Below are 288,358 nucleotides of genomic sequence, written 5' to 3'. Positions count from 1 at the left end.
TAGTAGCGGAAAAGCATCCGGACCAGACGAGATACCCTTAAGGTTCTACAGTGATTATGCTAAAGAACTTGCCCCCTTTCTATCAGCAATTTATCGTAGATCGCTGGAAGAACGTAAAGTACCTAGCGACTGGAAGAAAGCGCAGGTCGTTCCCATTTTCAAGAAGGGTCATAAATCAGATGCGAATAATTACAGGCCTATTTCGCTTACGTCAATCTGTTGTAGAATAATGGAACATGTTTTGTGTTCTCGTATTATGACGTTCTTAGATAATACAAATCTCCTTCATCATAACCAACATGGATTCCGCAAACAGAGATCATGTGAAACTCAGCTCGCCCTATTTGCCCAAGAAATTCACAGTGCCGTAGACACTGGCGAGCAGATTGATGCCGTATTCCTGGACTTCAGGAAGGCATTTGATACGGTTCCGCACTTACGTTTAGTGAAAAAAATACGAGCTTACGGAATATCGGTCCAGGTTTGTGATTGGATTCAGGATTTCCTAGAAGAAAGAACACAACATGTCATTCTTAACGGTTCAAAATCTGCAGATGTAGAGGTAATTTCGGGAGTACCGCAGGGAAGCGTGATAGGACCTTTATTGTTTACAATATACATAAATGACTTAGTTGACAACATCGGTAGCTCCGTGAGGCTATTTGCAGATGACACGGTTGTCTACAAGAAAGTAGCAACATCAGAAGACTCGTACGTACTCCAGGAGGACCTGCAGAGGATTAATGCATGGTGCGACAGCTGGCAGCTTTCCCTAAACGTAGATAAATGTAATATAATGCGCATACATAGGGGCAGAAATCCATTCCAGTACGATTACGCCATAGGTGGTAAATCATTGGAAGCGGTAACGACCGTAAAATACTTAGGAGTTACTATCCGGAGCGATCTGAAGTGGAATGATCACATAAAACAAATAGTGGGAAAAGCAGGCGCCAGGTTGAGATTCATAGGAAGAATTCTAAGAAAATGTGACTCATCGACGAAAGAAGTAGCTTACAAAACGCTTGTTCGTCCGATTCTTGAGTATTGCTCATCAGTATGGGACCCTTACCAGGTTGGATTAATAGAAGAGATAGACATGATCCAGCGAAAAGCAGCGCGATTCGTCATGGGGACATTTAGTCAGCGCGAGAGCGTTACGGAGATGCTGAACAAGCTCCAGTGGCGGACACTTCAAGAAAGGCGTTACGCAATACGGAGAGGTTTATTATCGAAATTACGAGAGAGCACATTCCGGGAAGAGATGGGCAACATATTACTACCGCCCACATATATCTCGCGTAATGATCACAACGAAAAGATCCGAGAAATTAGAGCAAATACGGAGACTTACAAGCAGTCGTTCTTCCCACGCACAATTCGTGAATGGAACAGGGAAGGGGGGATCAGATAGTGGTACAATAAGTACCCTCCGCCACACACCGTAAGGTGGCTCGCGGAGTATAGATGTAGATGTAGATGTAGATGTATGATGAATGTCAGCTAGCTTTAAATGCAGAAAAAATGTAAGTTTCTGCGGATGAGTACGAAAAACAAAAACGGACCTGTATTTTCTGATACGAGACTAGTAGTGTCCTGGTTGACACAGTCACGTGTTTAAATGTCTGGGCGTAACGTTGCTAAGTGGAACGAGTGTGTGGGGCTAGTGGTAGGGGTGCCGAATAGTCGACTTCTGTTTATTGCGGAATTCTAGGGAAGTGTGGTTCATCCGGGAAGGAGACAGCATATAGGACGCTGATGCCACCTATTCTTGAGTACTGCTCGAGTGTTTGGGACCTGTACCAGGTCGGATTAAAGGAAGGCTTCGAAGCAGTTCAGAGGCGCGCTGCTAGATTTGCTACAGTTAGATCCGAACAACACCCAACTGTAGAGACATGCTTGAGAAACTCAACTGCGAATCCCAGGCGGAAATGGTTCAAATGGCTCTGAGCACTATGGGACTTAACATCTGAAGTCATCAGCCCCCTAGAACTTACAACTACTTAAAACCTAACTAACCTAAGGACATCACACACATCCATGCCCGAGGCAGGATTCGAACCTGCGACCGTGGGAGTAGCGTGGTTCCGGACTGAAGCACCTAGAATCGCTCGGCCACAACGGCCGGCCCTGGAGGAAAGGCGACAGTCTTTCCGAGAAACACTATCGAGAAAATTTAGAGAACCGGCATCTGAAGCTGACTGCAGAACGATTCTGCTACCTCCAACATACATTCTGCGTAAGGACCACGAAGATGAGATACGTGAAATTACGGCGTATACAGGGACATGTTCGAGTCCTCCCTCGGTCCTGGGTGTGTGTATTTCCTTAGCGTTAGTGTAAGTTAGATTAAGTAGTGTGCAATCCTTGGGACCAATGATCTCAGCAGTTTGGTCCCACAGGAACGTACCACAAATTTGCAAGGAATCGGATCGTAATGTCACATTTTTTTCCCAGAGATGCCACGACAACTGCCATGCAGTTGCTCAAGGTTCCCGTCCTCAGTGACGTCACGAAATTTCTGAAGTGCGGGTGACCGACGGATAAAAAACTCATACAAATAAAAAAAAACAGGCGTTTTGGCACTATCGTTACGAACTGTTAATGCTCAATAGTGTCCACCTCTTCCATCTCCCAGTCTGGGTACGTAAAACACAGTTATGATAGCTCACACTGTTGACAATGTAAAGACTGGCACAATGATGCAGGTGGTTCCGGAGGTGAATGACAGCGGAGTTTACGAAGTGAACGGATAACCAAAACAAGTTCGGAAGGTACAAAAGTCGTCTTAAGCGTATACATCAATTCAGGGAGCAATTCAAATTACAGGCGTAAATCCGGCAAGGTCACGACTCTGCCAATCGATGGGGTGTACCCTGTTTCAGAGATCAGCGAGAGAGAGGCTAGCCAGAGCTGGGCCGCGGTATTTAGTTGCAAACATTCGTCAGAGGGCAGCGACACCTCACGTGCTTTCCGCGGCTGCTCTGCATCATGTTGATTGTCTGCATCCCCATATCTCTGACGTGTTCTAACTATCGATAAGCGCGCAGGGCGGGGAATCCAAACCACCATCGGATACTAAATTCGCCTTCACAGCGACGACGATAAAACCAGAATCGTTATACCAAAAATGGTTCAAATGGCTCTGAGCACTATGGGACTTAACATCTGAGGTCATCAGCTCCCTAGAACTTAGAACTACTTAAACCTAACTAACCTACGGACATCACACACACCCATGCCTGAGGCAAGATTCGAACTTGCGACCGTAGCGGTCGCGTGCTTCCAGACTGAAGCGCCTAGAACCGCTCGGCCACGCCGGCCGGCTAATGATGACGTCAGCTGACTCCTCTGTTCCTATCCTTTTGTGCCACGAGGCAGGGCGAGCATAACGGAGTAGCTGCATGACCAACCACAGCAATCCCAGTCATCCATTTTAAAACGTTTAATTCCTAATCCTCCGCCCACCGGCTTCACCGCCGTGCCTATAAGATCCACGATGATGTGTGCGAGTGGTGTTCCCTGGGGTTGGCAGCTTAGGGTTTCAGCACCCATCGCCCGCCTGGTTAGCGGAGCCACAGTCGTGTCCAGCTACCAGATTAGTCCCAGAGACATAAGTGAATGCTAAGGCGCCTCACCAGGAGACTTCTCCACTACTGCTGTTCCAGACATTATCCATCTGGGGAAAGACAGCTACCTCCTCCAGCAGCCGCTGCAATAACCTCAGGACCAGGCCCCCTTGGATACCCCAACACCAGTTCACGACCAGCATACCTTCTGCAGGCAACGCCCCGTTCCTATGGATGTCAACAGCGACAGCCCTGGACCATCACTCCCTCTGGACAGCGTTGACGGCAACACTAAACTCCGTACAGTCTAGACGGTTCACCATCTCTCCTCTTGGAGGGGGGGAGATGTTGTGTTTGGGCGTATGACCCCTGCAACATAGCGGGACAGTGCCACACGTAGCCAATACACAAGCTCCTAGGGGCCAAGGCAACGAGAGCAACAGCTACAACAACGACGGCGTCTTTGCAAGCTCACAGGCGTCAGACCTACCGCCTCTAGGAGACACAGCTTGCGCAGACCTATTTGCCTATTGGCTGCAAATAGTCCCCTGAAACGTGTTAGTCCATTGCCGGAGAGGCACATCTCACATGAAGTTCTGTTCAGAGGACATTGGAGGTGGAGACTCGCGAGAGGACGTTCGAGCGTAGTTTTGGACCAGAAATCACTGGTGTTTAAGAGACAGTCGAGTACATTCAGGCTTAGCAGACAGTCTAGGAGAGCCTGCGTGGTGCGGCGTAAAGTGAAGCGCCGGCACGCCCCAGTCGGGAACGAGAGAGCAGAGGGGGCGCTGGAGAAGACGTCAGCCAGTTGCACGCTGACCGTTTCTTGCAATTAAGGAACTGCTACCTAGCTGCTACCACATCCACTTGTTAATCATAATAGTTAGTTAGCGAATCTACAACCTGATCATACGAAAGTTCACTCGGAATGGCATTAGGGAATAATTTCTGAATGAGGCGAAACACAGCACTTCCGACAGTTGACAAAAAGTAACGTAGTTTCACAATACCTGGTACGTTGTGAGCAATTACGTAAGCTTGAGACTGTTGCGCACACTCGAGCCATTCCTCGTGTTTGTCGTTAAACTGGCGAAAAGACGGTACACCACTCGGAGCTACCGTCGTTGCCTGTGGCGCTGCGTTGGTACATCGGTTCGCCAGGAGCTGCTGTACCGTGGCAATTATGCTGGCTCTGAAACTGAAACATCTGTGTCAGCTGCGCTGCATCTACCACTTGCAGCTGAGGCGCCCGAGCAGGGAGTGGAAGAGGTGGATTGCTCATAGTGGGAGACACAAATGCGATAAATAGACAAGGCAAGCAATAAAAATAAGCACATAAGCAAAGAAGATCCCTGCAACGCCCACCTGAAAAAAACTGATTAGCAAAAATACTATAAGATACACTGTTAAAACACGTAAACACACCCCTGCAAGGAAAAGACAAAGCAGACTTAGGGCGCCAGCAAAACAGAAAAGAGAATCCGTGGCAGCCAGGCACTGGGTTCTTCTTATTATTCTTAGTGAGAAGTGGAATCCCGCCTTGACGTCAAATATGTGGGGTCTAGGAAACCTGCCTTCCGGATCGCTAGACAACATTCCAACAAATCGTATTAATGAGTTTTATTAAGAAATGGACAATGACAATACTTAACTTCGACAATAACACAGAAGTGTCGCAAGCAAAGGCCGACATGCAAATAAGAAATCTCTTCAGTATATGTTGTTGTTGTTGTGGTCTTCAGTCCTGAGACTGCTTTGAAGCAGCTCTCCATGCTACTCTATCCTGTGCAATCCTCTTCATCTCCCAGTACCTACTGCAACCTACATCCTTCTGAGTCTGCTTAGTGTATTCATCTCTTGGTCTCCCTCTACGATTTTTACCCTCCACGCTGCCCTCCAGTACTAAATTGGTGATCCCTTGATGCCTCAGAACATGCCCTACCAACCGATCCCTTCTTCTAGTCAAGTTGTGCCACAAACTCCTCTTCTCCCCAATTCTATTCAATACCTCCTCATTAGTTATGTCATCTACCCATCCACTCTTCAGCATTCTTCTGTAGCACCACATTTCGAAAGCTTCTATTCTCTTCTTGTCTAAACTATTTGTCGTCCACGTTCCACTTCCATACACTCCATACAAATACTTTCAGAAACGACTTCCTGACACTTAAATCTATACTCGATGTTAACAAATTTCTCTTCTTCAGAAACGCTTTCCTTGCCATTGCCAGTCTACGTGTTATATCCTCTCTATTTCGACCATCATCAGTTATTTTGCTCCCCAAATAGCAAAACTCCTGTACTGCTTTAAGTATCTCATTTCCTAATCTAATTCCCTCAGCATCATCCGACTTAATTCGACTACATTCCATTATACTCGTTTTGCTTTTGTTGATGTTCATCTTATACCCTCCTTTCAAGACACTGTCCATTCCGTTCAACTGCTTACACATTACTTAACCGAAATCATCCTAAGTAGAAACACAGACACCCATGCCCGAGGCAGGACTCGAACCTCTGGCGGGACCAGCCACACAGTCCATGACTGGAGCGCTTTAGACCGCTCGGCTACTCGCGCTCGGCCGCTTATAGATAAAAACACCATTAATTCTCGTGTGGAATTCTTATTACGTTCAGCAAAAAGTTGCTGTAGAGAAAAAATGCGGCGCATTTCTTTCTGGGCAACCCCCGTAGTTATTTTAACCAACAGGATACGTTACGACTTTCATGTGTGCAGGGTGATTCGAAACTCATATTACAGGCTTTGTGAGCTGTAGAGGGGACTTGGTAGATGAAATTTGGATAAGCGACCCATGTCCAGAAATGTACTCAAAGGATTGCTTATGCCATGTGCTCCTACAGCACATAGGTGAGAGCTCATTGCCTCCGCTGTGTGTGTGTGTGTGTGTGTGTGTGTGTGTGTGTGTGTGTGTATCGGGAAGCTGGAGATCTGAAAATAATCCGATTTAAAATGGAGAAGGTACACTTCTGGACATGAGCCACTTATGAAAACTTCATCTACCAAATCCGCCTGAAATAAGAATTTTGAATCACCCTTCATAGTCCCAGCTCCTACACAACGGACAAGTGTGATTTTATGTTGTTATTAATGCATGTTTTGTTCTTTGTCTGGCTAGAAGTGAGTTCTTATAAACAAAACTTTGAAAGGGCTGCTTCAGTCCCAGCTCATGCCTGCTTTGCCACCAGCATCTCGGATGGCTTCTTCACCGAAAACGACTCGCTTAGTGGGTGGAAACTTTGAAAAGTCGAGTGGTGTAAGTATTAACTTTCTCTATTCTTCCACGGACGTTGGCGTTTGGTAGCTTTAAAAGCTCATAAATCTATCGTGTATGGTTGCTATAGTTACAGGGGACCACAGGGTTTCACGGGATATGGTCTCTTAACATGTCAACATCTGATGATAATATTACATGTAATTAATCCTGAACACGGCCTCATTTCTCGAGAAAAGAGCATAGCCAGGCATCATCATTGTCCCGCGAAGGAATCAAAAGGTTTCTTCGTCTCGAGTGGGATTAAAATTCAGGTTGATGGGATATCAATGATAAGATTGGATGACGACATGCCTGTCCTCTGTAGAAAAAAGGAAGGAGAAGTTATTTAATAAAATGAGCAACTTGCTGAGGTCAGTATAAGGGCTGAGAGTTAACCAAACAAAAAGGAGAGTAATGAGGAATAGCATAAATGAAATTAGTGAGAAGCTTAACGTCAAACGTGAGGATCACGTAGCAGGGCAACTAAAGTAATTCAGCTACCCTTGGATCAAACTAAAACATGACGGCCAAAACAAGGAGAATACGAAAAGCAGTCTAGCATTCGTGAAGATAGCATTCCTCCCATCAAATAACAAAAGCCGCGCGGCGTAGCAGTGCGGTCTAGGCGCCTTGCCATGGTTCGCGCGGCTCCCCCGTAGATCTAGAGACCAATGACCTTAGGAGTTTAGTCCCATAGGAACTTATCACAAATTTCCAAAATTTCCATAATAACAAAAATACGGATGTCTAACGACCGAATTTATTTCCACATTTGGTAGAGCTTTATCCAACTCCGTTTCTTCCTACATCTAATATGTAAACGTGCCTCAAACGCGTGGTTTACTTGATCTGTGGAGCATATGTAGCGTTCATCCGTGAAAAAGCCACTTTTCCAACCAAAAGTGCTGCCCGCTCTTCAGCTTCGCAACAGACCGTATCCCCTACTGATTTTAATAGACATCTTCTCTGTCGTTGCTACGTTACTGCAGTGCACTCCTTTAAACATCCTGTCCTAGATTCTACATTTCACGCCACGGACATGATGTGTTTTTCCCGACACGCGTCGTCTGATGATAATTAAAATAATTTAGCAATCAATAGAAGTGTCTTACAGTTTTGATCCAATATGGTCGCAAGTCTCCTTAGAGACTTTTTCTATAAAATGGTAACTTAGCACGGTATATATCTATGACGAAAATGTAAAACGTCAGGCAGCGTCGTTTTCAAGCTCTGTAGTACATCTTAAAATTGAGTGTCAGCTCTAATCACTAGACAATGAACTCAGGCAGAAAATTGTATTTTTGTTGGTCCTGGAAGGCAGTATCATACGTGCATTTCCAACAGAGTGAGCGGGTACGCGTTTAAGCCACCTGAACACGGTGTACGAAAACCGGTGACATTCAAAACAGCTTCCAGCCATCTCGGAATGGATAAATATTAGCACTGTTTGGTTTTTAAGAGATTCTTTTACCAAAGACCTGCTTCCTGCAAAATAATGACAAATTCCGGTAACGATAATGGAGGTGAATAGCGATTACGCACCAATTTCTCCGAAGTAGACCACAAAGTCTCAATAATATTGAAATGTGGTGACTTTTGTGGCTAGGTGGGAAGGCGACACTTCATCCTCGAGTTCACAAAACCAATTCTAGACGGTGGCAGCCGTGTGAGTAGAGGCCCTGTCGTCTTGCCACACAACAACACCATCGGGAAACAAACGTTGTAATATGGGATGGAAATGAACAACCAAATTGGTCACATAGTGCTTGGCAGTATTGCGACCTCGCAGAGCAACCATGGGGCCCATGGAATAACACAACGTTGTTGTTGTGGTCTTCAGTCCAGAGACTGGTTTGATGCAGTCCTCCATGCTACTCTGGCCTGCGCAAGCTTCTTCGTCTCCAAGTAACTACGACAACCTACATCCTTTTCAGTCTGCTTAATGTATTCTTCTCTTCCTCTCTCTCTACGATTTTTACCCTCCACGCTGCCCTCCAATACTAAACTGGCGATCCCTTCGCGGCGGCGCGGTTCCTTCCTGTTTCTGTCCGTGATCTCCTCGCAGCAGATCATCGGTAGGGAAGCCGAGCGGAAACCTCCCTTACTGCGACTCGCATCGGCCTGCATACAACGTAACTATTCTAAAAATCGGGAAAAGGTCTTAATTTTGAATGAAAGGTGGAAATACTGGCAATACTTCGGTATATTCTGAAGTTTAGAATTACAATTTCACTGCCAAGTCCGTGATAATCCTATCACAGTCATGCACAAACTCTTTCATTCACGTTAGCAAGTTCATGGTAACGTATTTCCCGAAATCTGAACAGCTACTAAATACGGATTTTTCCTAAATGACAATGCTTGCCACACTATTAAGTTTATCGGTGTCTAATGCACTCAAGTTTCTGATCACCGATCTGCTCAGTACGCCACGCTGAATTACTGTCTTTTCTCATACAGAAAATTACTTAAAAATCCGCACTAAAAAAAAAAAACAAAAAAAAAACACCGGAATAAATATGCCTTCACTTTAAACCACTTTTGAGGCATTAACACAACTAAAACCGGCAAACTATAACTTCCTTCGGAGCTCGTACTACACACAACCGTACCTTTGAATGGCTGGGCTCCTACTCCTTTAGACTGCTGTAAGCATTCTCTATCTCAAAGAGAAAAGACGCGCGAAAAATACTTCGTTCGGACTGACCAGTTTTCTTTAAGGCCAATAGAGAAATATTATTCTCCTGCATTAGTTAGTCCGCGCTTTTCATGACTAACCAATCAACAAATAACACACTTTCGAATTGTACTTTTTCCCGAAATAAATATTTAAGATTCTGATATTTTATTTATACTTTACGTTATTAACTATTTTCTTCACTTGCACACGAATTAGCTTTCCTTTTACTAGAAATTTACTTAACATATTATGATACAAAATTCCCCGTAGCCCGCATTCACACTCTCTTAAAAATTTCTCACGCTAGTCCGTACAACGTTTGTCAGTATAACAATGATCTACATATTTACTTTAGACCACATTCACGCATCATTCACACTACTAAAGACATATACAAAACTGTACAAACATAAATAAACAAAAAAAACTTCAAGAAATAAACAGAACATTTCACAAAAACATTCTCTTGACCTGTTTCTTGAATGTCTCTCTTCGCTACTGTACTCTGGTGCATGAAAATGAGAACTACGTATTCCACTGAACCCACTTCAGACCATCTGTCACTGCGCACGCACGAGTCATTCTCCCGATACACAGGCGCCAGATAGGAGCGATATAAAGGCGCCACGCCTAACCTTGATGCTTTAGAACATCTCCTACCAACCAATCCCTTCTTCTAGTCAAGAAGAAATTCCTCTTCTCCCCAATTCTATTCAGTATCCGTGATCTACCATCTAATCGTCACCATTGTTCTGTAGCAGCACATTTCGAAAGCTTCTATTCTCTTCTTGTCCGAACAAGTTATCACCCATGTTTCACTTCCATACATGGCTAAACTCCATACAAATATTTTCAGGAAAGACTTTCTGACAAATTTATACTGGATGTTAACAACTTTCTCTTCTTCAGAAACGCTTTCCTTGCCATTGCCAGTCTACATTTTACATCCTCTCTACTTCGACCATCATCAGTTATTTTGCTCCCCAAATAGCAAAACTCATCTACTACTTTAAGTGACCCATTTCGTAATCTGATTCCCTCAGCATCACCCGATTTAATTCGACTACATTCCATTATCCTCGTTTTGCTTTTGTTGATGTTCATCTTATACCCTCCTTTCAAGACACTATCCATTCCGTTCAACTGCTCTTCCAAGTCCTTTGCTGTCTCTGACAGAATTACAATGTCACCGGTAAAACTCAAACTATTTGTTCCTTCTCCATGGATTTTAATTCCTACTCCACGATATGGCCGCCTATATCATCATCGCACTCCCGTTATGCTTCACTCTCGGTCAGAAGTTGGGAACAGTGTTAAGTAAGACTGACCCGACCAAGCGACATTCTTCCCTACGTCTTATAGGTTCGGAACCACGTTCTCTTGTTACGGGTATTTGTATCATTGATGAGCGGTGTTGGAATTTCAACTCGCCCTGCAATGTCCTCCTTGTGGAGCTCCGTTCGTGTTGCTCTGGTGCTGACAGGGTTCGCGAGTACGACATTCAGTTCTGCAGTGACATTTGCTGCTGTCGTCCTCTTATTTTTCGTCCCAGTCCACTTCAGTGACTGTCACGATCACTCAACATACACTTCGTTCTAGGTATGACTTAGCGGATGATGTTTTTCCACTTTCCCTGCTTCCGGTATAAATCTTCGATACTGTGTTTCTTCAAACACCGAGCACTTCGGCTACCTTGCTTACGGAAACGCCCACGACAGGAGCACCAACAATTTGCCCACCTCCGAATTCACTTAGCTCCGACGTAATGCACTCACAAGTACACAAAACACGGTTCTGACCACGATTGATCCTTGCAGCGAATTGAGGACACTGCACAGGTGCTATTAGCGGTCAAATGGAACAGCACAACTTGCAGCCTTGGCCGGCAGCTGAATTTATGTTGAAGCATGCATTTCTCGCGTTGTTTAGATGTTTTTGACCAACCGCTGTAGATGCCGTGATCGTTTTTGTTTCTTGTCTTGATGTTTGTATTTGAACGTTGCGTGCAAAGGAAGCGTGAGCAGTGGTTTTGTCGTGGTTTGCTGTATAATACTGGCGTGACGATGTGCGATTATTTTGTTAGGTCATGGTAGTGAGAGACAGCCTGCTTTCACCTCAGCAACAAGCAGCCACACTATGCACCCAGAATCGCTTTCAGAAACCAAATGTTGGGATAGAACCCTCAACCAAAATAGCTGAGAGTAACGCTTGACCGCACTCTCACCTTCGGAGCCCACTTGAAGAAGACAGCCTTCAGAATAAAAACTAGAAATATCATAAACCAAAAACTGACAGGAAATGGCTGGGGAACGAATGCGATAGCCCTCAGGATATCGGCCCCTGCTCTTGTCTGTTCAGCAGCAGAATACTGCAGCTCTACGTGGTTAAATAACACCCATACAAGAGCAGCAGATGGTCAACTCAATAATACTATAAGGCTGATATCGGGAACCATCAAGTCAACACCAACCCAGTAGCTCCCTGTTCTGTCCAGCATCCATCCTCCACACAACGAAGACAGCTAACACTGAAAAAAGAGTGGCAAAAATGCCTAGACAACCGTCAACTTCCTATCTATCAAGTCCTCATCTTCCAATCTCGTCTAAGGTCTCGTAAACCATCACGGAAGGTGGGAAAGGGTTTAGTAAGAGACAATTTTAGCATTGATGATGCATGGCGCCGAGAATGGTCTTCCTCCAATCGAGACTCAAATAATCTAATCAAAGATCCGAGCCAGCGCCCTGTCGGATTTGAGTTACCAAGGGGATTCTGGACATCACTCAACCGGTTCGGAACAGGGCATAGAAATTTTCACTACTGGAGGCATAAATGGGGCGTGGTTGATAGATCTGACTGCGACTGTGGACACAACAAACAAACACTACAGCACTACACCACTGAATGTCCTTTAAGGAAACTCCAAGGCACCTTCCAGGACCTTCATTTGCTTAAGGGAGAAGCTACCGCCGGTTGAAAGGACCATCCATCCTTGAGCAGTACACTAATACCTGCTACATGGTCACCTTATGGAATTGTACATCACTTATTATTTTATTCTATGTGACTTGATTTTATATATAAATTCCCCGCCAGGTTAGCCGATCGGTCTAGCGCACGGCTTTCCGGAGTGGGAAGGAGCGCCTGGTTGCCGGCACGAATCTGATTGGCGGTCTTATGTCGAGGTCCGGTGAGCTGGCCAGTCTGTGGATGGCTTTTAGGCGGTTTTCCATCTGCCTCGGTGAATGCGGGCTGGTTCCCCTTATTCCGTCTCAGCTACACTGTGTCGGCGATTGCGGGGCAAACAAGTTCTCCACGTACGCGTACACCACAATTACTCTACCACGCAAACATAGAGGTTACACTCGTCTGGTGTGAGACATTCGCTGGGGCGGGGTCCACCGGGGGCCGAACCGCAGAATAACCCTGGGTTCGGTGTGGGGCGGCGGAGGGGTGAAATGGACTGCGGTAGTCATCATGGAGTTGTGGACCACTGCGGCTGTGGCGCGGACGGAGCCTCTCCGTCGTTTCTAGGTCCCCGTTTTAGATACATACAATACAGTACAATATATAAATTTGTCGTTATTAGTATTTATCTTATAATCAATATGTACTGAACATGTATATTTTATCTCAAATTGTATCAGACGTAATCTGATGCTGTATTACTGATGTAATCTGATGTTGTATTTAAAGCAATACGAAATTTTAAAAAATGAGCGTATGAGACGTACATGGATTGGATAAAAACTGTTACAATTCGTACCAGACTTCATAGACAGACGTTTACCGTATTAAGTGCCCTCAATATAATAGCCCCACATCTCGATCCCCCACACACTTGGAAGGCTTCGTACACCGTCAGCGCATCCAGGTCTGTCGATATCTAGAAAGGACTGCCCTGTGGCATGGATGATGTCCTCTCTTGTGTGTAGTCATTTTGGCAAGCAGGTCGTAATGATACAGACTCGTATCGGGTGAGTATGTTGTATATGTTCCATTATCTCTCACCCGCACGTACGCCGGAGCTCCCGTACGGAGTTCGCCGTGTAGCACCGTGCGTTGTCATGGAGAGTGATGGAATGCAGTGCCAGAAGGTACTGTCGCCTCTATCCCCGTGCGATACAAAAGTGATGACGCAAGAAACTGCAGTATTAAACCACGGGTATCGAAAACAACAATATCCGTCACTTTGGTACCAGCTGGTTCGCAGCGCACGTTCTGTGGGCGGGGAGCACCGGGGCGTCTCCATTCACTAGGCTCATCTTGAATAAAAATCCCTCGTATCCCAAAACACTGTCACCCATCGCGCCACCACACGATACAGCAATGCTGCATCGCCACGCGCCTCACGCAGTCCCTGAAAGCGTTGTTGCGCTCTCCAACCAAGCGCACTTCAGTCTCAATCCAAGCAACGTTTCCTGTGTCTGAACATACTGTTAGGGCGCTTGAGTGGACTCCCGCATACTACAACTGACTCAAACACAGCCATCGGCACACACGGCGCTACTTCAACTGACCTTTGCTATCAAAAAAATGGGTCAAATGGCTCTGATCACTATGGGACTCAACTGCTGAGGTCATTAGTCCCCTAGAACTTAGAACTACTTAAACCTAACTAACCTAAGGACATCACAAACATCCATGCCCGAGGCAGGATTCGAACCTGCGACCGTAGCGGTCTTGCGGTTCCAGACTGCAGCGCCTTTAATCGCACGGCCACTTCGGCCGGCCTTTGCTATCAGATGCAGATAGTTTGTTGTTACTGGATTCACATCCTTCATGTTGTAACAGTGTTGCGGCCACTTTTTATTCGGTCCCATTAAATTGTTGTGCCACGTCATTCGTTTGCTACGTATATGTACAATAGTATCGCCAATACCTGCCTGGTCATTAAGCACATGGTTTTGTTTAGGTATGCCTTCGTGAATGTGTACGTTTCTTCGAGAGTGATAAGTTCCTGTTTGCTGTCCATTCTGAGGACATACACTTTGTTGGCAAAATGATCCGGACACCGGGCTGAAAACGACTTACAAATTCGTGGCGCCCTCCATCGGTAGAGCTGAAATTCAGTATGGTGTTGGTCCACCCTTAGCCTTGATGACAGCTTCCACTCTCGCAGGCATACGTTGAGTTAGGTGCTGGAAGATTTCTTGGGGAATGGCTGCACTGAGGAGAGGCATCGATGTCGGCCGGCGAGGCCTGGCACGAAGTCGGCGTTCCAAAGCATTCCAATGGTGTTCTGTAGGATTCAGGTCAGGACTCTGTACAGGCCAGTCCATTACAGGGATGTTACTGTCATGCAATCACTGTGCACAGCCTGTACATTATGAACAAGTGCTCGATCGTGTTGAAAGATGCTATTTCCGAATTGCTCTTCAACAGTGGGAAGCAAGAAGGTGCTTAAAACACCAATGTAAGCCTGTGCTCTGATAGTGCCACGCAAAACAATACGGGGTGCAAGTCCCCTCCATGGAAAACACAACCACACCATAACACCACCGCCTCCGAATTTTACTGTTAGCACTACTCATGCTGGCAGATTACGTTAACCGGGCTTTCGCCATATCCAAACCCTGCCATCGGATCGCCACATTGTGTACCGCGATTCGTCACTCCACACAACGTTTTTCCACTGTTCAGTCGTCCCATGTTTACGATCGTTACATCAAGCGAGATGTCGTTTGGCTTTTACCGGCGTGTTGTGTGGCTTATGAGCAGCCGCTCGACCATGAAATCCAAGTTTTCTCACCTACCACCTAACTGCCATAGTACATTGAGTGGACCCTGACGCAGTTTGGAATTCCTGTGTGATGGTCTGGGTAGATGTCTGCCTATTACACATTGAGACCCTCTTCAACTGTCGACGGTCTCTGTCAGTCAACAGTCGAGATCGGCCTGTACGCTTTTGTGCTGTACGTGTCCCTTCACTTTTCCACTTCACTATCACATCGTTAACAGTGGACCTAGGGATGTTTAGGAAATCTCGCGTACAGACGTATGACACAAGTCACCTCACCACGATCGAAATTCGTGAGTTCTGAGGAGCGACTCGTTCTGCTCTCTCACGATGTCTAATGACTACTGAGGTCGCTGATATGGAGTACCTGGCAGTAGGCGGCAGCACAATGCGCCTAATATGAAAAACGTATGTTTTTGGGGGTGTCCGGGTATTATTTATCACATGTTGTATGTTGGTGCATGCCACTTTTTTCACGTGCTTCTCTTCCTTTCCTGGTGCTTTGTCTCAACATTTATTCAAATTGGATTTTTGCAACTGCTTTTCTACAAAAATGTTAGGTAGGTAAAGGCAAGTTGTGTTTTGCATGTAACTACTTAGTTTAGTATAAGAATGCACACTTATCACAAAATGAAGGAATTGGATGTAATCAAACAGTCACAGTTAAAATGAGTATTAGACAAACTTGACGGATTTTCTAGAGACAATAATATGAAAATTAGAAACTCGAGTTCTGTTTCAGGCAATCTGATACCACCATATTCGTAAAAGAAAAAACCAAAGATGTGACCTTGCCATTTGTACTCAATAACTCCGATAAAATTGCTAATTTATTTCACAGAAAAAATGTTCTGGAGCTCAGAAAACGGCTTCTGATGGAACACTGCACACTACATCGTCATAGGTAACAGGCAACATAACAATGTGGTAGGTACAAACTTATGTTCAGTAATTCTCCTTCATTCTGTAGTATTTTGAAATAAGGTAGAGAGAGGATCCAGTTATTTTAAGGTTGAACAACCAAAGTAAATCTTCATTTGAAATGTTGCACTGTATATAAAAAGGGTAGGAAATCATTATTTTTATTGCTTGTAGTAGAAGTAATAGTTGTAGTAAGCTCAAGAAAAATGTTGCGTTAAAATTCCTAAGAAAGTAAGCTACTAATAAATATAGCTTCAAAGAGAACCAAGTAAACTTACAGATTTATCTGAAACCAATCATTATAATAGCTGCAGTTCTAGAACTGTTTCTCAGTGACCTGTGAGGGCGAATACTGGGGGGGGGGGGGGGGGGGGCTTTCACATTCTTCGTCTTGTCAGTGATGGTACTCGTATTTTTAGTTTCGACGTCAGTGCAACTGCAGGAAGGACAAAGTACCGTTACTTAACACGCTCAACACTTGCTGCGTGCAATATATATGTTAATGTGAGTTATGAAACGTGTGATGACGTTCATATATCCAGCCTGGTAACATAATACGCAAATATGGAGCAATTTCCGGAGACAGACTACAGCAAGAAGCAAGGCACCGCTGCGGAAGCAGGCACAACATGGAGCCGGTTACGGAAGTTGCCGACAGTATGGGTGGCGCACCCAGCCTGGCACCAGTTGCTACACACACCATCTGAAGACAGACGAGAAGGCGCAGCACCACGTGACCTGGCCAGCTCTGCTCGTCCAAGGCTGTACAAAAGGACGCCCAGAACCCGTCGGCCTCAAGTTTGACGTCGCCGTGATCTGGACTCTGCTTATGGATTAATCTTCGTGCAAACAAGTGATTGATGTGCATCAGACTCTGCCCCAGACTGTCTCACGGACTCTTGTTTTCGGACGAACAATCTACTGTACGGGGGAGTGCTGCTCTTGAACCCTGCTTCGGATTACCACTGAACTCTGTGTGCAATTATTCTGTACTCTTTTTTTTTCTTTTTCCTTTTTGAATCGTCAGTCTTCTGACTGGTTTGATGGTGCCCGCCAAGAATTCCTCTCCTGTGCCAATCTCAATTATTTGCTGGATGTATTCTAATCTCTGTCTTCCTCTACAGTTTTTGCCCTCTACAGCTCCCTCTAGTGCCGTGAAACCCATTCCCTAATGTCTTAACAGATGGCTCTGAGCACTATGCGACTTAACTTGTGAGGTCATCAGTCGCCTAGAACTTAGAACTAATGAAACCTAACTAACCTAAGGACATCATACACATCCATACCCGAGGCAGGATTCGAACCTGCGACCGTAGTGGTCGCTCGGTTCCAGACTAACAGATGTCCTACCGTAGTGTCCCTTCTCCTTTTCAGTGTTTTCCACGTATGCCTTTCCTCTCTGCAGAACCTCCTCGTTCCTGACCTTATCAGCCCACCTAATTCTCAACATTCGTCTGTAGCACCACTTCTCAAATTCTTCGTTTCTGTTCTGTTCCGGTTTTCCCACAGTCCACGTTTCGCTACCATACAGTGCTGTACTTCAAACGTACAATCTCAGAAATTTCTTCCTCAGATTGAGACCTATGTTTGATGTAGACTTCTCTTGGCCAGGAATGCCCTTTTTGCCAGTGCTAGTCTGCTTTTGATGTCCTCCTTGCTCCATCCGTCACTGGTTATTTTGCTACCTAGGAAGTATAATTCCTTAACTTCATCTACTTCGTGACCATCAATCCTGACGTTAAGTTACTCGCCGTTTTCATTTCTGCTACTTCTCATTACTTTCGTCTTTCTTCGATTTACTCTCAGTCCATATTTTGTACTCATTAGATTGTTCATTCCATTCAGCAGATCCTGTAACTGTTCCTCACTATCACTCAGGATAGCAATGTCATCAGCGAACCATATCACTGATTTCCTTTCACCTTGAATTTTAATTCCACTCCTGAACCTTTCTTTTATTTCCATCATTGCTTCTTCGATGTACAGATTGAACAGTGGGAGCGAAAGACTACATCCCTGTCTTGCACCCTTTTTAATCCAAGCACTTCGTTGTTGATCGGCCACTCTTATTGTTCCCTCTTGGCTCTACATATTGTATATTACCCGTCTCATCCTATAGCTTACCATTTTTCTGAGAATTTCGAACATCTTGCACCATTTTACATTTTCGTAGGCTTCTTCCAGATCGACAAATCCTCTGAACGTCTCTTGATTTTTCTTCAGTCTTGCTTCCATTATCAACCGCAACGTCAGAGTTGCCTCTCTCGTGCCTTTACCTTTCCTAAAGCCAAACTGATCATCATCCAGCGCATTCTCAATTTTCTTTCCCATTCTTCTGTACATTATTCTTGTAAGCAACTTGGATGCATGAGCTGTTAAGCTGATTGTGGGATAATTGTCGCACTTGTCAGCTCTTGCAGTCTTCTGAATTGTGTCGATGATGCTTTTCCGAAAGTCAGATAATTTGTCGTCAGACTCATACATTCTAAACATCAACGTTAATAGTCGTTTTGTTGGCACTTCCCCTAATGAATTTAGAAATTCTGATGGAATGTTATTTATCCCTTCTTCCTTATTTGATCTTAGGTCCTCCACAGCTCTCTTAAATTCTGATTCTAACACTGAATCTCCTATCTCTTCTAAGTCGATTCCTGTTTCTTCTACTACCACATCAGCCAAATCTTCACCTTTATAGAGATCTTCAATGTACTCTTTCCACCTATCCGCTCTCTCCTCTGCATTTAACAGTGGAATTCCCGTTGCACTCTTAATGTTAGCGTCCTTGCTTTTAATTTCACTGAATATTGTTCTGACTTTCCTACATGCTGAGTCATTCCTTCTGACAATCATTTCTTCACATTTTTCACGCATTTCTTTCCATTTCATGTTTATTTCATTCCTTAGCGACTTGTGCTTCTGTACTCCTGAATTTCCCTTAAGATTTTTGTACTTTATTTTTTAATCTATCAGCTGAAGTATTTTTTCTATTACCCACGGTTTTTTCGCCGTTACCTTCTTTGTACCTAAGTTTTATTTCCAACTTCTGTGACTGCCCTTTTCAGAGATGCCCATTCCTCTTCGACTGTACTCCATACTGAGCTGTTCTATATTGCTGCATCTATAGCCTTAGAGACCTTCACGCCTATCTCGCCATTCCTTAGTACTTGTGTATCCCACTTCTTTTTGTACTGATTCTAATCTCTTGAACTTCAGCCTACTCTTCATCACTACCATATTGTGATCTGAGTCTATATCTGCTCTTGGGTACGCCTTAAAATCCAGTATCTGATTTCGGAATCTCTGTCTGAAATCTACTGTATCACCTGGCCTTTTCAAGTAGACCTCCTCTTGTGGTTCTTGAACAAAGTATGTGCTATTACTAGCTGAAATTTATCAGAAAACTCAATTAGTCTTTCTCCTCTCTCATTCCTTGTCCCAAGCAAATATTCTCCTATAACCTTTTCTTCTGCTCCTTCCCCTACAACTGCATTCCAGTCCCCCATGACTATTAGATTTTCATCTCTCCTTACATACTGTATTACCCTTTCAATATCCTCATATACTCTCTCTATCTCTTCATCTTCAGCATGCGATGTCAGCATGTATACCTGAACTGTGGTTGTCGGTGTTGGTTTGCTGTCGATTCTGACAAAAACCATCCTGTCACTGAACTGTTCACAGTAACACACTCTCTGTCCTATCTTTCTATTCATAACGAATCCTGCTCCCGTTGTACCATTTTCTGCTGCTGTTCATATTACCCCGTACCCATATGACCAGAAATCCTTGTCTTCCTTCCATTTAGCTTCACTGATCCCTATGTAACTAGTTTGAGCCTTTGCATTTCTCTTTTCAGATTCTCTAATCTTCCTTCCACGTTCAAGCTTCTGACATTCCACTCCCCGACTCTTAGAACGCTATCCTTTCGTTCGTTAATAATCTTTTTCTCATGGTCACCTCCGTCTTGGCAGTGCCCTGCCAGAGGTCCGAATGGGGGACTATTCCGGAGTCTTTTGTCAACGGAGATATCATAACACTTTTTCAGTAACAGGCCACATGTTCTGCTGATACACGTTATGTGTCTTTAATGCAGTGGTTTCCATTCCCTTCTGAATCCCCTTACCATTGATCATTGCTGATTCTTCCGCCTGTGTAATGTAGTGCTAATTGCTGAAATACAAAATTAGAGACGAGCGTAGAAGGACTTGGCGGTGGGCCCAGCTTTGGATAAACTGTTAGAGCGATAGCAGCTTGAAATGAGCCTGCCTCACCCCTCTTCACCTTGGCAGAGGGCAGCTGGTGGTCCCGTCACCGCCACCGCCACTTCCGCCGTCTCCACCCTACGAGGAATCGAAAGAGAACTGGGACGCTTATCTTCGCCTATAAGGCAGCACTCCAGAGCATTTAAGGTAATAGGCAGCGAGCTCCAACGAGCTTTTTTCGTACTCCTTTTCACGGATTCGTTGGCGCTATATCTTGAACAGCTTGCTGGTAACTTACTGTAGTCGACAAAGGCATTCAGTGTCGGCACACTTGCGGTTTAATAAACACAAAAGAAGGGTCAGAATAATCATATGCGGTTTGGGTGGCCGATCTTAAGGCCTCTGCCGGAGATGTCAATTTGTCAGTAAGAAGTTGTATGTCGAGTCAGTCATTCGAGGCACTGTAACTCGGTTCTCACCAGATGAAAAGGTTCACAGTGAGGTTTTAAAACTCCTGGACCCGTGGATTGGAAGCAGTCCTATTTCGATGGTTGCACATGTTGACTCTCTCTGTTGTAGAGCATCTCAAGCCACGGCAACAGTGTCGTTGCCTGCACTCGTAGACTTCCTCACCATCAAATGGCACGACGATATTGGACATTGGCGGCCTTTGCTCCCATAATGTGAAGACTGTCTTAAGACGCACCGACGATTCAGCTGCTCCCATCACCAGGCAAAGTGCGGACGTGAGGAGCATCTTGCTGTGCTGCGCCGTATCAGCCCATTTACATACATGCGCGTGGATATAAACAGCATAAACAACAAATGTCAGACGCGATTAGAATTCCAATACTAGTGTTCCTCACTATACGCAGCAGCAGAGAACGTTTTCAGATTGACAGAAGCGAGTCTGCAGTGCTAATCGATTTGGAAACCTTCCAGCTTCTAGGGGCCCCAGTGCTGGCACAACCTAAACGGAAAGTAGTCGGTTACGTTAACCACCAAATCTCGTTCAAGTCAGTGTTTGCAGCGGATGCCAGTTATAAGAACGTTACTTGAAATCTGTACACCCTGGTACATGATAGCCTAGCGTTCGACAATATTTTCGGGATAGGCACTTCTTCACCTTTCGGATTTACCTAGTTTTGGATATGATTCCATTTCAGTCGCTACAAGCAGTATGTAAAGAATTTTCTGCCATATTTCTCATATTTCTACCCAGTTTGAGCTGTGCAATTAACCACCCGACGCGTCCAATTAATTTAAAGTCATCACCTCTGCCCCCTTCTTTCGGGCTCGACCCAAACCGTTCATATTGAAAGAGACATTTCAGCCTGAATTTGACCGATTAAATTAGCAACGCGTCCTCAAAGAAATGCCTTGCAGTCAGTGGATAACGGCACTTGTGATCACCCAAAAACCAAATAAAGAACAGCACCTTTGCGATGACTTCAAAGTAAGAGTCAATTTGCAAGCAACTGTTGATCTTTAAGCAATTTCAAGCCCTGAAGAACTCTTAGCCAAGCTCTCTAGCGGTTAGTACTTCACGCAAGCATACCTCCAGATCTCCCTCAGATGAAGAGTCTACGTGGATGACACAGTTATCATGGGAGCTAGTCAAATGGGAACACTTAGCAAATACACGCATCTTCTTAAACAAAACTGTACGCAGCTGCACTAGGCTGCAACTTGAGCAAAAACAGATATTTCCAGGTAGAAGTGGAATATTTGGACCACATATAAAACGAAAACGGCACCTGCCCTAGGAGGTGTCCTTTAAAGCCATTGAAAAGTAACAGATAGCCGACAATATACACTCCTGGAAATTGAAATAAGAACACCGTGAATTCATTGTCCCAGGAAGGGGAAACTTTATTGACACATTCCTGGGGTCAGATACATCACATGATCACACTGACAGTACCACAGGCACATAGACACAGGCAACAGAGCATGCACAATGTCGGCACTAGTACAGTGTATATCCACCTTTCGCAGCAATGCAGGCTGCTATTCTCCCATGGAGACGATCGTAGAGATGCTGGATGTAGTCCTGTGGAACGGCTTGCCATGCCATTTCCACCTGGCACCTCAGGTGGACCAGCGTTCGTGCTGGACGTGCAGACCGCGTGAGACGACGCTTCATCCAGTCCCAAACATGCTCAGTGGGGGACAGATCCGGAGATCTTGCTGGCCAGGGTAGTTGACTTACACCTTCTAGAGCACGTTGGGTGGCACGGGATACATGCGGACGTGCATTGTCCTGTTGGAACAGCAAGTTCCCTTGCCGGTCTAGGAATGGTAGAACGATGGGTTCGATGACGGTTTGGATGTACCGTGCACTATTCAGTGTCCCCTCGACGATCACCAGTGGTGTACGGCCAGTGTAGGAGATCGCTCCCCACACCATGATGCCGGGTGTTGGCCCTGTGTGCCTCGGTCGTATGCAGTCCTGATTGTGGCGCTCACCTGCACGGCGCCAAACACGCATACGACCATCATTGGCACCAAGGCAGAAGCGACTCTCATCGCTGAAGACGACACGTCTCCATTCGTCCCTCCATTCACGCCTGTCGCGACACCACTGGAGGCGGGCTGCACGATGTTGGGGCGTGAGCGGAAGACGGCCTAACGGTGTGCGGGACCGTAGCCCAGCTTCATGGAGACGGTTGCGAATGGTCCTCGCCGATACCCCAGGAGCAACAGTGTCCCTAATTTGCTGGGAAGTGGCGGTGCGGTCCCCTACGGCACTGCGTAGGATCCTACGGTCTTGGCGTGCATCCGTGCTTCGCTGCGGTCCGGTCCCAGGTCGATGGGCACGTGCACCTTCCGCCGACCACTGGCGACAACATCGATGTACTGTGGAGACCTCACGCCCCGCGTGTTGAGCAATTCGGCGGTACGTCCACCCGGCCTCCCGCATGCCCACTATACGCCCTCGCTCAAAGTCCGTCAACTGCACATACGGTTCACGTCCACGCTGTCGCGGCATGGTACCAGTGTTAAAGACTGCGATGGAGCTCCGTATGGCACGGCAAACTGGCTGACACTGACGGCGGCGGTGCACAAATGCTGCGCAGCTAGCGCCATTCGACGGCCAACACCGCGGTTCCTGGTGTGTCCGCTGTGCCGTGCGTGTGATCATTGCTTGTACAGCCCTCTCGCAGTGTCCGGAGCAAGTATGGTGGGTCTGACACACCGGTGTCAATGTGTTCTTTTTTCCATTTCCAGGAGTGTAAAATAGATGCAATATTTCATGGGCAAAATAAAGTATTACATGAAGTTTATTCGTCGCGAAGCTACCGTTGCACCTATGGAAGAAGCGGATATAGCTCAAGCGGACAGTACGTACAAAAAGTATTTCATGAACAAAATAAACTATTACGTTTAATTTATTCCACTCGCACTACCATTTCCCATGCCACAATGACCTATGGAAGAATGGGATACAGTTCAAATGGGCACGTCGAACAAAAAATGATGGAACATCGATTAGCTCCGTGCGTGACGTAATTTAAAGATGGCCAGCTGTTGAGTTTGGCAGCTGACAAAATGTTTCAAATGGCACTGAGCACTATGGCACTTAACTTCTGAGGTCATCAGTCCCCTAGAACTTGGAACTACTTAAACCTAACTAACCTAAGGACATCACACACATCCATGCCCTAGGCAGGATTCGAACTTGCGACCGCAGCGGTCGCGCGGCTCCAGACTGTAGCGCCTAGAACCGCTCGGCCACTCCGTCCGGCCGGCAGCTGACATATCAGCCTATTGCGTAGGGATATTATTGCCTCAAAAGAATGCTCAAGAAGTTGCTGATCACATATGCTTCAGAAACGCTAACACCTGTCCAGATAGATTCTCAGATAGAACCAGAGGGCTAGCCGCTGTATATGACACCGCGTAATTTCACACCTATCTCTGTGGAGTGTGCTTCCACCAAAGCATTGATCATGAGGCCTGTCTGGAAATGTTCAGGGTGTACAGTAGGCTAGCAGAACAGACAGCACAGCGACTGCAACCCGCAGTGGTGAGCCCTGCTGCTCAGTGGCCACAACTACGACATTCGCTACAAGCCCACAACTGAATACGCTAATGCCATAAAACTGTGCCGCATGCCGACGGGTACCCCCCAGCATCTGATAGCACGGCAGCTTCCAGATCAGCTATTCTCTCACAATAGTGCCCAAAAATTTCCCATAACAGACGCCAAAATTGCCTATGCTACAAAACAGTTCTCAATGCTTCAGCACGCCCAGCACTGGTTTCATCAACGCTGGCCTGCCAAGTTACCAGTCTCCGTAACTTCTCTTTCATCTGATAGACAACTTTTCGGTTGCTAATGGAGTTATAATACTTATCAAAGATCTCAACGACTTTGATGTGGAAACTCTTCAATCGTGGAGGTCCCAAGTATTACGTCTTCTACATGGGCGCCACTGGGGAGTCATCTACACTCCTGGAAATGGAAAAAAGAACACATTGACACCGGTGTGTCAGACCCACCATACTTGCTCCGGACACTGCGAGAGGGCTGTACAAGCAATGATCACACGCACGGCACAGCGGACACACCAGGAACCGCGGTGTTGGCCGTCGAATGGCGCTAGCTGCGCAGCATTTGTGCACCGCCGCCGTCAGTGTCAGCCAGTTTGCCGTGCCATACGGAGCTCCATCGCAGTCTTTAACACTGGTACCATGCCGCGACAGCGTGGACGTGAACCGTATGTGCAGTTGACGGACTTTGAGCGAGGGCGTATAGTGGGCATGCGGGAGGCCGGGTGGACGTACCGCCGAATTGCTCAACACGTGGGGCGTGAGGTCTCCACAGTACATCGATGTTGTCGCCAGTGGTCGACGGAAGGTGCACGTGCCCGTCGACCTGGGACCGGACCGCAGCGACGCACGGATGCACGCCAAGACCGTAGGATCCTACGCAGTGCCGTAGGGGACCGCACCGCCACTTCCCAGCAAATTAGGGACACTGTTGCTCCTGGGGTATCGGCGAGGACCATTCGCAACCGTCTCCATGAAGCTGGGCTACGGTCCCGCACACCGTTAGGCCGTCTTCCGCTCACGCCCCAACATCGTGCAGCCCGCCTCCAGTGGTGTCGCGACAGGCGTGAATGGAGGGACGAATGGAGACGTGTCGTCTTCAGCGATGAGAGTCGCTTCTGCCTTGGTGCCAATGATAGTCGTATGCGTGTTTGGCGCCGTGCAGGTGAGCGCCACAATCAGGACTGCATACGACCGAGGCACACAGGGCCAACACCCGGCATCATGGTGTGGGGAGCGATGTCCTACACTGGCCGTACACCACTGGTGATCGTCGAGGGGACACTGAATAGTGCACGGTACATCCAAACCGTCATCGAACCCATCGTTCTACCATTCCTAGACCGGCAAGGGAACTGCTGTTCCAACAGGACAATGCACGTCCGCATGTATCCCGTGCCACCCAACGTGCTCTAGAAGGTGTAAGTCAACTACCCTGGCCAGCAAGATCTCCGGATCTGTCCCCCATTGAGCATGTTTGGGACTGGATGAAGCGTCGTCTCACGCGGTCTGCACGTCCAGCACGAACGCTGGTCCAACTGAGGCGCCAGGTGGAAATGGCATGGCAAGCCGTTCCACAGGACTACATCCAGCATCTCTACGATCGTCTCCATGGGAGAATAGCAGCCTGCATTGCTGCGAAAGGTGGATATACACTGTACTAGTGCCGACATTGTGCATGCTCTGTTGCCTGTGTCTATGTGCCTGTGGTTCTGTCAGTGTGATCATGTGATGTATTTGACCCCAGGAATGTGTCATTAAAGTTTCCCCTTCCTGGGACAATGAATTCACGGTGTTCTTATTTCAATTTCCAGGAGTGTACATGATATACGTTGGTCACAGATTCACAGAGGCATTAAACATGTGGTTCGTGTGTCCTGAACATCGAACAGTAGCTTCACAAAACTTCCCACCATGCCCAGCAGTACAACAACGATGGGGCAGGATACACTTGGATTGTGGGGAGACTTGCTAAAATTCATTGTAGTTCATAGTGGTGGACGATGTGCCAAATTACCCTAACGTAGTCAGTAAGAGGATCATCACCACAGGAGCCACTCTCTGGACACCGAAAAAAATTTTAGCAATAAAAGGAGTGCCCCAGGCCATAGTAATGGACAAAGACCCGCTGTTTACATCTAAAACAGTGACAGAATTCTGCTCCCAGAATAGCCTATCAGAAATCACAAAGGCGTCTTTTCACTTGGCTGCTAATGGCAAGGCATGGAGAATGTCAAAGACCACAGTAAAGTCGTCAATGGAGGCAGGGTTAACCTAGTTTATCAGCATTTAGTGGACGATGCTAGGCGGCATTGACATCCCTGCTCAAACACTGCATGGCCGACAATTTAGGTGCCTCCTGCTCCTGCCCTCACCATCTGCAGCGGCAGCATCAGGAATGCGCTCCATGTCTTTGGATAACCATGTGGGGGCTGAAGCGTGGGTATCACATTCGGGCATTGTCACAGGTGGACAATCGCCGACAGGGACTCCACACGCCGGTAGCATGCACTGAGGGTGGCGGGATGGTGCGCCCCACAAAGCGACACTTGGCGCCGCCTCCACAGGACTAGCGTGCCACAACTGGCGGCTCCTTGTCTTGCACGTCGATGTCGACATCATCAGCCACACAACTACCACCACAGTCAATGCGCAGACCACTATTAGAGTACTTGTGGAACCCACGCAGATAAAGTTCCTTACCCAAACACAGCCAACCCTAACTACACCACCTCAAGAGGGGTCCCTGCAACTGTTCGACATCGACGCAGATCCCAACTGGGACAACATCAACTTGTGCCGCTTCCCCAAGGCGTAAGCACCGGCAGGACATCACCGAGCACACGTACCTGTTGTGACTGGAAGCTAAAGACACAAACATCGAGCTACTTCTGGAGCCAGACAGCAGGGTGACTTTGCCGACCGAGCCGCTCCTTAAGGTCAAGTCCTAATTACTCTGACCTATTTCCACTTTTAAGCAATTGTCTGCCACTGTCAAAACAAGTGTTACGCGATCTAATAGTGTATATGGCCAAGGGCATACGATGTCATAGGCTATTTCGCAACAATGGCTAAGTTCTTTAGACCAAATGGACTGGCTTTCACCACCAGTATGTTCAAATATTTTAATTTGCATCTAATACGTTCGTCTAATACGTTTCATGCAAGCAATTGCGCGGAGCTTCACAGCCCCTAATCTTCACTTCTAACGCCTTAAGTTCAGAAATCCCCTACCACCATGCCCTCTGCCCTCCAGGCCCTACGTTCAACAAATAGATACGTCAACATCATAACAAGAGAGCGTAAATGTCTCAATTTCATGTAGTTGTACCACGAACTCTAAGCATGAGAGTCTTTTGAGGTCTCAGCTATAACAGACAAAGATTTTCAGACGCGGAACGGAGTTCGCTGGGTATAGCTAGTACGATATATGCAAAGCCTGAGACATCAAAAGACTCTCATGCTTTGCATATATCGTACTAGCTATACCCAGCGAACTCCGTTCCGCGTCTGAAAATCTTTGTCTGTTATAGCTGACCCGGGAAACGTCGTTTTGTCCTGTAAATTATCTCTAGCCTATAAGAATAATGAATACGTGTAACACAATAGCCATTGTTTGAGGGAGCTTGTGACACAAACAATAATAATGGCCGAAAACTGTGGAGGGAGTGAGAAAAGGCGTAGGGAGAAGTCCGGCAGTATCGGCCACTATTAGTTCTAGCGTTTCTACGGTAGATCGCGCGGATTTTACAATTGCAGCCGATACACGGCTCGTCCACGAGCATACAAACATAGTGGCAATTTCGTGTCGAAACGTGTTCGCCAGCATTACTAATAAGGCCGAGCGCACACGCATCGATTTGTATCGTACTAAAAATTTTGTACGATTAAATTCTTTTAAGGGAACAAAGGAGAGCATAGAAACTTATTTGTTCCACTAAAAGAATTTGATCCTACGATATATTTAAATCGATGCGTGTGCGCTAGGCCTAAATGTCGGTTTGGCGAATGACGCGTGCTACCTTAGTAAACTTCTCGGTCTAGTTACGTCGATTCAAAGAGGAATATTCCAGTCGTTGCTTTTGGTACGTTTTCTTCAATCTGTCGACTAGTGAAAGACTATCACCGGTAGACACCTGGCGGGGATAACTGATCAAGTGATAATTGATCAGTTATCGACCGAGGTTGAAAATTATTAAATTACTAAAATCGCCATTAAAAAATAGGGGTTGGTGGTAGAAGGGTGAAAATTAGGGGTTGTGTGTATTTTTAATGCCACATCATAAAAAAATAAAAATAAAAAGTTATGTCCAAAAAATAAGAAATTTTTTTTGGGGTGGACCACCCTTATCACTCACAGATACGAAAAATAGATTCACAGACGTACCGAATATACATGTAAAATTTCATCAGAATCGATCGAGCCGTTTCGGAGGAGTATGGCAACTAACACTGTGACACGAGAATTTTATGTATAAGGAGTATAAGGAAGGATTAAGCTGTAGGACTGCGATTTATATGAAACCTATAGTGATATCATATTACCAGTTCATTTCAAAATACTACTCTTTAATAGTATGTATATGCTAACGACGTGCGGTTCCAAAGTGTAAAGGTAGGTTTAGCATTAGATAATAACTGTGTGGCAACAGTGGAAATGGAAAATGTTCGTGGTAATATAAAAGTGCAATTAATCAAGATGGATTGCAGTGTACTACACAGGCAAATGTCATACACCAATGACTGATGACAACAGAGTACGACCCATCTCGTCTTCCGCCAGGCATGAAAATGTTTAGCAAGAAGGCATCCACCATATACATGTATGGGACTCCTAAAATGAAGTTATTATCACTACAAACCCTTCAAGTTTGTCTATCTACACCGTTCAAGTGTAGATAAACTGTACTGGTTATAGGTCAAGGTGACAAAGGTGACTGGATACCTACAAATATCGTTTCGGACGGCCTTTTGCCTGGCATAGTGTAGCAGTTTGATGTGGCATGCACTCAACAAGTCGTTGGAAGTCCCCTGCAGAAGTATTGAGCCTGTATAGTCATTCATAATTGCGAAAGTGTTGCCGGTGGAGGATTTTGTGCACGAACTAACCTCTCGATTACATCCCATAAACCTTCCATGAGATTCATCATTCGCTCGAGTTGTCCAAGTCGCGAACAATTGTGGCACAGTAACATGACGCATTGTCATCCACAAAAAACGAAGTCCACGAATGGCCGCAGATAGTCTCCAAGTAGCCGAAAATAGCCATTTCCAGTCAGCGATTGGTTACATTGGACCAGAGTACTATGTCCATTCCATGTAAAGACAGACCACATCGATATAGAGCCACCGTCAGCTGGCGCAGTGGCTTCTTGACAATCCGGGTTCACGGCATCGTGGGAACTGTGCCACACACGAACCCCACCAACTGAAATCGGGGCTCGCCTGAGCAGGCCACGGTTTACCAGTCGTCTAGGGTCCAACTGATACGGCCACGAGCCCAGCAGAGGCGCTGCAGGCGATGTCGTGCTGTTAGCAAAGGCACTCGCCGCGGTCGTCTGCTGCACATAGCCCATCAACGCCAAATTTCGCCGCACTGTCACTGTCTTAACGGATACGTCCGTCGTACGTCCCACACTGATGGTTCAAATGGCTCTGAGCACTATGGGACTTAACTTCTGAGGTCATCAGTCGCCTAGAACGTAGAACTACTTAAATCTAACTAACCTAAGGACATCACACACATCCATGCCCGAGGCAGGATTCCAACCTGCGACCGCAGCGGTCGCGCGGTTCCAGACTGTAGCGCCTAGAACCGCTCGGACACACCGGCCGGCTAGTATAAGAGTGGAGCAAAATAACTGATGATGGTCGAAGTAGAGAGAATATAAAATGTAGACTGGCAATGGCAACGAAAGTGTTTCTGAAGAAGAGAAACTTGTTATCATCGAGTATAGATTGAAGTGCCAGGAAATCTTTTCTCAAAATATTTGTATGGAAGTGAAACATGGACGATAAATAGTTTGGACAACAAGAGAATAGAAGCTTTCGGAATGTGGTGCTACAGAAGAATGCTGAAGATTAGATGGCTAGATCATATAACTAATGACGAGGTACTGAACAGAATTAGAGAGAAGAGAAATTTGTGCCACAACTTGACTAGAAGAAGGGATCGGTTGGTAGGACATGTTCTGAGGCATCAAGGTATCACCAATTTCGTATTGGAGGGCAGTGTGGAGGATAAAAATCGTAGAGGGAGACCAAGAGATGAATACACTAAGTAGATTCAGAAGGATGTAGATTGCAGTAGGCGCTGGGAGATGATGAAGCTTGCACATGATAGAGTAGCATGGAGAGCTGCATGAATCTGGTCTCTGGACTGAAGACCACAACAACAACAACAACAGAATGATTTAGAACAATGTATAGATGTGTGCATGTGTGCAGCGTCGACGTCTGCTGCCGTAACACCCATAAGTATTAAATCAGTAGTAACTGGAATTACAGTTGGAATACCGATATATATCATTGCTCCTTTTGGTTTGAATGCAGTCATCTGTTTAGAAAATATTGTAGGGTTGCCCGAGAGAATGAATTACAAGAAATGTGATAGTATATATTTTATTTCTGTATGGAGAAATATGCTAACAAAACGAAGGTAATTAACATTATGTGCTTATATTGAACCAGTTCCAATGATAATATCACAATATTTTTAAAAAATATGACCAGCAACAGCATGAAATATATACAACTACGAAGAACAGGTCAACACACACACGATAAATACGTTCATTCATTCAGTGAACAATGTGGGTATGGCAGCGTAACAATGTCATTCTCATAAACGGTCTATTTATCGTCGTAACGTGATAGTCCAATAACCTGTTGCGATCCAGTACGTATCACATGTTTTCAAAATCCTCTTGGTGTACCATGTGTGGGATCACCAGCACCGCCATACAGACATTTCAGGTAATCGTCAACCACAAGATTGTTTGTGTCTGCACGACTCACACCCTCAGCCCACCTAAGGGTAGCACTTCTACATGTACGGTATGCATACTTTATTGAACGAAGACCTACAAACGCTTCGATCTGCGAGCCATTTGCCTCGTTTTTCGTAAAACCTATAACCTTATTGTTTTCAGATGTTATGCCATAAGGAATATCTGACTCATACCCAGACGTGTCGAATTTGTCAGTATTGCACCATATGACATCATATGGATCACAACCCTCCACTCTATAAATGAAGCTGTCTGGGGTCCATATAAAGTACCTTATGGTGTTTAAAATGAGGTTTGGCTAACTTATAATGAAACTTTTGACTGTACACAAACCTACATAAATCGGTTATTTGAACTGAACCGGAACCTTCCCCAGCTACAGAGCAGCAAAATCTTCATTGAAGATAGTAGCCCATTTAAAATTTGGCCTGGCAAACAGTTGTCTTTCGCCATGACACCCATCCCATTTACTGACCAAAGAAATATCATCTTGCTTTCCTTCGTTTTCCCGAAAATGGAACTAGTCGTAAGTAATCTTTTTCAAATGATCTCTTTGCAGAATATCTCTTTTTACTCAAGCAAAATGACCGAAATTAGTAACACGATGGATTTCCTCCATTTCATCGCCACCTTTACGCCCTACCGAAGGTTTGTATAATGTATGACAAATCTTGTTTTCCCACCCAACGTTGCCATCAGCTTGGCTTGAGAAGCTCTCCGTTCCGAGTCTCTGGACAGAGCGGTAAATCGCTGTCTACATCATGCAAACTGCTAGGATATGACTTGTCTACCTCCAAGACGTATCCTACCTTAGAATCAGCTGTCACAAATGAGAAATCCTTTAATCCCTCGATTTCTTTATCGGATAACCAACGGAACCCTTCAGTAGGGAGCAACTGTTACATGACATTTCTGTATAAATTCTTAACATGTAACGTGTACTGAGTGATGTACTATTCATTCGCAGATTATTTGAGATTATTTGCCTGTGCGTGTTTACGTATGCACTGCTACAGTTGGGAAGCAGTTAGTGCTGCAATTCTAACAGTTCTTTTTCTTGGTACAAACGTGTGGCTTTCTAGTGTCCAGGAGATCTTCAGACTGGCTGATATAAAGCTTATTCCAAAAATTTCGTCCGCAGCTCGTGGTCGTGCGGTAGCGTTCTCGCTTCCCACGCCCGGGTTCCCGGGTTCGATTCCCGGCGGGGTCAGGGATTTTCTCTGCCTCCTGATGACTGGGTGTTGTGTGATGTCCTTAAGTTAGTTAGGTTTAAGTAGTTCTAAGTTCTAGGGGACTGATGACCATCGATGTTAAGTCCCATAGTGCTCAGAGCCATTTGAACCAAAAATTTCAACTACTTCCTCTCTATGAATACAGACATCCTGTTTGACCATTTCATATCCGTATTTTGTTCTATTTTAAACATTAGTTCCATTTTTACGTTGTCTATGTACTTTTCGTTGTTTTTCCATATTTTCAACATTTTTAGGTGTTTTCATATTTTCACGTTCTATATGCAAATGTGCAAGTATATACAAGTGCACTTATTGCTTGCATTACCCGGTGTGCGTTGCTAGTTTTACCATGCAACTGTGATACAGAGTCCTAACCTATCCATGTTATCTACAAACTGTACTTCTTCCTAACTTCCACATAACACTGTCAAAGTCAATGGCAAAACACACGCAAAAAAATGGTTCAAATGGCTATGAGCACTATGGGACTCAACTGCTGAGGTTATTAGTCCCCTAGAACTTAGAACTAGTTAAACCTAACTAACCTAAGGACATCACAAACATCCATGCCCGAGGCAGGATTCGAACCTGCGACCGTAGCGGTCTTGCGGTTCCAGACTGCAGCGCCTTTAACCGCACGGCCACTTCGGCCGTAAATAAATGTGTTACTATGGAGGTGGAGTGTTGATTTGAACCCGTTGTAAGTAGGCTGTTTATGTTTTCTCTATGTAAGTAGGCTGTTTATGTTTTCTCTATGTAAGTAGGCTGTTTAGGTTTTTTATTGGTAACGCCACCTCTGTATGAAAATCACTGGCTGTGCTGTGTGCAGTCTGTGGCTGCTTTGCATTGTTGTAATACTCGCCATTGTAGTGTTAGGCAGCTGGCTGTGAACAGCGCGTAGCGTTGCGCAGTTGGAGGTGAGCCGCCAGCAGTGGTGGATGTGGGGAGAGAGATGGCGGAGTTTTGAAATTTGTCATGAACTGCTATATTTATATATGATGATATCAAGGTAAATACATTGTTTGTTCTCTATTAATATCTTTCATTTGCTAACTATCCCTATCAGTAGTTAGTGCCTTCAGTAGTTTGAATCTTTTATTTAGCTGGCAGTAGTGGCGCTCGCTGTATTGCAGTAGCTTGAGTAGCGAAGATTTTTGTGAGGTAAGTGATTTGTGAAAGGTATAGTTTAATGTTAGTCAGGGCCATTCTTTTGTAGGCAATTTTGAAAGTCAGATTGCGTTGCGCTAACAAAATATTGTGTGTCAGTTTAAGCACAGTCATATATAAATTGTTCAAAGGGGACGTTTCATATGTCGACCCTTAGCCGAGGATACCTCACTGGAATCTTCTGATTTTTTTCTTGTAGTTTGTGTGATTAGTGTAGCTTTTGTTTATTGCTAGCGCGTAATTATAGAGAGAGTTTCCATTGTAGTTGTAGTTTTTCCTTGTTGTACAGTAAAACAGTTGTGGAATGCATGTAGATTTGCACCAAGTATTTCGCAGCTGCAATTGACTAGATATTATTTTCAGTGCTATGTTAATGTGTTCCCCTATTTTTGCTCTTCAAATTGTGTTCTTCTGTGTTGTCGTGTGAAATACTGTGACAATAATGGCGTGTGAAAAACGTAACACTAGGCTCCAAAGTAAACTGAGAAATAATAGTGACGACGAGCGTAGCTTATCAGCACCACTGTGTAGTGAAGTAAAAGACTTTCAAAGTAGTAATTTAGTAACTGTGCATAGGGAAATGGAGCGGGCTGCAAACAATGGTGTAGACAGTGAAACAGGTAGTGAACAGGGAAGCATTATCGATCGATCGGTCGGCAACAGCTCGCCTCAGGAATCCGAAATGACAGGACACAATTTTACAAATACTGTAGATTCAGGTTTTGCGTCCTCACCGTTTTCTCAAATAAGTCAAGACACATTTTCAGCTTGTCAAAATGTGAATGTTGCCGGTGCAAATGCACTGCCGAAAAGCGTAGAGAAACAGATTCCAGACACTAATACATTATTATTGCAATTAATGCAACAAATGGTACAAAATCAGAGACAAATGGGACAAAATCTTAAAAAGTTAGACACAGTGGAACAAAATCTCAAAAAGTTAGACACAGTGGAACAAAATCTCAAAAAGTTAGACACAGTGGAACAAAATCTCAAAAAGTTAGACACAATGGAACAAAATCTTCAAAAGTTAGACACTACACTTGAACAAACACGTGAAGATTTAACCACTGAGTTACATAACATCGAATCGAAATGTCAAAAGGTCTGTAATGACGCAAAAACACAAATTTGTGAGCATTTCCAACCTATTTTTTCGCGTCATGAAAATGTATTACAGAAGCACGAAGCAGCCATAAAAGAACTGCAAACTATTGTTCATGAAAATCATGAGACCTTGCAAGCTAAAATTGACTCAGTTGCATCTACCGATTCGGTTACGCAACTTGCAAGAACTCAGGAAAACTTAAAGAACACAGTAGATACCCTGAAAATTGGTTCAGAAAGACACATGGAGGAAATAAGTACACTATCGGAGAAAGTAGCCGAACTTTCGGATCAGGTCACTAACTTATCTACAAAGGTAGATGATGATCTGAATGACACAAGACCCGTAGCCTTCACTGACACAGAAGAGTATGAACAAATAAGAAAATTCAAACAGAATCAAAATCAAATCAATACACAGTACAAAAGAGAAATCCGGGAAGTACAAGATCAGCTGACACAGGTAATACAAGAATTACGTATTTCAGAGGACACTCGCGCTCCAATACGGGAAGAGGGACATAGAAATACGGAACAACCACAAAATAATAACACAGGACACTTCGGAAATTATGAAAGAAATTGGCAAGGCGCATTGGATTTTGAGATGGAACCGCCGAAACGAAGTAACAATGACCGACATGCGACTCGCCGACATGACGATTTTGACTATAAGCTGTTCATTACTACACGTAAATTCAAAACATTTAAGAATTCTGGCAACGACATTCATCCACAAGCATGGCTCCATCAATTCTCTCATTGTTTTCCTCCCAACTGGTCGTTAGAACACAGATTAGAATTTATGTGTGGCTACTTAGAGAATGAACCAGCTGTAAGAATGCGATCGGTCATTCATGATTGCCACAGTGAAGGAGAATTTTACCATGCCTTCCTCTCAGCATATTGGTCTCAAGCCACACAAGACCGTGTAAAACATGGCATCATAATGATGAAACATTTCGAACAATCTGAATTTTCCAGTCTTGTGAAATATTTTGAAGACATGTTGCATAAGAATCAGTATCTTTCAAACCCATACAGCCCCTCAGAACTCATCCGCATTTGCTTACTCAAATTACCTGAACATTTACGACATATTATTTTAGCAGGACGTTGTAAAGAAGACATTGAGGCTTTTCAGGGACTGTTACAAGAACTGGAAATTGACACAGACAGTCGCGGGATGCGAAAACAGGAAAACAATCACTACAGGTCACTTCCGTCACAATTCCGTGACGACAGAAACAATAACTGGACACGAAAAGGCTATTCTTACAACGCAAATCGTGACCAAAACAGACACCACCCATATGACAACCGTTGGCAGAGTAGTAATAACTACAGGGAAAGATCACCTCTCCGTGGTAATGACTATCACAGAGACAATAAGAGAAACAGACAATATGGGAACCAAAATAAATACTATCAAGGGAGGCAGAATAACTTCAGACGCAACAGTTCGGCGCAGAGTTACGATTCAGGGAGAAATTCTCCACCACATGACCGACACGAAAGAAACTGTGTAAACTACCGACAAAACGACAGACCTGAATTCCATCAGAACTGGCGAGCTTTAAACAGAGCTGGGCCCTCTCGGCAAGGCGAATTTGTGGAAGTTAGGCCTCCTAATCCCAGTAACGACGCGCGGCAACAAAGAGACAGACAATGACTCGCACCGCAGGCACCCACGTGCGCCAGGTGGCTCAGAGAAAAATAACATAGACGCTAACCTTGAGAAAAATTCCAGTATTCTTTACCAACGTATACCACATGACAATTGCATTCAAGTTCAAACTCTGAGTACTATGAAGAGTAAAGGATTGCACCACACTTCACATGTAAAACCGCTTATTGAGAGATAATCTGCTTGTCTTTGCCATAAAACTCTTAACTTCACATTTCTAGTATGCATTGTCAGACTTAGAAACTGTTACCATGCAACAATGTTCGAAGTGAAATATCCAATCTAGAACCTAGGGAACATTTTTAAACAGAAATTACGATTGCATTGTTATAGTGAACAGACGACACAGTGTTGTATTTGTGCATTCTTGCTTGTTAGTTGCACGATTATGGAACGACTATAAGGCTTACATACTTAGAACATTTACCAGTACTGCTAATGAGATTTTAATGCAACATTTTGGTTTACTTGAAAATATATTCTGGATTTTAAGTACTTTCAGTGAGATACCAGATGGCACAGTGGTTAGTTTATGTGACAGCTACACGATTTTATCACGACGCTACTAATGAGTGACAATTTACAATGTTGCTTTTGCAGTGTATCTGTTTTATATCTGCACAGTTTTCTGAATTCTTCTAGGAAGAAAAACATGTTTTAGTAGTAACTTTTGTGGTATAGCTACAATGAGACAGGGTTTTCCGTAGCACAACAATACGTTACAGTACAGTACTTTCTTCATCACAACAATAAGCGTAATAACTACGATATCTATACACAAAGCATTTCACTTTTGTTTATCATGAGGTAAGTACATTGGCTTCTGCAGAACTTAGCTTTCGGAGGACGATAAGTACGACACTTCCACAGAATTATCTTACAGCAAGACGCACATTTAGCGCTACAGGACACGCATTTGAGTGATTAATTTTGTACTTAAAACATTTATTTTTAAAGATTTTTGAATTACAAAGAAAGTTTTCCGTGATATATTTCATTCCATTGGTGTAATCTGTAACACCTGAGGGTATAATTACATTAATCCTCCAAGGAACCCTAGCTAATATGGTATTTGCTTATACAACTTTACACATCGGTACCATATTTCTCTAACACACAAATTACACAGCTATCTGATCATTTAACTGAGACAGACAAACGTTTTTACTACATCAGTGACAGATGTTTACGTAATTACACAGTTGGATAACTTCACACTTACGAAATTGTATTTTGTCTGCACTTTGAGAAATGCTCACATTTTTCGGAACCATTGTGATACTATGAGAGCTTTGAATGATATATTTGGTAAGGGAGCATGATTTTAAAGTACGTTTGAGGTAGATGACACTATTGGAAATGAGCAGAGAATTTTTTTTACGTTTTGAAATTATTGGAGGAAGTTACGACGATTTTGAGATTTGACTGAAGTGTTATGATGTTATTATTACGACGACAATGTGTACTATGCTGTTGAGGTATGTTTATGATAAATAAGCTGATGCTATATGAGGAATCTGATTATGCTATGTAGCTATTATGATGAAATATTGAAGACGTGTTGATGAATATGAATATGTATATGTGTAATAAGGTAAGGAATAAGGAGTAGGGGTTAGGGACTCTGATTTATGAAAAGGTTGTTGGAAACCAAGAATCGTACTTTAAGAGTTATGAAATGTGTGTGTATATGCATGAATGTATTACAATGCAGACGAAAATTTTTTGGACACTGTTATATCAATAGCATTTTGTTTCTACAGATTTGCAACGCTCATTCTTGACCTGTGAAATATTTCTATGTGAGACTGTCACTGTAGCGGAAACTGCTGTCGTAAATATTTCCGTACGAAAGTTAAGTGACCACCTGCACATAATGCGTCGCGGGCACCCAGCTGTGTCAGACGCCTGGAGAAAAAGTCATTAGCGCGTGCCTTTCAGAGCACAGGAAGAAAGAAAAAAAAAAGAAAGGGAAGGCCATTATCCTGGCCATTGTCATTCCTTTAGAGAAAGCATCGCAAATCCGACACGCTAATTACTTGGAAACATATCGTACTTTCTGATGTTTACTGAAATGCCTAATGAAATGACGAGAAATATTTTTACATCTGCACACCTGATTATGACAAGCGTCTTTCTACGAGAATTGAGAGCTACTGACTTACGAAATGCCACATAGCTATTGAACGATATTTTTATGCTTTGTACATAATTGCTTATTTCATTTGATACCTGTTTTCCAGCTGTGTTGCAGCATTGCTTTTATAAAATGAAATGCATTTGCTAATGTGAACACTTTCTGTCAACAGATCTATTAAATAATTATTTTATGATCCACATTCTTTAAAAAAGGAGCACTTGGAAAGGAAAGAACAATAAGAAGGAACTAGTAACAGTAACACATAATTTTCTTTTCAAGTACATGGTAATATTTCTTTTTACAATCAGTTGTTGTGGTGCACCACTTTAATTACATAGATATTAAGATGTGAATATACATTTCCCTTATCTGTGTTGTTGTCTTTAGTGTACTATTTTTTCTACTTGTGCGTTTGTCATGTTTAGATATAAGTTATTACATTTACTGCTGCTGGCTTTGCCATTTTGCATTCTTTTCATTGCTGTTTGTATTAATTGTTTTGTGCTGCTGCATTGCCTCGTCCCTTAGTTTAGCATCTGAGCTCAGTAGATTTAAGTTAGCTTAAGAGGGGGTAGTCTATAGAAGAGAATGAGTTGCGATGAATTGGAAGAAATGCATTGAGAATCTATACGAAAAACGTACAGAAAGCAGGTATAGGTAGGATTTTCTTGGAAATAAATAATGAGGTAAGAAATATGTGAAATAAATACAGAAAGCATGCTTGGATAGGATTTTTTTGGTGGAAACAAAGGATGAAATAAGAGGAAAGATATATGAAGTTTTGGGTTGGACTGCAGTACCACATGTTACACTGAAAACGAACCCTGTCCTTTCCTATTGGTGTTATCCCACTATATGTTTGTGTACCCTTGTGTATTTGTTTTCTTCCTGTCTCTGTGTACTGTTTCATAGAATTTTTTTCTCTTCTAATACTAAGTTACATTCACTATGATGAGGAATACTGTTATCCTCAAATACAATTGGCATTAATAATGTGTTATTTACTTTGTAAAGATGTTTAGACATTATTTACTCTGTTTTGTGTTAATGCTCATGTGTGAAGTTGATGTTTCGAAAGTTATTCTGATCTTTTATCTATGTACTTATGTCATAATTCCTGTAACACTGATGTATATGTCTATTTCTATTCTTTTGTAAAGCCTGTACTACAAATGTTATCTGTATTATTATGTTCTTTAATGATGTATTTTGTACCTTTGTAATTGTATTTTCATGTTGTAAATTTATAAAATTGTAATTGACACCAGTTCATCTTATTATTAACTTGTAAGTTACATTTCACTGCACACGTTTCTGTTGGTCATAGTATATGGACAATATGTGAGAAGTAGGGACTGTTAGTGTTTGCACGTGTGTTAATAATTCAGCAAGGGACTGGATAACAGCATTGCTGGTTCTAAGGACAATTCCAGAAACTTTGTGAGTGCACAAGTGGTGGTTTATGGACTTGCTATATTATCCGCAAGACTCTTCAATGGTGATTGTGCACCTGCACAGTCACAACAGATGGCTGCTGGCTATCTCTACAAGGACTACAGTGGGTCTACATCTTTGATGATCCATCAATACCATTATTTCTACAAGGACTGCAGTGGGTCTGCACCTCTGGTGGCCCACCAATATCGTAATCTCTACCAGGACTACGGTGGGTCTGCTCTGTGATGACCTACCTACCAATCTTCTTCAAAACTTCGAATGACTCTGCTGTGGGTTTGCTCTGTTGTGGCCCATTATCTGTCAGCATGTCAAGAGTCAGCATTGTCTTTCAGTTGGAAGGACAACAGTACTTCTTCAAGACAGCATGGAAATCCACTACTTCTGTGTGCATTTTCTTTTACTGCTCAGACTTTGAGAAAAAAACTGCTACTTTACTGTGATGAATCAGGACTATCTTTATGGACTGTGAGAAAATTTTAGCTTTTGACCAACATTGTATCAATAAGTGTGTGCATTTGATTTCTTTGTTATTGTAATTATGAAAAATTTTTTTCAAATCTGTATTGGCCACTGCCCAATCCAATATGTAAAAATTTTTGTGGGGAGCATGGGGGCTATGTAAGTAGGCTGTTTATGTTTTCTCTATGTAAGTAGGCTGTTTATGTTTTCTCTATGTAAGTAGGCTGTTTATGTTTTCTCTATGTAAGTAGGCTGTTTAGGTTTTTTATTGGTAACGCCACCTCTGTATGAAAATCACTGGCTGTGCTGTGTGCAGTCTGTGGCTGCTTTGCATTGTTGTAATACTCGCCATTGTAGTGTTAGGCAGCTGGCTGTGAACAGCGCGTAGCGTTGCGCAGTTGGAGGTGAGCCGCCAGCAGTGGTGGATGTGGGGAGAGAGATGGCGGAGTTTTGAAATTTGTCATGAACTGCTATATTTATATATGATGATATCAAGGTAAATACATTGTTTGTTCTCTATTAATATCTTTCATTTGCTAACTATCCCTATCAGTAGTTAGTGCCTTCAGTAGTTTGAATCTTTTATTTAGCTGGCAGTAGTGGCGCTCGCTGTATTGCAGTAGCTTGAGTAGCGAAGATTTTTGTGAGGTAAGTGATTTGTGAAAGGTATAGTTTAATGTTAGTCAGGGCCATTCTTTTGTAGGCAATTTTGAAAGTCAGATTGCGTTGCGCTAACAAAATATTGTGTGTCAGTTTAAACACAGTCATGTATAATTGTTCAAAGGGGACGTTTCACCGTTATAAACACATAAACACACACACACACACGCGCACACAAATGCAAATGGCTCTGAGCACTATGGGACTTAACATCTATGGTGATCAGTCCCCTAGAACTTAGAACTACTTAAACCTAGCTAACCTAAGGATATCACACAACACCCAGCCATCACGAGGCAGAGAAAATCCCTGACCCCGCCATTCCCGGGAACCCGGGCGTGGGAACCGAGAACGCTACCGCACGACCACGAGCTGCGGACACACACACACACACACACACACACACACACACACACACACACACACACACACACACAAAATATATATATCGTATCTGAATTTGGTGTATTTTACACATTTCCCAGTTTTTATCATACATGAAATTTTGATACAGGATATCTGTATTTATATAGAGGACAGAGGAGAACTCTTTGTAGCATAAACGCTTATTAAAAGTGTTTGGAGATCTCTTGGATACTTTCCTAGAAAGCTACAAGTTTGTCCCAGGGAAGAGAACTATCAGAATCACAGCATCATCTGACTGAGGTAGCTGCAATAAAGGTTGAGAGAGCTTGTAAATCACTTTGAAAATAGTACAGAGTTTCTTATTGCTACATATGGAGTAGTCGAAATCTGTGGCATAAGCACTATAGGAGGGACATGAGGTCACACATGCACTTAGTAATGAAAAAAGCATTATGTGGGTGGATTAATTGGGATATGCTGTAGACAGGGGCTGTAGGTCCTTAATGAGGCAGCCAGGTACGTAAAAGAGAGGGAGTGGCAATGCATATGCCTAAATGGAAAGATGGTACATTCTAGACAGACATGGTGACAAGCCGGAATTGCCATACACCCACTAGTTCTGCGAGCATATGGAAATGGTAATGTTACTTATTTGGTTTCTGAATGCTGTGGTATTCTCTCGCAACACATGCAAGAGCAAGCCATATGTATAGCAATGGTAAAATGTTTGGAGACAATGTAACTAGGCATGATTCCACAAACGAAAAGCAGTACACATGAGTAGCAGAGCAAAGACTATAAAGAGCATGTTGCTTACATTATGGGTAAGTGTACTTTCAGGGGCAATCCTATTCTTGTCTCTTGATTGACAGGTCCTTAACCTATTGTTCTGTTAAGTGCATTGTGATCCTCTGAAGACGATCCATCCGTCAAAGAACCCCCCCCCCCCCCCGCAACCCCCTCCTCATTCCCACACCCATCCAGTAACCCCCCTCACTAATACAAGCACACCTTTTATACCAAGCTAATTGACTAATTACTTAAGTTAATCAAATAATTGACCACTCCCCCTCACCTCATCTGGTAACTGGCCGCAAATGGACTCAGTTGGCTGGTCATTTGGCGGGAAATCGATTGCAGTGTATGGAACATTGCTTAAACAGTTTCTGGTAGACAAAGTAACATGTGGAATACTGTTTATTTAAAGAATTTATTTGATATGAGATGGTGTTTGGAATATAGTTTATTTACTTATTTAAAGAATTTGGCAGGAAATCGACTGCAGTGTATGGAATATTGTTTAAACGGAAAAATGAAATGATCGTATGGCATTGTTGGCAGGGAGGCCCCATTCAGGGAAGCTTGGCCGCCGAGTGCAAGTTTTCTTTCAGTCAACGCCACATTGGGCGACTTGCATGCCGGTGATGATGAAATGATGATGAGGACAACACAACACTCAGTCCACGAGCGGAGAAAATCTGCGACCCAGCCAGCAATCGAACCTAGGCCCACTGCATGGGAGGCAAGACGTTACCACTCAGCTAAGCAGGTGTACTATTGTTTAAACAGTTTCTGGTCGATAATGCAGTGTGCATAATATTATTTATTTAAACACTTTATTGGATACAACGCAGTGTATGGAATATAGTTTATTTATTTACTTCAAGAATTTGGCAGGAAATCGATTGCAGTGTGTGGAGTATTGTTTCATCAACTTCTGGTAAACAAGGTAATGTGTGCTGTTGCATATTTAAGCCATTTATGGGATACAAGACAGTGTTTGGAGTATAGTTTACTTATTTACTTATACATTTTGAGGGCGGCAAGGCGCTATAAACAGTTGCACTGCTTTTTAAAATCCAGATTGCATAAGGAATACCATCAAAATAACTCACCACACGTAATTACACTGTTAAAAATCTTTCGCGGCGACTGCAGGGCGTTGCACACCACGACGACCGATTCGCTATGCCTGCACGCACAGGCCACGCTACGCCCACTGAGGCCCAGTTGCTCACATACCACACGTCGTGCTAAGCCCCTAAAGGAAGCCCCAGATGGCGGCTACCCTCTGATATTGATACCTGAGAAATTCCTGCCGACAGACATGCTCTCTCAAGCAGCCACGTCCTGTTGCCTGCACACACCGCCGACCACACTCGAACCGAACTGCAAACAAACCGGCGTTTACCTGGTAAACCACCAGCTCTAGATGACTTGGAAATATTCCCTCACTCTGTCAGATTGATTGACTAATGAACTAAATTGATCCCCTTTGTGTGGGGCAGTTTCTCCTTGCTTCGAATTGGTAGATACTTGGATTGGAATATTTGGCAGGATTCCACGACTGCACGGTCTCCAAACCTTACTCGGTTTGTTTTCACTGCCCTCCTATCGGTGGATACTGACACAGTTAGGTCATTTTGTAGGAACTCCATTACGTTGGGGGTAGCTGAAAATTTCAAATTTCAAATGGTTCAAATGGCTCTGAGCACTATGGGACTTAACATCTGTGGTCATCAGTCCCCTACAACTTAGAACTACTTAAACCTAACTAACCTAAGGACATCACACACATCCATGCCCGAGGCAGGATTCGAACCTGCGACTGTAGCAGTCGCGCGGTTCCCGAATGAGCGCCTAGAACCGCGAGACCACTGCGGCCGGCTTCAAATTTCAGCTCATCTGCATGCTATGTTCTTAAACAACCTGCCGAGGGGTTGGGCTGGAGTGTGTGATTACAATGCCACCACTGGAAACAATAAATTGATCAGTCGGGAATCTGACGTTCCTATTGGGTTCTTAACGCACTGCATCGCCTATAAGTTGCTTCTCTCTGCTACCTGTGGAAGGAGGAGGAACGGCCTGCTGTGTGATAGGATGAAGACAACATCAAATACCTCTGCAGGACAGGGTCCACTGCAGTGTATTGAGAAGCACTAAACATGACACATTTACACCGCGATCGAGTCCGTAGCAGTAGTTGTCACAGCTAGATGTCGGAGATCCCTGAATCACTTGCACATCACGCGCGCTGATATTCCAATGTTCACATGCAGAGCGCCAATCCTCTGAAGCTGCAACCACAACTGCAGTTGTGGATGCGCGTGTATGTCAGAATGCACCATCCCCAGCTATGAATGATATCCGGGGACGATAGGAATGGTTGAAAGAAGAATGTTATCAATATGTCTGGTGCCAACAGTCGGCAGTGACCGGTACTTAATTTGCCACAGAGAATACACGCAACACACACGAATGTGAACAACCCAATGCATACTGAGTATTTGTTCGCTATTCAGCTATCCAGAGAGCGCCGCCAATGGGACCTGCCCCTGCAGCTGCAGGCAGTAACCAACTGACTGACCGGCCAGAAATTTTCTTTGTACTTGCCACTCATAAGATTCTTAAGCCGGATATATTCTTTTGTTCTAGCCACAGCCTATCATCGCCACATAGTCCCACACGCCAAACGGTTTCATCCTAAGAAACCAGCCACATATTTATCAATGTAGTTACAACTGAATTTTACTTTTGCACCCTTAACCTGATGACAGTCGACAATGAGAGAAGTATCAGAAATACCACCTCCTGACAGCTGTGGCTCTGGTAATATCAATATGTATGCCCGTCTTATGATTGGAAACAGTTTTCCACAAAACCCCTTCACCCTCCCTTACGGCTATCGATACACTAAAATCGAAATCTCCCACATCAAGTCCATATCTGCCTTGCGACCACACACAGTCATTTTCATTCTACATGACGGAACACTGACACAGTAACTTTACACCCCAACACAAACATTACAAGCCCGCCAATCACAGCGAATCTATCACACATCCCCGACTAAGCATAATACTTCGCCAATGACTGATTGCTGGTGGCTCCAAACAATACTGAGCAGAAATCCGCGACGGACTGACGTGCCTCCTTTGTTTTTCTTACGAGTAGCACCAGCGTCTCTTAGGAAGGCAGGTGGAATCGCCCTGTATGCGACTAGGTGTTAAAAGCAACGCAACCACCATGTTGCTGCCACGTGCATAAAAAGCGGTCTAGGTTCTACCGCCACACACAAGAATAGCTAACAACAGCCCCATTAAAAACTATACTTGCTTTATAAATCGAGCTATCATCTTTCTTTCAAATGAAGTGGTCTAAAAAACTATAAATGCTTTTAAAATCAAGGTATAATATTGCTTCCGAATGAAGTGGTCTTCCACAAAAATACCGCGACACAGATATCGCAGGGTTGTGTTAAAAAATGCCAGCAGTGTAAGCTCATAACAGAATTTAGAAAGTTATTCGGCTAAGCATTGTGGTATCAGGACAATACTTGCAATTTCTCCATGCCACTGCTAGATACCTCCCACACTAACAAATAGTTTTTTTCACTGCGTTCTATATCGATACAATGTAGACAGTGTAACATGATCAAAAGTATCCGGACACCTGGCTGAAAATGACTTACAAGTATGTGGCGCTCTCCATCAGTAATGCTAGAATTCAATATGGATTTGGCCCACCCTTAGTTTCGAAGACAGTTTCCTCTCTCGCAGGCATATGTTCAATCAGGTGCTGCGAGGTTCTTGGGGAATGGCAGCCCATTCTTCACGGAGTGCTCCACTGAGGAGAGGTATCGATGTCGGTCGATGACGCGTGGCACGAAGTCAGCGATCCAAAACATCCCAAAGGTGTTCTATAGGATTCAGGTCAAGACTCTGTGTAGGCCAGTCCATTAAAGGGATGTTATTGCCGTGCAACCACTCTGCCACTGGCTGTGCCTTTTTATCAGATGCGCCATCATGTTGAAAGATGGAATAGCCATCCCAGACTTGTTCTTCAACAGTGTGAAGCAAGACGGTGCTTAAAACATCAATGTAGGCCTGTTCTGGATATTTCTACGCGAAAAAAGGGGTTCAAGAACCCTCTTTGAAAAACACGACCACAGTACAACACCACTGCCTCCGAATTTTACTGTTGGCACTACACACAGTGGCAGATGACGTTCACCAGGCACTTTCCATACCCCCACCCTGTAATTGGATCGTCACATTGTACCCCGTTCTAGGCGCTACAGTCTGGAACCGCGCGTTCGCTATGGTCGCAGGTTCGAATCCTGCCTCGGGCATGGATGTGTGTGATGTCCTTAAGTTAGTTAGGTTTAAGTAGTTCTAAGTTCTAGGGGACTGATGACCTCAGATGTTAAGTCCCATAGTGCTCAGAGCCATTTGAACCATTTTTGTATACCGTTATTCGTCACTCCGCACAACGTTTTTCCATTGTTCAATCGTCCAATGTTTACGCTCCTTACAACAAGCGAGGCGTTGTTTGGCATTTAGCAGCGTGATCTGTGGCTTATGAGCAGCCGCTCGACCATGAAATGCAAGTGTCCTCATCAACCACCTAACTGACATAGTACTTGCAGTGGGTCCTGATGCAGTTTGGAATTCCTGTGTGATGGTCTGGATGGATGTCTGCCTATTACATATTACGACCCTCTTCAACTATTGGCAGTCTCTTGTCTGTCAACAGACGAGGTCGGCCTGTACACTTTTGTACTGTACGTGTCCCATCATGTTTCCACTTCACTATTACATGGTAAACAGTGGACCTAGGGATGATTAGGAGTGTGGAAATCTCGCGTACAGACATATGACACTAGTGACACCGAATCAGCTGACCATGTTCGAAGCCCGTGAGTTCTGCGGAGCGCCCCATTCTGCTCTCTCACGATGTCTAATGACTACTGAGGTCGCTGATATAACGCACCTGGCAGTAGGTGCAGCGCAATGCACTTAATATGAGAAACGTATGTTTCTGGGGGTCTCTGGATGCTTTTGATCACACAGTGTATATCCACAGGGTAACAGGCGAGGGAGATTGATGGCGGACTGAGAATGATCACATACAATGGATGGTGTCCTATGGGAGGCATCACTAAAAAATGCGTCTCAAGATTGAAGTTGTAAGAAATGTACAAAATGCTATGACCAGTACGCTGACGTTTCAGATGTATAGTGTTACGTTTGCTGGTGGAAACGCAGTCTGCGATTTGAAATCACGTCTATCGATTCAACCACTTACTTCCGTTGGATCCAAAGGAAATGTCTTTTAATGATTACAACCACTGGTGAATCACATTGGTGGCACTTTCATATCTCGAAACGAGTCACGTTTTTCGAACCTATGAGGTGGTTTTGTAGACAGTCGCTCTACATCTTGTAACTGCCCCTCAGAGTCTGCCTCGGCCTCCCTGCAGCTTTTCCCGATGTGATCGTTCCAGTCTAAGTCGGAACTGTACAGAAGTTAGAGACCGCTGTATCCAAGACCTTCTGCATCCTGTGGACAACGAGGCTGAGCTGAGTTAATGCGACAGGACTGTGTATTGACCACTCAGTGGATACTGGAACATGTTGTCGTAGGTCCACCAATTGCATACAATGTGCAAGGCCAGTGTCAAACTAAGCTTTCTTGTTCAACATGAGATAGCAGAAAAGATAGTACAGTGGTGTTTCTTGCCGAGAAAATTTAAAAGACCTTACATCACATGGGAGCTGGAAGCAGGACGAGAATTTTGCTATTGCATTGAGGGGCATCTCCAAACTACATACAGGCAGTGCAGGCTGAAGGAGAACGGTGTCTCTCAGGGTGCATTCATACGCAAACAGTCTCTCAACATCCTCATTATTTTGTACCATCCAACAGAGAACAATTGCGAACTATAAAAACTCTGCTAAATCACCTGCTACAGAGCTTGCTAAGATATTACCACGTTCTTCTCTTCTGATATATCAAAAACGAATACTGTCTGCATGCTGTCATCTAGTATATGTGGCGATCCTATTAAATATGCAGGTGTTGATCCAATGGAGCAGATAGCCAGTGACTGAAGTCGCTTGCACACACCAGTGTCAAGTATCATTGCCTGTACTGTAGGAGGACCATATCCCACAGACTATCGATCACAAGGCAGGGTCCCTGTGTTGGTGTTCGATACACTGTTTTTTCTGCTGTGACACATCCAAGCAGTGTATGACTAGACTGCATACAGTGTCATACTTATTATTTTTCTCCACCTAAACGTCGAGTTCTGTGTTCGGTGGTAAACTGACATTAACATGGCTCGACCTATTTGCTGTCACTGAAGGCTGTACATCACATGGTGTAAACTGTGCTGCTCCCACAACACACAGCACAGTTGACGTAAAAGACAGAGGCAGTGTCTGTTATTGACAAAATGTGGTAGACATCGCAACATATGGAAACTGGAAAAGTTTGTGACATTGTGGAGCGTTACCAAACAGCTGTACAAAGGTGAACTTTCAGCTGAGGGCTTTCAACATGTATGTGATGAATCATCTTCATCGATGGAAAACCTATTTCAATACCCTCCTCTAGACGAACGATAATGTATGCGAAGTACTCAATTTCTGTCGTATCTTGGACATAAATCGAGTCTTCACTTTTATATAGGTACAAAGCAACTGTTATTATACTTTCCATGTTCGAGCTATCCAAAGTGCAGGTATGTTGATCATAGGGGAAAGGATGACTCTTAGGATTTTTTAGTAGGTTGGTATATAAGATGCACAATTATTCTTGTAGAAAATCAAACAGCACAGGGGTATGTCAGAAGTGTGTCCGTAAACAATGGAAAACTGTGGAAAAAATATGAAAAATGACATGAGTAAGTGATGCGGAGCAGTCCCTGGTGAACAGCAGCCACGGACTCAGCTCACTCTGTTTTTTCACGAGTCCTAATAATTAATGAATACTGTATGACTCCCATCCACATAGACAAAGATGAACAATCGATATCATTAATTACATATTATTATAGAAGAGCTAGAAATTGGTATATAATGAACTATGTCAATATATGATGTTGACTGGCATACTTTGGTGTATATGTTCGAGAATTAACCATGAATGGACATACTGTATAGCCATCTATCTACATTTGTAATCTAGTATATGGTACATAGAAAGTAGTGGAGCGGTGGTTTAACATGATACATAACTGGGAAGCATGCTGTCGTGTCACTGGTTGGCATTACAGAAAAACTGGGAAAATTGTTAAAATTTGTCACACTATCAGTTGTAGTGCTTATTACACTACATTGATGGTGTCTTTCATATCCCATCCAACCACTGGCATGCTGTTCATTACCACATAACGATTGGCTGACACCACTTCTTTGACATGGAGAGAGTCTCTGTGGGAGCAACACCTTCTAGAGATAGGCAGCATTGAAAAAGAGATTCTTACATGACTGCTATATAAGGAATCAGTCTAAACAGAACACCAACACATCTGTTACTCTGTTACTGTGGAAGATGAGATTAAATGTAGATGTCATCACCTTCTAACAGCTGTTTATAAACTCTCACAATGTCACAAACTTTTCCAGTTTCCATATGTTGCAATGTCTACCACATTTTTGACAATAACAAACACCGCCTCTGTATTTTATGTCTCTGTGAGTTGTGGGAGCAGCACAGTTTACACCATGTGATGTACAGCTTTCACTGACAGCCAGTAGATCAAGCCATGTTAAAGTCAGTTTACCGCCCGACACAGAACTTGACATTGTGGTGGAGAAAACAATATGTATGGCATTATAGTAATACACTGCTTGGATGTGTTACAGCAGATAAAACAATGTTTCTAACAACAACACAGGGACCCTGCCTTGTGATTGATAATCTGTGGGATATGGTCCTCCTACAGTACAGGCAATGATACTTGACACTGGTGTGTGCAAGCGACTTCAGTCACTGGCTATCTGCTCCATTGGATCAACACCTGCATATTTAATAGGATCGCCACATATACTAGATGACAGCATGCAGACAGTATTCGTTTTTGATATATCAGAAGAGAAGAACGTGGTAATATCTTAGCAAGCTCTGTAGCAGGTGATTTAGCAGAGTTTTTATAGTTCGCAATTGTTCTCTGTTGGATGGTACAAAATAATGAGGACGTTGAGACTGTTTGCGTATGAATGCACCCTGAGAGACACCGTTCTCCTTCAGCCTGCACTACCTGTATGTAGTTTGCAGATGCCCCTCAGTGCAATAGCAAAATTCTCGTCCTGCTTCCAGTTCCCATGTGATGTAAGGTCTTTTAAATTTTCTCGGTAAGAAACACCACTGTACTATCTTTTCTGCTACCTCATGTTGAACAAGAAAGCTTGGTTTGACACTGGCCTTTCACATTGTATGCAATTGGTGGAGCTACGACAACATGTTCCAGTATCCACTGAGTAATCAATACACAGTCCTGTCGCATTAACTCAGCTGACCCTCGTTGTCCACAGGATGCAGAAGGTCTTGGATACAGCGGTCTCTAACTTCTGTACAGTTCCGACTTAGACTGGAACGATCACATCGGGAAAAGCTGCAGGGAGGCCGAGGCAGACTCTGAGGGACAGTTACAAGATGTGGAGCGACTGTCTACAACACCACACTGGAGTTTTGTTGTACGAGGTACTTAGCAATAGATTAAAAAAAAAAAAGTGACGCATTTCGAGATACGAGTGTGTCACAATATGACTCACCAGTGGTTGTAACCATTAAAAGACGTTTGCTTAGGATCCAAAGCAAGTATATATTTGAATGAATAGACTTGATTTCAAATCGCAGACTGCATTTCTATACATCTGAAAAGTCAGTGTACTGATCATAGGATTTTGTACATTTCTTACAACTTCAATGTAGAGATGCATTTCTTTAGCTATTCCTCACATAGGACACCATCTACTGTATGTGATCATTCTCAGTCAACAGTCATTTTTATTCGCCTGTAACCTTGTGGATATATTGCAGAACCTCTGTTACACTGACGATATGGTATCGATACGGAATACACTACAAGTACTGTTTCATAGCGTAGGAAGTATCTAACAGTAACAAGAGGGAAGTGGAGATATTGGTTTGATTCCACGTTTCTTACTCGAACTACTTTCTAAATTTGGTGATTCTATTACAAGCTTACATCGCTGGCGACATTCCCCTGCACTTTTGATCCATTAATACACACTCTGTGACTGCCAATGTCACGGTATTTGTGTGGCAGACCACTTCGTTCAGAAGCAATACCATACTTTGATTTATAAAGTATTTACTGTTTTTGTCATGGGTTATGTTACCGATACTTGTGCGTGTCTGTGGAACCAAGACCACTTTTTATGCAGGACGACAGTAATATGATCGCTGCGATCGTGTTTCTATAATGAAGTCGCTGATAAGACGATTATGTCTCTGTTCCTAAGAGACGCTGGTACCACTCGCATAAAAAAACAAATGGGGCATGTCCATCCATCGTGAAATTTGGATCAGTATTCTTTGGTGGCACTTGCAATCAATTACTGGCGAAGTATTGTACTTAGTAGGGGATGTGTGATAGATTCACTGTGATCGGCAGGCTTATAAAGTTTGATTTAGGATGTACAGTTACTGTGGTCATTCTTTCAACAAATACAATGAAAATGACTGTGCGGTCGTAAGGCAGGTATGGATTTGACGTGGGAGGTAGGCATTTCAACATACCAATAGCCGTAAGGGGGTATGAAGGATATTTGTGGTAAATTATAAACAGTCTTATAAATGGGATATAAATATTGATATTTCCAGAGCCCCAGCAGTCAGCAGGAGGTACTTCTGTTACATCGCTCACTGGCGAACGTCATCAGATTTGGGGGTGCAATCGTAATATTTAATTATAGTTACCATGATAAATATGTGGGTGGTTTCCCAGGGAGACACCATTTGGCGTGTTGGCGCGCGTGTCAGAGGTAGTCTGTGCCTGGAATGAATGTATATTTCCATGTTAAGGTTCTCGTAGGTGGCAGGTGGGCCATTGGCTAGTCGGTTGTTGCACGTAGCTGCAGGCACTGGTCCCAGCGGCGGCTCTCTCCTTATTAGCATACTCTAATACCCATTATGCACTGGGGTGACTTCGTGTTTGCGAGTGTTGCATGTATTCTCTGTAGAAAATGTAGCGATTCACTATCGATCACTGCCAAGTGATGGCACTGGAATTCCTGCTACACCAATCATCCCAAGATGCCCTCCATGGATAGAGATGGTGCATGCTGACATACATGCGCGACCATGACTACAGGTGTGGTCTTGGCGGCAGAGGATTGGCACGGTGTGTGTGGACATCAGGATATGAGTGCATGGGATGTGCGAGTGTTTCAGCGATCTCCGACATCTAGCCATGACAACTACTACAACCGAGTGGATTGTGATTTAAGTGTGCCATATTTAGTGCTTCTCAATACACTGCAGTGGACTCTGTCCTGCAGAGGTATTTGGTGTTGTTATCTCTATCCTATCACACATTAGGCCCTTCCTCTTTGTCCTCCTCCTCCTCCTCCTCCTTCCAAATTCAGCAGAGAGGAATTCTGTAGCACTTTAAATAAGCAATCGCGATCTCACGTTAGTGATTGATAGCGATCTCCAACATCTACTACTGCTACGGATTGCATCGTGGTGTAAGTGCGTCGTGTTTAGTGCTTCCCAATACATCACACAGGACTCTATCTTGCAGATATATTTGTTCTTGCTGTCTCTATCCTATCATGGTGTAGTCCCTTCCTCCTCTTTCCAAATGTAGCAGAGAGAACTAACTTAGGGGTTATAGAGAACTTTAAAAACCCAAATGCAATATCAAATTGCAGATTGATCAATTTATTGTCTCCAATATTGGTATTGCGAGCACACACACCAATCCATCAGATTGTTTTAGTATGTAGCATGCTGAAATTTGACATTGTCAGCTACCTGCAACATAATGAACTTTCTACAAAATTATCTAACTCTGTTGGTATCCATAGATATGAGGCAAAGGAAAACAAATCGAGTAGGTTTTGGAATCTGGGAAGTTGCAGTATTCCAATTCTAATATCCACTAAAGAAAGCAAAGAGAAACTGTCCCACTCAAAGGGTATTGATTTAATTAAGGAGTCAATCAACCCGATAGAGTTAGGGAATATTTACAAGAAGATATCCACAGCTAGGGATTTAATAGATAAACACTAATTTGTTTGCAGTTCTGTCCAAGCATAAACGACGGCGCGTGCTGGCCCAGCAGTGGCATGTGACAGGACGTGGCTGCGACAATTTCACAGGTATCAGTATCAAAGGGTTGCTGCCAGCTGATGCTTTTGTTCAGGGATTAGTGCGGCATCTGATATGTCAGTCAAGGGCCTGAGCACATGTGAGAACAGCAAATTGGTTGGACTGATGCACAATGCCCTGTGGTTGGTGCAAAAGATTTTTTAATGGGGTACATACATGTGGTTAGTTACGTTGACTGTATTCCTTGTGTGGTCGGGATAAAAAAGTGCGACAACTGTTTAAATATTCCATACTCCCTTTTTGCTTTCAAAATGTTTAAGTAAACAGTATGCTATTCAGTGTAGTCAACTGACCAACAAATTCCTTAAATAAATAAATAAACTGTATTCCATACACAGCCTTGCATCCAATAAATTGTTGAAATAAACATTACACACAATGTTTTGTATACCATGAACTGTTTAAAAAATATTCCTTATACTGCAATCAATTTCCCTCCAAATTGCCAGTCAACTGAGTCTTATTCCCATCAATTTCCAGACTGGGGTGGGGTGGGGGGAGCGGGGAAAGGAGTTAATTACTTGATTCATTTAATTTATTAGACAATTAATTTGATATCAAGGGTGTGGTTGTATTGGTGAGGGTAGTTCCTAGGAGGATGGGGGGGGGGGGGGAAGAGGAGGGGTAGGGGAGGGGCTGTTTCTCAGAAGTATGGATTATCCCCTGGGGGTCATAATCCACTCAGCAGAACTACAGGTTAAGGACCTGTCAATCAGAAGCGAACAAAAGGTTCGCCTCTGAATGTATTCTTGGCACTTATGTGGGCATCACTCACTAACAAATTGTACTCTTGCTGATGCCACTACAGATGACATCACGAGAAGTTCTCTGATAGAGGATAAAAGGGCTTTGTGTACAACACAGGTGGCATACAGTTTTCTGTATGACTTACATTAACACCTAGTACTACTGCTCGGAATTTGTCTAATTTTTTCAACAAATTATCTTACTTTTACCATTTTTCCTCTCGTCTCTCTGACAGTAGCAGTTGTGGGGAATGTACTGCTTTCGATACACATACAGTTGATTGATTTGAAGATTTAACACACAATGTGGAAAAGTCAGGAAATGGAGTCAGCTCGACTGCAGCCCATGTGCCCATGTTTCTGAACATATTTGCTTGCCAAAAAACTATTTTTCTGTTAACGTTTTCTTATTATTCACCTCGATCAGTTTCGTAATATCGATCCTATAACATGAAAATTAGCACCCACAACTGTCAACTTTGATCTAAAACAAATTTGCAGTAAATATAATATTGTTATGCTTAGATTTGCATGAAAACAAAATTTCTGTCTTCAGTTATAATTTTTTTTTGATTTTATTATCGATAATGAAATCGCTTTTACGAAATAACAGGAAACCTCTATTCTTAATATTGTCAAAATTTGTAACCTTTGTTATTAACCATTATAAAACTTCATATAAAAAATTATATGAAGTATTATGTAAATTTAATCTGAAAAACAGTTTGAATTAAGACTGTAATGTTACTTCTTATTTGGACTGTATACCGTTTAGAAGGTAGAGGAAGCTATGTTCGTAATATAACTATTAATTTTTGAAGCCAACCGCATCAAATTGGGTTTAGCATCGATTGAGATTGGTACAGGTTGTCCTTTTGTATGGCTAAAACTAGTTATACAATGTTTATTTGAAAAGTGTCAAATACGTGATGGTAAATTAGGTTTTAAGAATATGCAAATAAAAGAAGAAAATGCTTAAAAACAATATAATGTTCCAGCGACTTGTCAGTTAAAAGACCCTGGGCAAAATCTTTGCTGCTGGTCCCGGCGGAGGTTCGAGTCCTCCCTCGGGCATGGGTGCGTGTGTTTGTCCTTAGGATAATTTAGGTTAAGTAGTGTGTAAGCTTAGGGACTGATGACGTTAGCAGTTAAGTCCCATAAGATTTCACACACATTTGAACTTTTTTTTTGTTTTGACAAAATCTTTTCGAAAGGTTATACAGGAACAAAGGAATCAGCCATGACACTGAAACCAACTTTGCTAGATAAGTATTACTTATCTCCAAATATAATTCATATGATCTTACTATGTATTTTAACATCGTTTAAATTATGAGACAGTTATTAGAACTTAATTCAACCTCACAAGCGTTCTTGTTTGGTATAAGATACAACACAAAACTGTCTATGAGATTAAATGGACATAATGTTACGTATATACAGATAATGTAAATATTGGAGCAAAGTACATGTGGTAACTGTTATTCCAATTACGCAAATGGACAGCTAATAGGGTTTTCAGGCCAGATGATCGTCTGATCCTAGAACGAATACGGTCGTGTCTAAAAGAATATACAGTTACAACTGTGTATTGCATAGTGCAGTTCTTAACACACTTCTCCATAAAACAGTCAAATGACACATTATACTGATATGATATAAACAGTAATTTATTATGTACAATGAAACATTATAAATGCAGGTATGTCATAAAACATTTGTGGTACTGTTGTAATATGTACACACAAATTGTCTGAAAATATTGTATTTAATGTTTTGATAGTAACATTCTACCTTCTAATATAGGTAACAATTTTAGGATGATAAAGATGTTCGAAATTTGTCACTAATAAAAACATTATTTGCAACTCTGATGGCGACCTTAATTAACAGATTAAAATCTTATATTTTCCCTGAACTGTAGGGTGAATTTTACAAAAATTTATGTACGAATCTAGGTATTGCATGTAGAAAACCGTATTTTTATTGTGTTTATAATGCCATATTCACACCTTTTCTTAGTAATACGTCATATTTAGGCCAACGTTTGCATTAACTTTGCCAACTTTGGCCAGAAATGCTTACATTTGTCATATCTTCAAGCAGGCAAGAATAAACCATGAAAAGTTGTCTAAAATATTCTCGGACTTCTTGCCCTGTCAGTTCAGGGTAAAACCTCAAGCTTTCGACAATTACCTCCATCGTCTTACTCACGAGCAACTGACAGAAAATTGCAGCTGCGGTGGTCTTGTATAGCCAAACGACGGCTTCTGATTGGTCATTAACTACTCACGCTGTCGAAAATGGTGTCAACGTCTGCGCTGGTGGTGCCACCACTCGCGCCACTGCGTAAGCACTGTGACTGTATCTCTGGCGCACCTCTGCACGGAGAGCTCGCCTCAAGGCACCGTTCAGATTATATCCGCCGTCACGGTTAAAGATTATCTCACGTACTCTTATTTATAGAGCCTCTTTAATTACAAAGTGCCGTTATGTGGAAGCCATGGACAAAACTTTTGTTTCGTCACACAGGATTTTATTTTTGTTTGCGAGGCTGTGCTCAACAATTGCAGATTTGTCCAGTTCTCGATTTTTAATATGCCGCTGATGTTCTGCACAGCGGTCGGAAACGGTGCGGATGGAGAATATTTTATACAACAGTGCCTTCGCAAAAGACGTCTTTCTCACATGAAAATGTTCCTCAGTGGACAATGTTTCAGGCGATATAATCATAAATAAACAAACCAGTTACTATAAAGCTTTATTTATGAGAACTGTAGTAGACAAGCAGACACACTAGCCAGTTCGCTGACGTAAGATGTCGTTGCAGAAGGTCGGCAAAATGCTGCCGAAGCCAACAAAGGCGGCTTTCGAAGTAATAAACATAGCACACGTGGTCACACTATTCAGTTTGTATACAAACTCAGTCTGGTTCAACATGCAACAAGTTAAGTGCTCCGACAGCATGAAGTTGCGACGTTTTGTTCGTGATTTTGGAGAGAAGTTCTTCGGCTCTGGCGGGGAAATGTTGTTTTGTAAACTATGTGAAAAAATTAGTGCACAAAAGCGTTTTAATGTGCAATGGCGCTGTAATACCGCCATACACAGCAGCTGTGTGAAGAGAATGCTGAAAAAAAAAAAAAAACAGCACAAAAACACTGTTATTTGAGCAGACAGGCCAATCTTCAACCGTGCAATCATTCTTCAAAGACTTGAGTGAGATGACGTTGTCTCACAAATCCCATTGAAAAAGCTGCAGAATTCACAGTTCAGACAATTCGTAAGGAAGTACACAACACATCCATTTCCAAATGAATCTACGTTGAGCAGATTTATACGTGTGCTACAAGGAGGTGCTCAACAAAATACGAATTAGTGTTGCCGAACCCACAAGGTGTGGATGCCCTTAGATGAAACCACTGATGTGCATGGGAGTTATATTGCAAATGTTGTTGGTGGTGTTCTAAAAGTTGACAGGCCTCGAGAAATGTTCCTTCTGACGTATGAAGCTCTCGACAGAGGGAGCAATTGGACGATTACCATTATCTACATCTACATGGATCCTCTGAAAATCATATTTAAGTGCCTAGCAGAGGGTTCATCGAACCACCTTCACAATTCTCTATTATTCCAATCTCGTATAGCGCGCGGAAAGAACGAACACCAGTATCTTTCCGTACGAGCTCTGATTTCCCTTATTTTAACGTGGCGATAGTTTCTCCCTCCGTAGGGAGAGATATGAAGCCGTTGTGTTCGGATGGCGTAAACGGAGACAATGTTCTGCTGCTGGTAGCAGATGGTGCTTAACACATGGCTAAAGCGGCCAGGGGGCTCCAGAGTCTTTATCCTATTACGGCGCACGTCACCTGCCACGCACCTGCGTTACACAGAGGTGCGATCAAATTACACTGACGTGGGAAAATTAATTTGCTGTTGAAGGAAATCTATGTCAAAGCTCCGCCATGCGTGCAAAGATTAAGGAACGAGCATCTCCACAAAATGGTTCAAATGGCTCTGAGCACTATGGGACTTAACATCTATGGTCATCAGTCCCCTAGAACTTAGAACTACTTAAACCTAACTAACCTAAGGACAGCACACAACACCCAGCCATCACGAGGCAGAGAAAATCCCTGACCCCGCCGGGAATCGAACCCGGGAACCCGGGCGTGGGAAGCGAGAACGCTACCACACGACCACGAGATGCGGGCGCATCTCCACAGATCCTCCCCCCCCCCCCTCCCCCCACCCCCCAGCTCTGTTCTTACTTACACGACGGGGTTCGTGCTGCTGATTATTACTGCGCCAACTCCACCAAAATAAAGACAATCCTATGTGAGCTTGATAGCGACATTCAAATTCTGTAAAAATGCCACAGAGGTCTTTACAAATACCACGTCTGGAAATCTGGCATACATCAAAGCCAACTTTTCAGCGGTATCCAAACCATTACACGACTCAAAGCTGTTGGTACTCTGTGTGACTTGTCCGCCCCCCGGTAGTTGAGTGGTCAGTGCGACAGAATGTCAATCCTAAGGTTCAATTCCCGGTTGGGTCGGAGATTTTCTCCACTCAGGGACTGGGTGTTGTGTTATCTTAATCATTATCATTGCTGGCCGCGGTGGCCGATCGGTTCTAGGCGCTTCAGTCCGGAACCGCGCGACTGCTACGGTCGCAGGTTCGAATCCTGCCTCGGGCATGGATGTATGTGATGTCCTTAGGTTAGTTAGGTTTAAGTAGTTCTAAGTTCTAGGTGACTGATGACCTCACATGTTAAGTACCATAGTGCTTAGAGCCATTTGAACCATTTCGACGGAACGGTAGTGCAGAAAATAAAATGCTAGCAAATGTGAACTGATCCTACACTGAAGCTCCAAGGAAACTGGTATGGGCATACGTATTCAAATGCAGAGGTTTTTAAACAGACAGAGTAAGGCGCTGCGGTCGACAACGCCTATATAAGACAACAAGTGTCTGGTGCAGTTGTTAGAACTGTTACTGCTGCTACAATGGTAAGTTATCAAGATTTAAGTGAGTTCGAACGCGGTGCTATAGTCGGGTCACGAGCGATGGGAGACAGAATCTCCGGGGTAGCGATGAAGTGGGGATTTTCCCGTGCGACCTTTTTACGAGTGCACCGTGAATCCGGTAAAACGTCAAATATCCGACATCGCTGCGACCGGAAAAAGATCCTGCAAGAACGGGACCAACAACGACTGAAGAGAATCGTTCAGTGTGACAAAAGTGCAACCCTTCCGCAAATTGCTGCAGATTTCAATGCTGGGCCATCAACAAGTGTCAGCGTGCGAACCACTCAACGAAACATCATCGATATGGGCTTTCGGAGCGGAAGGCCCGCTCGTGTGCCCTTGACGACTGCACGACACAGAGACTTACGCCTCGCCTGTGCCCGTCAACACTGACATTGGACTGTTGATGACTGGAAACATGTTGTCTGGTCGGTCGAGTCTCTTTTCAAATTGCATCGAGCGGATGGACGTGTACGGGTATGGAGACAACATCCTGAATCCATGGACTCTGCATGTCAGAAAGGGACTGTTCAAACTGGTCGAGGCTCTGTAATGGTTGGGGTGTGTGCAGTTGGAGTGATATGGGATTCCTGATACGTCCAGATACGACTCTGACAGGAGACACATACATAAGCATCTTGTCTGATAACCTGCATCCATCCGTGTCCCTTGTCCATTCCGACGGACTTAGGCAATTCCAGCGGGACAATGCGAGACCCACACGTCCAAAATTGCTACAAAGTGGCTCCAGGGAGAGTCTTCTGAGTTTAAACACTTCCGCTGACCACCAAACTCCCCAAACATGAACATTATTGAGCATATCTGGGAGGCCTTGCAACTTGCTGTTCAGAAGAGATCTCCACCGCCCCCCCCCCCCACCCCCCCGTACTCTTACGGATTTATGGACAGCCCTGCAGGACTTATGGTGTGAATTCCCTCCACCATCACTTCAGACATTAATGGAGTCCACGCCACGTCGTGTTGCGGTTCTTCTGCGTGCTCGCTGGGTCCCTACACGATATTACGCAGGTGTACTAGTTTCTTTGGCTCTTCAGTGTTCAAAGAATTTAGGGATGTGTTCTCGGAGAACTACTGATCGGAGAAAATTCAGGAAAGAATATAACGTGAGCTGATTCTCATCAAGGATTACGAGGAGTCAGGGTAAAATAGTATGGTGAAGTTCCTTGACGTAAGGATCAAGAAAAATCAGTTTTTGGTGAACCGACAAGGCAAAAAAAAAAGGTTAAAATGGCACTGAGCACTATGGGACTTAACATCTGAGGTCATCAGTCCTCTAGAATTAGAACTCTGTAAACATAACTAACCTAAGGACACCACACACATCCATGCCCGAGGCAGGATTCGAACCTGCGACCGTAGACCGACATGACAGGCGACTTCATCAGACACTGCAGCTATTAACGGGAAGATACAACACGGTTCTAAACACATTAGAGGATATGCCTCACGAGTCAAGAGTTCACGCTTAACATGCAGCACAGACGAGAAGTAAGGCACAATAATGAGCACCACTATTGTGGTCTGTCACATCGCCAAAACCAGAAGAACTAAAATAATAGGGATGGACAATCCGGGAATACGTGCTGTTCGCCGGGTCCGTCAGGAGAACGTGATTTTCAACAGAATCATGGACTACAAAAGGGAGCCTGGGATGAGAAAAGGAACAATTACGGGTCACAAAATGGAACATGGAACAACCAGCGACATAATAATAATGGAGTGCAGAACGGCCGATGGAGAACGACTTGGGCAGAAAAACGCAGGAGGACATTCAAAAAGATATCGTGTAGAGAATGTTAAAATTCATGGACACAACCCATGCACTGAACAGCACGGCAATGTGTCAGCGAAGCACTGACCGCGGGAATACGTGGGAGAGGCTAATAATTTCAAACCAACAACACCCGCCAGAACCAGCCTCATAAAAGTTACCGAATATAACGATATTTCTGAAGCTTTATTGGATGAGAAAGAAATGACAACAATCAAGGACGTCCATCCAGTGGTAAAAGCCATTATGGTAGAAGTTGAGTTACGTGGGATTTTGGATAGTGGCAGCTAAATTTCGGCGATAGCTGAGGCAATTTCAAAAATGTAGAGTGAACTGTAACACTGTGTAACAATACAAAACTTTTTGCTTCTTTAAGTGAGTTTTCCTCTCGCTTTGGATAAATCAAGTCACAAGTAAAGTACATAGAATAATCAAAATTTTATAAAATCGTTTCTGTGCTTTTTATGTCCAGTTATATGACAATAATTGTTTAAAATTATATTAGCTAAGAACGCTTTATCTATGAGATGAAGAAACGGCTCAACGGTATGTCATCTATATGAGATGCACATTATTGATGAATAACGGCACCTTCCAATTGCTGTAACCATCATCCAGATTGTTTTTGTTATGTCTGTGGAATCTTCCTGGGATCTAAAGGAGGAAAGCATAGAATTAGGGATGCTAACAACTTCTGCTCGGCATGCAGGTCTTATTTTGGTATCGCTGTCAGGCGCCTGAGGCCAAGGCAAGAACTGGCCATCACGTGTTGCCTGTGGATGTTGCAGATCCCCTCGCTAGGCGTGGTGTGCAGGAGAAAACTGAAAAATGAAATGTAGTGTACCTAGAATTTGATGAGAACCAACATATCACCTCTCCAATTGTTATTTCTGTGTTGTCAACTTGTCCCATCAAATGAGAGGCAACAAGAACAATGTTTTTGCATATCCAGACTTGCAATGATCTCTTAGGCCCATTCCACACGGTGAGGAGTTTCCTACGTCTCCTCTTCCAGTATTGAAGGAGTGTGAAGATAGCAGTAGTGAATCTAATACCGAAATCCACCACGAAGAAGACTTCTAAGAGGGTTAAGATAGCAGATCTCACTACCCCATACAAAATTATTTAAATGACTTGATCAGGGATCTAAGACTTACAGAATCCAATGTAGAAATTGTAACACCGAATCTAAAGCAGTGGAACCTATTGGGACAGAGTTGCAAGATATCAAACCAGAGGGAAGACCATGACACTTTCTCACAAGGCATCAATCGACAGACAAATCGTGCTACGGCCACGTGCTACGCCTTTTCAAAGAAATAGTGTTTAACTATGAGCCAAGAGATTGGCGACTCTTCATTGATAGCTCCTACAACAGCCTGAAAGCTGTTCTCTTCCACAATGGAAAGAAGTATCCCTCAATTCCAATGGCTCACTCGACTCACCTGAAGAAAGATTACTCAAGTGTTCAACATCTCCTTCAGGTGGTGAAATATGCTGAATATCAGTAGGCGTAATTGGTGTTTTCAGAATTATTGCATATTTGATGGGATTACAGGGAGGAAATACAAAGAATCCCTGCTTTCTCTGTCTTTGTGATAGCAGGGATAAAGGCAGATATTTTGAGACTGTTGAGTGGCCATTGAGGACAGAGTTTGTAGTTGGCCAGAAAAACATGAAGTGGGAACCCTTTGTGAAGCAGGAAGAGACTCTAATGTCGCTCCTCCACCTTAAGCTTGAATTCATCAAACGATTTGTAAACGCATTAGATAGAACATCAGATGCAATTAAGAACCCCCAGAATGTCTTCCCCAAACTATCAGAGGCTAACATAGAGGGCGGAATTGTTGCGGGCCCCCAAGTGAAAAAATTACTTCGTGGTGACACATTCATCAGAAAGTTTCTACCAGTTCAAAGAAAGGTCTGGAAGAGGTACCGGGATGTAGGGAATGGTTTCCTAGGGAATAACAGGGTGGACAATTGCAGGGGTATTGCAGAGAGTCTTTTGAAGAACCAGAAAGTAATGGACTGCATAATTTCTCTAAAGTTGCGTGTGCTCCACTCGCATCGCGATCTTTTCGAGTCCCATATGAGTGCATATTCAGAGGAACAGGGCGAGAGGTTCCGTCAGGTATTACAACTGTCTGAAAGAAAGCACCATGGACAGCATAATGAGCGTATGCTTGATGACTGTATCTAGAGAGTGATCAGAGAGCGTGACGTAACTTATAAGAGGACATGGACACGTATTTCAACCCTTCGGTCTGTACATTTACTGCATTTACACTTTCCAAACGCTGTATTTAAGAACTTCTTTTGTTTCGTTTCATTGGTATATGATAACGAGCATTCATTGTTGCAAACAAATGCAGTTTCCTACCATTAAAAAAAAAATCGATGCCATTTCCCTAAAAACAGTTTTCAACATGCAAAATTGTGTTGAAAAAGTATTTTCAAACATACTGCATCAAAAACAACAACAAAAAATAACTTAAACAAAATCTTGTTACATGATGAATTGTCCAGAGCTTTCATTGAAGAAAATCAGAATTAAACGTGCCATCTTAGGCGGGAATCGATAGTGTGGTGCATGTGTTGTTAAGAAGAACGATGCGATGTTCTCGTTCTCGGCACTTCTATATCGTATTAATCCGCCGATACCAGCCCGCGACTTCAGATTACTGGTGAAATGTCCTCCTCTGTACAGGAACTACAGATATGTGAGGTCAGGTATGAAGCAGGAAAGACGACATATGAAAGTTTGGGTCTTGCACAAATAGACAAAGCGGTTAAAACGACAACCCACGTAAAGGGGAAATTCGGACTTGAATCCCGGGCCTACATAAAATTTCACTGTCGTAATTCCCTTATACAGCTGATGGTTGCTTGTATTCGCAACTGCGAATATATTTCATGTATTAGTGAAAGTTACAAAGGTAAGTAGACAGATGCGACTGAAGCTAATGTGCCAAGGGCAGGTGCTTATAGCAAATTTTGCTGTGGTCGCTAAACTGGGGACGGACGTGATCAGCGAATACAATGCAGCATTGGACTCGGGCGCGGTGCAGTCATTTTGAACAATGGCAAAAAGATTCAGCTTCGTTTCTGGGACAAGCCAGTCGTACCGTACAAATATCTGCAAGCTGTCTGAACTATGCAGGGGCGCAGAAGATTGCATTCGAACATCAGGAGGATTCCAAAGTTGATTAAGAAGTGATAAGAAGCGAATTCGTCATACAATTAGAAGACGAATGGAACAGATCTCGAACACCAGTGCAGACGATACAGAGGGGTTGAGGGAAATATTAATAGACAGTTGTGGCATATTTCTATCAAAGACAGGAGCGATCAGCAGTTTTCAGTACATATTCGGCGTGAAGGAGCACAACAAGTTCTTTGAACCGCTTTATCCAGTACTACTTGTATACAGAGAAAATCAGGACTGATGTTACGAGTGGGTGTCACTGAACATGCGGTTTCAATTTACAACAGCCCGCTGAGAGTCACTGAGAAGGACGGGTCCAACGCCCCGTACTGGATTCCAGAGAGATCAACACAGTCATCATGCCGGAGCAGGAATGGCCAGAGAAACTAGAAAAACTATTACAGGGAATTCAGGGGCGAAAGTCTTCTCTTCGATCTATCTCTTATCGAGCCTCTGGCAGATAGAATTGTATCTGTCTTGTTGCAAATACAGTTTTCCTAGCTTTTGGTCGATGTTATCATTTCCGACTACTTCCCTTTGGCGTAAACATACCTTTGGCTGCCTTTATTCGTGGGCTTAACGAAATCCTTGATGAATCAGTGATGGACATAACCTATTATATGGACCACCTGTTAATTGCGAAAGGAACTTGAAAAGATCACAACGGAATACTACAGGCGTTTTTTGGTGTTCTGAGGAACCACAGAGTAACTGTGAATTTAGGGAAATCTTGTATTAGCACAAGGAATGTGGAATTTTTAGATCACACTGTTTAAGCGGAAGGAATTTACATCGAACCTAAAAAAGCTATATACGATCGCCCAGTTCCTGGTATCTTGCACCAGGAATGATTTAAGACGGTTTCTAACAGTCATCAGTTTTTATAACAAAAAAAAATAATGAAATGAAATGATCGTATGGCATTGTTGGCCGGGAGGCCCCATGCGGGGGAGTTGGGCCGCCGTATTGCAAGTCCTTTTCAGTTGACGCCACTTCGGCGACTTGCGAGTCAACAAAACTTATTGGAATGGACACGTTAGCAGTTCCGAGATTCTGCATATTAATCGGTAAAAAGACACCATGGGTGTCGGATGCGAATGCAGATAAAGAATTTCAGTAATTGAAAGGGCTCTTTTGTAACAGCACCGATACTGTTACATCCAGATTTATCAACAGACTTTTGCACGGCTACTGATTCGGCGATGACGGGAGTCAGAGTCATGAACAACAGCATCTGGTAGTCGTGCGCTACCGAAGTATCAAAAGAATTACTCGGTGACCTAGCTCGAGGCTTCAGCCGTGGTTTAGGGATTTAAGACGTTCCACTGTTTCCTCTTTGGACGCAAGACCAGGCTGTATACAGACCACGGAGCACTAGAATTTCTGGTGATACCAAGTTAAAACATGACAGAGTGACGCAGTGTTTTTTTTTTCTTTTTGCAAGAATTTGACTTCACAATCTCTGGAAAAACAAACATTACAACTGATGCACTGACACGTTAGCTGTGGACCGAACAGAACAGTTAGCAGAGAGTACTGAAGATGTCCAATTCAGTTTAGCCTGTCTGAGAAATGTGGTCTTTGAGAACTTCATTACGGTGTCACTGCAGGATACAGTCAAAGAACAGCACAAGGATCTGGCTAAAGGAGAAATGCGAAATAGAGGAGAGTGCAATATCAGTCCACTTTGTTTGGTTAGAAAAGGAATCCTGTTCCACCGAGAGAGAGTGACTGACTCATTGTGGGCCATTCGTATTTCAAAACAAAATTATAAATAAAATAATCTTATATATACACCTCAGCTATGTGTTTGCCACTTTAATGACATGGAACGAAGGGTTAGGAAGATCTCTGCTTACAAGGCATGGCAAAGGTGAAACCAGATAAACAAACGATGGGAGCACCGTTCCATTGTACCCAACATCTTGCGTCACATCACAACAGCAGTTTAAGAGGGACCATAGCTCGTGACGCAGTGCGACTTTCAGTATGTACTACTTGTTGAGCTGACGTCTAAATTTTGTAAATTTGTGGTAAGATCTTATGGGACCAAACTGCTTCGGTCATCGGTCCCTAAGCTTACACACTACTTGATCAAACTAACTTATGCTACGGACAACACAGGCATCCAAGCCCGAGGGTGGACTCCAACCTCCGACGGGGGAAGCCGCGCGGACCGTCACAATACGCCCGAGACCCTGCGACTACCCCGCGCGGCCGTCTAAGTTTGCGACGCTCATACCATTACGTAGGGCTCCCACACTCACTGCATTCGAGGCACTGTGCAGTAAGATGTGTAGACGGGATAGTCTCAGAAAATGCACCCCAGCTTAAAGCAGATCAGTGTAAGGCGACTGTTAGGAAGCACAGCAAGCAGCCTACATATATCTCAGCGTATCATCTAAGTTGGAATCCTGCAGCACGTACAATGAAAGAACTTAGAAATTTTTGCAGAATCTACTGCCACAAACAGCACAGGACACTGAAAGCATTTTTGAAAGATTTCCAGAATGTATTCAACGAAAAGCCACACAGTTCCACTCTATTACTACCACTGATCCTTCTTAAGAATCAGACCGCCCGAGAATTCGCGAGAAATAGTTGATTACTCACCAAGGTGAGGGTACAATGTCGCGAGGTAACTGCTCAGGCACTGCGCAGGATCCGCAAGGCGGGAAGAAACAGGAAGGAGTCAGCAAGCAAGAAGGCAAGAATAAGGTTCTTGTGAAATCATTCCGTCTGTCCAACAAACAAAACAGATTGTGCCCCAAATTCTTATCTATATTCAATGAGCCAGTGAGTAATTGACGTATTGCATGTGCAAAAGTGTACGAGTCAGAAACCTTGAAGTTTAAGAAGTCTGTGAGTCTACAGCACATCTCCCACATCAGGCCATTCATAGAATCGACGGAAACGAGAGATTAGTGCAACAGCAAAGGGGAGGAGAGATGGCAGGAAAGGCTTACCAGCAAAGCTTACGTGGCACACAGTTAACAGAACCAGTTCATGAAGTGCGGATGTGAGACGAGCTTGTACAGAAGAACAAGGTTCAGCAAGGATGAGATTTTTGACGGAATGTGTCTACTATACCTGAGGGAGACCAGTATCAATAGGCAATCTGTATCACAATGCAGCACTGTGCTACAATATCTGTTCTCACACTGAGGACCTCCAACGCTGTCTACAGACACGATTGCTGTTGATCAGCGCAACCTTTTATGTTGAACCTTCGGCTACTGCAAAATGACTGAAATTGTATAAAATGTCTTTAGTTTGCTCAATTGACAAGCTTTATTATGACTGACAGTATCTAGCCATCAACTCTGCTAACCACAATATATAAACTACCAATTAAATGACACGTATACAATATCACTCACACCCAAGGATCCAACATAACTTTACTTTATTGCTGGACCGTACGCTGGAAAGAAAAAAGTTTCTCACAAGTCTGAGTCAACATTACATCAAACGTTTTGAATCCCTTACTACGCCTGATATTTAATGTGGTTCCTGGTTAATTCATCCTACTGCGAGATTAATAGAATTGTGACTAAAGGTTCACTCTTGCCCTATACCTTGTTCACTACATGTGAATAATTGACTATGTCTTGAAAATTGCATAATTAATAAATGCGACTGATGTAAGATAACAAAGATATCTGTACTGTGTCTGTATGGTTTGATCAAAAAAGCTAGCAGGCACAATGACAAAACATAAAATATTACAAAAATCCCACTGAGCTTATATTTACCCATGTTCTCAGACTTACTGTATCTACATCTAAGTGATTATTCTGCTATTCATAATAAAGTGGTGGCAGAGGGTTCAATAAACCACCTTCAAGCTGTCTCTCTATCGTTCCACTCTCAAACGGCGCGCAGGAAAAACGAGCATTTAAATTTTTCTGTGCGTGATGATCATTTCTCCCTATGTAGGAGAATGCCAACTGAATGTTTTCACAAACGGGGGAGAAAATTGGTAATCGAAATTTCATGAGAAGATCCCGTCGCAACGAAAAACGCCTTTGTTTTATTGACTCCCACTCCAATTCACGTATCGTGTATGTGGCACTATCTCCCCTATTTTGCGATATACAAAACGAGCTGCCCTTCTTTGTACTTTTTCGATGTCATCCGTCAGTCCCACCTGATGCGGATCCCACACCGCACAGCAGTACTCCAGAATAGGGCGGACAAGCGTGGTGTAAGCAGTCTCTTTAGTAGACCTGTTGCACCTTCTAAGTGTTCTGCCAATGAATCGCTGTTTGCTCTACCCACAACATTATGTATGTGATCGTCCCAATTTATGTTACTTGTAATTGTAATCCTTAAGTACTCAGTTGAATTTACAGCCTTCGGATTTACGTGTCTTATCGTGCAATCGTAATTTTGCGGATTTCTTTTAGTACTCACACTTTTCTTTATTCGGGGTCAATTGCCACTTTTGGCGCCATACTGATATCTTATTTAAATCATTTTGCAATTCGTTTTGGTCATATGATGACTTTACAAGACGGTAAATGACAGCATCACCTGCAAACAATCTAAGAAGGCTACTCAGATTGTCTCCTGTGTCGTATATATACATGAGTAACAGTAGAGGGCCTGTAACACTTCTTTGGGGAACGCCAGATATTACTTCTGTTTTACTCGATGACATTAAGTAGCTCAGTGAGGGTTGAATGAAACGTTACACGAAAAGTCAGCAGGTGTTAGGATTAACTAAATTACTTTGACTTTAAAAACATGGTAATAATAAGTTAATGATAATAAACAAAATACAAGTTAATGACAAAGTGGCATAAGCTCTTCAATTTTAGATAGCTTTTTTGGCCCAAAATGCGGGTAGCTAAGGTGTGTATACCACATTACTTTATACATGATTTTTTCGGAATACAAAGGGCCCACAGTGACTCAGTCACCCTCCTCCGGCGGGACAGGATTCCTTTCCTAACCAAATAAAACAGTCCGATATTGACTTCTCGACTATTTCACCATTCCTTCTTTAGCCATTTGAGTGCCAGATCCTTGTCCTGTTCCGTGACTGTATCCTGCAGTGAGACGGCGGTGAACTTCTCAGAGACCACATTTCACAGACATACTGGGGTTCAGAGAGGCAGCTGCAGCGCCCGCCCACGTTCTCCATAGCAGAAAGATCCGCACCTCGGCCGCCTTCAGCACAGCTGTCCGAGAATAATCACGAGGAGCATTTAAGTCGTAGCACCGGCCTCTCACGTTATTATCGGTCAGCGCTGGTGGATTACTGCACGATAACGTGTCTCAGATTCACAGCAGCCGCACTAAGTGCATCGGACTTTTGATTGACCAGCAGGAGTCCAGTCAATGTATGTGTTTAATGAATTTTGAGACCGACTCACTGTGTGATATGTTGCATTAGAAGGGCTAAGTCATCTCGTTGCGAAAATAAACTCTGCTAACTATCCAAAATCCTGTAGTTAAAGTTGTATGCATTGAGTTTATAAATCATTCAGCACTCTGGAATAATCTGTACATTTTTTACTATGTTTTATTGAATAAATTATCGTATTTACCGAAAGAGTGTTTCTGTTAGACAGCTTTCATTCATATTAAAATAATGTCTTGTGCAAATCTACATTTTAGGATCTATAGTTAGGGCCGTAGAAATCGTGTTATCCATCAAAGCTATGAACATTACAATTGTTAATTTAGATCTTAAAGGCATACGCAGCTTATAATTAATTCTCTGGACCCAGATAGCTTTTCACATGCGGGCGTTTTGCAAATGACAACCACAGATTTTTGAGAAATGTAAAGCCTGAAAACGCACCGTTAGATCCAGTGCAGTCCTGCCACGACATATGAACTACGAGGGTCGTTCAATAAGTAACACCACATATATTTTTTTCTCAGAACATATTTATTATTGAGAGTCAGAATTTGGCGAAAATATGCATCAACATGTCTTGACCATGACCTGTTTTGTTACACAGTCGCCATCACGTCCTATGGCCGTATGCCAACGCTGTGGAAGAGCACGTATTCCCTGCTGGTAAAAGCTCTTGTCCTGTACGCGTAGCCATCTTTTCACTGCATGACTGACACTCTCGTCATTCTCAAAGTGTGTTCCCCGTAGAGAATCTTTAAGCGGCCAAAGAGATGGAAGTGCGAGAGTGCCAGGTCTGGACTGTAGGGTGGATGGGATAATGAAGTCCAACCGAATTTGGTGATGCGTTCCCGCGTTCTCAGACTTGTGTGTCGGCGTGCATTATCGTGTTGGGGCAAGATATCTGATGGGTTCTTGCCCGATCGAACATGTCGGAAACGGTTCTTATTCGGGGTCTTCACGTATGCCTCTAAATTGATAGTTGACCCTCTTGGCACCACATCCTCGAGAATGACGCCATCACAATCCCACAAGACTGTCACCTTGACTTTTCCAGCAGAGGGGGTTCTCCTGAATTTCTTCTTTTGTGGTGAATGAGGATGATGCCGCTCTATGGACTGCTTTTAGTTTCCGGCGCAAAGTGGTGCACCCAGCTTTCGTCCCCCGTAACGGCCCGTGACAGAAAGGCCTCTCTGTCCGTCTCAAAACGCTCCAACAATTCAGATGAAATCGCCTTTCTTTGAATCTTGTGGTCCGCTGTGAGCATTCGTGGAACCCATCGTGAGCACCTCTCTGAATATCCGAGACTCTCGATCATTGCAGACGCAGTTCCAATGCTGACCGAGAACTGTAAAGCCAAGTGTCGAGTTGTGATGCGCCGGTCGGCACGAGTAATGGCACCAGCACGATTCAGCACGTCTGGAGCAGCGGCTGTGGGAGGACGTAGCGAGCGCGGCTGATCATGGAGCCCTGTTTCTGCATTTCCCGAGGCTGTAACTTTCATTACACACCGCCCAGCTGTACTCCTACTAACTGCTGCATCGCCATACATCGCACACAAACGTTTATGGACGTTCACCACCGTTTCTTTTTCTGCACACAAGATTTCAATAACAGCACGCTGCTTGTAACGTGACTCGTATGTAGACGCCATTTTGACTCTCTACTATGGCTCTGCCATCTGCCAGAACGGTTCGAAACTTCACCGGCGCAAAGAACAAACATCAAATGTGAAGCACCAACAAGGACGTTTGTCTATGTATATTAACGGCTTTTTTTTTTTTTTTTTTTTTTAAAGTGTGGGGCATTACTTACTGAACGACCGTCATAATTGAGAATACTTTACACAAGTGATGTGCAGTAATAAAAACATGTTTTTTGTCTGGATAGGTGTTTTTGTTTTCACTGTAGTTCACGTTTTTATTCAGACATTTCAAAAATAAGAGCTACCGGTATCTATTTTCAAACACTGCATTACGTAAGTATTATACCCTCCATTTGTTCAGAAGCTATTTAAAAAAAAATCCACAAGAGTGTTTTTAAATCACTATTATATAGTCATATTTTATTTTTAAGTAATATTTATACTGGTTGAAGAAAAATTGTCGCACTCGGACTTCGCTGCGCGATTCCTCACATACTGGCAATACAATAACATATGTCACAAAATTTCGTCCTGCGTATATTTCTGGCAGTAAATGGACAGTCAAGACCGGCAATCTGGCAACACTGTAGTCAAGTGTACGGTAACTATTTATTTCAGAGAATAACACTCGTGCTATGCAGTTGGTGCAGGGGAAAGCGTTTTGGGTTAGCATGCAGGAGGTCGAGGATTCGATTCTAGGTCATGGATTATTTGTTTTTATTTGCTAAAAGTAGTCTGCGTGGTACGGTATCTGGTGTCTTCATCGTCATACAGCGATTACAGTGAGTCTTCTACAAAACATCTGCAGTAACTTATTACGTACACAAAAATGGAAGCCCAGTCTTTTTCATGGGTCAGATTTTAAAGAAGCCTTTTGCACGTCGTGGACGCGAATTGTTTCGCATCACTGCATATACTACATTCCAAACCTATTTCCAGTATGCCCTCCCCCAACGGTTCCTTCAAAATTATTTGCAAAGCACGTTGCTAGCACTAGTGGTGATATAAGGTCCTAATGAAATGGAATGGACCTAAACTTAGCTGAATAGTTGGTATTAATCGATGACACATCTAATAGATGCAGCGATGCGAAACAATTTGCATCCACGACTTGCAAAAGGTTTCTTTAAATGATGACCAATGAAAACGATTGTATTTCTATATATCTGTTCATTGTAATACGCAACTGCAAATGTTTTGTAGAAGAGCCACTGTAATTACAGTATGACGATTAAGACGGCAGATACCATACCACGCAGACCACTTTTAGCAAGTGAAAACGAATAAGCCACGACCCAGAATCGAACCGTTCACCTCCTGCATGATAACCCAAAAATGCTATCCATTGTATTAACTGCACAGCACGAATATTATCTTCTGAAAGAAGTAGCTACCGTAAACGTGACTACAGCGTTGCCAGATTGCAAATGTTTATGTCCATTCACTGCCAGAAATATGCGTAGGACGAAATTTTGAGACACATTTTTGTATTGCCAGTATGTGAGAAATCGCGCTGTGAAACCCGAATGCGCGAATTTTTCTTTTTCACCCTGTATAAGTTTTAGGTCATAAGTAGTTGCATATTTCGCAGGTTTTTAGGTCATTAAAATATGGGTCCAAAATATGACAACCTGCCATGTTGGGGTAGCATTATCGTGTTTTTCCTTTACAGCTGTTGGGGTTGCGAGTGGCATCTCCAAGTTTTTAATGGACATCGAAGGAGATGCTTCAAAATACGCCCCTAAATTCCTTCCCTTAGTGTGCATTTTTTATATGCAGGGTAATGCTATACAAAAAGAAATAAGAAACATGCAAGTTCCTCGCCAGTGCTTGACCCACTCCCAACACATGCTTCTGGGGCATTTACGTCGCAGCACACGCGAAATAATGTAATTGGATTGCAAGTCCCATCAAATTTCGAAGGTATGACCAGAACATCATGTGGACGGAACTGTGTCATCATGGCCTTTGCCTGGAGGTTTACAACTGGAACAAATAATCGTCATCATCATTAGAAGCATTTACTTTGGTGCATTTTCTGGTCATATTGCTATGTTAAAACGCATGCCAGGATTTGACCTACACAAAAACTAAGACATATTGACGTACAATCTAAACTATCATCTTCTGGAGAATTACAGTAAGTACAAACAAGATGACGATTGACATCTATGATAGCACACACATTCCAAGTAATTAGGACCGATAATGAGTTACAAAACTGTGCTCTGTGTACCTATACCAACGCTGACAGTTCTATTACAGACTGTCTCTTGGTGGTATCCTATGTTGCGCATTTGTATGGCTGTCTTTTCATCATCAGCAAATCACATTTTAAAATTGGTATGGTATTTGTGTGCATTACAATAATTAAGGTGTAATGGGATATTTGTTGATGGTCGGAGGCTGTGGTTGTCTGCTATTTTCTACATAGAAGCCGGTTTGTCATCCAGGTTACTGGGATCGTATACCTGATATGGAACCAATACTGGGTAAGATGAGGATACTGGGAAACATATTAATTATTTACAGTTATGCACTCGCAACCATGGCTAACAAAAGCTCCATCTTTCTAGAGTTTTTTCCAGTGTTAAGAGTATGGAGAAGTTTAGTGATAGTCACTGTCTCCATGCTAGCAAATTTAACACTGCAATGAACAAGCTATATATCTCTGTAACAACGAAGTGGGCTGACTGGCTTGCTGGAAAAGATATAGAATAAATGTGGAGTTTCTGACAACTAAAGGAGCAGCCGTGTCGAGCAAACAGCAGGACTACACTGGTCTTGCGGTATACCAACACGCGATTAATCTTACATAAAAATGGCCAGAGTTTATTAAGCATAAAATAGGACAAACAAGACAAGAGACAGACAAATAAGTTATGAACTGTTGGCAACATGAATAAGAGCAACAAATAATTAGCACTCCACAGAGTGGCAAAGACTAAGGTTTATCTGAGTAATCTGTTTACCCTGGCTCAAAACTTGCAAACACAATTTCAAATTATCTAGCACTGAATAGACTTCGATAGATTTATTCTACACGGGCTACACTACATTGGTGCAGTTGGGAACAAGAGGCGAGACTGTAATTCTGTTTGCCCTAACAAGCTGGAGCAGCAGTCCTACGTCCCTTTCTCAATGCGTAGCACTGACTCAGTGGCGCAAACGTCGGCAGAGTAGTGCAGTACGGTGCCTGTAGTTCGTTAACCCGAGCACGAAATGTGCAGTCGTGGGCAGGCGATCTGTCAGACAGATTGCAAATACTCTCTAATGGAAATATTGACAGGCTCCATAATGTTACACTCTCATTCGCCAGTCATATCATGGACCAATCCGACTCACTTCTGTGGCAGTGTGCACAAGGAGATCAAACGTCAAGACAGCAGACCTGATATGAATAAGATTGTCCTCGGTACAGCGAGTTGTCCAACGTGTGGTGTTCATTCTTTCCGCGCGCTATACGAGATTGGAATAATAGAGAATTGCGAAGGTGTTTCGATGAACCCTCTGCCAGGCACTTAAATGTGATTTGCAGAGTATCCATGTAGATGTAGGTGTAGATGTAGATGACTGAGGCCCAAACTGTCGGTACAGCTAAGACTCCACCGGACAAGACCAGTGCCAATGCTGAGGTCGAGTGTCCCCAGTGCAACCCACTCAAAACAAGAGTCAAGACCAGAATTTCCTCTCCAGACTGGAGTTTGAATCAGAAGAGCATTTTTCCCTTCGCCGCCTTTCAATCAAAACTCGGTAAACTCGAAAAGTGCACGAACACAACCACCCCCACATGGTTCAAATGGCTCTGAGCACTATGGGACTCAACTTCTGAGGTCATCAGTCCCCTAGAACTTAGAACTACTTAAACCTAACTAACCTAAGGACATCACACACATCCGTGCCCGAGGCAGGATTCCAACCTGCGACCGTAGCGGTCTCGCGGCTCCAGACTGTAGCGCCTAGAACCGCACGGCCACTCCGGCCGGCACTTTAGGAAACATGTTTTGAGAGTTTGACACTCGTAAAAATACATCGATGAATAAAAATCGTTGTCTATATGCTTCTGTACGAGCGCTGATTTCTCTTATCTTACTATCTTATCTCCTGGGTTCATGTGGCATCCTCATAATATCCATGTGTTGATCGGACATACCAGCAACACATCTAGTATTAAATGCCTGAGTTAGAGAAAGCCTTCTGCAATGTTGACCATTGGTGTCTAAAGAGTATGTTACAATATATACACATTTCCAAAGGCAACAAAAGATTTTCATTGCATCCAGTAACCTTACAAACCATAAAGGAACATAAATTTTGAATGCAACGAATTAAACACGGAGAAAAGAAGCGTTTCCAGTCCCCTTTGCATGATTCTCCGAAAATTAGAGTGATATTTAGTAAAGCATATTATAGTGCGTTTACTACATCACTGCTGCAGTAACTACTTGTGTAACTATTGTATTAAAGAGATTGATAATGAAATTACATATTAATGCGAAACACTACGGCGCCAATCAAAATGTGTACGGTACACAGATTTTTTTTGCCGTCTTTTGCGCCCCTGCTATGCCTACACCCCTTATGGAGCCTACCTTGTAACACACTAGATGTGTCGCTAGCGTGGAGAATCAAAAGTTGAGGCAGTCAAAACACTGTGGCTATAGTTACTGGAGTCTAGTAAGTAGAGTGTGGATTTTGATCAGTAGGATAATTGAAAGCCAGAAACAAGCCAAATTCGTCGCCAATTAGACCAGTACGATAACTGAAAATCAGAAACAAGGCAAATTCGTCGCCAACCAAACCCTGAGTTCCAAGAGGGAATTCTCCAATCCAGACTGTGAACACCACGTGGCTTTACCAGAACACTGACACTTGATCGAAGGCTTTAAGTACAGACAAGTGACAGCTTGATCAGCTTAAAGCCGCTCGCCAGTGGCCATGTACGGCTTACACCGGCTGTGGAGGGGGTTTGCCAAGTTTTCCCGCTTCCAGCACTTGTAACGCGATCCGAAGCTTCTGTTTCTGCTGAGGTCTCTCAATCTCTGTCTTGGTATAGGTGTAGCAAGATATTAAATCTCTCCCGCCCTTTAGTCACTACAGACGACCGAAAATGGCTGGGATCGTTGGTGTGGAGAGGAAGAAGTAACTCCAGTATCCTTGTGCAACGGCTTCTGTATCTAGGATCTCAGCACAGAAGCCAGTGATAGTGTAGGTTTGTGGTACCGTACCAGTTGGCCGAATGCTAGCGAGATGCAGTTTGGGCTGCCGTCCGGAGGGGTGGGTGTTGGGATGGTGGACGAGGTTTCGTCTTCATTGGCACCCATGGACGCTCCATAATTTCTTTCATGAGACATTGTGGTCTGCAGTGCTGTTGAAAGTTTTATCAACGCTGCGCCATCAGCAGCATTGAGGTTGGGATGAGCCTTTGTGTCCGTCACTGGCCGATTGATATGGAGACGCTGTCAGTGGTGAAAGTCGTGGCGGCAGCTGGTCCCCATAATCAGCCGCTCTTGTCTTGCCATGGCCTCTAAAAGCTTGCGTCCACTGTGACAGCTCGAATTAGAGGCCGCGAGTTGAGAGTCTGATACCTACAATATAGTGTGGTGTGCACGGATTGGTGTTCCAGACTAAATATACAGAATCACCACTCGTGAAGAATTTCGGATAGGCTACGCTTGTTGACGGGGAAGGATTTATAAGTGGTGAGGAAGCAAGTAAGGGATTCCTCGGACGACTTTGTTTGAATAGTCGTCTGCATTTGGAACTAAAAACTCCTAACTATGAACTCCTTGTTGGAATCAGATACTTGGTGAGAGGGAGTGGTGGTGAAGAGCTCTATGTCATTTCGCTGGCAGGACTGTTTGAATGCAGAGTTAATAAACTGGGAGTCATTACATAACTCAATTGAAAGAGATAAGCAATCTGCTTCAAAAATTGTGTTGATGCCCAGATCATGGTTGTCACACAGATGTCAGAAATGTCTGCTTCGTAGAGAAAATGGAGAATAGTCAAGCATAGCAACCATATCATTCTTTGAAAAAGGTCAGCAAAATTACATTAATTCTATCCCACGGATGCTCAGGTTTAGGCGAGGGTCAGAGAACTGTGCTGGGCCTGGCGACAAGAATGTGGTGCATACGTGGCAGGATCAGACAGCATACACTACTGCCATGTCCAATCCAGGCTAGTATACACAATGAGACACAAGTGACTTCATTGTGGACATACTCAGTAGATGGGTGATGATGATGATGATGATGATGATGATGATGATGATGGTGATGATGATGATGATGAGGTCCCATACTCCGAGGAGCGTAGGGGACGATGCGGGAGAACCGCACCGCCGTACTAGGCAAGGCCCTAGCACAGGTGGTTTTCCATTGCCTTCCTCCGACCAACCTGGGACCCCGTGCACGGGAAGCGAGAATGCTAGAGCAAGACCATGAGCTGCGATATGGGCGAAGCAGCCAAAGAATGTACACTCATGCTCATAAATTAAGGATAATGCTGATACATAGTGAAACAACGCTCTGGTGGGCGGTTTGCAGGTTTAAATCACCTCGGGGTACGACCAAGCGGTGCATCTGACCTACGGTCGTCGCACGGTGGCGCTGGCAGCAGTCCACATACGCAGAAGTGTGTTGGTGCATGTCAGAGTACGGTGCAGCGAGTAAGTGTGCAGACGTTTTCAGACGTGCTAATGGTGACTGTGTGTTGAAAATAGCTCAAAGAACACATATTGATGACGTTATGACGGGTAGAAAACTAGGGCAACTGGAGGCTGGTCAAACACAGCAGGTCGTAGCACGGGCCCTCCGTGTGCCAAAAAGTGCAAGATTATGGTAACGATTCCAGCAGACAGGAAACGTGTCCAGGCGCTACAGTACGGGACGCCCACAGTCTGCAACACCACAAAAAGACCGATATCTCTCCATCGGTGCCCACAGACGGTCATGGAGTACTGCAGGTAGCCTTGCTCGGGACCTTACCGCAGCCACTGGAACAGTTGTCTCCAGACACACAGTCTACAGACGACTGAACAGACATGGTTTATTCGCCTGGCGACCTTGAAGGTGCATTCCACTGACCCCTGGTCACAGGAGAGCCCGTAAAGCCTGGTGTCAAGAACACAGCACATGGTCATTTGAACAGTGGTCCCTGGTTATGTTCACGGACGAGTCCAGGTATAGTCAGGTTTTCATCTGGCGTGAACCAGGAACCCGATACCAACCCCTTAATGTCCTTGAAAGGTACCTGTATGGAGGTAGTGGTTTGATGGTGTGGGGTGGGGTTATGATTGGCGCATGTACACCCCTGCATGTCTTTGACAGAGGAACTGTAACAGGTCAGGTGTATCGGGACGTCTTTTTGCACCACTACGCCCGCTTCGCCAATAGGTGGCGTCTCAGGTGCTGCTGTTACGACCCTGCCTGCGTACGCGATGTTAAGTGGCCGCTAATACTCTGGGTCTTATCATTTCGCCACTACTTATCACGCGGCAAGGCCACAGCCAGGCCAGGTGAGGCTGTCGCACCAACCTGGTCACCACTGCCTCCGCAGCCAGCAGTCCACGATAGTCATAGCGGCCTCAACCGACTCCAGTGCCAGAAGCTGCTACCCAGTGGTCTTTAAATTTCTTTGTAATATTGAACTCTGGACAGCCGTCGGAACAGTGGTCCGACTGGAAACAAAACTTACTGTTAGGTTCGCGGTAATAGTATTTCACAAAGCACCTCTAATTTCAAACTTGTCAGTACCATTATTTCTAACTTTATTCATAATTTACATTCTATTCGTTCCCCTTTAGAGAATTCTGGTGTCTATAAAATTGTCTGCGATACTTGCTCCTCTTACCATATAGGACAAACTGGACATGCCTTCACAACCAGATATAAAGAACACTTGCTAAGAAAAAATGGCACTAGCCCCGAAAATTCGTCCTTTGCCGACCATCTTCTAATTACAGGTCATTCACCTAAAGCCATCTGCGACAGCAACATGTTGCACACCGAAAAGAAAGGGCGTAGACTAGATATTCTAGAAGAATTAGAGATTTTCAAACATTTTGCTCGAAAGGATAGCCTCATCCTTAACGAACAGCTACAGCTACGTAACAGAAATTTTTTTAACGGTATAAAGCTGTTACTCGATATCTGAATTCGGATCTCCTTGTGCAGGTTGCCGAAATGTTTTTTCCTTCTAAGGTAGTCCTATGTTTTCTAATTATCAAATGTTTGTTGGCTGTATTTCACGTCAATATTGCTTTCTACAAGTTGTTATTCAATCCTATCTACATTTTCATAAGAAGTTTTCATGTTTTATTTTACTGTTATAAGCTTTGATGTAGACAAAATGTTATGTTGTGTGCTACTATCAGACAAATATTGCTTTTCATTATGTACCAAATACTGTTCATTTATATTCATTTATGCCTATATTTCAATGTGAAGTAGCCTAATTGTACCTGCGGCTACTAGATGGCGCGCTCGTTGCAGTGCCATGTTCACCTGGCCGCATTTGTCAACGCGGCCACCTCAGTCCGTTTGCAACCTGTAACCACGCAAACAACGCGCAGCCCTTAGTGGCTCGCCATCACAATTTTTTATCTTAAATTTCTCTGTGACTAATGCCCTTTTGGCATATTTATTATTTTATAAATGACATATAAGTACTGCCAATCTTTCACGATGATTATGTACTTATATTCTGTATCATACGTTTTTAGTTATAATTCTGGACCATGTTATAGACCATTCTTTGATTTAAATTCTGAGGCAGACACTGCTAGCAGTGTCGAAAGCCGGTTCATTCGTTAAAAATAGTGACCGAGGGCTGTGTTCTCTCAATTATAACTATTCTCTGTCTCTGAACGTGCAGCCATGTACAAAATTTTGTTAGTAATTATATATTATTAAGCTGTTTGAGAGTTTAGGAATCGATCCAAGAAGTCTTGCTGTATTTCTGTGACTAAATTAACAGCAGCCCTTGTAGTTTAACGAGATGTGTATTGTTATTTGTTTACCTGAAACATAATTCTAGCATAGTGAGTCCTTGTCAGGTCACTTCAGGAAGTGTTACAGAACAGGGGAAACCATAATCACATTAAGTTTGGCACAGAAAACTGCTGGTAAGGGAGGACCACATTTTAAAAAAGTAAAAATACTGAAACTCCCTTACACAATAATAATTTCAAATATGGTTAGGCTTAACTGCTACGCTTGACTAGCAGTAGCTCTATGAAGCTGTTCAAGAACTATATTGACGGTCCATCTCACGTATGAGAATGACCTTCCCAGAAATCTGTACGTGAATTTTGTGGTATTATGTCGTGAGGTGACATATGTCACTGACGTGCAGACACGCGGTCAGCCCACGCAGTTGCTGTCTTCATTAGTGAGAAATTGTTGAGCTAAAGTAGCCCTACGTGGACGAAATGCGTCAGTCGTGAAGGAGATGCCTGGGCTTGCGAAAGTCACGCTTGAGGTTGGATTACCTCATCAACGTACACTGGAGCATCCGCATCGCTATAATCCAGGAGAAGAAACTGAGCATATTGGGGTTGTATGTTGAGCTGTGTGTGGGCAGCGCATTCAATAAGAGCGTTGGTAGTGAAATGCAAGGGTCCGGTTTCAAACCTCATTCTGCCACAAATTTTTTGTGGTGTCACCGCCAGACACCACACTTGCTAGGTGGTAGCCTTTAAAGCGGCCGCGGTCCGTTAGTATACGTCGGACCCGCGTGTCGCCACTATCAGTGATTGCAGACCGAGCGCCGCCACACGGCAGGTCTAGAGAGACTTCCTAGCACTCGCCCCAGTTGTACAGCCGACTTTGCTAGCGATGGTTCACTGACAAATTACGCTCTCAATTGCCGAGACGATAGTTAGCATAGCCTTCAGCTACGTCATTTGCTACGACCTAGCAAGGCGCCATTATCAATTGCTATTTATCTTGTGATGCATGTACCGTCAGACCGATGTTCACCAATTATGGATTAAAGTTAAGTATTCCAACAGCTACGTACTTTACTTGCTAGTCTCTATTCCTTTACCTGTTCCAGACCTCACGCCAGCCCGCGTGAGCTTAAACGCGTGCCTTTCGGCTTCACCTCCTAGTGACTTGGCTGTCTTGCCAAGTCACAACATTTTTAATCTCTCAGGAAATTTAGATTACGTGAGGCCTGATATGGCTATCCACCACAATGAATCCTTACACGTGGTTCCTGACACTACCAGACTAATCTCTCTCCAAGATGTTACTTTCATTGTATCGGCTGCCACTTGTAACATAACAGGTAAAACTGTGTACCTAAAACGGAGTTATCCAGAAATACACAAAGCTATTAGCCTCTGAGTGGGTAATTTGTAATGACATTTAATTTCCTATGTTTATTTAATAATAAATATATGTATTAATAGTTGTAGAGGAGCTGTCCGTAGTGGCCGAGCAGTTCTAAGCGCTTCAGTCTGGAACTGCACGACCGCTACGGTCGCAGATTCGAATCCTGCCTCGGGCATGGATGTGTGTGATGTCCTTAGGTTAGTTAGGTTTAAGTAGTTCTAAGTTCTAGGGGACTGATGACCTCAGATGTTAAGTCCCATAGTGCTCAGAGCCATTTTTTGAATTGTGGAGGAATTTAAATAACATAATGCGAAACGGGCAAGAAAGAATAAAGCAGTTGTTTTGATGAGCGACTGCTGTTCCACTTCGTGCACTGCATTAAAAGAAGAATGATTGTAACTAGAAAATACGAGGGTTGGAACTTTAATAGTGGGAGCTATTTATTTACAGATTGTACAAAACAGAAACGTGTTTCAAAGTTTTACTGACCAAAGTAGTCACCAGAGTTGTGTATAACCCATTGCCAGCGACGTGGAAGTCATAGGATACTCTTAGCAGTGCCAGTTGTGTTGACAGTTCGAGCGGCGCGCTCTGTTGCCCGACGAATTTGTAGCAGTTCCGAAGTGAATGCCGTGAAGTGTTTCCTTCAGTTTAGAAATAGAGTTGAACTCACCAGGGCTTAAGTCAGGGGAGTGCAGGAGGTGGTATAGCACTTAGCAGCCCCATCAGTCAAACAAATCAGTAACAGCTTGCACTGTACATGCTTGAGCATTGTCCTGCAAAATGATGGTCCGTCCTGCAGAGGGTGTCATCACTTCTGTCTCTATGCTGTTCATTTTTGGAACACAACGTACGACCAGCTGCGACCTAGAAGTGATGACACTTTCTGCAGGCCCTTATCATGATTTTGCAGGACAATGCTCAAGCATGTACAGTGCAAGCTGTTACTGATTTGTTTGACTGATGGGGCTGCTAAGTGCTATACCACCTGCTGCACTCCCCTGACTTAAGCCCTGGCGAGTTCAATTCGATTTCTAAACTGAAGGAAACACTTCACGGCATTCGCTTCAGAACTGCTACAAATTCGTCGGGCCATAGACCGCACCGCTCGATCTGTCAACACAACTGGCACTGCTAAGAGTATCCTAAGACTTCCACGTCGCTGGCAAAAGGTTAACACAATGCTGGTGACTACTTTGAAGGTCAGCAAAACTTTGAACATATATCTATTTTGTACGAGCTGTAAACAAATAGTTGACACTATTGAAGTTGCAACCCTTGTATAATAAAATGTGATAGGAATAACTGTGTACAAAATTGTGCAATGTATTTGGTTGAAGTATTTGAATAATGTGCAAAGTGTTTGTAAACGAATTATGGTCAGGTATATGGATATTAGTTTGTCTACGGAAGTGTGTGATGTGACAAAACTCAGGACAGAGATGCAACGCAGAGATGATAGAGGTCTTTTGTGTGGTGGAAGTCGTGCGAGTAAGGTAGGCAAGAAGGGCCAGGGCCCAGGGCTCCTCATGTGTTTCGAGTTCGCAGGTAGGAACATGGCTGTAGTATTATTCAGAAGCTAGTCCTGAGTTTATCAGTTTGTGAACTGAGAATCTGAATTGTGAACGTAGTGCAACATACAGTGACTGTGCTGTGGTAAACTGTTTATTAGCCTGCAAAAAAATGGCTCTGAGCACTATGGGACTTGATACCTGAGGTCATCAGTCCCATGGAACTTAGGACTACTTAAACCTAACTAACCTAAGGACAGGACACACATCCATGCCCGAGGCAGGATTCGAACCTGCGACCGTAGCAGCAACGCGGTTCCAGACTGAAGCGCCTAGAACCGCTCAGCCACATCGGCCGGCTATTAGCCTGCAACTGCTCTGCTAGAACTATTTCAAATTCCGTTTGGATGACTATATATTCCCCGAGGGACTATAGCCTTAATTCCTGATTTCATTACTTAATTTACTCTTGTACTATATAAAAGTATTTCGGTTACTGATCTCGTAGGCCACCTTAATAACCATTATTCGCTTATGTAAGGGCATAACGCAATAGTATGCAGTGAAGCCCCTGTGCAGACGGGCCGTTTAACAGGAACTCGTCCACTGCTGGAATGCTAGTAGCAGTAGTTACCGCCAACCATAGATATCGTTGAACACTTTTTGTCTAGCCATATGAACACGTGGCGTATAGCTGTGACGGGCGTTCTCCTCCATGTGCTCTATTGCTGACTAAGCTGCTACCCCGTCGGTCGCCGGAACAGTCCTCCCCCTCCTCCCCCCCCCCCACCCCCCCTCACCGCATACATTGTCGGCAAGCTGCAGCCTGCTCAGCTGCTCTGAGGTCTGCTGTCATTTCTGTTCGAGACGTCGTTGGATTTCGCCGAGCAGGTAAAAACAAACGTTTATCCTGTTGCGGAACGATTATTCTTGCCAGACTTTGTACGGCAAACACTTACGTTCCGAACATTTGCCTACGTATTGAAATGCAACTTGGTAGCACAACATGCCGACTCTTAGAAATCGGCCGAAATATAAAACGCTTTGTGCAAGCTACAGCCGTCACCTAGCGCCTCTCGAGTCGGCATATTCGAACTTGTGCTGGTGAAGCTGCAGCTCGTAACCGGCGCTGCTATTGATCGTCAGCTTAAACGACAGTTGTGGGTGACTCACACAGTCCCCTTTGCAATTAACAGCGATTTGCCAGTGGCTTTTTTCTAATATGCGGGCTCCCCCGCACCCTTCCCCTCCTTATTTGTTCCCTGCCTGTCCTCCACTTTGCTCTTCTCGCTGTCTTTGGGTACCAAATTTACTTCCCTCAGTTTGTTGTTGAGACGCGCTCCGAGATTACTTATGGCAGGTAACACCTGACGATCTTCCAGTCTTGAAATACGTAATGTAGTAACACGCCTAGCAACGGATTGCCACAGGCGCTGAGTCGTGCACTGAACGTAAACTGAGCGGATAAAAGTCACGGGAAGGGTTGTCCCGTTCAAAGATGCCCAGCGTATGACCCTAGAAGGTTGCCGCTACAGGCGTGAGTGCGCACACGGTACCCGAGCAGTCTTACGCGAGCGATTTTTCGGTCAAAATCGACTACCCTAAGTGCGTGCCTCTTTCGTGCCTGCGTGTAAACCACCAGCCAACCGCGTCGTGACTGTGTCTAAGACGTTAGCGGTTTTATACAGTAGATTGTGCTGACTGTGAAGCTCTAAATCTCTGAGTATGCTGCACACTGCGCGTGGGCAAAGACAAGGCCTGTGTGTAGCGGCGTGTGCTGACATCGCAAGTTAACCTATTCTGGCCGAGCTCACTCGAATTACATAAATGCATTTTGTGCTTTCGTCTCTTCTTAACGTTTACTGTGCTGTTTGTTTTGTATTCGTGACACGTTGAAATGATTGCACAAGGTCCTGCTTGGTATTTTTGCTACTAGAGCACCCCTACAAGAGAAGCGAAATATCAGACAGCAAAAGTATTTAGGTTTTACAGGAAAGAAACTTACACTATCCGACTTCATTATGCGGCAGCGCTGTTTTTTTATTTTTTTCATTTTTTTTATGGGACAGAGATTTTGTTTGCTTGATGGCAAAAATGATTACTGCATTTCATCTACCTCTTGCATACGGAAACGGAACAGTAAATTAAAAACAAATGTATCGCCCGAGAATAGACCCCTGGACGCTTATCAAATTTCTTTTTTCTTTTTTTTTTTTTAAAAAAAAAAGAAAAAGCGGAGTCAGCGGTAGTCTGGAGGAGTTAAAGGCGGGAAGGCGGGCAGGGATCGAATTCCGAGGTCTGGCCACCATGTCTCCCTCTTCCCATCACCGGAGCGCACCATCAAGTTTTTTTTTTTTTTTTTTTTTGTACGAGGGTCACTCCAAAAGAAATGCACACTATTTTGTAAAAATGCAGTTTTCATTCTGCATGTGTGAAAGTTTTACAGTGTGTAGGTACATCCTTCCCGCTTGTTTTCAAACTTAGTTCAATCTGTTCCCGTGAGTGGCGCCGTCACACCATGTCTTCAAGATGGCTGCTACAGTTGACGTTCGTCAGAAGCAACGTGCTGACATAGAATTCCTGTGCTGTGAAAACGAGACAGTGGAAAACATGCACAAGAGGTTGAAAAAGGTGTATGGAGATGCTGCTGTCGATGGCAGTACAGTTAGTCATTGGGCAAGCAGGTTACGTGATGAAAGCGGGCACGGGAATATTGAGGAGTGTTCTCGCAGCGGCAGGCCTCGTACTGCAGACACTCCTGACAATGTGCAGAGAGTTAACGAATTGGTGACTGCTGACAGACGCATCACAGTGAACGAATTGTCACGCTACGTTGGGATAGAGGAAGGAAGAGTTTGTAGAATACTGAAAGTGTTGGCGTTAAAAAGGGTTTGTGCCAGGTGGGTTCCCAGGATGTTGACAGTGGCTCACAAAGAAACAAGAAAAACGGTATGCAACGAACTTTCGGAACAGTATGAGAATGGTGGAGGTGAATTTCTTGGAAGAATTGTGACAGGTGATGAAACATGGCTCCACCATTTTTCACCTAAGACGAAGAGGCAATGAATGGAGTGGCATCATGCAAAGTCACCCAAGGGAAAAAAAAAATTCAAAACCACACCTTCTGCTGTAAAAGTTACGGCTACGGTTTTTTTGATTCTGAAGGACTCTTGCTTGTGGACATCATGCCAAGTGGAATCAGCATAAATTCTGATGCATATGTGACAACACTGAAGAAACTTCAAACTCGACTGATTTGTGTTCGACAACATCGGCAAAAGCAGGATGTTTTGCTGTTGCACGAGAATGCACAGCCACATGTCAGTCAAAAAACCATGGAAGCGACCACAAAACTCGGATGGACAACACTGAAACACCCGCCTTACGTTCCTGACCTGGCTCCATGTGACTATCATCTGTTTGGGAAACTGAAAGACTCTCTTTGTGGAACAGGGTTTCAAGATGATGACTCCCTTGTGCACGCTGCCAAACAGTGGCTTCAAGAGGTTGGTCCACAATTTTACCGTGCGGGTATACAGGCGCTGGTTCCGAGATGGCGTAAGGCAGTTGAGCGGGATGGAAATTATGTGGAGAAATGAAAATATTGTTCGTAAAAGATGTATCTACACACTGTAAAACTTTCAAACATGTAGAATAAAAGACGGATTAAAAAAAATAGTGTTCATTTCTTTTGGAGTGACCTTCGTATATGTAATAAGCAACAAAAACAAGGGAGCTGTACGCCAAAAATTATGACAATAATGTAAACCGAAATGGGCCATCTTGGCCACTGCGATCACCTTATCGAAGCGGGCGGCCAGTAAGAAGCGGTCGCCATTGCAATGGGCATCGCCAGCCATCAACCATCTGAGTGTCCGGGGCCGCTGCACACAGTCACAGACTGTTTCTGTTACTGTAGGGGAATCGTGGAAATATCACGTCTGCAAGTCAGCTTCTTCTGACACGCGGCACACCCCAGCTGGGCGATGGGTCCACGAATGACGACCCCAAATAGCTGGCAAAAAGGTTCCGGTATTGCGTTTTGTTCGTTGGGACCAGGAGCTCGTCGATCATGGATTGCCACAAATCGAAGACTTCCTTTTCGCCGTCGTGGTACACGTAGTGTATCGCTATTCTTTGTACCCAGTTGACCGCATTCATCCGGGTCATTGGGAAGTGGACAGCGTCGGGATGAAAGAGGCCCAGGGGCCCAATCGAAACGTAGGGGCGGCGTGGGAGGAAGGCCAGTATCTGGCGGATCAGTTTCCAGCAGAGGCGTGCGGGGCCACTGTTCAGTCTGTGTTCGTCCGTGTCTCCCGTCGCGCAACGGGGGCACATGGGGTCGTCGGTTAGGTGAATGGCACGTAGCCTTCGTCGAGTAGGAAATTTCACGTTAGTGACCACATACCTCGTCGGACTCACCAAAGTGGACAGGGAGGGCGCGTGGATGGCTCGTCAAACCCGCGCCCAGTCGACAGTGTGGTGGCGTCGTACGATGTCATTAGCCGGATTCCAGCGTTGGAGAACGCTATAATAACCAACTGAGCTACCCAAGTACAATTCACCTCCCGTCCCCACAGCTTCAGTTCTGCCACTATCTCGTCTCCTAGCTTCCAAACTTCGCAGAAGTTCTAGTGCGAAGTTTGGAAGGTAGTGGCAGAACTGAAGCTGTGGGGAACGGCTATGGGTCGTGCTTGTGTAGCTCAGTTGCCGGCACGGTAGCTCAGAGTGTTGGATCTGAGTGTTAGCTGCCCTCTGTAATAAAAAAAATAAAAATAATAAAAACTGAGTGAACGGATCAGCGAGCGACGAACAGGTGTCATCGGACATCAGCCCCGCACAAATGTAACGAACAAAATGAGATGATAAAAAAAAGAAAAACGTTGGTAGAGCACTTGCCCGCAAAATTTCCAATTCTTTCAGTTCTCAGGATTGTACACAATTTATCACATGACCTTTGACAGGAACAACCACTATGAATTTTTCTGTGTTCATTAGTGAACCCTTATCATTGGGTATTCCTGTACTTCGTTACTATATTTCGATTTTTTCATAACTTCACCTTCACCATTCGAGAGCCACATTGCACAGCAGACAGTTCGTACAAGACACGCAACCCTGGCGCTGACGTGTACGCAGCAGGGACGGGCGCCACGGCGCATGCGCCGAGCAGCACGGGGCGATCGGCGGCCGGCTGCCCGCCAGACTGCCCGTGCACGGCCGCGGCTGCCCTCACATTGATTCTCACTTCCGGCCGCTCAGTGCATTTACAACGAAAATTATTAGAAACAGACGAGAGCGTACCCATTAAGTGTTAAGAGACGAGGGAGAGTAGCTTCACCCCTGCCCCCTCTCCCCTCCGCCACTACGCCCTGCTGCAGAAAAAAATATGTGACCTTTGTACTTCGCACTCGTATCCTATATTCTGGCCGGTCGCACAGGCAGACGAGCCAATCTGAACAAAGTCAGGACAGAAGCAAATTATCGTCAAATCTCGCAGTTATCCCCCAACTTGCAGCTGTCACTCGCGGATTTAAGTCGGCCCAGGTCACGTGTGCACCGAAAACCTGTGCACCCTCAAAAAAAAAAAAAAAAAACAAAACAAAAAAAACGCAGTTGCTAACCGTATTACTAACTAAATATGATGCTGTATTTATAGGCCGGCCAGTGTGGCCTTGCGATTCTAGGCGCTTCAGTCTGGAACCGCGTGGCCGCTACGGTCGCAGGTTCCAATCCTGCCTCGGGCATGGATGTGTGTGATGTCCTTAGGTTAGTTAGGTTTATAAAGTTCTAAGTTCTAAGGGACTGATGACCACAGACGTTAAGTCCCATAGTGCACACAGGTATTTTTGAATTTATAGTTTGTGACCATTAAAATCAGAATTTGATATATTTATTATTTAATTTTTTTCTGAGAGTCTCTCCCACTTTAGAGTAGGGTGCACTTGTTTCAGCGTCAGCTTCCATCGCGCGCAATCTTGGCGTCTTGACCTCCGTCTCCTACCGTGGACAAGCCAGTGCTTTTTGATTAATATAATTATTCACGGAATAACAATAATCCAAAAGTTTTGAAGAAAAATAATTGAACAGAAGTGCATAGCGTTCTAAAATCGGTCAAAGCCATGTGTTACGGAAGTTGTGAGCTTAACTACACCCATAGTTTATGTGGTATGGCATGCATTGTTGAAAAAACTGTTCCAAAACCCCATATCATTCCTGCGAAAATATAGGAAAAAGTCTCATTAAGTTTCCACAGTCCACCAAATCGTGAAGTATTGCTTCCAAAATCCGACTTATTCGAGCTTGTGTTACTGCAAATGGAACGTCTGTCACACTTTTTTTCTTAAGACAATGTTTATACATCGTTCCTGAATTAGGAGCTTTTCATATATTCTTTGGAGACATTGGCAATGCAATAGTAATGCAACAGTAGAGGAGTGAGTAGCCGCTGTATGTTAGTACAGCAGGAGCTGTACCTGGTTTGCATACAGCTTTTAGTTTAGTCGTTTTCTTACGAGCTTACTCTTGGTAGTGATCGTCAGATGTTTATTTACTGCCTGTGATGAAAAGTGCTTTCCATCCATCTAAATGTTTGCATTTTTTGCGAGAGAGTACGACTATCTGAACTTGAAGCGTTGTTTCACACTTCAACGCGCCACGATCGCCTAAGAGTGGAAGAGTACCGACTGAAGTTGCAAAACAGACGATACGCCAGTGGACATACACTTCAACATGTACATTATGTAGAAGAGCCCGTCTCTCTTCTAGCAGCAGTTTTATCGAAAGTTGCTAGAGAAACGAAACTTTCCAAGTCACTGGAAAAAAGTGCAAGTCGTTCCCAGTTTCAAAAAGGGGCGTCGAACAAATGCCTTCAACCATATGTCCCTTCGCTTACGTCGTTGCATTGTAGAATTACGTAGCACGTTTTGTGCTGGCGTGTTATAACTACTGAAACCAGTAATTTCACGTCTACCAATCACTCCGCTAAAACTATCTAGTGAGACACAGCTCGCTCTTTACCCCCATGTCACCCCGAAGGCGCCGGAGGCGTTCAAATAATACCGCGCTGTTGCCTAGTGAAGAAATACGGCCATAGAGGATGTCAAACGAGTTTCGTGACTCGGCTGAAGAGTTCCTAGCAAACAGAACACAGAATTTCGTTCTCATTGGAGAGAAATCTCTACTAGTAAAAGTAACTTCGAGCGGTTCTAGGCGCCTCAGTCTGGAACCGCCCGACCGCTACGGTCGCAAGTTCGAATCCTGCCTCGGGCATGGATGTGTGTGATGTCCTTAGGTTAGTTAGGTTTAAGTAGTTCTACGTCTAGGGGACTGATGACCTCAGATGTTAAGTCCCATAGTGCTTAGAGCCATTTGAACCATTTGAATTTGAACCTCAACACAAACAAATGTAACATAAATACGCGGAAAGACCCGTTATTATGACTACACGATTGGCGAACAGTCAGCCGAGGCTGAAGCTTTTGGTTTGCATTTCGCTATTTTGGTTGTTATGGCTTTATTTATTAGTTCACTTTTCCTATTTGAGTTTACATAACCGCGCGTGATTAGCCGAGCGGTTTAAGGCGCTGCAGTCATGGACCGTGCGGCTAGTCGCGGCGGAGGTTCGAGTCCTCCCTCGGGCATGGGTGTGTGTGTGTTTGTCCTTAGGATAATTTAGGTTAAGTCCCATAAGATTTCACACACATTTGAACATTTTTTTGAGTTTACATATCGCCATTTTGTCATTTGAAGATAGTGAGCGGCGCTGTCGGCACTACAAAATCGAGTGCCAAGTGGAGACATCGGAACATTGCCGACGTATTCTTCTGTTTGAGTTCTACAGAGGGGAGACCGCGGCGGGGGCAGACACAAACATTTGCGTCGTGTAATAGGATAGTGCCGCTGGACTGTGCACGGCCAGATAATTGGTTTTCTCGATTTAAGAAGGATCGTTTTGATATTGCTGACTCTCCACGTTCAGGAAGACCTTCGGGGTTTTATGAAGATCGCTTAAACGCATTAAACCGCAATGTTTTGTGCCAGTGTACTCGAGAACTCGCAAATGTGCAAATGTGAAGAGCTGCAATCATTCCACCACATATGTGCTACATTGTCGGGTAGTGGGAAGATTTAAAAATCGGGTGTATGAGTATCGCAAGCTCCAAGCAAAAAAAAAAAAAAAAAAAAAAAAAAAAAAAAAAAAAAAAAAAAAAAAAAAAAGAGAGAGAGAGAGAGAGAGAGAGAGAGAGCAGCCATATTGTAAGACGTCGTGGTCTCCTGACCTTCATTGCTTACATATTCCGCCCTCACAATCATATTCCGCACATCAAGACGCTTCATTAGAACCCAAACTCGATAAGATAAAGTCAATATTGTATGAATTCTTGTAAACGATATGCAAATAACTAATAAAACGCAAGTGCGCACCGTGGTTGAAATACTCGAGGCTGGCGTACACACATACATTACAGACACGACGGTCACAGGAGTTTTTAGTTCGAGAGAGGCAACCGCACGCCAGGAGGCCGGTGCCAACCCATCCACGTCGGCCGGTGGCCGCCCATTGAGCGGACAGCTTTCGCCCGAGGGAAAGGAGGAACGACGCCGTGTTCGGCTTAAAAGCAAATTCCGCTACATTGTGTGGGAGCCGCCAGCCTACGCATTCTTTACACATAGCACGCAGTTTCAGAGATTTTCACAGGGAGACAGCAAACGCCAAACGCCGATACTACAGATTTGCGGATTGGTCGCCTTAAACGAAACGTCATTCTCCCGTTTTAGAAATAAAATGGCTCTGAGCACTATGGGACTCAACTGCTGAGGTCATTAGTCCCCTAGAACTTAGAACTAGTTAAACCTAACTAACCTAAGGACATCACAAACATCCATGCCCGAGGCAGGATTCGAACCTGCGACCGTAGCGGCCTTGCGGTTCCAGACTACAGCGCCTTTAACCGCGCGGCCACTTCGGCCGGCCCCGTTTTAGAAGAGCAATGCTGATTGGCAGGCGATATTTCTGACGCCTTGAGCTGAAGGAGTAACGGAAGAGACCGAAAGATATAGCCCTTCACGTCTGGCGTGGAGAGGTGCCGTTTCGCTGTCGCTCTTGGAGCGAGGAACAAGTCTTTCCTCAGTACTTCACTGTGAGAGCACCTCTGTCGAGAGCGAATCGAAGTGCGACTCTCTATATTGAGTCCTTGCGATTAAGTGTTGTTCACTGTGTTGGCCGACACACTTATTGTGCAGTGTGAATGGACAGAGTTATAGTTAAACGCCTGCGAGCGAATTTTTGAGTGGCATCGCGGTGGACTGGTTATCTGACCGGTGTACCACGCCAATACTTAGACTAGGGGCGAATAGGAGTCCTTGATTTCATCAAGGCGTAGGGAGAGTTTGATTGGCGACGGTCAATCCAGATAGAACGAGAGTTATCTTATTTGTCAGCAGCGAGCGGCGCAGGCAGCACTCATCGCAGCTTATGGTATTGTGCACTACAGCTATTGGGAGCCCCATATTTCCTCCACAACATTAAACTTCACTGCATTTCACACGCGGCAGCCTCGACCGTACTTAGCAACATTCTAACGGATAATTATTCAAGTTGAGTAGGCGCGCCTCTCAGCCATTCTGTCAAGTCAATAACAATCTTAAAGACATCTTGGGTTGTCGGGTGTTCTGCCGGATATCAGCGTCGTACTGGCACAATATTTCGGTCACGTAGCTCGTAACCTTCATCAGGTGCGACCTGATGAAGGTTACGAGCTACGTGACCGAAATATCGTGCCAGTACGACGCTGATATCCGGCAGAACACCCGACAACCCAAGATGTCATTAGATCGCCGGGAAAGCCTGAAGAGTTATAACAATCTTAAACTTTGTATAGAAATTTGATTAACGAATCGTTAGTTAGGTTTAAGTAGTTCTAAGTTCTATGGGACTGATGACCTCAGCAGTTAAGTCCCATAGTGCCTAGAACCATTTGATAAACACAATTTTTCAGTAGTATCGATATGTGCTTAACAAGCAACTGTGCTTCTTTTCCTGCTCCCCTGAACCTACCGTGGACGCGATATGCCTTACCTCCTCCCCTGTTGAGATCGCTTATAAACATTTGGTAATAAATGCAGAAATCCGGCTCATACTGATTGTTGATGTTTTACTGCCCGCTGAAATAGTTTGGTTGATTGTTTGCATGATTTGGGGCAGGGACCAAACAGTGAGGTCATCGATCCCATCGGATTAAGGAAGGAAGTTGTCCGTGCGATTTAGGGAAACCTCGGAAAACCTAAATAAGGATAACCGGACGTAGGTTTGAACCGTCGTCCTCTTGAATGGGAGGCCAGAGTGGTAACCATTGCGCCACGTCGCTCGGTCTGCTGAAATGGTACGATAACTAACCCACATTATCGATGTCAAAATAACAGTGGCGTGGAAAGCTGTGAGATTTGACTACTGGAAACTGGCTGTTTCCAAGTTTCAGCCTGCTCGTCTACTTTAACGCAAAGCTTGTAAACTTAAGAGACAGGGTGGTGCAGTAGATCCGGCGGTCACATCTCTTGTGCAGCGGCGGCCAGTCCTTCTGTGGCCTGAGACCCGCTCGCTCGTTTCGGTCAATGCCGGGCTCCTAACCTCCACCTCGGAAAACAAAGAGGTGAAATACGCCAGCATACAGAATACAGCTTAGACATGAAGTGAGGTCTCTTTGGCCTTTAGGGATCACAGGTGAATCTGATATCCAAACGAAATCGTTGAATTCACAATCTTGGTGACATTTTATTTTTCTTGCACAGATAACCAATATCGCCTTCACACTATCATCAAATCTCGTAAGGCAACAACACACAGGACGCCAGTGGATAACTGACACAGTTCACAAAAAGACGGCGCACGCGACGTGCTGCCATCAGAGAGCGTCTGTCGGAATGTACAGGCTCCCTGCGCTCCATTACGGTAACTGACGGGCAGTCAGGAAATAAAACGCGAAGCCAGGACAACGACAGCAGGGACATTCAATCTTACCATATTCAAAAATTCAGTACATTTAATTTATTCCAGGAAGATACTTCGTCCACGCACAGAACACTAATGAGCGAATGAATGAGATTTCTCATACGTGCTTAGTGCTACGTCTTATTTTCAGTACCCGTCCGTACGAATTAGCAAAGAGATCTAAACTCCAGATTGTTATTATTGGCGTTACAAATCTTGCTAAACTAATGAGTTTTAACTACTTAACCTAGAATAAAGTTTTATGGAAAAATGGCTCTTCAAGCGGGTGCATGTGTTTTTCCAAGAAAATGGACATAAAAATCTGTCGTCGACGAAAGGAAAGTACTACGTCCTGGAAATGCGAGAACCGGGAGCCGCAATATCTTCATTCCAACGAGTTCTCGGTGTCTTCGAGAAACGACGTATATCTCTAGCAGGCCTGGAACAATACCAACCAGGTTTGCGCTGATGAATCGAAACGTTGTGACCACTATACACCACTAGATGAAATCGCGCCTGGTGGCAACGCGGTGAGGAAAGCATGTTGTTGTTGTTGTTGTTGTGGTCTTCAGTCCAGAGACTGGTTTGATGCAGCTCTCCATGCTACTCTATCCTGTGCAAGCTTCTTCATCTCCCAGTACCTACTGCAGCCTACATCCTTCTGAATCTGCTTAGTGTATTCATCTCTTGGTCTCCCTCTACTATTTTTACCCTCCACGCTGCCCTCCAATACTAAATTGGTGATCCCTCGATGCCTCAGAACATGTCCTACCACCCGATCCCTTCTTCTAGTCAAGTTGTGCCACAAATTTATCTTCTCTCCAATTCTATTCAATACCTCCCCATAGTTATGTGATGTACCCATCTAATCTTCAGCATTATTCTGTATCATCACATTTCGAAAGCTTCTATTCTCTTCTTGTCTAAGCTATTTATTGTCCATGTTTCACATCAACACATGACTACACTCCATACAAATACTTTTGGAAAAAACTTTCTAACACTTAAATCTATACTCAGTGTCAAAAAATTTCTCTTCTTCAAAAACGCTTTCCTTGCCATTGCCAGTCTATATTTTATTTCCTCTCTACTTCGACCATCATCAGTTATTTTGCTCCCTAAATAGCAAAACTCATTTACTACTTTAAGCGTCTCATTTCATAACCTAATTCCCGCAGCATCACCCGATTTAATTCGACAGCATTCCATTATCGTCGTTTTCCTTTTGTTGATGTTCATCTGATATCCTCCTTTCAAGACATTGTCCATTCCGTTCAGCTGCTCCTCCAGGTCCTTTACCGTCTCTCAACCCTGGCTCACTCTCTTCCCAACCACTGCTTCCCTTTAATACCCCTCGAAACTGCCATCTGGTTTCTGTACAAATTGTAAATAACCTTTCGCTCTCTGTATTTTATCCCTGCCACCTTTAGAATTTGAAAGGGAGTATTCCAGTCAACATTGTCAAAAGCTTTCTCTAAGTCTACAAATGCTAGAAATGTAGGTTTGCCTTTCCTTAATCTTTCTTCTAAGATAAATCGTAAGGTTAGTATTGCCTCACGTGTTCCAACATTTCGGCGGAATCCAAACTGATCTTCCCCGAGGTCCGCTTCTACCAGTATTTCCATTCGTCTGTAAAGAATTCGTGTTAGTATTTTGCAGCTGTGACTTATTAAACTGATAGTTCGGTAATTTTCACATCTGTCAACAGCTGCTTTCTTTGGGATTGGAATTATTATATTCTTCTTGAAATCTGAGGGCATTTCGCCTGTCTCATACATCTTGCTGACCAGATGGTAGAGTTTTGTCAGGACTGGCTCTCCCAAGGTTGTCAGTAGTTCTAATGGAATGTTGTCTACTCCCGGGGCCTTGTCTCGACTCAGGTCTTTCAGTGCTCTGTCAAACTCTTCGCAGTATCATATCTCCCATTTCTTCTTCATCTATATCCTCTTCCATTTCCATAATATTGTCTTCAAGAACATCGCCCATGTATAGACCCTCTATATACTCCTTCCACCTTTCTGCTTTCCCTTCTTTGCTTAGAACTGACTTTCCATCTGATCTCTTGATATTCATCCAAGTGGTTCTCTTTTCTCCAAAGGTCTCTTCAATTTTCCTGTAGGCAGTATCTATCTTACCCCTAGTGAGACAAGCCTCTACATCCTTAAATTGGTCCTCTAGCCATCCCTGTTTAGCCATTTTTCACTTCCTGTCGATCTCATTTTTGAGACGTTTAATTCCTTTTTGCTTGCTCCATTTACTGCATTTTTATATTTTCTCCTTTCATCAATTAAATTCAATATTTCTTCTGTTACCCAAGGGTTTCTACTAGCCCTCGTCTTTTTACCTACTCGATTCTCTGCTGCCGTCACTATTTCATCTCTCAAAGCTACCCATTATTCTTCTACTGTATTTCTTTCCCTCATTCATGTCAATCGTCCCCTAATGCTCTCCCTGAAACTCTCTACAACCTCTGATTCTTTCAGTTTATCCAGATCCCATCTCCTCAAAGTCCCACCTTTTTACAGTTGCTTCCGTTTTAATCTACAGTTCATAACCAATAGATTGTGGTCAGAGTCCGCATCTGCCGCTGGAAATGTCTTACAATTTAAAACCTGGTTCCTAAATCTCTGTCTTACCATTATATAATCTATCTGATACCTTCCAGTACCTCCAGGCTTCTTTCATGTATACAGCCTTCTTTTATGATTCTCGAACCAAGTGTTGGCTATGATTAAGTTATGCTCTGCGCAAAATCTACCAGGCAACTTCATCCTTCATTCCTTACCCCCATTCCATATTTCCCTACTACGTTTCCTTCTCTCCCTTCTCCTACTGTCAAGTTCCAGTCACCCATGACTATTAAATTTTCGTCTCCCTTCACTATCTGAATAATTTCTTTTATCTCATCATGCATTTCTTCAATCTCTTCCTCATCTGCGGAGCTAGTTGGCATATAAACTTGTACTACTGTGGTAGGTATGAGCTTCGTATCTATCGTGGCCATAATAATGCGTTCACTATCTTGTTTGTAGTAGCTTACCCGCATTGCTGCTTCTTTTATTCATTATTAAACCAACTCCTGAATTACCCCTATTTGATTTTGTATTTATAACCCTGTATTCACCTGACCAGAAGTCTTGTTCATCCTGCCACCGAACTTCACTAATTCTCACTATATCTAACTTTAATCTATCCATTTGCCTTTTTAAATTTTCTGACCTGCCTGCCCGATTAAGGGATCTGACTTGTCACGCTCCGATCCGTAGAACGCCAGTTTTATTTCTCCTGATAACGACGTCCTCCTGAGTAGTCCCCGCCCGGAGATCCGAATGGTGGAGTATTTTACCTCCGGAATATTTTACCCAAGATGACGCCATCATCATTTAACCATACAGAAAAGCTGTAGTTTCCCCTTGCTTTCAGCCGTTCGTAGTACCAGCACAGTAAGGCCGTTTTGGTTAGTGTTACAAGGCCAGATCAGTCAATCATCCAGTCTGTTGCCCCTGCAACTACTGAAAAGGCTGCTGCCCCTCTTCAGGAACCACACGTTTGTCTGGCCTCTCAACAGATACCCCTCCGTTGTGGTTGCACCTACGGTACGGCTATCTGTATCGCTGACCCACGCAAGCCTCCCCACCAACGGCAAGGTGCATTGTTCGTAGGGGGAGGGGTGGGGGAGGGGATAGTATATAAACGGCAAATGGGGTACCATTCTAGCGACGGATACAGAACCGCGCCCTGCAGGTTGCTATGCATCTTCCGAGGCGCTTCTCGACGCGCCAACTCCACAAGGACACCGGGATCCTGCCTCTCCGAGACAGGTTTCGCGCCATCGGCAGGAAGTTCTACGAGAAGACGGGACGCTCCAGCAACCGGCTCATCCGTGGACTGGGCCGACAACCTCATCACAGGCCAACCACGCGTTGGCCTGACCTGCCGAGGGCTTACGTTTATTAATCCCTCAACAGAGTGTGACTTTCTCTTTTTCAGGTTATACCAGCTAGGACCAATCAACAAGAGTGATAAGTATCTTCCTCTCTTTTACAGGAACCGCAGGAATGACAAATTTTGTCTAAACTGCACCACCTCGAGCCAAGGGCAGGCTCGTCTTTACAGCGTCAGCGTCAGCGTCAAGCATTCTAGCGACAACACGGGCCGCAGAGGCCCGACACCTGGGAATAAACCTCTCGGAAAGCGGCTGTTGGCGTGCTACTGGCGTGAGCATCTATCCAAAGTGGCAGGAGGACTCACCTAGATGTCGGACGTCCACGTCTCGTCACAGATGTGCAGGTCGGAGGCTTGTCCGCTTTGCAAGGCAGGGTAGGCGGCAACCTGTGGCAGATTTCACGACAGTGTACAATGGTAGCGGAGGCACGGGTGTTTCCCAGTACAGCGTTCAGCAGACCTCACGCACGGATGCACGTTGGTGGGGGCTGTGTTATACTCTGGCGGAATTCGTTGGGCTTCCAAGGAGCCTGAGGTAGTAGGACAGGTCACCGTGGCAGCTGTGCTCTATTGCGGACCACCTGCATGCCTCATGTCTTCCCGGCGGCGATATCACTTTCCTCCTGGGTGACTGCCAGAAGCGTGCTATCGGGGTTTGAATTGCATCACGTAAACATGAAAGAATTTACGTCGATGTCCGACCGCGATCGAACACATCAGGAACGCTGTCGGGAGTCAGCTGGACACCCACAAAGCAACCACTCATAATTTACTGGAATTGCGTGTTGACGTCTGGTGCCAAATACCTCCGGAAATGCAACGCACGATCGCTGCTGTACTGTGTTCAACAGGTGGGCCAACACGCCATTTGCCACCTGATCGTATCGTTATGGCTCATCAGTATACTGCCAGGTTAAAATCACTCTGAGGGTAGACCGACTAATAATACAACCGATGAAATTTATCTCGAAGTTTAGTCGAATGTATGTTTGTAGAACAGACCGAAAAATTTCTGAATACAACAGCATATTCTAGAAGGAATTGAAATGCCATCGATATTAGTTTCGAAACTTCCTGGCAGATTAAAACTGTGTGCCCGACCGAGACTCGAACTCGGGACCTTTGCCTTTCGCGGGCAAGTGCAGGAAGTTTCATATCAGCGTACACTCCGCTGCAGAGTGAAAATCTCATTCTAAGTTTCGATTATAAAACACATCGAAGACACAAAAAATTACAGTTTCTTATTCGCTGAACACTCGTTCCTGATCTAACAGGAGTTAAACCTAGTTTTTAGCGCTACAGTTGCAAGGTGGCTAATCAGCATGTGGAAGGTTCACGTTCTTCTTTTAACTGCGTAAATACGACTTAAGTGAGCAACTGCGTCCCCCTGAAAAAAAAAAAAAAAATAGAGGAGAGTTTCTTGTACTCGTTGACGTTTTCGATTCTCGTACGTGTTTTTAATTCCTTTTGTTTCTCGAGAAAAGAGTTCTGATATGGTTGAAATTCTCGTATTTTTCCCATCTATACGGTGAAAGCTGATACTTTAATACACAGTGCGTGTTACTTTTTAATCAGCTCATCTGTATAATTGAATCGAACAATGAAAATGGGCTGTGTTTATGCGCCGATCGAAGGGAGTTAGAGGGTGGGGGAGGACCATTAGCTGATACCGCCACCCTCACCCCCACCCCCACCCTTCCAACCTAGCGGAGTGGCCGCGTGGTTTGAGGCGCTATGTCACGGATTGCGCGGCCCCTCCCGAGTCCTCCCTCGGGCATGAGTGTGTGTGTGTTGTTCTTAGCATAAGTTAGTTTAAGTAGTGTGTAAGTGTAGGGAACGATGACCTCAGTGGTTTGCCCCCTTAGGAATTAACGCACATTACATTGTCCCCCCACCCGAGAACTGCATCCTGGACCGGCTCCTACCGGTGTTAACCAGAACTGCATATGAAACTGTAGCTTTTATGTTTACATGGTATTTGTTCGCTAGACGAGTCACGATTCTGGTGCTTTTAATCCCTTTATTATAGTTTTCGTTATGATTTGTGATGTCATCCCTAAGGAGAGGGCAACTAAAAGAAATTTGCTCGCGCAGTGGATTAAAGCAGCTACAGCGTTAACGACAAACTCGCTATACCTTGCCAAGCCAGCAACAATCTTTAATTTTTAAACTGGTAATTTAGTAATACTTTTGGCACTTGATAGTGATATACTCTCATTTTCAAGTTTACACAATAAACGCTTTGGGAGGAACTGTAGAAATTTTATAAGAAGCTATTCCGGATTACGCAACACATATAGACTTCGTTGCTATTTAAACGAAAGTTAAAAAATTGTGATAGCCGGAAGTTAACTCTAGGAAATGTCATTCGTAGTTGAATGATTGCAGAAAACATGATATTCTGCAGGAATCTGGGAAGCACCCGTGTCATCAAATATTGTCTACATAAATCTACGTCTACGTACGCACATACTCCGCAAACCACTGCGAAGTGCATGACTGAGAGTACTTAATACGGTACCAAACGTTAGGATTTCTTCCCATTCTGTTCCCGTAAATGCGCGGGAAGAATTACTGCTTAACTGTCTTTGTGCGTGCCGCAACTGGTCTAATTCGTGTTCGCAGTCGCTATTATTCCGATATCTAAGAGGATGAAGAACATAGTAGGCTTTCGCGGGATAACTGGTGCATATCTTCAAGTAACCACCAATTCAGGTTTTCCAGCATCTGCTTTCACCCGTGAGTAAAACAAACGTTTGAATTTTCGTACTGTTGTTCTTTGTATACATTCAATGTCTTCTGGTAGTCCTATTTTGCATGGGCTGAACACATTTCGACAATATTCGAACATGGGGCACATTACTGACTTATAAGCGACCTCCTCTATAGGCTAACTGCATTTCACCAGTATCCCCTAACTGATTTGTCTAGTCCACATCGCTACAAATTATTACGAGCTGTTATTTCAGGGAGTCGACTGATTGCAGTTCTGATTCATTGATGTTGTACTCATAGCATATATCGTTTCTATGTTTTGTGAGGCACGCATTTTTGCATTTTAGAACATTTAAGACAAACTGTCAACCTTGTCACCACTTTGAAACTTTATAAACATGTGACTCGTTGTTTGTGCAGCTTTTATAGATGATACTTCATTATAGATACCTCCATCATCTGAAAAAGTCAGAGGTAACTATTAACAGTGCACAACATTAACATCAAGGATGCCTACACAGTTCCCCTGGACATGCCTGAAATTACTTCAACGTGTTTCTACGACACTAGGTCTAAGATAACATATCGCGTCCTGGCTACGAAAAAGTCCCCAACCAAGTAATATATTTTGTTTGATATCCAATATAATCGCCCTTTGGTTAACCTTTTGTTAGTAACCGTTGGTGTTGTATTGCGTCAAATGTATTAAGGAAGTTCAGTAATACTGCACATACCTGCTTCCTGGATGTCATGCGAGAAAAGCGCAAGTTGGGTTTTGCATCATCAATGTTTACTGTATCTTTACCGGTTGTCAGAGACGACAACTGGTCTGAAATACTTCATTACATCTGAGATCAGAATAAGTTCTGCAGTTCTGGATGTCAGCGAGATAGGACGGTACTTATATGGATCAATTCTGATAAGGTACTCCTTTTATAGACAAACGTGACCTGTACTTTCTGACAATCAAATAGCTCCGTTCTGTTTCACAAGAGATCTACGGTATATTATGGTTAAAATCATAACTATCTCAGAAATTTTTTCATAGAATCTGGCAGGAATTACGTTGGGCGCAGAAATATTGTTCAATTTTTGCAATTGTAGATATTTCTATACACCACTCATGCTTCAAGATGGATGTGAACTATACCCACAAAGACTACTAACAAATTTTCAAGAACCTGTTTCAAATGATTACTCTAGGAATATGATAGATCCTCCTACATATCGTTCCTGGAACGATCTTGAGGACACGATTAGATTAATTACAGCATGCACAGAGGATCTGAAACAGTCATGTTTCGCACACCCTACTTGTGAATGGAATGGGATAAAGCCGTAAAAAGACAATAGAGGAGGGAATAGAGAGAGAGCTGGGACAGTCTGCATTGTTGCCAAATTAATTCAAGATGGCGGTTGTCCTTGTGTGGACCCCCACCTCCTCTCCTTGCAGGGTACATGTGGCAACGTCGCATCCCAACTCCAGCCACCACTCCCACTTCCCCCTCTCCCCCACAACGCCTCACGCCCTCCTCTGCTTCATCTCCCCTCACTGACTGCCCCCATCCCCTCCCCCACTTTCCTTCTCCTCCTGCTCTTGTGAATTGGTGGGGAAAAGACTCAGTCTGTGCTGAGCTGTTGGAGAGAAGGTACTGTCTTGGAAATTATGTTCATTCTTTTATATGTGTATTATCCTGCTGGAAGAATTTCCTAAATTTTGGTAGGGAAACAGAACTGACAATTACCCTACATTCTTGCTGCCTGAAATTCTAATAAACACGACTGCTTAAAAATGGCAGGATGAGAGGAAAACGCTGTCATGAAAAATTGATTTCATGAGATGAAGTGGGTGGTAAATTAGAGAAATATATTGTTTACTTATTTAAACTGCAATTAAATTAATTAATTAAATTGCTGGGAAATGTGTTCCACTGAAGGGACGCTCGTGTTGGACAGAGGGGAGTTCAATAAGTGAGTCACCCGTAGGCATACAGCTGAGGACTGCATCCACAGCTGGAGGAGCTCACCTTGATGTGTGTGGCTCGACTGAGGACGCTTGAAATGGGTTTTGTTCCCCTTCCAGTCGCACACCTGTACTTATGTGCACCTTGCGATGTGCCCTAGTCCACAATACCACTCGAAATGTCCTACATTCGCTGCCAGAAGAATTGTCTCTTATCAGTCTATAGGTGAATAATTGCTCAGGAACTTGTACACAGATACATGGTAAGAAGGGATAGGACAGCAAACTATCACTGAACTGTAAGAAGAATATTCTTTTACCTATCTACAAGCGAAATAGCTGCTGCTCAGGAACTTGTGTATAGATACATGCTAAGAAGGGATAAGACAGGAAACTATCAGTAAAGTGTAGGAAGCCCAATAACACGCTACCACAACTGACAGAAAATGCTTCACTGTTCTAATTCCACATCGACATAGTCGTGAAAAAACCACCAGTCGTAAACAGTGAAACATAATGCAACACATGCACTGGCAGTTGAGGAAAATCACTGTAATAACACAACTACCGCAAAAACCGACTCCAAAGGATATCGCCAGACTTGCACATGTGTTCACCTCGATGTGTGGATACAGACTAAGCAGCTTAGAAACAGTCTTACATCTCCTCTTACCTCCTCCCCCCCCCCCCCCCCCCCCTCCTTTAGATAGGGACACTGGTTTTCCAGCCCTGTTCTATCCTGTCACTGACGGTACACAAAGAGATCCGTCTGCTGGTAGTCATATACTGTTTGCGGTCTGTAGAAACCAGTCACAGATCTACAATAGACTCGAGAACAGGACGCTTCCTGCAAACCATTAAACATTTTTGTTGGGAAAATTGGCCCCACTGGAACAACAGTGAGTTACCTGGGTATCCGTCATGGATGAAGAACTGGTCAACAGCGGCGCTTTCAATCGTTCTGAATGTACCGGATCTGTCTGTGTTCCTCAGCTAAGTAAAATCATTCTCATGTAGGAAAAACATTGAAATAATACGTCCCACGTAAATGTCACCAACATGGTTTATTATACTAGTCGTCAGACTGTGCGTCGATCTGCCCACTTGCCCCCAACAGGTGGACAGCTGCACCCACACTCGCCAGCCACTGCCACTGCATGCAGTTATAACCCATCACTGCTTGTGTCTATTCTATTTCTTCAGGTAATTTGTCCAATGGTTGTCGGTAGATGTTTCAGATTCACCACTGCACCAAATCACAGCTTTGTGTGTGTGTGTGTGTTTTCTCATATATTGTGGAAGGATGAAATTCCTCCTGTACAGATGGTGGAAGAATAGAATTTTTACACACGTCATTTGCTCCTCGTGGAGTAGCATACTGCATGTCCGCCTAAAGTGTTGCTGTTCTTAACAGCTCAACTGCTGTAATGGCAGCTCATGTATTTAAAAAAAGTGACAGGCTTGACTACATATGTACACTCATTTGGTGAAGAAAGTATTACCATTGTGTATTCTCCACGTTTGATTCTTATGCTTACTTCAATGAATACTGTACCGACACACCTCACCTCACATCACGTAAAGGGTGTAGTCTTACACTTTTAAAATGAATACTGTTACAATGCAAATAGTGGATATAGTAATAAAATCAATGAACTCTCCAGTTAAGTAAGAGTAAAGTCACTCTCTAGGTGTGATTCTTATGCTTGCTACAGCATATACTGTACTGAAAAACCACACCTCAAATCGTGTAAGAGGTTTCTTCTTACGCTTTTAAAACGAATACTGTGATGGCAACAGTGCGAATAGTGGATATAGTACAAAAATCAAAGCAAATCTCTTACTAAATAAGTGTAAATTCACTCTCGTTGCATGAACTTGTGCTTGCTACAACAAACACTGAACTGAGAACATTGAATCTAGCGCTGAATATACTACAAAATAAGCATTTAACACCATCCAATAGTCCTTAAACATATATTCACCTAGCAAGTTACACACACTATGATAAGTAGAAGAGTTCGCCAATAACGTAATGCTGGCAGGAGCAAACAACAACATGATAACCAATCCTGAGGGAACATGTTGTCAACCAATCCTGAGGGAACATTGAGGGATGGATAGACCTGTTTTTTTTTTTTTTTGTGAGTGGTACCAGTGTGTCTTAGGAGGAGAGAAATGTAATCCTCTTATAAGCAGGCAACTATTAAAAAAACATTACGAGTGCATCCCAGCCTTGCTTGTTCAGGAAGACGAAACACAGTAATTGTTGTGGGTTGGCGGGAGAGCCAACACCGGGATACAAGAGGAAGCCGAAAGGCACGCGTTTTAGCTCACGCAGGCTGGCGTGAGGTCTGGAACAGGACAGGGAAATTAGACTTTAGAAAAAACGGACGTAGCTGGTGGAATACTTAACTTTAATCCACAAATGGTGAACGTCGCACTTGACTGTACATTATTCATAATATCGATAGTAACTGGTACTGGCGCCTTGCTAGGTCGTAGCAAATGACGTAGCTGAAGGCTGTGCTAACCATCGTTTCGGCAAATGAGAGCGAATTTTGTCAGTGAACCATCGCTAGCAAAGTCGGTTGTACAACTGGGGCGAGTGTTAGGAAGTCTCTCTAGACCTGCCGTGTGGCGGCGCTCGGTCTGCAATCACTGATAGTGGCGACACGCGGGTCCGACGTATACTAACGGACCGCGGCCGATTTAAAGGCTACCACCTAGCAAGTGTGGTGTCTGGCGGTGACACCACAGTAATAACATCACACAACTATTGGAAAAAAAATCCTTCCACCTGAACAGTGCATATGTCTTCACCTTCATGTGCAGATACAGACTATGCAACACAGAACCAGTCTTACCTCCCCTCCTATCTTCCCACCTCCCTCCATCTCCTCCTTCGATGGGTAGGGATACTGGTTTTCCAGGCCTGTTCTAACCTGTCGCAGATGGTACACAAAGAGGTCCATCCACTGCAGGCGCTCTGCTTTGGTCTGTGTTGGGTTGACAACATACAGTAAATATCTCTGGAGTGAGCATTCACATGCGCAGAACAGATTTTGTGTTGTCAACATACATTGCCAGCCTGGTCACGTGTTCTCGGGGCGTCGTGAGTTTGTCCGTATAGCGCCCTGTATATTTCGAATGTCACTACATCCCTAGTACAGACGGATTCTTTTCGTACGTGTCGTGGATTATTTATATATGTTGCGCAGACATTTTAACAGTATCCATTTGATACCGGGAATAAACCAGCTACGTAACTTTAAAGGGCAAGTGATATTCCATTCTGCTTGTTTGCGATAGGTGTCACAGTTCAGATGCACTCGATTTTTGGTAGTTTTCAGTATGATACGGCACTTTATAGTATTACAGAGCCTGACGTACATTATTGCAGTGATAATCTTGCAAAACGACAGTACGCTAGTACTTTTGCAAGTGTCCGAAAAACACCGAATTTGCCACACATTAGCGATTATATCCCTGCTAATTCGTCCTTTTTCCTGCTATTTCTGCGTATTTATTTTCTCGTTTTTGCGACCTAAATCACAATTTTTCTTACTGGGGACACTTTGAAGTGTTTATTTATCGCATTTTACGTACTTGCTCCCAGTTTATTAAATAAATAGTAGACTGAGTAAGAAGGGGGAAAAAGGCGATCGGAGAGTAAATGTACTGTAAAGCAAATACAGTTGGTCATGTAACAGTAAACCCATATAACACCATTAAGGGAAGTGGAAAGTGACGCAAACGAAAGAGTTTGGGGACATGTTTACTAATATTTTACGCTTCTTAATCAAATGGTGAAGAAAATAAAGTGAAGGCAAAATACACCAAAGAAGATGAATGTGTACTTTGATTAGCTACAATATTGTGTTTTTTATTTGATTTGTGCAGAAAATGTATTTAAACTGAATGCAGAAATTGGTAGTAGATGCTGTGGAAAATTGGTATAGCATCTACCTTCAGCCACACACGTCCAAATTTTTCTCTGTCTTTAACTCCTCTTCAAAGTGTTTTGAACATACTTCGGAATATTTTGTGGGGACAAAATTACTCCTCCTTATTTTCTGGAGTCACATCTTTAATCGTTGTTCATCCTTCGGGAAACTAGAATATAAATCACACATAATTATTCTCCATGTCCTCGACACACTTAACATGGTCTGCTACTGTAACTTTATAGTAAACAAAAAGGTTTGGACACACATATTATACGAAGACAATTACAGACTCCCACTCTATTGAATTTATGTGTCTCCCGTCTTTCAAATCTGTATACATAATCGACAAGTCACTGATTAACGAATGGAGGATAGTATTTGCTGAAACAACTAACCATTCCCTTTCCTGTTCCACTTGCAAATTTACGAGAGGAAGCGATTGTTTGTAAGCTTTTGTACGAGCCGCAATATCTATTGTATAGTCATAAAATCATAGAAAAATAGGTCTACAGAATGAAACCTTGATCATAATGCGTCTCGAAATTTTTAAACATAGTACCCATGAAAAGTTACTATCCCTCCTTTCACATATTTTTCTTTGCCTCCGTAGCAACAACAGTAATTCACCGTAGCTATTACACTATCAACAAACGGTGAAAACACAACAAAAAGGCTTCATATTATAAACGTCAAACTCTGCGGAAAGCACGCACGCACAGCGAAGTCCCGAAAACACGTGACAATCCTGGTTTAATGTTGACAACATGCGCAGAACGCAGTGCTCACTCCAGAGATATTTACTCTATGGTTGACAATGATATACTGTTTCCGGTCTGCAGCTGGACCCTTCCATAGTTAGTGGCCTGTTGCGACCACTCGCTGATGTTACACAAAGAGATCTATCTGCTGGCAGAGCTCGGCTTTGGTCAAGACTGGGTTGACAGTGACATACTGTTTCAGGTCAGTAGAAATCAAACATATTTCTAGGAAATGCCAACCCCTGGAACAGTAGCGAAATCCTATTCAACATGGACAACTCTGCAGAAGAAGAGCGGTCGGATCGGCTATGTGACGCAGTGGGAAGAAGCAGCTCCGAGGGCGTGAGCATGCAGGAGGGAGAGGGCAGCGGCCGTGGCCAGCCGGCGGCCGGATGCTGTTCAACACGTCGGACGTCGGCGCCAAACGCGGCTTCCCCCCCCCCCCCCCCCCCCCCCCCCGGCCGCTTTCAGCATCCTTGAGTAGCCCGCGTGCTCTCCTAGCCTCCGAGCGCTCAAACTTAGTGTCTGTGGAGGTCTTGCAAATAAATTGTCAGAATACACTGCCAATGAAACTGGTGCACCTGCATAATATCGCGTAGGGCCGCAGCAAACACGCAAAAGTACCGCAACTCGACGTGGCACGGACTCGGCTAATGTCCGAAGCAGTGCTGGAGGGAACTGACACAATGAATCCTGCAGTGCTGTACATAAACCTGTAGGGGCACTTCTTCTGAACAGCGTGTTGCAAGGCATCCCAGATATGCCCAATAATGTTCATGCCTGGGGTGTTAGGTGTCCAGCGGAAGTGTTTAAACTCAGAAGTGTGTTCTTGGAGCCACTCCGTAGCAGTTCTGCACGTGTGGGGTGTCCCATTGTCCTGCTGTTATTGTCCAAGTCCGTCGAAATGCACAGTGGACATTAAAGGATGCAGGAGATCAGACAGGATGCTTACGTACGTGTCACCAATCAAGGTCGTATCCAGACGTATCAGAGGTCCCGCATCACTCCAACTGCAGACACCTCACACCATTACAGAGCCTCCGCCAGCTTGAACAGTCCCTTGCTGACATGCAGGGTCCGTGGATTCAGGCTGATATCTCCATATCCGTAAACGTCCATCCGCTCAATACAATTTAAGACAGAGACTCGTCCGACCAGGCGACATGTTTCAAGTCATCGACACTCCAACGTCGGTATCGACGGTTCCAGGCGAGGCGTAAAGCTTTCTGTCGTGCGGTCATCAAGGCTACACGAGCGGGTCTTTGGCTCTGAAAGTCCATGTCGATGATGCTTCGTTGAACGGTTCGCACGCTGACTCTAGTTGATGGCCCAGCATTGAAATCTGCAGCAATTTGTGGAAGAGTTGCACTTCTGTCACGTTGAACGATTCTCTTCAGTCGTCGTTGGTCCCGTTCTCGCAGGATCTTTATCCGGCCGCAGCGATGTCGGAGATTTTATGTTTTACCGGATTCCTGATAAGCACGGTGCACTCGTAAAATGATCGTACGGAAAATCCCTACTCCATCGCTAATTCTGAGTTACTGGGTCCCATCGCTCGTGCGCCGACTATAACATCACGTTCAAACTCACTTAAATCTTGATAACCTGCTATTTTAGCAGCAGTAACCGATCTATCAACTGCGTCAGACACTTGTCTTATACAGGAGTTGTCGACTGCAGCGCCGTATTATGCCTGTTCACACTTCTCTGTATGTGCATACGCATGCCTATACCATTTTCTTTGGCGCTTTAGTGTGTCAGTACAGAACAGCGGCTTCTACGCTATCTATTCGCATGTTAGAAAAAGAGCACAGTAGTTTTTACACCTGACAGCAAGCTATAATCAGAATCCCCCCTCCCTCCTCTATTTCGTAACATGTAACACAGTAAAAATGAGCATGGATAGTATGCACCGCCAGTTGTCAATTGGACTAATGGGGCAATGGAATGATTTTCATACACCCAGGCGAACGTGAAGCTACCATCGTTCCTCCACATTTTTGTTGTATTTTCTTCTAGTTTATGTATTCTCCATCAATTTTTCAAATTCCTTCCATTTGGAGATCCATCATGCATAAAACATACATTTCGTATTCTTATTAACCTTCTGTTGTACCACCAGAACACTCTCAAGTGTATCAGCTTGTGTTGTACAAGGAGTGCTAACTATGTCAGCATACATGTATCTAGAAAGATCCTGTGTGCGTGACAGATGCCGTGAGTAAGACTAGCATGAAACAGTCTTTTCAGAATGGCAGTTACGGTATTGGAATGTGAATACCGGTCTGTATCACTAGTGTCCGTCGGTTGTTCAGGTTTAGAACATGTGTTATGTTCTTTCCATAAGCAAAATATCGAAGTGTTTTGATAACATGGAACTTAGCTCGTTCTGTTCCTTCTTCTGACGTCGAATGTAGCAGGTATAGTGCCCTCCTACCTCTGGTGTGTTCCAGATTAAATAGGAGAGAGTTGCACGGAGGGTCAGTTGAAGACAGAGAAATAGTTCAAGATGGAGAGGGTGGCTCAGTATCCTTAGCCCATAGGTTCACTGAAGGGGTGGCTCGTTTCGAAATAGACGGCAGAGCGCTGCTACGGATATGATTCAATTTTTAGGGTGATAATCATCAGAGATATGTGAGATCTTTCACTCTCCCACTTTGAGCTACGAAAGCGAAAATACTTCTTGGTGACTTCTATCCACATAGGGAAGATCGTCAATCGTAATAATATCTTATCGAATTTATAAAGTGTTTGGGCTAAGGAACGTAGTTTTTGCACCTCCTCTCTTCTGCTGACTATTTGCAACAGTAAGAGACAATATATGTGTCATGTGATGTAGGCAGTGTAACAGGAATCGCAATATGTCCAAGTGTATATAGTACTTGTAAAGTAATGGAGGGGTGGTTTATCAATGATACAGAAATTGAGAACATTGCGGTAATGTCACTGACTGGTGGTGTCATGACCTTGACGCGATGAGACGCTTTATTGACGTGGGAAGTCGTCTAGAGCAGTGGTTTGGGACTTGAGTATTAGTGTAAAACACACTGAAATTATGGAAAATGTGGTAAAATTGCGAAAATTGATGAAAAATAGATAAAAACGTGGAAAATACGACAAAATGTTGAGGAATGAGGATAATTTTATCAAAAGGATAGATGGGTACTCTCCATATAGCTGAGATGTTGGGCTGCAAATAGGCATAACAAAAAGACTGCCAATCATGTAAGCTTTCGACCAAAAAGACCTTTAACAGAATCAGTAAACATACAAAACCTCCTCCTCCCTTGCGCACGCACACCCACCCACCCACACACACACACACACACACACACACACACACACACACACACACACACACACGCACACACACACACACACACACACACCTGACCACAGACTCCATCTCTCCGAGTCCGATCTCGGCAGCCAGAGACAGTGGTATGTGTGTGAATTGCGTTTGCGTTTGTGTGTGTGTGTGTGTGTGTGTGTGTGTGTGTGCGTGTGTGTGTGTGTGTGTGTGTGTGTGTGTGTGTGTGTGGGTGGGTGTGTGTGCAAGGGATGTTGTATGTTTACTGATTCTAATAAAGGTCTTTTTGGCCGAAAGCTTATATGGTTGGCAGGTCTTTTCTTATGCCTATTTGCAGCCCAACATTTCAGCTATATGGTGAGTAGCAGTCTATACTTTTCATAATATTTTCATTATTCCATGCTGGATTTTCCATTGTTTGAGGAATGAATATTCGTGCATGCGCGCCTGAGTGTATTAAAATCATTCCATTCCTCCATTGCTGCGACTCACAACTGACGGTGCATCCTATCTGTGTTCAGTTTTCCCCCAGCTGATGTTACGAAATAACGAGGAAGGAGAGGATGCAATTTGTAGCTGGCTGTCAGGTGTAAAATGACTGCGAATAGATAGCGTGAAAGTCGCTGTTCTCTATTCAGATTTGTGCTTCTGAAGTGTGTGTAACACCCATGTGCATGACAGTTTATTTGCAAGACCCACACAGACACTAATTTCGGGAGCTCGGAGGCTAGGTGATCACACGAGCCACTGGAGACTCAGGCGGCTGTGTGTGGTCGGCGCCGGCGCGTTGTGTAGCGACCGCCGCAGCGACCTCAACAGCTGCCGGTAGCACAGCATTCTGTTGGCCGCTCTTCTTCCAGACAGTCGTCCGCGAAAATAGGGAAGCATTTCATTATTGTTCCAAGGGTCGGTATTTCCGAGAATTACGTCTGACTTCTACAGATCTGAAACAGTGTATCATAGTCCATCCAACACCGACCAAACACGAGCATCGCCAGTAGATATATCTCTTTGTGTAACATCAGTGAGAGGTTACAACAGACCTGGGAAAGCAGAATCATTACCTAAGGGAGGGTCCAGCTACAGACCACAAACAATATATCATTGTCAACCGAACATCAGCCGAAGCAGAGCAGCTGAAGTGGATGGACCTCTTTGTGTGGCATCAGAGACAGAAGAGGCCTGGAAAGCCTGTACCTCTATCTACAGAGGGAGGATGGAAGGGAGGTAAGAGTGGGGGAAGACTGGTTCTAAATTGCTTAGTCTGCGTCCATATATCGAGATGAAGATACATGCACTGTTCTGATGTAAATTCGTTAATTTTTTTTTTTTTTTTTTTTTTTTGTGTGACGTTATTATAGTTTTTCGTCTCCCTGTGCGAGCAAGGCCAGGATGCAAGAATAGCAGTCATTACTATTCTGCTTTTTTATAACAGTTGCTCGCTTATAATCGGATTATGTCCCTCCTAATACCCATCAGGTTAGCCGAGAGCGCTAATGCGCTACTTCCTGGAATTGGATAGCCCCCCCCACGGAATCGAATGCGCCCGGCGGATTAACGACGAGGGCCGGTGTGCCGTCCAGCCTGGATGTGGTTTTTAGGCGGTTTTCCACATTTACACTAGGTGAATACCGGGCTGGCCCCACGTCCCGTCTCAGTTACACGACTCGCAGACATCTGAACATGTTCACACTATTTCATGGATTACACTAGATGCGGACATCTGGGGCACAGTAATTCCGTCCCAGGGGATACCAGGTGGCGACAGGAATGGCATCGGCCATCCTCTGACGCTAACATCGCCAAATCCATAGTAACTAAGCCAGCCCGCCTTGAAGTGGGACAAAGGCCCAAAGAAAATGATGATGATGATGATGTCTCTCCTCTCATAAGACACGCTGGTGCCACCCAGAAGAGAATGTCTATCCATCCTGGAATATTCACTCAATATTGGTTATTTTGTTGTTGTTTGGTCCTACTAGCTTTATTTTATTGGTGAAGTATTAACTCACTATAGTGTGTGGAACTAGGTGGCTGAATGTAGTAAGTCGGAGAACTGTTGGATGGTGTTAAGTGCTTCATTTTTAATATATTCAGTGTAAGATTCTGTGTTTCTCGCCTCAATATTCATTGGAGCACGCACAAATTCACATCACAAGAGATAAGTTTACAATTATTTATCAGGAGATCGTAAGACACGTTGCGAGGTTAGGTGTGTCGATACGATATTCATCACAGCAAGCATAGGAATCACACCTGGAGAATGCACGATGATAATACTTCATACAGCACATGAGTGTTCATGTATAGTCAGCCACTTTTTTTAACCCTTTCGTGGGCGCATTTTTTGTAGCAACTCAGCGCAAATGTTTTTTTTTTTTTTTTTTTGGCTAGAATTTTGATCAACTGACTATATTTACTTTTAGATAATTTAATTTTTTGTGGTTTAGGACCAAAAACTATCGTAGTGCATATATCAAAATGGCACCATTGAGAAGTATTAAAACTATGGTGGTAAACGGATTTCCCACTTCCTTTTGGGGCTGTTGATGTGTTGCCATTAAACGTAAAAAGTAATGAGTAGTGTATTCTGTTTTTATTTGATGTTTTCTTTTACTTTATTTATAAATATATGTTACTGATATTAAAATTTACCTACCGAAGCCGGCCGCTGTGGCCGAGCGGTTCTGGGCGCTTCAGTCCGGAACCGCGCGACTGCTCTGGTCGCAGGTTCGAATCCTGCCTCGGGCATGGATGGGTGTGATGTCCTTAGGTTAGTTAGGTTTAAGTAGTTCTAAGTTCTAGGGGACTGATGACCTCAGATGTTAAGTGCCATAGTGCTCAGAGCCATTTGAACCATTTGTTTACCTACCACATTGTGAAAACAATCCATGAAAAATTATCGCGCAATGAAGGTATGACCTGATACAGGTCACAATAACGTATATTGCAGAAGCGAAGCAATGTGTTCCGACAACAGCTGAAACAAAAAGTGATTGTTGTAGCAGTCTTCGTCCCCTAGTGCAGTGTACTACCACACGATGTCAGCCATAGACAGAGGTGGTAAGACATTCCCATAAGCTTTGGGATACCCTTAAAATAGTGCTAAGTATGCTTCTCAAGGACCACAAATGACAAATTAATTTTGTGGTAAGTATACTTCCCAAGCCCTTTCCAAAAGCTACTTTGGTGGTAACCATACTTCCCAGGAACCATTAAAACACTGTTGTTTGGAGGGATATGTACTTCCCACAGTCCTGAAGGCTATATTTGACAACAACCAGAAATTACAGCTGGTACAGCAAACTGCCACTAGATGCCAGGAGTGTACACAAGTGGTAATTCTTATTCCCTTAAAAGCTGTAAAGAAATAAATTTAGTGGGGAGTATATTCCCCATGGCCCACGAAATGGTATAAGTGCGTTGACGTTACAACAGTTGAGCTGTTAAGGAACAGTAATGCTTTAGGCAGGTACGTAGTTTGTTTCTCCACAAGGAGCAAATGACTGAGTAAAACCCCTCTACCATCTGCACAGCAGGAATCTCATCTTTCCACAGTATATGAGAAAACACACACACGCAAAGCTGTTATTCGGTACAGTGAGCATCTGAAACCTCTACCGGGCAGCCTTCGGACAGTTTACCTGAAGAAGTAGAATAAACGCGAGCGATGACGGATTATAAACCGCATGCAGCAGCCAAGGCCAGCTAGTGGGGGCACTGCTTTCCATCTGTCAGGGACAGAGCGGACGGATTGGCACACAATAAGATGACTAGTATAAAGGTCTGTGTGTATCTCATTTACACCCGCCATATTATTTCTATGTTTTTCCTACATGAGACTGATTGTACTTAGCCGAGGATGACTTTCAGAGAGTCGCAGCTCATTGAGAACGTTTGTAAGCACGCCAATGTTGACTGTGCAGTTCTTCATCCATGATAGATAGACAGGTAATTCGTTATTGTTCAAGGGCGGGGGGCAGTATTTCCAACAAAAACGTTGAACGGTTTGCAAGGAGCGTCCTGTTATTGAGTCTTTTGTCCATCTGTGATTGATTTCTGCAGACTGGAAACAGTATCTCACTGCCAGCAGATGGATCCGTTTGTGCACCATCAGCGCCAGGTTAGAACAGGCCGGGATAATCGGTATCCCGATCTATGGGGGGAGCAGGAGAATGGGAGAGGAGAGGTAAAACTGGTTGTAAGATGCTTAGTCTGCATTCACACATTGAGGTGAACACACGTGCAGCTGCCACTACTCTCTCCTGGCGAGATCCTTTGGGGTCAATTTTTGTGGTAGCTGCGGTATTGTGTTTTCTTCTCTCGATTCTCAGTGCGTGTGTTGCATTTTGATCTGTTGTTTAGGGCCGCGCGGTACGAAGCATCATGTCACGGACTGCGAGGCCACTCCCGCTGGAGGTTCGAGTGTGTTGTTCTTAGCAGAAGTTAGTTTAAGTAGTGTGCAAGTCTAGGGACCGATGACATCAGCAGTTTGGTCCCTTAGGAATTCACACACATTTGAACATCCATTTTTGTTGTTTAGGAGTGGTGGTTTTTTCGCACCAATTTCGATGTGTAATTAGACAGTGAAATATTTTCTGTCAGTTATGGGAGCGTGTATTGGTCTTGCTAGACATCACTGATAATTTGCTGTCCTATTCCTTTTTACCATGTATCCGTGTACAAGTTCCTCAGCAGCTATTTAGCGCGCAGATCGATATGAGGCAACTCTGCCTACACTTCAGTGATAGTCTGCTGTTCTGTCCCTCCTTCAGCAGCTATTTCACTTGGTACAGCGGTAGTAAGCTACTCTTCCTACACTTCAGTGATAGTTTGCTGTCCTATTCCTTCTTACCACGTATCCGTGTACAAGTTCCTCAGTAGCTACACACTTGTAGATTGATTGGAGGTAATTCTTCCAGTGGCAGCCATAGGACACTTCCCTGCCAATTTCATGTGGTATTTTGGACTGTGGCATGCAGTAAGGCGAACATATAAACACATATAATTGGAAGGGGAACAAAGCCGGTTTCAAGCATCCTCGGTCAAGCCCTAATCACCAATGCTAGCACCTCTGGTTCATTAAGTTTGGGGTAATGGAACACGACAAAGGTGTCTCCTGCATTATCGATTGATTGGCCAGCTCCAGTTGCAAAATGCATTCTCAGTCCATCCTGCTGCATCACCATTATTTGTTGGAAAGTATTCCCCTACACTCATCCCTTATCGCCTCCTTACATGCCCCATGTAAGGGTCTGTGGGCACAGTCCTCAACTATATGCTTACAAGTAATGCACTTATTTAACTCCTCTCTGTCCTACACCAACATCTCGTCAATCGAACATATTTCCCAGAAATTTAATTAATAAATTTAATTAATATTTAAATATATAAACAATATATTTCTGGAATTTACTGCCCATTTCATGTTATGAGATCCATTTATTCACGAGTATGTTTTTCTATCACCCTACCAATTGTAACCAGTTCTGTTTATTTGAATTTCAAGCATCAAGACTGCTGGATAACTGTCAGTTCGGTTTCCCCATCAAAATCTAGGAAATTCTTCCAGCTGGATAATACACATATAAATAAATGAACACAATGCCCAAGACAGTACATTCCATCCTTCTCTCCAGCAGCTCAGCACAGACTGAGTCTTTCCACCACCAGTTTACAAATGGGGGAGGACAGAGGAAGTGGAGGAGAGGACAGGGGTAGTGGTGGAGAGGAGCATAAGGGGGGAGGGAGGTAGGAGTGGGGGTCAAGAAGTCAGCAACGCGATGTTGCCAAGTCTACCCCCCAAGGAGAGGAGGTGCTGGGACAAAGCAGGGAGAGCCGCCATCTTGAATAAATTTGGCAACAGTGCAGACTGTTCCAGCTCTCTCTTTATTCTGCTACTTATTAGTGGGCCCTCTAAATAGACTGGGTGCTCCTAATAAGATAAGGACTTCCCGGCCGGCCGCGGTGGTCTAGCGGTTCTAGGCGCGCAGTCCGGAACCGCGCGACTGCTACAGTCGCAGGTTCGAATCTTGCCTTGGGCATGGATGTGTGTGATGTCCTTAGGTTAGTTAGGTTTAAGTAGTTCTAAGTTCTAGGGGACTGATGACCACAGTAGTTAAGTCCCATAGTGCTCAGAGCCATTTGAGCCAAGGACTTCCGGTGTCAGGTTACCCAGTTCGGCAAATGATATTCAATTTCACTCCCCTCTCCAGAGAACCATTGGGAGAACCACGATCAAGGTCACCTAGGGAAACTCTCACTGGCTCAAAGACTTTATGTAATGGAAGTCAGAGCATTATCCTTAACAGCGAGTGTTCATCAGAGACAGAGCAATCGCCAGGACTTATTTAATAAATACATAAATGATCAGGTAGACAGCAGTCTGTGGCTGTTTAGTGAGAATGCAGTGAAGTACAAGAGGATGTCATTGTTGAGTGACTGTAGGAGGATACAAAATCTGTTACAGCTCTAGTTAGTGTGATAAGCGGCAGCTAGCAAATGTAGAAAAATGTAAGTTTGTCTTTAGCAAAACACAATTTTGTTTTTTAACCCAAACAAGTTTCACTGCAGTTGCAGCATCTTCAGTGGGCTTTTATTTTATGGCGTTTTACCACATGGTGTGGTTTTCCTGATGTATTATGTTTCTACAGTGACTGTTTTGTTTCACAGTTTGTCTTCTGCAACCACTCACACGTTTTACTTTTCCTCATCTTCATCACTGTCAAACACTATATATTGATCTGTCACTGCCACTGTGGTTCATCTGTAGAGGAGGTCATATATAGGACACTAGCGTGACCTATTCTTGAGTACTGCTCGAGTATTTGGGACCCATACCAGGTCAGATTAAAGAAACACATCAAAGCAATTCAGGGGCGGGATGCTAAATGGAGGGAAGGTGACGTTCTTTTTGCGGAACACTACTGAGAAATTTGAGAGAACTAGGATTTGAAGCTGACTGCAGAACGATTCTACTGCCGCAAATATGCATTTCCTGTAAGGGCCATGAAGATAAAAGAAATTAGGGCTCATATGGAGGCATATAGACAGTTGTTTTCCCTCGCTCTATTTGCGAGGGGAACAGGAAAGGAAATGAATAGTAGACTGGAGTGTATATATGTAGATGTACGCATTAGGTTATTGTGTGAGTTATATTCCAAGTCACAAAGTAACTGTCTAATGGCCAAGTGGCAGAACTGATGGGAAACCACATGCAGTGTTGAGTGCTATTGACAAGGGATTTCAGATCGATTCCGTATTTCTGGATTTCCCGAACGCTTTTGACACTGTACCAGACAAGCAGCTTGTAGTGAAATTGCTTGCTCATGGAATACCGCCCCAATTATGTGACTGGATTTGTGATTTCCTATCAGAGAGGTCACAGTTCGTAGTAATTGACGGAAACTTATCGAGTAAAACAGAAGTGACTTCTGGCGTTCTCCAAGGTAGTGTTATAGGGCCTTTGCTGTTCCATATTTATATAAACGATTTGGGAGACAATCTGAGCATCCGTCTTCGGGTGTTTGCAGATGACGCTGTCGTTTATCGACTAATAAAGTCATCATAAGAGCAAAACAAATTTCAAAACGATTTAGAAAAGATATCTGAATGGTGTGAAAATTGGGAGTTGACCCTAAATAATGAAAAGTGTGAGATCATCCACGTGAGTGCTAAAAGGAATCCGTTAAACTTCGGTTACACGATAAATCAGTCAAATCTAAAGGCCGTAAATTCAACTAAATACCTTGGAATTACAATTACGAACAACTTAAATTGGAAGGAACGCATAGAAAATGTTGTGGGGAAGGCAAACTAACGACTGTGTTTTATTGACAGGACACTTAGAAAATGTAACAGATCTACTAAGGAGACTGCCTACACTACGCTTGTCCATCCTCTTTTGGAATACTGCTGCGCGGTGTGGGATTCTTACGAGATAGGCATGACGGAGTACAACGAAAAAGTTCAAAGAAGGGCAGCACGTTTTGTATTATCGCGAAATATGGGAGAGAGTGTCACTGAAATGATACAGGATTTGGGCTGCGTATCATTAAAAGAGTTTTGCTATTTGGGGAGCAAAATAACTGATGATGGTCGAAGTAGAGAGGATATAAAATGTAGACTGGCAATGGAAAGGATATCGTTTCTGAAGAAGAGAAATTTGTTAACATTGAATATACCGGGTGATCAAGAAGTCAGTATAAATTTGAAAACTTAATAAACCACGGAATAATGTAGATAGAGAGGTAAAAATTGACACACATGCTTGGAATGACATGGGGTTTTACTAGAACAAAAAAAAAAGTTCACAAAATGTCCGACAGATGGCGCTGGACAGCAAAACGTCAGTGACTGCACATGACAATTGTGTATAAAAGGAGGTGTAATGAGAGAGAGAATCAGATGCGCCAGCAGTCGCTGCATGTTGTTACCTGAAAAGGCGCTTTTAGTGAAGCTGTATTATCAGAATGGGGAATGTGCTAGTTCAGCATTACGATCCTGTCGGCATAGGAAGGGGATTCGAACGGATAAAGGTCCGTGGCGAGAATGATTTCGAAGTTCGAAGCCAGGGGTTGTTTAGACGATAGACCCCGTAGTGGCCGACCGAGCACAAGGCGTAATGTTGCTGAGACAGTTCAGGAAGAAATGGATACTGTAGCTGGTTCGTCTATGCACGGGGAAGTCAGCGCTTGTGCAGTCGCACGTCGCACCGGCATTCCATACACTACTGTTTGGTTGGGAGGCGTACCCTCCGATGCTATCCGTACAAAATCCATCGGTATCATGAACTGTTACCTGGCGATTTAGTGAAGCGGAGGGTATTTGCGGTGTGGGCGTTTCAAAAGATGGCGGAAGATGACGATTGGTTGAGTAACGTGTCGTGGACCGACGAAGCTCATTTCACGCTCCGAGGGTCTGTCAACGCCCACAGCTGCAGAATTCGGGCTACCGAAAATCCTAGCACTGTCGTGGAAACTCCATTGCACGACGAGAAAGTCACGGTATGGGTTGGATTTACCACATCTACCGTTATCGGGCCTTTATTCTTCGAGGAAATGCGTGATTCTGGTTTTGTAACTGCTACCGTAGCGGGTGAGAGGTACGCCGATGTGTTACAGAATCGCATTATCCCCAGCCTGGCTGATAAACACCTGCTGGAACGTACGATGTTTACGCAGGACGGCGCTCCACCCCATATTACCAGACGTGTGAAAGATCTCTTTCGCGCGTCGTTTGGTGATGATCGTGTGCTCAGCCGCCACTTTCGTCATGCTTGGCCTCCCAGGTCCACAGACCTCAGTCCGTGCGATTATTGGCTTCGGGGTTACCTGAAGTCGCAAGTGTATCGTGATCGACCGACATCTCTAGGGATGCTGAAAGACAACTCCGACGCCAATGCCTCACCATAACTCCGGATATGCTTTGCAGTGCTGTTCACAACATTATTCCTCGACTACAGCTATTGTTGAGGAATGGTGGTGGACATATTGAGCATTTCCTGTAAAGACCATCATCTTGGCTTTGTCTTACTTTGTTATGCTAATTATTGCTATTCTGATCAGATGAAGCGCCATCTGTCGGCCATTTTTTGAACTTTTGTATATTTTTGATTCTAATAAAACCCCATGTCATTCCAAGCATGTGTGCCAATTTGTACCTCTCTATCTACATTATTCCGTGATTTATTCAGTTTTCAAATTTATACTGACTTTTTGATCACCCGGTAGATTTAAGTGTCAGGAAGTCGTTTCTGAAAGTATTTGTATGGAGTGTAGCCACGTATGGAAGTGAAATGTGGAAGATAAATAGTTTGGACAAGAAGAGAATAGAAGCTTTTGAAATGTGGTGCTACAGAAGAATGCTGAAGATTAGATGGGTAGATCACATAACTAATGAGGAGGTACTGAGTAGAATTAGGGAGAAGAGAAATTTGTGACACAGCTTGACTAGAAGAAGGGATCGGTTGGTAGGACATGTTCTGAGGCATCAAGGGATCACCCATTTAGTGTTGGAGGGAAGCGTAGAGGGTAAAAATCGTAGAGGGAGACCAAGAGATGAATACACTAAACAGATTCAGAAGGATGTAGGTTGCAGTAGGTACTGGGAGATGAAGTTTGCACAGGATAGAGTAGTATGGAGAGCTGCATCAAACCAGTTTCTGGACTGAAGACCACAACAACAACATCATTAAAAGAAGGCGTTTATCGTTGCTACGGAATCTTCTCGCGAAATTCCAATCACCAACTTTCTCCTCCGGATGTTAAAAATATTTTGTTGATACCGACGTACATAGGAAGAAACGATCACCACGACAAAATGAGGGAAATAAGAACTCGTACGGAACGATATAGGTGTTCGTTCATTCCTCGCGTTATAAGAGATTGGAATAATAGAGAATTGTGAAGGTGTTTCGATGAACCCTCTGCCAGGCACTTAAATGTGATTTGCAGAGTATCCATGTAGATGTAGATGTGGCTGACACAAAAGCCACTGCTGCTATATCACTTATAACTGACGGATCTACCACCCACGGCAACATTGGCAAACAAATACCAAGACGTTGGTGGAAATATCAAAGACTGCTACAAATACACACCTAGATTGTGATGAACTACCCCCCTGCATCCGCCGGATAATGCAAGTCAAGCGAGCCAAGTGGGATGCTGGTAAGATGTGGTACTTCTCGAGTAGCCGCGGCTGCCGCCAAATCCGTGGCTGTGAATGATAGAGCTCCAACACAGTGCTAGACCATCTCTGCAGCCATGGTAAAGAAAGTTGTACAACTATACGTGTAATCGTCGCTGGTCTGGCGGCTGGAATGCAAGACACTCAACCATTCAGGGAGGGGCGATATGACCTAGGCAAGCCAGCTGTAACACGTAGGTATCACCATGATCTCCAGAGCAAATCTGTAGACACATTTGAGGATGAACACAGCTGACAGAGTAAGCGCCAAGCACTTCCCTCTCCTGTACCTTTTATCTCTGGTGCAATCACAAAGAAGCTCGCCCCCCCCCTCTTCCCCCCCTCCCCCCACAAACCATCAAGATTTAAAACTAGCACTCACGCGTGGGCCACACACTTTTCAGCCGGGCTGCAGTCGCAGGTGGAATAAAGACAAAAAAAAAAAAAAATTGTTCAAATGGCTCTAAGCACTATGGTACTTAACATCTGAGGTCCTCAGTCCCCTAGACTTAGAACTACGTAAACCTAACTAACCTAAGGACATCACACACATCCATGCCCGAGGCAGGATTCGAACCTGCGACCGTAGCAGCAGCGCGGTTCCGGACTGTAGCGCCTAGAACCGCTTGGCCACAGATGCCGGCGGAATGAAGACACGTAATTATAATTACGACATCCAAACAAAATATATGCTCTATGACAATGTCATCGATGACGAAGCATAAATCGTTTAATATCAGAATCAAGTTCAGACACATACAGCTAAGAGGAGAATCCTATACGTAGGATACTATTAAATATTTTTATCGTTCTCTTCTAAGGTGGTAAAAGTCTGTAATCCTCGCATGTGGTATTTTCCTCTCTCAGAACTCTGCCAGGGGTAATTTGTTTAGAGCTCATAAGGTTCAGATAGGTGCACTATGATTATATTTCTTATCTGTTAACCTGACCTGTTGTGTGTTTCAGACAGACGAGCAAATCCCGTAGTGTGGTTTTAAAAGCCTGCCGGCCGCACTTCGTAGTAGTGGATGTTTCGTTGTTGTAACACACACCTTACTGCTACTTTCCCAAAAAACCAACAACGTAATGCTAGACTTGGTACCAGTAGGATCAATCCACAGACTATTATTGCATGAACTCAAGTCAGACAATGCTCTTTTCGTGAATACACTACTGAGAAGTGTCTTTCGTAACCAGCGTACATTTCACGTAAGATAAGAGAAATTCTGGATCAATACACGTGTTCCTCTCTAGCATCGTTTTTGTGAGTGGTGAAAGGCACCGTACTGATTATGTATGAGAGGCGTTTGAAAAGTCCGTGCAAAAATAAAAACTATTTACGTGTTTGGGGTAAACCTTTTTTATTTTTCGACATAGTCTCCTTTTAAACTTATACACTTCGTCCAACGCTGTTCTAATTTGTTGATCCCTTCCGAATAATAGGAATTGTCCAAGTCTGCAAAATAGCTATTAATTGCTGCAATCACTTCCTCATTTGAATAAAATCTTTGTCCTGCCAGCCATTTCTTCAAATTGGGGAACAAATAGTAGTCCGAGGTAGCCGAGTCTAAAGAATAGGGGAGATGTGAAACGAATTGGAATCCTATTTTCATTCAGTTTGCGACCACAACTTCTGAGGTGTGTGCTGGTGCATTGTCGTGATGGAAAAGGACTTTTTTGTGGGCCAATCACCAGCGTTTTTCTTGCAGCTCGGTTTTCAAACGGTTCAATAACGATGAATAATATGCACCTGTAATAGTTTTACCCTTTTCCAGATAATCTATGAGGATTATCCCTGGCGAATCCCAAACGACAGTCGCCATAACCTTTCCGGCCGAAGGAATTGTTCAAATGGCTCTGAGCACTATGGGACTTAACATCTGTGGTCATCAGTCCCCTAGAACTTAGAACTACTTAAACCTAACTAACCTAAGGACATCACACACATCCATTCCCGAAGCAGGACTCGAACCTGCGACTGTAGCGGTCACGCGGTTCCAGACTGAAGTGCCTAGAACCGCACGGCCACACAGGCCGGCCGAAGGAATTGTCTTCTTTTTTGGTGCAGATTCTCTCTTGGTGACCCATTGTTTAGACTGTTGTTTGGTCCCAGGAGTATAGTAATGTATCTGTGTTTTATCCACAGTGACGAAACGACGCTTGAAACCCTGCAGATTCTTCCTGAACAGCTGCAAACCAACCTTGCAACACTTTACACGATTCCGTTTTTGGTCAAGAATGAGCAATCGCAGAACCCATCTTGCGGATAGCTTTCTCATGTCCAAATGTTTATGCAAAATATTATGTACCCGTTCACTCGACATGCCCACAGCACTAGCAATCTCACGCACCTTAACTCTTCTGTCATCCATCACCATATGATGGATTTTATCAATGATTTCTGGAGTTGTAACTTCCACAAGGCGTCCAGAACGTTCAGCATCACTTGTGCCCATATGGCCACTCCCAAAATTTTGAAACCACTTATAAACTGTTCTAATCGAAGGTGCAGAGTCACTGCAATGTTTATCAAGCTTCTCTGTAGTCTCCTGAGGCCTTTTGCCTTTCATAAAATAATGTTTAATCAGCACACGAAACTCTTTTTCGTCTATTTTTTGACAATCACTCGACTTACTTGATTCACACAAATGCCAAACACAAAGTAATAGGCCAATATTACTGAAACTTAGTGTGTGTTCTTTCCAAAGATGCTACTAACTAAACATGACCTCGATACGCGCCGGTGGTGCCATCTCTCAAACTTTGCACAGACTTTTCAAACGTCCCTCGTGTGTGTGTGTGTGTGTGTGTGTGTGTCGTAGGAAGAGAGAAGTCATGTTCGCGTGATCTTATAAGCAATAAGCTACCTAAAGCTCGGAGAAGCATTTAAAAACACAATGAATGAGGTTCTACTATTTGTTCGGAAATGGACGTAAGCAGAGGACTGTCAGTAAAGCCGATTTCTATGGAAATAGTTCTCGCGATAATTATAGCCCAAATCCATTAATCCAACCTGGTAAGTATCACGTCAGACGGTCGCTCAGATCCCCTATTATGTAGTAACACACCACAAAAATCCTGAATATATTATGTATGATATAAATTATAAACGTGAAGGCTTATCGTAGGTACTACACCAGACTGACGTTAGCACTGCGTAGTCGAACCATAACACATCTGAAAAGACTACGTTTCTGTCAGCCATAGCTGCGAGTGCATAATAAAGTAATTTTCCTAGTCTTGGTTCTACAGGAAGTAACATGGACAGACGAGACAATTTCAGTCATCCAGCAGAGCAACTTTGTATACCACCGTTAGATCGACTACAAACAGCTGCCAGTATCGACGTTCTGTGTAATCGATTTCAGCATTAAATCCATAGGTACACAGCACGTGGTTTTACTCAGTGCAATCAATTATAGGCGCAGACTTTCTTTTATGTAGAGTGTTGAAGTGTTGCATCCTACCAGTATCGAAATATCCATTAAAATTACAGTCTTTCACACCACCTGAACACCCAGCAAAAATTATAGCACTTATGTATCCTAATTTTAGGAGTCGTAAACAGAAATACGTCATGATAACCGACATCTAAGCTAGTATTACATCCCAGTAGACATTAGAACCACATACGCGAAAATTTTAATTGGTAATGGTCTACGTCTGCTCAACAAACAGTGCCTCCGTTATGTATCAGGGAGGCGAAATTTGTTTTGTGTCGTTACCTGTGAGACAGTCAGGAGTCACGTTTACATTATCAGAACTACCCCCACTAGAATTGTCCATATTCTTAAAGCTATTAAAAAACGTCTGGGAAGGTAATGCATCCCATAATAGTTGTCTTACGACTAATGGATAGTCATCCAACCGAAAGATAGTCAGTCCACAGTAAAACTGTCAGCGTCGCCGTTTGGTCGCTCGTGTAATCGGGGGGTCCCGGATTCGATTCCCGGCGGAGACAAGGATTTTCACTGGCCTCGAGATGACTGGGTGTTTGTGTTGTCTTCATCAGTTCATCATCATTCATGAAAATGGCGAGATTGGGCTGAGCAAAGGTTGGGAATTTCTATGGGCGCTGATAACCGCGCAGTTGAGCGCCCCACAAAACAAACATCATCATCATCATCATCATCATCGTGTAATCGAATTCCAGGTTAAATAATTAAAGTACAGACGTACACAGCACCTCATTATAACCAGTTATCGGACCTAATTACAGGGAATGTATGCTTAGCCCTGCAAGTAAACAAATTCTCAGGAAGATTGCAGTTTAGTCTACACGTCAGACTGCCTTAGTATTCGTAAAAGTATGGAACAAACACTGGATTGCGTCTCAGTATGGCAATATGCCCACCAGCAGCAAATGTTTTTTTACTAAAGAAGATGATCAAAAATCCATCGGGCAAAAGGTCGTGATGACACTACCAGTCACCTGATGTTCTGGTCATACCTTCCAAATGTGATTGGACTTGCAAACTAACTACAGTACTTTGTGTTGTAACACCGATACCCCAGAATCAGAAACGGCGAGCAACATGCACTCAGAATAGAATCATTTTCGATTATATCCACTCAGTGGATGGAACTACATTATTTTTATGTGTGCACTGCCATGTGAGTATTCAAAGGCCAAGAGATAAGGTGGATGTGATTTTTTTTGTTTGCTTGATGTTGCCTAAAACGCACGCCAACAAAGGAAATTCACTTTAAAGAAACACAGGGCAGTTTATAGCAAGAGAGCAATTGTTTGCTTAAATAGCAATGTGTGATCGTAAAATTTTACGCAAGAGGTAGGATGACAAACAGATCTATCACGCGACCCTGGCGGTTCAGCTCAGACTAATGTACCGCAGTGGATCTGGCAATGAGGTATGAAGCAGTATCTGCACTGTATGTAAATTCCATCATCCTTCGACGACGTCCGCTCACTCTCCTCCAAAATAGTCAGTGTTATAGCTGTTCAAAGCAATAAGTTTCCCACAACTGGTATTGACAGAAAGAGAAAAAAATTAAATGTACGATAAATGGCTTTAAGAATCAGACAAATGCAAAGCAATAGTATTAGAAGCTAATATAAGTCATGTGGGTAAAAATTATGCTAACCATGTTGTCGACAGAGCCCTCTTTTTGTCCTGTATCAGCAAACTTCTCGTGATTTCATCTGTAGTAACGTCAATATGCAATCAATGTGCTTCGCTTCTTTCGATTTTTAATCATGCCACTTTAAGCTGCACTAAAATATTGTTTAGATTCTTAATTCGTTTCACTTGCAACTCATGTATATTGTGATGGAGAATACCACAGCATTCAGAATAAAATGATTTCATTCGATTCCATAATGGCAGATGCAGCAACAATAGATAAATGGTAGAAATGAGTGAAACGTCTTTGTTGCTATTACGTTATTGCTTTATTAATTTCGTGCTTCACGCAGCTAGCGAATCTTCAGACTGGAACAATAAGCTCAAATATGTGAACCTAGCGAGCAGCGGATCTAATATCGCAAAATGGCGAGTTAATTTGAAATACTTTAATCCTTGCTTGGTTAAAACGCTGAAAGCTATAGGTATGGGGCCTGGATGTCATGTAAAATGGCGGTGGAAATCATTCTTATCATAAACCAAAAGTTAATGCAGGAGAAGTCTAAAGAGAAGTAAGGTAAATTGCAAAACGTTGGGAACAGCAAATTCAAGAGGGAAGGGGTGGGGGAGTAAGATAGTACTGCCAGTTGAAGACGAGATAACGATGTTATTGCATGCGGTGTCATGCTACACATACGGAGTGAGGTTACACACTTGGATTCCTTGTTTCCCGACTCCTTTTCCTCTGGCGAACCACCGGAAACTAATCAAGGTCACCCAGATGAATCAGTCAGGCAATTGTGCAACGTATATTCAAGGTCATGACATAACTGTTCACGTGATGTAAAAAATGGCGGGAGACCCTCTCAGCCAATGAGGATCGAGCACCCGCTCCCTCCCTTTACGATAGTATGATGCCAGCAGCCTAACCCCACCATCATCCGAAGTCTGAACTTCACACTAAGAGGATAATAAAGCGCCAGCATCATCAGGATCCAACCAGGACCCCCAGGTATAAGACTGGTACTACGAGTAAGTACCTAATGCAATTATTACTATTGTTATCGGAGTGGCCGCGCGGTTTTAGGCGCCAGTCACTGATTGAGCGACCCCTCCCGCCGGAGGTTCGAGTCCTACCTCGGGCATGGGTGTGTGTGTTGTTCTTAGCATAAGTTAGTTTAAGTAGTGTGTTTTGTGACGGCGCCCTAACCCAAGGTCCTCGGCGGTACTTTTGGGGCAGTCACCACAAATTGTATAAAGCGTCGGTAGTGACCAGGATGTATCTATGTCTGTTGGCCGAAAAATAATTAATGACAAGAATTGCGCCAGCTAGAATGAAGAGATAACTTATATTTATTTCTGACGAAACGTGCACCAGCAATACAAGTCCAAGTAATATCCAAGAGTAATCCGTGTACTGAGCCTAGTCGAATACAATAACAAATATCACACTGCAATGGCTTCGCTATAAACTCCACGAAAGGCTAGCATAAGACAATCGACAATAGACTGTCCGTCTCGGGGCCAGCGCTGCTCCACATATGCAAAAGGCAGAGGGCGCTGCGGACCCGAGCTCAGCCATGGCGCGACCTCTTCCGTCGGCGGTAGCGCCCTGAGACGCCGACGGTCGCGACAGGAACTGTGGCCAGCGAGGTCACGGTCAGGGCGCGCGTGCGCCAGTTGGTTGGCTGGTTGGATCCGTGGATACAACAAAGTGTTAGTCTAGGGACCGATGACCTTAGCAGTTTGGTCCCATAGTAATTCACACACATTTGAACTATTTTTATTAACAAATATGTATTTCAATATATACTTCTGGTTTGAGCAGCACAATGTTTCCCTGAACCGGTTGGTAGTAGAACTGTTGCGTGAGGCCATACTGGTGACTGCAGAGCTGCACCAACCCACAGATGGACTTCCCGATTCGTCGGGCCTGATCTCTATTGTACGGCCGCATCCCCTCAACTATACTGTGGCGTCACTGCTGCAACAACTCACAGAGCCACAGCCAAGTCCCCGGTCAAGACCGCTACTATTCGTAAGTATATACAACGTAACTGCACGTGGGTCTAAACCAGCAAATGTGGGGCTGGATCGTGATAACGACTTTCCTATGGTTATTTAAATTGAAGACACGCACTGGCTTGATTCTAAAGTTCAATATTCGTGGTGCTAGTGGGAATCTATGAGCAGTATTATGGTTTACACACTATGTGATCAAAAGTATTCGGACACCCCCAAAAACATACACTTTTCATATTAGGTGTATTGTGCTGCCACCTACTGCCAGGTACCCCATATCAGCGAACTCAGTAGTCGTTAGACATCATGAGAGAGCAGAATGGGGCGCTCCGCGAAACTTACGGACTTGGGTGACGCTTGTGACATACGTATACTCGAGATTTCCACACTCTTAAACATCCCTAGGTCCACTGTTTCCGATGCGATAGTGAAGAGACACGTACAGCACAAAAGAGTACAGGTCGACCTCGTCTGTTGACTGACACAGACCGCCGACAGTTGAACTGGGTCGTAATGTGTAATAGGCAGACATCTATCCAGACCATCACACTAGAATTCCAGACTGCATCAGTAGCCACTGCAAGTGCTATGGCAGTTACGCGAGAGGTGAGAAACTTCGATTTCATACTCGAGCGGCTGCTCATAACCCACACATCACGCCGGTAAATGCAAAACGTCGGCTCGCTTGGTGTAAGGAGAGTAAACATTGGACGATAGAACAGTGGAAAAACGTTGTGTGGAGTGACGAATCACGGTACACAATGTGGCGATCCGATGGCAGAGTGTGGGTATGACTAATGCCTGGTGGATGTCATCTGCCAGCGTGTGTAGTGCCAACAGTGAAATTCGGAGGCGGTGGTTCTGTGGTTATGGTCGTGTTTTTCATGGAGTAGGCTTCACCCCTTGTTGTTTTGCTTGGCACTATCACAGCACAGAGCTACACTGATGTTTTAAGCACCTTCTTGTTTCCCACTGTTGAAGAGCAATTCGGGGATGGCGACTCGATCTTTCAACAAGATCGAGAACCTGTTCATAATGCACGGCCTGTGGCGGAATGGTTACACGACAATAACAATAAAAAATGCACTGGCCTTTACAGTCCTGATCTGAATCCTATAGAACACCTTTGGGATGTTTTGGAACGCCGACTTCGTGCCAGGCCTCATCAACCGACATCGATACCTCTCCTCAGTGCAGCATTCCGTGAAGAATGGGCTGCCATCTTCCAAGAAACCTTCCATCAGCTGATTGAACGTATGTCTACGAGAGTGGAAGCCGCCATCAAGGCTAAGGGTGGGCCAACGCCATATTAAATTCCAACATTACCGATGGAGGGCGCCACAAACTTGTAAGGCATTTTCAGCCAGGTGTCCGGATACTTTTGATCACAGTGTATAAAGACCAAGGTGACTGACAAGTATGATCCATCTCGTAAAGCCAACTGACATTCAGATGTTAGGTAGTAAAGTTACTACGCTTATATGTGTGGTGAGGCCTTGTTAGAATTAACTTTTTGGGGCCCGAATATATTCTCAATATGTTCGAGTGCTGAGAAATTAAGACGATACGTGCTGTGCAATAACGTTATCGAGACCATCAACGCAAGATTAACGGAACTGGATTGCAGCATCAAGGCAACAGCTGCGAAAGGTGAACCTCAGCTGAGCGACAGAATCCAGCGAAGTGAGCAAGCAATCAACACAAGGTCAACTAAACTGGAAAGCATTATCAATGCAGCAACTACGAAAGTCGAAGAATTGCATGACCGAATCCAGTGGCGTGAGAAATACGGAGAGGGAAAAAATGAAACAATCAATGAAAGTGTCATTCCGCGATTAGCGGAACTGGATGGATTTATCAAGGGAATAGCTATGAAAATTGAGTTCTTGGCGCGTTATACGAATGAAAGAGTCCATCAACATGACTCTGAGACAAAAGAGTTAAGAAAGCGGAAAACCTATCGCACCAGGTGAACAAGACTTGTACTGTCTCAAAGTGAGGTCAGTGAGCAACAGAGCGTCGTGAGGTCATAGAGGCGTGGAAAGCTATTTGTCGCAAAGTGTGGCTCTGAAACTGAGCCAGGTGGATCGTGAACAGTCTTTCTCTGAAACGTTTAGACCCGTAACAGAAAGTATTAAACAGCTCTCTGTGGTGGCTACGGATAGCGCCAGAAGAAGAGAAGAAGAAGATGATGAAGAAGAAGAGCTTTACCCTTCTCTGATTTCATCATACGTCACAGTGCTATCGAATTAGACAGACACATGGCGCTCTACCTATATGCTTAACGAAGGACGCTATTGATGTTGGAGACAAAGAGTTTGAAAGGACGCCTGGTTTAGTGGAGCTTATATTCCTAAAAACAACGAAACCTCAAAAGCATTTGCCGAAAGAGATCATGTGCTGAAATATGACGTATGAGTAACGTACACAGGAGAGACAACACTCCAAAAGTAAGATTAAAAAGCACAAACAGTAGGAAATACATAAAATTATTAGACCGGTGTTGACCGGTGACCTTGGTGAAGGCCATGGCGTTGACATTCAACATAAAAAGCTGAACACACTATCTTTGGAGTATAATGTTGTAATGATCTTAACGGAATCATACACCGACTACGACTACTGAGGCTTCGGCAGCAGCGGGGAATACAGCGTACATGAATGAAATAATATCTATCAGTCACTGCAGAGCTTCGAGAACGAAGCATTATTGAATAATAACGGAGATGATGGTCCGTAAACTTCAGAGGCCCGCCCGCAAAATCTTCGAGCGCAGACGAGTCACGATACGTGGTTTCGATGAATTACGTCAGGCCGATCTTGTGGATATGAGAAAATACTCGCGATCGAAGAAAGGGTTTAAATATATCTTAATGATCATAGATATGTATTCCAAATTCGCCTGGCCCTTCCTGTGAAGACCAAAACTGGGAAGGATGTGACGCAGGAGTTTGAACAGTTGCTTCAGAGTGATAGGAATCGGTGTCCCGGCAACCTACAGCCCGACCATGCAGGTGAATTTTACAGTAAGGATTTCAAGTCGGTAATGGAGCGAAAAGGGGGCAAACCACCAACATTCTCCCACATGAAAATGAGTATTGTGAAGCGTCTGACCAGAAACCTTAAGAACCGTATGAGGATGCAGTTTAATCTTCATCGCTTACACACATGGCTTGATATTCTCACAGAGATTATTGGGGAACATAATGGAACTGAACATCGCACGATCAGAAAGAGACCTATCGATGTACTTGACAATAGCCTTCTCAATACGGCACACAGCAATATTAAGATGGTGGGCCTACGCAAGCAGAAGTTCGAAGTAGATGGTTTGGTGCGTATTTCGAAATACAAAACTGCGTTTGAGAAGTTCTACCTGCCTAAGTGGTCAACGGAGATATTTACAGTGTTCAAAGTACAGGAACAGACCCGAGAACATACGTCTTAAAGGACAGCAATGGCCAAGAAATTTCAGGAAATTTTTAGACAGAGGAATTACAGAAAAGTTCCGAACCGAACGCGTTTCTCGTAGAGCGCTTCATAAGGCGTCGGAGAACAGAGTGTTACTGAAATGGGTCGGCTTTTCAGAATCACAAAACAGCGTGGTGAACGCTCGCGATTTGCTATATGACGAGGTGCGAAAACCTCAAACAGTGCAGTAGCATACCGTGAGTGTTAGGGAGCGCGTCGGCTGAGGTGGTAGTGGCATTCTCGATAAACTCTCAGTTGTGCATCATCTTCCCGATCACCGTTTCCGTGGACCTGGAGCGAAACCGAAAAATCACTGGCTCCTGGGGATAACGGGATTAATGTACTTGAAGAAACCTGCAGGGAGCATGATTTAACGTAAGCTGCAAATCGAGGCTTGGCAGAGGGTCACGCATCAGCAAATTTTAGCCGACGTGGGCAAGCAAATAAGTCGCAGAAGGGATATATGCGTAGGAAAACATACTGCGGCATTCGCAGTTGATAACGTAATGCGTGTCACACTTAAATTGGATTCAGAAATAAATTTCAAACATATAATGCCCGCGGCTCGTCGCACACTAAAGATCAAGAAACCAACTGGGCATTTAAAAAAATTGCATCCAGTCAGCAGCGGTAGCGGCAAAAAATATCACGAAGAAGAAGCAGAAAAGAGTACAAAGAAGTTGTGTTAAAACGTACAGTGTCCTGCCAATACCTAAGTGATCTGGTGGAATTATCCTGTTCCCAATTTCAGTTTTAGCGGGAGTCTCGGTATTCGAGTTATTACCGCCAGAGCATGAACAGTGAAGAACGCACAAAAGGCACAGGAGCAGCTGGAGGAATCTAAAAGGCTTAATAGGATGATGGAGGCCGTCGCTATTGGTAAAGGATTTATTGTCGTCTGGGAGCGTCCACTTTGATGAAATTTTTCTTGCTGCCGCTGAAGAACACCAATAAAGGTGTCCTGGTAGGAAGGATGTCTAGGTTCGAGGGCAGAACGCACCCAATGAAAGTAATAAGACTAGTAAATAGTAAAATATATTACTCAACTTCAGTAACGCTGGTTACAGCAGTTGTAGAATGCAGGTGTAGACTATCTCTCCTTTACTGACAACAGTTCCATGAACACAACTAACTCTGAACTACAGTCGGGACAAAACTAACCTTCAGTCTTGATGTACTATTCAAAGAACAGTTCCAAACTAACAGTACTCAGTTAAATCTCTAGGCAAGTGGTCTCTGTCCATAAAAGATAATTCTATTCACTGGTCTGTTTCTGCTGAAGACAGTACTGTCATTTTGGAACTGTTCTTTGAATAGTACTGTTGTGGGTTGGCGGGAGATCCAACACCTTAATAATAGAGGAAGCCTAAAGGCACGCGTTTTAGCTCACTCAGGCTGGCGTGAGGTCTGGAACAGGACAAGGAAATTAGAATTTAGAAAAATGGACGTAGCTGGTGGAATACTTAACTTTAGTCCATTAATGGTGAACGTCGGTCTGACGGTACATGCATCACAAGATCAATAGCAACTGATAATGGCACCTTGCTAGGTCGTAGCAAATGACGTAGCTGAAGACCATGCTAACTATCGTCTCGGCAAATGAGAGCGTAAATAGTCAGTGAACCATCGCTAGCAAAGTCGGCTCTACAACTGGGGCGAGTGCTAGGGAGTCTCTCTAGACTAGACCTGCCGTGTGGCGGCGCTCGGTCTGCAATCACTGATAGTGGCGACACGCGGGTCCGACGTATACTAACGGACCGCGGCCGATTTAAAGGCTACCACCTAGCAAGTGTGGTGTCTGGCGGTGACACCACAAGTACGCCAAGACTGAAGATTAGTCAGACTTGTGTGGTTTCGTGACATTTTCAAAAGTACACCAATAAAGAACCGTGAAGATCTTGATTTACCAGCTCTTCGGAGACTGAGGAAAAAGTTAGGACACGTAAGTGATTATATTTGTGCTTCAGAAAATCAAGAAGTACTTTTAAGTTGGGTAACCATTAAATGATACTATTCTTTTTTTGCAAAAAATTGCTTTATTTATTCATATCATCTTGCTTCTCCTCTTACAGGGTTCAGGTAAAATATTCATCATACGCTGTCTGTGCAATTAGCTGAGTACTGGGCATATAATTCTTGAAACGTGCTCAATACAGTTCTGGAAGCGCCAACTGTGCACAGCAGCCTGCACCCAGGAACCCACAAGTGCCTCCCTGTATATGGCATGTGGCCAATCACCTAATTCGTGAACTGAAGTGCATACCTCTTTTAGGGAAATGAACTTTCCTGCCAGACATTACTGCGTGCGAGCGCTCAGTCGCTTGCGCCAGCTCCAGACTGTTGTCTGTGGTAGCGAGCGGCGATGTCAGCCGTCGCTGTAGGGCAAGGTAGCAGACTGCTTCGGCAAGGGCGAGTCGCAGTTCGTCCAGGTTGTCAATTTGTGTGGGTAGAGCCCGCTAGATAGCGGCGACAGTCGCTAACCACAACAGCGTCATGACTGGCGACGTGTTTTTGTTTCCCAATAGTAACTGTGCGATGGCTAAAGATTTTTTATTCACAGCACTGGATTCGCGGCAGCCTACGTGCGGCCTCGAATATCACATACCGAGCACCTGCACTGTAATAGAATAGCGTCGGCGCTGTGCCACAGAGTAACAGTGAAAAATATGATTGCTCTGAACGCAGGATGCGCGTGCGGCATTTTGAGTTATAGTGCTGCCGCTTGAATAAGCTATTCTTTAGCTGAGGACAGATACTGGCTTTCCTGCGCTTTCGTGTGCGCCGGAATCGATTTGAATATGCAGCGATAAGCATACGTGGAATAGGCGACGCTGGCCTATGTAAAGAGGCGCTTCAGAACAGGAGGTCGTTCGAGCCTTGTCCATGACAGGTGTCACATCCATGTGCTAGTGTGTTAGACTGGTCAGAGCTACTCTTAGGTGTTCTCACTGGCACTCTCTACTGAGTAGCTTGCTTCCCAATACCCACTTCCCAGTTCCTGTCACCTCCCCATCCCTGGACCCCCGCCAGCGCCCTGAAGCACCACGTTGCCGCTGACGACGAGGACGGTGTCGTTAATAAGCGGCTCACACTGACTTGACATCTAACGATTCTGGTATGTGGAAACGATTTTCTGTTGTTTTTTCTGTGTGTGTGTGCTCCGCTTTTTTTTAACAACCAGATGAGTAATTTCTCCTTCGTCTGTTGCAGACATGAGCATCCCGTCACGTTTGTTGAGCCCCAGTGAACTAGAGTATCTTGTGTGACAGTCTGGCACTCCAGAGGACCGCTGTCACATAAATCCTGACTCCTGTGAAAGTATATACCAGCTTCTCTCTCTCCCTCTCTCTCTCTCCATATGTGCATACATTTATCTAATGTTACGCTTTGTTTTTATAGAATTCTCCAATGAGCTCGAGGGGATCGGTATGAACCTGGTACCACGACCAAGTCCCATTACAATAGGATCGACACCGTCCGCCATCGACATTAGCGATGATACTGATGTCCAGGAAATTCCTGTCTAGCCGACCCCAATTTCTGGAGCATCCTCATGTGGAATGGCACCTGTTGCTGTACGTGAGTGTTGTAGCTCTATTCTTTTTCTTCTAACACGAACACACACACACACACACACACACACACACACACACACACACACACAAATTACATTACTAATGTTCTATGTTTTGTCTGCTTTTAGGTGCCCTTTATAATGAGTCACAAGCGGATATGTTGAACCCTTTGTGCAGCATTAGTTCATTGGGCGTGACGTCTATCATCGAGGAGCGAATAACTGATTAGTAGTAGAAGAAAGATTAAGCAAAGGCAAAGCTACGTTTCTAGCATTTGTAGACTTAGAGAAACCTTTTGACAATGTTGACTGGAATACTCTCTTTCAAAGTCTGAAGGTGGCAGGGGTAAAATACAGGGAGCGAAAGGCTATTTACAATTTGTACAGAAACCAGATGCTAGTTATAAGAGTCGAGGGGTATGAAAGGGTAGCAGTGGTTGGGAAGGGAGTGAGACAGAGTTGTAGCCTCTCCCCGATGTTATTCAATCTGTATACTGAGCAAGCAGTAAAGGAAACAAAAGAAAAGTTCGGAGTAGGTATTAAAATCCATGGAGAGGAAATAAAAACTTTGAGGTTCCCCGATGACATTGTAATTCTGTCAGAGACAGCAAACGACATGGAAGAGCAGCTGAACGGAATGGACAGTGCCTTGAAAGGAGGGTATAAGATGAACATCAACTAAAGCAAAACGAGGATAATGGAATGTAGTCGAATTGAATCGGGTGATGCTGCGGGAATTAGATTAGGAAATGAGACACTTAAAGTAGTAAAGGAGTTTTGCTATTTGGGGAGCAAAATAACTGATGATGGTCGAAGTAGAAAGGATATAAAATGTAGACTGGCAATGGCAAGGAAAGCGTTTCTGAAGAAGAGAAATTTGTTAACATCGAGTATACATTTAAGTGTAAGGAATTCGTTTCTGAAAGTATTTGTATGGAGTGTAGCCATGTATGGAAGTGAAACATGGACGATAACTAGTTTGGACAAGAAGAGAATAGAAGCTTTCCAAATGCGGTGCTACAGAAGAATGCTGAAGATTAGATAAGTAGATCACATAACTAATGAGGAGGTGTTGAATAGAATTGGGGAGAAGAGGAGCTTGTGGCACAACTTGACTAGAAGAAGGGATCGGTTGGTAGGACATGTTCTGAGACATCGAGGGATCACCAATTTAGTATTGGAGGGGAGCGTGGGGGAAAAAGTCGTAGAGGGAGACCAAGAGATGAATACACTAAGCAGATTCAGAAGGATGTAGGCTGCAGTAAGTACTGGGAGATGAAGAAGCTTGCACAGGATGGAGTAGCATGGAGAGCTGCATCAAACCAGTCTCAGGACTGAAGACCACAACAACAACAACAGTTCTTCTCCTCTTTCCTCTTCTAACACAACTGCATTCGTGGATTACTAACCTCAAATTCTGCTTGTTTCTAGATGCATCTGGTGCGCAGGCCGTGCTCGACCAGTAGCGGCCAGTAAGATCCCACTTACTCATTCAGAGGCGGATAATTTCGAACGTTGTATATTACTACAGCTATATGTTTAATGACGAAATAATAGACGACACCCTAACAGAACGACACTATCGTTCCGAACAAAATTATATAAGACGAATCCATCTGTAAAAAGCATCCTTCCCTGCCCTTATTCACATCCTATCCTCAGTTAAGTACTACCTCGATACCGATATTCTCCCCACCGTTTGGAAGGCGAGCAAAACCATTATGATTCCCAAGTCTGACAAGCCACGAACTGACCTGCGTTTTAGGGAAAACCTTCGAAAGAATAATAACAGACCGACTAAGGACGTACATAGAGACTAAAGATCTCCATCCAGAGACAGAGGTCGGCTTCCGTACTAAGGACTCCACCAATGACACTCTACTCAAGTCTACCAACGAAGCCGGCCGGAGTGGCCGAGCGATTCTAGGCGCTACAGTCTGGAACCGCGCGACCGCTACGGTCGCAGGTTCGAATCCTGCCTCGGGCATGGATGTGTGCGATGTCCTTAGGTTAGTTAGGTTTAAGTAGTTGTATGTTCTAGGGGACTGATGACCTCAGAAGTTAAGTCCCATAGTGCTCAGAGCCAACCAACGAAGTCATTCAGGACTTTAACGTCGGACAGTGCAGGCTTGTGCCTCTGTAAGCTGTGACAATTGTGGATTACAACAAAAATGGTCTGTCTGATCCAAGGACGCTTAACACACAGGGTGTGCAGGGTTCATGTTTCCACCGCAGTATCGCGACCATTCACTCCACAAGCAGCCACCCTGTCACCGCTACGGCGCGCGCTGTACGCAGTGGAGTGGGCATCCCTCCTCCCCCACAATAACCCCAGGCAATACAGTTGTGCAATATGCAGGTGATACCACATACTGGTGCATCTGTCTACGAACTATCATAACACAGAGAAATACCGAGACATACTTAAGACGATCGGAAGCCTGGACGCAGAAGTAGAGACTCAGGCCCAACTCGACAAAAACAGTAGTTTTACTCTTCCGACGGAGAAGCTCTGGAGCACACCGCTGACGCTTGCCAACATTGCCAGGTATCTTGGCGAGTTCACTGACAAACATATGAACTGGAACACGCGTCCCCCTAGAAAAGACAACGAAACGGTAAGACGTGTTCTAGAATACGCCATAACCCCCCCCCCCCCCCCCCCCCCCCCAGGAGGAATATCGAATACAGTTGCTGAGCGTCTGTATCCGACAGAAAGCCGAGTGCTCCGTAATGTCGCAAGGCTTCCGCGAATGACACCAAACAACGAACTTCACGACTTTGTGAACGTAGAACCACTACAGACGCAGGTGACGAAATTACGCGCGAATTACTGGAGCCGCATCCTGACAAAACGTCCGGACATAGAAGACCTTCAAACAACCAGACCACGCACAATAAGATACGCACAGTTCAAATGCATCAGTTCAATGCGTTCAGTAGCCCTAGATACGTCCAGAACATTCCCGGACCTAGCCCTAACCATGGACCCCTCACTAATGAATGACACCATCGCACCTCGACATCAGACAGTGAAACACGAATACAAGACACAATGTTGTTGTTGTTGTGGTCTTCAGTCCTGAGACTGGTTTGATGCAGCTCTCCATGCTACTCTATCCTTTGCAAGCTTTTTCATCATGTAATCATACAGTAAAGCTGCATGCCCTCGGGAAAAATTACGGCTGTAGTTTCCCCTTGCTTTCAGCCGTTCGCAGTACCAGCACAGCAAGGCCGTTTTGGTTATTGTTACAAGGCCAGATCAGTCAATCTTCCAGACTGTTGCCCTTGCAACTACTGAAAAGGCTGTTGCCCCTCTTCAGGAACCACACGTTTGTCTGGCCTCTCAACAGATACCCCTCCGTTGTGGTTGCACCTACGGTACGGCTATCTGTATCGCTGAGGCACGCAAGCCTCCCCACCAACGGACAACAACACACTAAAACAAAGCTCAACACACACGCGCGCACGCATGTGCACACAATCACACCCACACCCACAAACCCACCCACACGCACGCACGCACGCACGCACGCGCACGCCTGCGCTCACAACTACGCAAACGCTAGTTTACTATACTCTGTCACCTAACCAGCACAACAGATCAATCTCAAATGTAAATAAACAAATTCATTGTAAATATCATACTTCCATTTGAAAACTGTAAATGATGAATTAACTTTTCCTTCTCCCTTCTCAAGCCTTGTACATATGTAATCACCCATATCGTTCTGTTCTGTTTATATTAATTATACCTCACAACCACACTCCTTTGGGTTTTTTCCCTTGTTTCCATTAAACCTTTTTCCACTGTTTTTAACCTATCCAATTAATTATGGTTACCACAGCAATTTTGTTATCTAGTCGCCATTATTATATTTATGTTGTTCTACACTCTTAATTTTACTTCTCTGTGTTCCTTATTACACTACTGGCCATTAAAATTGCTACACAGCGAAGATGACGTGCTACAGACGCGAAATTTAACCGACAGGAAGAAGATGCTGTCATATGCAAATGATTAGCTTTTCAGAGCATTCACACAAGGTTGGCGCCGGTGGCGACACATACAACGTGCTGACATGAGGAAAGTTTCCAACCCATTTCTCATACACAAACAGCAGTTGATCGTCGATGCCTGGTGAAACGTTGTTGTGATGCCTCGTGTAAGGAGGAGAAATGCGTACCATCACGTTTCCGACTTTGATAAAGGTCAGATTGTAGCCTATCGCGATTGGGTTTATCGTATCGCGACGTTGCCGCTCGCGTTGGTCGAGATCCAACGATTGTTGGTAGAATATGGAATCGGTGGGTTCAGGAGGGTAATACGGAACGCCGTGCCGGATCCCAACGGCCTCGTATCACTAGCAGTCGAGATGACAGGCATCTTATCCGCATGGCTGTAACGGATCGTGCAGCCACGTCTCGATCCCTGAGTCAAGAGATGGGGACGTTTGCAAGACAACAACTATCTGCACCAACAGTTCGACGATGTTTGCAGCAACATGGACTATCAGCTTGGAGACGATGGCTGGGGTTACCCTTGACGCTGCATCACAGACAGGAGCGCCTGCGATGGTATACTCAACGACGAACCTGGGTGCACGAATGGCAAAACGTCAGTTTTTCGGATGAATCCAGGTTCTGTTTACAGCATCATGATGGTCGATCCGTGTTTGGCAACATCGTGGTGAACACACATTGGATGCGAGTATTCGCCATCGCCATACTGGCGTATCACCCGGCGTGATGGTATGGTGTGCCATTGGTTACGCATCTCGGTCACCCCTTGTTCGCATTGACGGCACTTTGAACAGTGGACGTTACATTTCAGATGTGTTACGGCCCGTGGCTCTACCCTTCATTCGATCCCTGCGAAACCCTACATTTCCGCAGGATAATGCACGACCACATGTTGCAAGACGTGTACGGGTCTTTCTGGATACAGTTAATGTTCGACTGCTGCCCTGGCCAGCACATTCTCCTGATCTGTCACCAAATGAAAACGTCTGGTCAATGGTGGTCGAGCAACTGGGTCGTCACAATACGCCAGTCACTACTCTTGATGAACTGTGGTATCGTGTTGAAGCTGCATGGGCAGCTGTACCTGTACACGCCATCCAAGCTCCAAGCTCTGTTTGACTCAATGCAGAGGCATATCAAGGCCTTTATTACGGCCAGGGGTGGTTGTTCTGGGTACCGATTTCTCAGGATCTATGCACCCAAATTGCGTGAAAATGTAATCACATGTCAGTTCTTGTATAACATATTTGTCCAATGAATACCCGTTTATCATCTGCATTTCTTCTTGGTGTAGCAGTTTTAATGGCCAGTAGTGTATGTTTAACATCACATATTTGATTACATATTATTGCAAAATACTCCGCATATATCACTAAACTCTCATTATACACTGAACGCTAAAGAAACTGGTATAGGCAAGCGTATTCAAATACACAGATATGTAAACAGGCAGAATGCGGCGGTGCAGTCGGCGATGCCTATATAAGACAAGTGTCTGGTGCAGTTCTTAGATCGGTTACTGTGCTACAGTCGCAGGTTATCAAGATTTAAGTGAGACTGAACGTAGTATCATAGTTGGCGCACGAGCGATGGGGCACAGCATCCCACGAGGTATGGATGATGTGCGAGTTTTCCGTACGACTATTTCATGAATGTACTCTGAATATCAGATCTCCGATATCGCGGCGGCCGGAAAGAAATCCTGCAATAACGGGACCAACGACGACTGAAGTTAATCGTTGAATGTGACGGAAGTGCAACTCTTCTGCAGATTTCAGTGCAGGGGCATCAATCAACAAGTGTCAGCGTCGGAACCATTCAATGAAAAACATCATCGATATGGGTTTTCTGAGCCAAAAGCCTACTCGTGTACCTTTGACGAATCCATGATGCAAGCTTTACGTCTCGTCTGGGCCCGTCAACACCGACATTGGACATTGGACTGCTCATGACTGGAAACATGTCGAGTGGTCGGACGAGTCTCGCTTCAAAACGTATCGAGCGGATGGGCGTGTACGGGTATGCAGACAACCTCATGAATCTGTGGACCCTGCATGTCAGCAAGGGACTGTTCAAGCTGGTGGGGGCTCTGTAATGGTGTGGGGCGTGTGCAGATGGAGTGGTATGGGACCCCTGGTACGTCTAGATACGACTCTCACAGGTGAGACGTACGTAAACACCCTGTCTGATCACCTGTATCCGTTAATGCCCATTGTGCATTCCCACACGGAGTTGGGCAATTCCAGCAGGACAGTGCAACACCACATACGTCCAGAATTGCTTTAATATTGTGTGTAATATTACGTTTTTCTTATATCTTTGAAACTAAAAATACTGAAAGACATTGAGTTTGGAAATCAACAATGAAACAGATATGAAAACAATAGGGAGGGGCAGTTTTGGATTAAATCAAATGGAGGTGGAACAGATCATAAGAAAACTGAGGAAACCTGGTAGTGCATTAAGAGAATTGCAAGCCAAATGAACTGGGAATTTAACAACAGCAGATGAAAAACTAGATGGATCAGTAAAATAATGAATGATGAAAATGATGTGAACAGAAAAGGAGAGAAATGGAGAAGGGGAAAGAGACTAGTGGTTGCACTGGTGGAATGGAATGCTGTGTAGAGCTGGAGTGGGGGCAGGGAGGGGGATAGGCAGTGGAGGACAGATAGTAGCAAAGATGGAGGCCAGGGGATTACAGGAACATAGGATATACGGCACGGTAGCATTCCACCTGTGCAGTTCAGAGAGCTGGTATCGGTACGATGGACCCTGATGGCATGGGCTGTGAAGCAGTCACCGAAGTGAAGCACATTGTGTTGGGCAGCTTGTTCAGCAACTGGATGGTCCGACTGTCTGTTGGCCACAGTTTGTCAGTGGCCATTCGTGTGAACAAACAGCTCGTTAGTTGTGACGCCCACGCAGGATGCAGCACAGCAGTTGTGGCTTAGTTAGTAGACCACATGACTGCTTTCACAGGTAGCCTTGTCTTTGATGGGACAGGAGCTGCTGGTGACCAGACTGGAGTAAGTCCATTGCAGGGATACGAGCCACGAGGTAAGGGTTTGGAAGCATGGATGGACAAGTCTGTCTGCAATTTGATGTCTTGGAGAATTCAGCATAATTTTTGCCGAATAAACTCCTCTCGGAACACGTCATTGACATGGGCACACATTAACAAATCATATTAAGAGATGCACCACACACAGCATGTAACAGAACTGCATTCACCTGCCTATTTTCGCATGAAGTTGTGGTAGCATAGCGCCTGAGCCAGCTGGCTTCCATTTAGAGATACTCAAAAGACTAGCACCACAGATCACCCTATATCTACCAGAAGTTCTAAATGATTTGTTACGGCTAGGCAGGGTTCACAGAATTCGGAAAACCTTAAATGCATACAAATGTCTTCAGACAGGGACCCATCAGATCCCAAATTATACAGACCAATATGTCTTATTAACACAATGGCTGACGTCCAGGGGAAGCAACTATGCAGCTCCCTTCAGGACCCTAGAGTTCTCCATGGCTTCAATCCACACCAATTTGGCTTTAGACAAGGAAAATATATACATGACACACTTAATCAAGCACTTGAAATTGTTAAAAACATACAGAACAAATACACAATATCAATTATGATAGACATCACAGGTGTCTTTAATAATCTACGACGGTTAGCACTGTTTGCCAGGTTAAGACAGTTGGAAGTACCCAGTTTTTTGTAGTCTCCTGGACAATTGTTTGGATAGAGTAGTAGAATGGCACATGAGTAACTGCAAGGGACTCAGGGCAATTACCAAGGGATCATCACAGAGTTCAATCTGTGAACCCCTCTCCTCGGATGTAACTATTGAACACCTCCTAGGACTTTCAGAAAGGGACAATACAACATGCAGATGACCTACTGGTAGTTGTCTGCAAATAATACAGCCCAGCTAGAAGAGAAAGCAAGTGATACACTAGAATCAATCACACAATGATGCACAACAAACAAACTTAAGATAATGGGAAACAAAACAACATACACACTACTGAAAGGTCGACTGAGAAGAGGTCCTTCAGCAAAAACTGGGTAGACAAACAAAAAGAATACATTCATATCATACTATCTGGGATTACACATTTATGAAAAGTTAAATTTCCAAGAACACAACAGAATAACCACAGCCAAGTCAGAAAAAATACTAAACTAACTGGTAAGACTAAACTCAGGTCAATACAGACAATCCTTGTCAAGAATACGACATACACTGTGCACTGTTCGAATCAGTACTCTGTTTTGCAGCAAGTACACGGTCACTGTGGTATCAATGTTCAGGGTTGCAGTTATCGACCGCACTCTGTATTAGTATCGTTGGACCTGCGAGTCGCGAACAGTGCTGCTAGTGCTGCTCCGCAGCTCGTATTGAGTTTCTAGCAAGCTCTCATTCTCTCTTGCTCAGGATGTCAAGTAGTAAAGTAGCACAGCCTTCAGCTGATAGGAAGCAACCTCTAACAAGGTGCTTAGTAACATATGGCCTAAGTGAGGCCTCAGTACCTATCTACTTATAATTATATGTATGCAGCCAAGAGGAATCCTGTACAACCAATTTAAGTGCAATATATATTATTTTCTACCAATGATTTCTAATTATTTTAGTTGTGTCTGCGGCTTGTGGCCTTGCGGTAGCATTCTCGCTTCCCGCGGATGGGGTCCCGGGTTTGATTCCCAGCAGAGTCAGGGATTTTCTCTCCCTCGAGATGACTGGGTGTTGTGTGTCTTTCATCATTATTTCATCCTCATTCACTCGCAAGTCGCCATAGTGGCGTTAAAGAACTTGTGGAGCGGTGGCTGAACCGTCCCGCGAGGGGTCTCCCGACCACCAATGCCATACGCTCATTATTATTATTATTATTATTATTATTATTATTTTAGTTGCTGCAGATCCAGCCCATGCAGTCAGCACCTTATCAACGTTACTGACAAACCTGCTGTGATTTATATGTTTCTATTTAGCATTAGCCACCAGTCAACATTGGCTACGACTCGTTCGTCGTCATCATAACAAGCACATTGATTAACTCTCACCACCAAAAGAACTGTACATAGGCAGTGGCTTAGAAGTGGCCTTCTCAAACTATTGGGAGCTCATGCACCACATTGGTGGAAGCATTGTGTGTGGTGCTCGGAATTTATCCGACTGACATTACCAGCAGATATTGGGCTGCACTGTACTGGTTAAAGATGGGTATACTAGACCAGGTTAGCCAAATAATTGGTGCACCATTAAACAGCTTGTGCCAGCTTAATCTTTGGCAAATGGAAACCAGGCAAGATGAGTGGAATTCCACATATTCTTTCCTGACATACCAGAATGCTTAAGAATGAAACATACTGATTCTAGCCACAGCACAGTGCATTTGTTAACAAGACATGGACCTTATCCGACATATCTACACTACGTGACTTACTCAGAAACCAGTTTTTATACGCAGGGAGAATGCATCTTCTGAACACACTACATTCTGTTGTGGAAATTGCAGACACTTTGGACACACAATACAGGTACAAAACAGGTACAAAACACATACAAAGATGCCAAATACATGACACCGTTAGAAACAAGGATCAATACACACATTTAACACACTCACAGAAAAAATCTCAAAGGCAACACACGAGGAGTATTAACATACACAATCATACAGAAGGAAAGTCTGTGTGCAATGAAATGACTGAATCCATAGAGTGGAAAACAATATAGACAATGATTCCATATTTAATTAGACAGTAGTGCATAACATCAGACACTAGTCAGATATAGTCTTACTTAATTATGTATGGAGTAAGTGACATAAAGACACTTCAGAACTGCATGTTAGCATAAGTAGTAAAAGTGCTGGTGCATTATCATGGGTGTTATAAATTTGTGAATATAAATTTTAATAAAATAATTAACTTTGTGTACTACAGCATAATGAAATAACCTTGTTGCTAATATAACAAGCATGATGTCTGAGGATCAATGGCTCAAAGAACATAACTGCAATATTCGCCCCCACCCTCGCACATCTCAGTAGCAGCACTAACATTTCTATTTTTTCCCTATCATCCTTTTTGATTCTTCTTAAAGTTTACACAACATATATTTCCTTTTTACATTGATGTTACATAATTCACAACATCAAACAACTGAAAAATGCAAAAACAAAAGAAAGAAGAAGACAAAAATGAACAAAAGACCTTCTTTCAGAGGGGACATGGGCCATAGTGTGACTGAATGTGGAAGCTGGGAGGGATTGTAATAGTTGCATTCTGATCCCATAAACTGACCATTATGGCTAAGTGGCATATTACAAACTCACAGTAAGCACTCAGGTGATGGGTCAATAATGGCTGGATGGTATTGAGTCACAGGGGGAGCGCTCCATTGTGGCTGGATGAAGGGTATAGGGGAGGTGGTAGGTGACTGGACGAACAAGGCACAAAAGATCTGTTTCTGTACCACGTTGGGAGAGTAAATTCAGTCTGTGAAAATCTCGGTGAAATCCCTGATATATTTGGAGAGGGATGGCTCATCACTACAGATACAATGACCATGGGTGGTTTGGCAGTGTGCAAGAGAAGTCTTGGTATGGAATGGGCAGCAGCTGTTGAAGTGTAGACATTGTTGGTGGTTGGTAGATTTGACATGGGAAGAGGTATGGATGTAGCCCTCTCTCAAAATGCAGAGGGTCTAACTGAGACCTTCAAAGATCAAAATTACCCTACCATCCTTGTACAGAAACATGTCTCCCATGCCTTGTCTCTCCAGTCACCTACCACCTCCCACATAGTCACAGTTAAGTTACAGAGAAGCACTCCCCTGTGACTCTGTACCACCACGATTGGAGCAACTGAACAGCATTCTACATCAGAGTTTCGATTGCACTTGTTAATCGCTTTTGTGCTGTTTTGAAAGATTCCTTACACTCTAGTCAACTTAATTTTAAATTTAATTGTACATTACCATAATCATTTGTCCATAGTTTCCTACTGCTTTTGGATGAGATGATGGCCACTGTTGTTGCCTCTTCTGTTTCTGGTGCATGGGGCAATGGTGGTTAGTGAAAGTTCCTCTCCTGCGACATTGAGCGTGGGAGAGACTGCTGCTGTTGCACTTTTGTGCTCATTAATAACACTGTGCATCCTTGTTTTGCAGGTCATCATTGCTATGATCAGCTGTGAGTAGTCTTCACTCCGAGATGTTGGTTTTGTGGTCTCTTTGGTGGTGATTTGTGTTGTGTTCGGGTATGTGTACTTTGTGCTATTTTAGGGTTGTAAACACCTAGATTGTATACACTAGCAGAGAGGAATTTTACAGGTTTGGTGTATTTTTCGCACCCTGAGTCTCATACATATTTGAGTTCCTGGTGGGGTAGGCTAATAGAGATATGTGATTTGTGTTGTAATGTCGTGAGTTAGTTAAATGTGTGGTGTTGGTGTTGTCAATTTGTATCGCTTTGTAGATTACTCTACTTTGGAGTTCTTTGATTCCACGTTGTAAGACATTTTGAAAGTTTGCTCAGTGGTATCTGTTTTGTCATGGAGAGCTGCATCAAACCAGTCTCAGGACTGAAGACAACAACAGCAATCTATTTTGTGACTTCAGATTCAATTACCATGTTGTATCTCATTCTGTGAATGGTACACAGTTTTAATCTGTCAGGAAGTTTGATTTATATTGTTATTTATAGAGCTAGTTGTGTACTCTTTCATAGAATGTGGCCAGACAATTATGAATCCATTGCATTTCCTTTTACAACTCTTCTCTGGTCGCCAAGGTTATAAAAATCACATGGTGAAATACTTGGGCTGTATGGAGAATGTCACAGTGTTTATCACCTAAATCACTGAAGTATGTCCTTTGTCCAATTGGCGGTGTGGGGCAGGCATTTTCATGCAATAGGATGATTGGTCCGTTGGTTTGAGGGAGGGGACCAAACACCAAACTCATCGGTCCAATTGGATCAGGTAAGGATGAGGAAGGACTCAGCCAGGCCCTTTCAAAGAAATCATCCCAGCATTTACCTGAAGTGATTCAGGGAAATCACAGAAAACCTGAATCAGGATGGCCAGACGTAGGTTTGAACCGTCTTCCTCTCGAACAGTGGGATGATTCTGTCTGACAGCAGTCCTGGGAGTTTTGACTTTATGACACATCACAGTTTCTCCAAAGTGTCTTCATAGTGCTTCGCATTCATTGTAGTTCCATGCTCGAGGAACTTGATGAGCAGAGGACCCCTGCAGCTGGAAGAGCAGGTCATCATGACCTAATCAGAACTTGTGTGAACAGCTTTGGATTTCTTTGGCAGGGGAGATGGGGGATGTGTCCACTGTTGGCTTTGCCGTTTGTCCTCGAGCTGTTAAAATGCTGTTGAATGAAATCACTGTGTTGCACGACAACACTGGTCCCCACATTGCCAGTTCAGCAAAGGACATGCTTCAGTGATTTTGTTGGGAAACACTACAACATCCTCCGTACAGCCCGGATCCTTTATCATGCGATTTCCACATCTTTGGTAAACTGAAGAAAGGTCAGTTTCAGTTGAATGAAGAAGTGTAAGAGTGGGTGTGGTTGAGGGTCTGTCAGCAGCTGACCATTTCTACAAACCAGGAATAGATCATCTCATCTTGTGTCCCTATGGGATAAAGGTCTTAACATGTGTGATGATTACTTTTGAATGGAACTATTCCATGGTCCTGTTGTGGCAGGTGTTAGGTTTTCTTTGAGAGCCCCTCTTACTCCACAATCAAAACTTTCTATTAGTGTGTCATGAAGAAATTTATGCATCTGGCACTCAGCCTTTGCTCTTGTTGCACTGTTTCCCTCATTTCTTACATGGGATATAAATTACAGTCTCTTGTAACCTATACTATGTGCATTTGTGGCATTGTTGTCTGCAGTTAGCACAGGTAATTTCAGTTTCCCTGCACTATTTTGTCATGTTCCCAATATAGCAGCAATTTTAGCACTGTGTGGCACCTGATTGCCAGTAATTGAAAGTCTATATATAGACGTTCATGTTGTATGAGCATTTGACGTATAGATGAGTTCACTTCTTTTACGTCGCTCGTTGTCTCTGTAGAGCTGTACCATGGGAAGCAAGGAGAGGATGTTGATTGGCAGCTGGTATCCACTTCCTATAACACAAACTGCACGCATATATTAACTGGGTTCTTTATTCACAGGAATAGAAAATTACGTAACTCAAGATAGTCATTGTGGTATGAGCTCTCTGTAATAGTCCATGTTGGCCTCACTACTGCTGAAGTATTAGTCTGCTATGTACACTATTCTGCTTACTATGTGCTGCCTGATTCTGCGGTAGTGGTGGAGCTAACTGCTACTGCGACTCCCACTGGGCTGTGACTGATGACAGACTGTAACTCACTTGGTGTGACAGACTGTGAAGAGACCATGTGTGACACACTTGAACTGAGTGGCCCTCTGGTCCACAGCGATGATCTAAATACTGGCGGCCGAGAGGATGTTGGCGGCTCATTGTCTGTGAGTCTGTTTTTTGCCTATGTTGATCTTCTTGCAACTTCTTTGCTGCATGGTGTGCTGGTGCCAGCTTACGCCAGCACGACTTCTACATCTGTTTGTTGCGAGCTGTAATTTAGGATTTGTTCTAAATCTTATTTTGACCTCTTGGTAGAAGACATCTCATGTGGTGTCTTTGTTTAAGCTACGCTGGGCAAACTGTAAAGGAAATCACTGTCTCATAGTGTGTCTGGGACGTGGTACACCACTAATAGAAGTTTACATTTCCTTGTTTCCTTAAGCTTTACGTGTTTTTGTCATTTCTATCAATTTTTTGCAGTCCTCTTGTGCTGCTGTTTCAAATATAACTGCTGAGGCAGTTATCCTAATTGTCTTTATCTGCAATTTTTTGCTTCCTTGGATCTATGCTTTGTGTGGTTGACTGTCTCAAAACCTTTGGATCCTGGTTTGTCGTCGATTTTATGAATAGTCGGTGGCCTGTTTTGCTTTAGCTTGTTCAGCCTTAATGTTCTCTTTTGCTTTGGGTTTTACAGTGAAACCTGCTACATCAGTAGTTGGAAATTGAACCTGTTCTGTTCTGGATTTTTCTGCCTCTTTTCTAAGCTTTTCTGTCTCAGATTTTAGTTTTTCATGTTTGACCTTAAGCATGAATTTGTTCTAGTTTTAGTGCCTTTGTTTGGGCTGTTAGCTAGTGATTTTCATTGTTGAGGATATCACTTTGTCTTTATAGTTTTGCTTGATGCAATGAACCAATCAATTCAAAGTCATGTCAAGAAATTGTAATAACATGTACTTCAGCTTGTTGTCCGAGTATAGTTTACTCCTTCCTTAATACTCATATTTGTTCCTCCAAAGGTGTCTGTGTTATTGCACCATTCAGTTGGCATTGTTTGAAGGCTGGCAGCAGACAGTGAGAGAGAGATTTTCCTTGTTCTGAGTTCAGTGATAATGTAATTCATTAATGTGTCAATTATTGTTAGTTTGTCTTCATCAAGAGATAATTGTTGGTGTACTGGCAGTGCTGGACGTGCTGCTTGATCTTTGTTTCATGTAGACAGCAGCTGCCATTGTGTATAAGTTTCCTTACAATGCTCAAGTTTCTGCATGTGGAACATCACGCAAACCTAAAGTTCATCATAACAACAGATGGTGGTGGTGGTTAGTGTTTAACATCCCGTCGACAACGAGGGCATTAGAGACTGAGCGCAAGCTCGGGTTAGGGAAGGATTGGGAAGGAAATCGGCTGTGCCCTTTCAAAGGAACCATCTCGGCATTCGCCTGAAACGATTTAGGGAAATCACGGAAAACCTAAATCAGGATGGCCGGAGACGGGAACATGACAAAATAGTGCAGGGAAACTGAAATTACCTGTGCTAACTGCAGACAACAATGCCACAAATGCACATAGTATAGGTTACAAGAGACTGTAATTTATATCCCATGTAAGAAATGAGGGAAACAGTGCAACAAGAGCAAAGGCTGAGTGCCAGATGCATAAATTTCTTCATGACACACTAATAGAAAGTTTTGATTGTGGAGTAAGAGGGGCTCTCAAAGAAAACCTAACACCTGCCACAACAGGACCATGGAATAGTTCCATTCAAAAGTAATCATCACACATGTTAAGACCTTTATCCCATAGGGACACAAGATGAGATGATCTATTCCTGGTTTGTAGAAATGGTCAGCTGCTGACAGACCCTCAACCACACCCACTCTTACACTTCTTCATTCAACTGAAACTGACCTTTCTTCAGTTTACCAAAGATGTGGAAATCGCATGATAAAGGATCCGGGCTGTACGGAGGATGTTGTAGTGTTCGTCTATTGGATCAGATGTTCAGGCACCTCCAATTATTCTTATATGGTGTTCAGTGTATACAGCTTGGTCTTTGTTACTGTCCAAGAGGAGTGAGACAGTGTTGTGCACTGATGTCTGGTGTTGCATGTGGCAGTTACCGATTGCACAACTGGAGCAACTGAATCACATTTTCCAGCAGGGCCTTGACTACCTCTCACCACGCCCTGAAATGAAGAATATACTATCCACTATCCATCCCACTCAACCCACAGTGGTATTCCACGGCCCACTAAGCCTATGCAATATCCTTGTCCATTTCTACTTGACCCCTTCCCAACCCCTTACCTTATGTCTCACATCCCTGCAACAGATCTAGATGCAAGATCTGTTCCAAACATCCTATCATCATCTACTCCATTCTAGTCACAAACACCCCTTATCCCATAAAAGGCAGGGGCACCTGTGAAAGCAGCAACCACTACTTTCTACATGGGCATGACAACTAACAAGCTGCCTATCCATATGAATGACACAGACACAATGTGCTTTACTTCAATGACTGCTTCACAGCCTGGCCACACTGCAACATCCTCAGTACAGCCTGGATCTTTCACTGTGTGATTTTCACATCTTTGGTGACCTGAAGACAGACATGGGTGGACATCAGTTTCAGTCAGACAAGTAAGCACAAGAGTGAGTGTGGTTGTGAATCTGTCAATGGTTGACCATATTCTATGAGACAGGAATTGATCATCTAATCTACCAATGGGACAACTGTCTTAACGAAATAATGCAACTATTCCAAGGTCCCATTGTGCTGGCTGTTCAGACTGACATCTCTGCCCAAACTCTTTGCCTTTACTATGTCTGCTTGTGTCTGTATATGTGCGGATGTGTGTGTGTGTGTGTGTGTGTGTGTGTGTGTGTGTGTGTGTGTGTGTGTGTGTGTGCACGCGCGTGAGTGTATACTTGTCCTTTTCTCCCCCTAAGGTAAGTCTTTCTGCTCCCGGAATTGGAATGACTCCTTACCCTCTCCCTTAAAACCCACATCCTTTCGTCTCTCCCTCTCCTTCCCTCTTTCCTGATGAAGCAACCTTAGGTTGCGAAAGCTCGAATTTTGTGTTTGTTTGTGTGTCTATCAACATACCAACGCTTTCGTTTGATAAGTTACATCAGAGCATTGTTTACCCACCTAAGTTCACCACAGGATCAACATAGCTCAGCTTAAACCAACACTTTTTTGACTTTTTTCACACCAGAACTCCAGTTGCTTTCTAGTTCACCTTTATCTCTTCCCATATATTTTTATTTTTATTTTCATTTTAACATTATGTTATAATTTCCACCTTCTAAATACCGTGTCACCCTCACAACATCCCCACAACGGCCCCATCAAGTTTTATTTACATTCCCTCTGCAAACATGCCTTCGCTCTAGCTAGATTACGCTACCATATTTTACTTATTCAAGCTTGCCTGACATTTGGCATTATCCCCAAAGGCCTCACACTTAAAGTTCCTATCTCTGGCTGTAACCCTTCTTTCCATCAGTCCCCATATCAGTTCCAAACTGAACAATCCATAGCCCTCACCCACCTAATACTTCACCTACACATCAATTCAGCCAATGAACACACCCGTCAACTCCTATCCCTAATCAAAGTCCTCAATCTTTCCTCTCCCACATCCACACCGACTGATCAGAGCATCCTCCTACAGGCCAACTGCAAATTAGAACAGCATGTCACCCTCCACCTCTATCCCACCTCTGGAAAGGCAACTCACTCGCCCTCCACAACCTTTCCAACAAACCTCAACCTCCTCTAATTGCACACAGACCCAGTCTCTCCCATCTACTCAATCTCCCACTTCCAGCTCCACTCCCCCCAAAACCTCAAAATTCTAATCAACACAATCTGGAAACACAACACCCTAATTCATTAGTTAACCTTGCCTCCAAACCTCTCTCCCAATCCGAAACCTCTGTCCTATCCAAAGGCCTCACCTTCAGCCCTACTCCCAGATTCAACCAAACAGCCCTTGTCAAAGATTTACTGTGCTACACTCATAGTCTCTGCTGGAAATATCACTTTGCCATGGAGAAAAATAATCCTAATCCTACTCCTAATGATCCAACTCCCCAAGGCACTATCCAAATTGAACCCTGCCTGGAACAGTTCTGTCCTCCGTCACAGTGGGACCCACCTCCTCTTACTCAAAATCGCCCTCTCCAAACCTTTCAGGAATTTCTCACTTCCAGCCTTGCCTCTCAGTCTTCTTAAAAAACCTTAATCCTACTCCCAACATCACCACAGCTGAAGCCCAGGCTATCCATGATCTGGAGGCTGACCGATCCATCGTCATTCTTCTGGCTGACAAGGGTTCCACGACCGTGGTACTTGACCATCGGGAGTGTGTGGCTGAGGGGCTGCGTCAGCTTTCAGACAACACTACATACAAAGTTTGCCAAGGTAATCCCATTCCTGATGTCCAGGCAGAGATTCAAGGAATCCTCAGAACCTTACGCCCCCTAAAAAACATTACACCTGACTCCATTAACCTCCTGACCCCACCAACATCCCGCGCTACTACCTTCTACCTACTTCCTAAAATTCACAAACCCAAACATCCTGACCACCCCATTGTAGCCGGTTATGAAGTCCCCACAGAACGTATCTCTGCCTGCTTAGATCAACACCTTCAACCCATTACATGCAGTCTCCCATCCTTCATCAAAGACACCAACCACTTTCTCGAATGCCTGGAATCCTTACCCAATCTGTTACCTCCGGAAACCATCCTTGTAAACATTGATGCCACTTCCTTATACACAAATATCCTGCATGTCCAGGGCCTCACTGCGATGGAGCACTTCCTTTCACGCCGATCACCTGCTACCCTACATAAAGCCTCTTTCCTCATTACCTTAGCCAGCTTCATCCTAACCCACAACTTCTTCACTTTTGAAGGCCAGACATACCAACAATTAAAGGGAACAGCCATGGGTACCAGGATGGCCCCCTCGTACGCCAACCTATTTATGGGCCGCTTAGAGGAAGCCTTCTTGGTTACCCAGGCTTGCCAACCCAAAGTTTGGTACAGATTTATTGATCACATCTTCGTGATCTGGACTCTCAGTGAAGAAGAACTTCAGAATTTCCTCTCCAACCTCAACTCCTTTGGTTCCATCAGATTCACTTGGTCCTACTCCAAATCCCATGCTACTTTCCTCGACGTTAACCTCCACCTGTCTAATGGTCAGCTTCACACATCCGTCCACATCAAACTCACTAACAAGCAACAGTACATCCATTATGACAGCTGCCACCCATTCCATATCAAATGGTCCCTTCCTACAGCTTAGGTCTTCGTGGCAAACAAGTCTGCTCCAGTCCTGAATCTCTGAACCATTACACCAATAAACTGAAAACAGCTTTCACATGGCGCAACTACCCTCCCGACCTGGTACAGAAGCAAATAGCTAGAGCCACTTCCTCATCCCCTCAAACCCAGAACCTCTCACAGAAGAACCCCAAAAATGCCTCACTTGTGACAGGATACTTTCCGGGACTCGATCAGACTCTGAATATGGCTCTCCAGCAGGGATACAACTTCCTCAAATCCTGCCTTGAAATGAGATACATCCTTCATGAAATCTTCCCTACTCCACCAAGAGTGTCTTTCCGCCATCCACCTAACCTTTGTAACCTCTTGGTTCATCCCTATGAAATTCCCAAACCACCTTCCCTACCCTCTGGCTCCTACCCTTGTAACTGTCCCCGGTTTAAAACCTGTCCCACGCACCCTCCCACCACCACCTGCTCCAGTCCTGTAACCCGGAAGGTGTACACAATCAAAGGCAGAGCCATGTGTGAAAGCACCTAGGTGATTTACCAACTGACATGCCTACACTGTGAAGTCTTCTATGTGGGAATGACCAGCAACAAACTGTCCATTTGCATGAACAGACACAGGCAGAGTGTTTGTTGGTAATGAGGATCATCCTGTGGCTAAACATGCCTTGGTGCACGGCCAGCACATCTTGGCACAGTGTTACACTGTCCGGGTTATCTGGATACTTCCCATTGACACCAACATATCACAACTCCAGAGATGGGAACTTACCCTTCAATATATTCTCTCTTCCCATTACCCACCAGGCCTCAACCTCCACTAATTTCAAGTTGCCGCCCCTCGTACCTCACCTGTCAACAACATCTTTGCCTCTGTACTTCCGCTCGACTGACACCTCTGCCCAACCTCTTTGCATTTACATATGTCTGCCTGTGTCTGTGTATGTGTGGATGGATGTGTGTGTGCGAGTGTATACCTGTCCTTTTTCCCCCCTAAGGTAAGTCTTTCCGCTCCGGGGATGGAACGACTCCTTACCCTCTCCCTTAAAACCCACATCCTTTCGCCTTTCCCTCTCCTTCCCTCTTTCCTGATGAAGCAACCATGGGTTGCGAAAGCTTGAATATTTGTGTGTGTGTTTTTTATTTTATTGTGTCCATCAACATACCAGCACTTTCTCATTTGGTAAGTTAAAGCATCTTTGTTTTTTATATATATTTTTCCCACATGGAATGTTTCCCTCTATTATATATATAGGTTGGTCCACTGATAGTGACCGGACCAAATATCTCATGAAATAAGCATCAAACAAAAAAACTACAAAGAATGAAACTCGTCTAGCTTGAAAAGGGAACCTAAATGGTGCTGCCATAGGTGAAACGGATGTCAACTGCATTTTTTAAAATAGGGACCCCATTTTTTATTACATATTCGTGTAGTAAGTAAAGAAATATGAATGTTTTAGTTGGACCACTTTCTTCACTTTGTGATATATGATGCTGTAATAGTCATAAACGTATAAGTACATGGTATCACATAACGTTCTGCCAGTGCAGACCTTATTTGCTTCGTGATACATTACCCATGGTAAAATGGACCATTTACCAACTGCGGAAAAGGTCGATATTGTGTTGATGTATGGCTATTGTGATCAAAATGCCCAACAGGTGTGTGCTATGTATGCTGCTCGGTATCCTGGACGACTTCATCGAAGTGTCCGGCCCGTTCACTGAATAGTTACATTGTTTAAGGAAACAGGAAGTGTTCAGCCACATGTGAAATGTCAATCACGACCTGCAACAAATGATGATGCCCAAGTAGGTGTTTTAGCTGCTGTCGCAGTTAATCCACACATCAGTAGCAGACAAATTGCGCGAAAATCGGGACTCTCAAAAACGTCGGTGTTGAGAATGCTACAACATCGATTGCACCTGTACCATATTTATATGCACCAGGAATTGCATGGTGACAATTTTGAACATCGTATACAGTTCTGCCACTGGACACAAGAGAAATTATGGGATGATGACAGATATTTTGCATGCGTTCTATTTAGTGACGATGTGTCATTCGCCAGCAGCGGTAACGTAAACCAGCCTAATATGCACTATTGGGCAATGGAAAATCCACGATGGCTGCGACAAGTGGAACATCAGCAACCTTGGCGGTTTAATATATGGTACAGCATTATGGGAGGAAGGATAATTGGTCCCCATTTTATTGATGGCATTCTAAATGGTGCAATGTATGCTGACTTCCTACGTAATGTTCTACTGATGTTACTACAAGTTGTTTCACTGCATGACAGAATGGTGATGTACTTCCATGATGGATGTCTGGCACATAGCTCGCATGTGGTTGAAGCGGTATTGAGTAGCACATTTCATGACAGGCGGATTGGTCGTCGAAGCACTATACCATGGCCCGCAGGTTCACCGGATCTGACGTCCCAGGATTTCTTTCTGTGGGGAAAGTTGAAGGATATTTGCTATCGTGATTCACTGACATTGCCCAACAACATGCATAAGTGCATTGTCAATCCATGTGCAAACATTACGGAAGGTGAACTACTCCCTGTTGAGAGGAATTGCCAAATGCATTGATTTTGAGGGACATCATTTTGAGCATTTATTGCATTAATGTGGTATTTACAGGTAATCACGCTGTAACAGCATGCATTCTCAGAAGTGATAGGTTCACAAAGGTACATGTATCACATTGGAACAGCCGAAATAAAATGTTTAAACGTACCTACGTTCCGTATTTTAATTTAAAAAACCTACCTGTTACCAACTGTTCATCTAAAATTGTAAGCCATGTTTGTGACTATTACAGCGCCATCTATCACAAAGCCAAAAAAGTGGTCCAACTAAAACATTCATATTTCTTTACATACTACATGAATATGTAATAAAAAATGGGGGTTCCTATTATATATATATATATATATAAAAAAAAAAAAAAAAAAAAAAAAAAAAAAAAAAAAAAACCGCAGTAGACATCCATTTGACCTACGACAGCGCCATCTAGTGGGCCAACCATAGCGCCATCTGGTTTCCCCCTTCAAGCTAGACAAGCTTCGTTCTTTGTAGTTTTTTCGTTTGACACTTATTTCGTGTGATATTTGGCTCGGTCATGATCAATGGACCACCCTGTATATATATTTATGACAGCTACCACCAGCGACTCTGAGCGGAACGTGAGTATTACATGAATAGCAGTCTGAAGTGGGATTGGGAAGTGGGAGTGATAGCAGGGTACAGGTGGGGGTGGTGTGGGGGGCAGAGAAGATAGTTGTCTGGCGGAATATGCAGGTACTAGAGACTTTCAGGCACAGCATTGGGAGTTGAGGTGTGGGGGGGAAACTGGAAGCAGAAAAGGAGAGGAGCAGGGAAGGGGAAAGGATGGGTGGGTACACTGGCAGAAGGTGGCACACATGCTCCCAACCCTCCAACCACCCACAAGACCTGGCTGCAAAAAAGTGCCCCTCTGTCACCCAGTATCTCCCTGGACTGGAACAAATAGACCACATCCTATGTCAGGGCTTTGATTATCTATCACCATGCCCTCAAATGAGGGACATTCTACCCAAGATCCTTTCCACCTCTCCGTATAACGTCCATAACATCGCAATCCATCCCTAGGCCTATCCCGATCCCAAACCCTTACCACAGCGATCATATCCCTGAGGAAGGTGCAGGTGCAAGACCTGCCCAGTCCATCCAGCCAGCACTTCCTAATCTAGTCCAGCCACAGGCTTACCCTACCCCATCATAGGTCAGGCCACATGTGAAACCAACCATCTCTTACACCAGTTCTTCTGCAATCATTGCACAGCTATTTATATTGGTAATGATTATCAATCAGCTGTCCACCAGGATGAGTGGCCTCTGCTACACTATGGCCAGCAAAGTAGACGATCCTGTGGCACAACATGCAGCTGACCTTAACAAGCTTGATTCCAATGGCTGCTTCACAGCTTGGGTCATCTCAATCCTCCCTTCCACCGCTTGCTTTTCTGAACTGCACAGATGAGAGTTAACCTTACAACACATTCTCCACACCCAAAATTATCTGACCCTCAATCTACAATAACCTGTTGTCCGTATAGCTTCCACCCAACAGCTTCCACCCCCTCATTCTATCACTTCCTCCCTTTTCACAATCCTCCACCCTCTTTGTGTGCTGCTGTCTGCAAATGTACCTGCCCATCCTTTCCCCTTCCCTTCTCCTTTCCTTTTCTGCTCCCTGTTTTTTCCCCCAACACCCCACCACCCGATGCTGCACCTGGCAGTCTCTAGTCCCTGCATGTCTCGCACGGCAGCTGTCATCTCTCACCCTATCCGTTCCCTACTATCCCTCCCTCTTCTCCACCTGACTCCAGATTGCTATTCACATGACAGTTGCATTCCTGTCAGAATTGAAGATGGTGGTGGTTTTGTGTGTGTGTGTGTGTGTGTGTGTGTGTGTGTGTGTGTGTGTGAATGCATGGGCATTTGCTATGCTGGAGAAGGCTTTGGCCAAAAGTTATAATGTGTAACAGTCTTTTTGTTGTGCCTGTCTCCAACTCAACAGGTCATCTTCATAGCGAGAAGCAATCTATCCTTTTCCTAATGTTGCAAAAATATTCAATCAGATTTTGATACCATTTCAAATTAGTGCAGAGATAAGCAACTTGCTTTACATGCACACAAACATGCAGTTCACAAAATGAAAAAATGCAGAACACTATGGCTACAATATTAATGGGTCTCAATTAGAACCAGTCAACAGATACAAATAACTGGCTATAAACAATGTGTACAGATATGAAAAGAAATGATCAAATACACTCATTTGTAGCAAGCAGGTGGCTGACTTTGGTTCAGTGGCAGGAAACTAGGAAGAAAACCCAGTCAGCCTAGATACAAGACTGCTTAAAAATCACTTGAGTAGCCCCTTTTAGAATACTGCTCAAGTGTGTGGGACACATAACAAGTAGGACTAAAAGGGATATTGAACATATGCAAAGTAAGGGTAGCAAAAATGGTTACATGTTTGTTTTACTAAAGGGGGAGTGTCACAAAAGTGTTGAAACAGCTGAGTTGGTACACTCTAGAAGACAGATGAAAATCATCCCATGAATGTCTACTTACAACATTTCAAGTATCATATTAAGTGAATAATCTAGATATATTCTTCAGCCTCCAACTTAACAGTCACACACAAATCTTGAAGAGACAATTAGAAAAATTACAGCATACACAGAGGCATTTATGCATTGGTTTCTCCCTCACTTCATAGGTGATAGGAATGGGAAGGAACCCTGACATGTGGTATCATGCTGAGAACACTCTGCTATGTCTTTCACAATGGTTTGTTGAGTATGTACGTAGATGTGGAATTACCATAAGGCTTGTAAAATCCTACAATTTATTATAAAAATATGCAAAACACATGTACTTAAAAAAAAGGAAGAAAGAAATAACAAAACAGTTACACAATGGATATCACACTGAAATCATTGCTCTTTTTCTGACAGACACAGCAGACTCTGCATCTGCTAATTAACAACTAATTTGAAGTGGTAAAATTGCATCTTCACTTATCTGTCTAAGCATTTTAAAGTTTCTATTGAGTGTACATATTATTTAACGAAACATTCTTTACACAATTACATAATTCATTGCAATTAATGGAACACCAAATAACAAATTTAACTGCAGGAAACTCTTACATGGACCAGAAAAAAAGGGGAAATAAAATATGCTGCAAATGGGTTTTGGAAATGGTTGACTGTGTTGCCTTGTACAAAAATATTAATGAGAAGGTCAGTTCCTGTCATCTTAAATTTGTCTGTTTATCTGTTTTCAGAAGTACATCTCTGACTGCTGCGATGACTGTTGGGTGGCAAAATGCATTTAGACACTCTTCTAACAGTGTTCTTTGACAATTCTTCTCAGAGTCCGATTTATCAAAAGGTACGTTTTTAGATTTATCAAGCAACAACTGCTGAAAATCTGCTACTGGGCAAGTAGGTACAATATTCAAAGCCGTTTTACTTATGGTGGAGTATATTTTACTTTTGTCTTCTTTTTCTTCTTTGCTTGCTGTAGTGCTCACTAACTTATCAGCAGTAGTGTGTGTGTCAGATGTGGTCACACCTTCAGAGGTTTTATTCTGTGTGTGCCTCTCCAAGCTTATCTGCACTAGCCGAAGAGTATCTTCAAGTGGAGAGACTGGCAAGTCAACCTATAAAAAGAGAAACCACAGAGCAGTCAGCTTCACAGTTCATTTACAGACTGTCAACACAGAAATTAAACGTAAAAGTCAACATCTGATAGATTCAGGCTGAACCTGGGTCAGTGAAAATGAGATAGATTTGTGAGTAATTACAAACTTGCCACTAGTACCTGCAGTTCAAATTTATCACATTATGTTTTTTCAAGAAATTGAAGAATGTAGCAACTTCTGGGTACTGGAGTGACTTTTTTTAAAAAAATTATGTGACAATATTTAACTTGAGCAATAAAATTTAGTTACTTATGGTACATCGTGAAATCTCAAAAAATATATAAAATGAATCTGAATACTCACTTTTGAAGTAGTACAAGAGGAAAAGCACTGTAATATTTTCCAGTAAGCAACTCCACAGCATATGAATCGAGAATGGAGAATCCGTCAAGCATTGAAAAAATGAATACCAATGCCTATAGACACAGTGTAAGCAGTTCACACAGGGAAGCAGTGTTATTTGTTGTTAGACAAGGTGCATTAGGTGTATTTTCTAATGGCTTATATTGTAAGGTTGAGTGTGCAATTACTGGTAGATTGGAATGTTGTGATATATCCGATGAAGTACACTACTGGCCATTAAAATTGCTACACCATGAAGATGATGTGCTACAGATGCAAAATTTAACTGACAGGAAGAAGATGCTGTGATATGCAAATGATTAGCTTTTCAGAGCATTCACACAAGGTTGGCACTGGTGGCAACACCTACAACGTGTTGACATGAGGAAAGTTTCCAACCAATATCTCATACACAAACAGCAGTTGAGCGGCGTTGCCTGGTGAAACGTTGTTGTGATGCCTCGTGTAAGGAGGAGAAACGCGTACCATCACGTAGCCTATCGCGATTGCGGTTTATCGTATCGCGGCAATGCTGCTTGCGTTGGTCGAGATCCAATGATTGTTAGCAGAATATGGAATCGGTGGGTTCAAGAGGGTAATTTGGAACGCCGTGCTAGATCCCAATGGCCTCGTATCACTAGCAGTCAAGATGACAGGCATCTTATCTGCATGGCTGTAACAGATCGTGCAGCCATGTCTCGATCCCTGAGTCAACAGATGGGGACATTTGCAACACAACAACCATCTACACTACAGTTCGATGACGTTTGCAGTAGCATGGCCTATCAGCTCGGAGACCGTACCTGTGGTTACCCTTGACACTTCATCACAGAGAGGAGCGCCTGTGATGGTGTACTCAACAACGAACCTGGGTGCACGAATGGAAAAACGTCATTTTTTGGGATGAATCCAGGTTCTTTTTACAGCATAATGATGGTTGCATCCGTGTTTCGCGACATCGCAGTGAATGCACATTGGAAGCGTGTATTCGTCATCGCTATACTGGCGTATCACCCGGCGTGATGGTATGGGGTGCCATTGGATACACGTCTCGGTCACCTCTTGTTCGCATTGACGGCACTTTGAACAGTGGACGTTACATTTCAGATGTCTTATGACCCGTGGCTCTACCCTCCATTCGATCCCTGAGAAAACCTACATTTCAGCAGGATAATGCACAACTGCATGTTGCAGGTCCTGTACAGGCCTTTCTGGATACAGAAAATGTTCGACTGCTGCCCTGACCAGCACATTCTCCAGATCTCTCACACCAATTGAAAACGTCTGGTCAATGGTGGCCGAGCAACTGGCTCGTCAAAATACGCCAGTCACTACTCTTGACGAACTGAGGTATCGTACTGAAGCTGCATGGGCAGCTGTACCTGTACACGCCATCCAAGCTCTGTTTGACTCAATGCCCAGGCGTATCAAGGCCATTATTACGGCCAGAGATGGTTGTTCTGGGTACTGATTTCTCAGGATCTATGCACCCAAATTGCATGAAAATGTAATCACATATCAGTTCTAGTATAATATATTTGTCCAATGAATACCCATTTATCATCTGCATTTCTTCTTGGTGTAGAAATTTTAATGGCCTGTAGTGTAATAAGGACAGCAATTAAATTTTTAGAAGAGCTACACAGGCCTCCTATTACTAATAGTCCAGACCATCACTTTTTTTAAGGTTATGCAGGAACTATCAGTCACCACGTAAGGACAGGCAGGAATGTACGACAGAGAGATTCCTAAACATCAACAATGCAATGCTTGGTACATGCAATGGAAAGGCACTTCATACAGAATTTCAAAGATGGAAACCAACACCAAGAGCGCAGACTTTGAGGATGAAACCAGACAGATTGGAAGGGCTACTACTATGAGAAACAATAATCACTGTAAATGCCACTGATTACATTTCTGAAGGCCTTTTCAGTACTGTTAATTACCACGGAAAAAATGTTTCTCTATGATGAAGGTGGCCTCAATTCCTTTGTTGTGGTTTCATATGATCAATGTGGAAAGCTGGCAGCAGTGAAAGTGTATGATTAGAAGCTGAATGGAAACAAAGTGCACACATGTGAAGACATGATGGACTTTATAATAGGTCAAGATGAAGACACGGCCAAAATAATAATGATGAGAGATGAAGAGAGACATAACAAAGATATGCCATGGTTAAATTCCCTGCTACTTTCTATGCCCACCATTTAATCACATAACCACATGCAGATACACACAACAAAATGATAGCTTTGGCTAGGCCACAAAGACTTTTTGTACAATGGAAGTTCTAATGGTCAGCCTTAAAGATGAATTAGTGTCACTAAGGTAATTGGAAAACTGAGCAGCAACAGAGCTATGCCGTTGTGATGTGACATACATTTCATTAATGCAAGCACATCCCTGTGGGAAGAGGGTAAACTCTTTCTATCACCATGAGGGTGCTGAAGCACATTAGAGATTGTTAGTTCTTAACATGACTGCCATCATGTGGAGATTTGTTTGACTTGTTCTGGTGTAAAGTCAAGTTCTGGCATGCCAGGCAGGAACATTAGAGCAGAGAGATCTGTGAAGAAGACGTCAAGAAATAGTATGCTGACCGAGCCCTCTCTAGGACGACGATGCAATGGCTGCACCCTCTACATGAAGAGGACATAAGCACCGCGCCACCTGGCTGTGACCCAGTTCTCTGAGTTCCATAGCAGCGATTTCAAGAATAGCATCAAGACTAGTCAGTTCGCTCCTATTCCGTAGCATTGTCTATACTAAAGAGATTTCTTATTTTGTCTGTCGCTCTTTGCTTGCAACACATCTGTAGTTCACAAAGTTAAGAATTATCATTTCCTTTTGTAATAAACTTCATTAATATGATTTGTTTGAATTGTTGTGTAGCGATCAGAGAAAGCAGGTTTCCTAGGCACCCCATATTCGATGAGTAGGCAAGATACAAGACTTAAGAGACCATTATATATAAAAAGAATGACTGTCCACATGCCTGAAGAAATTATGAGTGCAAAATTCCAGGTAAGCATTGTTAACTTGAATAATGCAGAAGTGGAACTAATGCAAGGTTCAGTCATTGCAACAGCATCTAACATCTACATCCATATTTTGTAAATCACTGTGCAGAACACTGCAGAAGGTACTTCCAGTTGCAGCATTTGTTAGGGTGTTATCTCATACCATTTGAATATAGAGTACATGAAGAATGATTGCTGAAAGACCGTCGTGCACATTGTAATTAACCTAATCTTAGGACTTTCACGGTTAATTGGTACCTTCATGCGTCTGCCACTTCAGGTTTTTCAACATTTTTGGACATATTCATGTGAGTCATATAACCTTGCCACCCTTCTTTGTACACACTCAAAATCCTCTGTTACAGTTACCAGGTATGGGCCCAACACACTTAAGCACTATTCTTGGATAGTTTGCAGAAGCGTTTTGTAAGCAATATCCTTTGTTGACTAGCTGCATTTTCTAAGTATTCTATGAATGGACCTAAGTCTGCCAGCTTCTTTACCTATGAGTGAATCTGTATAATTGTTTCAATGTGTGTATTTTTGCATTTTTTTAAGTGCACAATTTACAGTTCTGAACATTTAAAGCTAGTTGTCAATATTTGCACTGGTTTGATGCCTTCGCAAGATCTGACTGAATATTTGTGCAGCTTGTGTCATATAGCACATCTTAGACGACAGATATATTGGATGGCACTTTTGTGGACCATTTCTGCCATCCTACTTGTAGATGGCCATGAACTGTGCTTTCTTCCAACCAACAAGCATAGTTTTTTGTTCAAGCAATCTAAATTATGGTTAAAAGAAGGGCAAATTCAGTCTTAAATGCTGTATAGAACCTAATTGGGATTCAATCAGACTGCAGTATTGTCCAATTTTGACCATTCCAGATATTCTCAGTGGAATATTCACTAATATATGTATCATTTATCTTTGCAGGGGTGGAAATTTAAAGTGGGACAGTACTTCTGTAACTTTCTGTGTAAAGGAAGATTTGGCAATAGTCTTCAGCATTCTTGTTTTTGCTTTTCAACTCTCACTTTCAGTTTCTGTTTGATCTATGAATGGCTAGATACTAACTTTAGTGCCACTAAAATGCATAGATGTGACCAGAATTTTGTTGGGGTATTTTTATAAGGTTCTGCTATGGTAATTTAAGAATTCAAGCATTGCCAGTGTATTTCAATTAAAATTTTTCTATCTATAGATCTATGCTTTGCTTTACACCAGTAGTACAGTAGCTGCTGTTTCTTTACAGAGACTACATGCCAAAGCCCACCTCCCATCACATGATGTTCAACAATGTACACATCTGTTCTGTGTACCGTCAACAGTTATAGTTCCTCTAGATGTTCCTTCCCAGAGCTACATGTTGTGTTCCAGTTTGAGATGTGCACCACTGTCTGTATCTAGTTTACTGGACTTTTCAACTATTTTAGTTGCACTTTGTGCTTTGGTAATCATTATTGGTACAACTGCCTCAGGGGTCACTGATACCAGATTTGATGAGGATATCCTTAAAGAGATCCAACTTATTTCCATGATGTGTGGAATTCCAAATCATCTGCTCTGTTAAGTTTTCTGAGAAGCTTGTTTCACAAGATATCATGCCACACTCACCACTTAAAAAACTATAATCATCCCAATTGATTTTAGGATGTTCAAAGTCTTCTCCAATGATGAAAGTGTGAAAGGTGAACATAAATAATAGTGAAATGAGGTTTTCTCTGAAGTTTCAAGTCACATCTGGGGTTGAGTCCGGTGTCAATACAATGATCCAATGATATGTTTATGCCCACCCTTGATACTGAGTCTTGCAGAAACACTCTCACATGTACCGTCTATTACTACCATGGTGTGTTTGAGTTTTGTGTCCACTGTGGCATATACACAACCTCCATTTTCATGAGCCTATCCTTTTTATTGGCCAAAAATGTCAGTGATGTCTATTTCCGAGTTAAACAATCTTTCTGTACCTAGTAATAAAGTGACCTCCATTGCCTTTTATGACTGTGTCAATCTCTAACACTTTGTTTTGAATGCTTTGTCATTTGGTCACAAGGATTACAATAGTCTTGCCTGGAGGGAGAGGGGTGGGGGCACTTCTTTGGATCCTGCGCCAACAGTTTCAGTTTCAGTGGAAGACAGCACTCTGAATTCCTTGGTTAGATGGATGGATGCGATACCCTGGGTTATCTCTGGTAAATGTCTCCCCTTGCGCAGAGCCTCCAGATTTATGACACACACAAACAAATACGCAAATGCGTGCATGCACATGGACACATGCGCGATAGTTAGCTCTCTCTGTCTGACACAACATCTTTTGATTGCACAGTCTCAACAGCTTAAGACACTGGCAGATACCATTAGGAGACTCATTTTCTGCTTTTGACACACTACAGAAAAACTGATAGAAAAATAAGCAACACTGACAGTGTTCCTTATATAATATTAGCTGTATTTCCTCAAATGTCACTCACAGTTGATAATATGGTAAGCAGCCATCACTAAATGTGCACTAACACAAAAAGTATTGTGATGTATTAAACCTATACAGCAGCTGGTAGATTTACGCCAACAGTCGTTTAAATTTTTCATTGTTGATGCTTACGCTTTGGCTGTTGTTTGTATGAATATTTCAGTTAAGAAAGCCTCCTTCAGTCATTTTAATATATTATTTATTGCATTATGGATTTCAAAGCCTGTGGCTTCATCATCGGCTACATTTTGGCTGTAGCTACATGTTCATTCTGCCAAAGAATGAGTCAATTAAATGAAGGATAATGTTAAAGAAAATCTGCTACCAGTCACTTCTGAAGATGATGATGTTTGGTTTGTGGGACGCTCAACTGTGCAGTCATCAGTGCCCATACAAAATCCCAATTTTTTCACAGTCCAATATAGCCACCGTAATGAATAATGATGATGATCAAATGATGAGGACAACACAAACTCCCAGTCCCCGGGCAAAGAAAATCCCCAACCCAGCCAGGAATTGAACCCGGGACCCCATGATCCAAAGGCAGCAATGCTAGCCACTACACCCCCCAGTCACTTCTGAAGGTAGCTTATTTAAAACATTTCAGACTTATGCCCATACTCCAGTGAATACATTAAGTTTTGTCTTTCATTCATGTGTTAGTGATCACTGTGCACAAGAAAAACAGAGACAGATGTAAAATGATGATGGAAGTAATGTGTAGAGGATGATGGTTGATTTGGAGGTGAAATATAATTTTCTGCTTTGATCAGAGCACCACCACCCATCAACACCTATCCTACCACCAGTGGCCTCCATGTCAATCCTTCATAGCATCCAGACCCTCAATTGCCGACCTTTTCCTGCAGTAATACCCTTCCCAACTTCTTCCCAACATATAACAATATCCAAATCCAAACAAACCCAAAACACTTGTGAGCTTAGCCACCAAAAACTTCAATCCTGCAGAAATTTTAGTCCTATCTAAAGGCCTCACCTTCAGCCCCACACCCAAGTTCAACCATGCTGGACTCATCAAAGATCTACTCTCCGTCTCCTGACCCCCACAGTGGAAACACTTTTTTAGCTACCAATCCCTCCTACCAAAACCAATCCAATCCCTCCTAAAAAAGCCAATCCAATCTCAACACCGAATCTTGCCTCTTCCAGTACATACATACAACCAACTGTGACTCTCCTCCTCTACCACCTAACCACTGTCTAGTTACCTTCTAGGAATTCCTTACCTGCAACTACACTTCATAATCATCATCATCATCATCATCCTTCCCCAAGTCCATTACCTCTCAATGGAAGAAAGAAATACATCCACAACCTCGAGACTGATCCTGCAGACAAGGTACTGCAAGTCATGATGAATCACAGCAACTACCTGACAGAAGGCATCCACCAATTATCTGGCTCTTCCCACCACAGGCCCCTGCCCTAGAGACCCCATCCCAGAAGTCTAGCATTCCAGAATCCTTCCCCCGAACCCACCTCCCTCCTCCCTTGAATGATTGCTCACACACTAACCTTATACATGCTTCCCAAAATCCATACGTCCAACAATCATGGATGCCCCATTCTATCTGGTTTCTGTAAGCCCATTGAAAAACTCTCCATTCTTGTTAACCAACACCTCCAGCCTCTCATATTAAACATACGAACTACTACCTTGAGAGACTCTTGACTGTCCCCACTGCATTATCACGTGGATTCCTACTAGTCACTGTTGATGCCATCTCCCTCTAAACCAACATTCCCCATGCCCATGGCATTGTTGCTATCGAACACTACCTCTCTCTCAATGTCCTTCCAATCCCAAAATCACTATCACATTATTCATACACCTAATTGTCTCCTCACACATAACTATTTCTCATTTGAGGAAAAGATACATTTGAAAAGAAGAAGAAGATGAAATAAAAAGAAAAGGAAAGAAAAGAAAAGGTGACACATCATGAAGGATTTCTGGATGGAATGGAACTTGGAGGACGTGATGTACATCTACAGACTAACAAATGATTACAGTTTCAGAAAAACTGGATACTTTATTCAAGAGGAAGAGCTTCACAAATTGTGGAAGTCAATAACACATTGGTTCACCCCTGATCATCATGCAAGTAATTATTCGGCTTGGCACTTATTGATAGAGTTGTTGAATGTTCTTCTAAGGGATATCGTACCAAATTCTGTCCAGTTGGCATGTTAGATCATAAAAATCCTGAGCTGGGCCCTCAGCCCTCCCCTTAATGCTTCAAACATTCTCAATTGGAGAGAGGTCTGGCGAACCTTGCTGGCCAAGGTAGGGTTTGGTACATATAAATACAAGCAGTAGAAGCCCTCACTATGTGTGAGCAGCCATATCTTGCTGAAATGTAAGCTGAGGGTAGCTTGCCATGTAGGACAACAAAATGGTGTGTACAATATTGTTGACACTCGACTGTGCTGTAAGGGTGTCATTGATGACAATCAAAAAGGTCCTACTATGGAATAAAATGGTAACCCAGATTAATGCACCTGGCTGTTGGGCCATATGGTCTGTGACAATCAGGTTGGTATACCATCACTGCCACTGCCCTGGGTGTCTCTAGATGTGTCTTTGGTCTCGAATCTCATTGACTGGAATAGAATTCCCTTCAGTGATGAGTCCCGCTTTGAACTGGACCCCAATGATCAGCCAGATAAAGCCTACCTACCGTACACACGGTGAGAGTTTCTACTGCTTGTCTCCATGCTTGCCAAATGCTACCTTGGCCAAAATGGGCACTGGGTCTCACCACAATTGAGAATGTTTGGAGCATTATGGACTGTACCCTTCAACCAACTCAGGATTTTGATGATCTAGCATGTCAATTGTACAGAGTCTGGCATTATATCCTTCAGGAAGACATCCAACAACTCTATCAATCAATGCCAAGCCTAATAACTGCTTGCATAAGGGCCAGAGGGTGCCCAATGTGTTACGAAACTCTTTCTCTTGAATAAATCATCCAATGTTTCTGAAACTGTAATCATTTGTTTGTCTGTATGTGTACATCAAGTCTACTGACTTCTATTATTTTTTGGTAATTCCTGATTCCTTCAAGATGTGTCCTCCTACCCCACCCCTTACAGTGCACGAGCCTGTTCAAAAAATTCTGGAACTTTGCCCACAAAATTTTACTATGCTTATCTTTTACTTATTGTGCAACGTTTCCTTTGAAATACTCTCTTCCACAATTGATACACTGCTCCCAATGCCATTTCCACATTCGGAAGCAGTCTTGGTACACCTCTTGCCCTATCTGTGAATTTTCTTTTATCTCATCTATTGTTGCAAATCTTTGTCCTTTTGATGGGGTTTTCAACTTTGGGAATAAAAAAAAAGTCCATGTGGGCCAGGTCTGGAGAGTATGTAGGATGAGGCAGCACAGTGATTTCGTTAGTCATGCACCAACAGGGAAGACCGTGCAGGTGTGTTATTGTGATGCAAGAGCCATGAATTTTCTCACCACATTTCAGGCTATTTCCTTCTCATATTTTCTCGCAGGCATCACAACACATCCTGATGGTACTACTGATTAACAGTTTGTTCCTGTCGCACAAATTTGTGATGAACTAATCCTTCAAAGTCAGAGTAAACTATGAGCATGGCTTTGACATTTGCCTGACTTGAGCAGCTTTTTCTGGTCTTGGAGAACCTTTCCCGACCCACAGTGAAGACTGAACCACGGTCTCAACATAATAACCGTAGGCCCACATCTCATCACCAGTTATGATTCTCTTAAGGAACATCTTCTTCTCATTTGAGTGATCTAAAAGTTCTTCACAGATTGTGAGGCAAAGGTCTGTCCGGTCTTGACTCATGAGCTGTGGGATGAACTTGACAGCAACACAATGCATTCCAAGATGTTGTATCAGGATTTCACAACATGATCCAATTCAAATGTTACATTCTTCTGCAATCTCTTGGACATTCAGTGTTCCATTGGCATGCACAGTTCTGTTGACGTTCTTGACATGAGCATCATTGGTACACATTGATGGGCCATTTTTAAACTGTGTGTAACATATGTGACACCAAGTATGGCTTTAGCATTCATCACCATCTGCCTCTGTAAAGGTTTTCTTGAGTTTCACACAAAATTCAACTCAATATAGCACTGAACAATAACTAACTGACATACAATAATGAAACTTTCAGCTGTTACATTTTAAACACAGGTGAGTGCAGGGACGCCAATGGCAGAAGTACTTAACCTTCAATAACAAAAACTACCAACAGAAAGAAGGCTCTGCAATGGGTAACACTTTGTGTAGTCTCCTATCGCATATTTCTATAAATCACTTAGTTAACAAATTTTTAAAGGGTAAAAGCAAACTGACAGAAAAAGTAATTTATTATAAAAGATATGTTGTTGATACTGACCTATGTTCAATGACATCGTAAATGACATAGACTGTCTACCAGCTGAATTCAGCTCTCACCATACAAACACAAACTTTACAGTACAATATTAAGTGAATCAGTCTATAAATTTCCTCAATCTGACAGACAGGAATGAATACAAGCATGATTTTGCCATGTACAGGAAACCAACAGCCACAGACCTTCTACCCTCATCTAATGAGGACCTTACCTTTTCTGCAAATGCACTTATGCTGTTTATAGAATTTTTCTGTTTCTACAAAGCACATTGACTTTTACAAATAATAATGTTTTTTGTAACAAAATTTTCAATTTTTCTGGCTACAATCTTTCCAATTACTCTAGAGAACACTAGTGGAAGTGATACAGGACAGCAATTTGCCTTATCTTCTGTTGAGTCCTTTTTGCAGAAATTAATAGGAGGTATACAGAATTATTACCTTATTTCATTCTTCTCAGTGCTCTCTAAAAGCTGGGCACGCAAGTGGATTTTTGTGACAGGCCAGAACCGCAGGCCATTTCTGTGGACACTGTTGATGAATCTGGTCTGTCATTTTCCAGTATCATGCTGGCCCTACCCATTGGACCTATTCTCTGAATCGTGCCCGGAGGCTGGATCCATTTGTGTGTGCAGTAAATCAGTGAACTTTCTTGATTTTTCAGTTAACTCAGGACTATAGTGCATGCTTAACAGGTCAGAGGTCCAGGCAACAGATTTCAGTGCTCGTGACAACATCCAACAGAAAGTATATTGTACAGTGTGAAATATTTAGCAATTATTTTACGGCAGTTACATTTTTGGATTTTGAAACATGTTTATATCATCAACAGGAAGTTATTATGGATGGTAGCAGGAAGAAAAGTTGCTGTGATTTGTGTGCTATGTACTTGACAGTAAAAAAGCACAGAATAATCAAAAGATGCATTGCCAAAAGGCAATCTTCCAGGCATATGGATCTGACTCAGAAACATGGGCACTCCTCTGAGAATCAGAAGATGTGATATGCTAGGAAAAGGCCATTCTCAACCCTTTTGTAAAGTACAGTAATTCTTAATACCTGCAAAACAATGGTTGTAGCACAGTTATGGGTAACACAACAATGAACTTAGTACAAGCAACTCTTTGTTGGCACTCCCCACTCAGAGACATATCAATGTGATCCTGTGACCTTGGCAGAACTACTAAGGCTTCACCCCCTTCCTGAAAAGCAACTTTTCTGCAATATTTCAATGTTTACTACATACATTTAGGAAATTTTGTAATTTGTAAGGTAGGTTGATTAACAATGAAGTTTTATTGAAAAAATATTTCTTAAATCAGCTATAGAGATGAAAGGATACAGATAAGTCATATCATAGGTGCAACCACAATGAAGAACTGTCTGTGAAGAGGTCAGATTATGCTGTACCTCATGAAAAGGGGCAGCAGCTTTTTCACTAGTTGCTGGATGACTGACTGACCTGGCCTTGTAGCATCAACCAACATGGCATGCTGGAACTGCGAAAGGCTGAAAGCAAGGGGAAACTACTGTTGTGACTTTTTTTCTCAAAGGTGTTCTGCTGTACTGAACAGTTAAATGAAAATGGTGTCCTCTCAGGTAAAATACTCTAGAGGTAAAGTAGTCTCCCACTCGCATCTCTGGATGGGGACTACTCAGGTGGATGTTGTCATCAGGGAAAACAAAACTGGCATTCTATGGGTCACAGCATGGTATGTTAGGTATCTCAATATGGTAGATAGCTTAGAGAATTTAAAAAGGTAAATGGATAGATGGATGTTAGATGTAGAGGCAGTTAGTGAACTGCAATAGCAGGAAGAATGTGATTTGTGGTCAGGTCAGTATCAGGTTGTCAACACAGAATCAGATGTACATAATGCAGGTTTAGGTCTCATAATGAGTAACATGATAAGAATGCAGGTACACTACTATGAACAGCATAATGAATGCATTATTGTAGCAAAGATAGACACAAAACCAACTGCCACCACAGAAGTACTACTTTACATGCCTACTAGCTCCACAGATGACGATGAGAGTGATAGAATATATGATGGTGTGAAGGACATTGTTTAGATAGCTGTGGTGAAAAGGAAGACATGGAAAATACTAACATAACATGGACTTGGGGAAAGTAATGGAAAAGGTTGCTGCCTGACAGGATATTGCAAAGAGTATAACTGAAACATTGCCTATACTTGATTTAAGGATCATGTAAGAAGACAGTATATGTGGACGAGACCTAAGGACACTGAAAGGTTTCAGAGTGATTATGTAATGGTAAGATAGATATTTCATTTCAAGGAGCATATGTGGACACCGACCATAATTTATTGGTTATGAACTGTAGGTTAAAAGAGAAAAATTGCAAAAAGACAGGAAACTAAGGAGATGGGACCTGGATAACTAAAATAACCACAGGTTGTTTAGAGTTTCAAATGGAGCATTAGACAATGTTTGGCTAAAATAGGGGAAAGGAATACAATAGAAAATGAATGGATTGCTTTCAGGGGTGAAACAGGGACAGCAGCAGAGGGTCACATAGGTAAAAAGATGAGACCTATTACAAATCTTTTGTATGTCACATACTAAACTAACATAAACTAACTTATGCTATGAACAAAACACACACACACACACACACACACAAATTCCCAAGGGAGGACTCGAACCTCCGGCAGGAGGGGGCATGCAATCGGTGACACGATGCCTCTAACTACGTGGCTGTTCCACACAGCAAATTTGCTAGATGCGGATCTTGGTGAAGAACAGTTTTGGTCCAGAGAAATATAGGAACATACGTGGAAATAATGACCCTACATGTCCTAGAAGACATGTTAATGAACGGCAAACTTATGTTTACAGCATGTGCAGATTTAGAGAAAGCTTTTGACAATGAGGACTGGACTACACTCTTTGAATTTTTAATGGCAACAGCGATAAAATACAGGGATTATAAAGTTATTTATAACTTCTAGAGAAACCACACTGCAATTATAAGACTCAAAGAAATTACAGGGAAGCAGTCGAGGAGAAAGTGAGACAAAGATATGGCCTATCCCCAACACCATTCAATCACTAATTGAGCATGCTATGAAGAAAACAAAAGGGAAATTTTGATAGGGAATTACATTTCAGGAAGAAGACATAAGAACTTTGCAATTCACCGATGTAATTCTAATTCTGTCAGTGACTGCTAACAATGTGGGATATTGTCTCAAAAACAGGTAATGAGAAGAATGTCAGAAACTGTAAAACAAGGGAAATGGAATGAAGTGTTGGTAAATTAGATGATGCTGAGGATGTTAGATTGTGAAATTAAATGCTGAACGCAGTGGATGAATTTTGTTAATTGGACCAAAAAAAACCTGACAATGGCCGAAGTACGGAAGAAATAAAATGTAGACTGGCAATAGCCTGAAAAGTTGTTCTGAAAAAGTACAATGTGTGAACATTTAATATAACCCAAAGCGTTAGAAAATCTTTTCCGGAGGTATTTGTCTGGGATGTAGCCTTCTATGGCACTGAAATGTGGATGAAAGGCAATTCAAGCAGGAAGAGAACAAAAGATTTTGAAATGATGTGCTGCATAAGAATACTGAAGATCAGATGGGTAGATGGAGCAACAAATAAACCAAAATGGGGCAAAAAGAAATTTAGGCATAACTAGACTAAAAAACATCCTGAAGGTTGGTTGGTTGGTTGGTTTGGGGAAGGAGACCAGACAGCGTGGTCATCGGTCAAACATCCTGAAGCATCAAGTTTGTATTTGCTCCTAATAAATATTGATGCTGCATAATTATTAATTGGAAATAAGAAAGGGCTATAAATAAGGACTGAGAACATATTTTTTTTTTACCAGAAATTAAGTTTTTATTATAAGTTTAGTTTCCATTTCCTTACCTTGAGTGAAGAAAATTGAGTGGATAAGTCACAGAAGTGAAATCCAGCAACTGTGTCATGGTCTGCTGACAAGATAGCTGAATTTGACAGTCTGCTTCACCTATATTCCAGCTCAAGTAGTTTTTTTATCGTCTTTAAATTGCTAAAACTGTGTTGAAAAGGTACTGCACTGGAATTTTTATTAATTTCCTAAAAGCTATTTTAATGGTGTACCCCATACTTTAAAGAAACTCTTCAAAGTATGTTCTTTCTACTGGAATTTGATAGCCAATGACAATGACAGCATTGTCATCAACGTCAGAGCAATTCATGTCAACCACTATTTACAATACTAACCGTTCCTTCTCTGCAGTTATGAACTTTGGTTTTTCTTTACAATAACCACTATACTCTTGAAATTTTACCATTTCAAGCATTATTATAGCACTCATCACAAAGAAAATTTCAAACTTCCACCACAATATTAAAATATTATGCTCACACAATCACTATATATGGGACTAAGGACTTATAATACACTACAATGCATTACACATGGAGCTTGGGTTATGGAAGCAATGGCTGTACAAGCTTTTAGCAGATGCAACCTTTCAGTAGATAAGTGCCACTATTTCACAGAAGAATATATGGATGAAAAAGTCACAATTTAAACAAAAATAAATAAATAAAAAATATAATAAAATAAAAAAAATAAAAGCATTTTTCTGTACACTTGAAAATGATATGGTAGTACTTGTAGTGGTATAAATGCCTATAAAAAAATTAGAGCTTTTCAAAGTTATTTTTTAAAGTCATTACATTTTACTGTAATTTTGACTCACTTCTGTACAACAAGTAACTATTTTCTGTAATCCTACTAAGGCCTTTGACTGCATAGATAATAAAATTATGCTAAGGAAACTGAAATGGTATGAAGCTAAAGGTCTTCTCCTTGCACGGATGAGTCATATCTTAACAAGAGAAAATAGGGGGTCCTAATAGCAAATGGCACAGTAGCATAGCTGACAACCTTGAGGATGGGCTGCCAGAAATAAAATAACAAGTATGGCTGATGGAGGGAACCTCCCCTGGAAAATCTTAAAAATTATAAGCCTGATTTAGGCCTTTAAAAGCTAGATTTCAGACAGTTTCTGGCCCAAAATAAAGAACATTTTCCAGGAATAAAAAAACTGTAAGTAAAACAAATCAGCATTATCATTTGTGTCAGACTTGTCTTCATGGAAACTGTTAACAATTGCTGATGGAACAAAAAAAGTTTAATTTCTTGCATTTTTGACAAACAATTTAAAAAATACTTAGCAGCTAACACTTTACACATAGCGTTTTTGAATTCTAAAAGGATGGATAACACTACTGAACAATCTTCCACAAAATTACCAGAAATTTCAGAGTCTATAATAATTTATTTATGGCACATTTAAAAAAAAAAAATTAAAGGAGAGGCAGCCATTATTATAGCACTGTCAGAATGGAGTGTATTATTAAGTATGGATAAATAGGTGAACTGCACATCTTGAGACATCACGTGGCTAGAACAACTACAACAGTTTACAGAGAACTGCCTTGAACCTTGTGATGTCACTTGGTCCAAAAACAGTTTTATTCTTATCCTTTAAGCTGACACGTGCAGAACAAAAACTTTTCATCATCATTCAGAGTAATTATCTTAGTAAGTTGTAGTGACAGAATCATTTGTAGGCAGGTTTACTATGTACTCATGAAGAAAATCATTACAGCAAAATGTAAACAGCATCTGTTCAGTTTTTTTTTTTTTTTTTTTTTTTTTTTTTTTAGAGCATCAAATTGTGAAATTCTATTTCTGCAATTTTTTTTAGTAACTTCTAATTATGATGATGAATGCATAATAATAATTACACAGAATCCGTAATAGTTGGGAACGATGCAACTGAAAGAGTGGGAAGCATTAACATGTTGACTGCTGTTGGGCCACCAGTGGCCACATCAGAACCATGTGTCTTATGCTGTTTGCCTTGCCCAGCCTGGTAGTGAAACATCCACCGTGAAACATATGGCAGTCTACATGTTAAATATGGCATGCTGCAAGGTTCAGTGCTTGGCTTGCCTCTGTTCTTGGGCTATGTAAATTATTTCCTGGAAATATCGAAGGACTCTTCAAAAACTGTAATGTTTGCTGATGACACAAGTATATTGATAAAAGGTCATACCTGACACACACAGGAGAATAATGGAACAGGTTTACAACTAGTTCATAGCCAACAGCATAACCCTTTATCTTTCAAAAAATTGTATGATGTACTCCCAAAGAAATGAAAATAAGTTACACATACCAGAAATGGAAATTATTGGGTATACACTGTATGAGTCTCCATATGTGAAGTTTCTGATTATCCAGATAATAATAAACTGAGGTGGCATGATCATGTGGATGAGTGAACTAAAAGGCTCAGTTTGCCCTGCACTATACTTAGAAATCTATCTCACTGTATCATCCTGGATAAAAGATTACTGTAACACTTTGCATACACTTGCTTGCAATTAATGACAACAGTGGATGAGTTCACAGATACAATCAATATACAAATAATTTCCATAATGACTGTGGATCCCTCTCTCGGGCTCAGAAAGGAGTGTTATATTCTGGTGCAAAGATCTATAGTAGGTCATTTGTGAACACCATGCAAGAAACTGAAAATTCCTATCTGAATACTTGGACTCAGGAATTAAAATTCAGCCTAACTCTACCATTTCAACAAAAATAACAAATTTTTGAAAATGTAAGTGGATAGATAAAAGATCTACTCACCAAGTGCTGGCACAAGAAAACATATAAGGGTTAAGTAAACATGCAATCTTTCAGGGCCAGTAGCATCTAAGGATTGAAGGGGGAAGGAAGAAGGATGAAGAAAAATGACTGGCAAGGTTTACGAAATGGGGAGAGTTAAGAAGTCACAAATAACCCTACGTCAGGGAAGACTTATCGGATGGGATGAGAAGGAAAGACTGACTGTTGGGAACTACATGGGACACAATTTTTTTAAAAAAAAAAAAGGTGAGAAGTTAAAGGTGGAAGATAGGGCCATAAGAAAGGCAGAGATTATTGACAAGAAATCAGCGTGAGAGTTAACCCGATCAGAAAACTAAGTAAATTGTTTGTGGTACATGTGGGGGAGAACAGAAAGATCAGGAAAAAACAGCTAAAAACATTAAAAGGGAGTGAAGAAAGGAACAGTTCCTGACAATAAATGTAGAGACTGAAGAAAATTAACATAAAGTATGGATGGACGGGTGGCGAGAACCAAGGACATGTTGTAGTGACAGTTCCCATCTACAGAGTTCTGAGAAACTGGTGTCTGGGGGAAGAATCCAGATGGCAAGTGAGGTGAAATATGTATCAAGGTAATCACTGTCATCGCAAGAGGGTATTGCATGTTGCCAGTGCACACCTGCTGTTTATGCCCTGTCATCCTAACTGATAACTTGGTGGTAGTCGTACCACTGCAGAAGGCCAAATAGTGTTTACATAACAGATGGAGCACGACATGTGTTGTTTCAAAGGTGGCTCTCCCTTTGATAGTATGCCTTGCCACTTATGGGGCTGATATAGATAGTGGTTGGAGGGTGGATAGGTGAAGTCTTAGAGCGGGAATGATCACGGGGTAGGAGCCTGACGATAGGGAAATGGGCGCAGAAGGAGCATTGGGTCTGAGCAGAATATTGCTGAGATTTTTTTGGGGGGGGGGGGGGCACTAAAAAGCTATTCTGTGTGTGGTGGGCAAAATATCAGACATTAATTTCAGGACATTATTTTAAAAAGTCAAGGCCTTGTTGAAGTAGATCATTAATACATTCAAGACCAGGATAGTAGTGAGTGATGAGAGCTGTACTCCCAAGTTGTTTTTTGGAGAGATAAACAGTACCAGGACTGGAAGTGACAGCCCTGGAAATCTCCACGTGCACTAGCCTGGTGGGGTAACTATGTCCTGTGAGGTGAGAATGGCGGTGTATTGGTGAAAAGAGTCTGCATCTGAACAAATATGTTTGCTTCAACTGTCAAGGCTGTACAGGAGGGATCGTTTGAAATGGAAAGGATGACAACTATCAAAACATAGTTACAGTTGCTTCTTGGTAGTTTTGATGAGAATGGAAGTGTGTAGCTGATGTTTGGTGGTGGTGCATGATGGTGGACAAAATGTCAGACAGAATTTTTGTACTGGATGGATCTTGACTTTTCAAGCACACAGATAGTGGTCTATGGAAAGTTACATAAATGCTTTGTTTTAAGTATTAGATAAAAATAAGAGCGGAATAGTGTGGGACAAGCAAAAATGTTATTTTTAAAAGTATCTGTTTGTCTCTACATATACCAAGTAATGTAGAAGCAATAATCATACTTATCACTATGATTAAACTAGCAGAAATCATACTTTGTTGTTAGTATACTGTACACAAGTAGCCAGCTGTGGTCACTCCTGCCTGTTGATGTCTGACTTGATTCATACCACATCACTGAAGGCTCTCTTTTGTGATGCGACTGACAGAACGGCATGAGTGAATGGATATAAATGATACTGCAACAGTGCCTCTAAACTAATGTCACATTTTTTGTTCTTTTGTATTTTCTTTCCATCAATTTACTTTTTTTCTATGAAAAAGGGGACTTACGATTCTTTTTCAACTTGACCTCAGTTCTGTATAACAAATCAGTGATTTGTAAAATGTACTTTTGGAGTGACAGAAATTATGCATTAATTTACATATAGACAGCTCAAGTAACAAACAATGGCCACTCAAAAAAACTGTCTTAAAATCTAGAACACAAGCAAAGACAAAGCACACACTGGAAACAACAAAATAAGCAAATAAATATGTTACCATTAAATTGATAAACAAATAAAAATATACATGTGTTAAAATCTCCTTTGCCAAAAATAACAAACTACGTCATTGCTTATGATACACTGGAGGCCTCACAACTCCTATAACCGAACACAGTGGAATCTACAAATTAAGCTCTATTGACTGCATTTCATTCTACATTTGAAAACCTCATTAAAACTCCACAGTAGGAAGCCACATGTACAACAGCAGACTTACAATGAGAGGCTTAACAACCTCATTGTCCTACACATTGAAAATGACAGGAGAAATGGAGATTTATGAGAAGAAAGGGAAATACGGTTCTGGAAGGTGAAATTCAATGATCAAATACTCAAGGAACAAAGACTTTTGACTACAGCAAAAACTGCAGTATTTATGAATGATGTACCTTCGCTCATGATGCATGCGATTTCAGAGGTCGTGCGTCCATACATTTCACAGACCTGCTTATGGAGGCCACATGGGTCGACCCCCTGGTGTGTTCTGGTGAGTCGCCAAAGAAACATTATTATTTAAGCGACTGCAAACGAGTGCTCAATCTATTCTGCAACCTGTGTATCTTACGTGTGACACAATAAAGTACTATGTTACATAAATTGTGTTTGTTCTTGTTGCAACAAACTTAGCAGTGAGTGAGGGCTACATCTTCTCAGCATGTTAGCGTCAGTGCTAAGTCACCTGACAAACATCTCAGTGGAAGAAATACTCCAACATATCACAGCCCAGCAGCAAGTTTTTGCAGGACAAAAGCAGGCTCTCACCAACATTCATAATCAAGTGACATCTGCTTGTTCACAGCACGTTACTCTTCTGTCAGCGCAAACACCATTGCCATTTCCTGCATAGGATTAATCTACTAAAGACTGGGACTCCTGCAAGACACAGTTACACCAACATTTTCAGGATTTTTGCATGAGCAATGCAAACCTTTTTAGGGTTTTTTCCTTTCCTGGCTTTTGCTGCATGTGTATCAGTTGTTGTTGTGACAACCTGCACCTTTGCAAGAACTGGGCTGCTTATCATTTGATGAAATGTGCAAGCTTCTCTCAACTTACCATAGTCATTGCGATGTGTAGAATTTCACTGTTGTTAGAAATGACCAAACCAATCTTACAAAGCCAGGGCTGCAGAATAATGTGGGCTCAGATGTTATCATAAATTTATCACTAGTACCCATCACAAATCCTACACTCAACACACGGTGCCACATATTATTTGTCTGGCACCTGATAGGGTAGTCCATGAAGAAGCACTTCAGCGTGAGAATCTGATGCTTACGGCTGTGCTCAATATAGCACAGTCCTTTCAAGTGTCACAAGCCGCAGGATATAAGGTTGCTGCATGGGGAGAGGTGTCTGAAGTTCCTGTCAACAAGAGTTGACTTGTGTAGCATGCAGCAGCATTAATTACAGCCTTAGCACCAACACAGCATCACAACACATGCTGCGTGCCCCCCTTCTGTCTCGCCCATACTGCTTCATCCAACATGAGGGTACTGCATGCCCTATGCATTGTGATGTTTGCAACAAGTGTCAAATACAAGGCCACATTGCATCAGTGTGTAACTCCTCTTCAAACGTGGCACACACAGTAGTACTGATGGGCATAAACAGTATCTCTACAATGACTGTCTCCCCAAACACACTAACAAAGAGATAGAGGGGCTGGCCAGTACTTACCTCAGCTCAGTACAGCCGATAGATACACATAAAACAGAACCGAAAATTTACGTTCCTAGCTTTCGGAACAAATGTTCCTTCATCGGGGAGGAGAGAGGGGAAAGGAAGGGAAGAAGGGAAAGTGGATTCAGTTACTCACAACCCAGTTTATGAAGCAACAGAGAACCCAGGTTGTGAGTAACTGAATCCACTTTCCCTTCTTCCCTTTCTTTCCCCTCTCTCCTCCCTGATGAAGGAATATTTGTTCCAAAAGCTAGGAATGTAAATTTTTGGTTCTGTTTTTTGTGTATCTATCGGCTGAACTGAGCTGAGGTAAGTACTGGCCAGCCCCTCTACCTCTTTGTTAGATCTTTGGCTTCCCTCTGATAACCATGCCTCCATCCTTGCTACCCTCCCTATTTTCCTTTCCCTGTTGCTTCATAACCTGGGTTGTGAGTAACTGAATCTCCTTTCCCTTCTTCCCTTTCTTTCCCCTCTCTCCTCTCCGATGAAGGAACATTTGTTCCGAAAGCTAGGAACGTAATTTTTCGGTTCTGTTTTATGTGTATCTATCGGCTGTACTGAGCTGAGGTAAGTACTGGCCAGCCCCTCTACCTCTTTGTTAGTATTTGTTTCACATCTTTATATGAGATTTTCCATTAATCATTTAGATCCCCAAACACACTGTTTATTGACTTGTGTGTGTTTAATAAACTGCTAAAAATGCAAGTGGACACAGAAGCTGCACTAACTTTAGTAAATGCAGAAACATACATGGACTTGGGCTGCCCTCCCCTTACAGTCTTGACAGAAGTTGGTTAGCTACAATAAACAGCAGATGTTGATCCTAGGTCAGTTCTCTGCTCCTGCCCTTACAAATCTGTTGTTTGCTCTCTCAACCACCTTGTTGCAGACTGCAGACTTGTTCTGGGTTAGATGCATTTAACACTTTTGGTTTCTCCATTGCCAAGCAGGTAAATTTAATGTCAGATCAAGTTCTGTGTCAGCAACTGGAGTCCCTCTACTCTGAGTTTCCATCTCTGTTTTCCCATGAGCTGGGTTGTGCTACCAGTTTTCAGGCACACCTTACCACGAATGAATCCCCAGATCGTCATTTTTTTGGGTGCGACAGGTGCTTGTCACGCTACATGACTCTGTCAAGACTGAATTAGACCATTTGACATCGCCCAGTGTCATTCGCCTTTTCTTCCCGTGAAGTCTGATTAATGCACAGTCCGTGATAGACACATACCCTTTGCCTCACCCTGACAACTTGCTCTCAAAATTGTGAGGTGGCCACCAGTTTTTCAAGATTGATTTGTCAGAAGCATACCTCCAGCTCACCTTGGATGAGGTCACGAGGTGCCTTCTTGTTGTCAATACACCTTTCAGCCTATACCAATATCAATGCTAGCCTTTTGGCATTGCTAGTGTGTCCACTATTTTTCAGCATTATTTACAACTGCCAGCCTATTTTCTGTTTTTCAGTCTACAGGTCTCAAGTGCAATGTTGCCAAATCTCAATTTTTTCAGCTGTCGATTGAGCACCTAGGGTTTGATATTTCGGGTCAAGCTGTTGCATCACCATGTTGATGCAACTGCAGCTTTTCGGCAGCCAACCTCTATTAAGGAACTGTAGGTGTTTCTAGATAAAGTTGCATACTATCATAAGTTTTTACTGGATACATCTACTGCTGCTCAACCACTGCATGTGCTTTTGCTTAAAAATGTGCCTTTTTTCTGGTCTCCAGCTTGTGACCGAGCATTCACTTTCTTAAATCTAAGCTTCAATCTGCCCAATGTCAGGCCACTTGTGTTGGGCACATATTCCTCTCAGCACGGGCTTGGTGCAGTGTTCACACACAAACACATGGATGGGTCAGAACAAACCATTGCTTACACTTCCAAGACTAATTCCTGCTCAGCAGCCATACTCTCAGATTGAAAAGGAGGCTTTAGCGATGGTGTTCATCCTCAATAAATTTCATGGCTTCTTGTATGGTTCAAAGTTCCATTTAATCACAGGTTCCAAGCAGTTGGTTGGTCTTTCTAACCCTTCGGCTTCCATGATGGACAAGGCAGCACATCAATTACAGTGGTGGGCTCGCTTCCTCTCCTATTACCAGCCAACGGTGCAACACACAAACGCCGATGCCTTACCTCGCCTTCTGATTGGGCCTGATCCTGTGTTTGATCAGGACAAATTGTTTCTTTCTATTTAGATACTGAGAACCAGAATGTGGTTGATGGTTTTCCTATCACTAGTGCCACAGTAGGATTGGCTGTCACCATGCAACCTGTACTTGGTTTGGTCCTCTTTTGTGCAGCACGGGTGGCTGGAAAACCCCTGGGCAGTACCTTGGATCCCTTGCATAATTACTTCTCCCTCCAGTAGCGCCTTTCCATGTCTGTCGGGGTTCTTTCATTAGCTATGGAAGACGCTGCTCCCCAGGTTGTGATTCCTGCTTCCTTATGCTGTAATGTACTGCAGCTTCTGCTCAATCATTTCTGTAACAGGTATTTTTCTGTGCCTAGTGTTTTTATATATGTATGTGGTTTTCCCACTCCTAGAATGGAGTGATGATGTAACTTCATTCATGACACAAACAATTTCAGAGATCGTGTATAAGTTCACAGGCCTGTTTACAGAAGCTTTTTTTTTGTGGGGTTTTAGGGCACAAAACATCTAATGTCATAAGAGCCCAGTAAAGAATCAGAGAATGCGGGAATCACGAGGGGAAAAAACCATTGCGAGGTCCACTACAAAAAAAAAAAAAAAAAAAAAAAAAAAAAAATAATAAATAAATAAATAAATACACACACATCAAGACATTTCATTACAGACGTTGACAAGAAACCGGAGTCACCAGGTAAAAATCAAATATCTTTTGCCACATTACTGCTTTTAAAAAACTTAAAACGTGATCCACAGCTCGCACGTCATCTGTTAAAATGTCCGGCAAAGCGGGCGGCAGTCTGACCCTGAAATGTAAGTGGCTAAAATAGTGGCAGAGATTCAGGAAATGTCTGACTGTTAATGGTTGGCTACCGAAAGGACAGCTGGGTGCAGGGTTGCCACTCAACAAGTGGTGGTGACTAAAGCGGCAGTGCCTATTCGCACCCGAGCTAACATTACTTCCTCACAGCGAGACGGACGGGAGGAAGTCAACCAGGCTGTTGGAAGAGGTTTCACTTCTCTGAGTTTGTTCCCATGAAGGGAGCACCAATGGTCATGCCAAAGTGATGTGACATGCTGATAGAGGAAAGTTAAAATATCTTGTGAGGGAACAGAGTAAGAGGCGGGCTGACCGAGATGGATGGCAGCCTTGGCTGCAGCATTAGCAGCGTCATTCCCAGGTAAACCAACAAGGCCAGGAACCCACATGAACATCACTTGGGGTCCCCCATCCAGGAACAAATGGAGACTGCATCAAATGGGCTAGTACGGAAGGCACCAGTGGCGAGATGGATACCCAAATGGTGTATTGTATTTAGACGGCGTAAGATAGAAGGCCATACAGAGGAGTACACAATGCATCCATAATCCAACTTGGAGCGGACAAGAGGCAGAGGAGGAGAGTCCGGTTAGCTTCCCAAGAGGTACCACTCAATACACGAAGGACATTGAGGGACCGGGTGCAGTGTGCAGCCAGGTAGGACACGCGTGGAGACCAACTGAGTTTCCTATTGAACGTAAGCCCTAGGAACTTCATTGCATCCATGAATGGGAGAGCATTTTGGCCCAGTTGCAAGGACGGTGGAAGAAACGCCCTGTACCGCCAGAAGTTGACGCATACAGATTTGGTAGCAGAAAAACGGAAACCATTTTTGACACTCCACGAATAGAGACAGTCCAGACAATGCTGAAGACAGCATTGTAGGAGACATGTCCGCTGGGAGCTGCAATAAATAATAACGAAAAGAGAGCTGGAAATGACAGCTGGAAGGCGGTCCATAAGGGTTGATGGCTATGGCAAAGAGGACGACACTCAGTACGGAGCACTGAGGCACCCCATTCTCCTGTCAAAAGGTGTGGGATAAGGAGAAACCCACACATACTGGGAAAACTCAGTCAGTTAAAAATTCCCGAATCAAAGTGGGAAGACAACCGCAGAGGAACCATGTGTGCACAGTACGTAGAATGCCTGTCTGCCAACAGGTATCATGGGCTTTCTCCAAATCAAAGTACATGGCCACTGTTTGTCGCTTCTGCAGAAAATTATTCATGATGAATGTCAACAGGGTGACGAGATAATCAACCGCGGAGCAGTGCTTTCGGAACCCACACTGAGCATTAGTGAGAAGATCGTGTGACTCCAGCCACAATACTAATCAACCATTGACCATGTGTTCCATCACCTTAGAAATGCTGATGGTAAGAGAAATTGGATGATAGCTGGAAGGAAGAGATTTATCTTTACCAGGCTTAGGTAGGGGAACAATAGCAGCTTCACGCCAAAGTGTGGGTAATACACCGTCAGTCCAAATACGGCTGTAGGTATCGAGGAGAAAGCATTACCCCACGGGAGGAAGATTCTGCAGCATGAGGACATGGATTGTATCGGGCCCAGGAGCAGAATACCTGGATGAGGAGAGTGCACGCTTGAGAGTATTGTAGCATTCTCGATTCAAAGAGAGAAAAGAGATTGCACGAGCCTCCTCCGCCTGTTTCCGAAAAAGGAAGGCAGGATGGTAGTGGGTGGAGCTTGAAACCTCTGCAAAGTGTTGGAAACATCGACAGGTTCGACTATAACATTTCCCACCACAGTCAGACCAGAAGTCAGGGAGTGGACGGTAGTCCTGGAAAGCTGGCACAGGCCACCCCAAACAAGAGAGGATGGAGTAAATCTGTTGAACGAGCTGGTGAAGGAAACCCAGCACGCTTTCTTGCTTTCCTTAATAGTGTGACAGCACTGCACACATACACTCCTGGAAATGGAAAAAAGAACACATTGACACCGGTGTGTCAGACCCACCATACTTGCTCCGGACACTGCGAGAGGGCTGTACAAGCAATGATCACACGCACGGCACAGCGGACACACCAGGAACCGCGGTGTTGGCCGTCGAATGGCGCTAGCTGCGCAGCATTTGTGCACCGCCGCCGTCAGTGTCAGCCAGTTTGCCGTGGCATACGGAGCTCCATCGCAGTCTTTAACACTGGTAGCATGCCGCGACAGCGTATGTGCAGTTGACGGACTTTGAGCGAGGGCGTATAGTGGGCATGCGGGAGGCCGGGTGGACGTACCGCCGAATTGCTCAACACGCGGGGCGTGAGGTCTCCACAGTACATCGATGTTGTCGCCAGTGGTCGGGGGAAGGTGCACGTGCCCGTCGACCTGGGACCGGACCGCAGCGACGCACGGATGCACGCCAAGACGGTAGGATCCTACGCAGTGCCGTAGGGGACCGCACCGCCACTTCCCAGCAAATTAGGGACACTGTTGCTCCTGGGGTATCGGCGAGGACCATTCGCAACCGTCTCCATGAAGCTGGGCTACGGTCCCGCACACCGTTAGGCCGTCTTCCGCTCACGCCCCAACATCGTGCAGCCCGCCTCCAGTGGTGTCGCGACAGGCGTGAATGGAGGGACGAATGGAGACGTGTCGTCTTCAGCGATGAGAGTTGCTTCTGCCTTGGTGCCAATGATGGTCGTATGCGTGTTTGGCGCCGTGCAGGTGAGCGCCACAATCAGGACTGTATACGACCGAGGCACACAGGGCCAACACCCGGCATCATGGTGTGGGGAGCGATCTCCTACACTGGCCGTACACCACTGGTGATCGTCGAGGGGACACTGAATAGTGCACGGTACATCCAAACCGTCATCGAACCCATCGTTCTACCATTCCTAGACCGGCAAGGGAACTTGCTGTTCCAACAGGACAATGCACGTCCGCATGTATCCCGTGCCACCCAACGTGCTCTAGAAGGTGTAAGTCAACTACCCTGGCCAGCAAGATCTCCGGATCTGTCCCCCATTGAGCATGTTTGGGACTGGATGAAGCGTCGTCTCACGCGGTCTGCACGTCCAGCACGAACGCTGGTCCAACTGAGGCGCCAGGTGGAAATGGCATGGCAAGCCGTTCCACAGGACTACATCCAGCATCTCTACGATCGTCTCCATGGGAGAATAGCAGCCTGCATTGCTGCGAAAGGTGGATATACACTGTACTAGTGCCGACATTGTGCATGTTCTGTTGCCTGTGTCTATGTGCCTGTGGTTCTGTCAGTGTGATCATGTGATGTATCTGACCCCAGGAATGTGTCAATAAAGTTTCCCCTTCCTGGGACAATGAATTCACGGTGTTCTTATTTCAATTTCCAGGAGTGTAGTTGCTTGTATCGGATGCAGTTCGTTAATGTAGGATGACGGTGAAAGACACAAAGCACACATCGTTGGGCACAAATCGCACTGCCGCACTCCACAGTCCACCAAGGGACCGGGACCTGATGGGGAGAGGTAGTGGTACAAGGGATAGAGGATTCAGCAGCCAAGAGAATAACGTCCACGAGGTGCTCGACCTGATCGTCACAGCTGGGAAATGGCCAGTTGTCAAAGACTGTCAAGGAGGAATATAGCCTCCAGTCAGCAAGAGAGAATTTCCAATGAGCGGACCACTGTGGTGGGGTATGACTGTGCAGGCGAGTCACACAAGGGAAGTGGTCACTTGAGTTAGTATCGGGAAGAGCACACCACTCGAGACATCGAGCAAGCTGGGCAGAGAAGATCGAGAGGTCTACATGGGAATAAGTGTGCGTGGAATCAGAGAGAAACGTGGCTTCGCCAGTGTTAAGGCACACGAGATTAAGATGATTAAGAAGATCTGCCAAAAGAGAACCTCTCGGGCAGGCGACAGGCGAACCCCAAACAGGATGATGGGCATTGGTGTCACCGAGGAGCAGAAAGGGTGGAGGAAGCTGAGCAACAAGCTGCATCAGGTCTGCCCAAGTGATAGCAGAAGATGAAGGGATGTAAATGGTGCAGAGCGAAAAGGTAAATTTGGGAAGGAAAACACAGGCAGCAATTGCTTGCAGGTGGGTGTAAGGCGAGAGGATGATGACAAACATCATCTGGTAGAAGCAGCATGACCCCACAATGAGCAGGAATCCCTGCCGTAAGGGGAAGGTCCATCCGTAGTGAAGTAAAATGAGAAACCGTAAAATGGTCTTGAGGATGGAGTTTGGTTTCTTGGAGACAGACTACAAGTGGATGTTGTGATTAGAGATGCAGCTGGAGATCCACCCTGTTAGACCGAAGGCCACACATATTCCACTGTAAAAGAGCCATAAAATTTAGGAACACCGGAGAATGAAGAAGAAGCATTCACCTCGACAGATCTCGCTTCCTCTCCTATTACCAGCCAACGGTGCAACACACAAACGCCGATGCCTTACCTCGCCTTCTGATTGGGCCTGATCCTGTGTTTGATCAGGACAAGGGAGGACGGTCACTGGAATCCACAGGTGGAGGATCTTCATCCATCAACTCTGCGGGATCAATGGAGCTTCCCCGGTGTCGGTCAGTTGAAAGGGACTGAGTCGAAGAGGGCCGACGATTCTGAGAGGGGGAAGATTGTTTGCCTTTGGACGATTGTTTTGGCGATTGGCAGAAGAGCCAGACGGCTGATAACTCGAGGTACACAAGAAGTCTTCCCGGGAATATTTCTTTTTGAACTGACGGTTTGCTGGCTGCGTTGCAACCATCTTCGCCGGTGAGAGCAAAGAACGGGTAGCAGAATCTACAGCCCGGGAAGTGGGAGATGGAATGTCAGCTTGAAGGTGAGGCGACTTTGCCACTTAACTGTAAGTCACAAGTTTGTGTAGCCATGTTTTTTGTGGGATGGGGAGAGTCTAACACGGTGCTGTAGCTTCCAGATGAAGGGACCGTCGGTTTACGTCTCGCCAACAGTTTCCGGGCAACAGGGAAAGGTACCTTCTCCTTCATCCTTATCTCCTGAACAGCCCACTCATCTTGATAGATGGGACAAGAATGAGAAGAAGCAGCATGGTCTCCATGACAATTAATGCAGCAGGGGCAACATGTGACACATTTGGCTGCGTTTTTACAAGACGTGCTGGTATGATTGAACTTGTGGCATTTATAACACCAAAATGGATTGGGAATATAAGGGTGCACAGAGACGACTCCATAGCCTGCCTTTATCTTGGTAGGAGGCGTTAACTGATCGAAAGTCAGGAATAATGCGCAAGTCAGCACCAAATCGGTAGCTTCCTTTTCCATAACTCTATGAACAGCAGTAACGCCCTGATCTGATAGATAATTAGTTATTTCGTCCTCCATCAAACCATCCAACAGCCATGTGTAGATAACACCGAGGTACGAGTTAAGTGTGCTGTGGGCCACCACTTTTATAAGTTATTGTGGAGGGTTTGGGTCTTTTTCTGGGCCTGGAGTGCACTACCAATTTCCAAAAGCAGAGTACCATTGTGGAGACGAGAGCATAACTTCACAGGGCCAGCGATGCCATCCACGTCTTTCTGTATAACAAAGGGGTTAAAAGTAGCAAAAGTCTGGTTTATGTCTAAACGTGAGACTAATAGAAATCGAGGCGCGCAGGAAGAGACATTGAGGCAGGAGCCTCATTCCTCTTTTGTTTATGGGAAACACTCGGAGAAAGAGAAGGAAAATCAGTCATTGGGAAGAAGTCCCCCATGATTGCCAGCATCTCTGATGGTGTGCTCCTTCCAGCAGGGGCCCTCCAAAGGGGGGGGGGGGCCCACCTTAGATGATTGTTCTCACCTTAGGTCACACCTCCCGAACAACAGATGGAGGGACCAATTGGCAGAGGAGGAAGGTAACAGCTCAGGCAATCACCCTTCCCTGGGCCTGGCCTCTAACAGGGGGTACGTGTGGGCCCTACATGCCAACCCGCAGCTGGGAATTACCCGTTACCCAGTCTCCTGCTAGGCAAAAAATGTGTGGGTGGCCATCAGGCACACACAGGGAGGAGAACAAAAGATAAGAAGGAAAGGAGGAAAGAAAGAATGGCCTCAAAAGTCACAGAGGAGGAAAAAAGAGATCAGAACAAGGAGAGAAAGGAACAAGGATAGAAAGGAACAAGAAGAGAAAGGAACAAGGAGAGAAAGGAACAAGGAGAGAAAGGAACAAGGAGAGAAAGGAACACAGAGAGAAAGGAACAGGGAAAACTGAAGTAGGGAAAGAGGAAACAGGGAAAGGGCAGTACAGGGAAAGGGCAGTACAGGGAAAGAGCAGTACAGGGAAAGGGCAGTGCAGGGAAAGGGCAGTGCAGTGAAAGGGCAGTGCAGGGAAAGGGCAGTGCAGGGAAAGGGCAGTGCAGGGAAAGGGCAGTGCAGGGAAAGGGCAGTGCAGGGAAAGGGCAGCATAGGGAAAGATCGATACAAGGAAAGAACAGTATAGGGAAAGAGCAGTACAAGAGAGAAGAGTCCTACAAGTAAACCAACATAAATGAGCTTCAAGAGCCCATGGAGGCATGAGACATCTCCCCAAGAGAGGGGAAAAGGACAGAAGAAGAGGAACAAGTAGCACTGAAAGAGAAGCGGTGCTGCGAGGGCTGGGGCCCCGTGGTCGCCATGCACATAATCACCAAAGAGCGGTGATCCCCCCTGGGGGTGCTTACAGAAGCCACTTGGGTTGGCCTCCTGATATGCTCTGGTGAGCCACCAAAGAAACAGTATTATTTAAGTGATTGCAAATGAGTGCTCGGCCTATTCTGTGACCTGTATGACTGTTATCCATTCGATGTGTTCAGTGCAATCTGTACTTCATTGCATCTTACAAGTGGCTCTATAAAGTACTATGTTTCATAAATGATGTTTGTTCTTGATATAATAGCTAAATAGCCAAACAATTAGTTCCAGCAGTCAGCTTCTCTGATTCATCAAAATTCACAAATATTTTTTAATGTATGTCTGAAGCAGGTATCTATCCTAGTTGTATGAAGCACGATTTTTGTCATTTTATTACACACTTATGAGAATTACAAGTGTACACATGATCGAATGTGCATTACTTGATCAGTGAATTGGAATACAGATGAAAACAGTTTATGAAATTTAATTATACAACACACAGAACTGTAAGTATCATACAAATGTTTAAGATTTAGATACTAATATAAGATTTATTCATACGTTGCAATGAGTCTTTCATTGCATATAAAAGACCTTTGTTAGAATGAACATGTAACTTCTTCCAGAATGCACCTAATGATGAGGCCACAGACTTTGAAATGCATTATGCAATAAATGATACATTAACATGATTGAACGGTGATTTCTTAACCCCAATAGGAGATGTATCATATGTTAAAATTCTGTCCGTTACTGTGTCCTCTAATTATCTGCCTGTATGTGTTCACAACTGTAACAAGCAACAACAAAATTTAATTGGACACATACTCATAATTAACAACAAATGTCAATCAAGCAGTTTTCCTACCTTTGCAGAATGCATTAGACACTCTCTTGAATCTTCTCTTGAGTAATATATTATTTTCACCATTTCTTTTGTTAACTTGTAGCTTACCTCATTAGGGTTCAAGAAAGACTGTGGATCAGTGGTACTCTTGCACGCCATGGCCATCATAAGACGAACTAATGATTCTTCTACACGAGCCTCATCATCAGCTTCCTGGAAAAGTTTGTTCAGTTTTGTTCACCTGGTCAGTGAATTGGGATACAGACGAAAACAGTTTATGAAAATTTAATGATACAACACACAGTTAATAAATGAGAGAAAAGTGAGTGGTATATATAAGAGAGAGAGAGAGAGAGAGAGAGAGAGAGAGAGAGAGAGAGAACTGCATCTTTATACTGAAGTTATAGCGTAGGCTGTTCGACACTTCTGTCCCATTTGCAGGCCCAGCACAATTTTAGATTTAGTGCGGTGCAGGAAAGGCTGACCTCCTGCATATAATTTTAATAAATTGTTTTAAAACATTTTAACTGAACAACACAACTCTGTAGCTGTATTTACAGATGAGTCTACACAGGGGCACTCCATTGGTTGCTCTGTTGCTTTCCCTGTTCATGTCCTCAAGATTCAACTGCCTCAAGGCTTTACTGTCTTCAGTGCAAAATTATACATGATCTTGTGGGCACTGGAGCAGATGAGGTGTATTTCAAGTGCTAAATTCCTTGTCTGTTCCAATACCCTGAGTGCCCTTCATTCTCTACAACACTTGCACCCAGCAGAAAGAGTAGTCCAGCATATCAAGGACACTCTCCCCCACTTACAAAGACTGAGGAAAGAAGTGTCTTTCTGCTAACTACCAGGGCACATGTGTATCATGTAAACAAATGGGCAGATGTAGCGGCCAAGGATGCAAGCTGTGATCCTCAGATACTTCAGTGTGATGTCCTGCTACGTACTATCACTTCGCTGTTGAGGTGCAGAGTCACAGGTCTAAATGGAGAAAAGTGGCTGGCAGTGACAGACAATAAGGTGTGTCTAGTAAAGTCCACAATGTGGACAAGTCATGCAACATTTGTTTGACAGTCAATTAAAATAGAGTGCAACTCTGTTGGCAAATGAGCTGCCACCAGAACAAGAAGCTGTGCGTCATAGGGCTGTGGACTATGAGGAGAGTAAGGAGGATTTCATCCTTCCTTCCAGTCACAAAGGCAGGATGAGGTCCTCCTTACTCTCCTCATAGTCCACAGCCCTATGACGCACAGCTTCTTGTTTTGGTGGCAGCTCATTTGCCAACAGAGTTGCATTCTATTTTGACTGACCGTCAAATGAATGTTGCATGAATTTAAGGTTTTGTGAATTGTCCAACTCATCATCATCATCATCATTCAAGACTGATTATGCCTTTCAGCGTTCAGTCTGGAGCATAGTCCCCCTTATAAAATTCCTCCATGATCCCCTATTCAGTGCTAACATTGGTGCCTCTTCTGATGTTAAGCCTATTACTTCAAAATAATTCTTAACCGAATCCAGGTACCTTCTCCTTGGTCTGCCCCGACTCCTCCTACCCTCTACTGCTGAACCCATGAGTCTCTTGGGTAACTTTGCTTCTCCCATGCATGTAACATGACCGCACCATCTAAGCCTGTTCACCCTGACTGCTACGTCTATAGAGTTCATTCCCAGTTTTTCTTTGATTTCCTCATTGTGGACACCCTCCTGCCATTGTTCACATCTACTAGTACCTGCAATCATCCTAGCTACTTTCATATCCGTAACCTCAACCTTATTGATAAGGTAACCTGAATCCACCCAGATTTCGCTCCCATACAACAAAGTTGGTCGAAAGATTGAACGGTGCACAGATAACTTAGTCTTGGTACTGACTTCCTTCTTGCAGAAGAGAGTAGATCGTAGCCGAGCACTCACTGCATTAGCTTTGCTACACCTTGCTTCCAGTTCTTTCACTATGTTGCCATCGTGTGAGAATATGCATCCCAAGTACTTGAAACCGTCCACCTGTTCTAACTTTGTTCCTCCTATTTGGCACTCAATCCGTTTATCTCTCTTTCCCACTGACATTACTTTCGTTTTGGAGATGCTAATCTTCATATCATAGTCCTTACATTTCTGATCTAGCTCTGAAATATTACTTTGTAAACTTTCAATCGAATCTGCCATCACAACTAAGTCATCCACATATGCAAGACTGCTTATTTTGTGTTCACATATCTTAATCTCACCCAGCCAGTCTATTGTTTTCAGCATATGATCCATAAATAATATGAACAACAGTGGAGACAGGTTGCAGCCTTGTCTCACCCCTGAAACTACTCTGAACCATGAACTCAATTTACCATCAACTCTAACTGCTGCCTGACTATCCATGTAAAGACCTTTAATTGCTTGCAAAAGTTTGCCTCCTATTCCATAATCTCGTAGAACAGACAATAACTTCCTCCTAGCAACCCGGTCATATGCCTTTTCTAGATCTATAAAGCATAGATACAATTCCCTGTTCCACTCATAACAGTTCTCCATTATTTGCCGTAAGCTAAAGATCTGGTCCTGACAACCTCTAAGAGGCCTCAACCCAAACTGATTTTCATCCAATTGGTCCTCAACTAATACTCGCACTTTCTTTTCAACAATACCTGAGAAGATTTTACCCACAATGCTGATTAAAGAGATACCTCAGTAGTTGTTACAATCTTTTCTGTTTCTATGTTTAAAGATTGGTGTGATTACTGCTTTTGTCCAGTCTGATGGAACCTGTCCCGACTCCCAGGCCATTTCAATTATCCTGTAGCCATTTAAGACCTGACATTCCACTGTATTTGATGAGTTCTGACTTAATTTCATCCACCCCAGCTGCTTTATTGCACTGCAATCTATTGACCATTTTCTCCACTTCCTCAAATGTGATCCTATTTCCATCATCATTCCTATCCCATTATACATCGAAATCTGAAACATTACTGATCGTAGTTTCACCTACATTGAGTAACTCTTCAAAATATTCCCTCCATCTGCCCAAGGAATCCACAGGATTAACCAGCAGTTTTCCTGACCTGTCCAAAATACTTGTCATTTCCTTCTTACCTCCCTTTCGAATAATGCTAATTACACTCCAGAATGGTTTTCCAGCAGCTTGACCCAAAGTCTCCAACCTGTTTCCAAAGTCTTCCCAAGATTTCTTCTTGGATGCTGCAATTATCTGTTTGGCTTTGTTTCTTTCTTCAACATAACTTTCTCTGTCTACCTGAGTTCTAGTATGTAGCCATTTTTGATACGCCTTCTTTTTCCTTTTACAGGCTGCCTTGACTGTGTCATTCCACCAAGCTGTTTGCTTCATCCTACTTTTACACACTACTGTTCCAAGACATTCTTTAGCTACTTCTAGTACTGTGTCCCCGTACCTTGTCCATTCCTTTTCCAATGACTGTAATTGACTACATTCAACTAACTGGTACCTTTCTGAGATCACTGTTATGTACTTGTGCCTGATTTCCTTATCCTGAAGTTTCTCCTCTCTTATCCTCCTACATATGGACCTGACCTCCTGCACTTTTGGCCTCACAATACCAATTTCACTGCAGATTAAATAATGATCAGTGTCATCAAAGAATCCCCTGAATACATGTGTGTCCCTCACAGCCTTCCTGCATTCCTGATCTGTTATTATATAGTCAATGACAGATCTTGTTCCCCTGCCTTCCCAAGTATACCGGTGAATGTTCTTATGTTTAAAAAAGGAGTTTGTGATTACTAAGCCCATACTGGCGCAGAAATCCAAGAGTTGTTTCCCATTCCTGTTGGCCTCCATATCCTCTCCAAAATTTACCCATAACCTTTTCATACCCTTCTGTTCGATTTCCAATCCTGGCATTAAAATCACCCATGAGCAGAACACTGCCCTTGTCATTTACTCTAACAACTACATCACTGCTCTCTAAAATTTTTGGATGACTTTTTTAGTGTTATCACATTTCCTGGCTCATCCATGTTTTTTTTATGTGATCAGCCAACCACATATTTCTGTGAATCTATTTTAGTTTTTCTCGTGTCCAACTTACATTTACTTAAATAAATTTTTGAACAGCTGAACAATTTTAATGCTATTTTCCAGGTTATGAGCTATGGTGATTGTGTAGGTGTTCATGGTCTAACGTTTTGATGACTAACAGTGTGTGAGAAGTATATGTGCAAACTTCCCACTTCTGTTATACAGACATTGACACTCTGTTTTTTGCTTTCCAACATAGCTATCTGTCACAAATGGTGTCCAATATCTACTGTCCCCTTTCCCAAAACATAGAAGATTTTTGTCAAAGTTTAAGATGACTTTAAATTCTAATAACCAATCTAAACAAAACAATTTATCTCTATTGATATTCTCTACTATTAACAGCATTTGATGAAATCATATATATTTACAATGCTGCAGTTCACTTGAGTTTCGCACTTTACAATCTCACTTTTTGTTCTTGTTATTCCAACTATATAAACTCCAGTTACTGGCAATAACGGTAAGTGCTGTTTAGTCTGTAACGAATTAACGAATGCGCTAGATATGAGTGGTAATTCACTCCCTGAGTCGATAAATATGTTAACTTCAGAAGTGTCCACGGTCCCTACTACTACAGGTTGTGGATTGTTGATAACTAGGTTTGATTCTTCTAGTAGTAACCATTGTGTAGGTATTCTGTGTATGAAATTAACATACTTATTATGAACAAAGCCTCCTAGTGTTTCTCTATGACCTGGGCCCTGGCCCTGGATCCAGATCGCACCACATTTTCCTCGTTATTACTAATTACTGGTTAGTTACCAAAACAGGATATTAGATTACCACTTTGTGTTCTATTATTATTCGGTACAAATTCCTGCAAAGTTAGTGGACCTAAATTCAAAGGTGGATGCTTCTTCTGATAAATGTCGTTACCATTTTTTCTGTTGCACTGGTGTAGTCTAGCTAGGTTAGCCTCATGTTTATTAAAAATTATTACCACTGTTCCTTTTGTAGTTCGGGCTATTACTCTGGTGTCTTACGGTCTTTCTTTAGGGCATCTAGTGCATCAACAAAGGATAATAATTCTCCAATCATTTTCCAGCCACTACCCAAGACGTCTTTTCTTGCATAGATGGATAATCATCTAATTAAAATTCGAACGAACCCCTCTTCCTCCATCGGCTTATTTAAATACTTAGCCCGTATTAGATGCCAGTCAAAATATTTCCTCGTGGTACCCCAAGTGTTATTGTAGTATTTCTGGTCCCACAAATCTGATATTAGTTTCTGCTGCACACTAGCAGACCAATATTTCTCTTTAAATTTTTTCTGGAAATCTCCCCATGAAGAAAAGTTCTCAATATTTACAGCACCCCATTCTGAGTCTGAGGCTTCCCCTAAAAGGTACCACACAGCAAATTCAATCTTTTTAGAATCTTTCTAATTGTTTGGCAAGGCTTCATTGAATCTTTTCAAAACATGAATCGATGTACCTCTCTGTCGGGCTCGAATTTAGGGACTTGTCTTGATAATTCTGAATTCACTCCCCATTGCAAATCAGTAACTACTTCACTTGTCAACACAACATTGGGTGAAGTTCTTCATTTTTCTGCTTGTTCCTGGATAAGTTTGATTTCTCTGCAGAGTTCGTCTATGCCATTCCTAGTATCAGTAAGTTCGGAAGAAACCATAGGCGATGCATTCCCGGATGTTATTCTCTCAGTGACTTTCTGATCTATAATTTCTTCTACCTGTTCCTCGAGACTACTTACATTTATGATATCAGAGCTTGCTATCTTCTCTTTGAAGCTTCTTTCTACACTGCAATTGAATGACAGGCATTAATTTGCTATGCTTATCAATGCTCTCTTTCATAGTGTGCCATCCCTGCTTTACAGCATTAAACTTAGCATTACATACATCCTCCAATGAGCCTAACTTTTCATTACTCTCTAATTCTACACTATTACATTTCTCCTCAATATTCAATTCTAATCTTTTTGTCAGATCCAGAAAATTATCCTTCTGTTTTTGATTGAAGTCAGTAAACAATTGATGTACATGAATGTTTAAAGAATCAGTCAGTTCCTTCTTTAAATCTAATTTCAAATTTTCTACTTTACTATTTAGGGTGCCAAATTCAGTCTTTAAAACGTCCATGCCTTTGCATAGATTACTAAATTCCTTGCTCTGTGTGTCAGCTTTGGCATTTAACAAAAATAGATTTGTTGCTTGACTATTCAAGATTTCACTCTGGTTATTTGGATCTTCACTCTGAGCATTTAAACTAGAATGTACTAAACTCAGCTCTTAACTTAGAGTTGCATTTAATTCCTTTATTAAAGTAGCATTTTGAGCTTTGATTAGATTTATTAACTCAGACCAGTCAGGCCCTTCTTTAGTAATTCTCATAGCCATGGTTCATTCTGACATTTCTCCAACTTGCTGTTCATTATCCATATTCTTATGAGCTTTAGATCTAGTAAGCATTTAAAAATTAACTTTAATAACTACACTAATGAAGTTCATTCAACAGTTTATACCATGTTGTATTAAAACAATAAAGTTCTGTTTCACGCTCACCCGGTGTAGAATTTGGGCTGCGCCGGTGAGCGGATGGGGGATAAGCACCGGTGAGCAGCAACTGGTGCTAACAGCGTCGGATGTTGGTTTCCATGTCTGTGTACCCATGATGCATGTGGGATCTGTATGCTCCCCACACTGGATCTTCTCAGTCATCTAGTTCTAGACGTCTCTCTTCTTTTCCACATCTTCTCCTTTATTTGCATTTACAAATTCTCTCCATCAGATATTTGGACAGAATACAGTTCTGTGAAATGGTTCTCATCTTGTTATGCTCGGTTGCTATGGCAACTCTTGATAGCTTTTTCTCCCGTTTTCGTCTGTTTCCTTTGGTCCTTTCTCACTGGTCACCACATATTAACATTTTGATGACTAAGAGTTTGTGAGAAGTATATGAACAAACTTCCCACTTCTCTTATAAAGTCGACTTCCTTGGTGTACACAGACAATCTTCTTCTCTGGATAGCTGGCTTCTGGAGATTCCAGATGATTCTAGTTACAGGAAACTTAAAGACTCTCTCCCTATTTGCGAAATAATTAGGTACTCAAAGAATACTTTTCATACTTCGCATATAAACATTAGATTCCTTGTAAGTCACTCGTATCGTGTCACATTAGAAACAGATTTAAGTTCATTTACAAAAGAGTTGGCTTAACATCCATGTCTATACTACAAACATATCGTAAAAATACGTCTTGCCTTCAGCGAGTCCAAGATAAGAGTTTTTTCACAATTCAGAATCTCAATTGCTCTTTAGTCACTTAACAATAGTCACAATTACAAACAGCACAAAATAACACAGAAGTTCCTTGGTTATTCCGTGTGTTTCACTAAGACTTCCATGGATCGCCCGACAAGTACTTGTCGGCGCCGTTCAACCGCCACGTCAACTAAAAATTTCACACCTGCACACGCACACAGGTGACGCGCAGTAGATAGGGTTCCTTTCTCCCACTCAGATCTAAAATATTATGTGTTCGAGACAGTGGAAGGCCGAGTGGTTCTAGAATTTATGTGGAAATTCTCGAAACACTACAATGGGTGAGATTATTATTATTATTTCTCTTTCCTGTCTCAGACGTTATGTCTGGTTAAAAATGGAAAGTGAACGCGGACCTTGATCAAGCGTGACTTCCTTTTAACTGTACGGTATATGTTACACTGCATTTAGGAACTTTCGGGTAATTGAACATGTATAAATAATTACAGATTTCTATAGTTGTATATATACGTTTGGATGCAGCTGTATTGCGTTGATGTACTAGTGGATATTGTGTGGTATGACTCCTGTAGTTGATAGTATAATTGGTATAATGTAAACTTTATCCTGATGCCACATTTCCTTGACTTCCTCAGCCAGTTGGATGTATTTTTCAATTTTTTCTCCTGTTTTCTTTTGTATATTTGTTGTATTGGGTACGGATATTTCCATTAGTTCTGTTAATTTCTTCTTTTTTTGGTGAGTATGATGTCAGGTTTGTTATGTGGTGTTGTTTTATCTGTTATACTGGTTCTGTTCCAGTATAATTTGTATTCATCATTCTCCAGTACATTTTGTGGTGCATACTTGTATGTGGGAACATGTTGTTTTATTAGTTCCTGTTGTATGGCAAGTTGTTGATGTATTATTTTTGCTACATTGTCATGTCTTCTGGGGTATTCTGTATTTGCTAGTACTGTACATCCGCTTGTTATGTGATCTACTGTTTCTATTTGTTGTTTGCAAAGTCTGCATTTATCTGTTGTGGTATTGGGATCTTTAATAATATGCTTGCTGTAATATCTGGTGTTTATTGTTTGATCTTGTATCGCAACCATGAATCCTTCCATCTCACTGTATATATTGCCTTTTCTTAGCCATGTGTTGGATGCGTCTTGATCGATGTGTGGCTGTGTTAGATGATACGGGTGCTTGCCATGTAGTGATTTCTTTTTCCAATTTACTTTCTTTTTTTATCTGTTGATGTTATGTGATCTAAAGGTTTGTAGAAGTGGTTATGAAATTGCAATGGTGTAGTCAATGTATTTATATGAGTGATTGCTTTGTCTATCTTGCTAGTTTCTGCTCGTTCTATAAAGAATTGTCTACCTGTCCATAATGTAGTCAATATAATGGAAGGAAACATTCCACGTGGGAAAAATTATATATAAAAACAAAGATGAGGTGACTTACCGAACAAAAGCGCTGGCAGGTCGATAGACACACAAACAAACACAAACATACACACAAAATTCAAGCTTTCGCAACAAACTGTTGCCTCATCAGAAAAGAGTGAAGGAGAGGGGAAGACGAAAGGAAGTGGGTTTTAAGGGAGAGGGTAAGGAGTCATTCCAATCCCGGGAGCGGAAAGACTTACCTTAGGGGGAAAAAAGGACAGGTATACACTCGCACACACGCACATATCCATCCACACATACAGACACAAGCAGAAAAATATGTCTGCTTGTGTCTGTATGTGTGGATGGATATGTGCGTGTGTGCGAGTGTATACCTGTCCTTTTTTCCCCCTAAGGTAAGTCTTTCCGCTCCCGGGATTGGAATGACTCCTTACCCTCTCCCTTAAAACCCACTTCCTTTCATCTTCCCCTCTCCTTCCCTCTTTTCTGATGAGGCAACAGTTTGTTGCGAAAGCTTGAATTTTGTGTGTATGTTTGTGTTTGTTTGTGTGTCTATCGACCTGCCAGCGCTTTTGTTCGGTAAGTCACCTCATCTTTGTTTTTATATATAATTTGTCCATAATGTAGGTTTTTTATGTCGATAAATCCCCTTCCTCCTTCCTTTCTGCTTAATGTGAATCTTTCTGTTGCTGAATGTATGTGATGTATTCTATATTTGTGGCATTGTGATAGTGTAAGTGTATTGAGTGCTTCGAGGTCTGTGTTACTCCATTTCACTACTCCAAATGAGTAGGTCAATATTGGTATAGCATAGGTATTTATAGCTTTTGTCTTGTTTCTTGCTGTCAATTCTGTTTTCAGTATTTTTGTTAGTCTTTGTCTATATTTTTCTTTTAGTTCTTCTTTAATATTTGTATTATCTATTCCTATTTTTTGTCTGTATCCTAGATATTTATAGGCATCTGTTTTTTCCATCGCTTCTATGCAGTTGCTGTGGTTATCCAATATGTAATCATCTTGTTTAGTGTGTTTTCCCTTGACTATGCTATTTTTCTTACATTTGTCTGTTCCCTTAGCCATATTTATATCATTGCTGAATACTTCTGTTACCTTTAGGTATTGGTTGAGTTGTTGATTTGTTGCTGGCAGTAGTCTTAGATCATCCATGTATAGCAAATGTGTGATTTTGTGTTGGTATGTTCCAGTAATATTGTACCCATAATTTGTATTATTTAGCATGTTGGATAGTGGGTTCAGAGCAAGGCAGAACCAGAAAGGACTTAATGAGTCTCTTTGGTATATTCCACACTTAATCTGTATTGGCTGTGGTGTGATATCATTTGAATTTGTTTGGATATTAAGTGTGGTTTTCGAATTTTTCATTACTATGTTTAGGAACTGTATCAATTTAGGATCTACTTTTTATATTTCCAATATTTGTAGTAACCATGAGTGGCGTACACTATCAAAAGCTTTTTGGTAATCAATGTACGTGTAGTGTAGCGACCTTTGTTTAGTTTTAGCTTGATATGTCACCTCTGCATCTATTATCAGTTGCTCTTTACATCCTCGTGCTCCTTTGCAACAGCCTATTTGTTCTTCATTTATAACTTTGTTCTGTGTTGTATGTGTCATTAATTTCTGTATAATGACTGAAGTTAATATTTTGTATATTGTTGGTAGGCATGTTATGGGGCGATATTTTGCTGGGTTTGCTGTGTCTGCTTGATCTTTAGGTTTCAGGTAAGTTATTCCATGTGTAAGTGTATCAGGGAATGTGTATGGGTCTGCAATTTAACTGTTAAATAATTTATATCTAAAAACAAAGATGATGTAACTTACCAAACGAAAGTGCTGGCAGGTTGATAGACACACAAACAAACACAAATATACACACAAAATTCAAGCTTTCGCAACCAATGGTTGCTTCATCAGGAAAGAGGGAAGGAGAGGGAAAGACGAAAGGATGTGGGTTTTAAGGGAGAGGGTAAGGAGTCATTCCAATCATGGGAGCGGAAAGACTTACCTTAGGGGGAAAAAAGGACAGGTATACACACACACACACACACACACACACACACACACACACACACACACATATATATCCATCCGCATGTACATAGACACAAGCAGACATTTGTCTGCTTGTGTCTGGGTACGTGCGGATGGATATATGTGTGTGTGTGCGCGTGCGAGTGTATACCTGTCCTCTTTCCCCCTAAGGTAAGTCTTTCCGCTCCCGGGATTGGAATGACTCCTTACCCTCTCCCTTAAAACCCACATCCTTTCGTCTTTCCCTCTCCTTCCCTCTTTCCTGATGAAGCAACCGTTGGTTGCGAAAGCTTCAATTTGTAGTTGATAGTATTATTGGTATAATGTTAACTTTATCCTGATGCCACATGTCCTTGACTTCCTCAGCCAGTTGGATGTATTTTTCATTTTTTTCTGCTATTTTTTTCTGTATATTTGTTCTATTGGGTATGGATATTTCGATTAGTTGTGTTGATTTCTTCTTTTTTACTGGTGAGTATGATGTCAGGTTTGTTATGTGGTGTTGTTTTATCTGTTATAATGGTTCTGTTCCAGTATAATTTGTATTCATCATTCTCCAGTACATTTTGTGGTGCATACTTGTATGTGGGAACATGTTGTTTTATTAGTTTATGTTGTATGCCAAGTTGCTGATGTATTATTTTTGCTACATTGTCATGTCTTCCGGGGTATTCTGTATTTGCTAGTATTGTACATCCGCTTGTTATGTGATCTACTGTTTCTATTTGTTGTTTGCAAAGTCTGCATTTATCTGTTGTGGTATTGGGATCTTTAATAATATGCTTGCTGTAATATCTGGTGTTTATCGTTTGATCCTGTATTGCAATCATGAATCCTTCCGTCTCACTGTATATATTGCCTTTTCTTAGCCATGTGTTGGATGCGTCTTGATCGATGTGTGGCTGTGTTAGATGATATGGGTGCTTGCCATGTAGTGTTTTCTTTTTCCAATTTACTTTCTTCATATCTGTTGATGTTATGTGATCTAAAGGGTTGTAGAAGTGGTTATGAAATTGCAATGGTGTAGCCGATGTATTTATGTGAGTGATTGCTTTGTGTATTTTGCTAGTTTCTGCTCGTTCTAGAAAGAATTTTCTTATACTAACAAAGAGATAGAGGGGCTGGCCAGTACTTACCTCAGCTCAGTTCAGCCGATAGATACACAAAAAACAGAACCGAAAATTTACGTTCCTAGCTTTTGGAACAAATATTCCTTCATCAGGGAGGAGAGAGGGGAAAGAAAGGGAAGAAGGGAAAGTGGATTCAGTTACTCACAACCTGGGTTCTCTGTTGCTTCATAACCTGGGTTGTGAGTAACTGAATCCACTTTCCCTTCTTCCCTTCCTTTCCCCTCTCTCCTCCTTGATGAAGGAATATTTGTTCCGAAAGCTAGGAACGTAAATTTTCAGTTCTCTTTTTTGTGTATCTATCGGCTGTACTGAGCTGAGGTAAGTACTGGCCAGCCCCTCTATCTCTTTGTTAGTATTTGTTTCACATCTTTATATGATGATTTTCCATTAAAGAATATTCTGAAATTGTCTACCTGTCCATAATGTAGGTTTTTTTATGTCGATAAATCCCCTTCCTCCTTCCTTTCTGCTTAATGTGAATCTTTCTGTTGCTGAATGTATGTGATGTATTCTATATTTGTGGCATTGTGATCGTGTAAGTGTATTGAGTGCTTCTAGGTCTGTGTTACTCCATTTCACTACTACAAATGAGTAGGTCAATATTGGTATAGCATAAGTATTTATACCTTTTGTCTTGTTTCTTGCTGTCAATTCTGTATTCAGTATTTTTGTTAGTCTTTGTCTATATTTTTCTTTTAGTTCTTTTTATTATTATTATTATTCTTATTATTTTGGGCAGGCGAGGGGGGGGGGAAGGGGGAGTCAGTATAATTTTATTTAACGTTGTTTTCTATCTCTTTTCTCACATTTTAACCACATTGGTATCTACACATTTCATAAGAGCACTGATAACCATATTGCTGAACGCCCCTAGTGCACATGCATGCACGGAAGCTCGCTCTCTCTCTCTCTCTCTCTCTCTCTCTCTCTCTCTCTCTCTGTGTGTGTGTGTGTGTGTGTGTGTGTGTGTGTGTGTGTGTGTGTGTGTGTGTGTGTGTGTGTGTTTGTAGGGAGCATCAGAATCACTTTTATTTAAAACTAAAGAACATGTACTGGATGATATGATAACTGAAAGAAACACCCTACATCTGAAAGAACCTAGAGCCCTTTATAAATGCAGGTTTACAGAAGGAGAAAAGAAGTTACTTTGACTAAAGCCATAGCTATTCCTTTTGCTGCTATTTTTATTTATCATAAAATACTAACTATTTATTTAATTATCGCAATTTCAGAAACCATTTTCCGCTCTTTATATATTGATATGAATATTAGTGTTAACCATAATTTCATCCATTTCCCACATTGAAGTGATATTTCTGAGATGGAAAAATTTCAGGGACATGGAACAAATCAAGGTATACATTAACAATATACAAACAATATGAAGTAACTTAATCTGTGTGCTTATTACGTGACAACATTTCACTACGTGTGCTAGCATCAGCTAAAATGAACGTAGGGTATCAGCAGTTACCCTCACTGAAAGATCTCTAAAATTTGCAATCAAAGCAACTGTCTGCAAGGAAACAGCATTTAATCACACACAAATGCATGGTCTTATAAGGCTAGAAAAGTACAAAGCATTCTTACCAGTGGTATCCATGTGTTAATACTGATAGCTGTGTCAAGATTCTCAACATAGTGCCACCAATGTCGAGGAACAAAGAGAACTTGACCAGGATTTAGAGTCACTACCCGTACTCCAGATAAATCTGCTGGCAATAATGGTGCATCACATAATTTTATAATTTACTTAAAATATTGTCACAAAATAATGATGTTAGCTAATCAGTAACCTTTGCTATCTGAATCAAAACCACAGAGTATACTACTACTAGATTTTCCTGTCTTTTGCATCTGTCTGATGTCTTGCTTCTCCCACACTCCAGCAGAACATTGTTATACCTGGTGCACAGGAGAGACATGGCTGAAAGACATTTTGGTTCAGGTAACTACAGGAAATTCAGTATATGAAGGCAACAGATGAATCCTCAGAAAAGAGGACTCCTGTTATGAGGTATGTGTAACCTGAAAAGCCAAGAAGAGTCAAAATTTAATTGAGAGATTTTAATGCACAAATGATTAGATCACCCTTGGGATCTCTAACAATCGTTTAATTGTTATTAGCCATTGAGTAAAATATTCTGGGGAGAAGCTGTATATTGGCAATGAATAATAATGAATGATGATGAGCTACTTTGGGAAATGTTTAATTCATATATTGCATTGGTAAATGGCAGGAAAGGCTAACCTGCAGTTGTGATGTTGAAAATGATACGAATTTCTAATGACATGTTATGCTTCAATGTATAATAGTACAGCAGAACTGAAATTGGATTGGATTGTTTGGGGGAAGAGACCAAACAGCGAGGTCTTTGGTCTCATCAGATTAGGGAAGGATGGGGAAGGAAGTTTGCCATGCCCTTTCAAAGGAACCAGCCTGGCATTTGCCTGGAGTGATTTAGGGAAATCACGGAAAACCTAAATCAGGATAGGTTGATGCGAGATTGAACCGTCGTCCTTCCGATTGCGAGGAACTGAAATTACCAGCAATAAATGGAAAACAGTATGGTAAACATGGTATGGTTAATTTTTTTTACTACTTCCACCAGAATAAAAATGTTTTACACAGTCCTCTTTCATAACTGAGTGTTCGTAACTACCACAGCTTTCGGCCTAACTGTGTAGATGTTACTGTGGCCTTATCTGATGCAGCAGTGTCACTGTTTGAAGACTCTGTTATCTAGCACACATACCTATCCACATCCACACTCTGGAAACTTCTGTGAAGTATATGACAGAGCGTACATCTCTCAGTACCATGTTTTAGAATTTCTTCCTGTTACATTTGTGGATGACACTGCAGGAATAATGACTGCTCAAATAACTCTTTACACATTGTAATTAATCTAATCTTGTGTTCACAGACCCTATGGAAATGACATATGGATGGCTGCAGTACAGTTCTAGATTCCTTGCTTATATTGTCGTGTTTGGAACTGAGTAATTACGGCTTTGAAGGATGGCTGGCATATATCTTCAAGTGCTGCCAATTCCAGTTTTTCAGTGAATCATGATGGTCTCCAATGAGTTGTCAAACAAACTTGTCACCTTTCATGCTGCTGTATCATGTACACATTCAGTATTGCCCATTAGTCCTATTTGGTATGGATCCCACCTATATGAAGAGTGTTCAAGGCTGGGTTGCATGGGAGTTTTGTAAGCACTCTTCTTTGTAGGCTGACTGAATTTTCCCAGTAGCCTATCAATGAACGGCAGTTTACCACTTGCTTTACCTACAATTGAGCCTAAGAGATTATTTCATTTCATGTCTTCACAAATTATTACATTCAGTTATTTGCAATTAACTGATTACAAATGTGATTCTGTGTTATTGCGTACTAAGAGTGCAAGGGTTCTGTGCCTTCTGAAGTGTACATTTCATGTATTTAAAGCATGATGCCAATTACTGCACCACTTTCAAATCTTATCAAGTGCTGACTGGATATTTGTGAAGGTTTTTTTGGGCAGTTCATTGTAAATTGCACCATATGTAAAAAGTCTGAGGTTCCTGTTCATACTACCTGGCAAAACATTATTAAACAACACAAACAGCAAGTGTCCCAACTAGTTTCTCTCTGGCACTCCTGAAGTTATTTCTACATATTTCAATGACTATCTATCCAAAACAACATCAGCAGTATAACATGAGTTATTCATGAACATGACTTATGTTTCACTGAGGACGCTTACACTGGCAAAAGATAATAGTAACTCTCATAGTCATTTTATATAATGGAAAAAGTACACTGTGCACGCCCTGATCTGTGACTTATGCATATGGTGCATATTCAGTGACGTAACACAATATGGGCAAGGCGCAGTGTTGTGAGCACAGTTGCAATTGCTGGACATGGACATTTATGCCTTGGTGATGCCTCTTATAGGTGTCATGAACACCTCAGAGAAAACACACATACTACAATGTAAACACTCAGACAATTGAAGAGTGTAAGTTGAGTTTGATGTGGTCAGACGTGCTGACTGACTTATTTGAATTTATGAGTTGCTGCTATTTGGATCTGTCTGCACAACTGACAAACACTGTTGATACAGCAGAAGATTATCACTGAAGACATGTTCACCATTCAGTAGCTGGAAGATGTTCTCTTACTGCATCACCCTGTCTGGAGATGAAGCCAAGAAGAATAAGTTTGCACGCAGGTGTGGTACAGAGAAGGCAGACCACAAGAACAAACCAAAAATGCGACCACTGTGGTAGACAAATAGTCAAAGGTAATTTAGGTCACATCAAACTGTCAGATCCATCACACAGTGTTCCCTACTCATTGTGTTACAGTCACACACACACACACACACACACACACACACACACACACAAAGAGAAATACTGCATCTGGCGAACTTACTGAAGGACGAGAATACTGTGGCACTAGAAAGGAGAGTACTGGTAAAATGTTTTGGAATTACTTCAAAGAAATACTTGGTTTACATGGTTGCCAGGGCAGCTCAGAAATCAATATTAGAACTCACATGAGTGAGCACATGCTGTGTAGCACCCCAAAAAAAACCATCTAACAAAACTAATAAATTTTCATAACCAGAAGATAAGTAATGGTGGTTGTCTACACTAATTGAGACAACTGTTGTGTGTGTTTACAAAGCATTGTTCAAACTATGCACATCTCAACTATGGTGGTGCAAGTCTTTGTGGTATGACAAGTCAGTTGCTCATTGCCAGAGTAGCGGCTACCCGCCACAGCTTCTCAACACGATGCACCAGCTTCGTGTGTCCAGTTGATGGCACTGTCTCCAGTTCACTGTTCTACTCATTGGGTGAATTGAGATTCTTTTTTTATTGATTTAAGCCCACTAAGGAGCGCTTATGACTAGTGGTTCTTCGATGCTCTTTCCCGTTCCCAATATCTCTTCAGCCCTGCTGGTAATTTCTCCTTTCTTTACTGTGAAAGGGTCTTCCAATGTTTAGGGACTCTAGGTGGTGGAGTCCAAGACTCTACCATAGCACAAAATTTGGAACAATCTTCTACCTCAAGGTCAGAGATCCCAGCTGAATCCAAGTCCTTTAGTACTTCATTAAGCCACAGGCTTCCAGACTTGTAGCTTTTAACCAATGAGACGATCTTCTTGGTAAGCTTATTGTTGTTCATTCATTGTAAGTGCCCATAGAACTTGAGCCTCCTACGTCACATACTGGTGTTGGCCGATTCTAACTGTTGATGTAGTTCAGAATTAGACTTCAGTCAGTAGGTTCCAACTGGGAGCAATCGCGGGCCATTAATTTTTCTGAGAATACGTCTTTCGGCTTTCTCCAGGTCCTACATCATGCCTTTTCTGTTCATAAAGAGGGTCTCTGCGGCATACATAAATTGTGGTCTGGCAGCAGTTCTGTAATGACAGACCTTAGCATTCTTCAAAATGCACTTCTTGTTGTACAGATTATGGGACAGATGGTATGCTGCACTGAGTCTGTTACACCTTTCTAAGATGTCCGCCCCCAGTAGCTGAGTGGTCAGCGCAACAGACTGTCAATCCCAAGGGCTTGGGTTCGATTCCTGGTTGGGTCGGAGATTTTCTCCACTCAGGGAAAGGGTGTTGTATTGTCCTAATCATCAGCATTTCATCCCCATCGACTTGCAAATCGTCGAAGTGGCGTCAAATCGAAAGACTTGCACCCGGCGAACGGTCTACCTGACGGGAGGCTCTAGTCACATGACATTATTATTATTACCTTTCTAAGATGGAGGTGTCATCTCTACCATTGGGGTGGACCCATTCACCAAGATAACAAAAGCGATTGACCCTCCCAGTCGTTCCATGTATAGTTGTCAAAAGGGTGTTACTGGAGTGATGCTGTGACAGCTGTGACTCTGTTAATTTAGCACTTCTCTTTTTAATTCTGTTGTTGTGTGTATTGGAAATTTAGGGATTAATTACCAATGTTTGCAAGTGAAGAAATTCGATGAACTCATATTTTAACTAACTAACTGGGAATTTTATTCGTAGAATATATCAGTGTGGCCTAGATACATGGTAGCTGAAGCACTGGAATGGTTTAGGTCACTTGTGGGACAGTCCTACCACACTGATCTTTGTGCCTGTCTTCCACTAAAAATATCTATACAACAGAGAAAATATTGGTGGCGTATACTGTGCAACTTGCTTGTCAGCATTATATTACAATTACAGGGCCTGTTCCTACCTGTGAAATTCAAGAAAGCTGGTGTTGAGAAGCACCTAGATTGTGCTGGCTCTGAAGCAACTCCTGAAGTCTAGCACACCATGCTGTGTGGAATGTTTGACAAACGGACCACAGCTGTCCTATGGCAACAGTTTGGCTTTTCAGCAGCTGATTGGTCCAGCTGTCTCTTGGGCACAGTTTGGCAGAGGCCATTTATGTGCACAGATAGCTTGTTATAGGTCACACCTGCACAGTGGTTGCAGTTTGGTAGACTGCACGGCTGCTTTCATAGGTGCCTTTGACAGGACACCAGTAGGCTTCAGTGGAAGAATCTATGGTACAGGTCTTTCATGTAGGTATATTGCAGAAATTTGAGCCATGAGACCAAGGGTTGCGAGCAGGTTGTGTGTGTGTGTGTGTGTGTGTGTGTGTGTGTGTGTGTGTGTGTGTGTGTGGAGGGGGTGGGGGGGGTGGGGGGGGGGGGGGGAGGTGTGTGCATGCTCTTCAGCTTAAAGAAGGATTCTTCCAAAAAGCTAGCACAGTTCGCAGTTGCTAATTCAGTGCCTACACTGTTTGTAAGATGCTATCTTTACTATATAGATATCTTTTCTATACTGATGGAAACTATTTCTGTGTCAAGAATATTTTCACTGATAAATAACACTGCATTCATAGTTTTATAGCCACTAATTTTTTTAAAATAAAAAATACAAACAATCTGGGAATATTTGCTGAACTATTCATCAGTCTCCCTCATTTCTGAAATCGGGAAGCAGTGCTCAAGAAACAGTTTCTATTTGTTATTTTGATTGAATGCATGGGTTGCACTAGCATTTATATCAAATTGGCATAAGAAAAATAGCTTACCTTGTGTGATTTTAGCAGATGGACAATAGAAGTTGTGCATACTGAAGACACTAGACTCTTCGTAAGGGATACGTGTGGGCAACATTTCATCATTCATAGTTGGTGGAAATAAGTACCACTGTTTCCTAGAACATTTATCACAGTATTGCAGAAAATGATAATTCCTTAGGATGTGAGCAATTAATATTTTCCATATTCAAGACCAGTAACTTTAGTCTTAAATAATTACAGTAGCTCGTATAGCTCAAAATATTTACAAAATGGGAAAAAAGAAAAGAGTAAAATATTCTAACTTCAGAATTGCAAATCAACTTCTATAATGTAACTGGAAAGATAAAAAATCTACTCACCAAATGGCTGCAGGAGAAAACACACACACACACACACACACACACACACACACACACACACACACACACACACAAAGGTTTAATGTATGCAAGATTTTGAAACCAGTGCCTTCTTCTTCTGGCAGAAAGGTTGAACAGGGACAAAAAGAAATGATTGTGTGGCACTGTCGGCCATGAGGCCCCATTCAGGGAGTTCGGCTGGCGGGTGCAAGTCTTATTTCAGGTGACACACACTGGGTGACTTGTGTGGCAGTGATGATGGGATGATGATGATGACAGCATAAGACCCTGTCACCAAGTGGAGAAAATCTCCAACCTGGCAAGGAATCAAACTGGGCCTGCTGCACGAAAGGCAATCACAAAACCATTCAGCTAAGCAGGAGGATGACTGAAGGGAGAAGAAAGAGGGGTTAAGGAAAAGACTGGAGAGGTTTTGGAAAAATGGTAAAGTTTGGAAAAGTCACCCAGAACCCCAGGCCAGGGCAGACTTACTGGACTTATCCAGTCTCCAAGTGTCTGTCTGCCCATATCCCTTCTGGTAAATGTCATCTGACCCAGGGTTCTGGGCAACTTTTCCAAACTCTTCCCATCTCATAAGCCTCCTTCAGTCCTTTTCTTTCACCCCTCTTTCTTCCCCTTCAAACCCAACCCTTCTGTCAGGAGGAGGAGCCACTGGTTCCAAAAATATACATAATACCTTTTTTTTTTTAAATTGTGTTCTCCTGTCACTGCTTGGTGAATAGATTTTTGTATCAATTCAATAACATTACATTGTCAAAAAATGGTTATTTTTGTTGTTCAATCTACTTCTATGCAAAACAGAAGATTGTGTACTAGACAAATCACACATTATGAAATAAGAGCAGCCCAGAGGTCCCTGGAGATATGAGACAAGAGAATGAGTCTGTTATCCATAGATATTATAAAAATGAATACACATATGTATTTATGTACCACTTCTTCTCCTAAATCAACAAAACTTGCTACACACGACACTTACTGAGTGAAGAGAGAATTGCTATGGGGGCAAGAACCAACTACCTATAGCAGGAATGGGAGTGGAGGTGAAAAAGTAGTGAAGCATTGAATTTGGAGAGTTTGTTAATCCAGTATTTGAGAAAAAGAGCACTTAGTGGCTTGCAAGAAACTTTACACACAATTTCAAATCCTTATGAAACTTTTTCTTGCTGACAACACCCACATGATGACGAAAGGAAGAAAATTTTATCACTTACTACATTTTCAATGTCCATGCAGTAAAACTGTTGCATCAGCCATATTCATGAAAAATTTTATAGACAGTATTCACATATGCTGCTGAATGTTCCTGCAGAATTATATCATTTTATGAACATTTATGAACATGAACCATGGACCTTGACATTGGTGGGGAGGCTTGCGTGCCTCAGCGATACAGATAGCTGTACCGTAGGTGCAACCACAGTGGAGGGGTATCTGTTGAAAGGCCAACAAACATGTGGTTCCTGAAGAGGGGCAGCAGCCTTTTCAGTAGTTGCAGGGGCAACAGTCTGGATGATTGACTGATCTGGCCTTGTAACACTAACCAAAACAGCCTTGCTGTGCTGGTACTGCGAACGCCTGAAAGCAAGGGGAAACTACAGCCGTAATTTTTCCCGAGGGTATGCATCTTTACTGTATGGTTAAATGATGATGGCATCCTCTTGGGTAAAATATTCCGGAGGTAAAATAGTCCCCCATTCGGATCTCCAGGTGGGGAATACTCAGGAGGACATTGTTATCAGGAGAAAGAAAACTAGCATTCTACGGGTCGAAGCGTGGAATGTCAGATCCCTTAGTCGGGCAGGTAGGTTAGACAATTTAAAAAGGGAAATGGATAGGTTAAAGTTAGATATAGTGGGAATTAGTGAAGTTTGGTGGCAGGACGAACAAGAGTTATGGTCAGGTGAATACAGGGTTATAAGTACAAAATCAAATAGGGGTAATGCAAGAGTAGGTTTAATAATGAATAAAAAAGTAGAAATGTGGGTAAGCTACTACAAACAGCATAGTGAACGCATTATTGTGGCCAAGATAGATACAAAGCTCATGCCTAACACAGTAGTACAAGTTTATATGCCAACTAGCTCCGTAGATGAGGAAGAGATTGATGAAATGCATAATGAGATAAAAGAAATTATTCAGATAGTGAAGGGAGATGAAAATTTAATAGTCATGGGTGACTGGAATTCGATAGTAGGGAAAGGAAGAGAAGGAAACATAGTTGGTGAATATGGAATGGGGTTAAGGAATGAAAGAGGAAGCCACCTGGTAGAATTTTGCACAGAGCATAATTTAATCATAGCTAACACTTGGTTCAAGAATAATAAAAGAAGGTTGTATACATGGAAGAAGCCTGGAGATACTGGAAGATATCAGATAGATTATATAATTGTAAGACAGAGATTTAGGAACCAGGTTTTAAATTGTAAGACATTTCCAGGGGCAGATGTGGACTCTGACCACAATCTATTGGTTATGAACTGCAGATTAAAAATGAAGAAACTGCAACAAGGTGTGAAGTTAAGGAGATGGGACTTGGATAAATTGAAAGAACCAGAGGTTGTAGAGAGTTTCAGATAGAGCATTAGGGAATGACTGACGAGAATGGAGGAAAGAAATACAGTAGAAGAAGAATGGGTAGCTTTGAGAGATGAAATAGTGAAAGCAGCAGAGGATCGAGTAGGTAAAAAGACAAGGGCTAATAAAATCCTTGGGTAACAGAAGAAATATTGAATTTAATTGATGAAAGGAGAAAATATAGAAATGCAGTAAATGAAGCAGGAAAAAAGGAATACAAACGTCTCAAAAATGAGATCGACAGGAAGTGCAAAATGGCTAAGCAGGGATGGCTAGAGGACAAATGTAAGGATGTAGAGGCTTATCTCACTAGGGTTAAGATAGATACTGCCTACAGGAAAATTAAAGAGACCTGTGGAGAAAAGGGAACCACTTGCATGAATAATAAGAGCTCAGATGGAAACCCAGTTCTAAGCAAAGAAGGCAAAGCAGAAAGGTGGAAGGAGTATATAGAGGGTCTATACAAGGGCGATGTACTTGAGGAAAATGTTATGGAAATGGAAGAGGATGAAGATGAAATGGGAGATATAATACTGTGTGAAGAGTTTGACAGAGCACTGAAAGACCTGAGGCAATACTGACCCTATGACTTATCTTAGAAGAAAGATTAAGGAAAGGCAAACCTACGTTTCTAGCATTTGTAGACTTAGAGAAAGCTTTTGACAACGTTGAATAGAATACTCTCTTTCAAATTCTGAAAGTGGCAGGGGTAAAATACAGGGAGCGAAAGGCTATTTACAATTTGTACAGAAACCAGATGGCAATTATAAGAGTCGAGGGGTATGAAAGGGAAGCAATGGTTGGGAAGGGAGTGAGAGAGGGTTGTAGCCTATCCCTGATGTTATTCAATCTGTATATTGAGCAAGCAGTAAAGGAAACAAAAGAAAAATTCAGAGTAGGAATTAAAATCCATGGAGAAGAAATAAAAACTTCGAGGTTTGCTGATGACATTGTAATTCTGTCAGAGACAGCAAAGGACCTGGAAGAGCAACTGAACGGAATGGATAGTGTCTTGAAAGGAGGATATAAGATGAACATCAACAACAGCAAAACGAGGATAATGGAATGTAGTTGAATTAAGTCGGGTGATACTGAGGGAATTAGATTAGGAAATTAGACGCTAAAAGTAGTAAATGAGTTTTGCTTTTTGTGGAGCAAAATAACTGATGATGGTCGAAGTAGAGGGGATATAAAATGTAGGCTGGCAATGGCAAGGAAAGCGTTTCTGAAGAAGAGAAATTTGTTAACATTGAGTACTGATTTGAGTGTCAGGAAGTCGTTTCTGAAAGTATTTGTATGGAGTGTAGCCATGTATGGAAGTGAAACATGGACGATAAATAGTTTAGACAAGAAGAGAATAGAAGCTTTTGAAATGTGGTGCTACACATGAATGCTGAAGATTAGATGGGTAGATCACATAACTAATGAGGAGGTATTGAATAGAATTGGGGATAAGAGGAGTTTGTGGCACAACTTGACTAGAATAAGGGATCGGTTGGTAGGAAATGTTCTGAGGCATCAAGGGATCACCAATTTAGTATTGGAGGGCAGCGTGGAGGGTTACAATCATAGAGGGAGACCAAGAGATGAATACACTAAACAGATTCAGAAGGATGTAGGTTGCAGTAGGTACTGAGAGATGAAGAAGTTTGCACAGGATAGAGTAGCATGGAGAGCTGCACCAAACCAGTCTCTGGACTGAAGACAACAACAACAACAAAATGAACACTAATTCAGAAGATATGATGTCATAAACACTGAGATGTCTGAAAAACTGCAGCACTGCGCATGATTTTTAAACTTATTATGTCTTTACTACTAGCTCTATTTGGAACACATTTTCCAGACAGCATAAAAATATACCACTGAATGTCCCTGCAAAATTGTATCACTGTACACCACACTCTTCAGGAGATATGACATCATTGAGATTGAGCTGCATGAAATCGAAACTGCATGAGGAAATTCTGTACAAATACAGGTGAAATACGTGTGGAAATATATGTGAAATATGTTAAATATATGTGACATGTGCAAGGAGATGGACAGAGAGAGGAGGGTGGAGGAGATAGACAAAAAGAGGGGGAAGGAGGAGCTGGGCTAATAGAATTGGATTTTACAACCACTGAGTGCCAACTGGAGTGGAGACATGATCAAAAATGTCTTTTTTTTTTCAGCACCTGACATATATGCTGCCCTCCATGATAATTATATTGTGGGAATAATATTGGCTTGCTTTATTTAACTATATTGCAGGGGCTACACATGCTAATGTGCATGGCGGGGACAGGCTGAGATGGATAAAGGAGGCGATGGACAGAACAAGGGGGAGGAGGAAATGAGTTGAGAGAAGCGAGGAGGGGGACATGCATGATGCAGGTGGATGTGGAAGGTGTCATTGGCAGTGGGCAGGTGGAAAAACGAGAGAGGGAGGTGGAAATGGAAAGATAAACTGCAAGGAGTGTGTGCTCAGAGGGTGGGGGGGAAGGAGATATGGTCAGGGAGAGGGGGTGGAGGAAATGGACAAAGAGAGGGCGGAGGGTGGGGGAAAATGAGATGAAGAGACAAAGAGAGTGAGGAGGAGGAGATAGAAAGATAGAGATGGGAGGATGAGGTGGACAACAGAGGGATGAAGAGGTGTACACAGAGAGGGGGAGGAGGAGGGGCTATGTTCAACATATACGTTGAAAGCATACACGGGCAAAGCTGTGGGTGAAACATATTCATTTGCTAATGACAGCACGTATACGAAGATATGTCATAGGGGACGGGTGCATTGCTGAGGCATTGGAGCTTTGGTGGGATGGTTTTCAGTCAGCTCTCTGCAAGTGGGCAGGTACAAGTCATCCTGCGGACTCAGTGTGATTTCAAAATTTTCTTTAAAAATTTTACTATCAATTATGATCTAAGTATAAAAGTAGAAGTCACCTAGGCAGAGGTTGTTTCCTCCAACTGCTGACACAGAATCTGCCCCATGCACATTAGATGTTAGCAACCAGCAGGGAACTAGGGGAAGGAATCATGTCCTCCCCACTGGCAGATGGCGAGGAGTGTCAGAACACATCAATCACTCTCTCTGGTGCTGGTAGCCACCTGGTTATGACATGCTTACTCCCTTACTTCTGCAGGGCCACAGGTTCCACTTCCATACATGCTGATCTCTTGGTCCCACCGAGACTGGCTTTTGAGGTGACTTGATTGTAGCTTGTAGGAGGAAAAAATTCTGTTTCTCCTTTACCCTAAGGGGGCCCACAACTTGCCTATCTTAACCAGGCACAAACAACATGCCCATATGGGTGGTATGCAGATAGTGATCATTCCTGGAATAGATTTAGAAGGGACAATGGGTTTGGCAGAACTTCCTATGGCAAAGTAGTCTAAATGATCTGTTGTGCTTAATCCAATGAGGCATCTAGTAAAGGTGGCCTTACTTAGTTTGTGCCCCAATGGATTGTTGCAGACATTTCCAGTTATGACCTGCAACATACCTATTTTACTAGATGTAACAAGAGAATTGAGTAGGAAAATGGATGTCACTGCCTGAGAACTATCTCATGCTGTTGCTGCAGTTGACAAGGAGCTTACGGTGTTACATGATTTCATTTCTACAATTTAACAAAGCTAAGGAAAACAATCAGTAAAAATATTTTGAAACAGTAGTAAACTGTGCACGAGCCTGCATCAGAGAGATCACTTAGTAGCACTGGATTTGCAGTTAAAGATTATGGTAACATAAATCAATACCACACCTCACCAGCATCACACAGTCATCAACTAAAATGCATGTTTCCGACAGACACTCAAAGCAGTTGCATGGGGACCCGGCAGATCCACTGATGCTTGCCTGTTGAGCCACGTCTTCAGTGGCTCTGACTACGAGTACCCTCTGCCACCGCAATATGGGATGGCTGGCAGCACCTGTATGTCCCAGTCTCAGTTGTGTTAACAGTGGGAGTCTCACATTGCACAGTGTTCTTTCCTTGTAATAGCTGGACTTTATTGGTGTTTATTGTTTTGCAGAGTTTCTTCATATTGTTTGGAGAAAGCTACAAGTTAAGTAAAACTTCCATTTACCATAGTTAGGTGTCCCCTAACATTTCTGCTCGTGTCCAGTTTCCCTAGGACAAGAGCTGCTACACCACTCTGTAGCCCACCTCTCCTTACTGTTGTGTACGAAATGGTACATTACCAATATGAACTTGCAAAATGGTTCCAAGAGCCTTCCAATGGAATTAACAAAATAATGACGACACTGCATTTTCAATCCGCATAAGAGAAATATCTTCATCTCACATTACCATATAAAGACAAACTGCAGTGTTCTGATAATCTCAGTGAAGTTTCATTCGTATCCCTGCTAACGATAAACTGGTTCTACACCACCCCCGTAAGTGCACTTTCTGAGTACCCTGTAAAAATGAACTGACCATTATCGTCCATTTTCTCACTTCTTGCACTATTATTAATTTAAAATAGCTCAATATTTAAGGTATTTTTATGTCCATAATAACATTTACATGATATACTTTGAGTTTTTTGTTATTATTTTATTTTATAAAGCCCTTGTTACAGGATTTTAATATTCTATGTTAGTTGTTGCGTTTTATGTAACATAAGTATAGCATCTAATAGTTACATATAGTCTTTTACCTGCACTACCATGTTACTGTTATCAACCTTGTCGTTTTTTCTTGACTAAGATTCATGGATGACCTGAGGTCATTTGCATTCTTGATGTACACAGGGTGGTCCACAGATAGTGACCGGGCCAAATATCTCACGAAATAAGCATCAAATGAAAACTACAAAGAACAAAACTCGTCTAGCTTGAAGGGGGAAACCAGATGGCCCTATGGTTGGCCTCCTAGATAGCGCTGCCATAGGTCAAATGGATATCAACTGTGTTTTTTAAAAATAGGAACCCCCATTTTTTGTTAAATATTCGTGTAGTACGTAAAGAAACATGAATGTTTTAGTTGGACCACTTTTTTCACTCTGTGATAGATGGCGCTGTAATAGTCACAAAGGTATAAGCACGTGCTATCACGTAACATTCCGCCATTGTGGACAGTATTTGCTTCATGATTCATTGCCCGTGTTAAAATGGACCATTTACCAATTGTGGAAAAGGTCGATATTGTGTTGATGTATGGCTATTGTGGTCAAAATGCCCAACGGGTGTGTGCTATGTATGCCGCTCGGTATCCTGGATTACATCATCCAAGTGTCCGGACCTTTTGCCGGATAGTTACGTTATTTAAGGAAACAGGAAATGTTCAGCCACATGTGAAACGTCAAATATGACCTGCAACAAATGATATTGCCCAAGTAGGTTTTTTAGCTGCTGTTGCGGCTAATCCGCACATAGTAGCAGACAAATTGCAGAAGAATCAGGAATCTCAAAAGAGTCAGTGTTGAGAATGCTACATCAACATCGACTGCTCCCGTACCATATTTCTATGCACCAGGAATTGCATGGCGACGACCTTGAATGTTGTGTACAGTTCTGCTACTGGCCACAAGAGAAATTACAGGACAATGACAGATTTTTTGCACGCATTCTATTTAGCAATGAAGCATCATTCACCAACAGCGGTAACGTAAACCGGCATAATATGCACTATCGGGCAACAGAAAATCCACGATGGCTGTGACATGTGGAACATCAGCAACCTTGGTGGTTTAATGTATGGTGTGACATTATGGGAGGAAGGATAATTGGCCCCCATTTTATTGAAAGCAATCTAAATGGTGCAATATATGCTGATTTCCAACGTAATGTTCTACTGATGTTACTACAAGATGTTTCACTGCATGACAGAAAGGCGATGTACTTCCAAAATGATGGATGTCTGGCACATAGCTCACGTGCAATTGAAGCGGTATTGAATAGCATATTTCATGACAGGTGGAGTGGTAGTCGAAGCACCATACCATGGCCTGCGTGTTCACCGAATCTGACATCCCCGGATTTATTTCTGTGGGGTACGTTGAAGGATATTTGCTATCGTGATCCACCGACAACATGTGTCAGCGCATTGTCAATGCATGTGCGAACATTACAGAAGGCAAACTACTCGCTGTTGAGAGGAATGTCATTACACGTATTGCTAAATGCACTGAGGTTGACGGACATCATTTTGAGCATTTTTTGGTATGTGGTATTTACAGGTAATCACACTGTAACAGCATGCGTTCTCAGAAATGATAAGTTCACAAAGGTACATGTATCACATTGGAACAACCAAAATAAAATTTTCAAATGTATCTATGTTCTGTATTTTAATTTAAAAAACCTACCTGTTACCAAATGTTCATCTAAACTTGTGAGCCATATGTTTGTGACTATTCCAGCGCGATCTATCACAAAGCAAAAAAAGTGGTCCAACTAAAACATTGATATTTCTTTACGTACCACATGAAAATGTAATAAAAAATGGTGGTTCCTATTGTGAAAAATGCAATTGATATCCATTTGACCTATGGCAGCACCATATAGCGGGCCAACCATAGCGCCATCTGGTTTCCCCCTTCAAGCTTGACGAGTTTTGTTCTTGGTAGTTTTTTCATTTGACACTTATACCGTGAGATATTTGGCCTGGTCACAATTAATGGACCACCCTGTATATGTATATTGCATTTGCTTGAAGTTTTTTGTGTTTTTGTAACTTGTACACAAGATTATAATGTTTTGTGCTTCTATTTAACTTGTAACCAGCAGCTTGACTTTTTAAATGATAACATTATACCTACTCAACCTGAATGATATAATAGGCAGCTAATTGTCCGTGTACACACACATAATGGGTGCATGTCAGCCATCTTATTTACAACTATTCATGATGTCGCCTTTCTGGCTTAGATTTTTTAAGATGTGACTTGTAAGTACTGCATCTCTTTCCAGTCAGTACAAACTTTAATTTTATTGATGTATTATATACCTAATATGTTTTAGAACAGTTAGTTTAATTCTGAATACGACGCACGTAGTAGCGTCGAAACCTGGTCAATTTTGACTTAATATTTGTGACCGAGGGCTTATTTGTTCTAATATATTTATGACACGGACACTGAACCCCTTAGCAGCTATGTTCAAAGTTTTTTTTTTCGGTTGCTGCTGCTACAATTTCAGGTTATCAAAACTTAAGTGAATTTGAACGCGGTGTTATAGTCAGTGCACGGGCAATGGGACACAGCATCTCTGAGGTGGGGATTTTCCCATATGAACATTTCATGACAGTACCACAAATATCAGGAACCTGGTAAAACATCAGATCTCCGACACTTCTGTGGCCTGAAAATGATTCTGCAAGAATGGGACCAATGACGACTGAAGAGAATCGTTCACAGTAACAGATGTGCAACAATTCTATAAATTGCTGCATATTTCAATGCTGGGCCATCAAGTGTCAGTATGCGAACCATTCAATGAATCATCATCAATACAGGCTTTTGGAGCCAATGGCAAACTCATGTACCCTTGATGATTGCATGACACAAAGCTTCACGCCTCGCCTGGGCCCATCAACACCGATATTGGACTGCTGACAAATGGAGACATGTTTCCTGGTGGGACGAGTCTAGTTTCAAATTGTATTGAGCACATGGATGTGTATGGGTATGGAGACAATCTCATGAATACATGGACCCTGCATGTCAGCAGGGGACTGTTCAAGTTGGTGGAGAATCTGTAATGGTGTGAGTATGTGCAATTGGAGCAGTATTGGATCCCTGATAAGTCTAGATATATCTCTGACAGGCTACACTTACGTAAGTATCTTGTCTGATCACCTGCAGCTATTCGTGTCCATTGTACATTCCGACAGACTTGGGCAATTCCCGCAGCACAATGTGGCACCCCACACATCCAGAATTGCTGCAGAGTGGCTACGTGAACACTCTTCTGACTTTAAACACTTCTGCTCGCCTTCAAAATCCCCAGACATGAATATTATTGAGTATATCTGGGACGCCTTGTAACGTGTTGTTCAGAAGAGATCCCCACCCTCTTGTACTGTTACGGATTTATGGACAGCCTGCAGGATTCATGGTGTCAGTTCAGTCCAGCCCTATTTCAGATATTAGTACAGTCCATGTCACATTGTGTTGCAGCACTTCTGCATGCTTGCGGGGGCCCTACATGATATTGGGCAGATGTAGCAGTTTCTTTGGCTCTTTAGTGTATGTCCATAAATCCATAAGAGTATTTGAAGGTGGAGATCTCTTCTGAACAGCATGTTACAAGGCATCCCAGACATGCTCAATAATGTTCATGTTTGGGGAGTTTGATGGCGAGCAGAAGAATTTAAAATCAGAAGTGTGTTCTTGTAGCAATTCCGGATGTATGGAGTGCTGCATTGTCCCACTGGAATTGCCCAAGTCTGTCAGAGTGCACAAGGACATGAATGAATGCAGGTGATCAGACAGTATGCTTATGTACATATCACCTGTCAGAGACAAATCTACACGTATTACGGGTCCCACACCATTACAGAGCCTCCAACAGCTTGAACATCCCCTACTGACATGCGGGGTCCTTGGATTCATGAGGTTGTGCCTATATCTGTACACATCCATCTGCTTGATACAATTTTAGACAAGACTCGCCTGACAAGGCATTATTTTTCCAATCATCAACAGTCCAATGTTGGTGCTGATGGGCCCAAGCGAGACGTGAAGTTTACTGTTGTGCAGTCATCAAGGGAACACGAGTGGGCCTTTGACTCCAAAAGCCCTTATCAATGCTGACACTTGTTTATGGCCCAGGATTGAAATCTGCAATAATCTGCAGATAATCTTCTGTCACTTTGGACAATTCTCTTCAGTCATCATTGGTCCTGTTCTGACAGGATCTTTTTCCCTCACAGCGATGTCAGAGATTTGATGTTTTACCAGATTCTTGATATTCACGGTACACTTGTGAAACGGTCATATAGGAAAATCCCACTTCATAGCTACCTCAGAGATGCTGTGTCCCTTCGCTCATGCACCAACCATAACACCACATTTAAACTCACTTAAATCTTGATAACCTGCTATCATAGCAGCAGTAACTGCTCTAACAACTGCACCAGACACTTTTTGTCTTATATAGGCATCCCCGACCACAGCACTGTAGTCTGCCTGTTTACATATCCCTGTATTTGAGTACTCATGCCTATATCAGTTTCTTTGGCACTTCAGTGTAGATACTCCACAAGCCACCGCAAGTTCCATGGTGGAGGGTACCCTGTATGACTTCTATTCAATTCCTTTCCAGTTCCACTTGCAAATAAAGTGAGAGAAAAAAAAATTGTCTATGCACCTCTACATGAGACCTAATTTTTCAAATCTTACCTTTGTGGTCCTTACGCGATATGTATGTTGCCAACAGTAGAATCATTCAGCAGTCAGCTTCAAATGCCGGTTCTCTAAATTATCTTCCCTCCACGGATTCCCTTTTGAGTTCCCAAAGCATCTCCATAACTCTTACATGTTGTTCAAACCTAGTGGTAACAAATCTAGCAGGCTTCCTCTGAATTGCTTCAAAGTCTTCCTTCATTCCAACCTGGTATGGCTCCCAAACACTCATGCAGTACTCAAGAATAGGTTGCACCAGAGTCCTATATGTGGTCTCTTTTACAGATGAACCACTCTTTTCAATGTTGGGCCATCAAAAAGTGTCTGCGTGTGAACCATTCAATGAAACATAATTGATATTGGCTTTCAGAGCCAAAGGCCCACTCATGTACCCTTGATGACTGCATGAAACAAAGCTTTACACCTCACCTGTGCCTGTCAACATCGACATTGGACTGTTGATGACTGGAAATATGTTGCCTGGTCGGACGAGTCTCGTTTCAAATTATATTGAGCGGATGGATGTATATGGGTATGGAGACAACTTCATGAATCCATGGACCCTGCATGTCAGCAGGAGACTGTTCAAGCTCGTGAAGGCTCTGTAATAGTGTGGGGTGTGTGTAATTGGAGTGATGTGGGACCCCTCATACATCTAGAGACGACTGACAGTTGACACATACGTAAGCATCCTGTCTGATCATCTGCATCCATTAATGTCCATTGCACATTCCAATGGACTTGAGCAATTCCAGCAGGGCAATGTGACACCCCACATGCCCAGAATTGCTACAGAATGGCTACAGGTACACTCTTCTGAGTTTAAACAGTTCCGCTCGCCACCAAACTTACCAGACATGAACATTATTGAGCAAATCTGGGATGCCTTGTAGTGTGCTGTTCAGAAGAGATCTCCATCCCCTTGCACTCTTATGGATTTGTAGACAGCTCTGCAGGATTCATGGTGTCAATTCCCTCCAGCATTACTTCATGTATTAGTCACGTCCATGCCATATCGCTTTGCGGCACTGCTGTGTGCTCACAAGGGCCCTACACAATATTAGGCAGGTGTACCAATTTCTTTGGCTCTTCAGTGTATGTATGTAGAGAACAGTGGCGGTCCTACCACACTCCCTGGGGCACTCTGGATGATACCCTTGTCCTGATTAACATTTGCCATTGAGGAGAGCATACTGAGTTCTTCTACTTAAGAAGTCTTCAAACCACTCACATATCTATGAACTTATTCCATATGCTCGAGCCTTCGTTAACAGCCTGCAAATGGGGCACCATGTCAAATGCTTTCAGGAAATCTAGAAATATGGAATCTAGCCTGTTGCTCTTCATCTATAGTTCGCAGCATATCATGTTAGAAAAGGCACAAGTTGAGTTTCGCATGAGCAATGATTTCTAAAACCACCCTGATTCATGGACATAGGCTTGTCAATCTCGAGACAGTTTACTATATTCAAACTGAGAATATGTTCTAGGATTCTGCAGCAAACCGAAGTTAGGGATGTTGGTCGGTAATTGGGGGAGGGGGGGGGGGGGGGGGGGGGTGTTGTCCATTATTTTACTCTTCTTACATACTGGATTTACCTACACTTTTTTCCAGCCACTTCGGACTTTGTGCTGGGCGAAAGATTCACATTAAATGCAAGCTAGGTAAGGGGCCAATGCCATAGAGTACTCTTTGTAAAATTGAATTGGGATTACACCCGGACCTGATAATTTATTTGCTTCCAAATCTTTCAGTTATTTGTCTGCTCCAGGAACACTTAATACTATCATCCATACAGGAGCCTGTCTGATGGTTAAATGATGGTATGTTTGTGTGATTCTGCCGTGCAAACGATTTCTTGAACATGAAATTTAAAACTCTGGCTTTTGTTTTGCTTTCTTTAACTACCACACCAGACTGGTTGACAGGTGAATGAAGGGAAGCCTTAGATCTGCTTAGTGATTTTACAAATGACCAGAATTTTCTCGAGTTCTCTGCCAGATCTTTCGCTAAGGTGTGATGCTAGTAGTTGTATGCTTCACACATAAATGCTTTCACAGACACATGAATCTCTACTAACCTTTGTTTGTTGTCATCTGTGCATTCTCTTTTTAACTGAGAGTGCAATAGTGTCTATTTCCTCTGCATCTTCCACATTTCGTTATTAAACCATGATAGGTCTTTCACATCTTTTATCCACCTACTAGGCACATAACTCTCCAGACCACAAGATACAATCTTCTTAAATTATGCACATAATTCCTCTGCATCCATCTTACTGGAACTAAGTGATGTCTATTCACCGTGTAAGTGAGATGCTAACAAATGGTTATCTGCTCTGTCTAGCAGATACACTCTCCCGGCCTTCTCAACTGATTTATTAACTTTCATAATGATAGTTGCTATAATGACATCATGATGTTAATCCCTGTTTCTATAGTTGTTGTTGTTGTTGTGGTCTTCAGTCCTGAGACTGGTTTGATGCAGCTCTCCATGCTACTCTATCCTGTGCAAGCTTTTTCATCTCCCAGTACCTACTGCAACCTACATCCTTCTGAATCTGCTTAGTGTATTGATCTCTTGGTCTCCCTCTACGATTTTTACCCTCCACGCTGCCCTCCAATGCTAAATTCGTGATCCCTTGATGCCTCAAAACATGTCCTAACAACCGATCCCTTCTTCTAGTCAAGTTGTGCCACAAGCTACTCTTCTCCCCAATACTATTCAATACCTCCTCATTAGTTACATGATCTACCCACCTTATCTTCAGCATTCTTCTGCAGCACCACATTTCGAAAGCTTCTATTCTCTTCTTGTCCAAACTGGTTATCGTCCATGTTTCACTTCCATACATGGCTACACTCCATACAAATACTTTCAGAAACGACTTCCTGACACTTAAATCTATACTCGATGTTAACAAATTTCTCTTCTTCAGAAATGATTTCCTTGCCATTGCCAGTCTACATTTTATATCCTCTCTACTTCGACCATCATCAGTTATTTTACTCCCTAAATAGCAAAACTCCTTTACTACTTTAAGTGTCTCATTTCCTAATCTAATCCCCTCAGCATCACCCGATTTAATTTGACTACATTCCATTATCCTCGTTTTGCTTTTGTTGATGTTCATCTTATATCCTCCTTTCAAGACACTGTCCATTCCGTTCAACTGCTCTTCCAAGTCCTTTGCTGTCTCTGACAGAATTACAATGTCATCGGCGAACCTCAAAGTTGTTACTTCTTCTCCATGAATTTTAATACCTACTCCGAATTTTTCTTTTGTTTCCTTTACTGCTTGCTCAATATACAGATTGAATAACATCGGGGAGAGGCTACAACCCTGTCTCACTCCTTTCCCAACCACTGCTTCCCTTTCATGCCCCTCGACTCTTATAACTGCCATCTGGTTTCTGTACAAATTGTAAATAGCCTTACACTCCCTGTATTTTACCCCTGCCACCTTCAGAATTTGAAAGAGAGTATTCCAGTTAATGTTGTCAAAAGCTTTCTCTAAGTCTACAAATGCTAGAAACGTAGGTTTGCCTTTTCTTAATCTTTCTTCTAAGATAAATCGTAAGGTTAGTATTGCCTCACGTGTTCCAACACTTCTACGGAATCCAAACTGATCTTCCCCGAGGTCCGCTTCTACCAGTTTTTCCATTCGTCTGTAAAGAATTCGCGTTAGTATTTTGCAGCTGTGACTTATTAAACTGATAGTTCGGTAATTTTCACATCTGTCAACACCTGCTTTCTTTGGGATTGGAATTATTATATTCTTCTTGAAGTCTGTGGGTATTTCGCCTGTCTCATACATCTTGCTCACCAGATGGTAGAGTTTTGTCATGACTGGCTCTCCCAAGGAAATCAGTAGTTCTAATGGAATGTTGTCTACTCCCGGGGCCTTGTTTCAACTCAGGTCTTTCAGTGCTCTGTCAAACTCTTCACGCAGTATCTTATATCCCATTTCATCTTCATCTACATCCTCTTCCATTTCCATAATATTGTCCTCAAGTACATCGCCCTTGTATAACCCCTCTATATACTCCTTCCACCTTTCTGCCTTCCCTTCTTTGCTTAGAACTGGGTTGCCATCTGAGCTCTTGATATTCATACAATTGGTTCTCTTCTCTCCAAAGGTCTCTTTAATTTTCCTGTAGGCAGTATCTCTCTTACCCCTAGTGACACAAGCCTCTACATCCTTACATTTGTCCTCTAGCCATCCCTGCTTAGCCATTTTGCACTTCCTGTTGATCTCATTTTTGAGACGTTTGTATTCCTTTTTGCCTGCTTCATTTACTGCATTTTTATATTTTCTCCTTTCATCAATTAAATTCAATATTTCTTCTGTTACCCAAGGATTTCTATTAGCCCTCGTCTTTTTACCTACTTGATCCTCTGCTGCCTTCACTACTTCATCCCTCAGAGCTACCCATTCTTCTTCTACTGTATTTCTTTCCCCCATTCCTGTCAATTGTTCCCTTATGCTCTCCCTGAAACTCTCTACAACCTCTGGTTCTTTCAATTTATCCAGGTCCCATCTCCTTAAATTCCCGCCTTTTTGCAGTTTCTTCAGTTTCAATCTGCAGTTCATAACCAATAGATTGTGGTCAGAATCCACATCTGCCCCTGAAAATGTCTTACAATTTAAAACCTGGTTCCTATATCTCTGTCTTACCATTATGTAATCTATCTGATACCTTTTAGTATCTCCAGGATTCTTCCAGGTATACAACCTTCTTTCATGATCCTTGAACCAAGTGTTAGCTATGATTAAGTTATGCTCTGTGCAAAATTCTACAAGGCGGCTTCCTCTTTCATTTCTTCCCCCCAATCCATATTCACCTACTATGTTTCCTTCTCTCCCTTTTCCTACTGACGAATTCCAGTCACCCATGACTATTAAATTTTCGTCTCCCTTCACTACCTGAATAATTTCTTTTATCTCGTCATACATTTCATCAATTTCTTCATCATCTGCAGAGCTAGTTGGCATATAAACTTGTACTACTGTAGTAGGCATGGGCTTTGTGTCTATCTTGGCCACAATAATGCGTTCACTATGCTGTTTGTAGTAGCTAACCCGCACTCCTATTTTTTTATTCACTATTAAACCTACTCCTGCATTACCCCTATTTGATTTTGTATTTATAACCCTGTAATCACCTGACCATAAGTCATGTTCCTCCTGCCACCGAACTTCACTAATTCCCACTATATCTAACTTTAACCTATCCATTTCCCTTTTTAAATTTTCTAACCTACCTGCCCGATTAAGGGATCTGACATTCCACGCTCCGATCCGTAGAATGCCAGTTTTCTTTCTCCTGATAACGACGTCCTCTTGAGTAGTCCCCGCCCGGAGATCTGAATGGGGGACTATTTTACCTCCAGAATATTTTACCCAAGAGGACGCCATCATCATTTAATCATACAGTATAGCTGCATGTCCTCGGGAAAAATTACGGCTGTAGTTTCCCCTTGCTTTCAGCCGTTCGCAGTACCAGCACAGCAAGGCCGTTTTGGTTAATGTTACAAGGCCAGATTAGTCAATCATCCAGACTGTTGCCCCTGCAACTATTGAAAAGGCTGCTGCCCCCCTTCAGGAACCACACGTTTGTCTGGCCTCTCAACAGATACCCCTCCGTTGTGGTTGCACCTACGGTACGGCCATCTGTATCGCTGAGGCACGCAAGCCTCCCCACCAACGGCAAGGTCCATGGTTCATGGGGGGAGGGTTTCTATAGGGACATTGTCAATATGGTCCAACCAATCTATAGCTGAAAGGTCAAAGATATTTCCATTGCATGTGGGTTGCTGAGCTGGCTACTCATGACAGTTTCCAGAAAATGTGTTCAAAAGTGTTTCACATGAATGTCTGTCTGTACCCGCACAATGAATCCGTAGATATCCTAGTCTATACTTGGTAGGTTAAAGTCACCTCCAACTAGTACTGCAGGATCTGTGTATTTCCGCACTGTCACAGTGGTGTAGGGTAGCTGGTAAAATCATCCTACAATTAACTTGGTTTCCCCTATACCTGTTATACATGACCAGATAACTTCACTGTCACACTCAACTTTGACCTCAATAGAGAGAATATTTGTGTCAACTGCAATGAACATTCCCCCTCCTATGGCCTCTAATTTGTCTTTCAGATATATGTTCCATGACATGCTAAATATCTTAAGAGTTTTCCACTTCAGGTTTCAGGCAGCTCTCGGTCCCAAAAATAATTTGAGCATCAGAACGTTCTTGGAGGGCAGTAATTTCAGGAACATTAGTATGAATACTTCAACAGTTTATTGATAAAATTTTGACAGGCAAAGTGTCTTTACTCTGAACAAGAAACACTTGGAGCGGTCAGAGGAGTGCCTTTATCCTCGACTGATAAGCTAGTGGAGGTTATTACAAGGCTAACATGGTAGAATGTTGTGGTAATGAGGTGAAATGTATGTACTGCCACAGTCTTTATGGCAGGGACTGCATTGTGTCTACAAAGGAACATGAAGCCATGGTCTTTGTAATGTTCTCTTAGAGAGTAGGATAACCAGTGAGCTGTCATAATGCTGAATATGAGGGATTAGGATTAATTATCTTGAGTATGGTAGTGTAAGATTATTATTAAATATCTAAGGAAGATAATGAAATAACTTTAGATGAGAAGTGCTTTAAGAATTTATAATAATCAGGGAACCTACTTGGAGGATAAGTAAACTAAATAAATTTACAGAAATGGTTTAAAACTTGAACACAGTGTGTATGAGAAAGTATGTTTAATGACGGAGACACTGACAATGTACTGGTTTGACTATGATTGTGAGAGTGCAAACGTATTAACTCTATGAGGGAAGTGTCATTCTGGTGTTACATGTTACGTAAGCAATTATTTTAATTCACCTGAACGATGTTTATTAGTAATGAACATTATGGGGTGACACGCTGAGTCGTTTAGACAAGATGTGCGTTCGGGAGAAGTATACCATTTAATGGAATGATTGAAGAGGTAGATTTATGAAGCCCTTATTTTCCTAAGGTCAAGTGGTGGTTAGGTTAATTCTTGTCGGGAACACCATGAATCATACTCATACTGTATCCTTCACACCAACCAACCACAGTACTGGAGCGACTTATAATCATTTCTAATTATCTGGTGGAGTTTTGTCACTATATTTATGGTAATTACCTATTTGAGGTGCAGAAGCCTTATGTTATTTATTAGTATGATCAATTTATGTCATTGTATGATGAGTATTCAGTTAAGCAGTCAAGTGTCTAACTTCTGCTGCAGAAAATGCTAAGCTTAAAAAGAATCACTGATTCACCAAGAAACTATGAGATTAAGATTCAGCCTATTCCTCAAAGGTACTGAAGCATTACTGTGGGTTTAATCACATAACATTTATCAGAATTTAGTACTAAATGGAGAGAGAATATATATATATAATAGAGGGAAACATTCCATGTGGGAAAAATATATCTAAAAACAAAGATGATGTGACTTACCAAACAAAAGCGCTGGCAGGTCGATAGACACACAAACAAACACAAACATACACACAAAATTCAAGCTTTCGCAACCAACGGTTGCTTCATCAGGAAAGAGGGAAGGAGAGGGAAAGACGAAAGGATGTGGGTTTTAAGGGAGAGGGTAAGGAGTCATTCCAACCCCGGGAGTGGAAAGACTTACCTTAGGGGGAAAAAAGGACAGGTATACACTCGCACACACACACATCCATCCGCACATACACATGTCTGCGCCCTCCCTCCCCGCCAATAGCGGTTGATGAGCCCGGCTCCTCTTCCCGCTGCCGCCCGCCTTGGCACCATCCAGGGCATTTCCGCCCCTACGCTCAAGTTTCAGTGGGGAGGGATCTGGTACCGTGCGCCGTGGAATTTGAATCCCCATCAGACATCATGGACGTCGAAGACCCATAGAGGTCTCTGTACCATCGTGCCGTAAGCTGTGGTGGCGCGCGCCACGTGGCCCGCATTTAGAGTGAGGGCGCCACAGTGGAACATGTGGTTGCAGCGGCCAATAGTGGCGTCCCCGATCAAGTACTTAAGCACCTGCCTGTCGCTCAGTCTGCCTGTCGCTCAGTCTGCCAGTCTAACCTCGCGTGCGTCTCAGGACAGATCGCCTTCCAATACACAGCGTATTGACTTTCATGTTGCTTTACGAGTAGACGTGGTTGTCTTGTTTGGTTCGTGACTCTGTTGTCTGTTCTCATTTTGTGTCGTAAGGTCTTTCGTTGGTCGTGTCTGTCCTCTCTCATCGTGTTGTTGGTTCGTGGGCCGCTCCGTGGGTCCCACTGCGTTTCCGTCACTACAACCCCGTGACCGCTCCGGTCGCCGTTACAACATAGTGAATGTAGGGGGGAGACTGCAAGGTCTTGTAGATCTTCTTGGCCTCACCATACGGGATACGTTTTGATGTCTTAATCTCCTGTATTGTCCTTTCTTCAAGAAAAACACTGCAATTCCTACTTCAGACAGGCTAACCCTCAGGGTAATTTACACACTTTGGAGGTGAGTAGCAACCACCTCCAACAGCGGCGGTCTTGCAACATCTGCCACAAGTGGCTCACCCTTACATCCTAAGGCAGTGTGTACAAAGCACTGGCACTGAAAACAGTGCACTGGATTGGGGATGTATGGCCATTTGCTCAGACAGAGGAAAGCTGCCTTGATATGCTCTGGGAGTTTCATGCTATTGAAGGTAAAAATGAAGTAGTCAGATTTTATGAGATCTCAATCCACATTTTTCAATATCTTTTGCACATCCTTTATTCATTTCTGAGTCCACTAATCCTTCAATTACTTCTTGGGAATGCTGACCAGATCTCTACAGGTCACAACACTTCTGCTATAGTTCATTGTGTTGGGGCACATTCCCCAAGGCACTTAGCTTTCCAGAGGTTGTTGGGAACTAGCAGTTTCAACCACAGTGTTCTGTTACACGATCACATGACTGATTTCAGAGTACCTGTGATGCCCTCTGAACCTTTCTGAATCTAGAAAGGTGAAACCTTTTCAAGGCTGTCCTCTTTTCATTTCACAATCAAAAACACATCCTGACCAGCAACATGAGTTATGTTACTAAATATGAAGAACTCTGTATAATCCCTGAGTCAGGAGGACTGGCTATTCGAGCCCCCTTGTTAGATTGGGTCTTAGTACCTACCAGTGGCTTATCCTTTCCACTGGGGGGAGGAGGATATAATTTCAACAGTTCCATTTTGGTCTCATGAGCAGCTAGGGAAATAAAGGTCCACTCAGACAGAGCCCACCATGCCTGAGTATGCCTTATACAACTGAGGTGTGTTAGGTTCCCCCGAGGTTGCCCGCTAACAACTGTGCCCCTTTAACAGCCGTGCATATCATCAGTGTGCAGCACACCTTACGACTGAGGTTTTTTTTATAGATGTTTTTACCATCCTCATGGCCCAGGCAGTCAAGCCAAGATCCCTGTTCCCTGTGACATACAATGTTCCACTGTTGCACAGCCTGGTGGTCGCTGAAGTATGCTCAGAGCTTATGGCGACAGGGGACTGGTGGTGCCTACTAGTCCACACCTCAGGAACCCTGGGGTCACTAAGCCCATACCCAGCAAACGAATGCTGAGCCCCTGAGTGTTAGTACTAAATGAAAGTGTTATTGTTGGAAGAATATTTTCATACTGGGCAAGGCACATTTTGTTATGTGAACTTACAGCCCTGGGATCGCATCCATATTGATTTTGCAGGCCCGTTTTTGGGGTTCATGTGGTTACTCATCGTTGATGCCTACTCCAAATACCCATATGTTGTCCGAATGGCATCCACCACCACGGAGACTACACTCACGGCCCTAGTCCAGGTTCTCGCCATCGAGGGTCTGCCGCACACACATTGGTCTCCGATAATGGTCCCCAATTCACGGTGTCCTCCTTCCATAACTTAGTTATGTACAAGGAAGCATACATTATTTTAAGCTACAGGCCATTAACAATGGTTAGTGTTGCTAATAAAATTATTTATTTATATGAGCAAATGAAGCATCAGTCCTTTATTGTTTAGTGCTACATGAAATGTTTGAAGCTCAAAGGATTTATAATTACTAATGTGAAAAAAATTGCTGAGGTTCAGTTGTTTGTCAGTTATGGCTGTGACTTCCCTGCAGTTTTATCACTGGCTTGGCATTAGCATACCTAAGCATCAGTTAACTAACTACTCATAGATGTTTTAATTTTACTGCCCGATGTATAACTGATTGTAAGGGGGACAAATATTAAATGCATGAATATTGTGTGCAGTTGTTAAAGAAAAGCCACGAGACAAATCAAGTTGCTTCAAGAAGTCGAAAAAGCAGGCTTACAAATTTCCTTTGAGAAAACCAAATTTATGAAAAACATTAAGGTAGCCCCAAACATAACAAAAACTAAATGTGGAAAAATCCAGAGAACTAAAAAGTTCAAGTATGTAGGAGAAGTAACTGAACAACTTCACCAAGGATGTATATAACCAATATTCATCAATGGTGAATGTACACACTACTCTACAGTAATTCTTCTAGAAGCACTTCATGCAGCAGAATGTTTAACACTGAACAAAAATGTGATGATGGAAGCACTAGAAATAATGGAATATAAAATACTATGGAAAATTCTGGGACTAGTTAAAGATAAAGAGCAAACACAATATGGAAGAGGCATAATAGTGAACCTATACATACATTGAAAAGCTGCAGACATGATTAGGAAAAGAAGGATGAACCCCAACAGGGTGAGAAACTGACTGTTCATTTACTTCAGTAAATTAAAAATGGATAACACATGGTGGAAGGAAGTTGTAAGGGACATGGACAAACTCCAAATGACACCACACGATATTGAGGAACATTTGACACTCAGAAAAAAATTACAGAGCATGGGGACAGTTTGTAAAAGTAACACAGAACCCTGGATCATGTGAGATTTAACAGAAGGGATGAGAAGGAAAGAATGACAGCCAGAGAAATCAAAAACTGAGAGCCTAAAGGTGGAAGACAGGGCCACAACCAAGCCAGAGATTAGTGACAAAAGATCAAGCAAAAGTTAAGAAGATCAGAAAGCTAAGTGCATCATATGTGGTATAGGTGGGGGGAATAGAAAAGTCAGAAAATAATAGATAGAAGAAGTTAAGAAGGACATGTTGTAGCACAAGTTCCCATCTGCATAGTTCTGAGAACCTGGTGACTAGCGGAAGAATCCAGATGGCAAGCGAGGTGAAACAGGTACCGAGGTCATCACTGTCATGTTGCAAAGCATCCTCTGCAACAGGATATTGTGTGTTGCCAGTGTACACTCTCTGTCTATGTTCATTCATCCTAACTGATAACTTGGTGGTAGTCATACTAATTTGGAAGGCCAATAACAGCTGGTACACAACATGTGTTGTTTCACAGATGACTCCCCCTTTCACTGTGTATGTTTTGCCAGTTACAGGGATGGCACAGGTGGTAGTAGAAGAGTTAATAGGGCAAGTCTCACAGTGGGGATGGTCACAGGATAGGAGCCATAGGGTATGGAAATAAGAGCAGAGGGCGCATAGGTCTGAACAGGATATTGCACAGATCTTGGGGGAGGTAACAAAAAGCTATTCTAGGTGTCATGGGCAAACTGTCAGACAGAATGGACATCACCTCAGGGCATGATTTTAGAAAGTCATAGTTTTGACAAAGTAGCTGATTAATAGATTCAAGACCAAGTATGACGGCCACCAAGCTAACAATTAGGATCAATGGGCATATACAGAGAGGGGGATAATGGTAAAACAAATATCCTGTTGGAGAGCACACTCTACAACACAACAGTCATGGCCTCAATGCCTGTCTTACCACATATACTGCCTGTATTGTCCCTCCTAACACCAGTTTCTCAGAACACCGCAGGTGGGAACTTGCATCACAGTAGGTGTTTGGTTCTTATCACCCTACTAGCATAAAGTCATGTAGTCTCAAAAATTATATTCATTAACTATTTCTTTCCTCCACTTCCTTTTGTTTTTCTATACCTTTTATTTCTCAGTGAGTATCTTTCCTCACCCCCCTTAACTGTATACAATGTATAATGCAATTGGCCTAGTGCTGTTGTACATAGTTTTTTTCTTTTTTCAGAAATCTCTCTCTTGCTTATTACCCTACCTCCCATCTTCAAGTTTTCAGGTTTTCTAATCTCATCTAGTGCAGGCACCAGCAATCACCTTTCCTTCTCATCCCATCTGGTAAGTCATCGCTGATACGGTGTTCTGGGCGACTTCTCCATAGTTCTGCCTATTTCCTAAAACTCACTAAACCTCTTCCTCCATCTCTCTTACTTTTCCTTCAAACCTTCTGTTATAAGAGGAATGAGCCACTGACTCTGAAAGTTTGTGCATTTTCATATCTTTAATGAGCCTTTTCTCTTGCTGCTACTTGGTGAGTAGATTTTTTCTCTCTCCATATTAAGATTTTTGATCTCTTCATATTATATTAAGTTTCACTGTTTGCTACAGTACTAGCAGAACTACAGCAACTGGCCCTCTACAACATGTGACACGAGAGCAAGGTAAAAATTCACTAACAGCCAAAGAATACTCTTCCATCTTGACTGAAGAAAATTAAATGCCTGCTAATAACATATTCGTTCTGATTTGGATTATATAACGGGTGTTCAAAATGAAATGAGCCAGAGGCATAATTACAGAAATCAGTATCTGTATGTTAGAAGAATTGACCCTGGCTGTTTGACACACTTTTCCCGCTGTGATACAAGTCAGTGAATGGCTGTCTCATAAAATTCATGGGGCTGCGATGTTAACCAGTTCCGCACATACAGCTGGACATCATCATCTATAAGAGAAAGGTTATGCTGATGTTCTTTATTGGCCAAGATGGCCCCCTTCTGATTCACTTCCTGTGGCACAGGACAACAGTGAATGCCCAGCATTACTCACAAACCTTGACCACCCTCGCCAAGCTATCAAATCAAAATGACCAGGCAATCTCACCCGTGGGGTCATTCTGCTCCACGACAATGCAAAGCCTCATACGGCCAACACAGGCACAGGACTCTTGCAGAAATTCAAATTGGAGGTTCTCGGCCACCCTCCATACAGTCCAGACTTCTCTCCGTGTGATTATGCCATTTTTGGTCCCCTTAAAAAAGCTTTGAGGGGCAAACAATTCCCCTAGGATGACAACGTCCAGCTGTATGTGCTGAACTGGTTAACATCACAGCCCTGGGAATTTTATGAGACAGCCATCCACTGCCTTGTGTTACAGTGGGACAAGCATTTCAACAGCTAGGCTAGGCTAACATACAGGTACTGGTTTCTGTAATTGTGCCTCTGGCTCATCTCTTTTTGAATGCCCCTTATATAACAAAAGGATCTATGTGCCAGGCCAAGGCTTGTGTTGCATTGTGTTTACTGAACTCAAGACTTAAAGTTATCTAGGGATATATGGTGCAGATACTGTATAATCTTGTAGAGAATGTGTATTATCTGTGTTACAGTGGGAAACCTATAGTTATTCTGGCAGCTAGAATTTATGGATGTAATTTTTATATTGTGTGATGGCAAAAGTGGACAGATTGGTTATTCACCATTTTTTAAAAACTTACTGTATAAGTTACAATTTTAGCAGTTGTGTGCAAATGCAAACTCCAACTCTAAAGCCCATTCAGCAGATCCAATGAGAATTATCAGGGCTTACTAGCTACTGAATATAACATTATCAGGGGATTTAATTCTGTCAGCATTTGCACCTGGGTCAGATTAAGGACTTTAGTGCATCGAAGTTCCGGAAAATAGGATGATGGCCTCTTGATCAGTCACCAAGTATAATTCAAGACCTTCTGATAGGTAAATTGTCACACACTGCAATAAGTTGGCAAAGTAATATTTAGTACTGAAATTAGTATGTAAGAACCGAACTTGTTCAAACACAGATCAGTACCGACATATTTATTAAACTGCATTTATGTGAATGATAAATTTACAACTACAATGGTGGTGGAGAATGTTTTTTGAATATTTTCAGCATATTTCTAAAATAAATTATACTGCTATCAATATAATGGAAGGAAACATTCCACGTGGGAAAAATTATATATAAAAACAAAGATGAGGTGACTTACCGAACAAAAACGCTGGCAGGTCGATAGACACACAAACAAACACAAACATACACACAAAATTCAAGCTTTCGCAACAAATTGTTGCCTCATCAGGAAAGAGGGAAGGAGAGGGGAAGACGAAAGGAAGTGGGTTTTAAAGGAGAGGGTAAGGAGTCATTCCAATCCCGGGAGCGGAAAGACTTACCTTAGGGGGAAAAAAGGACAGGTATACACTCGCACACACGCACATATCCATCCACACATACAGACACAAGCAGACACACCTTTTTTCCCCCTAAGGTAAGTCTTTCCGCTCCCGGGATTGGAATGACTCCTTACCCTCTCCTTTAAAACCCACTTCCTTTCGTCTTCCCCTCTCCTTCCCTCTTTCCTGATGAGGCAACAATTTGTTGCGAAAGCTTGAATTTTGTGTGTATGTTTGTGTTTGTTTGTGTGTCTATCGACCTGCCAGCGTTTTTGTTCGGTAAGTCACCTCATCTTTGTTTTTATATATAATAAATTATACTGCCATGCACAAAACTGTCTAGGCATGCCATTTCAGGCATAATTGATAAAGATCTTCAATATGGATATTACAAATAATTGTTAGACTACAAAGATAGCGAAACTGGAAATTCCATGAAGGATAGTAACTTAAGATGTGCACAGCTGGTCCGTCCACAGACAGAAGACCAATGGGCCCCAACTGTCCACTTTATAATTCATTAGCCAAAGGCATCATATGGATACAGTATGAAGGTTAGGGATCAGGTGCCTCTACTACTCTGTCAAGCGGCTCCTAGACTTGCAACACAGAGCTGACGGCACCCTGTTCTTGTCCTTGCATGAAGTTAAAAATCCTGGTAGTACCGCAAATCAAACCTGGACCTGGGGAGCCCTGCTGGCAGGCACAATTGCAGTTGTTGGTGTCTGCCGGTGTCCTGCACTGTATCACACTTGCAACTTTACAGTCTTACCTCTTTTATACCTTCATGCCTTTACTGCCACGATACTTCTACACCTTTTGCAAATTTATAGCCTCACCCGTGCATCGCTATAGCATCTTCACATTTATCAGCTTTGTACTGTACTCACAATCATGCAGTGGGGAATAGACCTGGAGTTTGAGAACCCACTGACAATAATGGATATACCTTAGTTCAGTGGGCACATCAGAGGTAGCCACATCGAGCAACAACTATCAGATCAGTTCAGTTCAGTGCACTTTATCATTTTTCCATATGTGGTCCCAGAGCTAAGTGTTTCAAAGCAGAATCTCAAGAGTGTTTTGTAAAAGAGTAATTCAGTATATTTCTTTCTCTAAATGAATGATTCAGCTCCCACTCCCAAATCTCTCAGTATTCCCTGAGCCTTTCAGAATTCTCAGACATTCCTTACTTTTTTACTAAGCTACTTTTCTCTAAGAGTTCTTTAGTATTCAGGTTTTTCGACTCACAACAGTAATGCCCACTTTACTCTTTGCCGTCAAGCTCACATTCAGTACTGCTCAGTTCTGTCTCGAGTTTGTTTCTCCAGCAGTGTTAGATGTACATTAGCAGTGGTACACAGCAATACACACAGATTGAATGATAAAGAGTTACGAAAGCTGCAGAAGCAGAAGTACTGTGATGTGGCTGCCACAACACCAGGAACAGTTCAGTGTAGTGTCACTGCGCTGCTCTTCCATTGCATTCATTATATTCATACCTGAGGTGCATACTGGTCAGCTCTTCATTAGTAAACCTATCCATATTGCTGTGGAGCACTGCTAACATACTACTAACACTGACAGAAAAAACAAATTTGAATCAGAACTGGGCAATAACAAATACAAACTTCATCATTAGGAGGAAATTTGGCATTACGGTTGTCGACAGCAAATATCATAGATGAATGGAAAAAATTCATTTTCATATATGATGAACACCACATACCACTGACAACTGCAACGTTGTGCAGATGTTATCAATGTAATACAGACACAAAGATAAATGGGTGTAAGAAATCAAACATAATGTAATTACTCTGTAATGATTCATTGGAGGCCAAGGGCCTCTTACACCAAAATACTCAGGAAATACACAGTGTCCCAGGAGGAATGGTCAATATTCAGCAATATGAAAGAAACAATCATCCAAAGGGGAAACAAAGGGCTCTAAAATGCATACCTTAAGAGCTCTGAGCATGTCTTCACTATAAAAAACATCTCTTCTAGTGAAGACAAAATATGGAAAGAAAGGAGCTTGCAGTAGAAGACAGTTGTTTCACAGTATCAAATATGAAGAAGTACTCAAAACTCTTGAACTATGCATTTTACAGCTCATGTTTACTAGACTTTTTCTTTGAATGATTGTTCCTGAATATTGAACATTCCTCTTGGGACTCCCTATATATTGGAATAACCTCCAAAATTTTGTGGTTGGAGTTTATCTTCATCCTCCTTAGACATAAAACAAACACAATTAAATGGTAAAATCTGTAACTTGTTAAGCTGGATTAAATAAGACATGGTTGCAGTGTGAAAATGGCCAGACAGAAAAAAACAGACTTTCATGATAAAGTGAAGATGATACTCTACTATCATGTATAACACACCTGCCTAGCACCTGTGCCACGAGATTGCAACCGTACACATCTATGTGGCACGGGGTATGTGCACCTTTGCTGCCAAGCCACAGTGTAGACTCTGCACCACCACATTCCGGGAATCCTAGGGTTCGCCAGTCCACCGTCTGTGAATTAATATGTAGCTTTTCTTCATGTGGATAACTAGATAAATATTGTTCTCTTAATAACCCTAACCTGTAATATTTCTGGATACTCTTGAAACCATTCGTGCATGTACTTGTAGTCAAAGTACCACCATTTCTTACATTGTTTTGGAGCCTCCGTATCATTAAAGTTGGACATTTTGATAAATTCACAAAGAGTCAGTTTCTCCTGTTGACATTCATGTTCCCATTGCGGTAGCTGAAACAGATTTGCAAATCATGAATGACAGTAAAAACAAACAATTCTAGTAAAAGTGTGAACAATTTGTTGTGACTACATTATCAACATAATGTACAATAAGTAAAGGGCAAAATGGCATGCAGGCTAGCTCAGTGTTAAAAAGGGAAAATTATAATGAAGGGAAAATGATTGATTGGAGTGAAGGGAAACATGGACAGACAAGAGATAGCAAATATAACACCAAGGAGTTTCCAGATATAAATTTGTGTATAAAAATGAAAATAAATGGTTGTATTCAGGAAACACTGTAAATTTGTAAAATATTTGAAAAAAGCTGATTAACTGGTAAACCTTTGTATTTATATCTGTTTTGGCATTGCTACCATCAAGTTCTGTTTCTGTCTTATCTGAGTACGTATGGACACCATGTTTGGCCTCACTAACATCCTTTACATAAGACACGAATATTTCTGAGTTTTGTGTCAGATGTTTTGATAATATTCTCCTCAATCAGTTGTTGAAGGCTTCTTGTATTACTCTCTTCACATGCAAACATGTTTCATTCAACATATCTCTATCTACAGCCCTATGATTTTTTCACCTATTCTGCATTAACTGCTGTTTCTTTAGAAATCTTCTTACAGAAACTGTCTACAAGGTAGGCCCATTCCATCATGCTCTGTTCTACTAGATACACACTTATCAAGAACTTGGTAAGTTATACTTTGAAACTTGGATTCCAGTTCCTCTACACGCCCCTGCCCAGAGCCAAAAGTTTCAAGTTCCTCCTGAGATTGACACTAATGCCTGTTTATCAAATTGGTCAAAAATTTAAATATTTTATTTGTTTCAATGGCTCTCTGTATTTTAGTAATTATTTTGAAAGAAATTAGTTTTGTGCACTGGCTGATTGTTACATCTATTTTATTTTTATTTAGTGTACTGACACTTTTTGCCAGTGTGGTCATTATCAAGCAAATGTTTAACATGTTAAACACGTATGTTTTGGATTAAAGCGATAATTTCTTGGGCATTGTGAGTATCCTATGTGTGTCATTAGGTGGCCATCTTTACAACTAAAAAATTGATAATCATTGTTGTTAGAAATTCAACATGTTCACCAATATGAGATCTGAACATAAACAGCCACAAAGAAGTCAGGTCTATTTATTCCCAATAGTTGGCAGCACTACAAATATCTAACTCACTAGAGTGAATTTTGAGTTACTACATGATAACATAAATATAATAAGGCAAAACGGTTTATATGGAAGACAGTTCTTTCTATCAGTACATATGGAATGATTTGTTACCAGCATGTGGTGTATTCAAATATGCAACAGACAAGATAATCAGACTAATCCTTACTAAACTGAGGATTTGCACCTTCTTCAGCCAAGCCCTACAATTATTTCCCAACAGTAATCCCATCTACCACTATTAGTTTTTCTGTAATTTGAAAATTGTGTCAAAGTTTTATGCTTTTAATAACTAAGAAACAAATGTATGCATAATTAGTGAATCACTGTTAGCTAACACAGTGCCTAAGTTATGTAACAAATATTTTAACAGGTGCTAACTTCGTATAGAAGTAATCGTTATTACTTTTCCACACTAATTTCGAGTGGTGAAGAATCTCCGAAAGGAGTTTAGTACGAGCACAGTCAGTACTATCTATAATGCATAAGATGAAGAGAATATCTACATTTATGATTAACATGCAGTTAACTAATTCTATAATGTATAGCAGTACTATCTGGTCTATACTTTGCTGCTTCACTTCTCTTATGTCTCTTTCAGCTGTAGCAAACTCAGTGTCATTGTCAGCATAGTTTGATCTTACGTGACATTAAAATTAAGCAAGTCACTTAAATTAAACATCAAGAGTAAAGGACTAAACAAGAAACTTTATTGCACACTCTAAGCCACATTCAGAACTGCCCATACTTTCGAGCAGTATTATGTGTTTTCTACCACTCAAGTACAAGGCAGACACACAAGAGTTCCGAATTTTTAAAACCATGTTAGCACAGGTATTTTTAACAGAATTACATGCCTGGCACAGTCAAATGCCTTGCTGAGATCAACAGACATGCATTAACTGACAATTTCAGTTTTAATGAGGATGACAGAACCATGGACCTTGCCGTTGGTGGGTAGGCTTGCGTGCCTCAGCAATACAGATAGCCGTACCGTAGGTGCAACCACAATGGAGGGTATCTGTTGAGAGGCCACACAAATGTGTGGTTCCTGAAGAGGGGCAGCAGCCTTTTCAGTAGTTGCAGGGGCAATAGTCTGGATGATTGACTGATCTGGCCTTGTAACACTAACCAAAACGGCCTTGCTGTGCTGGTAATGTGAACGGCTGAAAGCAAGGGGAAACTACAGCCGTAATTTTTCCCGAGGACTTGCAGCTTTACTGCATGATTAAGTGATGATGGCGTCCTCTTGGGTAAAATATTCCAGAGGTAAAATAGTCCCCCATTCGGATCTCCGGGCGGGGACTACTCAGGAGGACGTTGTTATCAGGAGAAAGAAAACTGGCATTCTACGGATCGGAGCGTGGAATGTCAGATCCCTTAATCGAGCAGGTAGGTTAGAAAATTTAAAAAGGGAAATGGATAGATTAAAGTTAGATATGGTAGGAATTAGTGAAGTTCGGTGGCAGGACGAACAAGGCTTTTGGTCAGGCGAATACAGGGTTATAAATAGCAAATCAAATAGGTGTAATGCAGGAGTTGGTTTAATAATGAATAAAAAAATAGGAGTGCGGGTAAGCTACTACAAAAAGCATAGTGAACGCCTTATTGTGGCCAAGATAAACATGAAGCCCATGCCTACTACAATAGTGCAAGTGCAAGAAATGAAAGAGGAAGCCGCCTGGTAGAATTTTGCACAGAGCATAACTTAATCATAGCTAACATTTGGTTCAAGAATCATAACAGAAGGTTGTATACATGGAAGAAGTATGGAGATACTGACAGGTTTCAGATAGATTATATAATGGTAAGGCAGAGATTTAGGAACCAGGTTTTAAATTGTAAGACATTTCCAGGGGCAGATGTGGACTCTGACCACAATCTATTGGTTATGAACTGTAGATTAAAACTGAAGAAACTGCAAAAAGGTGGCAATTTAAGGAGATGGGACCTGGATAAACTGAAAGAACCAGAGGTTGTACAGAGTTGCAGGGAGAGCATAAGGGAACAATTGACAGGAATGGGGGAAATAAATACAGTAGAAGAAGAATGGGTAGCTTTGAGAGATGAAGTAGTGGAAGCAACAGAGGATCAAGTAGGTAAAAAGACGCGGATTAGTAGAAATCCTTGGGTAACAGAAGGAATATTGAATTTAATTGATGAAAGGAGAAGATATAAAAATGCAGTAAATGAAGCAGGCAAAAAGGAATACAAACGTCTCAAAAATGAGATTGACAGGAAGTGCAAAATGGCTAAGCAGGGATGGCTAGAGGACAAATGTAAGGATGTAGAGGCTTACCTCACTAGGGGTAAGATAGATACTGCCTACAGGAAAATTAAAGAGACCTTTGGAGAAAAGAGAACCACTTGTAAGAATATCAAGAGCTCAGATGGAACCCCAGTTCTAAGCAAAGACAGGAAAGCAGAAAGGAGTATATAGAGGGTCTATACAAGGGTGATGTACTTGAGGACAATATTATGGAAATGGAAGTCGATGTAGATGAAGATGAAATGGGGGATACGATAGTGTGTGAATAGTTTGACAGAGCACTGAAAGACCTGAGTCGAAACAAGGCCCCAGGAGTAGACAACATTCCATTAGAACTACTAACGGCCTTGAGAGAGCCAGTCCTGACAAAACTCTACCATCTGGTGAGCAAGATGTATGAGACAGATGAAATACCCTCAGACTTCAAGAATATAATAATTCCAATCCCAAAGAAAGCAGGTGCTGACAGATGTGAAAATTACCGAACTATCAGTTTAATAAGTCATGGATGCAAAATACTAACGCGAATTCTTTACAGACGAATGGAAAAACTGGTAGAAGCCGACCCCGGGGAGGATAAGTTTGGATTTCGTAGAAATATTGGAACACGTGAGGCAATACTGACACTACAACTTATCTTAGAAGCTAGATTAAGGAAAGGCAAACCTATGTTTCTAGCGTTTGTAGACTTAGAGAAAGCTTTTGACAATGTTGACTGGAATACTCTCCTTCAAATTCTGAAGGTGGCAGGGGTAATATACAGGGAGCGAAGGGCCATTTACAACTTGTACAGAAACCAGATGGCAGTTATAAGAGTTGAGGGACATGAAAGGGAAGCAGTGGTTGGGAAGGGCGTGAGACAGGGTTGTAGCCTCTCCCCGATGTTATTCAATCTGTATATTGAGCAAGCAGTAAAGGAAACAAAAGAAAAATTCGGAGTAGGTATTAAAATCCATGGGGAAGAAATAAAAACTTTGAGGTTCGCCGATGACATTGTAATTCTGTCAGAGACAGCAAAGGACTTGGAAGAGCAGTTGAACGGAATGGACAGTGTCTTGAAAGAAGGATATAAGATGAACATCAACAAAAGCAATACGAGTATAACGGAATGTAGTCGAATTAAGTCGAGTGATGCTGAGGGAATTAGATTAGGAAATGAGACACTTAAAGTAGTAAAGGAGTTTTGCTATTTGGGGAGCAAAATAACTGAGGATGGTCGAAGTAGAGAGGATATAAAATGTAGACTGGCAATGGCAAGGAAATCGTTTCTGAAGAAGAGAAATTTGTTAACATTGAGTATAGATTTAAGTGTCAGGAAGTCGTTTCTGAAAGTCTTTGTATGGAGTGTAGCCATGTATGGAAGTGAAACATGGACGATAACTACAGGGCTATTACAAATGATTGAAGCGATTTCATAAATTCACTGCAGCTCCATTCATTGACATATGGTCACGACACACTACAGATACGTAGAAAAACTCATAAAGTTTTGTTCGGCTGAAGCCGCACTTTAGGTTTCTGCTGCCAGAGCGCTCAAGAGCGCAGTGAGACAAAATGGCGACAGGAGCCGAGAAAGCGTATGTCGTGCTTGAAATGCACTCACATCAGTCAGTCATAACAGTGCAACGACACTTCAGGACGAAGTTCAACAAAGATCCACCAACTGCTAACTCCATTCGGCAATGGTATGCGCAGTTTAAAGCTTCTGGATGCCTCTGTAAGGGGAAATCAATGGGTCGGCCTGCAGTGAGCGAAGAAATGGTTGAACGCGTGCGGGCAAGTTTCACGCGTAGCCCGCGGAAGTCGACGAATAAAGCAAGCAGGGAGCTAAACGTACCACAGCCGACGGTTTGGAAAATCTTACGGAAAAGGCTAAAGCAGAAGCCTTACTGTTTACAATTGCTACAAGCCCTGACACCTGATGACAAAGTCAAACGCTTTGAATTTTCGGCGCAGTTGCAACATCTCATGGAAGAGGATGCGTTCAGTGCGAAACTTGTTTTCAGTGATGAAGCAACATTTTTTCTTAATGGTGAAGTGAACAGACACAGTGTGCGAATCTGGGCGGTAGAGAATCCTCATGCATTTGTGCAGCAAATTCGCAATTCACCAAAAGTTAACATGTTTTGTGCAATCTCACAGTTTAAAGTTTACGGCCCCTTTTTCTTCTGTGAAAAAAACGTTACAGGACACATGTATCTGGACATGCCGGAAAATTGGCTCATGCCACAACTGGAGACCGACAGAGCCGACTTCATCTTTCAACAGGATGGTGCTCCACCGCACTTCCATCATGATGTTCGGCATTTCTTAAACTGGAGATTGGAAAAATGATGGATCGGTCGTGGTGGAGATCATGATCAGCGATTCATGTCATGGCCTCCATGCTCTCCCGACTTAGCCCCATGTGATTTATTTCTGTGGGGTTATGTGAAAGATTCAGTGTTTAAACCTCCTCTACCAAGAAACGTGCCAGAGCTGCGAGCTCGCATCAACGATGCTTTCGAACTCATTGATGGGGACATGCTGCGCCGAGTGTGGGAGGAACTTGATTATCGGCTTGATGTCTGCCGAATCACTAAAGGGGCACATATCGAACATTTGTGAATGCCTACAAAAACTTTTTGAGTTTTTGTATGTGTGTGCAAAGCATTGTGAAAATATCTCAAATAATAAAGTTATTGTACAGCTGTGAAATCGCTTCAGTCATTTGTAATAACCCTGTAGTTTGGACAAGAATAGAATAGAAGCTTTCGAAATGTGGTGCTACAGAAGAATGCTGAAGATTAGATGGGTAGATCATATAAGTAATGAGAAGGTATTGAATAGGATTGGAGAGAAGAGAAGTTTGTGGCACAACTTGACTAGAAGAAGGGATCGGTTGGTAGGACATGTTCTGAGGCATCAAGGGATCACCAATTTAGTATTGGAGGACAGCGTGGAGGGTAAAAATCGTAGAGGGAGACCAAGAGATGAATACACTAAACAGATACAGAAGGATGTAAGTTGCAGTAGGTACTGGGAGATGAAGAAGCTTGGACAGGATAGAGTAGCATGGAGAGCTGCATCAAACCAGTCTCAGGACTGAAGACCACAACAACAACAACAACAACAACAGAAATGTAACAATATTTTCATCTGCTTTCACAGTTAAAAACCACATATAAAACCATGTTGAAAGCCACTTAGAATGCTATTTGCAGAAAGATGTCAGCAGATTTGGAGCTGCACACAGCAATCTATTACTTGAAAGGGTACACAAGAGTTGGATGGTGATTATTAGCATACCAAATGTCAGTTTTTTTATATATATTAGTTGTTAATAATTGACAAATTGCTCACAATTTGAAAACAACAGTAACAGCTATAAAAATAATATTAGAGGGAGAAATCCTTCACACAGCCTTATTGTAGCATTGAAAGGAGTGAGGAACTCAGCAATAAAAATAAGGCACTAGTAAACAATGCAATACCAATCTGACAGACCGATGATATTATTAACATTATGGAGACTGAAGCCCCAAGAAACAGAAATGAGTGATCTGCTTCTGCACTTCTATGGATTGCGTGATCAGTGTCTCAAAAAAAGGCAGTAGTAGCTCTTCAGTCCCAAAACACCTCTCCAGTGAGGTCACTGAGTGGAGTGAAGATTCTAGGACAGGATGCAGCAACAGAGACCCACGCAACTTGCTGAATTAGTCACTATGGGATAGGCCATAACAATAAGAACTGTCTCCCAAGGTGCAGAAAAATAAACCATTTGGGTGTGTGTTTACACAACTTAATGTAGTGCGCAACATTTGTCAGTCACAAAAGAAACAAATAGAAATAGTCAATAGGACTCTGCACTAATACAGAAAAAACCCTTCATCTTTTATTTCTGCTCTCTATTCGAAAAGACAGCTTGCCAGGAGAGCTCAGAGAGAGTAAGTTGCAAGCAACTGCCTAAGGGGATGTTATGAGCTAACACTCTGCAGCCTTACCACTCCTGACTCACAGGTAAGCCACGGCTTGCCAGCCACTCGTCTACCACGCAGCTGGGGTGCGCTGGCGAGCCGGCTCTCACCAGTCACTCTTGACTCGCCTACTGCTCCTGATTCTGCACAGAGCAGATTGAAAGTTGACTCACAAGTCACCTCCTCACTCTTTGTGCCCTCAGCAGCTTTTCAATTCAGCTTGCAGCTTTACTGGCTCTAACACTGATTCAGCTCACAGTTCAATCCGATTCCTTCTTGACACTCTGTTCTCCATGTTCATTTCACTCACTGTGGATACTGTTCATTGTTCATGTAATGGTATACACTAGTAATTTTACACATGTGTTAGTGCATGTACAGATTAAAAAACTGGAACTGCCTGAGGACTGAACAGAAGAATAGGTGACCATGTTAGGTTGTCGATATCAGGATAGCCCTCACCCCATGTGGATGGGTGAGCCTCAGCTCAATGGGGTGGGGTGGGGGGAGTGAGGGGGGGGGGGGGAGGCGGAGGGGGTGAGGGGGAGAGGGTGGCCTGCTCGGCACCTGAAGGCACAAATTCATTCATTACTCAAAAATACAATGTTGTCTTCATCCACAGCTGCCGGCAGCAGTGGTGGGCAGAAGGGCACTAGCCATGCCAGAATGTGCTGACTCCTGTACATGCCACACTGCGAAGGCGAGTATTCAGTGCCCTGTGAAGTCATGACAAGTTAGCCATAGGTCAGCTGGTGTTATCCGCGGTGTGTCAGGTGTTAGCAGGTCGGGGCAGTAGTTTACCGGAGCACTCTCATTGATATCATCCACAACCCCCAGTAAGCACCCACTGGCTCTGCACAGAATGTGTGACATGCTGGGTCACACTGTGGTCTTCGACAGGAGAAAAGCCCACAAGATCAGAGTACGTCTACATGGACAGAAAGCAGGTGGTGGCAATGGTATGAGTCTTCACAACGAGTCGGGAATGGTTCTCCGAGACCAAAAAAACCTTCTCAGGTCAAATGTCGAAGCCAAGCTGATAGTCTTCTTTAACTTTGAAGGATTAGTTCATCATGAATTTGTGCCACAGGAACAAATTGTTAACCAGTGGTACTATTGGGACACATTGCGATGCCTGCAAAAAAAATGTGGGAAGGAAACGTCCTGAAATGAGGTGAAACAATTCGTGTCTCTTGCATCGCAATAATGCATCCGCACATTCATCCCTGTTTGTGCATGACTATTGGAGAAAATACGAAATCACTGTGCTGCCTCATCCTTTGTACTCTCCAGATCTGGTGCCTGCGAACTTTTTTTTTTTATTTCCAAAGTTGAAAACCACATTGAAAGGATGAAGATTTGCAATGATTGACAAGATAAAAGAAAATTCGCCAACAGCACTTCATGCGATCCAGCAAGAGGCTTACCAAGACTGCTTCTGGAAGTGGAAACGGTGTTGGGTGCATTGTATCAATTGTGGAGGAGAGTACTTCGAAGGAGACCATGAACAATATGTAAAAGCTAAGCAAAGAAAAATTTTGCAGACAAAGTTCCAGAAGTTTTTGAACAGACCTCGTACACAGCATCTTTGACCGATTATTTCTGGAATTGCAATCTTCGAGAGAACACGTGAATTAAGTTTTTTTCCATCAAGTCCCTTTTTGATGCAAGGATCTGCAGTTTATCAAAAAATTTCGTCAATATTACACTTCAATAATTTGATGTAGTTTACGTTCTGGTTACATGATATCCGAGTATGGCTAAAGAGGCTAATTAAAATTCACCCCATCTATACTCATTTCTTCAGACCGGGTGCATAACGTCACATTTGGTGACATTAAGACTGAAGAAGACTCAACCGAGTTGATTGGGGGTGGTTGCGAAAACTAACCTGCAACCGGTGAAGGCTTTGAGAAGACAGTGAGGACATCGAAAGGGTGCAAAAAAGGGCAGCTTATTTTGTAATATCACATAATAGGGGAGAGAGTGTGGCAGATCTGATACATGAGTTGGGATGGAAGTCGTGGTGAGATCTATTTACGAAATTTCAGTCGCCAACTTTCTCTTCCGAATGCGAAAATATTTTGTTGAGCCCAACCTACATAGGTAGGAATGATCATCAAAATAAAATAAGAGAAATCAGAGCTCGAACAGAAAGGTTTAGGTGTTCGTTTTTCCTGCGCGCTGTTCAGGAGTGGAATGGTAGAGAGATAGTATGATTGTGGTTCGATGAACCCTCTGCCAAGCACTTAAATGTGAATTGCAGAGTAGTCATGTAGATGTAGATGTAGATACGAGGAGTGCTGGATGCTGGGCCAGTGATAAATGGTATCATTTACGACGCAGATGACAATGAGATAAAGTGACCTGGTGGTGGCAGCCAGGCACACTTTCTCTTTGAGAGCGTTACACACGCTGTCAGATGGTGATCACCAGGCATTCTCCATACCAACACCGCCCCCGCCCCCCTCCCCCCATCAGATCGCCACATTGTGTACTGTGATTCCTCACTCCACACAACATTTTTCCCCTGTTCAATCACGCAATGTTTACACTCCTTACACCACGCGATGCATCATTTGGCATTTACCGGCGTGATGTGTGGCTTATGAGCAGCTGCTCAACCATGAAATCTAAGTTTTCTCCCCTCCCACCTAGCTGTCATAGTACTTGCAGTGGATCCTGATGCAGTTTGGAATTCCTGTGTGATGATCTGGATAGATGTCTTCCTGTTACACGTTACGAGCTTCTTCAACTGTCAGTGGTCTCTGTCAGTCAACAGATGAGGTCGGCTTGTACGCTTCTGTGCGGTATGTGTCCATTTATGTTTCCACTGAACTATCAAATTGGAAACAGTGGACCTAGGGATGTTTAAGAGTGTGGAAATCTCGTGTACAGGTGTATGACACAAGTGACACCCAATCACCTGACCACGTTCGAAGTCCGTGAGTTCTGTGGAGTGCCCCAATCAGCTCTCTCACGATGTCTAATGACTAATGAGGTAGCTGATATGGAGTACCTGGCAGTATGTGGCAGCCACAATGCACCTAATACGAAAAACATATGTTTTTGGGGTGTCCAGATACTTTTGATCATATAGTGTATTGTCAGATGTTGGAGGTTAAGGTGCTAAAACTTTATATGAAATTTGGAGCCATATCTAATTGTATTACTGATGGACACAAAGAATTAGAAAATTTAAAATCTAAATTACAAGAAAACTGCTAGGAATTAAGATTAGTGTCTTGAAGACCAATGTAAGCAACAAGTGTTCATGTTGTTGTTGTTGTTGTGGTCTTCAGTCCTGAGACTGGTTTGATGCAGCTCTCCATGCTACTCTATCCTGTGCAAGCTTCTTCATCTCCCAGTACTTATTGCAACCTACATCCTTCTGAATCTGCTTAGTGTATTCATCTCTTGGTCTCCCTCTACGATTTTTACCCTCCACGCTGCCCTCCAATGCTAAATTTGTGATCCCTTGATACCTCAAAACATGTTCTAGTCAAGTTGTGCCACAAACTTCTCTTCTCCCAAATCCAATTCAATACCTCCTCATTAGTTACGTGATCTACCCACCTTATCTTCAGCATTCTTCTGTAGCACCACATTTTGAAAGCTTCTATTCTCTTCTTGTCCAAACTAGTTATCGTCCATGTTTCACTTCCATACATGGCCACACTCCATACAAAGACTTTCAGAAACGACTTCCTGACACTTAAATCTATACTCGATGTTAACAAATTTCTCTTCTTCAGAAACGCTTTCCTTGCCATTGCCAGCCTACATTTTATATCCTCTCTACTTCGACCATCATCAGTTATTTTACTCCCCAAATAGCAAAACTCCTTTACTACTTTAAGTGTCTCATTTCCTAATCTAATTCCCTCAGCATCACACGATTTAATTTGACTACATTCCATTATCCTCGTTTTGCTTTTGTTGATGTTCCTCTTATATCCTCCTTTCAAGACACTATCCATTCCGTTCAACTGCTCTTCCAAGTCCTTTGCTGTCTCTGACAGAATTACAATGTCATCTCAACCTCAAAGTTTTTATTTCTTCTCCATGAATTTTAATACCTACTCCGAATTTTTCTTTTGTTTCCTTTACTGCTTGCTCAATATACAGATTGAATAACATCGGGGAGAGGCTACAACCCTGTCTCACGCCCTTCCCAACCACTGCTTCCCTTTCATGTCCCTCAACTCTTATAACTGCCATCTGGTTTCTGTACAAATTGTTCATACTATGGGAAAAATCATGGGTTAGAAAAAGCTGCTCTGTTTGGATGTACAGAGCACACATAACACCATTTGCAAGAGATATGTAAACAGATATCTGAGTTTTCTTCATAGACGAGTCCACTTATTACAGATGGAAGTAGGGACAATGAGCAAAGTGGAAACAAAACTGGACTAGCGTTTTCCAAATGGTATGGCGGAGCCACTGGAACATGAAACAAAAATGGTCACAGTGTTTCCACCACACCAGTGAGAATCAATCATATCACTGCATGAATGGCAGGAAGAGTTTAGCATAGCAAAAAATAGTCATATGGCAAGTAGTTTCTCAAGTTTTAAGCCTGAAGGGGAGCTACACCCAATTATATTATTGAGAACTTTTGAGGAAGTTTTATCTTCTGCAAGGGATTATGAAAGGAAGATCCAGTTTGTGATAGCGCGTTTCGACACAGAAGCTCCAGAATGGGGTGTCTTTACAAACAGGACTTCAAAAAGTGGGCAGATTTCTCACAGAAATTTATGGATAAATGTTGGTCAGAAGGCAACCTACAGAAGTTGACTCTAGAGTTACTAGATTCTGGGCCTCATACTAAAAGATGGGGAAGATTTAGGAAATATCCTGAATGACATTCGATTCAAAGAAAGTTTGGAGACAAACCTGTTAGTGAAGTTACCTTACTAGGGTACATACTAGGAAAATGCCAGAATAAAAGTGATTGGGAGAGAAGCGTCAAAGGCTGTGCTACACTTAGATACCTAGAGTAATTAGATATCTTGAATAAAACTAGGGATGATGATATGTTTAGAAACAACAGAAAAGAATATGGTAAGACAAGTAAAAAAGAATAAAGGAGGAGTAACAGTAAGGCCAGTCAATATCGACAGGTTAAAAGACAGAATTCTTGGGCAGAAAGACATAATGGAAATAGTTCGAAAACATGTAAGATCCAAGAGAAACCATTTTTCAAAATGAAGAACTATGGACCAGACTAATGTGATATGTATCAATAAGTTTTTGTTTATACTTTGCAGGCCTGTATTGACTAGTAGTATAGTATTTTTTAAGTTTTGTAGTCCCATCACTAACTAAAGAAGATACATCTTTGCTGACTAGTAGCTCAATGAGCTAAATAATTAGTAGACGGATCAGAGATGGAAGTAAGGAGATGTAGTGTAATAGTACCATCAAAATATTGTCAAGACTAATATATTATGAGATGAGCTGGGGTTAATGATTATCAGCTGTTTATGAAGAACAGGATAGCAGAAGAGTGTAATTATTAGACTAATTATGAATAATACTGGGTACAATCTTTCGTTTGAAACTAAGGTAATGGATAAGAAGCAAAGTTTTTTTACAGATGTTATGTTACCAACCAATTATTGCACATTCCTACAGGGAGAGAGAGAATACTTATTAAAACCAGGTATTATAAAGCAATAAACAAGACAACTATAAATGTGTTACATCTACAAGGAAAGTTTATGAAATGAAGCACTTACAATATGGATAGTATTTCTATTGAAAGGAGAATAACATCAAAGTGATTGAGTTTATTTTTCAAGTGACTGAGTTTACGTCATTAACATATATTGCAGGACATCAAGCTCAAAATTGGCAATAAATTAACAAAATATTCGCTCCTAGGAAATGCCAGATGTAAATCACCATCTTATAAAAAGCTCAGTAAATAATAGTGGGAGAACTATTATGTACTGATCTTTTTACAAGCTGGTGATTCACATCTGGCATTTCATGGGGGGCTAATGTTTTTCTTAATTTATGGCCAATTTTGAGCCTGATGTCCTGCAATATATGTTAATGACATAAACTCAATCACTTGAAAATGGCATAAAAGGCCAAAACCTGGGTCATAATTAAATAAACAACAATACAGTGAAATGGCGGTGTATTCATTTAAAAATTATTGTATGACTGTTGCTCACCAACATCACAAAACTGTTTACATACACAATTGTTGGGAACCATGGGAATCCAGGCTGAAATAGCCACATGGAGGTAGTGTGAGCTGTCACTAAGCTGTGCAATGGAACAAGTTCATGTTTCAAGTATTAGTTGAGTACTTCTGTAGAGGGAGCTGCTAGGAGAAGGCACTTCAAACCTGGCAGTATAAAACACACACACACACACACACACACACACACACACACACACACACACAGAGAGAGAGAGAGAGAGAGAGAGAGAGAGAGATAATGCTTCACACATGTATACACTGTGTTGCATGGATATTACAGACTATGAAAATTCAGAATGGAAAGTATTACAAGACACTTTGGTATATTCAAACAGTTAGGCATATGTTTTTGCCCCCACCCCCCTCCAGCAACATACTTGTACATAATTATTAACTATCATCAAATGGTGGAATATGAGTATCATAGGGGTCATGTGAACCAATACTAAGCTTATTTGGGTATGACCTATGCTGCGGTTAGGTGATAGTAAGAGAAAAATTTGTCATTATGTCTATTTGCAAGAAATACGAGTTCTGTTCCAAAAATTCCAGAACTTTGTCCACAAAATTTTTCTACGCTTACCTTTTACTTATAGTGCATGTTCTCCTTTCAAATATTCTCCCCCACAATTGATATACTACTCTCAATGCCGTTTTCACTTATGGAAGCAGAGTTGGTATGCCTCTGAATTGCATGAAGTGTTGCCTGCAAATTTTCTTTTATCTCTTCTATCTTTGCAAATGATAGCCTTAGGAAATAAAAAAAATCCACATAGGCCAGGTCCGAGTATGGAGTTTGCGTGCTCCAAAAGCTCTACACAGATTTCGAGTGAAGGTCTTTCTGGTCTCGACTCATGAGCCATGTGACAAACTTGGTGGCAACTTGACACATTCGAATGTTACATTCTCCTACACTCTCACACAGTCAGTCTTCGATTGGCATGCACAATTTTGTTGACATTCCTGAAATGAGTGTTGTCATTTGATGTCAAAGGGCACCCTGAATGAGGGTCATCTTTAACTTCCGTCTGGCTATTTTTAAACCACATGAACCATTTGTAATATCGAGTACAGGTTAAGCACTCATCACCGTAAGCTTCCTGGATCATTTGATGTGTCTCTGTAAAGCTTTTGTTGAGTTTCATGCATAATTTAAGCAGACTTGTTGATCCTCTAACTCTGCCATCTTGAAATTTGCAAACTGTGCGACACAACGCTTTACTCAATACAGCACTGAACAATAACTAACAGACATACGACAATGAAACTTCGAGCAGTGACACAATAAACACAGACGTGTGCAGGATTGCCAACTGCATTTCACTCCAACATGCCATTGGTGTGAAATTATGAATTTTCCAGAATGTTTGAACAGAACTTGTATCTACTGGCTTTTTCATAACATGGTATCTCCCTTCCAATGTGAGTACTCATGGAATTGTATACTGTACTTTAATTATTTATCCAGATTGTAAATTGAAGATACGAAATAAAAATGGCTTTAAGTGCTATGTTTTATGTAAAATGAGATCTTCATGTCACATCCAATAAAGTAAAAGTCTCAGACTGCCACCATTGAAAATATAGAACCAAATCCAATCAATGAATGGCATGTGGCAGGATCATTAAAAGTCAAAAACTCAAAACTTATGATGTTCTGGACTACATCTTTACTGATAGATATGATTTTAAAATTCACTTTGAAATCAGCAAAGTACAAGAAAAGTTATAATTTTTGGGTGAATTCTTCCCTTACACAAGGAAAAGGCTAAAACAATTAGTCATAATTACATTTCTTCATAAAAATCAACTAGCTTTTATTGGCTGGCAGGATACGGATGGCATGGATTGTGAAGCAGTCACTGAAATTGAGCGTGTTGCATTCAGCTGTGTGCTATGCCACTCTGCCCTAGGACATTGTTTGGTTGTGGAAAGCCATTCATTCATTGAGGTGGATAACTGATAGCTCAAAGATGTGATAATAGGTTTCTATATATTTTTGGATTATGGGTGTGTGCCCCCCCCCATGAACCACGGACCTTGCCGTTGGTGGGGAGGCTTGCGTGCCTCAGCGATACAGATGGCCGTACCGTAGGTGCAACCACAACGGAGGGGTATCTGTTGAGAGGCCAGACAAACATGTGGTTCCTGAAGAGGGGCAGCAGCCTTTTCAGTAGTTGCAGGGGCAACAGTCTGGATGATTGACTGATCTGGCCCTGTAACAATAACCAAAATGGTCTTGCTGTTGTGGTACTGCGAACGGCTGAAAGCAAGGGGAAACTACAGCCGTATTTTTTCCCAAGGACATGCAGCTTTACTGTATGATTAAATGATGATGGCGTCCTATTGGATAAAATATTCCGGAGGGAAAATAGTCCCCTATTCGGAGCTCCGGGCGGGGACTACTCAGGAGGACGTTGTTATCAGGAGAAAGAAAACTGGCGTTCTACGGATCGGAGCGTGGAATGTCAGATCCCTTAATCGGGCAGGTAGGTTAGAAAATTTAAAAAGGGAAATGGATAGGTTAAAGTTAGATATAGTGGGAATTAGTGAAGTTCGGTGGCAGGAGGAACAGGACTTTTGGTCAGGTGAATACAGGGTTACAAATACAAAATCAAATAGGGGTAATGCAGGAGTAGGTTTAATAATGAATAAAAAAATAGGAGTGCGGGTTAGCTACTACAAACAGCATAGTGAACGCATTATTGTGGCCAAGATAGACACGAAGCCCACGCCCGCTACAGTAGTACAAGTTTATATGCCAACTAGCTCTGCAGATGATGAAGAAATAGATGAAATGTATGACGAGATAAAAGAAATTATTCAGGTAGTGAAGGGAGACGAAAATTTAATAGTCATGGGTGACTGGAATTCATCAGTAGGAAAAGGGAGAGAAGGAAACATAGTAGGGGAATATGGATTGGGGGGAAGAAATGAAAGAGGAAGCCGCCTTGTAGAATTTTGCACAGAGCATAACTTAATCATAACTAACACTTGGTTCAAGAATCATAAAAGAAGGTTGTATACCTGGAAGAATCCTGGAGATACTAAAAGGTATCAGATAGATTATATAATGGTAAGACAGAGATTTAGGAACCAGGTTTTAAATTGTAAGACATTTCCAGGGGCAGATGTGGATTCTGACCACAATCTATTGGTTATGAACTGCAGATTGAAACTGAAGAAATTGCAAAAAGGTGGGAATTTAAGGAGATGGGACCTGGATAAACTGAAAGAACCAGAGGTTGTAGAGAGTTTCAGGGAGAGCATAAGGGAACAATTGACAGGATTGGGGAAAGAAATACAGTAGAAGAAGAATGGGTAGCTCTGAGGGATGAAGTAGTGAAGGCAGCAGATGATCGAGTAGCTAAAAAGACGAGGGCTAATAGAAATCCTTGGGTAACAGAAGAAATATTGAATTTAATTGATGAAAGGAGAAAATATAAAAATGCAGTAAATGAAGCAGGCAAAAAGGAATACAAACGTCTCAAAAATGAGATCGACAGGAAGTGCAAAATGGCTAAGCCGGGATGGCTAGAGGACAAATGTGAGGATGTAGAGGCTTGTCTCACTAGGGGTAAGAGAGATACTGCCTACAGGAAAATTAAAGAGACCTTTGGAGAGGTCTTGTATGAATATCAAGAGCTCAGATGGCAACCCAGTTCTAAGCAAAGAAGGGAAGGCAGAAAGATGGAAGGAGTATATAGAGGGTTTATACAAGGGCAATGTACTTGAGGACAATATTATGGAAATGGAAGAGGATGTAGATGAAGACGAGATTGGGAGATAAGATACTGCGTAAAGAGTTTGACAGAGCACTGAAAGACCTGAGTTGAAACAAGGCACCAGGAGTAGACAACATTCTATTAGAACTACTGACGGCCTTGGGAGAGCCAGTCATGACAAAACTCTACAATCTGGTGAGCAAGATGTACGAGACAGGTGAAATTCTCTCAGACTTCAAGAATAATATAATAATTCCAATCCCAAAGAAAGCAGGTGTTGACAGTTGTGAAAATTACCGAACTATCAGTTTAATAAGTCATGGATGCAAAATACTAACGCGAATTCTTTACAGACGAATGGAAAAACTGGTAGAAGCGGACCTCGGGGAAGATCAGTTTGGATTCCGTATAAATGTTGGAACACGTGAGGCAATACTAACCTTACGACTTATCTTAGAAGAAAGATTAAGAAAAGGCAAACCTACATTTCTAGCATTTGTAGACTTAGAGAAAGCTTTTGACAATGTTAACTGGAATACTCTCTTTCAAATTCTGAAGGTGGCAGGGGTAAAATACAGGGAGCGAAAGGCTATTTACAATTTGTACAGAAACCAGATGGCAGTTATAAGAGTCGAGGGGCATGAAAGGGAAGCAGTGGTTGGGAAAGGAGTGAGACAGGGTTGTAGCCTCTCCCCAATGTTATTCAATCTGTATATTGAGCAAGCAGTAAGGGAAACAAAAAAAAATTCGGAGTAGGTATTAAAATTCATGGAGAAGGAGTAAAAACTTTGAGGTTCGCCGATGACATTGTAATTCTGTCAGAGACAGCAAAGGACTTGGAAGAGCTGTTGAACGGAATGGGCAGTGTCTTGAAAGGAGGATATAAGATGAACATCAACAAAAGCAAAACGAGGATAATGGAATGTAGTCAAATTAAATCGCGTGATGCTGAGGGAATTAGATCAGGAAATGAGTCACTTAAAGTAGTAAAGGAGTTTTGCTATTTAGGGAGTAAAATAACATGATGGTCGAAGTGGAGAGGATATAAAATGTAGACTGGCAATGGCAAGGAAATCGTTTCTGAAGAAGAAAAATTTGTTAACATCAAGTATAGATTTAAGTGTCAGGAAGTCGTTTCTGAAAGTATTTGTATGGAGTGTAGCCATGTATGGAAGTGAAACATGGACGATAACTAGTTTGGACAAGAAGAGAATAGAAGCTTTTGAAATGTGGTGCTACAGAAGAATGCTGAAGATAAGGTGGGTAGATCACGTAACTAATGAGGAGGTATTGAATTGGATTGGGGAGAAGAGAAGTTTGTGGCACAACTTGACTAGAAGAAGGGATCGGTTGGTAGGACATGTTTTGAAGCATCAAGGAATCACAAATTTAGCATTGGAGGGCAGCGTGGAGGGTAAAAATCGTAGAGGGAGACCAAGAGATCAATGCACTAAGCAGATTCAGAAGGATGTAGGTTGCAGTAGGTACTGGGAGATGAAGAAGCTTGCACAGGATAGAGTAGCATGGAGAGCTGCATCAAACCAGTCTCAGGACTGAAGACCACAACAACAACAAAGGGTGTGTGACAGTTTCCTCTGTGTGAAACAGAGCTGTGAGTCAAGGACCATTTTCACAATACTTCTAAAAATTTTCATAATTTTCTTTCTGTTACTTACCACATGTTACAAAAATTTTTGCATTATTCTTCTTACAAATGTGTTCAACAAGCAGTAGGTATATGAGCTTGATTTAGCAACAAAATAATTGTTCTAACAAAAGCTTTGTCTATTACAACAATTCCAATGCTTGAAAAATTATTACCTCTGAAAGAACAACATGATATTCAGTGACGGGAGAGGAAAGTAACTATTGCCACCATTGCCAACATTTGATGATAAAATTTTCTGATTCTATGTACACTTATCAGTAACTTCCTTGTCAGACAAATGTGATCAGTACACTGTATTATTAACCCTTAACTTCTAAAAAAAAGTGTGTAATGAAGGGTTAAAATAGTTTTGTGTTTTAGTAAATACAAGAATACACCAATAACATGGGGCTAAATGTACAAGAATATATCTTTCCCTTATGCTATAGTTTTGTTGTGGGCAGCAAAATTTAATTTCTGATTTTCAGGCTCAACCACACATGGAATGATTCCATATTAGATGTGTTATAATATCTACATCTACATTATGTGCACCACTGTTTAGTACATGGCAAAGGGTGCATCCCATTTTAATTGTTATCAGGGCTTCTTCCTGTTCCATTCATGTATAGAGCATGGGAAGTACTACTATTTGAATACCTCCATCCATGCTGTAATTATTCTAATCTTCTCCTCATGATACCCATGTGAGTGATAGGTGGCAGGCTGTAGTACATTTCTTGAAACTCTATTAGTAGACTTTCTCTGGGTAGTTTATGTCTATCTTCAAGAGTCTACCACTTCAGTTTCTGCAGCTTGTCTCTGACACAATCCCAAAGGTGAAAAAAAAACTTGTACTATCCATGCAATCCTTCTCTGTGTATGTTCAATATCCCTCGTTAGTCCTATTTGGTACGGGTACCACACACTTGAGCAATATTCTAGAATCAGTCACATGAGTGATTTGTAAGCAATCTACTTTGTAGACTGATTGTACTTCCCCTTTCGTTCACCAATAAACTGAAGTCTACCATCTGCTTTATCCACAACTGAAGTTATGTCATCATTCAATTTTGTATCCCTTCAAAGTGTTATGCCTGTAGAAGTAACACAACTGGTCAGAATGAAATCAAATTGCAATGGAATGCTATTGGAGAACGGGGAAAAACATAGCAGAAAAAAAGGTTACAAAATGTAGCAATAGATGGCTCTGTAAGCATCGTAATTTAGTAGTGGTCGGCTACAAATGACAAATGAGTCATACAACAATGCCTAAGGTGTATGTTTGAGGTAAAACTGTACTACTCAGTGTGCATGGGTGTACTGGTGTGATACTGGTAGATATGTAAGCCCATCCACCACAGCAAGGTCATATCACATTTGGTGGGAAAAATTGGTTTTTAAATGTCCTGAGGCCAAAAACTGCACAAAAAGCATCAATCACATCTGTTTTTAATTGACCTGAGGACAAAAACCACATAAAAAGCATCAATCAATATCAAATTGGATTATTAATTTCCATGTGACTGGCACAAAACATGTTTAATATGCTGTCCACCATTTTCTGAAACAAGTTGAAATTGAAAAACAGCATGTTCCACGACTGATCAAAGTATTTCCAGAGTCATGTTCAGAATGTGCTGCGCAATGCGTGCCTTCAATGCAGCTAAGTTTGCAATTGGAACACTGAATACAACATCTTTCAGACAGCCCCACAGCTAGAAGTCACATGGATTAAGATCAGGTGATCGGGACTGTCAGACTGTAGGGAAATGGCGGCTGATAATTCTAGCATTTCCAAAATGGCACTTCAGCAGATGCTTAACTGCATTTGCAATGTCCGCCATCTTGTATAAAAACAATCCCATCCACAAATCCACACTGTTGGAGAGCTGGAATGACGTGGTTGTGCAAAAGACACTCATAGCACTTACCAGTGATGGTACAGGTAACAAGACTGGAAGCACCCTATGATAAATGATGCCGTAAACCCGCACCACACAGTGACCTTTTCAGTATGAAGTGGTACTGGTTATTTGCGTTTGGATTTTCCATTGTCACTATTCAACAATTCTGAGTATTGACATGTCCACTTCCAAGTGGGCAAGAAATTCTGAAGCAAAGGGCTCTCTTGCTGGCAGGTCAACAGGAAGCAACTCGTGCACATGGGTAGTTTTGAATGGATAGCAAAGAAGGAAGTTTGGTATAATTTTATGCACATTGTTTATGGGTACGTCCAGTGTTCAGGAAATTCTCCGTGCACTACACGTTTGCACACCACCACTCGTCTCCTGTATTGCTGTGACCACTGCTTCCACTGACACCATGTCAATTCGTTTCCTCCTCCCTCTACCAAGTTGCACACCAAAAGTACCTGTCTTTCCGAATCATTTTCTCCAGACCCATGGCAGTTATCGGACCAACGTCTTTTTTCAAACCCTTCAGTGTCTGGAACTTCTGAAGAGCAACGTTTGCACAGTCATCATTCTTGTAATACAGCTTTGCAAGCAGAGCGCGATCCTGCATTGAGACAGTCATGGCGAATGTCGCAGACATGAAAGGAGGAAAAGCCATGTACAAGGTGTGTTTATACCAACTTCAATGGGTCGTGCACATGATAGGTGTTTTCATTTATGTATTCTGACACATACAGCACCATCTATCGATCAATTTTCACACTATTTTTTTCTTCTGCCTTACGTTTTCCCTTTCTCCAATAATATTCCATTGCAATCTGATGTTATCATGCCCAGTGGTGTTATTTCTACAGCGTTTTGAAAGTTTAACTTTAATTATATTCACCCTGTATGTAACTGTATCATCAGCAAAAAGTCTGAGGTAACTATTAATATTGTCCACAAGTCATTAATGTAAAGAATGAACAGGAAGGCCCCAACACACTTCCCTGGGGGACACCTGGAGTTACTTCTATATCTAACAATGAATCTTCATCCAAAATAATTTGCTGCATCCTTCCTACCAAGAAATCCTCAACCAGTCACAAACCTCACTAGATACCCCACATAATTGTACTTTTGACAATAAGTGTAAGTGTTGCACTGAGTTACATGCTTTTTGAAAATCAAGAAATACAGCAGTTACCAGACTGCCTGGATCCAAAGCTTGCAGTGTGAGTTGAGCTCCATGTGATTGATGTTCTCAGTATCCATGTTGGATGGCATGGAAGAAGCCATTCTGTTTGAGATACCTCATTATGTTTGAGCTCAGAACACATTCTAAGATTATACAACAAATCAGTGTCAATGATACTAGACGGTAGTTTTGCAGATCACTTCTACTACCCATCTTGTAGATGGGTGTGACCTGTGCTTTTTTCCACCTACTGGGCACAGTTTTTTGTTCAAGGGATTTACAGTAGATTATAGTTATAAAAAGGGCTAACTCAGCTGAAAATTCAGAATGCAATCCAATAGGGATGCCAACAGGCCATAGGGCTTTGTTCAATTTTAAAACTTTCAGCTGTTTATCAACACCACTGACACTAATACTTATTTCACTCTTATTTTCAGTTGCACAGGGAGCAAATTTGAGCAATTCTTGTGGGTTTTTCTTTGTAAAGAAACATCTGAAAACAACGTTAAGCATTTCAGCATTTGCTTTGTTACCCTCAATTTCAGTTCCTATCTCATTCACTAGGGACTGGACACTAACTTTGGTGCAACTAACAGTCTTTACATACTACTACAATTTCTTTGGATTTTGTGAAAGCAATTTGACAATATTCTGCTATGGTAATCATTGAACACTTCACGCTTCCCTCTCTTGACAGCCAAATGCGTTTCATTTAGCACCCCTGTAGCTATAGTCTTATGCATTGTTTTAAACCTATTGTGCAATAGTCCCAGTTTCTTTAGAATTTTCTTTACAAAGGCTGTATACCATGGAGGGCCCTTCCATTATGAGCTGTTCTACTGGGTACATATCTATCCACCGGATGGTCATCTATTCTTTTAAACTTAGGCCACAGTTTCTAAACATTCTCCTGCTCTGTGCAGAATGTTTCAAGTCCCTACTTTTTGTCTGTCTAGTTTGTTGAATTTATAAATTTTTCTGGTTCCTTCAGTTGCCCTTTGTGTCTTGCTATTCGTTGTCGCTATAACTGCCTTGTGGTCACTGATACCCGTTTCAATGTGGACTTCCTGAAACAGGCCGGGTCTGATTGTTGCCATTAGATCTGATAAGTTGGGTTTTGAACTATCTGTCCTAGGTAGTTTTTAGAAGACGCATTTAATATTGCTTCATAGGATGTCTTATCATACCCATCACTAACAAAACTGCAGTTTTTCCAATCAATTGTCGGATGATTAAAGTCTTCACCAATGATTACAGTACTATTGGGAAACTTGTGTACAAGTGAGTTAAGGTTTTCTCTTAAGTTTTCAGTTTCACCAGCGGATTTGTCTGGTGCGTGATGGGATTCAATTATCATTTTGTGTCCTCCCTTGATTACAAGTCTCAACCAAATAATCTCACAAACTACTTCAGTTTCTATCCCTCTGGATCTGAGCTTCTTGTCTACTGCGGCAAATTCGCCGTCTCCATTTCCCATTAACCTATCCTTTCAATATGCACTTCAATTTTGCCTAAAAATCTCATTGCCATCAATTTCAGGATTCAACCAGTTTTCTCTATCTAGTGTTATGTGAGTTTCACTGTTGTCCAGGAACACTTCGAACTCGGGCACTTCGTTGTGAACGCTTCGGCAGTTAACCATTATGATTTTAATACCTATGGATGCAAGCTGGATGCAAGGCTCGTCATCTTGACATTTTCTGCCAGTCACTGAAATGATCCAAGTACGATCTTGGATCCCAGATGTCAGGCATCAATCCGCAGATAGTTGCACCCTTTTCCCTCAATGGCAGCTGGAGCAGCCTCTTCAGCAAGTTGAATGAGCCTCCAGGCATAAGCGCACGTGGTGTGCTTTCCTGTCCCATGCTGACATTTCCCTAAGAGGTATCATCTTTTGCCATACACTTAAACTGCAACACTTAATAGGCCCCGACCCTTTTTCATTTGCCTCCTTTTGACACTGAACAAATCAGGTTTCCCCCAAACAGGTCAAGTCAGTCCCACAGGCTCAGTTTCAGTTTAAGAATGCACCTCGAACTTCTTGTTATGGGGATCCGTATAACACCCAGTCCTCCCCGCTCGCCTTCTGTCAATCACACAATTAGGAAAAAAAAAAAAATCCTCTTAATTTGACTGAGTTAATTATTTTTCTATTGCTGTGTTAATGTCACTTTCATTTAAAGGCAGGAATCACATGTTCAAATTGCACAGTATGCATAACCAAATTAGGTAGTGCACTTTTTTTTAGTCACGGATCTGATTTGGTTTGGTGAACGATCACACTCTGTATGGCCATCCTCAGTTAGACGTGCAGTGTTATTCCTAAAACACCTCAGAGAAATGCTGGGATGGTTAATTCAACAAGGCCAAGCCCGACGAGCTGTCCTCATTCAACATACGGTTATATTCATGTGTCTGTCTACATATCTGACATCCGTTTTCCTTGTATTAAGTTTACACACCCTACATGACTGTAAAATAATCCTTGGATGAAGAACTTACTGATACCATAAAGTTGCAGGGGCTGTCAGTGTGACATGCATTCTGGATGTTGTATTTGCACATTTGCTAGTAGGGTTATTCATGTTACAAGCATTAATAAAGTACTGAAATTTTCTTTGAGACCCAACATTACTTCAACTCAGTTTTGTAACATCACATGCTGCTTTACACCTTTGTAGGTCAGTTGTAAACCACATATGTACAGGAGTGGGATTATGTTCTTATAGGCTACATTTTTTTATCGTAAGAAGTAAGCGTCTCTCTTATGTAACAAACTTTTGGCTGCATGATGGTATATACATGAAAAAAATTAAAAAAGAAAGTTACACCATCTTTCATCCTGTTTCCAAAAACCTGTTGTCCATGTTACTTAGATGTAATATCGCTAAAGAAGTCTTTGTAGACCAGACTGCTACACTTGTCATGAAAACACTTGTGATACCACCACCCTGAAAGTCTCTCTCTCTCTCTCTCTCTCTCTCTCTCTCTCTCTCTCTCTCTCTCTCTCTCTCTCACACACACACACACACACACACACACACACACACACACACACACACACACACACACACACACCAACAACAACAACAAGTTCAGTGACCCATTTTTTGTATCCAATAAGTTTAATATCGAGTTCTAACATTCCTATCTCACTGTCAAGATTTTGTTTTCATTACCTGCATCCATATCTTAGAGAGATTACCACTGGCTACAAAAGTTACTAAACTGCCAGTACAAAATGATAGGCCCTACACCTGTCTATGACTGAACCAAATACAAGTACTACAGAAATTGCACCCTATGGAAAAAATTAGATGCTTTCAGCAATGAAGCTGTATGTACCTTGTTAACTTACCAGGAGGAAAGGTTATGGGAAGGGGCTTAGGATCCAGAAGGGCATTTAATTTTCACTCTAATTAAGTGCGACTTCAGTTCCTTTAAGGAAGGAGGTTGTACAACATGATGGTATAAAAATGTACTCTCTTTGACTTCTTTAAAACGCTTTCACGAAACAGTTGTATCTGTCACAACCAGATGGCGAATCAAATCTTGTACAATGAATTCTAGGTATGAAAACAGGCAACTGATTACTAACTTAATGTTGAGCTGCCTGTTCTTACTTACAGAATACTTTTAGTAGATAGTGACTAATACTCCTTCACACAGAATAACTGTGTCCAAAACTCGTTCAAGCAAACTGTTTACGCATGCACATGAAACACGCATTTATTTTAACTTTGTATTCTGTATGTATACGGCATTCGATACTCTGCTAAACGTGGAGCAGGGTTAAAAGTAAGTATAGTCTTAATATTCACACTACCGACTGGCTAATTCTTAACTGATAAACTTGTATGAATCTCAAACCAAACATGGCATATATAGAAAAAATTATTCCTGATACAAACTTACTGGGGTTGCTTTGTTTAATCCAACCCTGAATGGCAGTTTCTTGTCGCCTAATTTACTCGCCCATTGTTCCATGTCCCAAGACAATATTTCCCAATTTGTGATCATATTATCGAATACAACAGGTTCTTTAACAACATTCAATAAACTGTGGCGTAATTCTGTTACCGACGTATCACCACAATCACTCATTTTCAAGTTTGAACTTAGGCACACTCGCGTCGTCTGCTTGTACTTAAATGCGAAAACAAATGACGCTATACATTCAATATGACCGCAGCAGAATTATTCGATCCATAACTTTGCAAAAAAATCTTCTATGTTAACTTAATGTTTTTCTATTATCGAGAATGTATTTTCAGCTGCTTTAGACGTGATCGTTCCTATTGACAGGAGAAAGTAGCGCATACAGCACGTATGAATAGATCTGAGACAAAATTCGCATCTCGGTGTAGTAATTAAGCCAAGTTTCCACTGTCTATGAAAATTTGCACATGCATCCACCCACATGTCCCGTTGGAGTGCAGTATTAAATTGCTTTTATTCACAAGTTTGTGGACACTAAAAAACACCAACATCTCGAAAGTGCAAAGCCTGCGTTAGGATATAGAAATAGCGACCTTTTGGTGACACAGATCGATAATTCGAGAAATCGATGCGAATGCATGACTTGAGAGAATTGCATCTTTTTCTCTTTCTTTATTGATATTTCATCCCGCCACCCCTTTCCGGCGGGAATTTATGTACCACGAATTTAAAATTACTGTAAAAGATGATGTTAATTGAAGGTGTAAGTAAATAATACTGTGTTCGTGAATTATTTACAAACTTTAATAAAGATATGGGCAGACAGCACAGTAAAAAGACTTGAAAAAAATGAACATGGCAGAAGAAACACAGACCATTACAAATATAGCACTGTAAATGTCCTCTAAAACTGGAAAAGGACCTTCCCTGGGATGGGATATAGTTGTTGAAAAGATAGGTTGTTATGGAGGAAGATAGGAGAGTGGTGGTGATGAGGACTCATGGACTGGTAAGAGGTGAAGTCACGATTGGGGTGGCTGGTATTGCAGTCGATAAATTTGCGAAGAGTGGGGTTGGGCACAGGGGAAAAGTCTGAGGTGTGGCATAGGAGAGGATGGGAACGAAGCATGATGGGAGAAGCACCACCCAGATTTCTTCTCACATCATGTGCAGCTGCTCACAGTCTGTGCTCAGCAGCCAGAGACAGTGGTGACTTGTGTGTGAGTTTCGTTTGCATGTATGTTGTCTAATTCGGAAGCAGGCCTTTTGGCAGAAAGCTTACTTGTTTAACAGTCTTTTTGTTGTGCCTGTCTGCGACCCAGTATCTCCACTATATGGTGAATAGGAGTCTATTATTTTATAATATTGATAGTGTTCCATGCTGGATTTTCCACAGAAACACCCAGAAATATATTTAATACCCTGTAGAATTAATGCTGACAGTTATTGTCACAGACGCCCATGAGGATGTCGCCCTTAGAAGCACTAGCTGCGGTTATAAGTAATTTATTTAGAAAACTTGATATGCTTTATTATAAAGCACATTGAGTTATCTGAACAGTTATGTGAAAGACGTAATGCATGGATGAAATCCATCTGTATATTAAAACATATTGTTTCACTCAGGTACATGAACTTTGGCGTTACATTCCTTTTAGATGTCTAGGTGGCAATATCATTTGATCCTAACACATTTTCAAGGGGTGGTGTAGGAAGGGTGGCTTGCATTTAAATAGGTTAGGCTTGTTGAGTCTGTCTTTGGACATTCATAAAATAATGAATTGCAAGAAAAGTTAATAGGGATGAGCAACCAAAATTGTGAACCAAAACTAAAATGTGTAACAGGGGTAAAGAAATATCTGCAGATCACACACAGGAAAAAAAGGCTTGTTGAGTCTGTCTTTGGACATTCATAAAATAATGAATTGCAAGAAAAGTTAATAGGGATGAGCAACCAAAATTGTCAACCAAAACTAAAATGTGTAACAGGGGTAAAGAAATATCTGCAGATCACACACAGGAAAAAAACTATCAGTAATTGGAATACAAATGCACCTTGCAGAATTTCCAGATGTAATTGTCATTTTTTTCTTTGCGCTCCATGCTACTCTATCGTGTGCAAGCCTCACCAGCTCTACATAACAACTGCAACCTACATCCATTTGAATCTGCTAACTCTGTTCAAGCCTTGATTTCTCTCTACAGTTTTTACCCTCCCTCTCCAAAAGTTACTGATCTGTCCATATAATATTCAGCATTCTTTTGTAGCACTATGTTTCAAGAACTATTTTGTTACTTATTCCAAAACTAATAAACTTTCGGATTGTGCAACCATCTGTTTTGTCCATGAAATGTGTTTGAATTTGCGAATATGGACAACCATCAGTTGTATTGATCTGATCTCTACGTTTGATCCATATATCATGCACCTTTAATTATAAAAACTAAAACTAAAAGGCAAATTGAGGAAGCCTATATTGGATAATAGACAAATGCCTGCCAAGTGTTTTGGAGCATGTACATATCTTGTGTTTAAACAATTTGACACAAACTTGTGGAGGGCCTCTGATATAGATTAGGACTGGGATATATGTGCAATACAATGTCTGTACCATTTACCAGACAGTACTGTTAAAGCATTCACACAGTTTTAGGAGAAAATGTTCTTACATCGTGAAAAATGGTCTAAATATAGGATTTAAATTTTTGGAGACATCAGTGTCTACATAAGTCTAAAGTGTACAGATACCCAAGCAATTTGATTTTCTTAATATGCTAAGATTGCATGACCAATATTGTATTAATAGTTGAAGTAGACAATTTTCTTGTTTGGTAATGTTCAGAAAAATAAGTACAAAACTGGATTGTTCCATGAAGGTCACTAGAGCATGATAGTGGACCAGCTACTCCACCCACACCTCCAGGATATCTAGGTTTTGGTGACAGACTGATCTGCAGTGTATCTCAAAGCCCATATTTCATTGGAAAACAGTAGTTTAGTTGGAGTGCAAGTGAGTTCCATTTTGTAACCTCTGCCTAAAAAGGCTAAAATTAAAAACTCAAATGCCTGCAAAACATTGCAAAGAAATTTATATCACACTTCTGAATCATGATAGCACGAAAATTACTGCTAAAGTTAAGTATCTCAAAATAGAGTCGCATCCTTGAAAATTTTTATCCTAAGTATACATTTCCATTATTTATCAATGTACTCGCATATACAATGCGATCAAAAGTAGCCAGACACCTGGCTGAAAATGACTTACAAGTTCGTGGCGCCCTCCATTGGTAATGCTTGAATTCAATATAGTGTTGATCCACCCTTACCCTTGACGACAGCTTCCACTCCCACAGCATATGTTCAATCAGGTGCTGGAAGGTTTCTTGTGCAATGTCAGCCCAGTTTTCACGGAGTGCTGCACTGAGGAGAGGTATCGATGTCAATTGGTGAGGCCTGGCGCGAAGTCGGCATTTCAAAACATTCCAAGGGTGCTCTATACGTTTCAGGTCAGGACTCTGTGCAAGGCAGTCCACACAGGGATGTTATTGTTGTGTAACCACTCCGCAACAGGCTTTGCGTTATAAACAGGTGCTCGATCGTGTTGAAAGATGCAGTCGCCATCCCTGAATTGCTCTTCAACAGTAGGAAGCAAGAAGGTGCTTAAAACATCAGTGTAGGCCTGTGCTGTGATAGTGCCACACAAAACAACAAGGGCTGCAAGCCAAATTTTAAGCCAATCAATCAAGAGAATAATTTAGAATTTGCCTCCAAAATGAATACTAATATTGTTTCATTTATGTTGACATTTATTTATGTTATGTACTGTTTCACAAACGTGTTATATTGTGACAGTAATTTTTTAATTTATTAATCCAGGGATCATCTCACAATGAAATAGGATCTATCAGTGTAGTACAAAGAAAGTAAATAGTTCCAGTATAGATGACGATAGTACCGGGTGGCTGGCCATGACCTTGCTGAAGGCACCATCCCAGAATTTACGTGAAATGGTTTAGCAAACTCAAATCAGTATGGCCAGATTGAGTGAATTTCAGTCTTCGAAATACGAAGTCGATGTTTTCGCGACAGTTCTCACGACTCCAGAGGGTATCACACCACAGCTGATAAGCCATGCTCGAAACACTCATAATGCAGCAGCTGTGTGGGTTGGCAGTATGAACTACACTGAGTTCCTCCAATGGCTGCAGCTGTCAATCCAAGGGCATCACGTGTGAATAGCGATTGGTTGATGCCTCATTAAATAATGGATCACTGAGCTACAGCAGATAGTTTTCTTCAGTGCTCCATGTCATGTGTAGTCTCCAGTTATTGCCAAGCCTACAAGCTGCAGTATTTGTCTCTTGTGTCCAAGACTTAGACTCCATAGGCATTGTCAGCCAGCTCTGGACTCTATGTAGGCATCACTCAGAGGCACATTGACAGGACTGCAATATTTTAGAGGACTTGTAATAATTTCAAATGTCTAATTGTGCTGGACATTTCACAAGGAGAAGCATCGTTTAAGATGCGTATTTCTTCATATTTAACAAATATCATTTTATTATTAATTCTTGGGAAGCATTCTGATTGAAGATAACCTACGCTGTCCTCCACCATTCCCAACAGATGCCTTCACAATAGTACAGACCCATTTGGTTGATCCTCTATCGTACAATATTCTTTTTATCATATATAATTTGCATCAAACATTTTATAATACAGGTTGAATCAAAAAGAACTTTGGAGTAATACAGAAATTTATTGAGACAACTTAGAGAATCGATAGATGTGTCGTTTTGTAGCAAACAAACCTCAAATTTCACATGAAAGTGTCAAATGTCGCTTTGGCTCGATGCGACTACCAACTGTGATGCTCCAAACATTACACCGGTAATCAAGTTTCTTCCCACATTCGTTGCAGCATATCGGGCTTAACTTGTGCAATTGCAGCGTAGATTAGATTTTTCAGGTTGGCGAAATTGTTTGGTGGGGGAGGGACGTACACACAGTCAACAGATGAGGTCGGCCTGTACGCTTGTGTGTTGTACATGTCCCTTTACGTTCCCAATTCGCTATGACATCGGAAACAGTGGACCTTGGTATGTTTAGGAGTGTGCAAATCTCGCGTACAGGCGCATGACACAAGTAACACCCAATCACTTGACCATGTTCGAAGTGCGTGAGTTCTGCAGTGCGCCCCATTCTGCTCCCTCACGTTGTCTAATGACTACTGAGGTCGCTGATATAGGTTACCTGGTAGTAAGTGGCAGCGCAATTCACCTAATATGAAAAACGTATGTTTTTGGCGGTGTCCGGATACTTTTTATCACATAGTGTATCTAGCAACATAATCACTTGACTAGAATAGAGATTAGGTGCTGAGAACCATAAGGGCCAAAAGCACACTACCGTCGATTCCATATTTAATTGAATATCAAAGAAACCAGTTAGACAGCTTTTTGTGGATGTTTGTATGAACAATGTGGGCTTACAGCACAGATAAACCTGACCCACCATAAGATCAACAGATGTCAGAAGTATGAATAAATGCTACAGTCTTACAATAAATGATGATTTCCCTTTTTTCTGTTAGGACAACTACAACATGTGTTGATGGTCGATCTGATTTTACTATGTAGTGAGTGAATTGGCATATCTAGGGAGTGTGCTACCGTACAGCGGGATTTATGCAAAACGAATGGGGATAACAGTCTGCTGTAGTATGCTGCCACCTGGTGGCACTGATGTAAACTTGTAGCTGAGTGGTAAGTGTTAGCACTGGACACTGTGAACCGTGCACATTGTTTATCAAATCCGTGCGTATTTGGCTCATAAGGCGATTATGTCATGCCAGTTGCACATACACAAAAGCTCCTTCAAATGCGCACAACCGGAAGTCTGGTCCTGGCCCTGATGCCAAGTTTCACGGAGTCTAGAGGAGTAGAAATTAAGTATAGCACGTTATATTTAGTGCCGTGTACATCAGATTACTGCATCTACATTTCGTTCAACAGCATTCATAGAAAAATGACCAACAGCTCCGAAAGGTGTCAAAAGTCAGGGTGTTCACACGCTCTTGCGCTCTTATACAACAGCCACCACTGTGGTGCACTGTCTTGCTGGTAGTAAACCATCAAATCTCGGTCATATTCATCGATCTGCGGAATTAAAAAGTTTCCAACTATATCCATATATACAATTCCATTTAGTCCATACCAGTTCCTCCTGTTGTCATAGTTTCTTTACTAGCATAAGAAACTGTGTGTGGTTATTTTTAGGTTTCATCTCCGATTTAGCTCGTCTCTTGTTCTATCCATTTCATTTTTTTATATATGTTGATCGACGATTGGGAATATATGGGCTATTTAGCCCTGACCCATGATAAAATTCCTCGTATTCGTATGTGCATGCACATTCAAATAACGTCCCTTGTCTTGTGCATGTGCATAGATAGCGGGTCAGGCTTGTAAGTGAGCGACCATTTGTAGCTGCAGTTTATGGTGGGTCATGGCCCATCGAACATAGGCCGGTGTGAGGTGGAGCATACACCATTAAGTTAAGTAGTGGTTTTGACTTTATTGATATGTACTGTTGGTGTTTTCCTTTTCTTTTTCGTTTATAAGTTTATAGCTATGGTGTTCAAATGGCTGTGAGCACTATGGGACTTAACATCTATGGTCATCAGTCCCCGAGAACTTAGAACTACTTAAACCTAACTAACCTAAGGACATCACACACATCCATGCCCGAGGCAGGATTCGAACCTGCGACCGTAGCAGTCGCGCGGCTCCGGACTGAGCACCTAGAACCGCTAGACAACCGCGGCCGGCTGCTATGGTGTTCTTTTAACCATCGACAAAGGTCTTCTTAGGCGCTTGTGGGTTTTATTGTTGTTCTGAAGAAGGTGTAGTTATCTACGGTGAAACCTGGGTTAACACTAGGTGCTTTTTTCGCAATCGAGATGGGTTTTTAATTTTTTTAATATATTAACCAACGATTGCTGATGAACTGCGATGTTGAAGGTTCTTCAAAGATTTGTTTTGGAACTTAACCCTTTCAGACGCAAAGTAAATAAAATAATTTTTAAAACTTTTTTTTGTTTTATTAGGATATAAATCAGACAATATTACGGAAAAACGTGAAAAAAAATTTTTTTGTGCAGTATTTCAGCAGGTACAGGGTGGTTTCAAATGAAACCACTGCACACTGAATGCGGTGGCTTCAAATGAGACCACTGTCATAAACTTCATTACTTTCCATGATAGGGCACAAAACAGTTACTTTCTGCTGATAAACACAAAGCAACTTGGCGGGAAGGACATGTCTGTCTGTTTCTATGTGGATTACTTTTTGTGCTGCAGAGTACACATCGCCTCTATGTGCCATGTACTGGCAGATGTTTTGATTCTGTTGTGCGTTTTTCCACTGGAACAACAGTTTTACACTTTTTGGCGCATGGTTCAGATGATGCACTTGGGCGACCAGGATTGTCTTTGAAAGTACTGGATCCTGCAAGGCCAGCTACAACACACCGCCAAAAATTCCTTTAGCTTTTTCCTTTCATTGCTTGGTTAGTCGAAACAATATAAATGCATTTCCAATAGAAATATCAATCTTATGCCAAAACTGCCTGAGCCACCAGCGTTTAGATTTTATGTCAACTGCATAGAAACTATTCATCATGTACGCTTTATCTACACATTCCATGTTCGAATTATAAGATTTCACTATCTATGGGCAAGGTATTTTCGTTATTGTGCCATCCTTTTCTTTCCTACCGACTTCTTTCAAAGTTACAGGTGAGTTGTTGATAGTAACGTGACAACACGTTTATCTTTCCATTTCATGCATGCAATCCCATCAGAACGAACTGACCAGTCACTTTCTCCTCTTCACAACTCTTTGTCCTGTTTCAGAGGAGGAAGTCCTTTTCTGTGTGCTCTAATGGTACCACAGGCTAGGATATTATCAAGTTTTACTGTGTGCAGAAGTGGAACACTAGTAAAAAAATTGTCAAAATATATGTGATATCCTTTGCCTTCAAGCCTTTACACAAATCTCTTACAAACCTCTCTCCCAAACATTTCTCAACTGCACCATCTGATTTCCCAGTATATACCCCAAAATCGCAGATATATTCCATTTTGTCAGCTCTGACCCATTTTGTACCCCCTCTTGATGGGCTTTTGAGCCATATATTGTTTGAATGATATTCGCCCTTTGAATTTCACCATGCATTCGTCAACAGATTTCTCCTTAGTTGGAGCATAACATTCTTTGAACCTTGTCAGTAATTGATTTATTAGTGGTCGAGTTTTATACAATTTATCATAAGGTTTATTCCCTTTTTGTGGCATAAGGGCATTGTCATTTACATGTATATAAGATAAAATCCAGCTGTATCTTTTCAATGACGTAAGGGAAGAAATGTACTTATCTCTGAGTTTGTTGTGTGATGACCAGCAATCACGAAATGCACAAAGTTGTTTGATACCCATTAGAATATTTATAGCCAAAAACACCTTGACTTCATCTTTTTCAAGAGGTCTGTAATTCTTACCTTTCTGAGCCACATAAAGATTAGTCTGGAATACTGTGTGTTCCAGCATATTGTCCCCAAATAGATATAAAAAGAAATCAGCTGGCAGCATACCTTCACCTTCAGTTTTCCTTTGACATCAACTTCCTCTATAAAATCGATAGAATGCATCGTACTGTTATCCCTTGTCCGTATAAAGTTCACAGACCTTATTAGTGTCACGTTATCTTCAGAACTGAAACTGTAATCACTGTCATTTTCAGAACGATTATCACATTCACTTCCAGGAACAACATTAGATATCACTGGTCTTGGCACTTGTGAATCAAGATCACTGTCTTCAGCCAAAATATCACTTTCATTATCACTGGTACTGTCAATCTCAGAGTCCACATCAGAAGGAATTTCTTCTAAAAGACACACCAGAACTTCCTCATCCTTTAATATGCGAGAAAACATTTCGCGAAACTGAAATTAAAAAAAGATAAGCTTTCAATACTATCCCTGCAGCCGTAGTGGTTTCAAACGAAACCACCAGAGTAAATACGGAATTAGTACATGATTTTCATTATTGTTGCAATTCATATAGCATGTACTTGTATAAGGCAGTATTATGAATTTGTCCCATGTGTGAATTTTACATTTCAAAGACAAATTCAATCACAAATTAAGAAAAAGAGAACCAGCACATCACAAACAATAATTGCACTTATACTTGAATCGGTAACTGCAACCATGTGAGAAATATCAAGACCACCTACAATACATCAGACCACAACACAGAAACCAAGATGGCGGCCGTCTTAGGCCAAGTATTTCAGCACTACCCTAATACGAATAATTTACAAACTTCATAAATGGAAAGTAGATTCTAAATTGCGTAATAAATGTATTGTTATGTATTTTTCTAGCTTCAGACTTAAATAAAAAGTTGTCACTAAAGCCACAAATTCCATATAAGTACTATGACTAAGTAAAATTATGAGATGCAACTCAAAATCAAATCTAAAAAAACTACTACGCAACACATATAAATGGCATATTTGGACACTAATAATAATTTTCAACATAGAAGCTACATAGCAATAATAAATGAAGTGTGTAACTAAAGCTCAAATTTGTATTAAACAATATGCAGTTAGTTCTAGTCACTGTCATTACGTAATATGTTAGAAGTGGTTTGATTTTGAGTACCTGTTGGATTTATTTGCTGCTCAGCTTGGCCACTTTGCATTTTGTTATTTTTGCTGCAATGTCTTCATGAGTTCCTCTTTTTTGTTTGACTAGTGTTCGAGCAATTTCCTTTGAAACACACTTTTCATTTAACAGTTTTGTGTAATTATGAATAAAAATATTTGAAAGCACTTTAATACTTTTCTTGATTATTGTCTTTAAAGGAATGTTACATTTGCATACATCACTGAGGTTACTAATGGCATTTTCACACAATTCAGTTCCTAAGGCAAGTACTGCATCTCTCTGATTTTCAAATTTGAGAAATTCTGGTTCATATGTGCTGCTAATCAGAACTTGAAAAAGTTTATATATATTACAACATAAGGAAATCATTATAGAAGAAGGACACTTCAATCCCCCACGATTCAGTTGGTTGAAATAGGAAAGGAGTTCTTTGGTTTCACACTGCAACAAAATTTCATCCTGTGTCTGCAACATTTCTTCACAGTCTGAACATTTTCCACCTTTTTGCAGCTTCTCAAGCACTGTTTTGCTGGTGTAGCTAGCAATACAAACCAAGACTTTCAAATCTTCATCCATCATGGGAATGTTTGCTAGTTCCTCTAAAGCGGGTTCTAATTTATCTACATTTTCATACGTTTGGTGTTTTATGCTGTAATTTACTTTTGGTGCAAAATCATTTAATGTAAATTCACCATGTTTAGTAGATATGAGCTTTCGTAGACTTATTACTTTCAGTTTCCGATCAGATTCCAAGATTTGCTCAACTGAAACGTTATATGTGCAGCCACTTAGCCTTCTATAAGCTCCAAATCTTGCTTCCAAAGCATCCGTGTGTAATTTTGCTGTAAGAATATAGGACCAGTTGTAAGTGTTAAAAATGTATCTGCATAACTGAACTGTTGTTGCAAGTGTGTGAGAGGAAGCAGTATATGTTTCATTGGTTAATTTTCCATGAGTAGGCAATGCATGCCAGATACTAAGAAATGTTTTCAAATTTTCAAGAAACACAAGTTTGGAGTCAGTAGGTCCAGTAATTGGGCTAGAATTATCATCTGATGTGCATTTGCCTTTCATGGGATGCTGTACATAGTGCTCAGAGCCATTAGAACCATCTTAAGCATGGATGTAACAGTGGATGGCATTGTTTAAGAGCCATATATTTTAACAAGACTCAAAACATCCTTTACACCTTATGTTTCGCCATATTTCCTCTCTTCTGCGTATTTTCCAGCATTTGGGTCAACAGATGAAGTACCAGAGCTATACAAGGAACCGACAGGGAAAAGATTGGGTATCCTATTTCACCAATGTTTTGTAAAGGGTCACATTCAGCCCAAGATCTACGATATTTCCGAACCGGTGGTCCCCATCGCCCGGTTGGGATAGGACATCAAAAATTTAAAAAAATCGGTTTTTCAAAAATATGTTCAATTTGTAGCGCACATCTTTTTGAAGATATATGTTCGAGGAAATGTGAGACATGTTATTTGGTCTTAAGTGTACCAAAGTGCAGTGCCACGCCTCTTCACACAGCATTTTTCCATCGCACGTCACTGTATTTCGCTATGTGGAATTCAAACGTGTATATTTTGTAACATAAGCCATCAAACCTATACTCAGGACAGTGGAAATTAAAATGTCCAATAATGCCTCTCTTGCTCCCAGTCAGCCGGTTTGACACATCCTACCCCTCTTTAAAAAAAATCTCACAATTACTATTGGACGGCATTATTTGTGAGGGAGAGGATAAGAACTCTTCAGAAAATTAGCACTCTTTATTGCCTGTTAACTAATGACTTTCTCTTTCGTGTGACACAAAATTAAATGTAGGAAACATAAAACCATTGAAGACAAGGGACAATCAGAACAGTACACATTTCTTCAATCGTTAGGCCCCACCAGTTTTTTCTTTCTAATCTTGCTACAGCTTTCCTTTCTGAGAAAAAAATCTATTACCTCATCAAAGTTCGTCAAATGTTTTACCACAAGAAAAATCAAAATATCGTTGTCTAATTCAGAAGAAGCTGTCAATACGAACAGTAGCCAAGACTGGTGTGGTTTCTCGATTTGATTACGTCTATTTTGTCACTGTCTGCAAGATAAAACGAAATAGGCCTTCTTAATATTGCAGCAATTGTAACACACGTCAAATAAGCGAGAATGGTTTGGCATAAATGGTCATTTTTTTCTACTTCGTTTACATAAATAACACAACAGAATATAATTTACGAAGTACCATTATTAAATGCCTATTAGGCCTACTAAAAACAAACAGTTTTGTGTTAGGAAATAGTTTCACGTTTCATTCATATGTTCCAGTTGCTCAAGTACAGTTGCTCAAGTATGAGATCGAAAAGTAGTAGTTGTACGAAATTTTTATATAAATTTGGAATCGTCATATTCTCCCATATTTGTCCGTTTCTTCTCCTTCCTCTTTCTAACAGACAATCTTGTCATCACTAATTCTGTAATATTCCTGCCATTGTCCAAATTTATTCTTTGGATAACTTCACTAACACTGCCAGAATCACCAGTTTCGTTATTCCACGTTTATTCTTCGGCTAGGCGTTATTATGTGTTCGTACCACGCGTTTTCCGCGATATTCCGAAAATAGAACTTAAGCGGCTGCTAACCGGGGACCGTACACCCGGCCCTTGGTAGTATAGCGACCTGGCAAAAAGTTTTGTCAAGGTTTCATTTTTTTGGGCACACACATTCAAAAATCAACTTACGATTCGTTCAGAAATCGACTTAGAATGTGTTCAAAAACTAATAGGGATGTGTTTCAAAATCATATGGATAATCGATAAACCAAAGTACGATAGATCCTGGGCGCTTTGTGAAACAAGTGTTTTTTCTTCGAGAATATGAACTTGGCGCCTACTGAAATTGCTGCCCAGGACAGATACCCCAGTTTGCCCCCCCCCCCCCACCCTCCCCCACCTACTAGATCTGGACCTGGTCACATTCCCAGAGATTTCAAAACTACTTCGAAATCGCCATGGCGACAAGAGAACAGTATAATTTCTCGTGAACAACATGCAAACCAAACAATGCAGTATTTTTTGAATAAAATAATTTTGGATAGTAGGCCGAGTGATTGTAAAACGTTGAAGCAACTAAACTGCCGACGTTTCGACTGGCTTGCTGCGATCCTCTTCAGTGTGGCTAACCGCGTACTACACAAAATTATTTTAAGGAAAATGACGCTGGTCGTGGAAGCCTACGAATTTATACAGGGCATTGTTTATTACGGTCACAGTGTTTTCTCTTGCATTCGGGAGCGTCAAATCTGCTGTTGGATAGAACCAGGGTCAACCATTTCTAGAAATAGGTGACAATTTTTTAATTAGTAAAAAGAATCCCAGAGATTCCAGGAGGCGCCAAGTGCCCCGATTTGAACTTATTTGCCCCCCCCCCCCCTCCCCGCCACCGTCACCTCAACCCCATTTCCAGAAGTCTACAGCACGAAAAATCCATTCAAGAATAACATAAAATTTGTATCGAAAATGAACACGATTCAGTTATTTCTCTCTTTAATAATCAGAAATGTGTCGCCAGAGTTATGGCAATCCCCGGACGTGATACTTACTTGCCGTTATCGTAAATCGTAGAGTATATAATTACCTTTGGCTGCAAGGAGGTCTGATTCGCCGAGACAAATAGAAGCATGACTCTATTGCAAGTCCTTATCGTTGAAATATTTGCTTCGAAGTAACAGAACGATATTGATGGACATGGATTAATTGAATCATTGGCGACGCAGCATTGTGTTGCAGTGTCCCGCGTATGAGAAAGGAATGAAACATGCATTGAGGAGGCGCGTGTTATCTCTTATTGCGTTCGGCTGCCGTGTTTGCGCTCGCGCAGCTGTTAGCGGGCCAGCCATAGCAGACAGATGGGGGGCGTTTTAATTACGCAGCGGAGGTGCGCCACGTGGTTAGTGGGATGCCCCTCTCGGGAACAACCACCACAGCCTGGTCTCATATAATTAAAATTAACATATCCGTTTCTGCAATTGTGAAACACAATTTAAAGACTGTATTCTGGAAGTCGTAAGAGCCGCATTAAGCTTTGGTTACAAACTTATTAGATAAAGTAAAAAGTAGTAGGAAACACCACATTTTTGTGAACGTCATCGTAAGCATTTTAAGTCTACGTAACTGATAGGGCTTTCCTCTATAGTACAACTATAAATAATCAGTTTTAGTTTGTTTAGTGAGACGGTAAATGGAAATGAGCGCACGGCATTGTGGGCCGAGGTCCCCCATTGGGGGAAGTTCGGCCGCCGAGGGCAACTACTTGCTGCATTCGACGCCGCATTGGGCGACTTGCGCGTCGGAGATGGGGATGAAATGATGATAACACAACACCCAATCCCTGAGCGGAGAAAATCTCCTGCCCCAGCCGGGAATCGAACCCGGGCCCCTTGGCGAGGCATTCCGCTGCGCTGACCACTCAGCTAACGTGGGCGGTCAGTGAGGTGGTCATTGTTTACAATTCATCACCCGTGACTTTTCCATTTTATAATAATAATGGTGATTGTCGTAGCTCTAATTGTAGTCCTCGTTTGCGAAAATTTACAAATAAGCTCAAGAATTTAGAATAGAACCATACATTATTACAGGAAATCATCAGCGACAGTAAAAGCAGTACGACGAAATCACTAATGACAGACGACTCTCTGACTATCGTCCATTATCATCAATAAATTTCCATCACTATCAGACATTTTGTATCCATCTATGATGAAAGCTTCCTCTAGACTTCTTCATGCCTCCGTGACGCTCCTACACCACTTTTATTATGTCACTTTCTCTATTTCCTCTGATCGGGCAGGACGGAGTAGCCTTGCGGTTCTAGGCGCTACAGTGTGGAACCGAGCGACCACTACGATCGCAGGTTCCAATCCTGCCTCGGGCATGGATTGTGTGATGTCCTTAGGTTAGTTAGGTTTAATTAGTTCTAAGTTCTAGGCCACTGATAATCTCAGAAGTTAAGTCGCATAGTGCTCAGAGCCATTTGAACCATTTTTTTTCTCTGATCGTTTGCACTCGAGCGAAGTACTTGTGTACACTGCAATCATAATTACACCTTGCATTGCTATGTCTTCTCAGTTCCATTTGTTTTCCTGCCCTTCCTGACAATTTCACCTCCCATACCTTCATTGTTTTGGAACGATTTTCACACATAAAGTCCGAATCTCGCCTTCGCAGGTCACAGCTGGTGGCATGCACCGACTCAAAACCTCCCTTTCCACACCCGTCGGGAGCTCTGCATCGAAACTCGGCGCAGCACCTCTCCATGCCACCTGACGGAGCGAGCTGATCTGCTAAAAGTTAACGTTTTCTTGGTTCCCCTAAATCACAAGAGGCAAATGCCGAGATTGCTTCTGTCTTTTAAAACTAGCATGGTCGCTTTTCATTCCCAGCCTTCGCAGGCCACGTGAAAGGGTCCTGTAGCCACCTTTCATTAGTCCGGTAGCCCAATTTCATTAGCATTTCTCTTTCTTTTTCTTGTTTCTCTTTCCTCATAACTCTCATAGTGGTGTGATTGAATGCATGTCGTTGTGCGTCACGTTGCTAGACGGTGGCTGCAGAAAGTCTGCGATAGTCGTACAGATTCAGCAGCAGTTGTACAGAATAGCCAACTCTCGTAGTGGTCAAGTAGGCAAAGAGGTTTGCGCTACTTGTGAGAAATCCACCTGCGTTAGGTTGGTGGCGGAAATGGCATCTTGGGGTTTTCCGGTCCACGCGGAGCGTGGAGGAGGCTGGAGCGGAGAAAGGGTGGCAGTCTGCCGCCGGTACGGGAAGCGTCCATAGCTGTGCTCCAGTCGATGAAGGGTGAGTTAGACTGACTGCGTGGCGCGTTGATACTTGGCGAGAGGAGAGCTGTTAGCTTTTGGTCTCGCTTTTCAACCCTGAAAGATTGCTTTGCCTTGTCGCAGCAAGGAATGCAAAATTTTTGGCAGATGTCTTACTTATTAAATTTCTATAGCAGACTTGGATCCACCGGAAGAGCGCCACACAAAGGTGTCGATAAGAAGTGAGCACTCGCTTCTGTATGAATGTCTGTTTGCCTTCAGCTGTGCCTGTATAAGCTTTCATTTTTCTAAATATTAATAGCTTTGCCTTCTCGTAAATTTTCCTTGCTTAATGTATCTTTCGTCCGTGCGGAGCCGACCACGTGGTTGAACATTAAAGTTTTGTTGGGCTACCGTCATCACTAACTGTCCGGTCTCATGCTTGTTTTAAAGAACGTTAACCGCTCATGATTGTGTGATGTGATATTGTTGCAACTTGGACACGATACCTACGAAGTGCGTCTCCACAAACCACGTGGGCACGCGGGTGTACTGCGAAACGTGTACCGCTTTACGAGTTATTGCGATCAGGCAACAGCAGTGGTATGAATGATTCACACCAATAATTTCAGGAGTAGATTATAAAGGTGAATGTATCGATGCTTTTCTTTAATGTTCTAGGAATAAATGATTTTATCCACAATTTTCTCTTGTGTTCCGAGGTTACGTTTTTGCACCTAAGTCACTCACCTCGTAGCTTTCCCCTTAGCACATCCAACGCGTTTCCTTACACACAGGTCCAGTGATTAGTTTCCTTTTTTATTTTGAAACAAGTGCTTTAGATTAAGTCTTATTTTCAGGTGTGTTCTGGGAGCTGATCTTATGCAGTGTTCATGCATTTTCTACACTCCTGGAAATGGAAAAAAGAACACATTGACACCGGTGTGTCAGACCCACCATACTTGCTCCGGACACTGCGAGAGGGCTGTACAGGCAATGATCACACGCACGGCACAGCGGACACACCAGGAACCGCGGTGTTGGCCGTCGAATGGCGCTAGCTGCGCAGCATTTGTGCACCGCCGCCGTCAGTGTCAGCCAGTTTGCCGTGGCATACGGAGCTCCATCGCAGTCTTTAACACTGGTAGCATGCCGCGACAGCGTGGACGTGAACCGTATGTGCAGTTGACGGACTTTGAGCGAGGGCGTATAGTGGGCATGCGGGAGGCCGGGTGGACGTACCGCCGAATTGCTCAACACGTGGGGCGTGAGGTCTCCACAGTACATCGATGTTGTCGCCAGTGGTCGGCGGAAGGTGCACGTGCCCGTCGACCTGGGACTGGACCGCAGCGACGCACGGATGCATGCCAAGACCGTAGGATCCTACGCAGTGCCGTAGGGGACCGCACCGCCACTTCCCAGCAAATTAGGGACACTGTTGCTCCTGGGGTATCGGCGAGGACCATTCGCAACCGTCTCCATGAAGCTGGGCTATGGTCTCGCACACCGTTAGGCCGTCTTCTGCTCACGCCCCAACATCGTGCAGCCCGCCTCCAGTGGTGTCGCGACAGACGTGAATGGAGGGACGAATGGAGACGTGTCGTCTTCAGCGATGAGAGTCGCTTCTGCCTTGGTGCCAATGATGGTCGTATGCGTGTTTGGCGCCGTGCAGGTGAGCGCCACAATCAGGACTGCATACGACCGAGGCACACAGGGCCAAAACCCGGCATCATGGTGTGGGGAGCGATCTCCTACATTGGCTGTACACCACTGGTGATCGTCGAGGGGACACTGAATAGTGCACGGTACATCCAAACTGACATCGAACCCATCGTTCTACCATTCCTAGACCGGCAAGGGAACTTGCTGTTCCAACAGGACAATGCACGTCCGCATGTATCCCGTGCCACCCAACGTGCTCAAGAAGGTGTAAGTCAACTACCCTGGCCAGCAAGATCTCCGGATCTGTCCCCCATTGAGCATGTTTGGGACTGGATGAAGCGTCGTCTCACGCGGTCTGCATGTCCAGCACGAACGCTGGTCCAACTGAGGCGCCAGGTGGAATGGCATGGCAAGCCGTTCCACAGGACTACATCCAGCATCTCTACGATCGTCTCCATGGGAGAATAGCAGCCTGCATTGCTGCGAAAGGTGGATATACACTGTACTAGTGCCGACATTGTGCATGCTCTGTTGCCCGTGTCTATGTGCCTGTGGTTCTGTCAGTGTGATCATGTGATGTATCTGACCCCAGGAATGTGTCAATAAAGTTTCCCCTTCCTGGGACAATGAATTCACAGTGTTCTTATTTCAATTTCCAGGAGTGTATTTTATTTTAAATGTTTGATTGTCGTGAACAGTGCGCGGGCAATACTATTAATTATATTGTATCCGCTATGAGCGGCATCACAACGTATGCATTTTTGTGAGTTTTTGGTCTGTGATCAAATTAGTTTATTTTCCAACTCGACCAAACCTTCGATTAGTTGTATGGTTAGAATCGGTGGCGACCCTAATCTTCTCACGTTAACTTCCCAAGCAATAAGTATTTACATTCCGAATAATAACGTAATAACCCGTAATAACAGGTTAGTTACACATGGCTTACCCTGCTCACGGATTTCTGTAAACCAGAGATCTTCTGATGCGCAGTGAGGATTAGTTATTTTCGGTTGGATGTGATAAATGGTATATTGTCTTTCTGCAACACAGAATTTATTTGAATTTAGGATATAGGTGTGCATTTTCTTCCATGTTTTATTTTGTTTATGTATTACTGTATAGACATTGTGATTTAGTATTCCATTGTGCTACAAGTGTGGGTTGATTCTTATCCTGTGTCGTGTATTGGTGTAATGTAGTAAATCTTGGCTGCCTTGTGGGGACTGTGAGTCCATTAGGAGGCTTTGGTACTATTCTTGTATTTTGGAGCACGGAGTAACTATCCTTATGATGGAGACGTGTAGCTGTTCAGGGAGCCGCGATCGGAAAAACCAGTCAGACAACATCTCTGAACAAGGACGTGATCAGAACGTCGAGTCCGACCAGGAATGAAACGCAGAAAACGCAAGCACAAGTGTTGTCCATCCTGAGCCCGCTGTAGTGTTTTTGAATCAGTCGATAGATGCAAATTCATTACAGACTATGCTACGGCAATTACTAGACAGTAATAAAAGGGATATAGAGGAAGCAAATAAAAGATTGCGTAGTGAAATAGTACAGGGTGTTGGGGAGAAACTGGCGATCATTGACCAACGCATCTCCGCCTTAGAATAGGGCCAGCAAGTCATTAGCAAGCAGGTGATGGAGCAAGAAGAAAGGTTCGCTGGGAATATAAGTATGCTAGCAGAACAATGCCAGAGTGAACAAGCGGCTCTTGAGTCCCGAGTAGCACAATATTCCGCCAGGGATCTCCGCGCGTTAGCAGAACAATGCCAGAGTGACCACGCGGCTCTTGTGTCCCGAATAGAGGACACTGTGGCTAAGTGCCCGGTCCACCTTAGCGCGCAGGTAGAAACCCTCAGCCAGGCGATAGTAGCTCTCGAGCGAGAGCAAGGGCTTACGCAAACACAACAAGACACGGCCCACCGAGAGATGCGAGAAGAAATAGCCAGGATCTCAGACGCAGTGCCGCGTAAGTCTGACAATAATAGGGAAACGATTATCTCGTCATCAGCGGATGTAGACGAAATACGGTCGATAACGAAATGTCCGCGTGGACAGTGTGAAATAAATATACAACAAAGAGGGGTTACCGAGGGAATATGTGAGCGCATGGCCCGTTTAGAACTTCACCTAAAAGGGTTAACGGCCCATGAAGCTGAAAGAAATGAACGAAAGGGCCATTATTCCGACGACGATTCCGGGAACGATGGCGAAATTGATCATCGTCACGATCACGGATCTCGTACCAGGTGGGAACGGCGCGGATCCCCTCAGGAACGTTCGCCAAGGGAAACTCACTAATTTGACTTTAAACATTTTCTGACGGTGAGGAAGTTTGAAGTCTTCCGTAACTCGGCTACGGGGATTCACCCGCGGGCCTGGTTACAGCAGTTCGAGTTCTCCCTTCCTCCTACGTGCCCAGTGCGCACAAGATGGAGTATATGGGCGGCTACCTCGAAGGTGAGCCAGGGGCGCGGATGAGGTCAATTGCACGCAATTGCTACACTGTCGAGGAGTTTCGACAACACTTCCTGTCGATCTATGGGTCAGTGGCAGCGCAGAGTCGTGTAAAACACGGACTCGTTATGCTACCAGAGTTAAACCGGCCGAAATTCTCCAACCCTGTGCAGATGTTCGAGCACATGCTGCAGGCAAATGAACATCTTGACGATCCTTATGGACCTGAGGAAATTATTCGTATTTGCCTGGGAAAGTTTCAAATGCATTTGCGGCACGTTATCCTTGCAGGATGACGTAAGGATGACGTAGAGGGTTTTCGCAGTCTTCTTTTAGAGCTTGAGTGCGATGCGAATGGCACCACGCAGAATTACAGTCAGAGCGCCTAAGAGCAGCGGCCAAGAAAGCGAAGCCGCAACCATATAAACAGGTGGCAATACAGATGTAATGGGTTGCCTGAGAGTTACAGAATGCGCGAGCGTTGGCAGCGTCGCGACTCCTCATGGAACGCGGGCAGAACGAACTATGCCAATGGTCATCATTCGCCTATAGGAAATCAAAGACACCCCCGGGAGTTTAGAAGATATGGTAATGAGCAGAGATTTAGGCGCAACTACAGCGGACCTAGGAACGGTAGTCGTGACCGACCACAGAATAATTATCGAACAAGCAACAACAGGGGTGTCGTAAACAGTACGGGTGGTCCGCCAGTGGGTGTTGAAATTCGTCCCGCAAACCCGCGGCACTATCCGACAAATGCCTCTAATCAAAGGGATCAATGACTTGTAACCTCCCCCTCACTTATCGACCTTAATGACAGTGAAAAATGAAACCGCATGTACCTAATGGGAATTTTGGAAAAGCAATCGTCACCGAAGTTAACCTGTCGGTAAAGAGGGAGGAAAGGGTTACATCTAAATGAAAGGAAAAATGCAAGTGAAACTGGTGGAAATTAATTTTGAAATAGGGATAAAGTTAATAAAGAAAGTAAATGTGTGGCCGTTACGTTAACAGTCAACTAGTGGTAATTAGATATTTGAGATTTGGGGGAAATTACGGTCGCCAGTCCTATGGACAATTACTATAATAACTGAAAAAGAAAGGTTATTACACATATAATTAGCACTAGAAGCGTGGCAACTGAAGGTTGACACGTGTAGTGTGAAAACTGAAAGTTTGTCAGAAGTAATAAATTTCGCTACACTTAATTTAGCAAAAGAATTAATGAAACCGGAAAATCGAAAGTTAATTTAGTGACTGAAGTTAAAACTGAGCTTTCTTTCTGAAGCACATCGAAATACAGTTAGTCTTGGACTACCTCAACAATCATTTCTAAAGATACTTGAATCTACGCAATTTAGAAAGAAGAGATTTAACTTTGAACTTGAATTAAACGATTCTGAACAATTAACAATAGTAAAATTTAGTATGTACCAAGCTGAGCTGCAGTCACAGGTAAGCTAAAATACGGTAACAAAACTCGCAGTCTTAATTTGTGCTTGTGTAATCTAACTATTGTAGCCAGCTAATGCTTAAATTGAACTTTGAAATTAAAGCAGTGAAATGGAATTATGCTGGCATTTGAATTTCAACGACACTCGGGTTCATTTCGGAAAAGGAAGGGACCCTGCTTGGCAATGCAATTGGGACAATGAGCAACAAAGGTTCATGCTACGTTGCTGTAATTTTGCGAGGCAAATGGAACAATTTGAAAAGCTGAGGTCTGCCATACAGTTCTGAAACTTTACATGCTTTTAGTCTTCCTTGTTGGTTGATTGAAGGTTTGAAGCCGTCGATCGAGGAGGTGGCGACAGTCACTCATTGTCGGCCGTCGCTGTTGTAGAAGCTGGATGTTGGCGCGCCTTCTTCTCGACATGGTCACCAGGCGAAACGGGCTCTTGATGTGCGCCAGCTAATGCTTCCCGTCCGCGACACCATGTCAGAAACTATCATCGCGAGCCGAGCGCAATTACATGCTGCCAAACCCCGAAAGCGCGGCAACTCGCGGGAGCGTCACACAACACACCTGCTCCACTCACTACTCCTGCCAGACTCTTACTGCTCTGCCCGCGCTCCACGCGGCAGAGTTAACACTACCAAAGATCCTACACACTTTGAGTCTTCACACGACCTATCGATGTAATCGTTCGATAGCAGTTTTCCCTAGGCAAGACCCAGCGTAAAAATACAAATAATATTTACGAAACAAACCAATTATACATCGACATAAATGCATAAATAT

At 42.6% G+C, this 288,358-nt stretch overlaps 1 protein-coding gene across 3 annotated transcripts; it reads right to left on the bottom strand.

Moving 5' to 3' along the window:
* Positions 1-160,101: 160,101 nt before the first annotated feature.
* On the bottom strand, positions 160,102-266,993 carry LOC126416660 (HSPB1-associated protein 1). Of its 3 annotated transcripts, none has more exons than XM_050084456.1 (7): positions 266,427-266,988; positions 240,252-240,419; positions 240,045-240,181; positions 211,046-211,170; positions 205,549-205,673; positions 192,177-192,281; positions 160,102-160,925 (listed from the first exon to the last, which is right to left on the bottom strand). In XM_050084456.1, exons 1-7 carry the CDS (start codon positions 266,613-266,615, stop codon positions 160,515-160,517), a joined length of 1,260 nt encoding a protein of 419 aa, XP_049940413.1. In that variant the 5' UTR covers positions 266,616-266,988; the 3' UTR covers positions 160,102-160,514. The 3 variants fall into 3 exon arrangements, with proteins under 3 accessions (XP_049940413.1, XP_049940414.1, XP_049940415.1); XM_050084457.1 differs by having other exon boundaries at positions 160,103-160,925; positions 205,549-205,670; positions 266,427-266,986; XM_050084458.1 differs by lacking the exon at positions 160,102-160,925 and adding an exon at positions 191,878-192,011 and having other exon boundaries at positions 266,427-266,993.
* Positions 266,994-288,358: the final 21,365 nt, after the last annotated feature.

Source organism: Schistocerca serialis, chromosome 8 (genome assembly GCF_023864345.2).
Source record: "Schistocerca serialis cubense isolate TAMUIC-IGC-003099 chromosome 8, iqSchSeri2.2, whole genome shotgun sequence".
NCBI classification, from domain to species: domain Eukaryota; kingdom Metazoa; phylum Arthropoda; class Insecta; order Orthoptera; family Acrididae; genus Schistocerca; species Schistocerca serialis.
The sequence above is the reverse complement of the archived record's forward strand: the minus strand, read 5'-3'. Positions and strand labels throughout refer to the sequence as shown.

Bases quoted from the DNA above. Each gene is read 5' to 3' on its own strand.
- LOC126416660 (XM_050084456.1), bottom strand. From the start codon at position 266,615: ATGAGTGATTGTGGTGATACGTCGGTAACAGAATTACGCCACAGTTTA. The intron at 240,420-266,426 runs GTAAGTTTGTAT...AATCTGTTTCAG, and splicing joins GATTAAACAAAGCAACCCCA to CTACCGCAATGGGAACATGA. The intron at 240,182-240,251 runs GTTAGGGTTATT...ATTAATTCACAG, and splicing joins AGTATCCAGAAATATTACAG to ACGGTGGACTGGCGAACCCT.